Source organism: Myiozetetes cayanensis, unplaced genomic scaffold, assembly GCF_022539395.1.
Source record: "Myiozetetes cayanensis isolate MyiCay16 unplaced genomic scaffold, myiCay2020 scf7, whole genome shotgun sequence".
NCBI lineage: Eukaryota > Metazoa > Chordata > Aves > Passeriformes > Tyrannidae > Myiozetetes > Myiozetetes cayanensis.
In genome coordinates this window covers 20538166-20807511 of record NW_026087964.1, presented here as the reverse complement: position 1 = coordinate 20807511, position 269346 = coordinate 20538166, and the positions used below count along the sequence as shown (strand labels likewise).

The 269346-nt window shown below is 40.2% G+C and overlaps 3 protein-coding genes across 16 annotated transcripts; 1 reads left to right on the top strand and 2 right to left on the bottom strand.

Annotated features, from left to right (window-relative positions):
- Window positions 1-26196: 26196 nt before the first annotated feature.
- Window positions 26197-31123, bottom strand: UCHL1 (ubiquitin C-terminal hydrolase L1). The gene is made up of 9 exons (XM_050338451.1): window positions 31007-31123; window positions 30894-30905; window positions 30277-30405; window positions 29232-29382; window positions 27911-27996; window positions 27788-27835; window positions 27343-27412; window positions 26920-26978; window positions 26197-26613 (listed from the first exon to the last, which is right to left on the bottom strand). The coding sequence occupies exons 1-9, from the start codon at window positions 31037-31039 to the stop codon at window positions 26527-26529; spliced, it is 675 nt and encodes a 224-aa protein (XP_050194408.1). The 5' UTR covers window positions 31040-31123; the 3' UTR covers window positions 26197-26526.
- A 14903-nt stretch (window positions 31124-46026) lies between these two features.
- APBB2 (amyloid beta precursor protein binding family B member 2) lies at window positions 46027-232574 on the top strand. Of its 14 annotated transcripts, XM_050338431.1 has the most exons (18): window positions 46079-46172; window positions 103999-104095; window positions 116442-116551; window positions 117422-117572; window positions 127043-127112; window positions 131222-132022; window positions 160782-160990; window positions 165996-166058; window positions 166484-166569; window positions 166687-166747; window positions 181988-182134; window positions 186430-186557; window positions 221341-221455; window positions 223969-224056; window positions 226233-226316; window positions 226821-226936; window positions 227631-227810; window positions 228392-232574. In XM_050338431.1, exons 5-18 carry the CDS (start codon window positions 127094-127096, stop codon window positions 228557-228559), a joined length of 2265 nt encoding a protein of 754 aa, XP_050194388.1. In that variant the 5' UTR covers window positions 46079-46172; window positions 103999-104095; window positions 116442-116551; window positions 117422-117572; window positions 127043-127093; the 3' UTR covers window positions 228560-232574. The 14 variants fall into 14 exon arrangements, with proteins under 14 accessions (XP_050194384.1, XP_050194394.1, XP_050194389.1 ...); XM_050338432.1 differs by lacking the exon at window positions 117422-117572 and having other exon boundaries at window positions 46078-46172; window positions 160785-160990; XM_050338430.1 differs by lacking the exon at window positions 117422-117572.
- Window positions 232575-237605: 5031 nt separating this feature from the next.
- NSUN7 (NOP2/Sun RNA methyltransferase family member 7) lies at window positions 237606-249220 on the bottom strand. The gene is made up of 10 exons (XM_050338448.1): window positions 248908-249220; window positions 248467-248525; window positions 246962-247092; window positions 245786-245938; window positions 244468-244651; window positions 243181-243391; window positions 242398-242541; window positions 241755-241856; window positions 241100-241217; window positions 237606-237833 (listed from the first exon to the last, which is right to left on the bottom strand). Exons 1-10 carry the CDS (start codon window positions 249218-249220, stop codon window positions 237707-237709), a joined length of 1542 nt encoding a protein of 513 aa, XP_050194405.1. The 3' UTR covers window positions 237606-237706.
- Window positions 249221-269346: the final 20126 nt, after the last annotated feature.

Here is a 269346-nt window from a genome sequence, read left to right as displayed (position 1 = left end):
CCCGCGACGGGAAATGTCACTGGTCCTCGCCCGACCCTCAACCACCTGCTCGGGGGCCGGGGGCTTCTGCCCCAGGAGTGAAGCACGGCAGGTGCCCCTCACGGCACTGCGTGACATCAACCCAGGTTTGCAAAAACGTGTGAGGGTCGACACAGAGCAGAACGGCGTTAGTTTTCCTTCAAAAGCAGAGCAGGCGTCAAGGTGTGCTTAAAAAAATATACCATGGGTGAATACTCTCTTATTTTTCTCTGTATGCAGAGGAAGAAATCCAGCTCTGTCCTGCAGAGATTTACGTGCCTAACTTACATAGTGTGAGTAGTCCTAGCTCAAATAGACACTATGGTTAACCATAGAAGTTTCTAGAAATGGATTTTTTTTCATCAGACCTTTTAAAAGCCAAATCCTAAAAATCTCCACTCGTAAGTGTTGGAAAGATGAGCCTAAGTTACTTGTTTATATTTATGCAAGCACAGAAAGGTGTCTATGTGCTGGAAATGCAGGTGTGCGAACATTAACTCCTACTGCTAAGGTCTTTTTGAAAGGGGTAGTAACTGACTGCTTTTTCAATTGTCAACAAATTTTGATGAGAAGCAACCTGTAGGATTTACTTTTCAACATGCCCTTAGTTTAGGCCTGAATTCGCCTCAGTTGGGATTTTGAATTTTGTTTATTGTTATAGTCAAGGAAAAAATACCAACTCTTCCAATATGCCTGAAAGTGCATATATTTATTTCTCTATTTCCTAGGAATCTATATCCTAGGAATTTGTCTTTATTGTTCTCTACCTTTTGTTTTGGTATTTGTTTATTGTTTCAAAATTGTTGAAGTAACAAAGGGCCTAAAAACAGGATATAAGGTTTATAGGAATTTTTCTGAGAACTGCAACAAGACAAAAACTAGATGAATTGTAGTCTAATCTCAAACATTTAAAGATAAATAAGTGTAGTTTGAAATACTTATGTTAACACAAGCTGTTTTCTGTTTCTTGTAATATTTGAATAACTTTGATGTTTATCAGACAACAATTACATTTATTCTCCTGGGGCAGTGGAAGACTAACAATTTAAAATAATTATCCTACCTTTTTATTTTTATTACTGTGCAAAATCAAATGTATGATTTTGCTGTCTGGTGATCTCAGCATCATCTCTCGGAGAACTAGAAGAGCTGGATTGGGCTGGGATAAGCATCATACTGCACAAAGCAGCTGTTCAAAACAAAGACCACCACCCCAGACCTCATCTTAAAGTGAAAAGTGGATATTCATTTCACATTTATGCAGTCATTTTTCGTAGATCACTAAAGAAAATGTGCTCTTATAGACACTCCTATTCACACACTTACATTCAAGCATACAAAACTTTTTAAGTTTATTAAATCCTCACTGAGACATATGGATATAGAGCTAATGCAGTCTTTAAAGAGCCCTGTCATGCATTTAGGAGTTCAAAAGACACCCTGAATGGCAGCAGGAATCTGGCCACTTCTTTCCTAATCCTAATCCTGAACCAGCTTCCCATTTGGTCAAGTACAAGGCAGCATCCCTACTTCCCTGTTCCCATGGAAACACACTTCTAGCATCAGCCCAGCTTTTTTTTTTTTTTTTTAAACCACCATCTGTGTGGGGAATTTCAGGGCTTGCTCTAAGTCCCTTGAATACCCATCACAGGTTTTTCAGTGGTTTTCCTTTCCCTATTACAACTACCCTGGCAACTGGTACAGGAGACAAAATATGAAAACTAACACGTTAGAAACTCCAGCAAGGTTTTCCTGAGGTTGCTCTGTTGCTCTCAACCAGAAACATTGCTAGAAATGTAGTGATGGAATTTGTAGCAGCAAAGAAATATGAGATTTTTTTCTTGTAGCTCTCTGCAAAACTCTCTTGTTTTAAAACAAATGCTTCAGTTTAGCTTCTATGCTTTTCTTCCCAGTAAAACTCAAGCTAGAGTGTCAGCAATCCTAGTCAACATACTTGCATCTGTAACCTATCGAGGTGCAAGTATCAGTGTCCAGGTGCAGGCAGCCTTCCCAAAAGCAGACTGTGCCTATGTAAAAGTAACAGGGGAAAAATGCGTAATATAGTGGTTATAGGAGAAGGCAGAAGCAGAGGAAGAGGGTCTTCTCTGGTTGTCAGGGATATTTCTGCTGCTATACACAAAAGGAGAAATAGATGCTTTTAGGAAGATACGGTTTTAGGTAGAGGGGTGGTTCAGCTTGTATTAATCAGTTTGGTCTTCTACCCAGTTCAGTTTTCTCTGCTGGAAAGAGGAACTCTCCCATTCCTTTTTGTCTTCAGCCTAACATCTAAAATCTTAAAGCCTCTTGGGTAGCAGGAGCAGAGGTTTAAGAAGGCTTGACTGCTGTTATGGCAGGCCTGATCTTATCCCATGGCAGCAATGAACAGCTTGCGTCAAGAAAGCTGTGTCCCGGACAGTTTATGCTACTATGATCTGTCTCCTTGAATGAACAGGTCTGGTGTTCAAGACAAGTTCTCAGCAAAACTGCTCCTAGATGACATCTCTGTGCTCTCACTACTTTTTCTGGTTGTATTAGCCTGACAATAAATCTTTTTCTTCAAAGCCAGTTTGACACAAATGCATCCTCCATTTGGAAAAAAATTACCCAAAAGTATGGCACAGAGAGCAAATGGGTAAAACACTCAAGGATCCCCTATTCCTATTCTATTTTACCTTGCTTATTAATCTTTTCTTTGTGAGCTTATAAATATGTCTTAAACCAGCAAAGCCTCTGGGCTGGTTAAGAAGGGAAGTTATCCTGCTGGCACCAGGGCTTTTCTGGCTCCTTATCTCCTTCACAATCTGCCAGTTCTGGCTGAAATTCTCTAAACAGCGCTTCTTTTTTCCCCAGATCATCATGGTCATACTTTGGGATGTTGCACAGTCCTGGGCCAGATCTTGTAGAAATATGAGCTGAGCCATAAGCGAACTGTTTTGGCTAAATATCTTCTTTGGTTTTTGTTGAAGAATTTTTATACATTTCTTTGATTTGATTGTCTTTTTTGTACCTTTAATAAACCACTGAATGTCACACTGAGAACTTGAGGCTGTGTGGTACTTACTGTAAAAATTCTGCTTGGAATTCCTTCGTTTTCTAAAGTATAAGGTAGGATAGGCACATCCAGCACAGTTCTGTATAACTTCCAGATTATTTCAGAGCTGCAGTGTCAGAGCTGCCATGGAACTCACACTGTTGCAAAGAGCAGTGTGACTGCCTGGGGATGCTGTGGGAGTTGGACAGCTCTGGCACAAAGACATTGGTATTAATACTTCTCAACAGATATTAATCCTGCTGGAGAGTATTTGAAGGTTTTTCACTGACTACCAAAGACAGGTTGTGCACTTTCACATCCTGTCATGGTGAAAGAGTGAGCTGAGAGACCAGATGGGAAGAGCCCTGGCAGCAGTCTTTATCAAGGTGGAGGAGACTGTTACCCAGAGTTTAGCATTTTCTTCCTTGTTAAAACTAGGCTCAAAGACAGTTCAACTCTCAATGGCATGCAGCCATGCAGAAGGCGGGTAAAGATACCCACTCAGAAGCAAGACATAAAAAATGCGTACTTTTGAAAAATGACTCTTTAAATAAGCTTTAGTTATTTTTAATTCTCATGAAAAATCAATGAATCTGTGACCATGAGAGCATGTTGATTTTTTTCTATCACTCAGACAAATGTTGTGACTTCACATTTTATTTAATCAGGGCATCTGCTGTGGTGTATTTGCAGTGTTCAGCATTTGGCTGACAGCACCTGTTTGTTTATCCCAGCCATGCTGTCTTCTATCATAGTCACTTTCTCTCTGGTACCACTCATTCAGCAACATATTGTCAGGCTTGGCATTGATGTTCTGTGTTGTTCTGGGAATTACAGGAGTAGATGGAGCATTTGAATTTGCTCTTTACTAGGAGGACAGCAGGATTATCCTTTCTCACCCTGTCTTGGAAGAATGTGAAGCTCTTTTGTGAAGCAGTTTTCGTCTATTTTGGGGTTTTGTACTGATTTTTGAAAGCTAGTACAGCCAATTGTCACCTAGTAGCTAAGTATCATTTGATACTTTCCTGTTTTCCTGTACTCGCATTTGATTAAATTTTTAGGTTTTAAAAGCTGTTGACTATCCAGGATTGGATATACCACTACACATGTTGCTATTTAGTGAGCTATAACCCTAATGAATCAGAATGATTCAAAATGAGAGCTCATGATGCATAAATGCATGTAAATATTCAGTGTCACAGGCATAATTTTGAGGGGTTTCACCATTCTCTCTGTTACCTGCGTAACAAATCCCTGATCAATATCTCTTCATTTTAAGTGCTACCATGCTTTTAGTTATGAGGTTTTGCTGCCTAGCGTTCCTTTCTGGCTTTGAGACTTCCTTCTGCCTCTCTTGGAGGCTTCCAGATCCCAGGCTGATAGCTCTGCTAATTGCACAGAGCCTGACTCAGCTTCTCCTTCAATCTGCAGCCACGGTCAAACTCCTACTTACCCAAACAACCATTTCCTTCCTTCTTTATACTGTTCTCATCAAGACCTGCCTTTCCTCTGTGTCCCAGTTTAAATGAGACAAGGGTCTTTTGCTGAGGATGAATTAGGAGGAAAAGACCCAAACTTCTCTTTCCAAGCAATTATAAATCCAAAATTAAGAGGCTTTGATTGAAGGAAAACAAATTATGGAAAAGGGAAAATAACAGCCCTTTATTAAAAGGTATGTGTGTATTAATAGGAACATGAAAAAAAACCAAGTAAAATAACTAAGTAATACTCCTATACCCACCAATAATCACCTTCAAGAACAAAACCGATAAACCGGCAAAAGGAAAATAGTTCAATTTCTTGCACCCTTTGGTGCAGTTCCAACCACAGTCAGCAGGGGGTGCCGTCGGGTCACTGGAGATGCAAAATTTGTAATGTCCTGTACCATTCACCAGGTGGCGCTGTTGGATCACTGGAGGAGTAGAACTTGTAATGTCCAGTGCCCGTCACCAGGCAGCGCTGTGAGATCCTTGGCTGCCGCCAGGTGGTGGGGGGGGGGGGAAAGGAGGGGAAGGAAAAACAACAGCAATAAAACAGAAAGTTCTCCCAATGGAAGAAAACTCACAAACTTCGGCTGATTAGGGTCCGTTGTAAGCAGGGCTGTAGCCAGCCAGAGTGGAGCCAAGAGCAGCAGCCAGAGTTCCTCTCCAACAGGAAAGAGACAAAGGAACCCGGCAGTGTCTGCAGCCCGCAGCAGCCTCTCACCCCGGCAGCGAGAGAGACTCTCCTCCCCCCCCCAGCCTCCACCCCCTTCCAGTCACACACCAGCCAACTCCCCCCTTCGTTGTCAAGGAAACAAATCTCGACCATTAGGGGCTCGAGCCGATTCCTTTGTTCAACTAAATGGCCCATATACAGAGCACGAGCGCGCACACACATACACGGCAGGGGGAAAGGAAAGAAAAATTCCTTGCTAAAAATCCGAACTATGACACTCTGGTATAGGAAATTCCTATATTCAGCCTCCTCTTTGACAAGCATGGGGTTTTTTCTTCACCAGCCTGCTTTACTTTGTCCCAACCTGCCATAATCTCCTGTCTTTCACCTCCCATTCTCCGTCTCTTCAGTCTCGGGTAATTCTTACTTCCTCTTGTTCATACATAGTAGGTGGACGGAAAACACCATACATATAAACCATGAAAACCACTGGGAAAGAAAAGCAAAAAGAAGGCCAGTGAAAGGAGAAATATGACAAGTACATGATAACAAGTTACACAATGTTAAAAAGATATAAATTGGGTTGACTAATGAGCAGTAACATAAAAAAGAAGTGGAGGAGCGGTGAAAGGGAAGTGAAACAACCCGAAATATATAGGTACCAAGGTAAAGGAAATAATAAATCTGGGCACAAAACCAGATTTGTGAACTTGTCAGGCCAGAGAGCATTCTGCGTTCATAGCTACCAAGCATCGCAAGGTCCAGGTCCATACATGTTTTTTCTAGGTCCTCCCATAAAATATATTTCAGATTACAAGAAGAAAATGTCCACACGCACAGGCCAGCAATGGAAAGAGTACTCTTAAGGAATGTGTGGCTCTCCTACCTTGCCCTCTGCTCTCAGAGCTTCACAGCATCATCCATTGATAGGTCAAGCTGGGAAAAGCATATGGCAGGACAATGGGTCTTCCAGCAACTGTTATCAAGGATCTTTTTAGCCCATTAAAACAAAAGTGCATTTTGTTTTAATGCAAAATGGGGAGCAGATGCTTATATAGGTTTGTGTACCTGCCAATATGATGTCCCGTTTCTTTAACATAGAGGCAACAAATGGCCTTCACTTCTCTGCTGAGCTGGAAATGGCACGGGAGCTCAAAATGGTATTTTCCCCCCAGTTTTCTTCTGAGCTTGACTGCTTTTCATTCACTTTCTTACAATCTACTTCATTAAAGACTGGAAGTGAAAGTAGGGGTTCTTTCAAACACGGTCTGGTCCAGAGCAAGACTTTCCACTTCTAGTATGTATCTGCAAAAATCTTCCAGCTGATTTTGCACTCTGCTCATTTAAATGCAGCATCTTCCACTGCTGCCACCCACCCAGTATACATCTTACCCCATTTTACCATCCAGAGTAAATTTTCAAGTGCATAGAGTTAGTCAAATTTTTCTCAGTGAGGAACATGGTAGCGTGGTTTCAGTGCCCTTGGGGAGATGTTCCTCAACACCTCTTTCATAGTGTCGTCACCTTGGAAGGGGGTCTTTTAAGTCAGCTAATGTGCTCAGAGAGCCCGTGCCAGCTCTAAGTTCCATAAGAGCAGCTGAGTCTGTCTAGATTCAGTACCTGAAAAGACAAGGAGCCAGAGCAAGTATTTCAGTGGTCTACAAACCTTTGCAGCAAGCTGTAGCTTCAAACAAGTGCTATAGAGTTGTGGTATTTGGGGAAAGAGAGGGACTGTCATGTATGAGACAGAATGCAATGAAGTCAGTTAGAAACTTTTGCCAAGCTGGTGAAAAATGGGATAAAAATCAAAAACTATATGTGGAGAAAAGTTATTTGGAAACAAGTCCTAGCTTCCAAAGTAAATTCCTGGATTCTTCTGTTCATTTTTTTACCGTATAACAAATTCTGTGTAGTGGTGGCATAGCCATGTAGTTCACCAAAGCACATTATTTTTATCAAATGTGAAAAAGAAATAGCAGAAGCCCCTCTTACTGATGTTAGAATAGCTACTAGCTAGGTAACTGCTTGTGAAAGTTTAAGAAATCCGGGAAAAGCTACTTCACATTCAGCATTTAATTTTAGCAGTGACTTGCCTCATCCAGCAAAGCACTGATGAACAGTATCTTCCCTTTTCTTTTCTTAGTTAATATCCCTGTGGAGGAGATCAGAAGGGAAAACCTGTACCTGTAATTAACACTGGGCTTCATCCAAATTCATTTGGAGTCTTAGCTGGTTCACAGTGAACTGGAATTTTCATTTACTCAAGATAAGGATATAGGCAACCAGAAGTGGAAAATGGAAAGGAAAGAAAGAAGCAGGGGCAGAAAACAAGGGCAGGAAAAAAAGATAAAAGAGTGCCTCCATGCAGCAGGACAACAGTATGTCTTATTTAGCAACATTATGATTTAGTTCCATGACACAGGAATATTAGAGATGTTTTTTTAAAGAACAATATTTAGCAGAGTATTATATTCAACTAGAAGCAAGAGAAAGCAATGTACTGTAAGATATAGGTGAGTTTATTCTCCCAAGGCAGGCTCTTTTGCTCAGTGATCTCCCGTGGCATGACAGTCTTTGCAGAACAAGACAATCATCAAAGACGATGAAGGTCCTTTGAAGCAACAAGTACCATTTTTGGGACAAATGGCATCTGCCATGCCATCACAGACATGGATGGTCACATAATTATACGAGTCAAGGTGTCAAAATCAACCATCAATCTAAACTCAAAATGAAGTCTATTATGTTTTCTTTATTTTGTTCTACCAACCATTTCAAAGGATGGAGTATCATTTGCAGCCCTGCCTAACTAACTGTGAGCTAGGAGGGGCAGTGGACATCTCCCCAGACAGCAGCAACCTTATAATTTCCTAAACTGCAAGTACCAAAAGGTTAATATGTCTTGTCAATATTATTTCACCACTTACATGCATATACCAGCTAAAAACTCATTCACTGGAGCTACTGATGGCAGGAAATGTAACTCTAAGTGTGACCTCAGATATGGAATTCTTCTTAATATATATGTCTGATGCTTACTGATAGAAACAACCAGTACTGTGAATATCTGTTGGACCTTCCTAAAACCTTTCAGTGCTTCAAGAGAGTAACTTCCCCTGCTTTCTTCTGGACTTCTTGGAGATCAAACTTCCCTGAAATCCCTGGAAACTTTTCTGAAGCCAAAGACCCTATCCTGCAAGAGTGTGGATCCATCAGGGCTTTCTGCACCTCTCAGTACTGGAAGGGTTCATATAAGCTTTCCACTCTGCTCTTTTGAACCCAGACATAAGTTCATTCAGCTCTCAGCTGGTCAGACATGAGCCAGCTCCAAAGCAGTAGCACCATTACTGTACCACTGACTCTGGCAGCTTAACAAACTGTGCTTATTCTCTCAAGCCCAAGTATCGTGGAGGACATTTTGGAGCAGAGTTGGCTCTCTTCCAGCCTGCTTTAGGACTGGATGTAATGACATAGGTCTGCCTGTTGGGCCATAGTCCATGTTGACAAGCTGCCAGGGAAGAGAAGGATATTACACTTTGTTTAATCACTGTCTGAACTCCTAAATGATTTATTATATGAGGGTTGCCCACACATATGAAAATGGAGCTAACAAGATTGCCAAAAAATCATTGCTATTGAGTTTACAGCCAAAAAGGTTCACGAGCACAGCCTTTAAAATAGCAAAATTGGGGGAAAAATTCCTTTAAAGTTATTTTCATAACTTTCTTTTATTATTACTTCTTTAATTATGTCTTTCTGTCTGGCCAGCAAAAGTGCCTGGAGTTTTTCCCAGTTTAGAGGCCCCAGTACTCCTCTGTGGGCCTCCAAAAGAAGCCCAAAGGTCAAGAAAACCTCAACTGATCACTCAAGAGAACAGAAAATACTTTCTGATAATCCACATTACTGATACCTGCCAATACCTGTTAACTCTTATTCTCAGGCACTTTTTGGCTGCTGGTGGTATTGCCTGTCATGGGAGCTCCTGATCTAGGCAGAGGAAAGGACAGGCATAGGTTGCAGAACTCTCATACTTGTAGCTGATACAAGCCAGTACTTTGTAGTATGCCTATGTTTTTTCATTAATCATTGCTTTTTAAAAGGCATATTTTCTGAGTGTTTTTTCTTCTTGAAATACAGCATTCATTGAATGCATTCTCATTGTGTTGATGAACCATGCCCAGGAAACTGGATAGGGGTTTTCATAAGACTTTAAAGGAATTGGATGCTCAAGTCCCATCAAAATTAGTGGGGTGAAGCACTTAAGTCCCATCTATGCCTTAAAAAATTCAGTCCTTAAAGACATGGGTGACACCATGTTTGCTTAGCCTGCTACAGTAGCTGAGGAAAAGATCAAATTATGGTGCATCTCTAAGAGACTGAAGCGTTAGCATTAAAGAAACAATTTAGAAGTCATGACTGTAAGCTCAGGTTAGACAGCATAGGGAACACTAGGGTAATTCATCATTTGACAGACTTCTGCATTAAGGTTTTTTAAGGGACTGAGGGCCTTCAGCTAATTTGAGACAACATGCAGAATGACATTTCTCTGAAAATGAGTATTTTAACCAGTTTTCAGGGGTGAGTTAGAATATGCCAAATTTGTGTCTGTGCACTACTTCCAGACTTTTCAGTCAAGCCTCATTGCAAATCCTTCTCTCTATAGACCACTTTGTAACCACAGTGCAGCAAAGATCGTTGTGCAGGAAGAGATGATCAGCCTCTGGAGCACCTTGTGAGACTGGTCAACATCTTACATGCCTCAATTAAACTGGGAAATGATGAGCCTGTCAGGAGCAAAGACTTTCAAACCTTGATGACAATCAAGACCTGTGAGATCTCCATCCCAGTGTGTAAGGGAAGTCACTCAAGTGGCTCCACAGTGTGGAAGATTTTCCAGCAGTGCAGAATGACTGGGCTATCAGCTGTGGGAGCTCTTGTAACATGAAACTAATTGTATTTTGAGGTAGCTGGTGTCAACACAGCACTCAAGTATTCATGATCTAAACTTAGAGGAGGGAGGCACGCACTTTTGGAAGGAAAATGGAGTCTTGTGGAGAGTAAGATGTCTTAGAGGAACAGTGGTTCTTCAAGGAACATGCTGTTGCAATCTCTGGGTATGTCCCAGCGTCACCAGGTGGCTAAAGTCATCCCTTCCACTTTCTACAGCAGTTAATGTCTTCAGCTGCTGAAATGCTGTGAAAACAGCATTCACTATTGAGTACAGAGTGCTGAAAGTAGCCGAAGGCATTCCCAGCATAGCAGAAGCCAGCTGGAAACCGTCATGGTGTTCATAAGCACATGGTGGAGGTGCTGTGGAGAAGTGTAAGAGCTGCACATATGCTCCATTAAACCTGCCACTTCTTAGGGCTCCTGTGTTGCTAAGACTGTACGGGTCCTATTTTCTGAGGGCTTGAAAGTGCTGGGGCCTCCAGGAGCAATGCAGAGGAAAGAAAAAGCTGTCAAGAAACCTTGGGCAAGTGAGAAGGAGCTGCGAGGGAGGGATAGAGTCTGCTTTTCTGTCTGTAGGGTATGGACCTTTGTTGTTTTTTTTACTAATTCTGCTACATCCCACTTGTGAACTTGGCAAGAGCACATAGACTTTCTGAATACATTTATATTTTTCAGTGCACATGACTGTGAAACCCAATTTGTCTCCAGGGAGGAAAGAGAGATGAGGTTTCTGCAACTGTCCCAGAGAGGAGGCTGGACAGTGGTAAGAGGACATCCTAACTTCCCAGATCTACTTCTTATCTCCCTCTTAAACTTCTGGCCCTCTGTGCCTGAATTGAAATGACTTAATTTGAACATTCTGCATTTAAAAGTTTGTGATAATACAAAAGCCATCTCCCAACTGATCTCTTCTTACAGAAACACCATGCAGAAGTAGGGAGGGAGATGTTTACAATCAACAAATACCCTCAGTTTATAACATGGTGACTGATTATGAAACTTGAGGCTGACTTTCCAAACCTGTTTAAGTGATCGTAACACAGTTAACACATCCATTACAGAAAATATGCACAAAAATAAGGAAATGAATGCTTAAACACATCATAAATCTTTTGCTTCTACCAAATAAATACACTGTGCTTATCAGGCATAAACTGTGACCTATTTCTTCATAATCATAAATCTGGCTCAGTTAGTGTATACATTCTACTATCTGTGTATTTAATTTTGACGAATACTGCTGTAAATTTCCAAAAGACAAGAGGATTAATTTTTTTCATAGTTATTTACAAGTTACTAGTCTGGGTGATAACAGCAGGAGAACTGTCAGAAAGGAAGGTATACAATGATATAATGACAATTTATCCTAAAATTCCATATGCAGCTAAGGTTGCATCTGGGATTGGAAACACAATTTGATACTGCTTTTATAATTTTTATATAGATAAATATGTATATATATGTTGAGGTTATTGAAGAAAGAATCGGGGGGCATGATTGAAAGAGTTGTGTTATATAGAAACATGCATTTTATTAGAGTTTAAAAAGGAATGGTGCGTTTTTATTGTTGTGTTGGATGTGTAGGATCTAGGACGTGTGTAATTAACTACTTGTTACTTTGCTGTCAGTGGTGTGGTGGTTGGTGCTGCGGTAGCTCTGTAGCTGTTACACTTAAAAAGCCCACTTTGCTGTAATGTGAGCTCCACGCCCTGAGGAGAAGCCAAGCTTGTTGGGCTGTCCCTGTGGATTTCATAAAGTGTTTTGACTCAGAATCCAGGTACTTTGTTGGTACTCCTGCAAATTTGATGGACAGATATTTTTATGGAGGTTGTTTACATTCAGAGATATTCTTAGAAATCTTTTGTGGTCACAGAGTTAATTCAACTGGTGTATTTGCCCTAGTTTCACTGACACTGATGTTTGCTAAACTACTGATGAGCACTAAGGATGCTGATAGTGCCATTTTTACAAGGCAGTGTTGAGACAGAAGAGCCCTTATCGGGAAGAAGTTATGTGCAAACAGAAAGATAATGGAGGAAATCATGTATGACTTATCATGCTTAAGCAGTTGTTTTTAGTTAGCTCCTGCTTATAATGATAATCATTTGCACATTAATTGTTCAAATGTCTTAAAATGCATTTGGATTTTATGTTCACCCTGGAAAAAAGTCAGTAGTTATGTTTCAACCAGGACCATCTGGTTTTGCTGAGGATGTTTAAAGTTTATGTGGATGCAAAAGCAATTGAAGAAATTCACTGAAGAAAAATCTATCAAGGAGTATTGAACGTAAAGATAGCACATCTGCCTGTATGGCATCCCCCAAATCACTGTAAGCTGGTACAGCACGTAAAGGCACATCAGCTATAAATTTAGTCTCCTCTGACTTTCTACGCCAAGGTCATGCTATTGACCATTCACAGATCTTGCACAGGGACACTTTTTGATCAGATTCTGTAAAATGCTATAATGGTCTTGAGACTAGAAGTCACACTTGTGATCTGAGGTGCATCTAAATGTTACTGATGATTTTGAGGTTTGGGTTTTTACCCTCAGTTTTCTTTTTTTTTTTTGAGATGGCATAATGCTGATAGCATCAGAAAAACTACGGGCAGGGAAACAAAGCATTCGGTAAGTTACAGTGCCATCTATAGAGGGAACACAGCACCAGCCTGCAAACTGAGGTCACTGCCTTCAAAAACCTTATTTTTTACCTTTGGCAACCAGGTCGCTGCTTTAACTATTAGGTGGAACTAAATGTTAAATCCAACAGGAAACTGAGCACTGCACTCAATCTTTAGGCACTACTGAAATTCTTAGAAGACTTGTTCAGCTTTCCCTCCTAATTCTCTCAGGCCATATTTTAATGCCAGTGTTGTCCCAGTTTTGCATTTGTTTTTTTCAGGTGGGCCTCCATCTCCTGGTAACACAGAGCTGCTTGGTGGTCTCAGGGGCAAGAGCACTCTTAAACTCGGCCTTACCCTTGCCAAAGGAGTAGGCTAGTGAAGGTTCTCGGGTGAGGCTTCGCCTAAGATAGAATTGAGGAAAGTCTTGTAATTCTCAGTGCACGTCTGTTATCACCTAGTGGGAAAGGGTATGACTGGGATGTCAGGGGTCTGCCTCCAGCTTCCTATTGTTTCTCCAGCTGATGCTTCTGTATTTTAGGAGCTGCCAGCAGGCTCTTACATTGTAGAGTGAATTGTACAGCTCTTTGAAATATGTTTTGCATAAAGAAAAGGGATATACATTAAGCCAAGAAGAGATGCTGAGATGTTGCCTTCATGATAAAGAGTTAGAAACTGGTGTGAAAGAGTCAGATTCAAGTCCCTGTTCCAGGGATTGTGCATTGCTCAGGAAGTGGAGGACCACTGCAGGAAGTGCCAGATAGCTTAGTAATTAAACTTAGTTAAATGCAGGATCCTTCTAGTGTATGTCTTGGCAGCAGAGCAGGAGAAAAGGCCTAACCAGGGAAGTGACATAACCCAGGGAAGCTCGTCATTCTCTTCTTTTTCTCCCATTCAAAAGGGTACCTCACATTAGGAGAATATTCACTTGAAGAGTATTAAGCAGAGATAAATGCCTCCTTCTTACCATCACAACATGTTTAACTCCATTTGGGGTAAACCTGTGCCTAGACTCAGTATTTCCCACCAGCTGGTTTAAGCAGTGTCCCACTCTGTTTTCCATCTCTGTGCTCCCCAGCCATAAGCCCCTTGTTCCTCCCATTGATTTTGTAGGGGATCATGCTGCCTAACTGAAGGCCGAGGTTTTCCTGAGTGACGATGTATGTGGGAGTGGGGCTTTGCTCTGAAGAGTTTGCTCAGGGAGGCTGGTGGCAGAGCAGGGCATTTAATGTAAGGCTCTGGTGACCTGGTCTGACCGCCCAGCCCTCCTGCTTCTTTCTACCAGTTGGCCACAGCACTGTGGCTTATCACTGAGCATCCTCATTGCTTTGGACAATAATGGCTTTCTGCCTCTTATAAGTCTGTAGATTTTGTTAAGTGAGTAAAAGAATAGCCAGCATCTCATGTGGTACCATGTACCATCACTGGGTATTTTGCCACCAACTTCAGCTGCCTTAGGAGTTGGGTTTATTACCCTGAAGAGACGAGGCTTCATTGTGCAACTGAATTTCTTGTGCCTACCTACAGCAATGTGCACCCATTTTCAGCACTGGCAAAAACCTACTTGCAAAACAAATCTGAGAAGATAAAAACAAAAAACATAAAGGCAAAAATTCACAGGCATCTTTAAAAGAAAAAGTGTAAAGTCTTCCACCAGTGAAAACTGCTCTTTACATTTATTTGGTATTCATGAAAAATGCTGTGTTATCTTTTCAAAAGCCTTAGACATAGCTTTGGGGAAAATATTTTGAATGAGCAGGGAGAATAAAAATTTTTCTTCTAGCAGGAGTAATGTTTATGATGTTAGATCTAGAGAGGTAAAAAAATCACTGTTAAAACCAAAGTCTGACTAGCTGAGAGTCTCTATATGCTGCCATTCCAGAAACATGTAGTTCAGACCTGTAGTTCTTTCAACACTGACACTTTCCTTTGCCTGTCACCTCAGTGAATACTTCCTTTTTCTAAATGCCCACCAGGCTGTAGAAAGTAGCACAGAGTAAGACGATACTCCACGAGAATAAGGGCATGACAATGAGTTGATGGAATCTCTTGGGCAGAGGTATTTTTTGCACGATGGAGAGAAACTGTCACCCTCTGAGATACGGTGGAAATAGAGAGGATATCTTAGGACAAAGACTATTCTAGGAAACAATCCCCTCATCACTGCATGCCAGTTAAGCTCCAGCATAGCTCATGCTGTGTGGTTGCTTCTAAGAAATGCAGACCTGGGCTGCTTCTGTCCATCTGTTGTGTCTCACCCTGAAGACTTCCCAGACTAGCACACTTAGAGACGTACTAAAAACAAGCACATCTAGGCCACAAGGCATAAGTGAAACTCATCACCAATTCAAGTACAAAATCTGTATCTTAGAATACAGTACATTTCTATATGAAAAGACCACTCTAGGCCCTGAACATTTTCCAGATTAGCTACAGTTTTAAATGAACCATGAAATGAGAGGCCTGGCCTTCTGTACTGTGGGCTGCAGTTGAATACTTGAGTACCATGAACATGCACTGGCTGTAGTTTGGGATGCCTTTTCCAGTATTCCATTCTAATAATTTCTGGTGTCCTTCCCTTTTTAAATGCAGAAAGGTAAACTATAATTCCCTACAAGAAATAGCATGAGCTTCAGAGCACTTTTCTACATTATGAGTGATTTATTTCTTTTCACAGCTTACACATTATATGCATATAAATATTTGCAGATGTTTCCTCCAGCTAGTTATCTTATTATATACACTGGGCAAAGCTTAAAGGGTACCACTGTGTACCCTTTTGTGTTGTTATGGATTTCACTGTTCACACTTTATTTGCAAATAAAATATGCATGAGCATTTATTTTGCCTCAGATGAGAATGAATATAAATAAATAAACAAACAGGTGTTGAAAGCCTTTTCCAGTTCCTGCATTTGTGTTTCCCTCCTGAAACAGAAGTCATTGCGAAAGCTTCACTGAAAGCTTGCTTTGAAAATGAGTATTTTTGCAGAGTGCTGACTGCAGTACCACATTTGCTAAAGAGATGCCGTCACACAATGGTATGCTTCTGTATTATCTAGGTCATGGGCCAGAATTCTCCTGGGTGCTAACATTTTCAATTAAGCTGAATTTGTTGGTGCACAGTGGAGCTATTTTCCTTTTTAAAGCTGGTCCTAAATGGCAATGCTAAGCGTCATGCCTGGTTTAACTGTTTTTGGTTCTATGTAGAATCAAGGTGGGGGGCTGGCCACTCATTCTGCCATGGCCAAGCATTAACCTGGCATTGAAGTTCCCTAATTTATGCTCCCCACCCCACATATTCACCACTGTTGATTTTATTAGTGACATTGGCAGTGTTGTAGGGGGATACCTGAAGGGGTTGCTTGCAGTCATCCATGAAAAGTAGTTCAACAAAATATAGTTAAGGACATTGACCTCTTGGAGGAGGACCACCAAGTTGATAGAGGGATGGAGCACCTCACCTATGAGGAAAGGCTGAGAGAATTTGGATTTTTCAGCCTGGAAAAGAGAAGCCAGCAGGCTGACCTAATTGTGGCCTTCCAGTACCTCAAGGGAACTTGCAGGAAAGATGGGGCAAGACTATTTACAAGAGCATGTAGTGACAAGACAAGGGGAAATGGGTTTAAATTGAAAGAGAGTAGATTTAGATCAGATATTAAGGAAAAAATTCTTTACTGTGAGGGTGATGAGGCACTGGAACAGGTTGCCCAGTGAAACTGTGGATGCCCCATTCCTGGAGGTGTTCAAGGCCAGGTTGGATGGGGCTCTGAGCAACCTGGTCTAGTTGAAGGTGTCCTTGCCCACACCAGGGAGATTGAAACTAGATGATCTTCAAGGTCCCCTTCCAACCCAAACCATTCTACAATTCTATGATGATTCTATGACATTTAAAGTCAGTCTCTTTGCACAAAGTTTAGGTACTAAAAGCCTAATTTAATATCCTAGAAATGCAAACCCTAGAATTTAAAATGTAGTGGATTCCAGAAGTCAGCGTATGATAAACTTTTGTTAAATTCAATGCAGTAATTGATCTTATTTTTTTCCTAATCCTCTGCCTCTTACACATGAATATGCTTGTGAGCGGTAGCTCTTCTTCAAGCATTTTAAAGAATTACCATGCAGGATATATTGACTGCATTTAGGTTTTATGGTTTCTTATTTAGCCTTAAAGTTTTATAAATAACTTTATATATTATGATGATCCATGTTGGATGTTCTGTATTTTACATAATGTGAATAAGGTATTAAATCTGTTATGTACATAAGAGAAAATAACAAATCCGGGTCAAGTCAGTGATTTGTTCAGGATAGCACAAGAAAATCTAAAGAACTGTATCACCGGTTCTGGCCCTCAGTGCTGCTAGATATTCTCTGTTCTCTGAAGAGAGCCTTTTCTTCATCTGTTGATCTATATTGTATGTATGAGGTTATTACATGGATGTAATAAGAAATATACCTTGGTCTGACTGCTGAAGGACTAGAAGGACAAATATTGAGATCTTGCCATAAACGTAAAAAATAATGTGGGACTGGATAAAGCATATCCAACTTGTTATTCTTTTATTTCTTAAGAAGCTTTATAGAGCTTATTTCTTAAGAAGCATTCCAGCAGCATTCTTATGAAAAAAAAAAAAAAATCCAAACAAAAAAACCCCAAACACAAAACCAAAACCTTGAACAGCAGGAAGTTGCTCTGTTGGTGGTCACTGTTTGAAAAGTCCAAAAATCTCCTGTCTGAGAATGATGGCAGGGACAGCCCACACAGTTCTGTGCTCTTTTAGTACACACAAACGTTATCTATTATCTTGCAGTGTGCAAATATGCTAAAAATGTATACTTTATTTATACAAACTCATGTTACTGCTACGGTAAAAAATATTTGGGAAAGAAGTTGAACTTGTGAATGCTTACACTTCAGACTATAGTTACATTGTTGAGATTCACATTTTCTGCCTGGTTATAATTTATAAACATTGGATTTAGTCAGGGAAAGTCTTCGTACAGCTTAACTGTAATTTCCTGTGGTAAATGGAGTCTGATGAGTGAGGATATGAAATCTTGGAAAAGTTAAATCATTCTAAGGAAAGCTGTCCTACTCGACGTAGTAGAATTGGTACAATTTTGTAAGAAGGATTGGCAGTTTGCTAATTCCCTGTCCAGTGCAAAGTGAAAAATACCAAGTAAGGGGCTTCCGCTTAAAAGTAAATGGACTTTTGCTCTCCTAATGTGATGGGTTCAGGCTCTGAGTCTAAGCAGATGTGGAAATATCATCAAGTGTCTGACTAAGGAAATCACTTCAGCCTATACATAATTTCAACCATGTGTTGGAGACTAACTGAAGGCTTGCTTTTAGCTGAAATCATGGACTAACCATGAGCTGAGGTGCTCTGCAAAATCAGACCCCAAGTGGTACACAGAAAATAAAAATAAGTTCTCCTGTTCAGCCCAGGAGCTGAATTTAGCTAGCATATTTGAGTAAAGAACTTTTCCCTGCGTCGCTGAATCTGAAGGACATTTCATGACATGCTTGTATCAAATGGGTCAGTAACAAAAACAATGTTGCAGTGGATCTAATGTTTCAATGTTTTTCCTTTGCATTGCACCTTACAGCGACTCAAGTGCTCTGTGGATTTTCATTTCAAAAATGCCAGTTAAATTATAAGATTAAAACCCCTGCTTGCATATAGTTTGAGGCTGGTGGGAGAAATATCTCAAGTTTTGAAAATCAAAGAGATTTTAAGCTAATTTCTTCCCACATTTTTTCAGTCTGTCAATGAGTGTGTGGTTCTCAGGCTGCAACACAGCAAGCATATTCCTTGCAGAAAGACAGGCAGCAGTCCCAGCTTTCCTGGGACTCTCCCCTATTACAAGCCTCAGGAGCGACAGTTGTGAGCTACACACATCCACACTGCAGCTAAGCAGAGGATTAAAGTCCATTGCCTGACTGACATGGATCCCTGCAGCAGCTGTGGCATACAGGCACTAGAAATGAAGCAACTTTTGTAAAACACATTGTACAAGATCCCCATCTGCTTAACCAGCAGTTTCTCATTGCCCTGAAACACTGCACTTTCCCAAAGAGCAACAACTTGCCTAAACCCTCATAGCCTGATCCTGGGCCACGAACATGCATCAGACTGATTCAAACCAAACAGAGGATTTTGCCACCTTAGAGAAAAGATTTTCATGATGTTTTACAGGAAAGTTTGTTGTAACAGCTGCCTGTGCCCATTTTTTCCAAAATGCAGCACAGATTACTTTATGACATGTTCTCTGAGGGTCATGAAAATTGAAAACCAAGTTCTGAACTGTGTATTTAGGGAAGATCACATCCACTTCCATATGCAGCATTGGGCTACCTCAAAAACCTCCAACAGCTGCTTTCTGAAGTAGGGAAAAATTAACCATCCAGTATCTAAACCCTTCTCCCACATTTTTCGGTAAGAATTGATCCTAAGAAAGATGTTGTTTATTGACACAACTTGACATTCAGGGCCACTGTTCAGTGAAAGGAGAAAGAATGGTTGGTAAAGTCAGAGAAGTATCAAGCTAGTCAAACAATTATATTTTTTTCTGAACCATGTTGTTCCTTCATCAATACTTCTTCAAACCATTCCATAAAACCATCAGGAACATGGCCACAGCCTTGCCACCTGACTTCTGTATGTCAGAAAGCCTTCATGCTGCAACCACTCTTTTTTCTGTAATCATCTGCAATTTAGAGTTATGCATCATCCTCAACTTACCAGTGTTGCTAAACATATTTGTGGGAAGGAAAGGGGAAGAAGAGGAAGAAAGCAGTATTTCTTGAATGTTGATGCAATATAAGTCTACTGGAAAAATATCTGCAGGCATTAGAAGGGGACTCTGGGGACTGTATGTCAATACAGACCCTCTTTTGCAGACAGACATGAGTTCACCTGACTGTTCTCCAAGTGAGCACTGAGCTTTAGCTAATTAGCTGAGCTAAGAGGGTGGATGTATTAACTCAGGCCCAAAGCCAGCGTAGAGTAAATATAAAAACTCTACCTGCAAAAAAAAAATCCAAAAAAACCTCCAAATCAACCAACCAACCAAAACCAAAAACCCCACAACCCATATGTAGTTATTAACTTAGTTTTAATTCCAACTTTGCCATCAGTTTCAAGCATCCCCTTAGGCAAATCAGGGAACCCATGTCTCCATTCCTTACTTGCAAAATGTGGATAGTAAAGTTGCACTTCTCACACTCTCCTCACACTAAGAGTAGAAGCTCTTCTCCTAAGATGTTAGCATGCACATGTATAAAGACTTGTAAAGAAAATTCAGTTCAGTCTGGCTACAGTATTGTAAGTAATAATACCTCTCAGTATGGTATTGAGTGTTCTTAAGCAATGGAACTGTCTTGTTTTTTATGGTACCCAGCTTGAAATGCTAAAGCAACTGAAATACCTTTGCTCAGTCTTGTTCCTTCAATGTCATTCAGATCTCACTTTTTATATGTTGCTGCAGGCCTTGCAATATCATCTAACCACATAGGAAACTCGTCTAGGGAAAAAGTACTTAAGAAAGTTTCAAACCAGTTCTTCATAGCTCATTACTTGTGCATTGAGCTTCATGTAGCACACATTTTTGATGCAGAATTCTTTAAGGGGTTGGGAAACTTTCATTGAGCAGTCTTACATTGTTTATGGTACTGCTGGAAAGATGATAATTGAAAAACATGCAGGATTTCTCTCCTTTTTCCATTTTCCCTATCACTCACTGCTGTTTTCACACTAGGGTACCCACAGAGATGTTACACACATCCTCAGGGAGGACTCCTCCAGTTTCTGATTTATTGACCATGGGAATCTTCCCTTGGCCTCTGGTTTCTCCTCTCTCTGTGAAGTGACAGCCCTCCCATCAGTGATAAAACCTGCACCTCCTCCTAGATGCATCAGCTGCTGTTTCTGCAGCCATTCTTGTCCTTCCACCTCAGCCTGGCAAGAAAAGCATCAGCATCAGCCTCCAGCTCTTCCTGGGGTAAACAACTCTCCCACACAAGGCACAGAGAGGAGACTCATGATTAGCTCCTTGTCAAGGAGCACAGCACTCAGTTCCCAAGACTGGAGCAACACTGATTGCTGCTTTAATTTTTCATAGGTAACCTCAGGTAGCTTAACAAAAGCTGGTTGTTAAATTCCGGTCCCTTACAAACTTCCAAGGATGGAGATGCTCCTGTTTCTCTGATGACTTGTTCCAGAATATCACTTTTCCATGAAGAAGTACTATTCTAGTTTCCAAATGTCCCGAATTGAACCTTCCAAGATGCAATTTCCAGTTACTGCCCTTTAATACACCACCTCCTACTACCAGGAAAAAGTATGGCTTTGTTATCTTTGCAACTGCCCTTGAAGTAGTTGCAGGCTACAATTAGATCCTGCCTTAGTCTCCTCTATGCCAGACTATAAACACCCAGCTCCATGAGTCTCTCCTGGTAGGCCACATGCTCCCTACTTCTGTAGTCTGCTGCTGGACCCTCTTCAGATTCCTCCATATCCTTCTTGGACTGGGTGGGGAGACCCAGAACTGAACTGCTATTCCAAGTGCAGCCTCACCAGGGTGAAGTAATAACAGATAATAACTTCCCTCCATCTGCTGGTCTTGGTCCTCCCAATGTAACTCCCAACATTTCCTTATTCACAAAGAGCACTCAACACATGGGCTTATATTCAGTTTGGGAGCTGCTATAACCCCCAGGTTGCAGCAGGGCTGGAACTCATCCTATCACCTCCCGGACACGTGGTGGCTCCAGCCGGGTGCCAAGCTCTGCACCTCACCACGTTGAACTCTATGAGGTTTCTTCTAGATCCATCCTCTCATCTGTTAAGGTTCCTTGGGTTCAAAGCATTTGGAATGTCAACTGCTCCTTTGTAACTTAATATTATCCCGTGCAAACATTTAAAGATTACAAAATGCAAGTGATACTTTGATTCCTTTGGTCACAAAGGAACTTAAATTCTAGTACTCACTTCTGGATGCATTTTCCCCAGTTCTTGTTTGTTGCCATTTGGTCCACAGTCTCACTGAGCTGAAGTCCTGTCATCAGCCTCTTCCTGGCTGTCAGCAGCACCAGGAGAGGGATCCTGTGACTTGAAAGTTTATTGCAGTCTCTTGTTTCCTCCCAGTGCCCAGCACTGGCCCATAGAGCTCCCCACTGCCTTGGCATCAAAGGCAGGGGATACTAGTGTGTCTAGTTCCTTTTTCAGCAAATTACTTCTCCATCTTCATTGTTTAGAGATTGATGAGCTGCTCTGTACATCAAAAGCAGGACACTGTTGGAGTTAGTCTCACACTCTTTCCTTACTCTCCCAAAAAAAGCGTTCTATTTAGCATGGAAATAAGTAGTGCAAATATTGTACAGCACTTTATACTGGACAAGGAGGTGGTGTGGTGCTGTGTCAGCTTCAAGGAAACTGAGGATCTAAGCCAAAGGCTATTCAAATGTGTATGAAACTTTTGACATTACACTATGCCTAAATTTTGAATAAATGAGGATTGGCTATTTTGCCACATCAGAAATGTGTTTAAGCTTGTGAGTGGTCTCACTGAAAGCAGTAGATTTTAAAATTGTGGATTTAAAAAATAAGATCACTTCTGGATCTGTTCTGCCGTTGGACTTGTTGCTCAAAGTTTCCCAATGCTGCCACCTACAGAATAGGTTGACTACAGCTTTCATCAGAGCAGAGAAGAAAACTGTTACAAATATTATAAGCTTGCACACAGTCAACCCTGGATACAGTTCTAAATTGGCAATGTGCAGGTCTAAACAGATAAACCTGAAATCCTTCCTGAGATTCTTAAATATTTCTTATACATTTCTGAGGATAGTTACATATATTAACTGTTGAAAGAACACCTCTGGAAGGCTGCACAAAAATGGCAGGAACCTCTTGATTTAAAGTAAATAATTTGCTCAATAGACTCCTCTGTCTGGAAGAGTAGTGGTGGCAATAGCCAGTCTCAGGTTTCTTTCAGGGCATAAAACGCAGAACGGGCTTCACAAGCTCCTGCCCTTCTCAACAATTGCCATAGGGAAAAATCAGGGGTAAATTTGGGAAAAAATAGAGAGCTTTAGATAAGAATTAGAAAGGGTCAAAACAACTAATTTACTTAATAAGGATGCATAGGAAATCAAGGAAAGATAACAGTTTCATGTGGAACTACAGATTTAAGAACAAAGAGGAGAAAATAAGGAAAGACAAGAAACATAATGAGCTGCACTTCAGAGAGGATGTGACCAACAGAAAATACTAATTTATGAGAGAACATCTTCTCATGAAAACAGTGTTTTGATACATAGCACTCTAAAATAGCCCACAGACATTTATACTTCTTGGCTTTAAGACCCCAGGCCTCGAGCTGTGAGCTCACTGAAGGGGTTTTACTTTAAAAATATACAAGGCCTAAAAAAATTCACCTGCTGAATTTATTAAAAGAACATTCAGTTGTTTTAATAGCTTGGGAGACCTCACAGAAGATGCTGAACATGTTTTTCAGGAGGTCAAATAACACACTTTCGCTGGCAAACTTTAGAAAATAAGGGAACTTGGCAAAAGTTTAAAGGGCAACATTCAACCAAAATAAAGCATTTCACAAAGCAATTACTTAGCACATGCTTCACTCATAAAACTTACCAAAATCCAACCTATCCAGTTCTAAATTACCAAAAATATCAAGAAAGGAGATGAAGAAGTAAAGAGAGAGAAAAAGAATTTTAGCTACCATCTTGTGTCTCGTGCAAGTCCAGCTTCCACATGTCCAGAAGGCAGGGTGCAACCACACAATAGCTGCATGATGCTGCTTTTATTTGCTCTGTCCCCCTGTTGCTACCCCCCGGTGGGGCTTCCAGTGTGCCAGCTATTCTGGGGCTGGGTTAGGGGCTCTGGGGTGTAGTGTGGGGCAGTGCTCCCAGTGTCCAGTGGTTGACAGCTGCTCCAGAGCTGCCCAAGGAGGCTCCAGTGGGCTGGGATATGGAACAGGGCACTACTTTGGTGAAATTTGACTTCTCTCTTCACCCCCCGCCCCCCAACTTGAGTTAGTCTGAGCCAATAATTAATACAATAATCCAGTGTCTTGCATTGGCTCAAACACTTCTGCCAAAGTGTAAAACAATGGGCAAAAATTAAAATTCAAAAGCTGTCAAGTAGGTGAAATTAGCTGGAAAATATGCAAACCCCTCCCATTTATTTTGAGATCATACACACCTGATATGACTTTAAAACATCTTCCTTGTTTTCTGTTTATGACTTATTCAGTGTGGTTTTAAATTGCCCCATACATGCTTCCACGTATTTTGACTTTCCTTGTGAATGCATTGGGAATTTAGACATTTAGAACACATTTGGAACAGCTGCACTGTTATTATTGCAAAATCTTCCATCTATTCGGCTTATAGATCCTCACCTATTATTTGAAGTCTCCTTCATCTGGAGCATTATATCGCAATGCCCAAGATCCCCACTATTTTATCTTCCTCTTTTCTTGTTTCTTCTTTTTGTTTTAATTAGCAATATAAACATCCATTTAGTGTTTCATAAACTTTTTTTTCACTCTTTTGCTCAAGCTTCTGAGTTAAGAATCTACTAAGAGACACCATTTTAATAATTTTGGCCTCACAAAAAAACAAGGAAAGGGTTGTGACAGATTGTTCTAATTTTCTCACATTCTGGTCCAAGGTACAGTTTGAAAGGATGAAAAAAAAGAGAACAACTAAGGAATGAATCTTACCCATCCACTCATGTATAACATTCCTGTCAAGGCTGTTTTTCCCTTCAGAAATGACCCCAGGGGTCTGGCAAACAGCTGGGCTTTACTTTATAACACCCTGGGTTCTAAAAAAAGAAAAAACCAAACCCCAAAATATTTGAATGCTGCAATCACTATAAAAAATACAGTAGTATCTTAGAGGCATTTTCAGGTTGCTTCAGCATTGAGTGACCACCTGTGTAACTCTACAGGGACAGTTACAGCAGGTACCCTCATAATGGCTTAAGGGCAAGGAAAGGATCCTCTGAGGCTTTAAAGCACACTGCTGCAGGTTATGGCATACAGCTCACTGGGCTCTGCTCTCATGCCCCTTCTCTGCCCATCTTTGGTTTTATTGCTTTTTCCAGTCTCCTGTACTTATGCCACTTGCATGTCTTCTCTTGAAGGTTGTGTTGCTAAGCAGCCTGAGCCGCAGGCATGGCTCTGAGTCTGTGCTGGCACAGGAGGCTGCAGCAGAGATGCCCCAGGAGGCCTCCTTTCACCCTACAACTTCCACTAACAGGGAGAAGATGCTGTTGTAGAGAGCAATGACACATAAGAGGCCTTTTCACAGCCACAGCTTTCACCTCCCTGCTAACAGAAACCAAAAGACACTAGTGTTCAGAATTGAAGTACTCTGAGCTCAAGCAAAGCCTTAGAGTTAAAATGTATTGCAACCCTCTGCTAGCTTCAGCTGTGTAATAATTACTTATATGAGTAGTAACAAGGCCCAATACAAAGCAACTTCAGCCCACACACAGCTTTATTTACCCTTCAAAAGAGCCTGGATGCCAGAACAGCTTGCAGCATCCAGAGCACCAGCAGCCATCTAAGACTGTGCTACCCAGCACCACACAACATGGCTGGCAGGGACAGACTGCAACCTCATGCATTAGAATTAAGGGTTGAAGGGTGTTTTATCCCTTCTTGCAGCTACCTGAAGTATCATCAAGGAGCTGCAACAGCAGCAAACAGCAATTAGACTCAGTTAAAAGCAGTTTCCACAGGTCACAACTGAGGCCAAGGAATATATAATAAAGATTAAATCTCTTTCCCTTGAACCCAAAACTTCATCTTGCTTTTAGAAATTTGTGTAGTGTGGGTTTCTCCTTTTCACATCATTTTCTCTGGAAGAGACAGAGAAGTATAGCCTCTTTCAAGGTCTTTGTAAAAATCACAGGTTAGTAAGCATACTGGGTAGACAAGGATTTTTTCTGCATTTGCCAGCAGATTTGTTTTAGCTACAGATAGGGAGAATATCTGTTCTAATACTGTCTCCTATAAGGAAACACAGTATCAGCTGACTACAGACCACATCAAGGTGCCATTTGAGTGTTCATTTATCACACCTTACCCCACTAAAAATAAATGCATTTAAGGTGGCAGATTGCAGCTTAAGAGTTTCAAACTGGACATGAGGAAGAACTTTACTAGAACAGTAGTGCAGCACTGGAATACATTACACAGACTAGTGCATCTCTTCATCCTTGAAGTCTTTCAAGACCTAGAAAAATCAACTGTCCTGCTACCCTGAGGCCAACATTAACTTTTTGCTTAGAGGAGATCTTTCAGGGTCTTTAGAAAACAAGGTTTACAGAGAATGCCACACAACTCCTTTTAGAGAAAGTTAGTGATCACTTTAGTCCATTTATCCAGCAGAACATTTTATTCTCATCAAGGACAAGGAAATATCAACCAACAACTCAATTAACATGACACAGATCAAACAAGCCCTGTTAAGCATTTTCTACTTAACACGTGAAAAAAGAGTCTAAAGGTATCTGATGTGTCCAAACTGTTCACATTAAAACTTGAGCTCATCCTTTAGCATAAGCTCAGCTGATGTTGCTCTTGTGTATAGCAAAAGGTGGAAATAGTTACCAGAACAGCTGTGTTTAACAAGTACTGAAGCACTGGAGTTTAAACTGCATTTACTAGTGTGCTATTAGAATGTTTTCCTTGCATCTCTTCAGCATCTCAGGCAGACTTGCAGAAAGCCACAGCAGAAAAACGAACTTCTCCTTTTTCACGTTCTGTAAATTGTCTGCAGATCTTAGCAGAATCCTTAGGGATAAAAAAATGCAGCTGTTTAGGCTAAGAGAATGGACTTGCTATAGAGAATAAGTGATTGCAGTTCCTCTCTGAGTCCCACCAACTAAGTTACAAGGTCTTTATAGCACCAGCTGATAAATACATTTAATAGGTATCTAGCTCTGGGGGACAATATCTTTAGTAGTCGTAAATTTGGTAGATTTAAGAAACACAGACTTGTAGAGCAAGTAGGTACAGCCACTATACACCAAATGCACACTTCTCACCCTTTTATAGGCCTTGCTTTCAGGGAAACAAACAGGGAGGGAGAAGTCTTACCTTCAACAGCAAGTCATCCGAGCTTGTGCCATGATTTACAGGAAATGGCATACGGCCATCTGCGAAAGAAAGCCTTGTCATTCAGTGTACCTAGATTTTCATAATTTGCAGCACTGAGCACAGTGGCCCCAAACAAGTACACACATGATGATATGTATTTGGGAAGTCAGAACAAACTGTCAATACATAGTCTGAGATGGGGATTGAGTATTCTCAGCTCTACCGGCAAAGACATGCTCTACAAATGAATTCAGTGCAACCCACCATCCGTTAAAATCTTCAAGTGAAGGTACAAATTGTGTATTGGCTGTGAGAGCCTCAGCAAACAGTTTAAATAGTACATAGTATCTCGCCTGAGCCCCCCAACACTGCTGTGAATCCTGAAGTAGGCCCAGCCCAACTGCAGAGTTTGCAGGACCTTACCCAATTCGTACAGATGTCCATCCACATTGACAAACAGGATGAAGTGGAAGTTCACACTGTTGTCCTCAACCTTAGAAGATACCATTAGATACATTTGTTAGATTGAAGCTAGTACTGCAAACCCTCCTTGTGACTACAGAACAGAACAGACATCAACAACAAGGCAGTAGCAAGGGACTGAAAACCTAAGTTCAGCTGAAGAGGCGAGACCTCTACAAGGTCATGCACCAGAAATCCTAATGCAGAGTCACATTTTCAGACTGGGTCTGGACCCACATTTTCAATCCATATTTAAGGAAGAAACCCTGAACGAGTATTCATCCATGAGTCACTCATTTCTCTATCCTCATGAAATGTAACAGCCATCTGACAGACAAAAAAAGCTGTATTGCTCTACCATCTTTGTTAATCTCTTTCCCCAAGACTTTACACATTCACATCTTACCCGACATTGTCCTTCTTGTGCAACCGAATTGTGGACTTCTTGTATAGCCTTAAGAGAAAGCAGATACAGGTTACTACATCCTTAAGTGCTGGTAGCTGTCAGCAGTTTGCATAGCTTATATACCTTATTATTCGCAAAATGCTTAGCTCTCTCTTCAGGAGACAAATCAGCTGTTTCATCAAGAAACTTCTTCAGGGCAGACCCCTCATCTGCACGAGATAATAAAAAATCTTATTCAGTGTGTGTAAATCATCAGTCACAGTTGAGATGCAGCTCACAGTAATCAGTGCTTGTTGCACCAACTTTAAGTCATTGCATTCAGCCTATAACTATCTCCTACGCAAGCTTATCGTAACTAGTACTTGAAGTAAGCTATTTATCCAGAAGCTATTAGTAACAATTTACACAACTAGCACTTCAGGGTACTCTGCATGGTTGTCTTGAAAGTCACTTTCAAATGGGATGTAGCTTTTCCGATTTCCCCACTGCACATTTGGCAGAAGTGTTCAGTCCTGTTTTCAAGATATTCAAGCAAGGTGCCAGATATAATGACACGTAAGTGTCAAGTAACAGAATATAAGTAGATGAAATTGTCTCACTGCCTTCGAATGAAGGCAGCACTTGCTCATTACAGGCTTACTTTGGTTTTCCAGGACATAAATTAGTAGTGCAGTACAAATATGTACTAAGTCCTGGTCTTCTGTGAGAGATATGCTGCATCATTGCTTCACTTTCATCAAGACTGTGTTATTTCAGGGAATCTTTTCAAGAAGGAAAACTATGCTTAAAAGCTCACTATGCCTTCTGCATGTACCTTTTTTTTTTTTTTTTTTTTTTTAATAAGAAGAAGAAATCCCACACCACACAGAGGGTTCAAGTTCTCTTGGAATAATGATAGTCGTATTTTGCAGATCTCCAGTCTTTGAGCAACAAAGTAATCTTTTTCTATAGGAAGTAAACCATCAAAACTATTATCTCAGCAGGAAAAATCTACTTACAGACCCTTATCATCTCTACAACTTCTCCAGCAAAAAGAAAACATGTTTTAGACTGATTTACAGGCTACTCTGAGCACATCTATTTACATTAGACATAGGTGGCATGGAGAACTCCCCTCTCTTCAGTTGACATCGAGGCCCATGTCAACAACTACTTCCCAACACAGTACTTTCTGATTAGAGACAGACTTTGGTCAGTCCTACTATGTGCCCTTTTGTTTTTGCATTGCTCACTAGGACAATACCTCTGCAGCTACCAAACACAAGTCAGAGGTTGAGTCCACATGCTCCCCTCCAAGAGCTGAAAGACCCACTTACCAAGTGAAGCAGTACAGCATGCCTTAACTTGCCTTGAATGAAAGCCCCACGTCTCCCAATAGCCCACATGCACTCCATCTTCTGTCATAGAACTGGAAATTAAAGCATTTCAGAATATTCATACTCACCAAGCTTCACTTTGTCCTTGTTATTCGCAACTGCATGTATCAGACCAATTGTCCCACAGGAGTTACTGACTGTCTGCTTCAGGAAATACACCTTGGAACTGATTTCTTGGTCCTTTATTTTCTCAGTCTGTTGCTTCCTGAAGTTCTCATGCTGTAAACATGTAACTGTTTTAAGCATTTCATTACAGTCATATCTTTTTGTTGTGTAAACTACTGGTCAGATAAGTTGTGCAGGAGAATCAATACCAAGACTGGACAAAGACTTACTCAAAAAGTCATCTTTGTGGCACAGGTCCAGTAAGCACCATATATTTAAACTGGATTAAGGCCAACACTTAATGGACTACCTGCGTGACTCAGTCATATCCGAAGGCACTGTTTCTAGCCCTTCATCTGTTCTGTGCACTGGAAATTGCTTGGGGTTGGAAACCATAGAATGGATAGGCTCTTTGATATCATCCCTCAATTGCTTTGGTCCATTGAGCAAGACTACTGACATGTCTCTGCAATAGTCTGCCTTTGAATCTTCAGGTTACTTCCCTTCATGAGCCTCTTTCCATAACAATGTATAAACAACTAAGATCCATTAATACTGAAAGGTTCTAATCCTTCATTTAAAGAACCTGTTAAATATACTTTATTTCAAAGCCCATCTCCTGATTAACTTCCTTAGCATCAAGTGGACTGAATATATTAACCATATAGAAGTAATTTAGGCCTTTCTAGATCCAGTGAGTCAGCACGATAATGGAATTGCTGCTACTCATGCTCAAGATTGGTCATGTTTTTTCCTCAGTCTGATATCCAAAAGCAAAGTCACACAGGAGCATTGGGATGGAATAAGAGGCCTTGTTTTGTTGCTCAGTTCATTATAGTTCAGGCTATTTGGAGGCGGGGGCCATGCGGGGCACCGTCCACCTACAGCCCCCGTGCAAGCCCCATCCACGCCCAGTCATCTGATGCTTGGGAGGATGACACAGACACACTCCTGGCAGCAACCAGTGCCAGTCCCCCCGCCTTCTCCCGCGCGGGAGGGGACACCCACCTGCTCGGTGAGCGGGAACAGCAGCAGCAGCGCGCAGGCGGGGGTCGGCACGGCGCGCAGCGTCTCATCCTCGAAGCCCAGCACGTCCACAAAGCGCCAGCCGGGACCCACCCCGAGGCGGGACAGCACCTGCACAGGGCACAGAGAGCAGTGGCGCGGCCGCGACACCCCCGTCCCCGCCGCGCCGCGCCCGGTGACACAGCACAACGCGCGGCGCCCCCTGCCGAGGGCGCGGGATCAGCGCCGCTCCGCGGGTGCGGCCGCGCCCCGCGCAGCACCCAGCCCGGCAGGGGGAAGGATGGAGGCAGGACCCGCGGCACGCCCCATCCCGGCAAGGCGGGTGCCGAGGGATGGAAGCAGGCGCCGCTCCGCAGGTGCGGCCGCACCCCGGCAGTACGAGATGCCGAGGGATGGAAGCAGGCGCCGCTCCGCAGGTGCGGCCGCGCCCCGGCAGTACGAGATGCCGAGGCATGGAGGGAGGCGCCGCTCCGCAGGTGCGGCCGCGCCCCGCGCAGCGGTACCGCTCCGCGCAAGCAGGGCGGGCTGCCGAGGGATGGAGAAAGAAGGGGCGGCGCCCGCCCGCCCGCGGAGGTCCAGCGGCGGCGGCGGCAACTCACTTTGTTCAGCATCTGGAAGACAATGCGGGGGGAGAAGCGTGAGTGCCGGTGAGAGACGGCGCCCCGCCACCCGCCCCGCAACCCCAGCCCCGTCTCCACCGCCCCTCGCGCACCTCGGGGTTGATCTCCATCGGCTGCCAGGCCATGGCTGCAGGGGGCCGGGAAGAAGGCAGGCTGCGCCCCACGCACGACGATGTCCCCGCGGCAGTAGCGCTGCCGAGCCGCTGGCGACGCTGGGGCGCGGAGCCGCCCACCCGGCTCTTATATAGGGGCGGGCTGGCCCACTGCGCGCGGCCGCGGGGGGAGAGGGAGGAGCAGGGCACGGCCGGGGCGGGGGGCGCGGCGCGGAAGGCCCGCGGCGTGCGGGGCCGGGGGCAGCCCTGCCGGGGTGCGGGGGCCGGGGCACCTCCGAGGGAGCGGGGTGCGGCCGGCGGCGGGGGGACTCCGGCCCCCCGACGCTGATGTGGAGAAAGTGCTAGAAGCGGGCCGGCAGCGTGGGCAAGCAGCTGGCATCTCCCGGGGCAACAGGTTGCTCCTCCACCATCAGCCCTGCCCCTGAGCTCCGCTCATCCCGAAAGCCCATGTCTACCGTTATGTGCCTGACCGCTCCTGATCATTAGACCCTGATCTGAGTGTGTTGCATAAAGTATACAATGGTTTTGATGCTCAACAAAATCATTAAACACTTATTTTTAAATTTTCAGTACAATTATAAAACCATTATGAAAGTCTCCTGTCTGCTGATTGTATCTCTGCGGTTCGAAACAACCCCTGAACCAGTCCAGTGAAGCTGGTTAAAAAATAGTGAGCTTTTTATCTTTTATTCATGACCTGACAGTTTCTGCGCACAATATCTTTAGACTAGAACATGTCTGAACAAGGAAACAAAACCCACCTGCTCAAAATACTAGAAATCACGTGGACTCCAAACAGCCTTTCAGATTTTACTGGTAAACAGCCTGATGGGAGCCTTGTGGATAAGCGAGATGCTTCACAGTTGTCTTTCAAACAATGCAAATACTGAACAAAAGAGTCAGCTGAATGTCTGCAGTCTGTTTGGTTTTGATGACTTTCTTCCTTTGGTTTTCCACCCTGTTTCAGAATGATTTGGACCCCAGTGCAGCAAAATTTCTAAGCGCCTGCCTGATTTCAAGCACATTTAAATTAATTTTAGATCTATTGCACTGTAAGTTAGTGTGGAATCATTCACATCAAGTGGTTGTACACATACACTTTTGAACTGAGACTTCTTCATCAACATTACTCAGTTTACAATGAATTCCTTGGGAAAAACGCTTACAGTTTAATCTTTGAAATATGGCCATAGAAAACTCAAGATGTGATGTCACAGTTCTACCTGTAACGAGACTTAGTGGAAAAAAAAACACAAACAGGAGAGCAAGGAGGGGTTTATATTTTATGGCCAAAGATAGAATAAAGACAGGACAAAGCCCTGAGCAACCTGGGCTGATCTTGTAGCTGATCATGCGTTGAGCAGGTGGTTGGTCCAGAGATACGCTGAGAGCTGTCGCAACCTGAAATGTCCCATAATCCTGTGATTCAGTTTATTACAGTAAAGGGAAAAGCTGTACACATTGTTCAAACCCAAAGATTTTCAGGGAAGACAGGGGGAAGGTTCACAGTAAATTACAATATCATTTATTTCTTCTTTTCCCCTTTACTGTAACTGAAAACAGTTGTTGACACCTATAAGCAAGCTAAAAATGGTCTGAAATATTTCATATATATAGTATCTTTCACTATCTTTCCTTTTATGATCAACTCTTCACGCACTGTAAGATGCAAGGATACCAAAGGAACTTGAATGAACAGGTCTAATGCTAATGGTCCGTGATACATATGCAGGAGAGACGGCATGCAGCTCCTCTGAGAGGATGGCAAACAGTTGTGCAAGTGTAATTTCAGGCTCTGCATGCCATGAGCAGCACACAGGAAGTGAGGCGTGTTTCTATCGGAGAATCTGCCAAATCTATCAATATATTACTTTTAAAGTAAACAGCAAGTGTAACAATATGAAACTGCTAAACAACTGCTACTGTTGCATAAAGATGCCAGTCTCCAGAAAGTCACGTAAAAAGTGGGTGCTGGGTATTATGCAGTCCCCATGTACCTCCTTGCAAAGATGAAGTCTCTGGAACATCTTTCTTCAGAGCAGATAGGTGTACCCAGCACAGTTAACCTAATTCATTCCCACTACTACAATAAAATCAAAACTCACTTGAAAAAGTGACTTGTTTACATACTTGTTTACATACTTGTAAACTTTCTGCACTGTCCAAATGTAATAATAGTACTTGTGCTATTGAACACTGTGGATGGATAAAGGTTTTGCTCAGATGTTTAGTCTAGGAAGTGTGTACTGAGGAATCTTTGCTACATGTATGATCTTTTGGCAGATTTCTATCTCTTAGGTATAGGACTTGGTGTCAATACTTAACTTCTCACCATGTTCCAGTTGAAGGTTTACATAAGGAAGAACTAGAGCTATAGTTAAGGGCTGTTCCTCAGTTCAGAGGATCTCCTAATAAAAGCACCTATAACAAGCCGTGTGGTTAAGGAGGCAAAGCTGGCCTTAGACAATGCAGAGCTCCTGAAATGGAAGCTGAGGTTGTAAACTATTCTTCAGAATAATTTTCCTATTGTCCTGCCAAAATCCAATCCCTTAGGCACTCCAAGTCCACATCTTCTGCTGCAGTATCCACACCTGCCTAGCAAACACACTGAGCCTTTCTTAGCTTTCTTATAATGACTCACTTCCTAAAAGAAAGACTACAAACCCATTTCTGGAAAACTCCTTAATTCCCTACTCCTTACCTTCAAAACAAGCAATTATTGTCCATAGCTGGCTGGTATCAGCAGGATGCAGGTACATGGTGGTGCAGGTGCTGGAGCCACAGGAATCCATTACTGCACGTCACCGTTCTCCTGGTAACTGCCCATTTGCATTTACCCTATAGTGAGTGGAAAGTATTTGAGACAACTGTGCTGACTTGCTGTAAGTACCTGTGCTGGCTTGGCAGTAAATCCTGCCTGAGGTAAACCCTGAAGTTAGACAGCTCAGTTTTACCATAGCAGCGTGCTTGAGAGATGCTGCCTTACACAGAAATGCAGTGCCCTTGAAGGGTTGCTAGGACTACACCTGAGAAGGCGTGGTGACACGCTCCCTTTGGTGTGCCTCCTGCTGTGACAGTGTCCTTGGAGCTGTAAGCTTTGTGGCTCTCAACCCTAACACTAAAGGCAGCTCTGGGCTGAGCTTGTGGCCCAGATGAGAAAACTGTGGAGACAACAAAGGTGTCCCTGGAGCTGTAGGATTATGGCTCTCCAAATCCTAACCCTGTTTTTTTGTCACAGATCCAAACCACAGTATTATGACAGGTGCTATGGAGAAAACTAACTTCATCCCAGCCAGAACCCGTACACTGTGTCACAAAATACCAAACATAAAACATGACAAACAAATGTGAGTCCACTGTAGGGACAGTGGGTATCAGGGATCTGTATAAGGCAATAACATCCCCCCTTCTCTTCTCGTAAATTGTCTGGAGCACAGCAGCAATTCCTGCATGAAAGTGCCCCTACCTTTAATTAGAAAATTAGAGGGATCAATAGGCCAAGCAAGTGAGTGCTTTTATAGAAGGTCTGGGTCCATAAAAGATTTGAGCAGGAAGAGAGATGTGCTTGTTTCTGAATTGCAGCCATGTCAATTTAAATACTTATGTGAGGAGTCTTGGTAAGTTTTGATGATTCTGCAGCCCAGCATGTGAGGCAGTCTAAGTCTGGTCACACTCAGCACCTGGCTATCAGCAGCTGCTCTCTGGGTCTGTGGGCCAGGAGCTCTGGGCTGAGACATCTCAAATGTCAAGCAGGAGACTGGAAAATGAAAGAAATTCAAAGCAGTTCAGAGCTGAGTTGGGAATAGGGGAAAAAACCCCAATCTTTCTTTACTTCATGTAAGGATTGGAAGAGTTATGTTCTCATATTCCCTTGTCCACAAGAAGCATATGTTTTGGATAGGAGATGTAATAATTAAGGGCTGCTGAAGTGGAGACATGTTGAAGGATGTGAATTCAGGGTCTGACCTGTGATAGAGACCAGCTGGAAAGGGGTAACACAGAAGCAATGCAGTTAAAAGGGTCAGGCTGAGGAAAGGGGCTGCTCTGCCAAAGACTGACTTTGTGTGTATTGATCACTAGCAGTGAATCTGCAATTGCTCTGAACTACAGCCAAGTCCACCAGCTTGTAAAGAACAAGCTCTACAGAATGCAGTGACTCTGCTGGAAGTCCGTAGGTAGAAGTGTTAAACTGCTAAAATGTAGCTTTGAAGGTCTGACTTGAGAGTCTCAGTTCTGAAGAGTGTGGCCATGGTTTTCTTGATTTCTGATCTATCTGGCAGGATGCTCATGACTCTTCACTTCACTCCTCTGCAAAATCATGTCCACCCAAATGGTGTTGTGTCTATCAGAGGCACAGTGATAGCATGTTTTGTTTCACGGTAGAAGTAGGACAAACAGAGAGTGAATCCTTTCTCTTTTCACAAAGAAAGGCAGGCATTGTTGTCAAGGATGTCTTAGTTTCCAATGAAATGATATCCGTTTTTAAAGATATGAAAGCTTGCAAGGCTTGTCTTAATGGATAAGAAAGACATTATACTGGCACCTGGGCAATTGGCATGTGTTTCCTTCCCTCAAATGCTTCCTTTGGTGATGTTAGCAATCTGCACTTTTTACTCTCTAGGCAGGAAAAATCAATCTTTCTAGTCCTGTAGAAGAGAACAATCCCTCCTTCTTTCTTCTGCCTTTGTTTTATTGACTCAAGCATTCTTAGGATTAGTGCTTTTATCCAGAGAGGTAAAATATACATTTCAAGAGGACCTCATTCTGTGCAATGTTTTAGCATAATACATGTAATAGCTAATAATAATAAATTCTAATTTTGATTTAGTACTTGGATAATCTATGATAAGAACTTACATACTTACTTACATTTTCATTCACATCCAGTGAATGCTTTCCTCAGGTTAACAGGCACAAGACAAAACAAGATAAGCCGTGTGATTTAAACTACTGGTTGTGAGACTTAAATAGCAGCACTTGACTCTTGTAATACACTCTCTAGTACAACACTGTGCCTCTTCCCAAGCACTGTGTTGTGCCAGGCCATCCTGGGGTGACCCCAGTCTGTTTCTCCCCTGCAGACTTCAGTTTCTTCGGTCACAACTTAGCAAACCCTATCCTTAGACTTGCTTTTGAACACTCGACAGCTATACATAGCACCCAGAAAGCATTCTTCTCTGCTCTGGGACTGCTGGAAGAATTTACTGCTCATAGGCTGTTTCTTGTGTAAAAAAGTAACAGGCTGCTCCAAATCAGCTCAGGAGCACTAGCCACTCTTAAGCTGGAGGAGAGTATGGGGAGCGGGAGGGGAAAGACAGATGAGAAATGTCAGTCAGTTCAAAGGATATCAAGACAGTGACTGACTAGTACTTCTACAGCAGTAGAGATGTCGGGTCTATGGGGTGCTGAGGGAAAGCCACAGGCCATCTCCCAAATACCTCTTTATGCCACTGGTCTCCATTCTCAAGAATTAAAAAACCTTTTCAGGGAAATTACAGAATATATACCTTAGGGGGCTGTTGAGGAGGGATCTAACTTCTGGACCAATTCCATTGTCACCTGCAGTCTCTTTATGCGCTAGCATAGTTTTGTTGTTTCTTGAGGGATTGTGAAAAGCAAATGAAGAAATTGGCTTGCCTGCTGTGGGATGGAGAAGTGAAAGGTATGACTCTGCCAGAAGGACAAGGGCTTTTGTGCCTGTTGAAGAAAAAAAAGGTGTGGGGGGGGTTGGGCTTGCATGACAACAGAGGAACCTGTAGACAAGGACTCTGGTGTGAAGGGGGTTTCTGTGAAATCTTGTAACTCCTCCAATTCAGCAGAACAAGTCATCTTACAGTTTGTCCTGGACATCAGTTTATCTTCTTTTGGAGGGAAGGAAAAGGGGACCAGTAGTCATGAATAAGGATGGGCAGATGTTTTAAAAGGCATTCCTTCATTCTGTCTTTTATATGCAAATGGAGACCTTCAGCAGAATTTAAAGTAGTTTACACTTGAAATCAGTGAACAACAAAGCCACATCATAACAATAATTTTTTAAAAAAGTTTTTTAGCTAACTCAGTCACAGAATCCTGAAAGATCCTTTCTTTTTTTCCACATAACTGATGTGGTCTAGTATTCTTGCTGTACAAGTAGTCTTCTGGTCAAGTGTTTCCACCTGATTTTTATATATATATGTTTATCCACACCTATATAAATTCTGAAATAAGTCGTGCTCAGATCAGCATGCTCTCGAAAACCTCTACTTCCTTAATAAAATTGTCCTGGATAGTACAAGCTAACCTGAAATCCTCCACATCAACAAGGTCAAGCATATCACAATATTTACACTAGCTTGTGCCAAGGAATTTACTTCCTAATCTACATGTGCACACTCTTGAGAAGTGTTGGGATTTTGTTTTTAATTAGAGAAGTGCCCTGATGCAAAGCCTCAGCTGCAGATAATTTGTGAGAAGTTAAAGCACGGTTCTTCTGTTAGAGCTACTTCACCTGGGGAGTGATGCTGGCACAGAGCTGCTGCCAGTCCAGTGGGTGAAGCTGAGTGCCTGCAGTCCCTGGATTGCCCTGGGATCTGCCTGCCTATCTGGTCCCGTCCTGAAGTGGGCTGACTGTGGAGGACTGCATGGGAAAGACATTTTCTTCATCTGAGCCAGTGTCAAACTAACTCTTCTTCATCACTCCTAAGATCTGTGGCATATCCTAGCAACTACATATATGCAGTGTGCAGGTCTGGCAGGCTGGTGACTCATAGAGCAGCACAGATCTGACTCTTTCTCAGTGTGACCATGGTAGATAAAAAGCCTCACAGACCTACATTTGAGCTCCTCTTGCTTCTCTACTCTCTAACAGCACACAGAAGCATTAAATGGATCTCTTAATCATGCTAGCAGGTTGTGCTTTTTAGCCGCTGAGATCTCCAAAGTCTTTCCTGTACCAATTCCTGTGTTAATTACAAATTAACAGTAGCTATTCACTTGCACTTACAAGTCAAGGCTTTGACTTCAAAATGTGTAAGAATGAGAGGCTTAACCCCACATTAATAGCCACTTTCCAGAAGTGCATCTGGCATAACATAACCCTTCGGTTAAGTTATAATGCTGACACAAAGTGTTTTACACGTGGTGACCACCCAGTGTATTGCTAATGCAAAACAGTTGTACGTGCTGCTCTTACCAGCTGGGCGATGCAGCAGCGCAGGGGTCCAGCTGCTCTGACGCTGCTGGGGATGTCACTGGTGGAAGGTTATTAGTCTTGGCTCAACTGCAAGCAGTTGACATTAAAATTACAGTAAAACAAACCCAGTTGGGAAACATCACCTCTTCCAAGTGTGCCTTTGCCCTGAGCCACCCTCAAAGCCTAACCCTATAGTAAATCCTGTGCATCTTCAGAGGCTGCTCTCAGATCACCCGCACTGGGAAGAAGGCGAGGATTTTTTTTTCCCTCTGCTCCAGGAACTTTTCTACACTATACAAGGAGGAGAGTATTTCAAACCTCCACCTTCAGGAAAGTGTTTAGACGGTGTTTGTCACTGATGGAGAAACTATTTTTCTGAAGATCAGTTTAACAGGCACTATTTCGAGTGTTTACCCAAAGCACACGTGAGTATGAAGAACACCATTGTTTGGCCCTTGAGTTGTACTGTTTTAGTGGAGGAGTTTAGCTTATAAATGTACATGCTGAAACAAATCCCTGTCTCAGTGGAGAAAAATATTTAGATTGCGAGGGAAACTACACTATGGATCAGAAAAACAATGGGACTCTATCACATTCTACAGTTGCAAATATAAATGCAAAACATGCTGCCCTTTCCTGTGTATGTTTATACACGTAGGGCAAAATTCCCATTGAGTGAATTTGCAGCCTGGGCTTTTCTAGCTGTATTTAGGACATTAGACACTGGACTTTTGTCTCTCTTGTTTCAGAGACAAAGGACTGACCTTCTGCTGTTAGCAAACCTAGCATTTCCAACTTTATCTTAGCTTTCTGTACCTCTTAATGTATATTAGTGGATGTGAATGTGTATATATGCATAGCATAGAATCATAGAATCCTAAAATGGTTTGGGTTGGAAAGGACATTAATGGTCATCTAGTTAAGATCATAGAATCACAGAATATCCTGAGTTGAAAGAGACTCACAAGGATCATCAAAGTCCAGCTTCTGACCCTGCACAGGATAACCCCAAGAATTGTCCGAACACTTTTTGAACTCTGTCAGGCTTGGTGCTGTGACCACTTCCCTGGGGAGCCTGTTCTGGTGCTCAACCACCATCTGGGTGAAAAACCTTTTCCTAATATCCAACCTAAACCTCCCCTGACACAACTTCAGGCCATTCCCTCAGGTCCTGTCACTCATCACCAGAGAATACAGATCTGTGCCTGCTCCATCGCTTTCCCTCACAAGGAAGTTGTAGACCACAACGAGGTCTCTCCTCAGTCTCCTCTTCTCCAGGCTGAACAGACCAAGTGATCTCAGCTGCTTCTCATACGGCTTCCCCTCAAGGCCATTCACCATCTTTGTTGTCCTCCTTTGGACACTCTAATAGCTTTATATTTTCCTATATTGTGGTGCCCAAAACTGCACACAATATTCAAGGGGAGGCTGCACCAGTGCAGAGCAGAGCGGAACAATCCCCTCCCTTGACGGGCTGGTGATGCTTTGCCTGATGCCCCCCCGGACATGGTTGGCCCTCCTGGTTGCCAGGCCACTGCTGACTCATATTCAACTTGCCATTGATGAACACTCTCAGGTCTCTTTCCAAGGTGCTATTCTCCAGTATCTCATTCCCTAGTTTTTACTAGGGAATAACCAGGTTTGCCCCATCCCAGGTGCAGAATCTGGCATTTGCCCTTTTACAGCTTCATACAGTTGGTGATTGCCCAGTCCTCTAATTGGTTGAAGTCTCTCTGCAGGGCCTTTCTGCCTTCGAGGGAGTCAACAGCTCCTCCCAATTTAGTATTGTCAGTAAACTTTTTATATCGTTGGGTCCTGCATCCAAGTCATTTATGAAGATGTTGAAGAGCTGTAGCCCCAAACTGGAGCCCTGTGGAACCCCACTAGTAAAAGACTGCCAGTCTGATGTCAACCCATTCACTATTACCCTCTGTGCTCGACCTGTGAGCCAATTGCTCACCCACCACATGACCTGTTTATCCAGCTGTGTGCTGGACAGTTTCTCCAGAATGATCCTGTGAGAGACAGAGTACTGAAATCCAAAAAGATTACATCAAGTGGCTTCCCTTGATCAACTGGGTGGGCTACCTTGTCATAAAAGCAAGTTAGGTTTGTGAAGCAGGACTTCTTCCTCATGAGGCCATGCTGGCTGTGACTGATGACTGTGTTGTCCTGCAGGTGTTTTTTAATAACTCCAAGAATAATTTTATCCATAATTTTACCAGGCACTGAAGTGAGAATGACAGGCCTATAGCTCCTAGGGTCATCATTCTTACCCTTCTTGAAAACTGGAACAACGTTTGCCAGCTTCCAGTCAACTGGGACCTCTCCATATTCCCAAGAGTATTCAAAAATCTTTGAGAGAGGTCTCAAACCCCCTGCCATGGGCAGGGACACCTTCAGGTTGACCAGGCAGGTTTCTCGAAGCACCATATATAGCATATGAGTGGGTTAGCCATTCTGGTCTGAGAATGGGTTTCCTTACTGCCTCACAGCGACCTGTGCTGATACACCATCTTTGGCTGCCTGTTGGGAAGCAGAACCTGCAGTGAAGCACTCCCAGGGAAAGCTCCAAGATGCAAGAGCACCAGGGCTGAAACACAGCAGCTGCTGGGCATGGAGAGGTGTTTGCCTAAAATGTTTAAGTTGTGCTTTATTTTGTGCTGTTTGAACAACTGCCTTTTCAAAATCTTAGTAGTCATAAAGGCAAACGACATTGCAAAGTCTCTGTTGTATTCCTATTTCTCAGTTGTAGGAAAATTTTGGTGACCATATGTTTCAGTGCCCATCAGGGCTATAGTCCCCAGTTTTAAACAGCCAAGGTAAGAAAATCTAGCTAGATGTTATCTTTGAAAGCATGAGCTATTCTCTTTATTTGAATACTTATAATTATGGGCCTTGCTCTGTGGCAACTTTTCAGTATTTCTGTCCACCAGAGCCACATAAAAAAGTAAACTGAGTTTGCAGAAAAGTCAGATCTGAAAGCACCTACTAGCTTCTAGTAGAGTGCTTAAGCAGCTGCTGTAGCGTTTAAAAACTCTGCATTAATGGTGCTTCATGTAACCAAGGAGCTTATATGCCTGGAGGCCAGCCAGGCCAGGCCACCTTTCCTTCACCTTGCCTGTAGGAAATCTCAATATACCACCGTGTAACAGGCAGAGAAAAGAGAGATTAGAGAATTACGTGTAGACAGATGTCTCAGAGATAATTTATAACTTATTTTACAATCATTCCTGCTTGCAAGGCTTTGCATTCCTGAAGAGCGAGGAAGAAACTTCAAAATTATCATTCTGCTTTGCTTGGCATCTCAAGAAATCAGAGAACTGCTGGCCTACAAATTGCTCCACTCGTACTTGTTCCCATGTAACCTTAATTAATGCAGTGGTAACGTGCCTCAGATAGCTAATACAGTGAACAGGAGATCAACGAGTATAGCAGGAGACCTTGATTTAGTACCTGGTTTGATTAATCTACCGGAGTAATCTTATCTGAGACTGGTATCTCACGGTCTTTGCTTCTCTACAAATAACACAGGGAAGTTTGTCCATGGCAGAGTTAGTCTTTCACTATATGCTTGCCCAGGGAGCACTAAGGAGACAGGAACTGAAAATAATGGGAGCACCACACATGCTTTTGCACAGGTCCTGAGAAACAATACATCTAGGGGACTGAGGTCTCTAAGCATGTTCAAGGTTGTAATGAAAAGTTACGTGCTACAAGTCTAATTCTTAAACCTCCCAGCTGTGTGTGCACTTTGTGTGGTGATTTTCATTCTTCCTGGAAAATTATTTGATTTCGTATTTAAAATGGAGACTTAATGTAGCTGTGTGAAAATGTTAGAGAAACAGTGCCAAAGAAAATTACCATTGTGCTATAACTGAATTTTCCTAATTAGGTTTCTGTGCTTAGGATCAATATATTCAGCAAAAGATGGTGCAGGTTTCTCTGTCATATGGAAGTGCAGTAGTACCACTAGATGGTAGCCTTGCTTGTTTCAGTCACCTCTTTCCTACTTCCCGCTGCAGCAAAAGAAACGAGTTTCTCGAGATGGGATCATTGTGTACTGTAACTATCCCCCTACACGGACTAACCCGTAATGAAAAACCTGGTATATAGAAAAAAGCAGAGGGAGAAACTACGAAATTCTCCTGAGAGCACACTCTGAGGCAAAGCCAGTCCCGACGCAGGGCCTGCAGACCCCTGCAGCACCACGGATCAGTTGCAGAGGGTTACTTGCCAATGGAGACTCCTATGGACTGTCATTCGTTGTTCCTAAATTGGATAGACTTCAACTAAAATAAATTTGCAGTCAGTAGTTCCCACACAGAAACAAGCAAGACGATAATGAAATTCTTTTGGTATGAGCTGATAATATAGAAAAGTCTCTTTTTTCTCCCTGTGTTGTTCATAAATACTATTTCACAAAATGTTTGTGTCTTAAGTCCAGAGCATGAGGTGCTCAGTATTCAATTCCTCAAGGCCACAACTGCAGGAACTGTTCCAATTAAGTGGAAAAGTTAACACAACGGGCTGCTTTAAACCAAGAGCTGGACTTCGATTATCCTTGTGGGTTCCTTGCAACTCAGGATATTGTATGATTCTATAAAGTACCTGATGAGACTTACTGAGCCTAGGTAAGCAGTGTAGTGTATCCACCTGGAAATGTTTCCAAGACATGGATGTATTGACTGGCTAGCCATTTAGGGCATGAAATTCCTTATTTAGATTCCCCAACACTTCATTTTTATGACTCTGCTTACTACACTGCAATCCAAAGTGCATTATATAGACTATGTAACTAAATGTTAATCATAATTCTAACCGCATAATGAAAACCACAATGCAGTGTTATTACAGTTCTCATTAAAGGAACATGAATTTCTGAGTATCTTGCCTGGACATTTCTGTCAGAGAAATATATTAATAGGTTATTCACTAATAATCTTGGTAACCCAATAGTTGTCTTTTATATCTTCAGTAGATATAGTGCATATTCAAGGGAAAGTTCTATTCTAGTATGCTGTCAAAGCATAAAAGCTTTCCTTCCTGCTGGATGATGTGCTTTGTTGAAGAGGGAAGCACCCTGTTTTGAATTTGATCTTTGGATGTCTCAGGAGGTCATCAGTCCTTCTTGATCATATGTTTTTATTACAGATCATTATAACTATTTGAAGTCTTTTTTGGACCATCATCATAGTTTTGAACCTAAAAATATCAATTAAAATGTGAGTTTTAGCTTATAAAAGTGTTGTTTTTTAGAACAAAGTAGAAGATTAAATCATGTCCCATTTTAAGAAAAATGGAAAGATGTGGGTACAACTACATACAAAACCAATACATTTAAGAGTAAGTTATTTAAGTAATACATATAAGAGTAAGTATTTAAGTATAATTTCCAGGTGTTTTGCTCTGAATTATTACATCTTTGCCTAATCATCGTACATCTTCACCTAATTGTAGTTTCTTTTTGTTCATCATTGTAGTGCTTATAATTACAAATATTCTTCTCTTCTTTAGGCTGCTGGGTGTCAATATGATCATCTAAGACCATAAAATATTTCTAATTAAAGATGCTATATTCCTATTCATCTTAATGATTCCTTTAATTGTTCTCAGTCCATGAGTGTTCTGATGTTCTCAGGAGCAGAGTTGTAAAGCCAGGGAACAAAATATTGAAGAAGCTTCTGGAATGCATAGGAAAAATCATCTTTTGCAGATAAACATATTTGCTATTATAAATTGTGTGATAAATTTTAAAGTAGACTTGAGCACCTCAATAGGATTACTAAATGTGTTTTAATTTAGGAGAAAATGAGACTGCCCATTTTATTATTGTAATAGACTTCTTTGATTTCCTTGTACCTCTTTGGTCACCGCCATACAACACTATTTTACTGCTGATTGTTTTGCATCTGCTGTTCCAGAGACTTCCTAAGATTGTTAGAAGGTATAGCAGTAAAAGATCTGTTAGCATTTACATGCTTTCCACAAAACTATCACCCCATGATGAATTTTTGCTTTAGCAATGAGCAGTTTCTTCCTCTGTAATCTTAAAAACCTATCTTGACAGAACAGACAATATCCTCCATATTTGGAAGGCTTTACACAGAAATATCTTCCTATGGGTGTTGTAATAGAAGGGTTAACTTTGTTCATAAAATCTTACGTGTATGAGGGAATAAGGAACTTTTGTTATAATTCAACAAGATAAGTTTCATGGACATCCTGTTAATCAAGCAAGTATCAGTAAAAATAATTGCAGACATCTTGCTAAGCAAACAAGTATCAGTATCAGTAAAATTTACAACTGATAAGAAACTGCACCTTTCATCTCTGACAAATACCAGATGACCACTTAAGAATGAGCTACAAACTCAAGCCTCAATGCAGCCGCATTAAAAACTCGGGACTTGGAAATGTATAAAAAGGAACATTTACTACATTTTGGGGTGTGCTTCGGCAGGGCACTTGCCCTCCAGGCCACCCAGCGCTGTTTTGCTTTATTATCGCTTGCTTAATAAATTTATCAATGTTTAATTGGAATTGAGTTGTCTAAATTCTTATACTAACTTATAACAGGTGTGTTCTTTTAAGCCTGACTACTAACTGTCCAGGTCATTGCTGTGATTCTCTACTCATCCATCTCGAAATGTGCCTAAGGATTTACTCTCAACCTTAACCCTGTAGTACTACAAGCAGGTTAGAGAAGTGAAGTCTCCTGGTCCTTTACTTGTTTGTTTTCCACACATGAGAACACCCCATTTCTTTCCACTCACACTGGTTACCTGAGTTTTGAGATGCACCAGAGCACCGCTGCCTGGAGCACTACGCTGGTCTCAAGCACACTCCATTAGTCCATGACTAGAGGGGTTTGCTAATGTTTAGCAGCCACGTGAGTATTTAACTGTCCCCTGTGTTGCTACCTGGAGTCCATATCCAGTGTGAGAACCTATTCTTAGAGTCACAGAAATAATACAATTGTTAAGGTTGAAAAAGACCTCTAAGATCATGAAGTCCAGCCATCACCCTGACACTGCTAAGTCCACAACTATACCATGTCCCCAAGTACTACATCTATCCATCCCTGTAAGTACCTCCAGGAATGGTGATCCTACTACTTTCCTGGGCAGCTATTCCAATGCCTGACCATACTTTTAGTGAAGAATTTTTTCTTAATGTCCAATAAAAACCTCCCCTGGTACAACTTGAGGTTGTTTCCTCTTGTCCTATTGCTTTTTACCCGGGAGAAGAGACCAGCATCCTCCTGTCTAAAACCTCCTTTCAAACAGCTGTAGAGAGCGATAAGGTCTTCTTCTACGAGAGCTTCCAAACCTTCTCGGCTGTCTACCTCTCTGGTTCTCATTATTGCTGGAGGAGCGCTGGAATACAGCAGGTGGCATTTTGGGAGTGTAATTGCCACTGCCTCATTTTGAGATGGGCATTACTACATTTGCCAAATATAAGCCAGACCCTTCTTTTCCCTAAGGAGAAAAACGATTTTTTTTCTTTTTTTTTTCTTTTTTTTTTTTTTTTTTTCTTTTTTTTTCACAGGGATAAACCTGCGTGACACAAAGTCCCTACTCCTTCACAGACGGACATCTGCTCCGGAGGCTGCCAGTGAGGTGTTGAATAAGAACCCCCAGTTCTGCTCCGCCGATGGATCCCGACCCAGGGGTCAGGCGGGGCGGGAGCCGGGTTTGGGGAGGGTGAGGCAGGGGTGGAGCGGGGGCTGGCAGTGGGCACACCCGCCACAGAGCTCCGCAGCGCTCGCCCCGCCCGGCCGGCCCCCTGCGGGCCGCGGCTCTGGGCGGCGGCCGGGGCGGAGGGAGAGGAGGGGCGGTGGCGGCCGGCGGCCGGAATCGTTTCCTGGGTAAGCGCAGCGGGCTGGGAAGCGTTTCCGGAAGGCTGGCCGCATCCCGCAGCGGTGCGGGCGCCTCCGGGGCGGGCGGCGGAGCGCAGCGGAGCGGCGGGCAGGTGCGCTCGGCGGCGGGCCGGGAGGGGGGACGGAGGGCAGCGCAGCGCGTCCCGCGGCGGAGCCCTCGGTGCGCGGCCGCCCGCGGTGCCGCCGCCCCGGCCCGCTGCCCCAGGGAGCGGGCAGGAGGCTGGGGGAGGGTCCTGCCACCCTCGCCCGGGGCGATTCCGGCGCATCCCGGCCTCGGGGGTGCGGGGCGGGGGGCGGCCGGCGGGCCGCTGCCTTCCCCCGGCGTGCCGGAGCGCTGCGGTGCCGCCGCCGCTGCTGCAGAGCTGGCCCCAGCCTGGGCGAGCCTGGGCTCTGCGCCCGTGGGCGGCCAATAGCAGCGGCAGCCGGTCTGGTTCTGGTGGTGGTGGTGCGGTAAAAAATCCTGAAAAGTGTCACAAGTGCCTGTAGAAGTACCTTTTTTTTTTAAAAAAAAAATTAATGTTATTGTTTGAATGAGCTTTGCAGAGTTCAGCTCTGTGATTAAGTCGTAGTCGAGGGTTGCAAATAGGAGCGTGCGAAAAATACAGTCCTCGGAACAAAACATGGACCCCATGAATCCCACTTGGAAGTTCTCAGGAATTTGCTTGGGTCCCAAGGCAGCGACGGAGCTACTTCTGCTTGCAGCTAGAGAGAGAATGAATTCAGACAGATTAAAATGGAAAGTGTAGTGGTTTGTATTTGTACTTCATTGCTTTGCCTGCTTGTTTGCAATGTTTTATAATTCTTGGATGGGCTTCTGTGTGCTGGGAAGTATAGTTCTTGGCTTTAAACTCAGAATAACTAAAACGAAGAAAAAAACTCAACCCCGAAGCGGTGATGGGCTTGTAGGCTTTTTGCATTGTGGATGCTGTTGGTAGCTGTACATGGTAAGTGCTGTCTGCAGTCAGTTGTGCAGGATGACAGTATCTGCAGCAAGTTTCAGTGCTTCACTAAAGGTCTGCTGTGTTGCCCCATAAGCTGAGGTATGGGTTGCTGCTGAGCTGCTGCAGCTTTGCTGTGCCCTCTGGCTCGACGGTGTGTTCCTCTAGTTCATTCTAGATCTGACATGTCATCGTCCTGCCGTCTCACGCTCTAGTATATTCTGAAAGACTGAGTGAGCTGTCTGCCTTGTGTTTAAAACTACTTTCTGCCTGAATAATTGCATTTGCTTAAAATAAGTGTGCAGATGTCCTAGCACTTGAAGGGAGAGACATCCTCTCATGGTGACCTTGGGACAAAATCTTGGCTGATTAATTTCCTTGCCTGGAACAGTCATGTGGAGTGTGGGTATTTTTGTTCTTCCTTTATTTTACAGCAATGAGTGTTTGATGGAATACTTTTTGGCTTATATTTTTGGGAGATTTTTTGCCACCTAAGGGAAATTGAGGTCTGGAGAGGGCTCTTTGGGACGAATAATAGTTTTGTCATGTGTTAGGAAGAATACATAACTTGGTTGTCACAAGGAGGAAGATTCTTTGCTCTGAAGCAGCATGAGTGAATGTGCCTTTCCCAGCAAGAGTCATTTAAGCAGTAGATTACAGCTGTGGGAATCATTTCCTGGAGATGGAATGCATGACTTGGAAACCTGTACTGTTTCCTTTGGTTTTCAAGTCTGCAACTGTGTTGTGAACCAGTGACAAAACTGGTCATTTTTGGTGTGGTGTTGAGTAGGCTCTGCTGTGCTCTTCCTCAGGAGGGATGGTGACTTCTTTAGGAAATACCTGAGGACCCTAGAAAGGGCTGCTGCAGGGTTTGAGTTGAAGAGAGTAGTTACTTCAGGAGCTAGATACAGGGAGATTTGAATACTTAGATTGCCTACTGTAAGGATTTTTTAGCAGAGATTGTGAAAAACTAAAATAAATCCTGGTAGTTGGTAGGTAATGGTGAGCAATCAACCGATTACATCTTCACGAGGTAGCGAGCTCTGAGCTAGGATGTGTGGTCACACTTGAACAAATCATCCATGCTGAAGGCAAATGGTACTATATTCTACTTGCTGGTGGAAGACCAAGTCTTGCCTTTGTTCCCTGCTGCAAGCGAGGAGCTCCATTACTGAGAATGGTAGAGCAGGGCATGTGCTGGGTGCATTGAATCATTGCTGACCAAGCTGCTGCTGCCTTGCTGCCTTGGAGAAAGTAAAGGTAATGGTAGAGTGTGTTTGGCCAGGACACTGGCAGGAGGAAGGGTGGGATGGCTGTGAGCTCCTGGGGAATGCCAGGCACAGGTTCTCTCACCTGTGCTGTGGGTGGGACAGGTGCAGACTGAGGCTGGAGAACAGAAATGCCTGCTATTCCATAGGAGATGAGGAAAGCCCAGCTTGATTAGCCTAGCAAATGAGGCCTGAGAGGGAATATGATTGCACTCTGCAAATACAGTAGGGATATAAACACTAGAAAGGACGAGGAGCTGTTTAATCTAAAGAACAATGTTGGCATGAGAACAAATGGATATAAACTGGCATGAATAAACTTAAGTTGGAATTTACACAGTTTCTTCCTTAAAAGGACTGAGGTTCTAGAACTACGTTCAAGTGGGATAAATGGAAGCAAGCCCCTTAGCTGGTTCTTGAGGATATACTGAGGAAGTCTGTATTGTGTGCTTGGCTGTGGCAGTAGGAAATGAGGCTTGGTGACTCAGGAAAAGTCTTTCCGTATGTCTGAGTTAACATAGATTTTCTACGCTAGAGCTTCTTATTTTTAAAATCTGACATTCAACACTGGCACAAAAATGCTTGCTTTACAATTTTTATTGCTGTACAGAAAGGGTTGCCGTGTGCTTAGTGGCCACTTTCTGAAATATTTTGCATGTTAGTTTTTTCCCCCCTCCAAAATAATGTGTTGTCTAACAGCTGCATGTAATTGTGCGGAAAAAATCCTTTTTCTTTAAATCAAAACTGTGCAGAAGAAGACTGTATGTTTGTGCGTGCGAGCTGCTTGAGCTTACTAACCTTCAGGTTAAAAAATGAACTGCAGCAAACCTTCCCCCCCCCTCCCCCTATAAGTAATGCATAAATCCTCTCAAGAAAGATAAGAAAGGAGTTCTTGGGGGGCTGTACAGCAGACTCAGATGGTGTGAACTGAGACCAGTGCTCCAAGCTATGGTGTGTCTGGAAGACTGGAATAAATGAAGTTAAAGCAAATTTGAAAACAAGTCTAGTTGAGCTAGCTGTGCATGGGATTTGTCTCAATTTGCTGTCATGCAGAATAGCTGAATTATCTGGCATGGTGGTTGCAGTAGTTGAACTTGTATAAAGTCTGTAGTTGACTCTAAAAATATTGTGTATGCAGCATGGAATACAACCAACTGTGGATGCTGTATAATGGGTACTGTGACTGTCAGCAGTACCTGACTGCTTCTCGGAGATGTACTAAGTACAGAAATGAAAGAGCAACTATTATGGGCCAAAATAAGGGTCTCTTGCCATCAGGAGGGGTGAGGAGCTCTTGCAAGCTGACTTATACTTTGGGCTGATCTATTCCCTGCTGAAATCAAATGTGAGAAAATAATGGAGAGGTGAAAATGGGTACATTTATGATGTGCTTTTCTGACTCTGTGACTCACATCCTTTTTGCAGGGAAAAGGAGACCTTGGGACATGTATAGCTAATGCATGAGGCTGCAGTTCCTGTTCTTGCTCCTCCAAAGCCTCTTCCTGAGCTTACGGGTATTTTTTTTTTTATTTATAGCTTTCATATCTGGCACCCTGCAAAGGAAATGGGATCTTCTTGTCAATCTCCTCCTGCCTCTGTCCATAGGCTGGTGGAATCCAGACTTGATGACCAGTATCTCAGCAATTCTGTGCCTGTTTCTCCTTCCTTGTCTTATTATGGCTTTGTGCAGGCAGAGGAGTAATCCATGCTGTCCCCAGAGAGTTAAGGAGCAGAGGGTGTTTTTGAGATGCTCTGTGTGGTGTCCTGCTTTAGTTTCCTAATTTTTTTTCCCTTTCTTCTTCAGCCAGCTCCCTTTTTAATTTACTTTCTGCAACATTTCTTTTTCTTTTTTTTTTCTTTCTTTCTTTCCATGGAAGCAGATGTCCAAAGAAAAATAAGAACAGGATACCCTTATTGAAAACCTCCTCTCTAGATACAGTCTGAACTCTGTCCTCAATTTGGGGTTGCCAGAGTTAGGTGCAACCTTTCCCTGTTTCAAAACATTTAGTGGCTTTTGGTTCCTAATGCCTATCTGGTCTGTCTGCGGCCTCCTGGGACCTCATTGAAGCCTCTATGGCCTTTGGCCAGGAGTGATGCTTGTCTGTGGGTCTGCTTCTGGCTGTGTAAGGAATTCCCTCCTTCTGCTTGGCTTCCTTCACGTGGTCACTCTTAGCTCTTGTGTGGCAGAGATGGTTAGTGGTCCTGTGTTTATGCCATTCATGATTTTGTAGGCCTCTGTCTTCCTCATCAAGTTGCTTTTTGAGCTGCCTGAAGAATTGCCTACTCGGATATTCTGGGCTATGAGAAACCTTTTTCAGGAGTTGATCCTAATTCTACTTGTCATTTTAGGATGGGAGGATCAGGGCCGTATAGGTCAGGCGTTTGCAACGTGTAGGTGAGCTTTGGGGCTATACAGGGAAATAACCATATTTTGTTTTCTTTCTTAGTAATTTGTAAGATTTGATTTGCTTTTGGAGATTTACTAGAAAGTTAACTTCTTGAATCTGTGAAACTGAAATGTCAGGATGTTTCTTAGGAGCATGGTCAGTTTGGAATTCCACAGTCATATATAGACATGGTTGTTTCTTTCCCACGTACATCTTCTTACATTTCTTGTGTTTATTTGCATTAGCTTTCCTCTGGACCATTATTGACTCAGTCTCCCAGAGCTGCCTGCAATTCCTCACATCCTGGCCTTTCTACCACAATACATTTTTTTTATCATCACACTTCCTCTACTCACTGCTCATCCCCCTTTCCTTGTCTCACATGAATGTGTCAAGCAGCCAAAGCCTGAGCATACGTCTCTGCCAAAGTTCATTGGTAACTTCTGTTCACTTAAAGAAGAGACTGTTTACTCTTACCTTTATCTTCCTTCTCTTTTTCAGTCATCTGTCTCCCCACATAGGACCTTTTCTTGTTGCTGTCTGCCTCATTTCCCCAAGAGAGCCTTCAGTTTTTTGGTAAGGGATATGGATGACATCCTTTTGGAAGTTCGCGTAGATCAGGAGGAATGGGCGTACCTTGTCCATGTTTGGCACCTTTGAAGAACTCAGGGCATCTCTCTGTACAAACTGTACTGACTCTTGTACAACAGACAACTTACCAGGTGACCAAATACTCTCCTTTTATCATTAGCATCAGTTAATTATTGTGCCAGTAGAGGTGTTAGTCTTTGCAACTCTGTATTCCCCTGGAACCTTACTGAGCTTGCTGTCTCTTTTACCACTTTCCATTCACCTTCAAGGCGTGTTTCAAGCGCTGCTTTGCAGAGCTCTGTCAGAAGAATTTGAAGGAAGCACTGCAGACAGTGCCCTGAGATTGCTAATGAACACTTTTTATCTGTGCCTCATCTGAGAGGTCCTTGTTGCTGAAATATATTGCCAAGGGTATAACGGCAGACCCTGCATCAAGGCAACTGGAAATGAATGTGGGAGTCTGCCCTGACAAAGACAGTGGACACTTGGTCTCCATCACTTGCAGGATACTGAGCTGACCTTGTGTGGTGGGCTTTTTATGCTTTAGAAAGATGAAACTCGATTTACCTGGAGATCTAAGGTTAACCTCAAAGTTGTGTCTCCCAACGTCAAAAGCATTCTCTTTTTCTAGCTGAAATGCGTTGAGCTTCAGTCCCCCCTGAAAATGTGTTGTTTGGATAAGCATTTAGAGGGTGACTTCTGCTGCTGAACAAACCTTGCACCTGAGTATAAAACGGATGAGTGCCTTTTTAAAGTGGTCTGCGTAACAATTAGGGTGATTAACTAGATGCAAATTTCTGCCGTTATCAGTAGTCTGAGCTGCATTTATAGTGAACACTGATCTCAGATGAATGAAGTCAGATGCAGTTTACTCTAGGAATCCATGAATGTAAACTGCTAACTTGAGTAGTAGTGCATTAAAAGTAATAATATGTGACACAGAAAGGTTTCCTAGAAAATAAACATGCAAATTTTTGCTTCTGATCTCAATACCGTATAGCCAGCATCTGTAATTCTGGTTTGTTTTGTTATGAATAGTGCTAGGGCCATAAAGTACTTTAAGCAAACTCCTGGAAGACTTATATTTGACAGTTTAATCTGTTGGACTTCACAATATAAAAACCTCCGCTAAAATCTCTGTGGTGTCTTTCTATATCTGTGTCAAAATAGAGTTGTAACTCAATGATTTAGTACTGTTTGGCTGTCCTTATTTTCTGTAGAAAACAGGAATCTTTCATTCTTTCCTTTGTCTTCCTTGCTGGATTATGTTGCACCCCAGGTAATGTATTCCGTCAAACAAACATCAATTCTGCCTGCCTTTGGGAAAACCCTCCTGGAAGCACTAGTCATGCTTTGCTGTGATATGCTTTTAAGCAGTTTTGCGGTGTGTTTAGCTGTTTTGTTGGAGGTTATTTTTTCTTTCCCTTTAGTGCAAACACAGTTTAATTTTCAAAGGCACCAAAAGGAACATTTCTAAACTACTTCTACAGATTCCAAGTGTAGGTTATGCATTTAAAAATATCCTTTGGGTTTAATATTGGTGTTAAAATATGTTTCATGCAGTACTCTCTTGATCACAACTGATTTTTTTTTCCTTATAGACTAGCTCATTATGGAGGGAGTTTTCCCAATGTAAGTATTGTGTGTGAAGGACAGATTCCAGAGGGAAGGAAACTGGCAGGCACTAAATGTTCCCTACCTTTATGAATTAACTTGTTTGAACAGAAGAAACTACCGTAAGCTTTACATATTTTGTTGTTGTCTGTTGTACAAACATGTCTTTCCTTTACAGTGTTCTCAGGGTAGAAAGCCCTCCAAACAGTTATTAAATGGCAGTAATTTGGTGTGACTAATATTGGCACAAATTAGTTGAGCCTTTATTGGAAACCTCGTAATTATAATTTCTCAGATGAGTTGGAGGGAGATGCTGCAGAGTGCTTACTGGCCAGATGCAGAATTCAGAAAATGAGGAGCTTGACATTAAGCCATCCTCTGTATTTAATACAGAATTTCATTATAAGGAACTGGAAGCAGTAGTTTGAGTAAATATGACAACTAATTCACTGCTCTCATGTTTACACTTGCCTTGTTAATTCTATTTGCAAAGAGGATTATTGTTATGAAGAGGTATTTCTTAGCAAGGTATTGAGTTGTGTAGCTACAGAGGAAGCTGTGGAGAGAACCAGCATGAAAGATGAAAGGGAACTGCAAGGAAGAGAAATGAGGAGGATTGCTTTCCCATGGAGAACTTTGCACTTGTCAGATTAAATTGGGATTTAAATGTGGCATAATGGAAAGATAGTTTAGTTAAGTTGTTTAAATGAGTTGAAGATAAGTACCTATAGGGCACAATCTATGAATTTACAGAAAGGTTCATCTGGAATTAAATACAGTAGGCAACCTGGGTGTTTGGGATACATATGGCATTAAGGAAACCTCCAGCACTACTTGATGACCTTGTCTTGTGAGCATCCTGCATGTCTCCTATGTTAGCAGGAGATGCAGGATCTCCATGTTGGTTTTTTTTTCCTTTGGTATCCATCTGGGTATAAAATCTCTGGGGATTGTTAGGTCCACCAGGCCAGGCACCCAGACAGAGTGGCAGGCTCGAGGTGTCCTGGCAGTTTTGTCATGGGAAACTTGTGTTTTTCTGTGGAATGACTGGCCCTGGGTGTGTGCTAAGTCACTGTAGTGATGCTGGCCAGCAGAAAGGGGCACGAGGTTAAAAGTATTAAGACAGAGTTAAATTTTGGTAACTCCCTTTGCTAGAGTGATGTAAGGTATTTCAAAGCAATGAAAGTAATCTATGTGAAAGTTTCCTGCAATTTTTTCTTCCCTCTTGAATGCTTAAGTGGTCATTTTTCCTGCATAAAGCTTTTTTTTTCTCTGATGCTGGGAAATGGAGAGCAGACAGAGTCTGTGTTGACATACCAGGAAAGTTTGAGGTCTGTTTTACTATCTTTAAACATATGGAGAGATGGCCTGCCACTAGGCTAGAGAGGGGCTAGTGCTGCAGTGATGGGGTGGGTACCTGATTTCTGGGGAGGAAGAGGGGTGGTGTGGAGCTGATGTGGCTTGGAAAGTGAAATCCAGTGCTTGTAGAGGAACCATACACTAGCACTGGCCCATGTCCTTCCTGCCTTCTCTTCTTGCTGCAGCTGTGCTGTTTCCTCTGCCATACAGTGGAGTCCTGCATATATTGGTGTTAACCATCCGTAATAGTCCTGTATTGCTTTGCCCTTGTTGCTGAAGGAGAGTGCTGCAGTCCAGGAGAGGAGTGTTTGCCCCAGGCATGGAGGAAGTGGGGCAGGAAGCTGGCCTGCCCTTGAACAGGTCTGCTAGCCATGGAGGGCCAGGGAAGGACGAAGCCACACAAGCATTACCAGTCTGCTCCTTCCCATCATTGCAATGGGAGCAGGGCGTATCCGGGGAACTGGAGACTTTGAAGCCCATTAAAGATGTTAATAGATTAAAAGCCCATCTTGATGATGCATAACACAATAATACCCCACCCATATTTTGTGTTATCTCGGCTGACAGTGTGGTGTCGTATCATCCATTAGTCACTGTTAAATTCTGGTTATGGTTTGGGACTTCTAGAAGAAATTAAAATGTTAAAAAAAATTTCTCCTTTTAAGAAATTAAATTTTACTCTGATAATTATCTTCTCCCAAAAGTATAGATGTAAAAGTCAGCTTAAAAATACAACAGAAATGGAACATATAAGTAAAAGGAAAGGGCAAGGTTATACAGGTAATTTCACTTGAATCTGAAAGATAGCAAGAATTGCCTGCTTGGGAAGTAACTCATATTTTTAGAGTCCTGTGGGAGCCTGTTTGCTTTCTTTTTTTTTCTTTCCTCCCTCCTCTGTCTTTTTCCCGTCAGGATTTAAAAAAACAGTCAAACAATATGAGAACCATCAGTAAAGGGAGTGGTTTAACTAACACAACTATATAAGAAAAGATGCATGCACTCAGACAAACAGGATTTTTTGGTTTCTTTGAGAAGTTCGGCATTTGTTATCTTAAGTTCTCAAATTTAGGAAAAATGTTTGATGACACTTGTGTATTTGAAAAGAGAAGCACTGAAAAAGAAACATGTTTCTAATTATTTGATGTTTGCTTGGAAATGTTTGAGATCAGACTTATTGTTAGATAACTTTGTAGGCTGGTAAGATGAATACCCAAGGATATTGAAATAACACAAAGCAGTGTTGCTTTAAACATGTGCTGTTATTTAAGAGTGTGCAAGAGCTGCTAGCAAACCATGCTTCACTATATAAGTGTGTTTTAACCTTATTTTTATAGTCTTTGCATGCTGTTACATCACCATTGGCATGTATAAACTTTTTCAGTAAAATATCCTGTATATTTGCCTATGCAAGTATGGATTTAAACATGGGTAAACATGATGGTCCTGTATATGCCAGAGTGTAGGAAGCTCTCAGGTAGAGTCATATAAGCATTTAGGGACCAGTAATTCTTTTTCGAAAACCATTATTTATAGATATGTCCTTTTGTGATAAAGATGGTGCTGTTTGACAGGGAAGGGTTCCCTGGGAAATTTGTCTTTGCAGCCTAACAGCATGTCAATACTGTGCTGCCCTTGTACTGAGGCGTAACTAATGGCAGACCACAGAAAATTCAGGTATTCTCAGTGAGAGGTCTGTGTGGGGAAGGGGGATCAAGAGGGGTGATTGGGAGGTTCTGGGGAAGGTCAGTGAGGCTTAATGCCAAGGATGTGCTGAAGTGATGGGACCCTCAGAACATTGTTAAATATTTGTATCTCAGGTGGGAGTCATGTTTCTGTTGTTTTCTATCTTGCTTTGGGCTAGAAATCAGCCAGCACTACCGCATGCTGGTTCTGAAATACAGTCTCCACGCTTTGGTTTTGGACAGCCAGTGTGTGTAGCAACAGATGCAGTGGTGTGATGTGGTTTTACTTACTCATTTTTAGGCAGAAAAAAGGGGGATCCCTCAGTGCCTACCTGGTCCTACCAACAAGTCAGGAGACGATGCTCATTCTTCTCCCTCCTTTCTAAATGTGTGCATGTGTTGCAGTGATGGGAACAGCTGACAGGCAGGATATGGTGAGGTGCATCCCTAAATTTGTGACAGACCTTGCTGGTCAGAATTGTATGAAGGTGTCTCTCTGTCAGCAGTGGCTCTGGTGACCCCTGTAGCCCACGAGACGTGGCAGATGAGAGCTGCCTCTGTCCTGGCTTTGCAGTAATCCGGAGGCTTTGCTGAGCAGTCTACCCTGCCAGTCTCTGGAGAGAAACAGGAGTTGGCGGCTGGCTGCCTGCCATCCTGCAGCACAGCGCCTTGGTCTGCTGCTGCTAAGCCAGCAGGTAGGAGTGCTAACTGGGCGGAAAACATTTTGTGGGATTTATCCAAAATAAATATCTAATTTTGCATGGGTGAGGCTGAAATTCTTCAGCTGCGCCTCCTTCCACAGCAGAAGAGAAACCTACCTTCCTCGCAATGTTTTCTCAAATTTTTTGTGCAAATGCAAGGTAAAACGATTACTTTTCTAAATTTAAAGCTTGGATCCTCCCTCTTTGAGTTCTGATGGATGTCTAGATCTATACCGCTTTGGAAAACTGTTTGAAGACAGATAACCCAGACTTCTCTGAACCCTCCCCAAAAGGTTCACATTGAGACATTTAACTGGTTTCTTTGCTTTTCCTTTGTGCTTCTACATAGTCCTTGAAGTGTAAATATAGAGCTGGAGAAAATAGCACTTGATCTGGTTGACAGTATCTCAGCTTGCACAGGCACTTAAATGAAGAAATATGAGCTTCTGCTATAAATCAGAAGTTTGAGATTGTAGCCCCTTAATTTTTGGCCCAATAAATCCTATTGCTCCTAGAAAGCTGTTAAGGTTCATCTCTGTAAGTCCCGGGGATGTTTTAAATCTGTGGGTTAAATAACACATGTGTGCAAGAGTTTAAAAAAAGACTGCTATCCCACACAACATTCCAGCTGTAAAACCAAAACTGGGCAGTGTGGGCCTGATTCAGGAGATGCTGATCCAACTGCAAACCTAACTAGTGTTAAGTTTTACCTTCTGCTGCCTGTACTATTTTTGCTGTGGTATAGGGATGGAAAATTCACAGGTTGCTGATGTTTGTACTAATGTCATTAGTTCTCCCAAAGTAATGGGGTGAATACTTTTTGCGCAGTGGCCTCAGGCTCTCGTAGAGCGTTCTTGCTTGGCACACAGTATTAGCACATCCTGAGTTTGCCCTGCTGCTGGGTGCCAATACTTGAGAACTTCCTCAAGCAACCAGTGTTCAAGCATGGAACTGGGCTTTCCCCATTCTGGGATTGCTCTTTGAGCTGAGATTGCAAGCAAATGTTTTTGGCATGGGTAAATGCAATGTGCTGTTATGGCAGGATGTGAATCCTCCTTGCAGAAGGTGAGCTTGAAAGGAGGTCTTCAATCCTCTAGCGTGTCCATCATGGTAGAGAATTAAGCTGAATTTGCTTAGATTTTAAAAACTGACAGAGGAGATGCTCTAAGGAGAGTGATGCACATATTTCCACAGAGGAGTTAGATAATGAAATCAGCTACAAAATGTAGCAGTAAAATAAGCCTAAATCCCTTGCATGGAGTTAGGCACTAACATCCATATAAAACTCCTCAGTGGAGCAGTGGGGAGCCATGTATAAGTACAATATAAACCCATTTAAAGGTGTTTTTGAGGTTTCTTTCTTTCCTTCCCTTGTCTGTTTTAGGACAGGCGAGGGTTTATCCTGAAGGGTTCTAAATACTCAAATGTGAGAATAAATGTGTTTTGTTTTGTTTTGCAGAAACTGAAGTTTGTGTCTACGAGTTTTACACATAAGCTATGTTCTTTACATTTCCTTGGCTATTCCTAATGCAATTGTGTCTATAGCTTTTATTATCTCTAATTCAGAAGCTGATTCAAATGCTTTCATGGCACAACAGGGAGTTTAAAAAGGCCATGAGAGAGACCCTGCGCAAAGCTTGTCAAGTGGCCACAGCTGATTGGTAAAAATGGATGATTACAAACTAGTGTTTTCCAAGGGTTTGTAAGTTGAATGTGACAAGCTCATTGGTAAGCCATATTTCTGCCTCTCTCAAAAGCTGTGGATGAAAGAAACTTTTCCTTGAAACAGCAGTGTACATGTGAATGGTTGGCTTTTGTGGAGGCTGATATTTTCTTACCTCAGATTGTATCTGCACACCATATGGAAATTAGTAAAATTATTGCTTACTTTTGAAATGGATGTTTTCATACTTGTTAGCCATAACTAGAAAGCAACACAACCTAATAAAGTGCTTCAACTTGAAGCAAAACAGTTCCATTAAATGATTTTCAATTGCAGAGAACTTCACAACATGACAAGGTGAGAATAATGCAGCTGGAGCAGATTGGTTTAACTAAGTATCTGAAAGAGGCAAAGCACTGTAGTGAAATAACAGTGTGGGGTTTATATGTTCTGTTAGAAGCAGGTATTTAAAAAAAAAAAAAAGGTAATTCTGTTGGGAATTCTAATTCTAGTGCTGTTACCTTAAGAGGCACCAGAGATGGCCTCAGAAACTGAGTTTACTGTAGAATGGCAGCTCATTGTCAGAATCAAGATCAGAAAATTTTCTTATTGGTTCTGAAGTGGAGTAATCTTAGGAGGCTTTTACATGCTCATTTCCTTCCTTTGCCTATTGCTTTTTCATGGCATAACAATTTCTATGTTTAAAAACACCTTTTTTGTAAAACCTTTATCTTCAAAGATAAAAGCAAAGTATTTATTATACTAACATGGAGTTGACAGCTTTTAATTAGATGCTTTAAATACAAAGTTAAGAAATGGCATGCCAACAGGAATTTTTAGATCTTCTGGTTTTCCTGGTGTCACATGCATTTCTCCATGTTAATATAACTTGATAATTGCTCCTGTGACCCAGTTACTCTTTTTATGCTTTCCTTTCCACATCGAGTCAGACAAGCACAAACATTTCATATATATTAGAAATGAGAACTTTTGTCTTTGGAAATGAATCACAGGACACTGGAAGAGGAGAAGGGAGAACAGCAAGCCTTGTCTCTTTCCTTGCATTCTGAATGAAATTGTGTAGGTAGATGCTGTGTTAAAGTCCTGTCACACTGGGGTTTTCACTGCCCTTACGCTGTCCCTGAAGAAAGCTTCATTGCTTCCACAGTAACATGTTAGGTTGCTTGGAGGTGGGATCTACAATAATAATAACCTATGGGGACCAAGCAACATGCAGAACTGGAGAAGTACAGAAATGGGTTTAGGAATACAGCTAAGTGAGAGCTGCCCAGATGTCTGCCTCGTGTCCTCTGCTCCCTCTTCTCTTGAGGTGCCTCATGCTATTACAGGGCAGCTGATGAGTGATTTTAGGCTGGCTGCTCTTCCTCCCAGATGAAGTCGTACCACCCTCCCTGATGAGGAGGTGTCCTCCCTCAGATGAGAACAAGGCTGGCTTTGTTTCTGAGGAAGCCCTGCATGGCATGTACAAAGAAGAGGTAGCATGACAGGGAATGTCCCCCCAAAATACTGGTTGTGATACATGAGTTTCTTAAACTGTATTAATTTTTTGAACTGCAAACTTCAGATGCATGTTAGCAATGACTGTGTTGCCGGAGGAGGGCTCTTGATGCCACCACTGAGACAAGTGGCATGTTTTGGACTTTACTCTTGAGATGATAATCAACTCTTAGCCCATATTATAAGGGCAGAAAAAGGTATTACAAGAAATCTATAGGATAAAAGTAAGAGCTAGGAGTGATGATGGTATACCAGACACTTCCTGATTGCTTTTATCACAGATGATCTGTTTGCCTGAATAGTCACCGGTAATCATAATCATTTAGGTCCTTCTGTCTTTCTCTAGAGGAAACAAATCTTACTTTTAACCTCCATCCTGGTTTTGTGTAAATCATGAATTGCTTTTCTGTTTCGTTATAGGCTGCTGTCAGCCATCAGATGTGGGACCATATTATTATTATTAGTAAGGAATTCTGATGTTTTAATTGCGTGTGTGCTGCACTTCTGAGTGCTGTGAAAGGGATGCTACACTCTGCCTGTGCATCCAGGAAGGCGCAGTGAGAATAGTACTTAGGATTTTTTTCTGTGAATTTTTGAGTGACTGCTGTTAAGATTGGCATGTATATATAACTCTTCAGCACGCAGAACATTAATTGCTGCTCCAATTAATTTTGGAATATATAACCAGTAGAACTTTACTCCAACAAATTCACTCTCACATATTAAAACTGGTTGAAATTTGGTGATTTAATTTCATGTCAGCCACCCCTTTGTGCAAACATATACTTGTTATCTTGGTACAGCAGTGTAGGATTGCTGAGGAAGAGCGCTGTGTGCCGCCAACTGAGCTGGAAGGTCTCATGTATCCCTTCCCCTGCATGGAACGACTTAACACCTCCTCTCAAGATCTGTGGCACAATCGTGCTTGCCTGCAGTTAATTGCTTGACTAATTCCCAGTGTTGGTGGGTATTGGTGGTTGCAGAGATAGTAATGGCATTGCTCTATATTAGCTACTGTATGAAGAACAGAAATTAATAGGTATATTTTGTTAAGGAAAATGTTGGTTTTCTTGAGGTGATTTTTCCTACTGGGAGGTAAACACAAACTTTGAATTTCTCTTTCTCAGCAGACTCCTACTTCTTGGAATAAGTGAAACAGAAGTTTGGGTTGGAAGGAACCTTAAAGATCATCTTGTTCCAACTCCCTTTCATGGGCAGGGACACCTTTCACTGGACCAGGTTGCTCAGAGCCCCATCCAACCTGGCCTTGAACACTTCCAGGGAAGGGACATCCACAGCTTTTCTGGATAACCTGTGTCAGTGCCTCACCACCCTCACAGTAAAGAATTGCTTCATAATATCTGCTCTAAACCTACTCACTTTTGGTTTGAAGCCATTTCCCCTTTTCTTGCTACTACATGCTCTTGTAAAAAGTGTCTCTCCTTCTTTCTTTAGACTCCCTGAAAGAGAACATCATGGGTTTTTAGGTGTTGTTTTCTTTTTTGTTGGTTTTTGTTTGTTTGTTTGTTTTTAAACTTCTGCTCTAAGCATTGAAGTGTTGTGTTTTCATTCTTTGTATATTTCTTGATTTGGTTCTAATAGAATATGAACATGTATAAAAGTTATTTATTTTTCTAAATGGTAACAGCCCTGCTGTGTTTGAAGCACAGTGTGTGTTTACAGAAGAAACAGTCAGTCTTTTGATGTGTTAAGTTTTAAAACAGATATTAAAGGGAAAAACAGTTAAACCTTGAATGGAAAATGGGACAAAATGCAGCATAAATTAATCTGTTGGTAAACTATGCCAGAGTAAATTACCCCTTTCTTTTCTTTTCCCTACCTTAAAATGTGAGTTAAGATACATATTTTTATTTTATCTGGTCTATAGTAAACCATTTATTCTGACAGTTGTTAGAGTTAAAAAGCAGTTAAGGGTTGTGCTAGAGGGGAAATAATAGAAGAGCGAAGGAGACCCCTGGGCTGGGAAACGACTAGGGGTAGGATATTGCCACAAAAAATTCGTTAACCAGAAGTTAGAAATGCTCAAAAGGTGCATTAATCTTGTTGGTATTAAACAGACATATAGGTATATCAAACCATTATACAGTGCACTGTAGAGATCTTGTCTAGGATGAATTGTTTTGAGAATGAGAAATGAGAAAGATAATTTTAAATCCTATTTGAGATGAGAAGGCTCTTTGTTCTGAGCATGAGCACTGGCTTACCCCACATAATACCCAGCATTTTGGGAGGACATGCTTTGGGATTTCATGTCTCTTGCTTTATCTGGTCTTTCCCTATCTCCTTTCCAGCTCTGCCTCAGTTTGCCTTTTTTTAATCACACGTTTTATTTCTGAAGTTGTACAGTACTCTTCCTTGTGCTCATAGCTCTGGAGAAGCTAATTAAAGCAAGACTTTGCTAATTGTCTTTGGAAGTGGCACAAAGGAATGACTGGACTGGCTTGCTCAGTCTAGGAAAAGGGAAAAGTGCTCTATAGTTCCTGGGCTGTTGACTGTTTGTGGCTATACAGTTTCCCAGGCTGTGGTTTCAGTTTCCTATTTGGCTGCTTGGATCTTACCAGAGGTGAATTCCAAAAGCTTGAGCAGGGTTTTGGTTTTGTTTGCTGCAAAGGCTTTGGCAAGGACTTCACTGCATATGTAATTATGATAACAGTACATTAAATACTGAAAGTTGCATACTATGTTTCTTTTATTAAATAGTATCATTTTCTGAATTTTTATAGTTCATAGTTAAGTTGTGTGTAGCCTGAAAACCCCCAGGTTTGGGGCTTAGTTTGTGTTTTGGAGTTGTCTGTATTAAAAGTACCAAACAGCATCTCCCCTCCCTGATTTTTTTTTTAAATGTCAGTGTAGCCCTACTGTGGATGAGTGATTGTGTCTTTAAACGTAGTGCTGGAGAAGGACAAGCAGTCCTAGGAGCAGTGCTAGGAGTTTCCTTCTCCCTGCGTTCCCTACTCTGTGATGTTTAAGTTAGGGGCTGCCTATTCTGTCTCCATGGGGAGAGTGATGATTCAAGTAGTGTCTGTTCTTGTTTCTTGCAGACCTACAGAGAAAATCAAGGCGTCTCTGTAAGGTCAACAAGGAAGAACTTAGAGCAAGGATGAGGGTTGGTCTCCCTAAATACTCTACTTAGTTTTTAAAATCTTCATGGCAGCAATTTGAGATATTATCTAGAGAGTCGTTGGTGAACCTTTTATTCAGGTGGTAAGCTCTGTCCTGTGTAAGACTGAAAGAACAGTGTAGAAAATAAGTTTTCCCTCTCTAATGGGAGGCATTTGCCAGCCTTGTTACTGATGTATGGTATGTTAATTCTAACTAACCTGTTGGAATTGGGGCAACTAAGAAAAGATGGACTGTGAGGAGAAGTGCTCGCTTTGGGTCACCTATGGTCAAGACTTAAATATGGCATTGTGTGTGTTTAATTCTAACATTCTTAAAACACCATTGGATCTGAATGGTATGGGATGCTGCTAATAAGTTACGATAGGGATTTTGATGTTCTGTGAAAACATTTTTGCCTGCCAGGAAAATATTTTGTCCATTTTCTTTAGCAATATCTGATTCCTTTTGCTCTGCTTTTGTATTCTAGGCAGTACTTTAACATCTGCAGAACTTTGTTTTTGGCCTGCTGGTGCTAATGGAATAGATGGGCTGAAGTACTTCCCTCTGATGTAAGTGGGGCCTGAACCATGTCTGAAAGGCATGTGACTGTTCATTCAAATTTAAGCCTTCTCCCTCTCCAAATACTACAGTGTCTTGACATTGCGTCATTTGCACCCTGAAGAGCACAAGCCAGAGACAGCTTCTCTTTTACTTGAAGTATCTGGCTCTGAACTGGTTTGGCTTTAGGCTGACAGTGTCTTAAGGACCAGCCAAGTTGGAGCGTGTGTTTGATGCTCTTTCCTTGGCACACAGTGTAACCTTTGTAGTTTCAGGATATTGTTTTTCAGAGATATTCTTTTAGCCCTAATGGTTCAGTTGGTACTTTTTAAAAATTGATATATATCCAAAACCCAAGAGAATCTACTTATCCGATGAGAGGGAACTGGACTTTGAATTTGACTGGTGAAATTTGAAATTAAGATATTCTTTAGTTGAAAATATTCTTTTAATTCTTGCTATGAAGCATAATTCTTGTTATGGAGCAGCTGCAAAACACAAGGTAAAAATTGCCCAAAATTAAAAATTTATTGACTTTGCCTTTTTTTTTCTTTCCTAAAAACAGGCTGCATATATTGTGAAGTAGGGTAGCTGAGTTTGGATTCAGAAGTGATCAGCCATCGCTTAACTAACTGCGGTGGGTTTGATATGGAGCAGCATTCAGAAAATGCATGGCTTTGTGTTGAAGGCAGGAACACAGCAACAGACAATTACTAATGGGTTTTGTACATGATGAAATGAGAATAGTCAGGGTAAGCTGTGGCACAGAGAGAGGAATTGTAAGCACATGTACTGTTTGGTATTTCAGTCTGCCCTGGTGGGTTGGACCATAAACATCGCTTTTCATTCGCCCTGTTTGTGTTTTGCTCCCTGACAAGGCAGTTGTAAGCTTGCAGTGTTATTTGAGGTTTTTCTGTACAGACCTACCTTTTAGCTGCAATCAGGGCAGACCACCTCCCTTCCCAGTGGGTAGGGTGTAGTAGCATTGTTTGTGTCCCAGTGTGACCAGAGATATAGAGAAAAATTAACAAACACTTCCTTGCTGTACAAATTTTTCCCCCAAGTTGAAATGGATGGGAAAGTTCTATGTGGCTCATAAGTTATGATTTCCCCCTTACACCAAGCAAATAATTAAAGGTTGCTGTTAAATTCTCCTCATTCTCTGTTAAGACCCCCCATGTCATATTAAACTGTCTAACTTAAGTAGTGTTTTTAGTGTTGTCAGGGGAAAGCATTACATTTAGAAAAACACTTTATTTTGGAACAATTTAAAATTATATGGAAAAATACCATTTAATGACCAATAAGATGGCTTGTGTTGCAGTGTGTCAGAACAAAGGAGTTATGGATGTTGTGTATCTGTGCTGTGAAGGTTCCTGCCTTCAGTTCCTACACAACCACATTGTGCTTAATCATGGAAGGATCTGTCTACATTGGCAGTACTGGGGAATTTAAGAGGTGCTAACATCTAGTTTATGTAAGGATTCCTGCATATATTAAATATTTGTTAACTGTGCTAATGTGTTGTAGGGGAAAAAATGGAGAGATGTGGCTTGAGTAATCTTGTTCAATTGGTAATAAAATAGATATGCATCTTACTGAGTCATAGATTTGAGATGTAGATGTCTTTAAGGCATTACTTTCCATAGCCCGTGGGGAAATTTCTCCACCTGGATTATTAGCACTGGTGTTAGGAGTGCTAGCTGCAAGCTAGTGTTTGGTCATGAAACCATCGTGGTAGATATACCTGTAGGGATCCTGTGACATCCAGGAATTGGCATGAGGGAAATTCCTTTGTCTGGCTGTTCTTGCAGCTCAACTCTTCTTTTATTATAGATGATTGAGACGATAAGATTCAAGTCAGTGCCAGTCTGTATCTCCTTGAAAGACTAGTCAACAGATTGTTTAAGAACTTACAAACAGCAAGAATTAGCAGCCTGGCAGCCTAAGCTGCTTTGAATAGCATGTGCTTGGGAGCATTTCTCTTTTTTCCCTTGTCAGGACAGCCGTGTTTTACAAGGGGCATGATGCTCCTTGGAGGGTTTGCAAATACATTCATTTGCCTTTAGCTCCACTCTGTTGCTGCAGTGTTTTGTTTTCCCAGAGTGCCTTCAGCTGCATTTCAACACCTTTTATCAATCTGACCTTACCATCACATGGAAACCAGAAAGACTTGCATAGAAAGTCTCTGTCTAGACCCTGACTGATGCTACTTATGTAGCATCAGTCAGTAGGGATCTCTTCAACCCTCGAGGTGGGGAAAACCCACCATCTCAATGACAACAACACAAGAGGCTGCACTGTAATGGAGAGGTTTTCCCTGGTGCTGAGTAGGTGCTGAGTTGGAATGAGGAGACTTCCTTTAAAATTTAGGTTTCTGGGTGTTCTTGAATAAAAAGAGGACTTCTTGAATAAAGAGACTTTGCTGAAGTTGCCTGATAGCCTGAAATACGTGCAGTTAGAAGTTCGGTCAAAGTTGTCATTTATGTCGATACATTTAAGTGAAACCCACAAAGTGTTCATGGCTAAGAATTGCTTTTCTTGAACTTCCTGTTCAGCTCTTTAAAAGCATTCATATTGAGGTATTCTGTTCCAACTCCTTCTTTAATGTAAGTTGTAATGTCAGTTTTTTATACTGTAGGGTTTGTTTGTGCCTTGAAAACTGCATTCTTAATTTTATATGAACTTAGACTAAGACAGGTCAAAACATGAGGCTAAAAATTTCCATTCAGTTTTATTTATTTTTTATTCCATTTCTTTCCAGACTCCCTGGGCTTCTGAATATTTAAGGCAGAGAACCTGGGGGAGGTTTTAAAGTGAAGGTTTTGGGATTAGCTGTAAGTATAGCCGTCCCATCTGCAAGGATACAAGAAAGGTGCTGCTGTTAGCTCTTCCAAGAGCTCGTTGTTGAATCCAAAAGAAATCTGACTTGAAAACCTTCACAGACCTCATTCAGACTAAATGGAGTGTGTAGTTGTAGATTCATGCTCTTTTTTTCAAGAGCTTTAAGCCCACATCACTAAGGAAAACTGAAAAGGGATATGCACAGAAGTCAAAGGAGGAATAACACGCATCTCACTGGAGTCAGCTCCACTGTAACTTGGTGCTGTCTCTTACCATTATAAAAGCAGTGTGTGACATCCTTGGTTGTAAAAGCTGGTTGTGGAAGAAGGACTATGTTCTGCTTGGTGTTTCTAACTGAGGACATGCAGGCTGTGCATGTTGCATGGTTCAAAGAGCTGTTAGGGAAAGATGTTGCTTATGTGACATCGGTGGTGTTCAGTGTTGGGACAGTTGCAGTTTGTCCATCTCTAACGTGAGGATGGTAATAGGCTTCTTAACTCAAGTAGAAGTTGTATAAATTAGTACTTCAGAAATTCTTATTGACTGTTAAGATGAAAGATACGCTGTGGTTAGTGAAGCAATGACGAGATAAATAATAAGATGAAAAAAGTACTATCAGACACTTTCAACAGCTGTGCTTTTTGTGATAAAGACACTTGAATCACTTCACATAAAACAAACTGCAGTTTAGAAATTCTTTAAAATATTTAAGCCTGTTTTGAATATATATCTATATTAAAATTCTGAGAGGAAGTTTTCTTTTGTCTCTCTGATGCTCTCTGAAAGGAGGGAGTGCTTAGAAAGCCATTTCGGATGTTAAATGGCTTCTGAATAGCTAAGCCTATCAAACCCTGAATTTGGGTTTTGGAAGCTAGCGTTCACAGGGAGGGAAGAATTGCACTGAAGAGCAGCTGATTCCAGAGGACCAGAGGTCAGCTGCCCCAGAGTGCCCCTTGTACTCTGGCAACACTCCCTGTCCCCATTCCCCTGCTGGAGAAGGGTCTGGTGGGATGCTGCCACCCTAGCTGGGGGCTGACTGCTGACTGTGAAGCTGAACAAATTCCAATGCTAGCCAAGCCTGTAATCAATTAGGAACAAGGGGAGAAGGTCAAGGAAGAAAACCAGAAAGTGATAGCTGGGTGTGAAACATCAGCCGGGCTTCATTAAGGGACAGCTACTTGGCAACTTTATCTGTGTGTGGGCAAGCTGGGCCAAGGCTTCCATCATCACATCTGCTGCGAAGGCTAACTAGGTTGTATCCCTACATCTAACTACACTTTGCACATTCGAGGATGTCCTCTGTTTCTAAAATAACTGTTTCTGTATTTCTACTCTGTCCAGTGCAGATGTTTACCTCATTTTTGCCCCCAAGAGCCTCTGGTCTAACCATTCAGTCTAAACCTGATTTATTCAGGTCTTTTAACTTTGTACTTACATGATATCGACAGTTTTCCACAGCTTTATGAGGAGTTGTGAACTCCTGTCACAGTTTGTACTCAGCACACTTCTTTTTTTTTTTTTTTTAAGTAAATGCAAAGAACATGAATTAGGGTTCAGAAAATCTCCTCCAGCCCCTGCTATGCTCAATGTGAGAGGGAAAATGAAAATCTGGAGGGAATATCTGTTGTTATGGCAGCAGAAATAATTTCTGATTGAGACTTGCTATTCAGATGTTGCTTTCATGTTTCCTATTTCAGTCTTGAAAGAAGCCTGTGTATGATATGATGAATTAAATGATTTTTTAATAAGCGCATAACTAGTATCTCCCAAAACTCTGCAATTTAGGCACTTATGTGAATAATAGTACATGATATGTAATAGTATGTTGCCTTCAATTTTCCAAACTCTAATAAAAAGGGCAATGATGCACAAATGTGTAACTTAATTAGGTCTTTATTTTTAGTACTTTGCAGCCCACTTTATGCAGATATCTTTATTTGTATTGTGGTGCAATTGCATCACTGGCATAATCTTCTGAACAGTTAGGCTGCCCAATTATGATTGCAGTGAGTCTGCAGAGATTAATAAATACTACAGCTCCTCTAAATTTTAGTTTTCTTTCCATTGAACAAAGTGTACTGGGAAGAACAATTGTGAAAAATAATCTGGTTTTAACTTACTGAGTCAATACACATTTGTATACCAATACGAAATGCAATCCCTGCCTATTAACCTTCTCTGATGAAGCTCTGCCTGCACAACATGGCTTGTGTCTGAAGGGAAGCATTGGCTCCTAGCATGTGCAGAAGAAGCAGCCTCGTGGCTGGGGATTTCCTCTGGGAGGTTGAGCTCTGAGCATTTTCATGCAAGGGATTTAGTGGTTCCAGTTCCCTCCACTTTACGTGCAGAGTTGCTATGTAAGAGGGACTTTAATCCCAGTGTAATGGAGAGAGCAGACTATTTCTTGAGAGGACTAACAAGGCACCTCAGTGGAGTATATTTGGCCTGGGGTCTACAAGCACCTCCTTGCAGTGGGTGGGATTTCAGGCAAGTAAAAATTTTCTAATTTTAAGAGGTTTTTTCCCCCCATTTTTCTTCCCCATTTTTTTTCCTTCCACCTTTCCTCCTTCTAGTGTGTTGTCCACAGTGAAATGCTGTATGCAGTGCTGTACAGTTTGCCACAGAAGTCGTGTATGTGTTTTCCCATTGGTGTCCCACTCAGGTTTACATCACTCTTCTTGCAGGAAACACCCTTTCATTATACCTGAAGCATAGATTTTGTGCTCAGACTTGCATCACACTCACCTTTCTTTTGCAATTGCTTCTTTGTATCAGGCTGTGTAGAAGTCCAGACACCCAAATGGCATCCTGAAAATACTGAAAGGCCTTTCTTTGACTGTTCTGGAAGAATAGAAATTGAATTGAAAGGGTTAATTATTTTCATCAGGAGACTACTAATCATAGGCTTACATGACAAGTACCTCCATTGTATATTTGAGTACAGATAGCTGTTGTTGGGAACTCTTTATACATGCACTGTTCCCCTTAAGTCTTTATTTTACTTTGATCTTAAGTGGTCACCTTCAGTATACCTGTGAAATTCATAGATCTGGACAAGCCATGTTTTTCTGCAAGCTGTTAACTGGTTTGTCTCCCAGAGAGTAAAATCTACCACAGCTCAAAGGTGAATGTGGAGTGGAGCAGCAAACACTGAAATGTGCTTTCTATGGCTGGAGTTAATGAGTTTGTAGGAAAAACAGTGGAAGACTTTTAGCTGCATCTTCACTGATGGCAGCAGTCATGTGTACCAGCTTGTTTAGTGTTGGTAGTTCACTGGTCTGTGGGAACAGGAAAGGAAAGAAATGACAAGCTACCTGTCTGTAAGTATTTTACAGTGATGATGTGTGTATGCAGCTCCATCATTGGCATGGCATTCCTGTAGCTCCCTTACTGAAGTAATTATTGATGGGTTATTGTAATTACTGATATTCCATCCGTCGCGGGGATTTATCAAAACACAACTTAGTGGATAGCTGGACTGTTGAACTTTTGCCCAAGTATGGAGAGGCTTTCATCACATATGAGGATTTACTCTCATGATATTGATACCAGGAGAGTGAGAGAACCTCATCTACCCTTTGAGTGGATATAATGTCTGTGCCTTCAGTAGGGAGAGAAAGTGAAGGGACTTGTACAGAGTAAAATAGGTTACTTTTCCTGGGACTGTGTTTTGTGCCAAAGGGGCTTTTAAAAGGAGACCCTGTGGAGAAGATGGGATTTGGATGAACTAGAAGAGTTTACTCACTGGAGAGCTAACATCCTGGAAAAGCCATGACTTGGACAACAATACGGGTTGCTTTCCTAGAATAGAAAGGATGATGATGTGACAAATCTTGATGGTCTTCAAGGACCACTTAACTCTGAAAACAAAAAAATTTAATTACAGTTTCTTGGTTTACAGAATGGCAGAAAAAGGCATAAAACTTATTTTTCTTCAGCTGGAAAGAAATTCTTCTGGGCTTGTTTTGAAGGCAGCAAGATACTTTAATCTTAGGGCTCTTGATTTATCTAAACTTCAAGCTAGGACATTTTTTCTCTGAGAAAATACATCTTTGCCTACACATGACTCTATAAATATATGCTTCCTGAGGTGAATGAGTTGAAAAGTCTTTAGCAGCACATGCAATACTAAGAAAATAATTAAGGAATGTGATGTTCCCAGATGCTGAGGATGCAATTTCTGAAACACTTTAAACTTTGCACAATTTAGGGATAGGGTCCTGTTGTGTGTATTATATGTGGAGTAACAAGAGGAAAAAGAAAGCTCTGTGGCTGAGGTAGATGTCTTCCAGAAAAGCCTGACAAATCTCCAGATGGAAAATGCATCAAAGTGTCATTGTAGTCAGTATTTTAGAACTGTGTTAGGGATGGGTCTGAGATCAGAGAGCATTCAAAGGAGAGCTATTTTCCTTCCTGAGTGGTAGCAAAAGTTAACACTTCCTCTGAGTAGCCCTTGTATACTGTTCACATGGAGCTATCCTTCCCACTTGCATGAGGATCAGCATGCAGGGCCTGCCTTATGAACCCAACCTGTATGGTTGTCTTTTTGTATCTTGTATCTTTTTATCTCTTGACACTGTTTGTGCTCCCTTGTTTTCATAACCAGACTGGTTTTGTATGGGTAGTAGCGAGGAAAGACAGAGATGAGATTATAGGGCAGGTAGAATTATGGAATCATAGGATGGTTTGGATTGGATTGGAAGGACCTTTTGAATGTCTGGTCCAAGAACCCTCCTGCTGTGGGCAGGGACATCTTATCTTTCATTAGACCAGGTTGCTTGGAGTCCTGTCCAACCAGACCTTGAACATTTACAGCGACAGGATACCCACAGCTTCTCTGGGCAATATGTTCTGGTACCTTACCATCCTCATCGTAAATATCTTTTGCTTATGTCCAATCTAAATCTACCCTCTTTCAGTTTAAAAGACAATCCAGTTTCAGCAGATACTGTTGCTCCTCTCCTACTCTCCTTTTGTCTTGTACCAGAAGCATACCCACTGTGGAGTGAGCTTCATCTGTGCCAGATAGATAGTGTGCTACGTGCTGTTTGAAACTGGGCAAAATGTCAGGGTGGATCAGGCCCTGTGTCCCTCTAGTTTCAATATCTTGTCAGTGTCGTATGTTTCTAGAGGTAAACAAATCTTAGTAATAATCCTGGTATAGATGGAACAAGTGTTGTGATCCTGGTGCTCACATAAAACATTACATACTTGACTTCCATGACTTCCTGCAGTTTTTGCATTTATACACACACAACCTTTTGTATATTCAAGCAGAAACTGCCAGGCTTCCTTTTCCAAATTATTTTCTGTCTTATCATACTTGGGTGCATTTCAGGAGATTTGGATTGTTCAGGAAGACAATCTGTTTTGAGGATTTTTCAGTTCCCAGAGCCAGACTTGTTACCTCTTTCTGAAAGATGTTATTGTGGAGGAGTCTGCACTGTTGCCCTCTAGAAGACATTAATTAGGCTAATGTTATTCTTCATCTCAATTCTGTTCATGCAAAACTATGGAATTTGAGGTTCTGTTCTTCTGCTTCTTAAACCTATCGTTGAGCTGTTTTAAGTCCCTTTCTAGAGCTTATAATTAATGGTTTAATTAAAAATCCTGTGGTATTTTATAGGTAGTGTAAAAGCTTGCATTTAGTTCACATTTGTTAATACTGAAATTCATTGGTGTTTTATTTCTTGTCCATTCAAGTCAGTTATTTCTCTGCAGACTCCTCATAGTCCTGTCAGATACTACTTTACATCAGAAACTATCATCTGCTGGTTGCATTATGAGATACTTTAAAAGACAAAGACGTGGGAGATAGGATGCCACTCATCTTTGTTGTTATGCACACTGAGCCCCTGTTCTCACCCTTCCTGTTGGTCTCCCAACAAAGGTTTGATAAATGTGCATCCCACCACCTGCCCATCACCTGCTTATCTTGGCAAGCCCCTGCTGCCTGGGGAGGTGCATGTGGTAGTCCTTGTTTCCTTCTGTGGTTCGGTGGGCAGTGCAAAGCACGCTTCATTTCAAAATCATAGAATATTCTGAGTTGGAAGGGACCCACAAGGATCACTGAGTCCAACTCTGAACTGAATGGGTGGTGTGAGGATTGAACTGACAGCCTTGGCGTTATTAGCACCGTGCTCTAACCAGTTGAGACAACCTGCTCCCCTTTTTAAACTTCAGGAACTACGGGCTGAGACAAAGCTCCTCTCAGACACTGGTGTGCCTGTTGTGGATGGCCATGGTTACTTTGGAGAAGCTGAGGCTTGTATGGCAGTTACTGGTGGCATTCACAGAGTGGTCCGGTATGGGTTCTTTTTGCATTGAATTAATTTTGTAAAATACATCCACATTGATACTATCATGTGTAGTGCACTAATTAAAAGTATGAAGGGGGCAGTTCAGGTGAATAAGACAGTCTTGCCTTGGTAACTACAGCTATTTAGGAACGAGGAAGAAAAAAATTGTTTTGGCTGAAATCATCAGAAGTGTTTTCTTCGTTGGCAAATAAATGTCAGTTGCTTTAGAAGCATTAAAAACTTGGATATCTTCCAGCCGTTCTTGTTCCTTTTCCCTCCTTATTTAGCTTTATGCCAAGAAACATATCAGCTCTAGTGACTCAAACATGAGAACTTTATTTTCTTTTATTTTTTAGTCCACATTTTAAATTCACATGCATATCCTGTTAACTTTTATAAAGCTACTGCTTGAAATTAAAGCTAAGCAATAATGATAAAACTCTGTGTTTGATTCCACTGTGTAAAAACTTAGAGTAGTTAAAACTTTTGGAGAGAGGGTCCCACATGCAGTGAGATGGATGTGCACAGCTGGACAGCTGGCAGATGCTCTTGGGTCCTCAGAACTGTGCAAGGAGAGGGCTCAGCTCAGGTGTCCAGCTGCCTTCCACTACCTCCCATCCAAAATTGATTGTTATGACTTAAATATCTCTAGGTACACGACTGAAAAGCAAAAGCTTTGAAATACAGCTTTCAAAGTATTTCTGTGTGGTAAAGTTTTCAGGAGCTTTAAAAAGGCGTAGTTCATTCAGTATTAATTTTAGTGACACGCAATGTCTTATTTTAACTCAAATTGCATAGTCCCTATCCCGAGGAACTATGGCTGTATCACTTTTTATTAAATAAAATGTCACACCAGAGTCCATGTATGTGTGAGTTTGATATAATGGTGGTTAAAGTTCAACTTGATAATAGCACCCATTCATGTGTTGCTCTGATTTTGCTGCACATGAACTTTAATTTTTAGAGATTCATATCTGTTCTCTATTCAAATGTTAAAAGAAAAAACTGACCAGCTTTCCTGTGAAATTCCAGAACTTCCTGCTTCTGTTTTGGCTTAAAATTTATGGTGTTAAAAAACACCCTTTCTTCTCTCATTTCCACAACTGATTTTAACCAGAATGTGAAAGCAAGGAAGCATTTTAATTGTAATAAATAAATAAACATTTAAAAAATCATTGTGCTAACTTTGATTTCAAATGAAAATGGTTAGAGCGTCAGGTTTCTGTCATTGGTTTTATATAAAGGTGCTTTTATACCTGCTTGTACTTCACGTATGCAGATCTTGGCGCATACATATGTAGATATGTACAAACAGAGAGAGGAAAAAATGAGTGTAGGGAAAAACAAGCAGCCAAATAAAGACAAGTTACCTGTAAAAATTGCTTGACTTGAGGTACAGTTGGAAGATTGAATCAGATAACAGAGTCTTTGTTAGTTTGAGGCAGTGTGGGAATGCTGCCTTACTGTTCCTAATACAAGCCCAGCTGCTAAAATCAAATTGTGATTGTTAGTCAATAATTCTATACATATAGGCCAGATTTTTTTCCAGCTCTTAATTGGTTTCTGCATATAGTGTGCTGATGGTACCCATTATCATAGAATTGTTTAGAGAAGAAAAAGACCTCCAAGATCATCCAATTCAACTGTTGACTTAGCATTGTTAAGTCCACCACCAAACTGTATATTCCTAAGCACTACATCTACATGTGTTTTAAATACCTCCAGGGACAGTGATTCTACCACTTCCCTGGACAGTGTGTTCCAATGCTTGACAATCCCTTAGGTGAAGAAATTTTTCCTAATATCCAATATAAACCTACTCGGTGCAATTTGAGGCTATTTCCTTCATTTTACCTGTTAACCTGGGAGAAAAGCCTGACCCCCACCTGACTATGACCTCCTTTCAACCTCAGCTGTCTTGTAGAGAGTGAAAACATCCCCCTAGAGCCTCCTGTTCTCCCACCCAATTTGGTGTTGTCTGTAATCTGTCTGAGGGTGTACTCGATCTTGTCTGTGTTGTCAGTGAAGATATTAAACAGGGCTGGCCCCAACACTGAGCCCTGGGGAACACCACTCATGACTGGCTGCCAATTGGATGAAACTCCACTTACCACCCTCTCTGGGCCTGGCCCTCTGGACAGTGAGTGCTCCCATCCAAGCCATTAGAAGCCACTTTCTCTAGGAGAATGCTATGGGAAATGGTGTCAAAGGCTTTACTAAAGTCTGGACCGACAATATCCACTTCAAGAGTGTCCCCAGACACTCGGCTTACAATTTTATGGTGGATGTGTTTCTACAAAACTGTAGCCATCATCCAGCAAAAGTGTGGGAATGGAAGAAAATTTTAAAGTTTTAACATCAGTGAAGGAATAAGGAAAGGGTTAAAACAGTATAGTGGTAATTAGTATTTGATATGTAAATTACTATAATTCCTCAATGAGGCTTTATTTGTTGAGTTTAAAACTTGGAAGCAAGCTGACTTTAGATGGTGGTGTTTATGGCAAGATACAAAATCCAGTAGTACAAACAAATGTGCTGTCTTAGTCAAGCCTTGTTGGAATTCTTCTTGTAGCGAATAGTGTCCTGTCCCCCTCACCTTCTGCACATCATTATCATAGACGGATTATCTGCACTGCTGTGGCTGTGGAGGAGATCTGAGCTGGTTTCATGCCACCTGGATCAGGGCCAGAAGCAACGTGTTTGAGCTTGGGCAGGAGCATGCAGCCTTGGCAGTTTGGGCTGGTGCCATCTCAGGGATGGATATTTTGCAGTCAGCATTGCTGGTGTTCCAATGTGCTCCTGTACCATAGTTGAGATGTAACTTGTATTACTTTCTTTTTACATCTGTAAGACTATATTCAGAAGAAAAGGCTTTATAGGTTAAAAAAAAATAATTATCACTTGTGACGACAGTCATCTCTCCAGGCATTCTGTCCTTTGCATCTTTACTTTGTAATATGAATAAGTTTATAATAGATCTAAACAACACAACTTGGATGCTACTGTAATGTTATTTTATAGCACCATATCTGAAGGTCTTTAAGCCTTACTATTTTATAGATTGGCTTTGGGTTTCTGTGGGGAAAATAGTGCTGATGTATTCATCAAATTTAAGGGTTTAAGATAAGGAGGAAATCAAATACTGTGAATAGTGTGTTTGAATTGCAGAAACACAAATTTCTCTGTTACAGTTATAGAGGTATTCAGTGAAAAAAGAGGACCTTTGTGTTTTTGCATACCCTGAGGAATGTGCTCTCTGGTAGGTGGGGTACCTCTGAATGCTTTAACAGCCTAATTGATGCATAAACAAAACCACCCCAAAGGCTGCTTTCTTACTGAAAGGACTGTGCTTGTATGGTATGCATTTCTGGCTAGATTGAAGTAGGGGTTTTTTGGAGGCCTTTTGCATTTTTTGTGGTAACTCTCTGAACAAAATATTTGGAGAATACAGAGCTGTGGTGTTCCTAGGTCTTCTCTTTTTGTCAGTGATCTGTTTGAAAGCTGTGTCTAGAAGAAAAGTACATGACTATTTCTTCAAAGTGCACCTTTGACATATTTCTATGCTCTGCATTTTTAGTATAAAGAAAAATACGACTGCAATATGCTCTTAGGGTGCTGTTCAACAGCATAAACTGTCAGTTTTGGCGATGATGCCTTTGTAGTCAAACTTCAAGTGAGGGACTGCACTGTTAGTGGTATGGATTGCTGTGTAATCGGACTTATATTAGAAAGAACTGGATGTGTTTCATGAGCATTTGGTTCCCCAGGGTAAATTTCCTTGATTAGTTGTCAGACTCTTAACATTCCAAAGCTAGTTCTTATCTGATAATAGAAAATAGTGCCTGACTGTTCAGGTTGGTGCTGAGCAAAAAGTAAGGAAGGCTCCCTGTTCCTCCTTGTGCCTTGGAGAGGCTGAGCACCTCAGATACACGTGGCTTGTGCAGTGCTGCAGAGCATCATCTCCTCAGCTCTGTTTGTTTCCTGCAGAGGATCAGACTAAGGGACTGACAGTGGACTTTTTGCTGTATTTCCCAATTAACCCTTCCCTAGCAATGGGTATATATTTCTCTCAGGCTTACAGTTCTGCAGGCATGTTGACAAAAAGCAGAATAGTTATACTTCTAAGATACCTCATACTGTGGAAGAATCTAAATTTCTGTAATGCTAATATCTTTATGGTGCCTACTGTGGGATTTTCATTTTTTGTGCTGAACAGTCAGCACAAACACAGAGGAACCATTGCTGGCATTCAGTTTCCTTTTCCTTGGGACACTAACTTGGATGGTTATGTACAACCTCAAAATCCAAACCCTTATATATAGTGTAGAGAACAGTGTAACATGTCATTTCTTATTAATAGCTGTGTTCATACGGGGTTTTGGTTTTTGATTTGAGCATATTTGGAGGTGGTGAGGGGGTTTTTAGTTCTGGACTGTGTTTTCTGTGGTTATTTTAGTCTGACTTTGCTGTCTTCTGTCTTTCTGCTTTCCTTTTTTATTTTCAGAGGCCCAGCATTTGATATTTGGGTCAACCGAACTGTGTGTACATGTGCTCCCCTTTCATTTTCACTGGAGGCTAGAAATATTTTTCCGGGAAAGTTTTGTGCCTTTTATTGTGTGGAGTTACAGGAACTGCGCAGGGATTTTTGATATGTCTCTGCATTCTAAGCAACTGGTTATCAGTGACATATGAACTCCATGTTAGAAGGACTATTGAGCGGTTCATGAATCAAGTTGTTAAATTACTGGATTGAACAGAATGAACATGAGCTTGATCAAAACAAAAAGCTAGAGAAAATATGCTGCAAATGGAAGAAAAGGAAGAGTTGTTTTAAAGAGGTTAGTCCTTTTAGAAACACTTAGAAGCCATCTAAAGTCCTGTCTCCTTATTCCTTTGGTCTTCTGAGCATTTTGCTTGACACTGGGAGCATTTCTTTCAGTAGTGGCCCCTGTGGTTACAGTGCTACCTGCCAGCATGGCAGAACTCAAGGTGACCAGGATGGCAGCTGGGACATTCTTTTTTTTCTTTCCTTTTCTTTCTTTTTTTTTTTTTTAATTAATTAATGTTACAGTGTTTTCTCTTGTGACAATCTCTTTGTGTGCTTCCCTTCTGTGCTTCCCTTCTGTGCCTAGCTTTGTGGGTTTTTTCCTCCATCAGCTCTAGTGTTCAAAAGCATAGGAGTATCACTGGCTTGTAATTATGTGAACTGAAAGAATGGGTTTTTTTCCCCTCTGTGTATATGGTGGACTGCTAAAGACATTTTACTCTCATGCATGTCTTTCAGTTAGTGAAGGAAAATGTGTTGATGAAGTCTAGAGCAAGGCCTGAAAGCAGGGAGATCCTGTCTGGGCTGTTGTATTGCTGGTGATTGTGACCTTTCTACTGCCATGCTGCTGGGAGACCCAGCAGCCATCGACAGCTGGGTTAAGGTTACTCTACTTGGACAGAGTAAGACAGTGGTAATGTTTTTGGACCTGCCCAGACAGTGTACCATTGCTGGACAGTGTGCTATTTAGGGTAGGTGCAGGAAGAGGGTGATTTGCCCTATCTGTTAGTTGAAAAGGTGCTGATGTTCTGGAGGATTCCTGCCGTTCTTCTGATAGAAGTTGGTCTGGGCTTTCACAAAACAGAGCCTTGATATTTATAATAAAAGAATGTAGGTATGAGGTCCCAGTGTGCAGGAACTCTCCAAACCACTCTTGATTGTTGTCCTTAGGACTGTTCTTGCTGAAGTAGAGTATCAGCTGTCTAGAAGCAGCTACTTTCTTCACTATGTAGTCACTGCTGGTTTGTGTGTTTTGGATCAAAGTACAGTTAGGCATATGGGTATATCTTTTTTAAAGATATAGATACCTCTTCTAGATACCTATTTCAGCAGATCTCCCTGCTACTTCCGCCTTTTCTGAGCTCCAACAGGGGCAGTCTGGGTCTAGTTAACAAATATGGGATGAATAGAGGTGTTCCTACCATGGCGTGTTTTGTGAGGTTGCAGTAGCCAAGGTCAGTGAGTCAGGCTGGGAATCTTTTCACTTACTTACTCCATAAGTACAAAAAGGAATTGGCTGGATATAATGACTCTGCCTCCCTAGACCTTAGTCAGCATGCAGCATGATGAGAGCATAGGAGGTGCATTTTTAAGCTAGCATAACCAAACAGAGGAGTAGTTTGAGTGCATTCTCTGGAGAGAATGTGCTAAGGTGTGTCACCTAAGTGGCGAGTTGTGATTCTTTCAAACATGACATTGAGTCAGCACTGTGCCTTGGCAGCCAGGAGGGACAACCATGTTCTGGGGGCATCAGGCACAACATCACCAGCTGGTTGAGGGAGGTGATTGCCCTGGTCTGCTCTGCTCTGCTCTGCACCGGTGCAACCTCGCTTCAAGAGCTATGTTGGTTACCACAGTGTAAGAAGGATTTAAAGCTATTAGAGAGTGTCCAAAGAAGGGCCATGAAGATGGTGAAGGGTCCAGAGGGGAAGCCATATGAGGACCATTGAGGTCACTTGGTTTGGTCAGCCTAGAGAAAAGGAGACTGAGGTCCACAACTTCCTCACCAGGGGAAGCAGAGGAGCAGGTGCTTATTGCTTCTCTTTGGTAACCAGTGAAGGACCTGAGGGAGTGACCTGGAGTTGTGCTTAGGTTTAGGTTGGATGTTAGGAAAAGGTTCTTCATCCAGAGGGTGGTCGAGCATTGGAACAGGCTCCCCACAGAAGTAGTCACAGCACCAAGCCTGAGAGAGTTCAAGAAGCATTTGAACAATGCTCTCAGAGACATGGTGTGATTCTTGAGTATGTCTCGTACAGGGCCAGGAATTAGATTTTGATGATCCTCGTGGATCCCTTCCAACACAGGATATTCTATGATTATATGACTTAATGTATCCAAGAGCAGAAGGAGGAAATATTTGAGAGCTTTGCAGTGTATTTTTCAGGAGACAGTAGTAGATACTTGAGCATAGCTCATGCTAGGAAGTTTCTGAGGAAAGATTTACTGTGAAGAGTGTTCCAGAAGGCTTGGTTTGGAGGTGCAGAGATGAACATGCTGCAGTTTTTGTTGGCAAGAAGTATGCCTCTGGCTGGCATGTCTCCTGGTGGGCACTTGTGGTTTCTCCTTGTTTAAACTGGTTAGTTGCATTATATTGGACCACGAGGAAGTTGAAGTAGTCTACTTTCCTTCAGTGATGTTGAAATTAATTGGATTTATTACATCAAGGGAGGGATATAAGCCAAGGTATAAAATGAATTCCAGTTTTACTGTATCTAACAAGTTCTTATTTTTCAAATTTATTACCCTGTGTAATGTTATGCTTTACTAGTCTGAAGTAAGTATTTTAGCAAAACTGAGTGCTCATTCACTGGCCTCCACATCCCACTAAAACTTAGTGCTTTGCAAGTGTTTTCTGTTCCACAGGACTTCTGTTTTCTTTGATTTTTTTTTTTTTTTTTGGACTATTGCCAACTGTTGCTGTTTCATGTTCTTGCCATAAAGTGGTGTGTTAAAACAGGATGCCTTTGTCCGTGCTCAGGCACCACTGTTTTGGAGGGGGGGGAGAAGTTGGCAAGAGGGAGTGAGTGGCTGGTGCTTACAGGCCCCTGGGGGAACCAGGCAAAATGGTGCCCATTCATGGGCCCTGGTAGTAAAGTATACCTTTCCCAATTTTTCCCTGCTGTTTTTTTTTTTGGCTCTGTGAGTTGCCCAAGCTGCAAAGAGCTCCTAGCTTTCCGTGCTTAAGGATATTTTGGGTAGCTGTGAGTGCCTCCACCATCTTCCCTGTACTTTCCGGGCATCAGTGAGGGCGTGGAGGTTCCGTGCTGTGGGACTGCTGCTGATGTCCGACTTGTCCCATCTCAAGCATTGCTGAATACAGATTCACCCTGTGCTGATCAAGTATTGGTGGTAGGAGCCTTGTCTTGTGGTAAATAGGTTCAGCAAAAGGTGGCTTTTGAGACCGACTGGTCCTTGTCGTGACTCTCGGTAGGTGTGGGGCGATTGCCTGGGCTGTCATCTTCTGCTGCGTCCGGCTTCTGGGCTGTGGGCATGTGGCAGGGGAGGGCTCTTGCTATGCTATGTTCAGCTGTTGCTTTTCTTTAGGTATTTTTGGGCTGTATTGCTACTAAACCCCCAGCAGTCTTGCCAGAGTGCTGTAGTTCTCAGAGTCCGGAGTGCTGAGTCTCAGAGTGCAGTTTCACTTGGGAATTGCGGATGTATGATAAAACTCACAGCAGATGGGGAGAGGACTTCCTCTGTCCTTGATAAAAATAGTCTTTGGCTAAGGAGGAATCACAATTCCCAGAAACTTAATGCACTGGGCAAAAATGGGCCCACTGGGGAGTGCTTGCTCCAGACTTGCTCATGAGCTCCCAGAGGGTAGGAGTGTCGTACCATCTCTGACAAGCAAAATGCTGAGAGGAGAGAAGCCATATGTGGGACATGGGAGAGGAATACTGCATTGAAATCGTCTGTCACTGCCAGTGGATTAATTTCTCAGAGAATTTTGGAAATTAGTCTTGGATATTTGGGACTAAAGGCTAAGTAAGTCATGTCTGGGTCTGGTGTCCTCTTTGGAAATCAAGACTAGCAAAAGGAGGGAGGTGAGTCCCTGAGATTACATACAATTCTGATGTTAAAACAGACATATTTTGTACATTGTGAGAGAGGTAGATTTTTGTCCTGCTTTGCAGTTGCCCTTTAAGGAAAATAAATTACACTTTCTTGAGTTCTGATTATTTATTTGCAAAACAGAGCAACTATGTTCTCCTTCCTGATATTTTATTATCCTGAAATTAGTCCAGAGACATGTATGTGGGAGGACTTGACGGGAAAACCCATAAAGAGGCAGTGTGGATGAAGGAGCTGGTGCTGCTCATGCTGGCCCTATAGTGTTTACAGCAAGCACAATTTGCAGTTGGACCAACCTAGCTATAGTCTGTTCTGGAGGTGTAGGGTGACTGTATACTGCTGTACATTTTCTGACCCTCTTTTCAAATTAATTTGTGAGATTTAATAATGAATATGCTTCTTCTTATGGTAACAGTTCTGTATGCCTACAACAGGTAGTGGTCCTCACAGTGTATGTGGTCCCTGATTTCTAATGTGACAGAGGGAGAACAAACTTGTCCCAGTTTCCTCTGCATGGGTTGTATTTTGACAGGTAAAATGATGTAACGGCAGAAATCTAATTCTGACAAGTTTTGTCTGGGGGTTAATGCATACCAGACTGGTTTTGTTAGTAAGGCACATTAAACAGAATAACTTCAATGAATGTATTGTTGTTATATCAGAGAAGAATGCCATCTCAAGCTAATTACTAAAGACTCGCCTCTGTTTGAGTCCATAATGTGTTTGCTTATTGCTTCTTCCTACTTAAAAAAGATTGTAGTAATTCTACTGGTTTGGACCATGGGGAATGAAAAAATTCCAAATATGAACTGCAGTCCTCTTACTGGTTACCATGGAAATCTAAATAAAGAATGCTCTGCAAATAGTGTACATATAGCACTTCGACAGCTCTCACTTTCTTAAAAAGACATGCCGTTTCTCAGATTTCTGTAGTAACTGATCAGTAAGGGCCACTGCACACATTCTGAATAAAATTGATGTGTAAATGCTGTATTTACACTATTTGCAAAGTATTGTGAGGATCAGAGAACTTTTTCATTACTGATTTTTTCATATCAATATGTTGCTGAGACCGACCGTGGTAAATGAGACCAGGAGAAGCTGCTTTGCATTCATTGTGAGAGCTGCAAAATGTTCAAGATTTTATGGATTATGAATGAGTCACCTACAGAACTGTTCCTATTACTCCAGCGAGAAATGCGACCTGTGACATGCAGAGCAGCCAACTTAAAGATGCAGCTAGAAATTCGGGAAGGAACAAGATGTCTCATTCTCTTTCCTCGTCCAGCTTTCTCACTCAACTCATTGCATAGCCCAAAAGTGGGGAATGAAGGCTAGGTGGCTTTTTGGGTGTCTTTGGCTTCTGCAAGTGGCATCTTTTTAGGAGCTGAGAGTTGTTGCAGGGTAAAGCTGCGTCAACTTTCTTCCACCATCCTTGGGAACACATCTTATGCATTTCTTATGTGGTGGGTTATTTTCAGAACTTCTCTTTGTTTTCAAAGTAAATACTGAGACTTATTATTGGTTTTGTCAGTTTTTATCTGTTTTCATTTATCACATATAATGTAAATCACTTGCATATTCCATTGATTTTTTGATTTTTTTTTTCCTAGGGCTCCCCAGCAGAAAGCAAGCTAAGCACGTACGAACTTGAAATGAGTTTCGGTATGGTGTTGTTTTTGGCTTGGAACAGGAATAAAAATGTTTTGCCTTTTTACAAAGTAGAGGATTTTTCTTCTTTCCTTTTTTTCTTTCTGATAATTAAAAATGGAATCAAAAAAAAAAAACTAAAATGGAAATTTACAGATTTCCAGAGCCAGGTCACTGAGCTGACCCTTATGTCAGCATGTAACTGGGGAAACCAAAATCTGCACCACATGATGGATATACAAATTGGGGGGTTTTATGGGCAAATTAGAGCTTCTGTGACTTTCCAGCAGCTCTCTATGCAATGCCGCTGTACTCCTGAGATGCTGTGCTCTTGGAAGTTTCTAAGTAAGCTCTACTAGTCAGTTCCCACGCCTACATCTCGTTCAGGTGTTGGACTGGATCACTCTGTGCAATGCTTCTTTGGGTGTTAGCATTCCAGTAGCTACTTAACATCCTGGTGCAGGTTTGGAGAAAACCAGGCAACACTTCTGGATGGGGAGGTTAATGCCACTTCCTCGAATTTTTCTTTCTTTTTTTTTTTTTCCCTTCCCTTTCTCACCACTCTCACTTTGCCCCAGCAACTGTGGCTGCGGGAGGAGGTTGGCATTTCTGTCTGGGTGGGTGCTGAGGCTTTTTCACATCTTGATTTTCCTGCATTTGTCCAGAAAACACAGATAGCTTTTTAACGAATAGGATGATGCTCCACAAGGGTAGTGTTGGAGATCAGATCTTCCTTCTCAGTGACTGTCATTATTTGGTGGGGTTGGTGCTGGTGTGTTGCCATCCTTCAGGTCTGTACTCCGTGTGCAGCAGAAATGACCATGGAAGGTGCTTCACCTTTGTGTCACTCTAATCTGCTCTGACCAATGTGCCTACTTTGAGGTGCCTCCATAGGGAAATCACATCTCATCCTATAGAAGATTAGTACCTGAATGTACCTTTAAAAGTGAGGAGAGTAATATAGGTATCGTTCACTGTGGCTGAGACGATTTGTTTTTGAGGTCAAGAGTATCTGGGGGACATATTTATTATTTAATGGGTATTTTATAATGTTTCAAGTCTGTTTTCTTGATGTCCTGCCAAAAGAGAAATAGTTATTTCAGTAGCAATTTTACGAAACCTTTGTGATAAGAAACTGATCTGAACTCAAAGTGATTTTTTTGATGGATCTGCAATTTTACTCTTCTGCTTTTTTCCCCATGTCCCACTTCCTAAAAACCGTGTTCAGCAATTCTGGAGACTACAGACTGCGTTTTTAGATGCTTGCAAAAATAGTAGCTGGTGGAATTTTAGCTAAGCAATTCTTTCCTTAGATTTGCGTTAATATGGTGTTGCATTTCTTTTCCTTCAGTAACTCATCAAAATTGAAGGCAGTTCTCTCTAAGGTGCAATATAATAAAGAAAAATTGCATTTAGGTACAACACTGCCAAGTAATTATAGTTTAATGCATAAATATATGTAGTTTGAAATACACTTAAATGCATTTGAAACTATTTCAGCTGGAAACGAATAGTATACTTTCTTGACTTCTGGTTTATACATGGTGTTTGACAACTTACAGCTTTATCTCTTTTTCGTTATGTCCTCACAGTGAGTAATTTTATAATTTAATATTTATTTAATATACCTCACCCCCACTTCCCCACACTTGTTTCTTCAACGGCTACCAAAATTCAAACATTTTTAGGTTAAGGGCTCTGCTATGTTCCACTCTTCAAGGGAACAGAGATTCACAACACAGCACAGAACTGATAAACCGAAGGTTGGAAAAGAGGGTGAAAATTTTAAAAGTCCCCAGCTTCTGACTTCAATGAGGGCAGGGAGGTCAGTGTGGTACCTACCTGCAGTACTCATGAGCCATGTCCAGGTATACAGGACATGCCTTAGGTGGTGATGAATGAGGAGGTGGGGTTACGCTGCTTTCAGAGAAACAAGACTGCTTTTTTTCTGTATATGTTAATTTTTTAATTACCACAACTTGGAGTGTAAATGAAATCACCCAACTTTGCAGCCTTGTGTAATCCACTCCATTTTGACCACTGCAGAAATAAGAACTTAATCTGTATGGGTATACTGGGACAGGAGTTCTCACAAAGTGAATGGCATCCTTTTAGCCAAATGGATTTGAGTAAAATGAAAATTAGTATTACAGGTAAGCCACAGAGTAACTGCATGAGGAGGCTATCCTTTTTGTTTCTTTTTCCCCCTCACACATGTTGTGTGATGTGGCCCTGCCCCCTTGTTTCAGTTTGGTGGCTTTTTTTTAGTATATCACTCGTAACTTAAATACACTGTCTGGATTTACCCTACTCCCTATGTAAGCTCCTTAAGTGGATCACAGAACAGGCACAGAAGGATCAGGAGGTGTGAGAAAGAAACATCACCTTAGCCCCTACATGGTCTTGGAATCTCAGAGTGTGCCAAGTCCACTGGGTAAGTGGGAACCACACTGAACAGAAGTGCTCTGGAAATCTAAACTAAAACATTTTTAATGAAAGGGGAGAAGAACGTGTTTCAGAGAAGCAAAACTTTCATAGTTCCATTCTTTCACAGGGCACAGTGTTACTGGATTTTTGGCTGCTTTGGGGTTATTTTTTTGGAGACATCAAAAGTTTCTTGGGATAGGGAAGAGAAGATCTGTCTTGCTAAGTGGGATTACCTAATTGAAGACAGATGTTGAAATGCAGTAGTGGGTATTCATCTCCGTTCAGCACTTCATAGAAGGTAAAAATGCAGCTTTCTACTCTTGAATCCTTAGTACCTTGCTGTGTACTGTGTATCACTGTTGCTGTTGTTTCTGATCTGCACCTCAGTTGGATGTTGCTTATTTTATGCCTGTGTTGTGGATATGAATTCCCAGAGGTGTTAGCCCTCTGGGTTTCCTTTAAGGTGGTTGACCTCTGCTGCATACTCACAAGAGAAATTGCCTCTTAACACGACAGAATCTCCATCAGCAGAGGTACTCAGCCTTTTTTACTCGCCCTCTTTATTTTCCTCTGACAATGTACATATAAAGTAATTGTCCTGTTGATTATGTGATGGAATTTCCTTATTCATTTTAAATTGCAACAGTTCTGTGCCACTGCCAATTTAAGGACTTTTGACACTAGTCTGGCCTTGAGTTTTATAGACATCAGGTATACAACACTGTAGTAATCTGTCACAAACAAAAATGCTGCGAAGCATGAATGGACTTTGGGAATAAATGTTTCTTATACTTCCCTAGCATAAGCATTGTGCATATAAAGCTTCTGTGCTGTGGCAGACTGCTGCAGTGGTGTCAGGTTTAAATCAGTCATTGGGATGACAGCTCATCTGACAGCCGGTCCTGGCAGTGGGGTGCACTGCAGGAGAAGCATCTCCACAGAGAGCCAAGATGTGCGTGAGCTCAGCTCTCTGCCTTTCACCATGAAAGATTTATCCTTTCACAGAACTTTGTATCAATGTTAGATGCTTTTGAAAAACCTGTACAAGTAGATACTTGTTGATAATGTTAGTTAGTCATTGTAGGTATTGTCCTGTAAGGATCTGGTTATATCCTGTAAGACACTGAGCATCCTCTCCTGCAACTGCTAAGGAAAAAGTGTGATTTAAAATGCCTTAACAGTTGATCAGTTTTGAGCTGTTTTTACTGTCTCTTGATCTAAACCAAGAAATTGGCTTAATTTGCTGCATATTCACTCACTACTTAACCATAGTGTAGTAAAGTTAGTGAGGATTTTTTTTGTTGGGGTTTTTTTTTTTTTTTTTGAGACGTCTTACTGAGGGAAATTACTTTTGTTGTAGTATTGATCACCAGTGAGTTGTTGCAGTAGTTACTTGAAAGGCTATCTCTGTTAGGAAAGTGGTAGCTCCTTACATGGTCCAGTCATTGGCTCAGATATATACATTATTTTGTACCTTGTGAATTGTTCAGTTTCATGTTTATTATTGTTCATCTACGTTCCATCAGACAGAGCAACTAAATGGATTGCTTTAGGAAAAATGCAGTGGGGTCAGGACCATTTATAGACTCTTAGGTTTTCTGTGAGATTTATCCTAATATGAGCTTAGTGCTTCACTCAAATGAGGGTATTTATTACTTGTTTATTCTTATCCCTCGAAGTGTTAAACTGATACAGTAGATTTGCCTCGTTATTAGTTAGCATAAATTTCTGCTTCATATATGATCACTTAAAATAAGCAATCTTTGTACAGCTGCTTTTTGTTTCTTTTGTTGTGAAGGGCCTTACCTTTGCCTGAAGTGAAGGAAACGGTAAGGGCACAAAATAACACTGTAGCTTAGGTTTGCTGGTGACAGCGTGTACTTGCATATTATCTTTTGTCAGTGGCTGTGGATATGTTTTGCAGACTTTCAGCAAGACTACTGTCTTGGAAATTAGGAGTTGAGAAGATTACAAGGTACGTGATTCTAGGCAGCAAGATGCTTTACAGCAGTAGGTGACAGAAGGCTCTTCACTCAGTTTGCCTGCCTCATGTGAGTAGGTTTGGCTGAATTCCTGAAGATCCATCTTATCTTGCAGGGGCTTTGGCATATGAGTGGTTAGTCTTGAGTCTCTTCTGACTGTTGAGATATTTGTTTTTGTGAGTAATAGGTGACTTTGGTTTTGTCTCATTCACTGGTTTATATGGTTCTCTGGTTTGGAAATTGCGGAGAGGAGAACCCCTTCGACTCAGGGTGTTTTTATGCACAGGATATACTTCAGTGGAGGGTCTCTAAGTGTCAAAACAAGTTACTAATACATTTGTAAAAGATGTTACAGGTTCTCTCTTCCAGGTTGTTTTAGCATACCTGTCAAGAAGCCATAAGTAATATATGTGGTGGTTGTGGTTTTAAGTAGGTTTGTAAACCATCCTACTGTAAGCTGAAACAATTTTTAGAATGCCCTGCTCACTGTCAGTAGTAATATAAAACCCTTGATCTCTGCACTGTTACTCTGTTTTTAGCCTCAGCTATGATCTTTCACTAGTTTAATATTTAAAGAAGTCTTGTGACACTGGTTCAATTGGTGCATAAGAAAATTAATGCAGATGCCTGTATTAGGTAAGTTGTAGTTAACTATTACAGCTGTATAGTTGCAAATGTTTGCCTTTTGCAGGACTTGAGAGGGCGATTCAGCCTACAGAAGTCTGAGGTTTACTGGCATTTCAGGTGTGCTCTCTCATTGTGCAAATAAAGGGAACGTAATCCTTGCTGAGCCACATCTCTGAACAAGAGATAGAGTCTTGAGAAACAGGTTTTAAGTGCAAGAGAAGAATCTGATCTTTTAGCACTATCAGGTGAAATAAAATCACTTTTGTAAAACCTCTGCAGTATCTGTCTCTTTTCCAACTGTAATCACTGTTCTTATGTTTCATTTCCTCCAGTAATCACCATCACTTTTTTTCATTTTGCATAAAAGTTGACTGCCACCTTTATGCTGAACAGGGCTCTATTGTATCTATGAAGTGGTGAAAAAGCTGCGTTCTGTGTCACGGGGAAGGTCTGCCGTGAAAAGATGTGCGTATGTGATTTCTTTAGATTCAGTTTCTAGCTGGTTTTTTATTTAGTAAAATTTAGAAACAGCTTTGCTGGTGTAATAGACAAATTGGAAGAAAACTGTTTTAAACAGTTATTGTTCTAGGAATTGAATTTTTTGTAAATATGCAAAGGCAGTACGGTATTTCAAACTTTTTATGGTACTTGTATCTTCATCAGACAAAGACAGGCTTTGACTAAGTTAGGTTAAATTATACCATCGGTCTTGTTTTGTGCATCAGAAAATTGATGTTAATTGCAAAGCAACCATAGTACTTTTAAAATGAACAATGGTAAACAGAATTTTTAGATACTGTTTAAAACCGAACCTTTCCTCACAGCTGGAGAAGATGCAGCATATGTTTGGAAAGGGCGGACTGCTATGCTGTGCATTTCTATTTACAGGGGAATGCCCTTTGTTTAATAATGAAGTTGTAAAACAGTTGGCTAGACTATCTGCAGTGTAAGTACAGTTTGGCTCCTCACTTGTTGGATGGCACGGGAGTTCAGAAAGGGCAGGAGAAGGCAAGTGTGGTACTGGCTGTGGCCGGGGCTGCTGGGGAGGCCTGGCAGCACCTCGGGCCTCTGTGTGTGTGTGTTGGGTTTTCATGGCAAGGTTTTGGTAGTGAGGGGCTACAGGGTTGGCTTCTATGAGAAACTACCAGAAGCTTTCACCAACCAATGCCAGCTGGCTCCAGGGCTGACCTGCTGCTGGCCAAGGCCGAGCCCATCAGAGATGGTGCTAGTGCCTTGGGGTAAACAGGCTTAAAGGTGTAAAAAATTCTGTGCAACAACAACAGTAGTCAGAAGAGAGGAGTGAGAATATGTGAAACAGCCCTGCAGACACCAAGGTCAGTGCAGAAGGAGGGGGAGAAGGTGCTCCAGGTACTGGAGCAGAGGTTGCCACCACCAGCCCGTGGTGCAGCCCATGGTGAGGCAGGCTGTCCTCCTGCAGCCCATGGAGGTCCACGGGAGAGCAGAGATCCACTTGCAGGCTGTGGAGGAGGTCATGCCAGAGCAGGTGGATGCCATGGAGTCAGGAAGAAAGGAGGGATCGGGGAAAGGTGTTTAATGATTTGATTTTATTTCTCAGTATCCTATTCTGGTTTTGACTTGCAATGAATTAATTTCCCCAAATGGATGTCGTTTTGCCCATGATGGTAATTGGTGACTAACCTCTCCCTGTCCTTATCTTGACTCATGAGCTTTCTCTCCTCTGTCCATTTGAGGAGGGCAGTGATAGAGCAGCTTTAGTGTGCACCTGGTGTCCAGCAAATGTCAGCCTCCCCATAGTGACTTGGCATGGAAGAAATATGCTAATTTGGAGGAAAAGAGGATTATCATCTTCCTTGAAACTTATCCCTTCAGAAGTCTTTTTGTTCATTTTAATGTCAGCATTGATCTGTCTCAAAATTAGTAAAGTGATGAGGTGGTTTGGGGTAATTTTTTTATTACCTGATAGCCTCTCCTTTTTTGAGAAGCATAAGTAATTAAAAATAAGACATCAGAACATATGCTGAAACCAGGACAATGCCTGAATTGAAATTACTTAGAAGTATTCTTTACCAAGAGGGAAATGGATGTGACCCTGGCAAGAAAATGTTGTCTCCAGTCTGGGAGGGTTGGTGTCTGTCATACCTGAGACAGGCTGAACATGCCAGGTGACTTGGGTAACTTTTATTTCCTCTCTTTGGCGTCTGTTTTATTTAGGCCATCATAATAGAAATCTTTACTTGGCTTACATAAAGTACAGTCATTTCCTTTCTTGGTTGTCAGGATTCACAGAATTAGTGCAGTTACAGATTTTTTTGAGCTTTACAGGATTTTTGAAAGCCTTCTTGTGAAAAAGGTGGCAACTGCGTGTGGGTTTTTAACTGTTCTCTCCCTTACCACCAGTTTCTTATAAAGAAGTGGGAAAAGAAACTGCTGCTGCTTTTTGGTCCGTTAACTCTCTGAAAGTGCCTCATTAGGCTGTGTGTCCAGTCTTTGTTAGGTGTGAGGTAGTCTAGCCCTTTCTGAGCTAATGCAGCATTGTAGTTGAATAACTTGGTCTTGCCATAATTTAGCTACCCCATGCTGTTAGGTTTGGAAACTCTGTTTTTGCTGACTGTACCAGCCACCTTAAAACTGTGTTAAATTTTAAACGTAATTCTTCGTATGCCTCATACATTGACCATCAAAGAAGGATGTAGTTTGAAATCTAACGGTCTGCTACCAGTCAATGACCTCTGCAGTCTGAGTTTTGCATACAGGTATCCCTAACTGGGACTTTTATCTTCTAGAGCAGTATTTACTCTATACTGGTACGGCCTCACCTTGAATACTCTGTGCAGTTTTGGGCACTACAATGTAAGAAAGATATGAAGCTCTTAGAGAGTGTCCAAAGGAGGACAACAAAGATGGTGAAGGGCCTTGAGGGGAAGCTGTATGAGGAGTGGCTGAGGTCACTTGGTCTGTTCAGTCTGGAGGAGACTGAGGGGAGACCTCATTGCAGTCTACAACTTCCTCGTGAGGGGAAGAGGAGGGTCAGGCACTAATCTCCTCTCTGTGGTGACCAGTGACAGGACCTCAGGGAATGGCCTGTGTCAGGAGAGGTTTAGGTTGGATATTAGGGAAAGGTTCTTTACCCAAAGGGTGGTTGGGCAGTGGAACAGGCTCCCCAGGGAAATGGTCACAGCACCAAGCCTGACAGAGTTCAAAAAGCACTTGAACAATGCATTTGGGCACATGGTGTGACTGTTTGGGATGGTTCTGTGGAGGGTCAGGAGTTGACTTGATGATCCTTGTGGGTCTCTTCCAACTCAGCATGCTCTGATTCTGTGATTTCATTGAGTATGGTGAGCTTTTAAAAGTAGTTCCTGCTGCTTTGATACAGTGATCTTGCAAAAAAGGTGAGCAGCAAGGCCTGTCTCTTAGGAATACTTGCTGAATGGCAATAACTGGATTTTTTAATAATCCTGCTTGTTAAGGTTTAAACACACAGCAGCTTGCCTGTGCTATACTAGCTATGGAATTTTTTTTTTTTGGTAACTAGAAATAGGTTTTATTTTTTTAATTTCTTTTAGCAAACTATCTTTAAGCTTGTTCACAACCTACTTGTTAGAAGTACAGACAGAAACAGGATACATTGGAAGGATGATTAGTAATAAATATGCCAGGAGATAAGATGGCAGATGATGAATGGCATGAATGCACTAAGAATTTTAAGGCATCCTCTAAAATGAGGTTTTTAAACACATACCTGTCTTGGCATATTCTATGGAAGGTGTGTGATGGGTTTTAAAAACATGATTTATTTGTACATTGCTTTCTCTAAAGATTTTGTAAAGACCTGGCCAAACGTATATGTAATTCAAAAGGATGATGTGGTTTTAATTATGAAACCAGAGTGCAGAATCTTAGCCCCACTGATTTCATTGGGAACAGGTTTTGTCTGCTAATTACTGCTATGAACAAAGTTTTCCCCTCAGTTACACTAAAAGCATTCTACATTGATTTAAGATTATGCTTAAATTATTGTGACTGAAAGTGCCTTCGCCTGTGGCACTGTCTCCCTTAGGAAAGGATGCAGAACACTTCTCTGGTTTCTGTTAAATTTTCTAAACTTCAGCTACCTTTAAACTAGTGTTGGTGCTTTTTCAAGCTTTATCTTTATTTTTACTCCAGTACCATTACAATTATTGCATAAATAGTTCAATTTGCAGGAGCACTGGCATCTCTGTCTGGTCAATGTTTCTCTGACTAGGTATCCAGTGTATAGAGTCTTCCATGATATTTCTCATAAGTGAAACCCCATGGTTGCTTTTTGTACTCCCACCTTCTGGATCTGCTGAAGCTCTAAGGGCTGCTGGGTATTGCCCAGCCTGGCTGATGTTTCTGACAAAAGGCATCTCTCTAAAAATGCCAGCTGCTGTGGGTAGCCAATGCCAGAAACTTCTAGATCCTTGGAGGGGGCTTTTGCATGACTGTTGTTGGAGTCATGCTTTGCTTTCTTTCCCAGGTGGAAAGGAGCAGGCAGGGCTGTCCCTGTGTCTGCTACTTCATCCTCCTGGCCCTTAGGAAGAGGAGGATGATCTATTTGTCGGTGCTGAAATTAGATCAGTATGAGTGCATTTCTTCTGTAAGCTTCCTATATGACCCCAATTAATTTTTTTTTATCCTTCTATTTTTAAACAATACTGAAAAAACAATGGGCAGGGAAGAGTTGAGCACACTGCTGAGGTTACAGATGTCATCCAAGTCATTAGTGCTGGCAGTGCTCCTGGCCTGTTGCACATGCCAGATGTGACATCTTTCAATGAAGTTTAAAGGCATGGTGAAAGATTATGGGCACGGTTTCACATAACTTTGGACTGCTCCAAAAGAAATGTTTTAAAACCTGTTGCCGACAGCAGCTGTTAAGTGGTGTCAGTCCATCTTCTTCAAGCTATTACAGCATGCCTTCTCCTCTTCTCTGGCACCCTTGTGGCCTCCTATCCAAGTTGATTAATTTAAGGATGCAGCTGAAAACTAACCCCTTAAAGAAGATTCGTCTTTGTGACTGTCTCTGCGATGAGGTGGCTGAGCCAGTCTAAAGGCCAACTGCTGCTGAAAGGGACAGTTGGCTTAAAACAGCATGGATGTAAAACTGTACAGTTACCATCACTTTTTTGGCTGTGGAACAGCAACTTTGACTTTCTACATTAAATGATTCCTTGAGATGAGATAAGCATTGCCTGTTCATACTTGGAGTTTAACCTGTCAAGTCCAGGAACTTATATTCTTATTTAAGTACTGCCTGCGTGAAATTAAAGATTATTCTAGCTCTTGTTTATGCATATTTCAAGTTTATAGTGAGCTTAATTATAATACTAAATTTCAGTGTTGCTTTTGACCATGGGAGTAAGCGCATTTTAAATTGAGTTGACTGGTCTTGCAGGCTTCTAAAATGTGTGACTGTGTCCATCCACACCATACTTATACATATGTGTATATATATACACACACTCTCACATTTATCTCTGACAGAAGTCTTGCAGCTACTGGTTCTCCCTCAGTAGCTGTGAACATAACTAGCCTCCTAGGTGGATAAACTGGAAACAATGGGAATTCTTCCTGCCTTTTGTGACTTCAGCTGAGATTGTATATGCTTACTTCTCATACTGCTTTCTGGCAGCTTCTGACACCATTTAGGATTTGAAGGTCTGATAAAGAATTTTAATGGTTTTGACTTTTAAGTGGTCCCACTTCAGCTGTCCATATTCAACCATGGTTGGTGGTCAGTCACCAGTTGGGTGATTTTGTTCCTAGAGCTGTAACTCTGCACTTGAACTCTTAACAAGTTCCAAGACCTCTTGGAGGTGACATGGGAGGAAAAATACTTTTAAGCTACGAAAGAGTTTTGAATTTTATTTTTCAGTTGTGGCACAGACCTCAGTCTAGGTTCAGTGAAAGTGGTGGCTAAATTCCCATTGATTTACTGAAGGTGTCCTCAAGACCTTTCTATCAGTATTCTGTCAGTATTCAGTTTGTTCTATCTGTTGCATGATTCGCTTCTTGTAGAGCACCTTTTTTTGATTTTTGATTTTATAATACTTCACATCTTTTGTCATAGTTTAGTCAGAGAGGATCAATACACAGACAGCTCCAGAACTTCCTGTCCAAGCCAGCATTGCTCTTGTACTTCTAGGCCTTATCAGTGCTCGTTTTGGAAGCTGTCAAGCCCTACTGTCTCTGTTGAAGAGGTTACATTTGTTTGCTGTACTGATTAACTTAATTGTTTTGAGTAAATTTGACCACCTGTGGCTACTAGTGACCCTAGATTCCTGCAGTACCTCCAAGCAAAATGCTAAACATAGCTGGCATTCTTGAATTGAGGGTGCTAGGACAAAGCATTGCAGTGGTATCCAGGACAGTCTTATGTTTGGGGGAAAAAAAACTCTGCATGTTATTCTGTCTTAAAATCAATTTGGGAGCACAGTGTTGAGAGATGATATCCCTCTCACCGTGGTTTTATATGTTACCCCTTGGTTTCTTACTGATGGGGATGGTTCTGCATGAATTGGAAAAAATTCAATGTAATTCTGTGGAATCAAGGCCTTAGATAAAACAAAGGGATGGCAGGAAGTTTTAATTCATAGCCAGAAATGATAGGGTTATAAGTGAGCTAGAGTGAGGGAACGGTATTATGGTGAATTTTGTTGCTCCTTCTGGAGCATCTGGTAACAGCTGCTTCAATTCGTTCTTTTCTGAAATGGTATTTCCTGTGTTTTAATGAAAGTGTTTTAGCAGTGTACAGGATGTTTTACTGAAATCTCGGCAATATTGGAGGAGCATCTTAATTTCTGTAGTTTGACTTTTTGGTATCGACATGAAATGTAAATATAACCTCTTGGCTGTGCAATTAAGTATGTGTGACGTCCTGCAGGAAAATTTCTTTCCAATTCAAGAGGAAATTAATTTAGAAACTGCTTGATTTAATGCAGACATAGCTGCATCTTATGTATGTGTGTGAGCTTATTTAAAAAACAAACCCCAGACACAAACTCTTGATAAATAAAAATCTAGGTCTTAAAACCTTTGGAATGGAGACCTTGGAAAAAACATAAATGAACATATTTTGGGCAAAGCAATATAGCTGTTAGTTAAGCTGCAGTCTTACTGTTGTTCTTTTGTTAAAAAAAACCCCACTTTTAAAGCGATTGTTTTCTGAAAGAGCTTCATAATCAGGGTTGGATTTTTTTTTTATTTAATGAGTAATTGCCACATCAGACTTTTATTTCTTGGCTGTGTAATCATACATGAACAAAACTTATTACTGAGAAATGCATTTTGTTGGGGATTTTTTTGAAAGTAGAATTGCTGAGTGCAGTCCTATAGCATGCATTTCATTGGATGGGATGTTTTGTCTGCAGTTGTTGGAAAAGGTTTTTCAAATTAATTAAGAATATACTTTCATGTTACAGGATAGAATATGGCTAAACTTAGAAGAATAAACTTTTGAAGCGTATAGGAAGGTTAAGGAAGACGTAGTTAACACTGTTCTGCAGTCAGGATCGTACTAAAAACAATGGGAAGTCATTGGTCCATACAGGAAGCAAATGTATGATACAGGAGTTAGATCTTTGACATGTTAAGTACCAGATTTCTTGTCATGTGACAGCCATCCTTGGAGGTTTTCTTTAGATAGTGGTTTTCTTGACTTGCTGTAGATGATGGTTTTCTATCTTTTATCTTCCTAATTTCTCTTCCCTGGAAAGTGCATCTTTTCCTCTTGTTTCTAGAAGAGATAATCATCATTTTCTCTGGAGAAACTGCGGGATCTCTTTTACCAGAGGACTCAAGTTGGGTTAAAAAAAAAAAATAGTAGATATATTTAGATTAGACAAGAGGTTTTAGCCTCATAGCAGCTTTTATGACACAGTAGGAAAATGAGTGCATGTTTTTTGAAGATGATCAAAAAATTAATCTCATTCTTTTCACCATTCTTTGCATCATTACTAGATCTCCCTATCAGAGGTAGGAAATTGAGAAAATATTGCGTAACACTAGAACTATATTCTTTAGTAAAAAAAAAAAAAATTTGATCTAAATGTCCTTACTTCCTTAGAAGATCAACCTTATATAGTGACTCAGCTTGCCAGCAATGAAGTTTATTAAAGGAATATGCTAAGGATTTTTTCTATTAACCACCAGCTGTTCTGACCAAGAAATATTCCAACTACTTACTGACTCTGTTTTGCTAAAAACAGACAAACAAACAAGACCCCAGACCCCCAACAATTGTTATATTTGAGGTGATGGAGGTAGAACAGGTTTGATAGCTACTTCTTGTAGTGGTTCTGCCTTAATACTGCTAAGCAAATGTGTAATGGTCTGTTCCAAACCTATCATAGGCTTGCGTGAGATCCTTTAGTGTGGATAAAAAATGTGCTGCAATATTTTTTAAACTTCATCCCACCCCAGACTAGAATGGCAGAGGGGCTTGTAAGGTGGAGAAGATGATCCCTTTTTACAGGTAAGCACCTGTAGGGCAGATAGTTTTGAATATATTGCCCTGGTGTGCAGAATCAGTATGACTTCTGTTAGTACATGCTGAAGTTAAAGATTCTTCGTTGTCTTTGAGCTGGCTTTGAAGCCAAAATTATGAATGCTTGTACAAACATAATTGAAATTGATTATGACTAAAAGCCAATATTCTGCCTTTTTTTTCAGTTCAGTGGTTTTAAGCATGCAGTCTGAGAGTCTTCCTGGGCATTACTGAATGCAATTTGGTCTCTTGCTGGATAAGTTTTCCTATGTAGATTTTCTTGTGTATATGAAAATAATGCAAAAGAAATAGTATGGAACAACACAGATATGAGACAAAGACACCCTTCTTGTGGCACATTAAATCTGCAGTGTGAGTGGATGCCCAAGCTAATGCAAAAGCTGTGTGAAAGCCAGGCGTGCTGGCAGAGTGGCTGGCGAAGCAGGATGCTGAAAGGCAGAGTGCCAGAGCAGCCAAGTTGGCATTGCTGAGTGCCTTGTCCTGGCAGTTTGTCTGCTCTGTGCCTTGCCCTGGCCTGGAGGGTACGGGCGCTGCTCTAAGGTGGAGCACCTTGTTGTGTGCAGCATAAGCTGTGGAAAGTACTGGAGAATATCCAGAGGGGTTGTGGAGGATTGTACAGTGATAACAGTGTTCAGAATAGGAATGAATAACTTAAGTGAGTTATTGGGAGAGTTTGTACCTAAAGCATAGGTGATAATGCCTTTTTAAAAATGAGATGACTTGCAAATTCAGATTTTCCTTCAGTTTTGCAGTGTATCTGCCTTCATTCAGGCAAGGTTACAAGCTGAGTGTGGCTCCATTTTAATTTACCCTGTTTTAGCTGATGCTTTGTGAAGTTATTGTCTTGATGATGAAAAAGTGCATCTCTTGGGAAGTGTGAACAATGGACTACGTTTTTGGGAAAATTGTCTCTGGTTTGTGGAGCTGTTGAGTTGAGCAGATGCTGTAATATTTTAACATCATCCTGTGAGAGGTGTATTGCATTTGTGTTTGTGTCCCTATTTCTTCTGCAACTACTTGTCCTGGTTTGCTGGGTTTGACTTGTTAATGTACGTGCAGAACTGGAGGTGGAGAGGGAATAACTAAAGAGCATGCTTGTGCCCTCGAGGGGGAAGGATGACTTAAGCTAAAATGCTGCCTCCATATCCCATGGGTATGATATGTGGTAGAGTGACTGGATCTCCTGCATTATTCATTGCTACTGGCTTCTGCTTCGAGGTGGGTGTTTATCACATGAATAGTTGTGCTGTGGGTTGCTGCAGAAAAGGTGTGTGTGACCTGAATGCTCATCACCCACAGGTCTCTCTCTAAGTGACAGATAAAACCTGGTCTCAAGTATGGTATGTCTGCTAAAAAGTCAAATCATTTGGAGATGTTTTTCTCTCCAGACAGCTTGTGGAGGAGCATCTTTAGTTGCTTCTAACCCTCATGGTTGGTCTCTGTCACATATATCAGCTTTTAATTCCTTCCTTAAAAGATGATGCCTGTGTAAAGTAAGCTTTATTACTAAAATATAATTGGAAAATTGTTCAGTTAGCCTCGTTGCACCCCATTGTACTAAAAATAACATTTTTGAGAGAAATTCCAGGCTGCTATATTTTCAAATATTGATTCAAATTTCTTTGTTTCCACTTTTAAATTTTTTACAGTTCTTTTTAATTCAGCTGCATGAGTGTTTTCAAAGCACACTTGTTTTGCTACTGACATGCTAATAGCGAATTGTGCATTGGGCTTTTGCAAGCTCCAAAGTTTGGGTCAGGAGGGATGAGCAAACAGAAAATAAGGCTTGGTTGCCATCCACTGGGGGGAAGACATGCTGCAGCGGTACTCAGACTGCCTGAAGAGTTGCTGTTGAGCGATAATGTACTCCATGTTGATTGTGCTGTGCTTTTGGCATTATAACCTGTAGACTGTCAGCCACAGGCCAGATGTTTGCTCAGACAGTTTTGTAATAGCAGTCACTTGTCTGTTGAGAGTCATGATAGCAGTGATAATGAAAGCTGTAGAGAGGGGGTAGACTTAGGGACAGAAAGAGGGGACACAAGGCTTCGTTGTGCTGCTGGGAGGGTGCCCAGTGCACTGCAAACTGCCTGCCCTGAAGTGTGGGAGCTGTGTTCTGGATGTTTCTAAGCTGTGTCCCTCTTCTGTTGGCTTTTGCACATTGGATGTACGTGTGCTGAGGCCTAGCACCAGAGCGGCAGCTGTCTTTCTGGAACAGCTCCTTGCCCTGGCCATCTGGTTCACCTGTAGGAAGCTGAATTACTCACCAGTGGAAATACCAACTCCCTCAGGCTGTAAGGGTAGGGTATTTCCATAAAGGTTATTACTGGTAGGATAGTCTATTTCTGTGTAACCACAGCAGCAGAACACAAATCAAAGTGGGCTTTTTGGGGTGTGCAGTCTGACAGGACCATGTGAGCTGAAGCTAGTGCTGTGCACTGGGAGATGTCAGTCTCTCAGAGGCTGAAGAGGAATTCTGCTTCAGTGTCACCCAGTGCTTTGGCTTCTTCTGATTTGGTGTCTGTGCAGCACAGTTTGGCAAACGTAAGACTTGAGAAAGCAGTAGGTCGTGTAGCTAAAGGACCAAAATAACACCATGGTGTTTGAGAACAGTCACTGGCAATGTGGAGGTCTGTGTACATGTTTTGAGGGCAGTGGTGGGGAGGATTGGCTAAAATGAAAATACAGTTTTGATCCAGAGTGGCATGAAAGTTTCTTAGCCCCACTCCCATATGCCTGCTTCTGTTCAAAACTTTAAAAGGAAGAACAAAATCTATCTTTCAATATCCACTGTGGGCACTTTTAATAAAAAGAATATATAAAATGAAGGGGACAGACTTTAGTATATTCTTCATAAATATTGAGACTTTCCCTCCTTGCTGTCTATTCCGCAGTAATCCCCTGGTCAGTCCTCATTGTGGGAAGGCAAAAGACTCATGTCCATGTTTCTCATTGGCCCAGGAGGACTCAAGGCCTCCACCTGCCATTTCCAGGAGGGTATCCAGAATATGCTTTTTAACCTGGAAGGGGAAGAGTGGGACACCTCCTGCAAGTAGTGGTAAACCAAATCTCTTCAGTTTTGTTGCACTTCTCAGAGTTCATAAATAAAACAGTGCCATGTGCATTTCAGTGTTTTAGCCACTAATTGTGAAAGAAAAGCTTCTTCCTGACCTTCAAAAATTTGCGAAGGTAAAACCATTTAAGTGATGCAGTTTTCCTTTTGGCCCTCTAGGGCAGTAAGCGAATTAATGTGTTAGGTGCTTCCTTCTGTGGATTCAGCAAAAACTGCTGCCAGGGAAGGTAAGATGCAGAGAAAGGTAGATGCTAAAAGCATCAGGGAATTTTTGAGGTATGATAGCAGCTCTCTCCTCCACCCCATCTTCAATGAGAGTCCTCCACGTCTCTCAGATAGAAGTGCAATTTGTTAATACACTTAGCAGATTTTTCTTTAATTATTATTATTAAAAACACCAAAACATAATTTTGTTGCTGTTGTTGGGTTGGTTTTTTGTTTTGTTTTTTGTTTTTTTAAACTATTTCCAGACTAAGGCCCTTAGAAACCTCAGAATAAAATGCAGCTCTCCTTCTCTCCTGCTTTCAGAAACAGACCCCAGCAGCCTGGATTCTTGGGGCTGTTGCATGAGGCTTCCCAGGAGGCTGTCTGCTGGACTTGAGTTAGAAACTGGTAATTTGCTTTCTAGAAGGAAAGAGAAAAAATTATCCCTAAAATAGATGACCAGTCTGTACTTATTAATTATTGATGTTATGCTGGATCATTCTTTCACCTATTGTGAAATTGGAGGAAGAGGTGAAATTTTAATGGAGGGGTAGGTAGGATCCAGGGATTCTTGCTTAAAAGACCCCCCAGTCTGATAATGTCAGTGCAGCATGTCTGCATGTCTGTGTGTGCGTTAGAGGAAGCTGCAGTGTGAAAACTCACCCGTGTGATACTGCTATCAGTTCTCATCTCTGAATGATGAGTAATGTGGATTTGTAATATCCTCAGCCTCACGCATAAGTTTGTAACTTTGCTTTCATTCTAAAATCACAGGAATTGGGACATCTGTAGTTATTTTTCTAGGAGCAACTGGATTCTTTCTGACTTGAATGTTACTGCTTTTACACCCTTTCACCCTGCTCAACACAGACAGGTTTACAGTCTGATAGCAATGTATAGCCATCACTGTAGAGAACAAAGAAGTGCTCCAGAGTGATGGAATTCTTAAAATTTATATTCAAATAGACGGGTTTGTTTTCCTATAAAACAAGTGTTCAAGGTGAAGAAGTGGAAGACTATCTGTTGCTCTCCCTGGAGAGATGTGCCACCTCCAAGCCCATCCTGGCTGCTCTTTCCTGCAGCCCATCTGAGAAGTAGTTGCCCAGTGGGAAAGGGGGGAAGAGTTGGTGAATATTTTTATTTTTTGTATCAGTTTTTAGATTTAAGGGGATTTAAATCAGAGTATCTCAGTTTAAGTCAACAGAAGCATCTGAGAATCTTGCTGCTGAAGTTTTTCTTATTTTAAGACAAGAACAAAAATGCAATGTCATTGCTGAAGAACCCACTTATATCATGTGTGCGCTTCAGGAAGAAGAGTTACTGAAGTATAAAACCTATTTTGGTGCTGAATTACTCCAGCTGAAATTTGGTGATTAGGATCCTGCCTCTTTTATATTGAATCTAAGTTTTAAACTTCCTTACCAAGAGCAAGGTGGTTGGAAAGGAGAGCAATCAAACCAGCTAACCTTCTTAGCTGTTACCAGGAAGCCACCAGGCACAAACAGAGGCTGCAGCAGAGAGGGGGGAAAAAGCTGCAGTGATTCCTATCTTGGTAAATTCCTGCTAAACCTCAAGAAAGTAGATTTGGTCTGAGTTCAGATGTTACAAATCCACAAGGAATCTCTCTTGGGTAAAGATCTGTCTCTGTTTTGAGGGATATACAAAGGTACATTTTGTTCTAGCATCTTAGGAGTTGGGAATAACTCCCAGTTTTTTTCTTTGCTTACTGGTGTTTGGTTTTATTATTGGTAACTAAAATTCCATAATGTGCTCAAGATCAGGCTGCACACTGGCACCTGTGATGTGACTTGTTTCTGAGGCTAGCTGAGAACCAGATCGCAGATCTGTGTCCCGTAGAAATCCAAGTACCCAGAAATACCTAATCTCACTTCAAGGATAGGTAGATATAGCCCCATTTTTGCAAAAGGAGGAAATAGGGACTATTTTAAACTTGCACCTGTTCTTACCTCAACCAGCCAGTTGTTTATTTTATTAATGGTAACAGGATGTTCTTACTGTGTCATCTGTGGGTGTTGCATTTGCTGATTCCTTCTCTAAGAAGGGTATCGGTGCCTGCATGCTATCTGCCTTCCAATTTATGTCTTTTAATAAAGTCCTAAATGAATTATTCCAGCTTGCATAGGCCTGGTAGATTGAGCTGGTTACTTTGTTGGTCATCTGAGCTTTTCTTGAAATAAGATTTATAAACAGGAAGAAAAAAAATTCTCCCTTCTGAAGTTGTTTTTAAGTCTGTAAATTTTCAAGGCAGGCAACATGGTAAAAATGTGGGTGGAGAAGTGGACATTTTCAGCAGCATGCAGAGGAAGGGAAAGAAAGGGTGGGGGATTCTCAACTGGGAAATAGAAAATGGGGGTGTGGCAGCACAGTTTCAGGAATTTATGCCATCGGTGTTAATATCACTTTTGGTCAGAGGTCAGTTTTCTGTTGTTGAAACTTTGTTTTGCAGCTTTCTATCTGCTTTTTTGTTGAAGAGGCTGTTTTCCCAACCTTTCCCTTACTTTGTATTTCAGGCTTTCCTCTGATCTCAGAACTAATGGCTGACCCTGTCTTAGTTTGGATCATAAAACTGTTTTCTTTCAGGTGTAAAAAGCTTTTTGAGTTGTTTCCTAATTTTTTTTATTGAATTGACTACTGTTTCTGTTGGTTTGGAACAAATTAGGTTTTATATATAGGATGAAAAGGATTAATTATGAAAATGTCTGTGCCAAGACAGACAGATGCATCTGTTTGATTATGTTGGGAAGAAACCCCTTAAAATTATTCTGAAACGCTAGCATGTATGCTCAGTCTGTAGAGAAGATTGGGGTCTCAGCATTTAACACAGAAAGTTTTGTTTATATGAAACCCATGAATCACAAGCATCATGAACTTGCTAGTTGCTTGACTTTCCTGGTATGAAGGTGTCAACAAGACATTTTCTTTCTCTTCATTTTTTTCCTCTCTCTTGAATAATGAAATCTGATCATCTGATGCAAAAGTAAACAAATGTGCCTGCTACATTGTTAGAAGATTAGTTTAATGAACATTGGTCTGTTTTCTTCCTGGCCCCTTGAATACCTTTTTTTTAAAGTGCAATTTTATTATTGAAAATAAAGAAGGTATATTTTCTTGATTTCTTAAAAAAGCTTTATATTTTAAAATTACTTTTCATCTGGCTTTTAAAAAAGTCTAATTGCAAGTTTATAAATGACACATGTTTTTTAGCAAGAATGTTTTTAGCTCTCTTAAATGATCTGTTCTGTCTCAATACTTTCTAGGATTTATAGTTCCTAGATTTCTGTTAGAACAAAGGAATAAATCTCTCTTTAAAATGGAATATAATTTGAGTTGATTTAGTCTGGCTTTTGCTTTAACAAAATTTAAAAATAATATTATTTAAGCTCTGCAGCAGATGAGATTTCTGTCTTTGGTCTTGCATATTTATTTTCTCCAGATGGGGGAACAAACATAACATTGAATAATACCCGGAATCCTAGAGCACAGTTTGAGTGGCAGGTCTGGTGCCACTGATGGAGGGGTTTTTGATAGGGGGGTTACAGTGTTTCTGTCACTATGTGGCGACAATCCCAGTATATTTCTCAGTACCAAATGCCATAGCATTCATGTAATCATTTGCCAGGGGTGGAGTGACTGGTGCAGCATTGCATACAGACCTTGCAAAAATAAATTATACACTCGATGTCTACTGAACGCAAGCGTAATTGAAAACATGATTTTTTTTATGAACATACTGTTTACTGAGCACATTTTACTGCTCTTTCCTAACTTGGGGTTCATCTCTATCATCCAAGTTAATTTTCTTTGTGATATTCAAAAGTGTTTGTGCATGGGGAAATCTGCAGGTCTTTTGCAGCGCGGAGGGAGAGAGAATTTAAAGCGTGCTTTGCAGGGTGTTTCTTAACGAGCCTGAGCTGCCATAGTCTAACAGCAGTTCATAACACCTACCTGATTTGGGGAGATCCCTGCACTGTGATACGTGGATCCCTCTGTTCTGCTTTTACTTCTCCTCTGTGCTCATTGTTAAATGCAGATGGTTTTAAGGATGTAAACTGAAGGTGGCTGCTGGGGTTACTCAGTCACTTGTCTGTGCTCATCTGATTCCCAGCCTCCTGCTGCCTTGCACCTCCCACTGCCACAGAGGATGGCTGTGCAGGTTTCTTCTGGGAACCTGCACCTTTGCAGGCTCAGTAGTTTTCATTAGTCTCTTACTGGCTCTTCATAAATAAAAACTTTAGTATGTGACTTGTTTTTGTTTTACAGCTTGCCTGATTTCTGCAGTGACCTGAGGGAGAGCTGGTGTCCAGGACTCCAGAACGTGGTGCTCTGGTACAAACTTTCCACCAACGAGCTGGGAAGAGTAAGTAATGTCTTCCATTTCTGGGGATCCTGTGTTGTGGGGGGACTCTGAACTTTTCATGTACTATGCCATAAACACCAAATTTTCTAGGTTTCTCCCAGCACAGAGACTGGAGGTACCTGTATTTCTGTGCAGTATTTACACTGTTTATTATGATGTTAATGAACAAAGGTGGTCCAGTTCTTCTAGTACTCCAGCAAGAGTTCTTAGTGTATCCATTTCTGCGGTTTAGCTGTACTGCAACTTGCTCTGCACCTCATGTGGGAAAAGGCTGTACACATTCATAGTATTGCTGCTCCTGAATGGTGTCAGTAATGCTATCTGTTCATGTGGACGCCTCTGTTGGATATCAGTGTTCTGTGCAGTGCAAGAAGTGCAGGTCTCAGAGTGGGAGGGCAGCCCACAGCGGCGGTGCTTTGTGACTCCAGCTGAGGCTGTCTATGTGGAGGGATTACCTGGTGGCACACTCACCAGCAGCTTTGGTGCTGTGGCTTTCCCTTCCTTCTCACGTGACTTTGCAGGCTGGGGATGTACTTACCAGTACCTGGCAACCTGCAGGGTTTCTCATCTTCTGAAATAATATATGTGAGAAGTCTCGAATTGTCTGATCATAAAGAAAGTGCTGTTCGCTGGAAGTCTTGGGCTAAACCTGTAGGTTTGTCTGTGCCGTACAAGTAGTCGTATTGGCAGAGCTCTGCAGAAAAACTTTCACTGTTTGCAGACAGAAGCAGTAAGTTTTTCCATCAGTATTTCCTTTCTACCCTCCTCAAATGCAGCAGCACCCTTCTGGGTTTTTGCTGATGTGATCCTTACCAAGGGTATTCAAATTTATCTAGTCGTAATTCATGGAGGTGAGCTGGCAGAGTTTCAGTTGTATGCGATCCTTGTAGCCACTGAGAAATCTTATGCATGCCTCAAGTTCTTGCTTTACTTGTGGGATGCACAGCTGCAAACTCTTATCCTGTTGGTTCCCACTTTAGTAGGTTAGTTAAAATATAGAAGTATCTAGGCATGGATTTAGAAAATGATCTTTCATGCTTCATATTACTTTTCCCAGAGAATTCCTTATTTAGAAAGAGCTTCTCATCCTGAAGAATTTCAGAAGAATTTCAGTTTTAGGGCTTGGGGTTTTTTTTGTTAATTTTGTTTTTTCCTCCCTAGATAAAGCTACACTCCAATGAGATATTTCTTGTTAAAGCAGTTTTTGCATAAATGGAATGATGAGACTCCAGCCAGCCGGGGCTAGTCTTGTGTTGGTATGCAGTTGTTTTAGCCAGGGCAGTAAAGGTGGCTCTTACAGAAAGGCTTAGGGTTAGTCTTGGTCTTCATGCTTTTCATGTATGTTAATCAAGCAGACTTAGTAGTCCATAATACACAGGAGGCTTGGGCTAATGATGCAACTTCTTTTTTCAGGTTGTTTTGATTTAGTTGCTATACCTACTTGACAGAGCCTCAGTTCTTACGTGGCAATCAAGCAGTATTCTTCTAAAACATAGAGTTGTCATGCAGATTATTAATCAGCACAGGCTATCAGAAAGTTCCTGTTATGTTATCATCACTTAAAATCACAGAATTATAGAATGATTAGAACTAGAAAGAATAGCTGCTTGTTTGTAAAAGATGTTATTCATAAAATCAGGCTAAGTTTTTGGTGTTTGGTTTTGTTAATAATATGTAGTGAAGGAAACCCTGAGGGAACTTCTCCAGCTGCAGCAGGTGAATGAAATAGCCTGTGCTTCTGCTCCCAGTGCTGTCATCATTCGTTATCACTTTTGCCACTGGTAACAGCAGCAGCAGCAGGTGTAGTACTGGGTAGCATATGATAACTTTCAAAGACAAATAAATAAATAAATAAATAAATAAATAAATATCTTGCTATATTGATAGCTGTTGTCTTTGCAGACCAAGGACACAGCTCTTTCCTTGAGGAGAAGAGGGTGTTGTCGAGAGGAGAGATCTGAAAAGAAATAATTGAATTGTAGCTGATTGATTGTCTTTGGGTGGTATTTTCTTGTCCCCCTACTCATCTTGCTTGTCAAAAAACGGAGAAAGGCACCATGAGGTAGAAATTAACAGCATTTTAGAAAATGTTAAATAAATTGCTTTTTTTAATGGAGCATTACAGTATTTAATGTGATTATTCATGGTTCGTGATTAGGAAGCATCAGCAACAACATGAAACTATTCTGATTATTCTGACAGATGTTTAATTACTAAAAAAAAAAAAAAAAAAAGTTTTTTTCCTAAGAAGAAGTTCTTCCATCAAGAAAGATAGAACTCTTATGTGATAACTGCACATAATGAACCCTATCCTGACTGCGTCCTAAAAGCCTCACCTGACCATATCTCAGTATGCTACACAATGGTTTCAAATACTTTTTCAGTTCAATAAAGCAACACATCCTACATTATATGATTTGGTTGTCCTCTAGACATTGTTTTTGAGGGAAGGTGAGGCTCAGCAAGTACTTTGACAAAAAAATCCAGTATCATTTTCAGTGTAATTACTACTTCATTAAATTTTTCAGAACTTGTTTAACCTGGGATTGTTTAGCCTGGGGAAAAGGAGGCTCAGGGAGGACATTATCACTCTATACAGCTACCTGAAATGAGGTGGTAGCGAGTGGGGGTTGGTCTCTTCTCCCACGTAGCAAGTGACAGGACCACGACAAATGGCCTCTAGTTGCACCAGAGGATGTTTGGATATTAAGAAAGATTTCTTCACTGAAAGGGTTGTCAGGCATTGGAACAGGTTACCCAGGGAAGTGGTGGAATCACCTTCCCTGGAAGTGTTCTAAGGACAAGTGGATGTGGCACTATGGTTTAGTGGGGAACATGACAGTGCTGGGTTACTGGTTGGACTTGATGGTCTTAAAGGTCTTTTCCAACCTTAATAATTCTATACCTTTGTAGTTCTGTTTTGTTATGACACTGATACATTAATCACAAGGTTTTGTTACAAATCTATAGTGGTAATTTGTGTGATAGTTTCCTTCTAGAAAGACTTAAAAACACTGGGTTTTTATTTCCTGATTTCATTAACTGAAAGTAATTTTTTCCCTGTGATGCTACAAAAATCACTCTTTCCAACATTTATTTATTTACTGAAATGCTAAGCGGTTCTTATGGCTGATGAACAACTGTTTAGTCAATAGAGATGTTGTATGAGAGTTCTCTATGTCGAATGGCTCTGCCATAAAACCTCCCAAAACTGGACACAAAGGAGAGGTTTATTTTGTGTACTCTATTTGTATACTAAAGCATTGTTATCCTTATAAGTTCCTCATGACTTTGACTTTCTTTTTGTTCATATCCTTGTGTGTTAAAAACCAAAACAAACCCCAGAGGGCTGAATTGTTTTCTAGTCAAAAATGTAAATGAGTTGCTTCCTACAAATAAGAGTGTAGTCCTTCCTTCAGCTTAGCAGCAAAAAGATGACGTTGGGAAGAGCTGTAGCAATTGTCCAGTTTATGATGAATTGAGACATTCAGACACATGCTTGGGAGCTGTACCTAGAAAATAGGACTTTTAAAGTGGGGGGGGAAGGGGGGAGTAATATAGATTAAAATCCTGAATCATAACTCAGAAATAGTTCATCTGCTTTCAGTCATTCCTGGTTTCAGCTGCTTCAGGGAAGTAAGAAAGCCAAGAAATTGTGCAGAAGGCAGAGCGAAAAATCTGTTCACAAAGTTTCTTCCAAATCCTATTAGTTGAAAGCCATGTTATCCTTTGAAATGAGAGACCCCAAATCTTAGGTGTGGTGGGTTTTTTTGTTGGCTTTGGTATTGTAAAAAAAAACTGCTTTAGACATTCTTGTTGTTCATTAACCATCTTTATAACCATGCTAGATTTTTGTTTTGTTTTGTTTTTGTTTTTTTTTTTTGTTGTTGAATCTGAACTTTCTCATTAACCTCTTTGTGAATTCCACAGAAAAATGTCAATTTAAAAAAATAAGTCACCTCCCATTCAGATTCTTACGTCCATCATATTACACAATTTGTAACTTTTAAGACAGTATTAGATGATTTTATACAGTTTTGGAAGGTCATTCTTGGACCACCTTTCTCCAGTGCTAGGCTCGAAATTAGAACTTGTTCCTTGTGCCAACATTACACTTTGAAGTTTTTGTTACTTCTCTTGGCCTTCATTTTGCTGTAAGCCAAACCTTTAATATCCTTGTGCAAGACAGAAATCTATTACCTTGATTATCTTCCAATTTCCTGTATTTTCCAGTAATCCCTGGTGTGTGAGGGCCCAGATGCTACCAGCCTGTTTCAGATGAGGTCTGGACGTTACCTCACACAACCATATTTTCCCAGCTCTGCTGTAACTAGAGAACAAATTTCCTTGTCCCCACGTATACATCAGACTGGAAGCTCAGAGCAGGTCAGTACCCTGCTGATGTGGCTGGGTCTCCTTTTTCCATCATATCCAAACATTTACATCACAGCCCAACACTGACAGCAGAATTTCTTAGCGGTTCTCTGAATAAATGACCTCATGCTTTGTTCTTCATTACATTTCTGTTATGCTCGTTATTGGCATCCAGTTCTCCTTTTGATGATTCGATCTTTCTCCTTGCAGCAAAATGTCAAAACTTTTGTCACCCGATTTCACTGATACCTTTTGTGGCAGGATCATTTTCCACTCTGTTGGTTAATTTGTGTTTTCCCTCCTCTGTGGTAAATATTTTGTGCTTCCTTCTATGCATCAAAGCTCCTGTACAATAGCTTTGATAATTGTCCATTCCCTAAGTCTTCCTGATTTTACTGGCTCTGAAAAATACTTGAAAATAATTGGGCTTGTCTGGGCTGCTGAAGTTTGTATACAGCATCTGAGATCAGAATCAAGTGAGGAGAGAAAGCCTGTGTTAGTGTTTTACAGCTTTCCATTGCCACAGGTAAAATGAAATTTTGTTAAAGCAACAGTTTACTTCATTGTCATTCCTCTGCTCTAAATTGTAAATTTTATTTTAGCTGGTTGTCCAATGGTCAGGAAGCAGCTACACACACAAAAATAAAAATATATATAAAGCTTTAGCTATATTTATATAAGGCATATATTTATATAATAAGTATATATTTAATATAAAAATTATTGGATAAACTTTTAGAAGAATCCCTAGCTTGAAGCATCAAAATTCAACCCACACTGCATTTGTTACTGCATCTGCTACCACCAGGTCTCCAAGGAGCAGCAACAGCTAATGCTGTGACTGTTGCATTGCAGACAAGGGATATAATGTGCTTGGGTTCAATAAAAGAAGGAAATTCTGACAAGAAGAATGAGTAGTAAGTTACAAACAGAATTCTTACGGTTTTGCTTCGTATTTTGCTTTTGAGATAGAAAGACACTGTTTGGGACAGAGATAAGGAAAGTCACAGAAAGTGTCTGCTGCTGATGGAACAGGTAAACTGGGAATTTTTGTCTTGAGTAATAATACGAAGTCATTCTCTTAAAATATGTTTCAACATTTAATGGAGGATATCAGCAAGATCTAGAATGTGGTGGTTTAGGTTTTCTTTTTCTGTCTGGAGAGGTGACAAACTTTTTTGGTTTTGGAGAGAGAAGTTGTAGCTCATCCCACTAGTTAATTGAGAGCTGGCAAACACAGAAATTAAAACATTTTTCTGGGGAATCTGCTTCTGTTTTGTCTCAGAATTGTCTTCCAATTTTTGCATCCATTCTTGGAAGGACCACAACAACACAATGTTGCGTTGTATCTACAAGATACAAGGAAGGGGAAAGTGAAGAGCAGTGGTGAAATGCTACAAGAGAAAACTTAGTTTACTTGGAAAGCTTCCCATAGGAAAAAAAACCAACATGGTGGTGTATCTAACTTTGGAAGAAGGAAGCATCTTCTCATTTAGAAAACGGGTTTTACCTGACAGCTTTGAAAAATATTTTTCATGGGTTTTGGTGTAATTGAGGTTCAGAATATGTGTCTAAAAATACTGCCCTCTTGGTTTAGGCGTTGCAGGGAGATCTGTTGTACCCAGCAGTGATTACATTGATCGTGTAATGCCTTTGCACTCCAGCACAGTTCTGTAGCTTGCCAGGCTTCCTTCTGGCTTACAGCCTAACCTGGCTGCAACCCCTGAGGCTCAGAGCACCACAGTTTTTTTTTTTAATGTGCAACTTTATTTCTAACTTAACAAAATTCTCACTAATGAGCAAGTAAAGTTGAGATTGTTAGCTGATATCAGTTCAGATAGTTGCACTGAAGTGAATGAAGTTAACTCTATTCATAACAAACTTGCGTGTATTATAGATGGTGCTTTTCTTTGTGTTAAAATATATATTGACTGAATAGTTGTACACAGAATGTTCTGATGTTTTCTTTTACTGTTTGGTTGAGCAAAATCTGCATTAAGATAACAATTCATAATAAATATAAAAAGCATGTGTGTTCTGAGAAAGCATGTATTGTCTGTGCAGGGGATTAAGGTCAGGTGACCATGAGTGTCTTGAATTCTGCTTGCTGTACATGATCTGGCTGCAGAAGTAATGAAATGCTAAATTTCGGAAAAACACACTTTTGATGAATTAAGGACTGTATGGCAAAGCCTTAAACGTTAATTGGGGACACAGTAGAAATTTTGTTCAAGTGACTAACACTGATGATATCCACCAGAACAGAGTGAGAAATTAAAGCATCTATCCCCACATGATGTATGGGAAGCTCAGCTGACCAGGCAGGTGACACAGTACCTGGAAAAGATGACTAAGAATAAGAAAAGCCCTCATGAAGGAATTCTCAAAAATGGAGAAGAGGGAAAACATCCAAACAGAAACTTGTTAGGGGAGAAGTTAGAAGCACAAAGGCAGCCCAAAAGTATATAGGACAGAGAAGTGCAAGCAAGAATGTCTGCAGGCAACAAGAATTTGAGTAGTGACAATTTGTTGAAAGGAGAAATGATGGAATTGCCAGACTTCTTGGGCAGGACAGGACTTCCCAGATCTCTGAGTATGTCTGATATTAGATCCAAGTGTGGTAAACCCATGGCAAATGCAGCAGGGCTGGAGTGCAGGCACGACATCCTCTTGGCTGTGGGATTGTGGTTGTCTTTCCGGTTCCCAGAAAGCTTTTATCCTGAGCCAGCAAACAGAGATGACGGGGAGTGAATCCTTCAGAAAGCAGTGTGGGCTCCCTGCCTCTCAGCAAAGGCAGGTGGAGGGGACAGCGTAACCTCCTCAATCTGAGTGCTGCCAGACAAAACTGGAAAGGCTGATAAGGTCTCTTGGGTAATAGAAAACTTGGGAAAAAACCTCCCCGAAATGAAAATACCTATTTTTAAAAAAAGATGTGGTTATTAGATGAAGAGTAATGGTTATGAATCATTAATGACCTGAGAAAAGGTCACACTTGCAATGATAGAAAATACCTGGCTGATACAACATTGTACTCTCCAAGAGGCAGTTTGGCTTGAGAGATCTGCATCCGGTAGCTGTTCCCAGTACAGAAAATGAATGTGCTGTCTCTCTGTATGCCTCCAGAAACCAGCAGCACAAATGCCTAATGGCCTAGCTGGCACTTTGCTTGTTTGATTAAATTGCATTTTGTTAAGGTTGTCCTGCAAGTGATGCTGCCAGTCACGCCTTTGAAAGCAGGCAAACTGAAAAGCAGTTGACTGTGGGAAGCATATTTGCATTAAATATGCAAATATGTACATATGTATACAAAATTTCTGTGTATGTACAATTGTACTTTCTTATTTCAAAATGAGCCATCCACCAGCCTTACAGGCTGATTTTTTAATTCATTTTATTTTTTTAATATCAACCTCTTTTCGTATCTGAACCATTTGCTATAGTGAGTCTGCTTTGTTTAGAACCTGTGGCCTGAGAGTGTTTTTAAAGCAAGGCAAGGCGTTCCTCTTATCCATTCCCTATGAGAGCTATTTCCTGGTATTCAAAACAAAACTTTAAAAGTGGGATTGTGTTATTTGTCAGAATATCACCCAGAGAGTGCTGGAATGTAATTTTTTGGGGTAGTTGTCCTTTAAGAAACATAATGAAATAACCTTTTCTTTCCTGACACTGTGTGTAGCTGTTCCTTGCAAGTGTTTCTGTAGGTAATTTGCAGTCATATCCTTTTTCTTGAGCATGTGCAGGTATGTTTGTTGGCACAATTCATTTTATGAGAAAATAGCAGCCAGTGTGAATGTACTTATATTTATGTTTGAACATACACGTATTTATAGCAAACGTAGCTTGTAGAGAACCACGTAAGGTCAAGGAGTCAAATGACCTCCTAAGCAGCATGCATGAAAAAATTAATTTGGGTGAAACGCAAAGTAGGTTTAATGGCCATTAATAGTATGGAGGTTGGACTATGAATTGTTTGTCCTCAGACAATAGGTAATGGAATTAGTTCTGACAAACTGGACGCTGTGTGCCTTGTCTTATCGACAAAACTTTTTTTTGACACTCTTATTGGAAAAAAACTCACAAATAGTACCAGAACTTAGTCTTCCTTTCTTTTTTTTCCCCTAGTGTCAAAAGATTAATACAAGTAAAATTAAACTCTTATGTAGCCGTCATAAAGACCAAGAAACATAGAAGTGTTGCAACAAAAGAAGCTCTGTAAAGAAAATGGCGTAGGAAGATGACAGTCTTAGTTGGAAGTCGTGGCAGGCCTCTTTACAAGATGATTTATGTCCTCATTATGTGTGATGATGAGTAGCTGGTAGCTCTGTCACCACAGCTCCTAAAAAAGACTTGGCATGAGGTGAAGTGGGTAATGCTTTGCAGTGCTCCCCTGGTGGCAGGTATGCAGTGGTAGTGCTCAGGTTTTGTTTCCATGGTTGTTTGTAACCGCTGCAGCGTGGGGCTGGTCACCTGAGATGAATCAGAGAAGATTATCACAAGTGAACAAAAAAAAAACCCAACCCCTTCAGGCAGAGCTGTATCAAATTATGTCTTGAAGAGAAGGCTATATGTCCATTGTTTAACTTTAATGGCCAGTCTTCGCGAGCGAAGATCCGGGGAAGGTCTTTACACCTTCCAGCTTTCGCATTGGATTTTTTAGGTGAGACACAGTGTGCGCGGAACTGAGCCCACCCTTTAATCCTAAGGTTCATCTGCCGGGGCCAAGCGAGCTTGGACGGTGGCAGCGAGGTCCTTAGGACGTAGATGGATTGCCTTTTTACAGGGCTAACGAGCCCCACCTGCCCGGGAGTGGCCCTGACCGGGAATCGAACCCGGGTCTCGGCAGTGACAGCGCCGCGCCCTTAACCACTAGACCACCAGGGGCTCCTATGTCCATTGTACTACAAATACAAACTACGTGGTCTATGTGTGGTTTTAAAATTAACTATGAAGGTGTAAAAATCACTATGAAACATTTTTTTTTTTTAAACAATTTTGAAGTAGAATAATACGCAAAAAAAAAAAAAAACACAGAAAGCTGTTACAGAACACGCATCTTACAAAACAAATGGGAGCGAGCAGGTTAAAAACTAATAAGACGACCTGATCTGACATATTGGGTACATTCAGGTTTAACTCAAATTTATGTGCAGTTGTGGATATCTAAGATGTGTAAATTTAAAAACAAAACCAAACCCAAACTTGTACATGCATGATACTTGGATATTTTAAAACAGTATTTGAGACCTCCTTCCGTTTTGTTTATCATTCTCATGGATGTATATGGAAAATATATGTGCTAGTTTTCAGATGCTTTAGCTGTGGCATTTGGATACCAACAAGGTCGCTTACCTTTCTGTGAGAGTTCCCTGAGCTTGCTGAAATCCAGAAATCCCCTTGAGATTCACCTGAGTGGATGTGCTTAAAGAAAAGGCAGGCCACTTTGGCTAGTCTGGTCACAATTCAAAAATGGTTCTTGGGGGAAAAAAAACAAAATAAAACCAAAACAAACCCCAACAACGAAAAAAAATCCAAACCAAGTGCAAGAGCATCTTCATTTGTCTTGATCTGAGTATGTCCCTGCTGGTATGTGCTACCCAGTATCAGTAGTATTTTGCAGTGCAGTTTAACTTCACTTAGTGTGTGGCACTTGCTTGTAAACTGGCTTTTGATAGTTGGCCTTTATCCAGGTTGTAAATCTTTGAAGTTCCCATTTATACAGTAATTGATGAAACTTTTGCTATAATGAGAATATATCTTTATGTTGTCCTTTCCACTGAGATTTCTGGGGTTTTAAAATATGATTTTAAAAATGGTCATACTTTTTGGTCCCCACCTGACCTCTCCAAAGAGTGGTTTGTTCCCACAGTGGGCACTCTACTTCAGGAGGACCATACTGTACTTTAGCTGTTTGAGAGCGTAATTGTGAAATTTGGGATTCTTATTTTATATCTGTGAGGCTTTTCGTTATGGTATGGTGCAGAAGGCTGTGGTGCTAGGTAGGGAAGGAATAGTGTGTCTCAACTGTAGACAAATATTTTATATAATTTAGCTTTGGAAAAGTATACTCCTTCTAGAAAGACAGGAATGCATTTATGAAAAATGAGTAATCTTGCAGCTTCATAGATACTGATTGAATTTTTTCACAAGCTAGGGAAAAGAATTGTAAATACTGTCATCCGGTTACAGTTTTTGTTTTCCCCTCGTTAATTTTTTTTTTTAATCTTTGCATAGCTAAAGACTGTTCTGATGTATTTTGTTATGAGTTATTAACTCGGTCCATTTGGGATAAGAAAAGACCTAGTTTTTTTCTACTAAGTGTGTATTCCTATGGACCAGGAAAGGGGAAGCAGCCATCTGCAGCTTTTTTCCTTGCACAACATGTGTTGAATTAGTAGGCCACCACAGAAATTTGAAAAGGTCTGTTTGGCCCATGGCAAGGACTTGTCCCATATTACCCTGCAAAAGAAGGGGGTTTTGACTGAATGTTAATTTTACTGCTTACCACTCACTTTTCTTCTTAACAACCAGAGTTCTTTTAGTGGCAGGAGAGTAGTCTCATTGATTGACTGAACTCCATTGAATAGGACATGCTCTGTTAGCACTGATTTGGAAAATAATGGAGATCTTTACCTGTTTTTTGCACTGTCAGATATGCAGCCTTGAAGGCATCTGTTTCAAAAGTAATTTACAGAAGCTGTAGTAATGTTATGCAAATGCATTTTAAGTAATTTTAAACTCAGGCTGCCATGATCTCCTTCTTTCCACTTTCCTTCACTAGCTATCAATACTCATGCAACCACCGTGAGCCAGTTCAGGAGCCTAATCTGACTGAAAATATGTCTGTATATGGAGTTTTCAGCTGTGTTGGCTCACAGACCAGCTCACCGGAGAATTGCATGGATGCCAATATATATAAAAGGCTTATCTAATTCAGGAACTCAGGCAGGGAATGGACATGTCTGAAGATTCATGGAACTCTCCCAGTTTTGGTGCAATGCTATTTCAGCTCTGTCCTGATATCTCTATTTCCTGGATAGAGCAAGCATGTTCTTGTAGCTGCAGCCTGAGACAGTAAAAATCCTTAATGAATTAGGAGAAGCACTCCTCAGAATTTGTTGCTTTCCTTGATCTTTCCAGGAAGGGAGAGAATGAAATAAGAGGAAACGTAGCTTTACAAATTGTGTGGTTTACATGCAATATGTATTGGAAGACATCTGGGAATATGAAGGCTATTCAGGTAGACTAAGAAAAAGGTAAAGCTGAAAAGCACCTGAAATCCATATTTTGCCACAAAACCTACACAGAAGAAAGATACAATGGGACTTGGTTTTAGATTAAAACATTTTATGCTAATAATTTGATAGGTTCAGTAGCATTTCAATTAAGATTTGTTATTCTAAACTGACCATGAGACTGACCATGAATTTTCTTGTTTGGTTGGTGTTTTGATACTTCAAGAAAATTGATGCTTGAGCCAATATCCTACATTCTTGTAAAGATACTGTGTTTTCTAGGGACGGATTCAAAGTGATCAGTGTTATGTGGCACAGATAAGTTTTGCTTCTGTAGCAAGCTGTTCATAAACTTTTTGCTTAATGATTGCTTCACAGAACTTAAGATGACATTGTTATTAAATCTCACTTACTGGCTAACTCTATTGAAAGTCAAAAGCAAACTCTTTCTTGCAGTGTTTGTTGTTTTGTCAGTATCGTGGGCCAAAAGAAGCTACTGTATGACTTGAGACTTCTTTGTGCCTCAAAATTTATGTGATCTTATTAATGGAGGACAACCACTAATAATAAATTTGTGCTGCATGTATAGCACAACAGTTCATCTCCTCTGACAACATGACTATGAATAATTTATAGATGTAGTTATCCTGAAATTTGTAGGGGTCATTAGCATTTTAATGAAAAAGATACAGCTGTTATACTAAATCTTCACTTTTTTTTTTTTTTTTTTCCTCCCTCAGTTAAGAATTTCGATCTGTACTTGGAAAGCAGCTGACAGCGAGTGGTAATGTGCTGACTGGCACTATGGGCAGGCGGTACCCAGGGGCTCACTATCGGCCAAGCAGCTCATGTATGTATGCAGTTGGTCTAATTTATTTGTTGCTTTATTACGTTTGAAGGCTGCTAAGCCTATAAATTTTGAAATTGTATTTATAAAGAATGCTGACGTATTCTAATCAATACCAGCCCTCTTGTGTGTGTACCCAAATGGTAAGTATATGGATCTATGTTTAAACTGCAGAGGTGTTTTCTAGAACTTTAGAAAACAGCTTGCTGTGTGACTTGACCAAATCTACTGTAGTGTGCTGTGTTTTTGCTGTGTTTTGTGTTCAGGTTCTCCAACTTCATTTATTATAGGGTTCCAAGGTTAGCTGCTATTCCTCTTCACTTCTATCCCAGGTTTTCAGTACCAGATACCTTCAAATTAACAAGCTACTTGAGTTCATCCTAAAATGTCACTGTGCACTATAACTTCACTTGCTTACAACTGCAACTAACCTCTCCAGTTCAGATTATTTATGTGCTTGAGTTCAACATTACTGGCGTTGTTTTTTCCTCTGAATTGTATCCTATGGTATTACATTTCATCAGCTCTTACTGACACTTGTCTTCTGTAAAAGTGCAAAGGCAGTTCCTAAAGTTTATCACCTCACTCCTTCCATCAGCCACCATACTGCAGTGGTTTCACAGTGCAGACTATGGGAACTGAGCTGATGTGACATTGCTGGAGAGCTGTGTGGGGTAATGCACCACCTCCAAAAGACCTCGTGCACTCTCTGTTGATCCCTCCAACTGCTGAGGTGAAGTTGTAGTAGGCTAACTTCTGTATTCACTCTTCCTTCTGCTGTAGCAAAGAACGTGATCCCACATGGCTTTTCTTGATGTCAAAGCCAGCTTAGTAAGCTCTCACTCCTGTACTGTTCTTTCTGTTCCTTAAAAGACTTCTTGGAAACCCTTGATCACTTCAGGCATCCAGCTCCACACATACTTGCATTGGCTGATGCAAGAAGGAAACTGCAGTGAGAGCTTACAGCTGTGACAGGAGAGGGACTTCTACAGTGGCTTTGCCCTTGGACATGAGGACCTGCATGGTGAGATCCTGTATTCAGAACTTGACTTTGTGGGTTATTTTCTAACCACAAGGCTAAAACTTGTGAAGCAGTAAAGCATGGTTATTCTCTGCTGCACACTAGTCATAGATGTCATGAAGGTATGTTAAAAGGGTGCATTAAAGCCAACTTAGATACTATGTTTCCAGGGAATTTTTTGAGGGATACTCTCTATACTAGAATGGAGGAAATGAATGGTTGTTAGAGTTTTGACAGATCTTTGATGGTCAAATGGTAGAGTACTGAGTTGGACTGATCTGTTGGAATCACTTGACCTTAAATCTAAACACTAGCCTTCAAACACTTCCCCTCAGCATATGCCTGGACATGATATTTATGTCCCATGCCTAGTCTTGAAGCTCAGAGCTTTAAAATGATCTAGTGTAGAAGTATCTAATCAAATCCATTCCTGCTTAGGGAGAACAAGTAATGAGCATTAGATTCCTACCAGAAAAGCCTAAAATGTTTTTCCTGTTGTCTACTTGAACAGTTGCAGACAGTGAAGAAATGGAATCGTTTGCCTGGGGAAACCCTGGTGCTCCTATCATCTATCAGGGCCAAAACTTGCATCAGAATCAATTGGCACCTGAACTTCTTCAGTTTGAGGATAGAAATATCAAAATATCTACTTCATGATTTTGCTTTATGCTTTTGTTAAGCTAAGTTTTCACTTTCCTTAGGCTGTCAAGGTTTTTAAGCCAGGAAACTTTCTTTGGTTTTTGCTTTTGTTACTGTATGATTTGTGCAGCTTCCTAACATAGCCTAAGTGTTTTGGCCACTATTTGGGAAATGTGGATCATAATGAAATCTCTGATAGCAGATTAGATCTTGATGAAAGTGCTGGTAAAATACATGGGTTTGCTTTTGTTTTCTTTGCATAAATAGTGAGTAATTTCACCATCTCAGCTATTGTACTACACATTCACAGTTGTTGCAATCTTAATGTAAATTGAGGACTTGGTGCAGCCTTAAGCTTTAGTCCCTAACTTTATCTTCTGTCTGTACATATTCATATACCTAAATAAATCTGTGTAGGGGAAAATTAAATCTGTGAGGAGTTAGGAGTTGTATTGCTTCTCTGGTTGTAAGCTAATATTTCATCCATTTATAGCTTTGACTGTTTTGTTGAATGATTTCATAAATTTAATTAATATAATAGCGTATTGTCTTAGGAAAATAGCAAAAGGTTTTTTAATCAAGGAAACAGTTTAAATAGGAAATGGTTTATTTGAAGCCCAGTGCTAGGAAATGTATTTCCTACACGGGTAGTGAAGGTTATGAAACAAGGAGGTGTGGAAAGCTGTGAATTTAACAGGTGCCTGCTAATTTAGACTTTTAAAAAGTGTAACTAAAGAGCAATGATCTCCCTGGATTACTGTCAACAGGCAAAGCAGTCTTGGGTGTATCCCTGACTCTGTATAACACTGCTTGTCCTGACTTAACACTCCCTCGTGTGCTATTTTGTTGGTTTTTCTTTTCTGTATTTTTCTTGTGAAAAAATAAAGACGAAGGATGTACTCAGTAGTCTCCAGCTACTGAGAAGCTAGCTTTGTAAACAGACTTCTTTCATTAATTTCTCCTGGGCTTCATTTTTATTTATGTTTTTCTTCTGTTTGCTCACAAACGCCCCTTTTCTGAACTGGCTGCAGCAACTCTTGTGAAAACATTGTTCTGTTTGTGTTGTTTAGGTAGCCTCAAATTTTCTTTCATACTAAAAAATTTTTCTCTCTGCACACAGTAAAAGGGTTATGTATGTCTGGAAAAAACCCTTTTTTTCCCAGGTTTGTCCGTGCATATGTTGTCCACAGTGTAACAATAACAAAAATAATAATAACAAAGCACAGAGTTTTGTGAGAGCACTTAAAAAAAAGCGCCCATTTTTCAGAGCACATTGGAAGTGAGAAAGTGCAGGAGTATGTGGGTGGTAGTTTTCAGCACTTGCTAACTTTGGGAGTGTGCCAGGGTGGACGTGCAGTCCTGGGGTGGCACATCAGCATTCACTGGGAGGATAGGACTCACTTGATCCTGAAACTCCAAGACCAGCCCTCTCTGCCCACAGAAGTGGTACCACATCTCCTACCCTTAAGTCATTGTCTTGATTTGTGGCAGGTAGAGGTGGACTTACGTTTCTTTTTGAACGATTAGACACCTTTTATATAAAGTGACTCAGACTAGGGTCCCTGTGGAATGGTTTATCAGTGTGATTATGCCAGTGTAATTATTAGAGCTGACTGAAGTTTTACTTCAGAAACTTCTGTTGGAAGGTGACATTTTGTCCCAAGCAAATTTTTTTGGGGAAATACCATTTTTCTGAAATGTTCATAAATCAAGAATGACGATGAAAGCAAACATCCCTTGTGAAATGGCACTCCCCTGGACTGCAGATGAATCTTAGCTCTTCATGATCATCTCCCATGCTAAAACTGCTTTTATAAATAATTCAAAATGCTTAAGGGCAGAGAGAGAAGGGTTGATTTTATAATCTTGGGGTTTCATTTCCCTTCAGGAACTCAAATTCCTGCTCTATCTCTGTCTCTTCAGCTTCCCAAGGAGTGCCCAGCTGTGCTCTTCTTTGGACTGGGGCAGCCCCTTACTGCTGGACTTGCAAGGGAGCTGTTGTTTCATGAAACTGCTGGAAAGTCTTTGCTTCATTGCAGTGAAATAAGTAAACAAATGTGAGAATGATGACATTATAAATAACAGCAAGCCGCTGAAAGAAACCCAAAATTTCAGTCTTGCAGCCAGTGCTGGTAATTATGTTGCTAACATTAGCCCAAGATGAGGTGGTGTGAAAGTGTACCATGGTGTGGCTCTGTTGTGGGCTTGCAGCCTCTTCTAGAGTAACAGGGCACTCACCCAAAAAGGCACCTAACGCCAAGGAGGAATGTTGTATCCACCATGCAATTCATGGTAGAAGCATCCCAGTAAAATTCTACGTCTGCAGTATCCTGCCATGTATCTCCTGACCTTTTCTTTCCAGAAAAAGACATCTTGGTATAAGTAAGACTCAAACTTTAGCACTGCTCAGACCATACTCTGCGGGGACAGTTTTCTGTAAAGTTGCTTTTAAAGCTCCCCATAATGGCTGAGGAAAAGGCAGGAATACAGATGACTGATGGAGTGAAAATTGCCAAAGTACCCAGTGACGCATACGTTGCTCTCCCCATTAAAGCCTCTCGTGTGATTTTCTGCCTTTTCTAGGAAGCTGTGTGGAGACTGGCCCAAGAACTTCATAGGCCTCTGGGTGATCCTGGCAAAGCCCCAAAGCACGTGCTGGTGTCTGCAGATAGGAGCTGACTCAGAGCCTGCAGATAAAAAGCTTTTTTTATAGACTGTGTAGTACTCTGAATGCATATTGTCGCTCCTACATTTATTTCTTAGCATAGTTAAATAGTACCTCTATCCCAGGTCCATTTCCTCTTCATGGTGGAATCAGAGGTAGAAGCTGAAGGTGTTACGATTCAGTTATTAAAATTGTTAGAGAGATGCCTCTACCTGAATTAAGGTGCAAATGAGACCATATGCCAAAGTCAATAGTATGGATTTTATTTAACAGTTAATGACAAGTTCAAGGAAGGAGAGAGAGAGATAGGGGAAAGGGGAGGGGAGGAGAAAGAGAGTGACAGAGAAACAGATTAAGTCAAAAAAAAGATACCATCACTCCATAGATTCCAATGACATCCCATTGGTCCTCTTCTTCTGATCTTCTCAGTGGTTGCAGACTGTGTCTGTCAAGTGGTGGAGGGAAAGAGTCCACAAAACTCTCGTTTTGTGGGGTTTATAATGTGCGGAGGCTAGGTGCAAACGCCCCCTGTACCTCTACTGGATGATGTGATACTGGATCCAGGACATTCTAAGATGCTGCAGCTGTCAGCATAGTTGAATCAATCCTGGCCCATTACGGTCATCACATGAGGGAGGACATTGGCATGATAAGAAGGACTATTCTATCTCACAGAATTTGTCTCTTATCAGCCTCTTCCCTTACCTGCAAGTCCAGTTTGTAGCTGCAGGTATGCAGGTCCTTCTGGACCGGGGAGGCCCGTGTGCGTCATTAGCAAAGCAGCCACCCAAGTGTTTGAGCCGTCAGCACCAGTCTCCTACAGCACCTGGGCAGTTATTGCGGGTGGTCAAACGTTAGCAGTTTGATCTCTTACACTTCTGGATACGTTCTTCTCCTTTGACCTGGGATAGTTGGACAGCAGTAACCCCTTGTCTTATCTCAAGGTCCTTTCCAAGTCCAAATTAGGAGGCATATTCAAGGAGGGCTTTAGTAGATGTGCAGATGTATCTTTGCAGTTTGTTACAGTGGACAAAAGTCTTTTGGTGATCTTAACGATGTTTAAGCCCATTAACCATTTCAGTGTCTGACAGAAGGTTTCCTTGTAACTGCACTTGGGGTTGTTCATGGAGAACCACCATGATACCAGATTTGTATCATGTGTTTGTCCACTCTCACAGGAACTCTAGTTCCTTTGGCGTTCAAGTGCCTTGTGAAGACCTAAGAAAGAGAAGTAAAGAATTTGGCTAGCATGTCAAGGACTCAGGATTCTTTGTTGCAGTTCAGGCCAGTAATACTAGTAGTTTGGTTTTTCCACTTGTTCAGTGTCTTCTACAGCCAAGTTCGCTGTTTGTTGAAACTGAGTCTGCTTTTAGCTACACTTCAGTGTAATTAATATAAATACCAGTAAGTGCAGTTGCTTTTTTGATATGTGCTCCTTCCACTTTATTACGGATTGATCTGTTTAGTTTATGGGGACCATAAAGCAAATATGATACTTCAATTTAATTTACAAGCATGTGGTTTTGTTTTATATATGAGCACTATGGGTAAAGGTTTCTCAGCGTAGTAAAACAGCCTTCTCAAGGAGCTCTACTGGCTGCATCAGGCTAGGATTAAAGTTATTTGTGTATTCTAGTACCATAATGACATTGGGAGAGTTACTGTAGGGTATGGCTGTTTTAGCCATCTCTGTGGCGTTCTGTCAACTTAACTAGTACTGCAAGACTTGGTTATGAACTATTTGTATGTTTTGAAATATTTCTGATTTGTCCAGTGACGTTTGGTTGAAGACAATAGTAGTTAAAGGCTACAAAAGGTAGCTTTGCAGGTAACTTTCAGCCTTGCTGAGATATATGTCTTTGTGTAATGAGTCTTATTTTATTGCAGCTTTTGATGAAAAAAAAGACTAGGAATGTCAAGACCTTTTTTGATTTGATGTAGTCTGTGCTCTGTTCCATTACTGGAATGAAGGGATATGTGGATAGGACATTTGAGTCCAATTTTAAGACAGTTTTAGCCTATGTAGTTAAAAGTGCACAGATGTAATAACCTTACCTAGGTGAGATACAGAATGTTTTTAAAGTATGCGGAACACAAGCAATCTCGTCAATGTGCAAAATCTTAATTTGCTCTCCTTGAGAGCTGGGATAGTCTCATCATGCAAATCTCTCTACTGCTCTTGCCTGTAACGGAGACTTGGACTTTTTATTTTTGTTCACTGGTGTCAGCTTACTGGTAGCAATTTGAAGCTATTTACAAATACTTAGGAATTAATTAAATTAGAGGTTCTCTTTGTAGTGATACTTTTGATAGACATGTATTTTTATTCTTTATTTCTTTCCGTAGAGAATTGTAGAGAGTCTACTGAAAGATTATTCTCCATTTTTTTTTATTTTCAAATTTCCATCTCTAGAGCCCAGTTTTATACTAAGTACAGCTTTGCAGTAAAGAAAAAACAATTTTGGTGTAAAATGCTCTTTAAAATGTGTTCTAAGATCTCAGCTATGAGGCAGTGATAAAAGGTAGCTCAAAACTATTGCTACCAGTCTAGGTAGTCTGAGGGCAAAAACATTTCAGGATAACCTTGACTGATAAAAGCTTAATGTCTAGCCACAAATTTATAGCATGTAGTTCAGAAGGCAGATGAAGTTGTAACAGGTAAAATTGTAATGCCAGGCCATCAGAAGTTTGAAATAAATTAGTTTAAAAAGAGAAACTGAAGTGTCTGAATTTATGTGCATGCAGTTAGTTGATGTTGTAGAAGCACATTGTTCTCAGGAGTATGCAGTGTTTCTAGGCTTTGCAGGAACAGTGAGTGTTTGCAAGCTGCAAATAGGGGAGCCACAGGCAAGATGTGTGGGATGTGTCTGATTAATTTGTGTGTGTGTGTGTGTGTTCAGCATGGCTGAACTTAACCTATCCATTGCATCTGACAGGGGTTCAGTTAACATTCTTGCTCCGTCTGTTAATAATGCTGTGACCTATGATTAATGTCTTTCCTACTTTTGCTACCTGTGTCTCCTGATCAAAGAGCTTGGGGTTGGGCTAATGCCGATACAAACAACTGGAAAGCTGATACAGGACCCTGTGGGTTTCCTTAACCCTGTTGCCGAATTGATAATCTTTTGAGTGGTTCTGGTTCCTGATTTACAAGCTGTCAAATGATCAAAGTTAAATTTATGTGGGGCTGAAAAGTCCCTGGTCTGAAATCAGTCCGAGTCAAATTTGTTTTATGCGCCAAATCTGGCCCTTGATTCCTTTCTAATACTCCATTAAGTATATGGTTAGACTGCCTGGCCTACAAAGCATTTTGGCTACTGTTTTCTGTTGAGACAGCTTATCCTAACTTTCTGTTTTGTATGACATTATACTTGATTTTGGTAATTCTGATCAAGTTTGGTTACACATTCTTTACCTTCAGACTTGGTAAGTTATCTTTGGATGGCACTTGAGATTGCAGTTGCAGGATATGGAAGACCAAGTCCTTCTTGCTTTATTGGTCATCTCAATTGCAGGAATTTAAGTTAGAGTTTCTGAGTTTGTCTGTCTGTCTAAGAGAGAATGAAGTTTATGCTTGTGCCCTGTACTAGCATGTGCATTTAAAGTAGATTTATTTGTAAATTAGCAAATAAGTTTGAGTTGTGATCTTTATTGTAGAGATCGAGTAATTTATACATCAATTAAAAAAACCAGATGTTAAGGCTCAGGAGTTTCATTTACACAACAGGATTAGAAAAGTTATAGATATGTACTTAGAAATGTTGCTGTGAACATGTAGATCCAATGACAGAAGGTCTTATTCTCTGTGCTCACAAGTAGCCAATAGATAAAACACACTCCGTCTTCTTGCTATGACAACACTGGGTTTTCCTGCCAGACTGTTTTATTCTACACATGGAGGAAAATCTAACTAAAGGGAGAAAATTGAATTTGGAAAAGACTTAATATACCATCTTGTTTTTTCCCTTGCTAAATGCAGGATTAGTCGCAATTGCATGTCATGGTTATGCCTTATATAAATGAGAGAATTGCTCTTTATTTCTTAAAGTGATTACTTGATTTAAGAGTACTCTAGTAGCATAAGATGACCCAGGCCATCTGCAGTGTAGAGTTTCAGTCTAATAGTCAAATATACACTGATTATTTAGATGTATCTGTCTTAATAAAATTATAAGCACAGGAGCAGTGGATTTAGCCTATTTTGTCATAATTGGTTTTATTTTTTGTTGTTTGTCTTCTTCCTTTGTATCTGTTAGAATCTGATTCTGAGAGGCATCTCTCTGAATTTTTGCTGGATGAGGAATTTGGCTTTGTGGGAAGGGGGAAGGAAAAAAATGGCAAATGGGAAGGCATATTACACGTGGGTGCTAGAACTCATTGCAGAATCTGAAGATTTTTTCCCTCAATAACACCATATAAAGACAGATCAGCTTTATGGATTTCCATCAATAAGAGCATCGCTAGAACTGAAACAGCACTGCTGCTAGGCTGTTGCAGTTGGTTGGCAGCATGATTAGCTCTAAAAGGAGAAATGTCATTACTGTGGCAGCAGGGGCTGGCAGGGTGCCTCTTGGGAATGGAAGAGCTAGGACAGAAGCTGGTTACCAGATGGTGATTTCAGTAGGACTAGGTGAAGCAGGAAATAGCCAGAAATGGGGGAAGCTGCATTTGGCAAGCAGGTTGAAGTGGTGGTTTTATTCTGATGTGAGGACAGATCCAGGGTGGAGTACAGAGGGCAGCAGTGATTCCCTGCTTAGGCAGTGGCATCATATTAGGTGAGCTGTAGAAGTCTGTCCCATCCTCAGCACTATGAGGTTTGTGTGGAGGAGTCTGCAGATAGATTTGTGAGCATGTGTGCAAGGTGCTTGCAGCCCTTCCCTGATATTGAATTCCCCAAACTGCTCTGCCCACCATCATAATTTGCTTTCATGGCTTTGCTGAAATTTCTAGTTTCCAAGCTCAGTTCAACAGAGATGTCCAGAGGGAACAGCAAGAAGAAAATCATTGGCTGTAGGCACATTATCAGTTGCTCTGATCTATTACAGCACTTCATCTGAGTATTTGCCTTCCTTTTTCCTTATGAAAGTGTTAGATGTCCCCTGGAATTTGTGTAGGTATCTAGGTAAGAAGGAGCATGATGACACTTGACACTAAGAAAGCTTTTAATCTTGATTCTGATTTCAGTAGCTACAATAATGTAAATCTAGACTTTCTTAGAATGCTTTCGACTGACATCTGTTTAACTATTACCATTTAGCTGGGCATAGTTTAAGAATGAATATTTTAACATTGGAATTCATCCTTTGAAGTGAAGGGAGTTAGCTAGTGTTGAGCATTAATCCTTGTGTAATGAAGGCATTCTCTCCAGCTGCTTAGGCTTTAACTTGAGCCAAAGCATACAAGACCTAAGGCTGTAACTCTATGGCATGAATTTGTCATTAAATGTTTTATACTCAACAGATATTCTTGCAGAAAGAAAATCTGCTCTATGAAAACGTTTCTATTATTTCTTTCCTATGTTTCCTCGATGCAGAGGCAAAAATATTCATAAGTGCATAGAAATACCTTATTTCCCACCATATGTGTCATTCATACCCAAAACGGAGACTTTAAGGCAAATGTTTACTTACAAGAAGATGACCAGGAAAGGTCCCATATAGGAACTTACTGCCTAGCTTTCTTTTTATGATTCCCTCCTGTGGGATCGACCCTGCAGGCTATGCTTCTTAGTTTCATGCACTAGATACCATTCTGCAAATTTTCATATGAACTTGCCTTACTGCTTTGTTTACTTTTACCAACGCTGCTGTGGTTTCCTGAGTAAGCTCTAGCTGGGTAATTGGGAAAAACCTCATGTTTTCTAATGTATTGAAGTTTTTGCTACAGAATGTTGATTAAAACTGGAGAATAGTTTTGAACTTGTTCTCCAAGTAAAGTGTACATTAACAAAAATATAATAGTTATTTTTAATTACATGTTCTTGTTGCTGTAGACTATCCACTCCCACACTTTAATGACTGTCAAATATCATTGAAAGCTTAAAAGATCCTCACTGTAATGTTGTGGGCTTTGTTTAGAATGCTTAACATCTGTCAGGAGGTTCTGAAATGTGGTATTTTTCTTTTGTGTTTTCCTTTGGTTTTAATTCTTAAATGATCCCTCTTTTCAGATTTCAAATTATAATCTATTTCCTGATGCATTGCTGAACGCCCCGTGAGCCATGTCAGAAGTACTTCCAGGTCAGATGCCCTTTAAAAGATTCTGCTATGCAAATATGTGAAACTTTCCTCTTATTTTTCTTCTTCTTCTTTCCAGGCCCATATTTCACTTTCATTTCACACTTATACATGAAAAAGAGCAAACACTTTCTTTTCTTTTTTAACAGTGCCTTTTTGAATAAATTCTCTATTCAACTTTTTAAAAACTTTTGTAGACTATATAATGCAAAAAAGTCATTAAATTATAAACATGACAAAATTGAAAAACATCAATAAAAACTGTTCAGGTAATGACATTATTTGTATTATTATGATCCTTAGAAAATTGTCACTAGTCTGTGTTAAACACATTATAGTGGTAAAAATATATTAATCAATATCTGTAGGTAAGTTTCTAAATATTAGAAGTAAGCAGTTGAGACCGTGATCTCTTCTAAAACATAAGCAAGTTAAAACCCTTAATGAATTACTGTGACAGATCTTCTACCTAACAACTGTCTTGAAGAACCAACAGTTTAATAGTGTTATTATTCCCAGTAATGATAATGTCCTAATTATTGTTAGGTTTTCACCAGAGTCAGATATTTTTTTATATCATACCCTACTTTTACTCACTCAGAACTTACTAATGTTTAGCCACTTCAGTTGAGATATATGTGCATCAACTCAGTGATTCCTGGCCTGGTTGTCTATTTGTGTTTTGTTTTCAGCAGAAGGCAGAGGAGTTGAAAATATGGTGCCCTGTGCCAGTAGCACTGTCCTTCCTAGTGACCAGGCAGCACGAAGAGCTGCGTGAGAGGGGGGATGGAGTCTGCCCGTGGCAGTCCTGGGTGCAGGAACCTTGGCACATGGTGTTGGCTTGCTGATGAGGGGCACAGCACCAGACTGGGTTAGGTACCCTGTGGCAAAGGAGGCAGGGTCAGTGGGAGAGACAAAATAAAAGATATGGGAAGTCAGTGATTGGAATTTCAGGCTTGAAATGGCAAGTACGTGAAGAATTTTCATTTTCTTGATGTCTTAATTAGGAAGATGGGATGTGCTTCCTCTGGGAAAAGTTATGTGTTTTGAGGATCATCATGTCCTGTATGCGGGAGGAGGGACAGGGTATTGCTTTTCTTCCTTATAATGTTCTACTATGCAGTCTAGGTTTTCTTCAGTGCACTTAACCATGTCCTTGCACTCCAACGTTTTCAGCACTTTAGTTAGTCCTAGTCTGGTAGCAGCTTCTACTCCTGAGATGCAAGACCTGCCCTTTCCCATCTATATTTCTTGTTCTCATTTTGCCTCTTCCCCCCCTGCTTTTTCTCACCTATGTGTCTCCTTCCAAGAGCAGAGGGAAGCTATCTGCGTACATCCCAGAGGTTGGCTGGGAGTACAGGGTGACGGCCACCCAGCAGGCTCTTGGCCCTTGAGAGAACAGCCTGTTCCACTCTCTGCACTCCTTGTGCTACTGTTTGCATGTTCGTTGATCATCTGATCATGATGATTTGATCAATGGATCACTTGAAATGGGGTCAGGAGGGGAGATAGTGTTTAGTAAAAGATTCATTTTGACGTTTTTGTGTTTATGGTCATACGCCAACACAACACCCAAATCACAAACACTGTATGGGTTGCAAAGACTCCTTGAGTCTTTGGCTCAGTCATTGATCAATGTGCCAATGTTCATCATAAGTCGATGGAGTACCTTTATCAAACATCAGTAGAACATAATACATTTTGTTGCAATGTTTCTGGGGGCTTATTCTTAACAATATTTTTGATCAGTAAAATGTTAACAGCAGGGGACTATCTAAAGAGAAGCTGGCAGGCAAATCCTTAAGCTTTATCTAGGAAGATTATTTTTTAAGAAATTTGTTCAGTCATAAAAATAGTGGCAAACATTGCATGAAGTAGCTCACTTGTAACAAAGGAGAAAAATAAAATTCAGTCTTGTTCCATATTGCAGTGGTTGTATTTATTGGTGAAAAATATAAATGCTTGTTTTAATTTGCTGAAGCATGAAGTAAAATATAATCTGGTGAAATCTCTAGATATTGTGCAGTCCCATAAGTTCTAAAGATCAGTTGGTGGGTGGAAATCATCCTGCCCTGTTACTTTATTCTTTGATATGACTTTCAGACTGTCAGACTTTTAGCTGATTCAGAAAAAATCCAAAGCATCCAGTCTGTATACAGAGGTCATTTCGTGTAAAACATGTTCTTTGGTAACATTATATACAACCAGATGTGACCTTGCTTACATTAGACCTGGTTGGTTTAAGATAAGATCCAGAAAGTTATGTGTAAATGATGTGTTTGTCTGAGAAGTACATTTATAAAGTTCCTTTGAATTTTGTGATAGTTGTGTTTCTAAGTCTCTTGTGTCTAAAGCTGAAATTGTCCTTATGATGTTTGTAAACTGTTACCTAAGCTGATGGCTTTTGCTCAGTGTGCTTGGGGTGATCTGTTTTCTGAAGAATTTGAGATTGGTTTAGACTGACTGACTGGGGCTTGAGAAATTGGCAAACATGAAAAATCATAACATTTAATTTAAATTCTGGTTCTTAACAAGTTTTAGAAGTTGTTCTAGGTGGGTGATTCAGGGAACAAAGGGTGTTATTACTTGATCTGCTTGGTTTTAAATGAACCAGAGTGATGTTTGCAAGTGAGCAGCTTTGACAGCACATCAAAAAGGAGGGAATGCTAGCAACTGTGCCTGCATTTAGGTAATGTTGTGAAGTGCTCCTTTTCACTCTGTTTATGTATATGTTCTTTTAAACCCCGTATATTTAATCTCTTGTAAATCTGTACAGCAGTCGGTTCTGTCATATATCAAATATACAAAGATGCAGCACAACTCACTGAAATGGTCTGACTAGCTCAAATTACAGCTTTTCGTTCCTGGATAAGCCCCAGATACGTTCTTATGTGCAACATAAGCAGTCAATGATATCTGAGAATTAGGAGCAACAGAAAGAGTGTTTCATGTTGTGGCAGATAGGAGTGATTTATTAATTGGCTTCCAATTTGTTTGCCAGAAATCAAACAGTGATTGCTACAGTATTTAAATTGAGATGTTCAGGGAGTACTTGTGCAGATTAGTGGAAGCCAGAAATAGACAGTACAGGAACAAATAATAATTTTTAAAAAAAATATAGATAATTTTGAATAGTCTAAGAATCTGTTCCCTGAATAAACATAGTATTTTTTCATAATGTGAGCTGTGCCCCTAGCTATCAAAAATCAAAAACTTGTCTACAAGTAGACAAAGAAATGGTATTATTTAATGGTGGAGTTCATGTACTCTGCCCTAGGATGAATGCTTTATCCTTAAGCTTGAACTTTGTGAGCCATCTCTGGAGCAGCCATTTTTTTAAAGTTGATTAAATCACAATAGGATATTTTGCTCCTCCCCCCATCTAGAATGCACCTTTGTGAAATAATCCTATACTTGTATTCCCTGACCCTCTATTTCCCCCCTCAAAAAAAAAAAAAAAAAAAAACCAACCAAAAAAACCAACCAAACAAAACCAACAAAACCACAAACAAACAAAAAAGGAGGAAGGGGAGAGACAGACAAATAGCCGAGAAAACGCAGGTGCTAAGAGTCAACAGCTGACCAACCAGTCAAGCTTAACAGTAACAATACGGCTTTAAGATGAAAAAGGAGCAGCATCTGTCTGCAGTCTGCTTAAAATTTCTCAAATTTTTTGCTTCCTAGTGATGAGCACTTGAACTCTTTCCCTTCTTCTCAGAGGCAGAGGTGAAATACTAAAATGAAATTATGGTAAGGATGATATCTGGAGTTCCAGGCATTTGCCTGTAAGGCAGAGGGCACCTCTGCTGTCCCAGAGCCTGCCTGCAACAGAATCAGACATGTAAAATCTGCCCTAAAACTGTCTTGTATAGGGTCAAGCTTTCTGCTTTCTCTCAGTTTCGTGGTCCTGATGATCTCTCTGTAATTTTTTCTGCCTCTGTTTTTCCTTGTTAAATAAGCTAAGCTTTTGTCTGTTCTCTTACCCGCTTAGGTTGCAGTAATTTTCCTCCTGTAAAACCATTATGTGAAGTGCTACATCCCTTCACCAGAAGCCCTAGCAAAACAGTGTATATAATAAATGTGTTTCATGAGTGTTTCTTTTGCTTTTGCAGTCGATTCTGGTGTGGACGCGTTGGCAGTGTTTATGGCAAGCGGCAGCACGACGGACGTTGTGAACCGCAACAGCCCCGCCACCCCGCCGAACACCCTTAACCTGCGCTCCTCTCACAACGAACTCCTGAATGCAGAAATCAGGCACACAGAGACCAAGAACAGCACTCCTCCGAAATGCAGGAAAAAATACGCACTGACTAACATTCAGACAGCCATGGGTCTTTCCGATCCAGCAGCCCAGCCCCTTCTGGGGAACAGCTCTGCCAATATAAAGCTGGTGAAGAATGGAGAAAACCAGCTCAGGAAAGCTGCAGAGCAGGGACAGCAGGATCCCAACAAAAACCTCAGTACCACTGCAGGCGTAAGTGTAACTTCTGAGAAGTTTGAAGGCAAAGAACCAATCCCACAGGATTCCTCTGGCTGTGAAATATTGCCTTTGCAGCCAAGGAGGACCAAGAGCTTCCTGAATTACTATGCGGATCTAGAGACGTCAGCTAGAGATCTTGAGCAGGGTTTTGTTGCGATGGAAGATAAGTCTGCACAAAGCAACAGCCAGGCTTCTACTGTTGTTGTCAATGGGGAAGTCCTGCCCCGGAAACAAAACAAGCTGCCAAGCCCCGAGGATGGCCAGGTTGCCACAGTGTCATCAAGCCCTGAGACTAAGAAAGATCACCCAAAAACTGGGGCCAAAACAGATTGTGCCCTCCATAGGATTCAAAACCTGGCCCCAAGTGATGAGGACTCCAGCTGGACTACCTTGTCCCAGGACAGTGCCTCACCGAGCTCGCCTGATGAAACAGGTACGCAAGCAAAGGCTCCTCATAGCCACTATTTTAAAAAGACATTGCTTAACTTTTCTCAGCTGGTGGCTGGAAGGAGAGAGACGGCTTAGCAATATCATTGGGGAAGTGATTGCATCAAAATACCAGTGCTGGCCTTGCATGCAACTCCTTGTCTGCTTGAGAATGCTTGGTAGCCTCCTGCTTGATTGGAGAGGCTTTAAGAAAGGGCCCAACGAGTGCTATAGACAAGGTCCTAAAAATATGCTAGCTGTACCTTACTAGTTTATAAATAATTGCTTTTCACTGAGCAGTGGGTACAGGTTGTGAGAAGTACATGATTGTCTGAAGATGCTAAAGTACGTAAACACCGCAAATAAACTTCTCTGAGCAGTGATTTTTAGGTTGAGCAAAGATTTTTACTTTTCTAATGCACAACTTTGGGAGTGGGCCCACTCCACCCCAGTCATTTGCTGATGCTCTTTTTTTTAAAAAAGTCCCTCGACACCTTGAGGGATTTAATTTCTGTGTTTTGTTTTCCTTTTGTAGCAGTCCATACAGCAACTCAAGAGATGAAGCCATGGCATTTCATATTTTGGATGTCTGGGTTTATTTAATCAGTAATGATGACTACTGCCTTGGCTCTGTTGTGCTTTACAACACATCTGTACTATTTTTAAAACTCAGAGATCTCTTTTACTCTACATAATGCACTTTTGTCACATTTTTTCATATTCAGGCCAGTATATAAAGGTACAGCTTTGTCAAAATGAGGAGAGGCAATCCAGTTCTTAAGAGTGCCATGGGCTAAAGAAGTTAATGATATATGGTTTGTATTTTAAATGATTTCAGAGATTATATGCTGTTTGAAGACCACCATGGTCCGAATTCACAGGTGCATTACATGTCAGTCATGCATGATTAAGGCAGTAGGGATTTTTATTTTAATGTGTAGCATTTTTTAAAAATCAAACCTAGAAATCCCCACTATGTGACATATTATGGATCTTCAGATCTTCTTTTTGATATGTAACAGACCTTTCCTGTTAAGAGAGAAAATTTTTATGAAGTCATGTGCAAAGTGAAAAACTTTTCAGTTTACTAAAGTTGCTGTTTGAATTAGTATTATTTCTTGGGATACTTGATGTAGTATGTGTGACATCACTAATAGCATTTTCTGGAGAAACTGTCAGTAAGAGGTATTTAGGTATCTTTTAAGTCTGAGCTTGTTGGCACCTTCTGTCTTTGTACTTGCCTCTGGTTTGGCAATGAGAAACTATAGGTAGAAAATTTATATTCACTAAAAACTAAATTAGAATAATTCCAAATAATCTAATTAAGGGTGTGACCTAAGATGCTAAGAGTTAGCAATTTCTTTTTTAAAATAATGTGTTTAAAATTTTCTTCCCACGTGTATATTGCCCCTGTATGGTGTAGGAGCTCATTCAGCACGGGGAAGGGGAATTTTTTGAGCTGTTTTGAAATGTTGGCATCAAGTAATCAAGTGTTACCTGAGATGTGTTTTGTTTGCACTGTGGAAATAAAGGGGAACTTTCCCCTGCTGAGTATGGGGGATTTCCTTTTCTTGGGAAAAAAAAAAAAAATTAAAAAATGTCAATTAACAGTCTTCAGAGCTCACCACTCTTCTAAAGCAGAAATAATAAAGTGCTTTTTAAAATTCTCCACTTCATTCACCACATTAGCAACAAATTTATTATAAACAGACAGTTATAGAAAAGCAGATGTCCAGATATCTGAGTTCTGTTTCTATGGAAAAAGCAGAGTTAAAAATAAATAGCAATCCCTAAAAAACCTCAAAATTGCCTTTCAAGATCAAAGAGGTAGGGGTGTTTCTTTCTTATCGCCATGGTTGCTGTCAGAGAGCACTGAGTATGACACAGGACCTGCCATAGTGGATTGGATTGTTGGTTTTAAGATCCCTGTATATATAAGTATTCATGGACTTTTAAAAATATCCAGCTGTTGCAACTTGCAATTTACAGACATCTGTGCCTTGGGCTTATTTGCTATCTTGAATTTACCTCCACGTTGATAAAATCGTTTCCGTAAGTGTTTATAGTTTCTTTCCAAAATAGACTATCAATTGATACAACAGAAGAGAGCTAAGAAATCAAATGAGGAGCTGCTGTGGATGCCAGGATGGCTTTTGGACATGATAAAACAGGCCAGTTTCTCAGGCTCCTCTACAGCTCCTTCTGGGAGGCTGAAAAGATAGGGGGTGCAAAAAGCAACACTGCTGGTGTAGAAAACAGCAGAAATCACAACTGGTGCAAATATCTCTTTGCTCCTACATGAGTTAGTTTTTTAGTGGCAAATTTTGTAGTTGTCCTCAGGGGCTCTAACCTTTTGCAGTTGAGTAACGTGCTGTCCCTAGGCAAGTTTGTATATCTCCAAGGGTGTTTGAAGAGTAATAAAATAAAAGGTGAAATAGAAGCTGGGTATGTGAACTGAACTTTCTTTTTTGAGGCAGGGTCAAGAACAGTGACTGGCATTGTAGTTACATGTGCCTTTTCCATCTCCCTTTCAAGAGCTACTTGAGTTACTGTGGTACTGATCAGCAAGAATTCACTGCTCATCATACCAGGTCAAAACCGAATAATTTGGGAGCAACAGCGAGGGAAAGAATTAAAAATTCTGAAGGAAACCAAATGACACTTACTGCTTCCCAAAACCCATTGCCACCCTTGTGTCACACTGGAGACAGAGTAGTAGTTTCCTAAAAGCAGAAAATTCATCCAATGCATTTATGTCAGTGGTGGTTGACTGAAAACCCAAGAGATTCCCAAAAGTCTGTATCTAGTCCCTCTGAACTATGGAGCAGATGTGAGAGCCTGTGTTTAGGAGCAGGCAGGAAGAAAAATCCTTGGAAAGAAAGGATTGGTGGTATCTCAGCTGTTTTATGATTGTCTAATCTGGATTTAAACATCCTTTATTGGAGGTGTTGCCCCAGCCTGCTCAGGCCATCTGGTACAGAGGGATGTGGTGCTTTCCCCTGTGGTAGATCCTTCCAGTCTTTTTAGTGTAATCTTGAAGTCCGTGATGTCCCTGTGCACCAGCACAGGTAAAGGGAAGCCCTCCCAAATGGGGAGTTGTGCAGTGAGCCCTGGTGATGGCTGTCCTAGTGGTCTGTGGTTCTGGGCATGGACAGGGCTCTTCACTGTCACTGTGTGTGGGGTAGGAGGAGAGGATCGTGTGAAATCTTCAGGGCTCAGTGCTCTCCAACCCTTGCATTTATGCTCCAGTAATAAATGTTAGCAACCAAAGGGAGAAAGGCATTTAGGAGAAAAATCTGCAGTAGTTTATCATATGACTTCTGGGAAGAGAAGAAATACCCCAGTCTTGAGAACATTAATCTATAAAATTAAGTGTAGTCCAGCAGATACATGGGGAATTATTAGTGTTTGATCTAGAAATTGTTTTTAGCACTTCAGCAGAAATATGACAGAAATACTGTTTTCCTGAGAGTTTTCCTATTGAAAATAATAATATGTTTCTTTTAGGTCTTCTGAATTGTTTTGTCTTACTCTTCCCTCTGTTAACACAATTCATTATCCAAATCCTGGAAAACTGAATGTTGTTCTGTGAGGTGTTTTAACTGTTTAGTTTTCATGTGTTTTCTGTTGAAGTTAGGTAATTCAAAAGCCCTGCAAAATTTACTCTTAATTGATTGCACTGAGGATCCTCCTGAACTCTCCTTAGGGCAGGATACTTGTACATGTGGTTTAATGAAAAAGTGTTTTTAAGAGCCTTGACCCTCTCTCTCACAGAGGAGACAAGACAACTCAAAGATACAAAACAACTGTCTTATTTAAACAAATGTTGACATTGCTAAGCAGATATTATAGAGTCCATTAATAATAAGGGCACTGAACACCACAAGCACAGTACAGTAGAATTGAGTTTTGAGGAAACTCTTCTTTCTTATACAAGAAAATTAGCTGTATCCACATCTTGACAAGAACTGCATTGACTTCAGCTTTCAGGTAATTTTAGGAGCTCTTTCAGCTATCTAACCTTCTTTCTGAGATTCAGTACCTCAAAAAAAGAGTCTGAGGTGATTTGAGAAGCAGAAAAACCCTGTAGTCAGCAAAGCAGTGGGGTGTCATCGATACGTTTAGCATGTGCCAAGCCCTAATGTGTTTTCAGGCAGCCGTTCCTAGAGACAGGCAGGCACTTGCCACAAGAGCACTACAGGGAGTCCTCCCCAGACAGGCAGTCTTGCCTCCGTTGGCCTCGGGCACTGCATCTCCTCTGGGACCTGCTGTCTCTATCCAGCTGAATCTGCTGTCATTTGGAGAGTCTTGTGAATAACCAGACACCAGCTCCAGGAGTTTTTAAAATGGCAAATGAACCAGAACTGGTTTTAAATCATGGGGAATGCTTCCTCCTTGTCTCTCAAGAAAATTTCCTTAGCCTAGTTTTCAAAGACTTTTCAAAGTTCTCAAAGGAAACACATCTTGTGGTATTACACCATCTACCTATTCGTTCTCACTCTCTCTGTATTCAGCAATTTGACCAACATTTATGAATCTGAGTGATGCGAGTAGCAGCGAAGCACATGCCTTGGGCCCAAACCTAGGGGACGATGAGGGTGATGCTAGAGCTGTTTTCTGTTTGTGGTTTGCTATTTTTTTTTCTTTTCTGTTTTTTGTTAAGGAGCTCACCAGAACATCTGTAGAAGGCAGGCACATTTCCTAATCTTTGCATCACCTGAAAAGCTACTTCAGTGGAAAGTTATTCCTCCATAGTAAAGTGTAGTGCTCTGTGTAATAATCTCTAATGAACTAGAAATGAGAATTCTATAGGAAATAAAAGGAATTTTCTTTGCCTCAAAACCAAGAAGAAAACTGAAATTTGCTTTTGCTTCCTGTTCTATATTAATTTGAAGAACCCCCCCTCCTTTCAGAGCAGGGAATAGCCCCATAATTAAGAAGGTCCCGGAGATGTGGGACACTCAGTGCTAGAGAACCACAGGTTTTTCTTGCTCTAGGACTCAGCGAGACACTGTATTTTTATACTAATTATTGACTTGGAGCAGCTCAAGTGTGTGGGTGGGGGGAAGGAACAGGTTGAATTTCACAAAGGTGAGGTGGTACCTTATCCCATACCATACCCCAGCCCCTTGGAGCCTCCTTGTGCAGCCCTGGAGCAGCTGTCAGTCACTGGACACCAGGAGCACTGTCCCACACTACACCCCAGAGCCCCTAACCCAGCCCCACAATGGCTAGCACACCACAAACACTACCCCTCACCCCACCTCAGAGCCTCCAGAGTGGCCAGTGGGCCAGAAGTCCCACATGGAGGGGTAGCCACAGGGGAGCCAGAGCCGATAAAACCAAAGACATGGTCTCCGTGTGTTCAGACCCTACCATCTGGACATGTGGAAGCTGGAATTGCATGATACTCTGGGTGGTAGCTATAGATCTCTCCTTTTCTCTCTCTTTCTTTAATTCATCTTGTCCTAATCTCCTTTTTTGATATTTTGGGAAACTTAGAGCCAGATGGGTTGGATTTTGCTAAGTTTTTTGGGTTAACATGTGCTAAGTCAGTGCTCTGTTGAATGCTTTATGTTGCCCTTTAAACTTATGCCAGTAAAAGTGTGGTTTTGACCTCCTGAGAAAATGTATGTAGTGTCTTCTCCCTTGCATTCTCTCTCAAGGTATTAAAAGAACGGAAGGCCCTTTTAAAATACCTGGAGGGTGGATATTTTTGGTGCCTTGTATATTTTTTGAAGTAAAACCCCTTTGTTGATCTCATAGCTTGGCGCTGGGGGTCTTCCTCCCTCCCTCTTCACTTCAGAGGTGTGGGAGACTGTGCAGGAGCAGCAGCCTCCTCTGGCTCCCCAGCCTTTGGCTCACACGATGCCTTGCTTCTCCCTGGTTGAAAACAAAGGGGTTTCAAAACCCAAATTATTCTGTTTTTCGGGGGTGCTGCTGCTGTATGCAACTGCTATATACCAAATGCCTGTCTGCTGCCGGTCTTTGAGCAAATCCAGCAGGGCAGCTTATTAGCTGGTTATGAATAAAGAAGTTCAATCTAGTGCAGAAATGACAGCCATGAGACTGGCCCTTGGGGATCAGGAGTGTTGCTCTTGTAAATAGAGCCTGGTATTCTGAAATAACAGTACGTCTGGGTAAAATAGCTCTCTAATACAATAAAAATTACAGCAAATCATGAAGTAGTCAGAAAGATTTATACCAGTGTTCAGTTCCGCCTCTGATTTGTCTTTGACAAAATTAAAATGGATGTCCTCTTAAAAGCACTCTTCTTCTTTGCAGTACATATCTGATATAGACAACAAGTATTTTATTTGCTACAGAACAAGTTTTCCGTGTTACTGAGTGGGGAAAAAATTTATGGTAGTAGAAAGACATTTGGTTACACTGTGGATTGACACAAGTCCTGTAATACTAGAGAAAAAAACATATTATCACCTATACAGTTTTAGGGTTCTATGTAAACCCCCGATTTTCAGACTTTTGCGACTAAGAGGCTCTAGTTCACACCTGCTAGGCATCCTAAAGGCCTAGCAACTTTTAATATTGAACTGGGGTTTTTTTTAATCTTTCATATTACTGATAACCGTGTCTGAAGAACAGTGCATGTTTTATAGTCTCAGACATCACCATTTGCTGACTTCTAGGAAGGGTGACTATTGCTGTATATCCCCAGTGTTTATGTAGGTAACATTCTGTATGTGGAGTAACTAACTGCACATTTCTCTCTTACTTAGCTACCTCTATGAGAGGATTTTAGGGAAGAAAAAGTAAACCAGTTAAAAGGAAATAAAAGGCAGCATGGTTACCTGGTGTTCATAGTATCAGGGTCTACTCTTAGAAGCCCATAAAATAAATTGAACTTGATAGCAAATTGAACTTGAAAGGTGATTCTCTTGAGTACACTCTTCCAGTATTGGTTGCATGGGGAAGCTGCTCACTGTATTTGGGCAGTCAGGTTGGGTTTACTCTGAGATTCTCAGTGGAGCTACCTAAATCCGTACCATATCTTGGATGCTTGGATAAGTGCTCTGAATTCAAATCCAAAAATTCCACTATAAGAAGTGATAGTCAGCCACTATCCCTTTTGAATTGAGATAGTTAATAAAAATAAGTATTTAAAAGTGAATTAATATGCTAAAATTGGAATGGAAGGATAGATGTTTTAAACACTGGTGATTAGCATCCTCTCCCAAACTCTGTTTGCAATTACCAGAATTTGGGACTATAGAAGAGGCTTTCCAGATATGTTGTATGGTCATGGTTGCAATTTCATACTTAACTGTTTAACAAAGATAAATAACAATTCCTCAGTTCATCAGAGCCATTCATTTTCCTCTCTAGAGAGGGCTTGAATCAGCTGCCCTCCTGGTGTCCCTTGAGGTGCCTGATGGTGTCCAAGACAGGCAACAGACAGGAGGCAAGAACTAGGACTTGAATTCTGAAGAATCAACCACAGGCTGAGGAGGACGTACATTAAGTAACACTCACAGATGAATCAACCAGCTGAACAGAGTCCAAAATATCTGCCCTGCAGTGCAGACTCTAAATTTGTTTGTTTTCTGTGTCTGCCTTTGTTTTAAAAATAACTTCGTGTTTAACCTCTGCTATATTGTGCCTAAAGGGTCTAGGATGGTTTGTCATACTCTTTGTAAACAGAGCTCTCTCCTAGCATGACATCTCTCCCAGGGTGCTCCAGGGCTGGGGGAGATAGAGTTCAAAGACAGTTGCCTTGTGGTGGCTGTGCTTTGACTACTAAAGCATTTCTGTGGCTAGCTCAGTGCTTTGGCTACAAATAGTGTCAAATGTGGCCCTGTCCTGACTGTCACAGCTTCATTAATTTTGACCTTATTACAGCTGAGCTTCTGGCCACTTGATGGGAGTCTAACAAGCTGGGTTATTTTCCCTCGATACTTCATTTCTTGTTTGATGTTTGTCTTTTCAGGGACACTTTCTGTGCTAGATGAATAAAGCACATAATTCCTAATCCAAAAAAATTCTTAGTGCTGCTTTGTATAAATGCAGTACTACGATTCTGAACTTGCTAAAAATTAATAGTTTCTACTCAGTAAATTATGTAGTTGTGGGGTAAAGAAATGCATGCAGGGCTGTCTCCTGGAACATGTGGAATACTGACAGGGCAAAGTGAGAGGCAGCAATGGGGAATAGAAGTGGTGGCAGGACTGCCCAGGGAAGTGAATGTCAACATCATACTACTGCCTGAGTGGAAGTTGTAGAGTAGTTCACGAGATGTTCAGGGCACTGCAAGTTTCTCCTAACACCATAATGTAGTTTACATTGATATCTAATGTTGAGAGATATAAGGATGTGCTTTTTGTGTGCTATAGCAAAGTAGAAAACTCTTCTGAGCATTTGTAGGGCAAACTCAGTTTCAGAAGTGGTGAATAGCTTAATCATGACAGGTACTTAACTTGACAAACTATTTTTGGAAACTTTTCAAACTTTTGTAGTTTAGGGATGGACATGTGTAATTCTGGAACCTGCATGTCCTCTCTGAGGTTGAATATGCCTTGCTGAAAAAGCTCTTCTATGCCTAGGATTGTCAGACACAGGACGAAGCAAAGAGGAAGGGAAAACAAATCGTAGAAAAAAACCTAGAGAAAGTAACGGGAAAAAGTCAGGATCCTCATTTCAGAAGAATGGCAAGACAGGAAGTTTCACACAAGAAAAGACACCCTAAGATGATACCAGACTAACCATATCTCCTTAAAAAAATGCTCCCAGTTCATAAAGCTCTTACAAATTACGACTAAAATCGATCCAGTAAACCTCTGCCTCAGCACTTCTGAATGCTGCATAGAAGTCAGGCCAAACTTCAATCCACCTAATTGATGCTTTGAAATGGATATAGAGATCTCTGCAGAAGGGAAGGACAAAACAGTGTTACCTTTGGGAGGACTTTATGTGCAAGCCCCTATTCATTAAGGCAAGCTGAGAACGAGGGTATGTTTTTCTAGGTGGGTTCTGTGTGCTCTGAAGCTCTTTGCAGCCTCTTTGGGTGCTTGTTTGTCATCTTCTGGGCTTCTGTATCTCATCTGCGGGAGGTGTGGTAGAGGAACAGCATTGCCACTCAGCAGAATCAGTCTCTAGTCTTTAAACAGTGGTCCCTGAGTTTTTGGAGGATCTTACAGCAATTCATCTAGGTGTACAAGCTGGGGATAGCTGATACAGTTTGGGCAGTTTCCTGCACAGAAGTTATTCCTGCCTCTTTGCATTCCGCAGAGTGGAAACACAAAGCTTGGGCCGTGTGGTTGTTCCTCTGAGCACCTGCAATGCTACCAGCATCAGGCCAAGCAGAAGTGGTGAGCTGGTCTCCTTGCTGTTCTCAGTAGATGAGAAAGCTGTTGGGGGAACAAGAGAGTTGTGGGATGCGGAGGATAGGTTGGAAGATGGGAGTGTGACCTGGAGGCTTGTTGAGAGGAGGGGGAAGCAAAAGGAGGGTAACTGCGGCTGTGGAGGAGCTCCTCGAGTTCCTGCCCTGATATATTTGCGTCTGTATGTATTTCTTTTAATCTCTCTGAGTTAGTGTCTCCTTTAGAACCCAGTCTCTCTGTGAGCACGGTTGCTCCTCATGTGCTGAATTCTCACACAAGTCAGCTTTAGCTGATTGAAATTGAAATCAGCTTTAATTAATGACATGGGATTGGCTGAATTGGGGTTGTGCGTCCCTTGAGTCACAACTGTGCTGTTGCAAGCTATGGTATTGAATATACAGAAACCTATAGCATGTGCCACCAAAACATGGAATAGATGATGCTGCAGTCAGCCTTGGGTTCATTGCTGCTGCATCAAGAGCAGGTGGGTAGTTTCAGAGCAGTACTGAGCATCTCCATGAGCCAGGAATGTGTGATAGGATTTGGCGTGCTGCAGAGACCTTGGTCTGAACTCAGTCTTTGCTTGAAAGAGGATGTATTGGCCTGTCTTAAGGGACGTGAAGCCTTTTTTTAAGCAATCCCATGAAAGCACATACATTTGCCATTAAGACTCAATTGCTTCGTTTTGAGATCTATGGAGCCCCTGGGTACTCAGCATTAGGTCATAAATGTCCAATATCTGGATGCCACAGAGCTCAAGGTAATGACATTAAGTGGGTTTCTTGCAGTGTCTGAGATCTGGGTTGCTAAAGCCTAGTAGTGTGTGTCTTTCAGTTTGCACACTAGTTTTATCTGTGATACTTCAGTGATGAGAAATCCTTGGGGAGAGAGTGGGAGTACAACCCCAAATCTGTAGCACATATTTTTAAAAAGCTCCCTGCTCATAGTGTCTCTGAGGCATTTTAATCCATTTTTATATGCTATTGTGTTACAGGGATTGTTTCTAACTGTTATTTGTTATGTTAATTATTTTATATGTACATCATTTGATGCACTGGACTAATTTATTACCTAGTATCACTTTCAAGCAAAAGCCTTTCTCAAAACTGTTCATGAAACTCTTTCTTAGTGGAACGATTTTGTCCTGAACAGTGACACAATTTAACTAAATGCATTTTTCCTATTATTTTGATTTTAATTGCTTTTGAACTGGGATTCTACAGGGCTCGATTTATATATCAAACACTGCATCAGTTACTAACTTAGAGATCATTGCAGGGCACTGAGAGACAAGACTGCCATAATACACAAATAAGAGCTTTAACTCTTTAGACCACATTTGTTTGCACATAATCTAAGGTTATGGCTTCTTTTACTTTTTGAAAGTGGATTTTGGGCACTTCTCTGAACCTGAGAAGTTTTTAGTGATGAATGAAGGAGCCCATCCCTCCTCCCCTACTCAAAATGAGAGCAAAAAAGCACTATTCAGATTGGCCAAATTAATTTTTAAATTAGAATACATTCCCATTCAGACTTTAATTTAATTTTGCTTTTACTCTGCAAGAAAGAGACAGTCAAGTTACTCTGGTCATTTTGGCTGACACGATTCTTGGCTTTGCTTAAATTATTGATTATAGCAAGGGGAGGGACTTTGAAATGAGAACAACTAATAGAAGCCTTTCACTAAATCAATTTCTACCATGCCTGCAATGCACCTTCAGGGAGTCTGAGGTTTGCAGTCTTAAGAAGAATTTTGTCTTCAGAGAGTGGATCTTTGCTTTACACTTTCCTAATCTTTTATTTTCCATGTTTATAGAGGCAGTTGAGGAGAAATAAACAACATAAATATATTTCTAGGGCTTGATTTGCAGGATGAGGGGCTATTCTGGTCCGAAGTTGAACTGATTAAATCATGATGTGATTGATATCTAAAGGCTTGTGGGCTGAAAGTACTGTTTCAAAAGCACGTCTCTTGAGCAGAGTCAGTCAGAAAAATACATCAATGTCTTGCAAGCTGGAATCAATTCAGTAGAGAATTCACTGTATGCACACGCTGCTGTAATTCCTGTATAGCCATCTCTCTCATTTTTTCCTGGCTTATTAGAGAATGCAGTCATTTATATGGTCAACATGTGGTGTTTCCTCTGTTACATCTATTGGCAGTTGAATGGGGGTGGCTTTTCTTTCCTCCCATCCAAAGTACCATTCCTGGTTAGACCAATTAAGTAAGTGTCTGTTTAAAGATAGCAGTGTATTTTCCCATGTTTGAGTTGGAGATGCTACACAGAAGGAGAATATGAAGCTGCTGGGACATGTATATAGCAAACTTAAAGGATGCTGGTAGCAGATCAATACGTGTTGAACTATACAGGAGCATCTATTAACTGTAAGTAACACTTCTGTTTTACTTTTTCATAGCACTGGCTGACAGTGTCACTTAGCTCTGGATGTTGAATGCAGTTATTTTATCTGTTTAATGGAAGATCAGCTGGTATCTGACAGCTTAGGTTGCAGTGTGCACAGTTGGTAGTTACTACTGTAAAGATATCTTTCTGAATGCTCATTATTTCAGTAGTAAATTAACAAGTGATATTTTAAGAGTTGTGATCCATAGAGCTCATCAAAATTAATGCTAGTTCATTAATTTATGTTCTATATTTCTCTTGATTTCTTGTCACAGGTGCTTTTATATATCTCTCTTGATTTCATGTCATAGGTGATTTTGTGTACTTCTCTTTGTGTCATAGGTGAATTCTCTCTTTCATAACTATGTGCCAGATTTCTGTACTTTAAGTACACTCAGTGTACTTCTTTATGGGAAACTTCTCTTTCATAAGATTATCTAATCCTACAGTTAATTCACAGGGAAAATGCAGGTACTTAAAGGAAGCTGCCTTGGGAGTAGGGTGACATGGAAACTGCAGGGTGCTTGGTTGCTGGCTGGGGTTAAACTGCAGCACTCCATTCTGTGTTCCTCCCAGTGGCTTCTGTCCACATTCACTTTGTTTTTAGTTTCAAGAAGCTGGTCTGGAAGATAGAGTGCATGCTCAAAATTTCCCAGAGGAAACTGCCTTTTTTGAGTGAATAGGTGTCTCTGACTTGAGAGAGACTGTTGTTAATCTGGGACAAGCTTCAGCAGTCCCACATAAAACCAGCTGAGTAGTGACTCTTAGTTGTGATTTTCCAGGAATGATGCAGAGGGATGTATTGTCTCTCTGCCAGAAGTAGGTGGAGATGCTATCTATATGTTCAACCAACGTTTTGTGTTCACTACTACCAAATTTTGCTAATTTAACTATTTAACAGTATTAAAAAAAATAAAAAAAAGAGGACAGACAAAATCTACTGATTTAAAAGTTTAATTCCCTGCAGACTACACTTAAATACTCTAGTAATAGTAATTATTATTAATACATTTAATTTTACATCCTCATTTTAATTGGAGAGGAATGTTTATAGATATCATGCATTTATAAAAGCTAGAGATGAATAATTGCTTCAGTTTACACCAATAAATTAAAAATGAAAACAGTTATAAATTTTTCTTGAAACAAATACACCTCCCCCAAATGGGAGTCTAACAAGAATATGTATTCAAAAGCAAGAGTATATTTTAGGTCATTGAGGTGATTGTTCATTTTTTAGGCTTTTTTCCGCTTTTTTTTTTTGCCCTTTTTTTTTTTTTTTTTTTAATTGAGAGGGAGACATTGGAGATTCCATGGGTTGTAATGAGAGGTTTCTTGGGTGGTTTGTTTTGGTTTTTTTTTTTAATGGGCAAGCTGCAATTTTCTCATGATTCTTGGAGTCGGGGTTTTAAAAGTACCAGATATCACAAGACATGAAATTGTAAAAATTTCTGTTAAAAATGCTGGAAAAAAGTGTAAGTTGACAAGAGTAATATTTCATTTCTTTCATGTTTTAAAAGTAAACTTTTTGAAAGGAATGAGCCTTGCAACTTGAATTCTGCAATGATGAACAGACCAACTACCTCAAGTGGTAATATGCTAAAGATCTTTTGGTGAGACGTGCTTTTGGATTTTAAGACTTGCTGATGGGTAAGGTGGTGGTCAAAATTTAGAAGAGAGAGAAAACTCTTTGTTTTCCCCTGGTAGCAGTACTGCAAAAGGGTCAGTGTAAAGACCACCAGATCATGTTATTTTGACTTGGTTACTTTTATTTTGGATTGTCATTTTACAGATGCTATGTCAGGATTGTGTTTTGCCTGCCATAGTCTTTTTTCTGGCCTGAATCTGTTTTCAGGAGGTGACAGGATTAACTGAGAATTTGTTACCAGTGCATATACTGAATTTCTTAATAGCATCTCACATACAGGATGTTGCTGTCATCTCTGCTATTTCTTAAATTTTCTGCAAATAATATAAGGAAAGCGAGACTGTAAAGATTTATGGACATGAGGGCTTTTTTGAACGGTAATAATTGTCATGTGTAAAAGCTTGTAGTCTAAGCGGTTAATTACCTCTCCATAGCAGTTGTCTCTGCAGTAATCACTAGATGAGAGCTGCTGTTAGCTACTACTCTTTGCAGTACTTTGAGTATGTTCCCCTCTCCTTATTCATAAGGATATTTAAGACCGATGGTTGTAATTGTCTACAAATAAATTTGTATCTGTTAAATGGCTCTGTACAATCTGGTTTAAAAGTAGTAAACTCTTCCTTTTGGATACATGTTAATATAAAATTGACAAATGTGTAGAGATAATAATATTCAGTCCCATAACTCCTGCATGGCTGTTGTCATATGAAGTTTTTCTGTATCTCAGGGTAAGAAACTGTGTACCCTTTCATTTATGAGAACAAATAGGGGAAAAAAAATATATGTATCTCCCTTAGAGGAAGCTTGGATATATTGGTTTGAGATGTGGCTTTTTAATCTGACGCAGTATAAATGCAGTGGTAACTTTTATCAAAGTCTTTAAATAACGTAATTAATCCCACTATTCCCAGTGCAAACTAATATACTAACTGGACACCTGAGCTTTTAATAGAGTTACAGTGGTTACAGTTCCATATTACACATCACCAAATGGTCCCATCCAGCAGAATTTAGGCTTATGTAGTTCTTTATGGATTGCCACTGGCAGTGGTCAGTAGCAGAAATTTACGCATTCACTAAAACAAAAAGCACAGCTAGCATAAAGTGGTCCCCCCACACACACACTGTATCTTTTTCACTTCTAGCAATTGGTAGGTTTAGGACTTTCAGACTTGGTATGTCATTCATGTTATTTTCTTTAATTGCCCTTGTCAGACTTTTCTAACATGCATTTGTTTAATCTTTTTTTGTCTCATTTATATTTCTGGCGTCCACAACATCCTGTGACCATGAACTGCATAATTGAATTATGTATTATATGAAAAAGTATTTCCCTTTGTTATAAAATTGCTCTCCAATAATTTCATTAGATTCCTATTGCATTTCTGTTTTAGGAAGCAGTAAATAACAGTGAATGATGATTTCCTTTCCATCCTTGCCTTCTTCCCATCATTCATGGTTTTACAGATTTTTGTGACATCCTTCCCTCTTCTCTGCCATTTCTTTTCCAAGCTTGAGAATCCTACTGCACTCTGTGTCTCTTCCTGCACACGCATTTTTATCTGTGTTTGTCTTTTCTAATTCTGTGACATCCATTTTTATAGTAGGCCACGTGGATGTGCGTGCACTGGTCCTGTCATAGTTCCATTCTACATTAAAACAGTAGGCATAGGGATTTTTGTCTTGATCTTGTTCCTAACGTGTAACTTTTTCAACTGGTAGTGAGTAGTAAAGTGTTATCTCCAAAAAACTTGGTGACCTTGATTCTTCCAGAGTGGCAAAAGGTATTGATAAAAAACAGAAGATGGGCATCTTTGTGTGTCGAAGGAAACTGAGAAGGGAAGGTTGTGCATTGACAACTCTTGAAACTGTGGATATCCTAATCCTGTAGGGTATATCTGCAGTCTTTTGTTTTTGCACTACAACAAAGGTAAATAGAAACATGATAGGCAATCTTCTCATCCTATATAAGTGGCTTTCCAGCTTTCTAAGACCACCTGTAGCCCCCTGGCATGTCCACAAATTGTAAGATTTCACCAATGATTAGCTACTCTTTTCATCTAGGGGAAGGACCATTTGCTGCTTGTGCATCTCTTGTTTTACTGTTTGTGACAAATTGTGATGACAATGAACTGTATCTTTTCCATAGTGCTGATAGAACTCACTGGCTTGTGGGTTATCATACACTGGAGATTTTGTCTGTTGTTTTACTTTGCTTTGGCCTATTTATATTCTTATCAAGTAGGTGTTTTGGTTTTGGGGTTTTTTTGGAAGATTCTGGCTCAGGTTTCACAATAAAAAAAGCTTTTCAAGTTGTTATATTCTGGACTTATGCAGTTTTAAGGAAAGTTTATCTCATTTTCAAACCAAGTATCTATTTTGCTAATAGACTTAGAATTGAAGGTGGTGCTAATTGCAAGTGAAATTTTGTTGTGGTTCTGCAGAACTGTAAAATTAATCCCTCCATTTTCCTCTTTCGAATGCTATCTGGCATAGGACTCCAGTTGCTTTGTGTTGGGTTTCTTTCTGGCTACTGTTTTCTAACTTAGACTTGCCAGGGTGATCAGTGCCACAGTTATTTTTTTCTGAATTTTCCTCTAATTCTTGTTATGGGTTATGTCAGAGATACCATTTGTATCTTCTTAAATGTAGATTTCTGAATCTAACTTCTATTATGTGTATAAATCCATATCTCTGAAAAATAAATGCAAAATTTTGGTGCTGGAATGCCAAGAAGTAGATACAAGAATGAAAATAATGATGTTTCTATTGTTAAATGGGTGCTTTCAAAGATGATTAATATCTTCAAGTTTTCTTAATATCAAAAGGTGTCTGGACAGCACGAATAAAGATTTAATAGGAGGTTTATACCAATGTAGTGATGCAACATACTTGAATAAACTGAAGGGCTGTGAGTGCCCTGTGTGTGCTATCAGCGTGCTTCCCTCTCCCAGGGGGGCAAAATACAGCCAGTTCCCTGGCACTTGCATCCGCTGTCAGAAGCTACTATTCATAAAGCCTTCCTGTTGTTGATGCTGTGCCTTGTGATTTGTGTCTGCCCTATGCATTGTGCAGGAGAAGACTTACTTCACCTGAAGCAAAATCACTTTTGAAAAGGTTAAAGTTGTTTAATAATTGGGGTCTTTTTTATAAAAGGTCTCAGAGTTTGAAGGCTGTGAGGTGCAGGTGAGGAGTTCACATCTTACAGTGCAGTCTGTAGCTGCCTGCCGTGCCTGAGCTTCTCCCTTAGCACCTCTCTTTTCAGGCAGGCTGTAGGCCTGAGGGACACTGTATTGATTCCTATGTTAGAGCAGTATTTCATGCTTAGGTGTCTCTAATGGCAAGAGTGGATTTTCACTCTTATTTCACAGTAATAAACTTCTCCCTTCTCTTCGATACTGTAGCAACATGAAATTAATTTGAATATAGGGAAATATTAGGTCTTTAACTTCTGTGTTGGAAAAAACCTGGAGGCTTCAGTTTGCTCTCTAATGCACATTTGATGACAGCTTTAAAGTAGCAAACTAATTTGTTATACAGATTATTAAAAGTAATATTCTGGCTTTTACTGGTAGTATTAACCTGACTAAGTTGGGTGGGGTGGGGTGGGGTAGGAATTACTTTTTACCACATTAGAAAGAGCAGTCCATTGTGTATGATGGAAGGGGACTGACATGTAGACACACTGGAGGACAGTGGCGATCTCTGCACACCATCTTGTGATTGGTGTTTGGGTGCAGGGAACCTGCACAGATCCCAGGGAGTACACAGTGTGGGCATGACTCCAGGAGACTTACTTAATGCATCTCAGACCTCTCTCCTACATCTGCCTGACTTTGTTTAAAACAGGGCTTGCACTCTCCTGCCTCATAAGGTTGGTGTGAAGATTAAGTAGTCATTTTCATGGTATCCTAGAGCATCTGCAGCACTGTGTGTGGTGCCGTGTATTCACATGAACTGAGAGATGAGCAGAGCTTGCATCTGAGAGGGAAATGACCGTTCTTGCAAACTTTCCTTTTTGTGAAGTAAAACACTTAATTTCAGATAGTAACTCTGGTGTAATTCAATTTTACGTTCTGTTTTCATTGAATTATTAAATTCAGGAAAGGTTTTTCTAATGCATTTGTGCAGTGTTCCAAATGAAGCTGTAAAAGAAAAGCAGCTTTAGTAAAACCACTGTTTGAATTGTATGTCTGTGCCATTGGGCAATTCACTGACTTTTAATTAACCAATCATATATGCAGAAACACTAATGAGCATGTCTCTAGAATTTTAGACTATATCAATGTATTTATGTAGGATATTCTCCAGAGAAGTGCAGTCCTTCTTTACATTGTTCTCTCTTGAAGTCAGTAGGCTTCATTTTAGATGAATAAAACTGCCATTTGCCTACTGCCTGACTTTTAATGCAAATTTTTTTCTGCAGTTCCTGTTTTAAAAAGGAGGAGAAAATGGTGATGGCTAATCAGATTCCTTCTTCCCTACTCCGTCCTACTACTCCATGTCATTCTCATTAAAGAGGCATTCACTAAGCACCAAGTTTAAACTGTTGGGGCTATAATAGATATAGAAATCTATATCTGTAGATATAGAAGGGATATAAAGCTGTTCCTCTGTTGAAGTGAATGTGATTGAAATTGTGGAGTCCAAGCCTGTTCCTATTCTTCAGTACCAGGACTTGATGGCAAGTATATCATAGTTAAGGAAAGAAGATCTGTCCATCTGCCTTTCACGGCTTGTGTCAAGGTAAGTAGCACTAGCTACTAGCAGAAAGTGTAAGGGAGATGGGAACCACTTGTGTTTACAGCCAGTCCAAGTAAACTGGAGAGTTATAGGTTGGGAGATATTAAACAGTAATGTTTGAAGCTTGTAAAAACAAGGGTGTTAGTTGTAAGTAAAGCACTATGGTGCAGGACTTCCTTTGTGGAGAGTTGAAGCTGTTGCTGCTGTGTGCCAGATGTTGGCATGGTGTCTCCTCCTGCTCTGCATCTTGTGTCTTGAAGTCAGTATTTATACTGACAATCTTTTTCTGTCAGTATTTATAGCCTGAATCTTTGTGTTTTGTGTGATTGTTACAAATTATATATGTTCATGGCCCAAAATTAATCATCTTTCCTGTGGGTTGTTTGACACCAACTTACCGATTCATTTTGAGGGGACAGGAGAATAGGAGGGAAATACATTTTGTGAGGGTAAGGAAGGCTGGACTCCACGCTTGGTGAGCTGCACAGTGTATCTGCCAGTGCAACAGTGCACGTGCAGGCTTCGCTGTGTGAGTCTAGCAGTCCCTTGGCTGGGATGGCCATTTAATTTTTCCTCTTTATACCAAAAAAACCCTGCTTCTAAAACAAAGCAAAGTAGTTAAATATGGTATGAACCCAGAACACAAGATCACATGCTGCAGTTCTGCTTTCTGTGGGGAAAAGCATGGGAAGAAGAGTTACTATGCCAAAAAAAACCAAAAAAACACAAAGGCAGATAGGCATGTTACTGCTGGACTGGTTTAACCCTGACGGCTAACTCACAATACCTTTTTACTGATTTTCTAGTGATGATGAAGATACTGCTCTTGTATGAATTATTTGTTGCTCAGAGTCCTCCATGGTGAGGAGGTCCATTGGGGTACAGACACGCAAAGCATGATCACAGTGAATTTAGGCCAAACTGGAGGTACAGTCTGCTGTGGTTTTAACTATTCTTTAGGTAAAAGCTTTTGCCATCTAGTGGAAGGAATAGAGAACTAGCATTTCAAATAAGCTAGAAATCCACTGATACTGGTCATACTCTGTGACCCTGACTTTGAGGGTGAGAGAGCACTGGAACAGGCTGCCCACAGAGGTTATGGAGTCTGCTTCTGTGGAGATACTGAAAACCCACCTGGATGCAACCCTGCGTAACCTGCTCTAGGTGAACCTCCTTTAGCAGGGGAATTGGACTAGATGATCTCTGAACTAGCAGTTCAGGTCACCTCCAAGTCTTCCTTCCTTACCTTTCCACATGCTGCTTGTTTCATGGGTAAGTTTTTGTTGGTAAACAGGCTAGTCCTCTTGTGTTTACCTTTTTTTTACATATTTTCCAAGAAGGAATGTATGGACCTTTCTTCTCAGTCTTACAGCAGTACTTTTTCCTACTGCTGCTGCTGTTTGTATCAACTCCTGCAAATGCAAGCTGTGGCCCTGGTTTCTCACAGCTTCACCTCTGGACCTCAGGCTATACTGCCCCTGACAGAATAACTTGGGAGATCCCCAGAATCCTCCCATTTAAACAGGACAACTGGTATCATCCTCTGCCCTTATCCAGGGCTATCATCAACAGTTCTTCAGAACCCCTCTGCTGAAGTCTTGCCTTTGGTTTTCTTTGGTTATTGCGCTGTTACTTTGGTCCTTATATTAACAGCTTGGGCTTTGATTGTTGAAAGGGAGAAAAAGCCAGGACCACAAAACAAGTGGGTTTAGTGGTGGAGGATTTTTCCCCAAATGGTGACAAATCTGCTTTACTCTCTCTTCCTTAAGGTAGTCATCTCTGCTTGAATGCCTCTTATGCTTGTAGTAACTTATGATTTATACAGCAGGACAAAGATCACACCACATGGGAAAAAAAAATAGTGCAGGCAATTCATCCCAAGCTTCCATGGGATTTTTACGATGTCAGTCTTTTCTGATTATGATTTATGTTACAGTTGATCAAAATAGCGATTCATTTTGGCACAGATATTGTCTGGTTACATGTATGCCTCTAAATCCCACATTTTAGTCATGTTTTCCTGGAAACTGTTAGAGAATCCTTCTCTCCCCAAACATATGTGGCTGGTTCAGCAATTCAGCAAGGAGGATGACAGGGTTGTCATGACAACCAGCAGCATTCTGTGATCAAGGATGGTGACAAATGACCAGCTTCTGGATATTTATCACTCCTTGTTGAGTAATGTTCCCCAAATTAGACAGACTTATCTGATTTATAATTACTTGTTCTGGTGGCTTGTATATTTGGTGCATTTATTTCTGAAATAGCATTCATGCTTCTTGCAATGATGGCCATCATTGGTATAAATCCTGAGAATAGGTAATACCATTGATTTTGTTGTAGAGTGTGCCAAGTGAGGAGAAGAGTTATCTTTGGAGTCTTCTTTTTGTTAAACCCAAGCAACTTACACATTGACCCCACTACAGAAATAAATGGGATAAAAATACACAAGACCTGTGTTCTTTCTATTGTGCTGTTAAATGGAGAGTGCTCCTTGAATTTTGTTTACCTTCACTCTTAAAACAACATGTACTTCCCCTCCCTTCCAGTGCCTGCCTTGATCTTCAGGGTGCTTCTGGGGTGGGGAAGGAATATGCTTCCTTTAGGATCAAATCCTGGTTCTGCTGAAGTCATTGGCATCTTTTCAATAAGACTTCAGTTTCTTTGTTTTCCTTTAGTTTTGCTTTTATTTAGAAGACAGAAGGAAAACATTGTTATTTCAAGATTTTGGAACTTCAAAAGAGGAAGAAACACTTTTCCCCATCCCTTTCCTTTTTAATGAAACCTTTTAATCCTCCTGTCTTCCCCTTGTGTGCCCAGGACTTCATCTACAATACACATGTGATGTTCTGAGCCAGCTCTTCATTATGCTTCATCCCAACGATGAAGACAGACATCAGACATGAAGATAGTGGTTTCCCTTTGGTACCCAAACACTAGGACAACATGTTGTTGTCATCCCATTCTTTGCAATTTTTGACATAGAAAGCTTTGGTGCAGATCTCTTATTACAAACAAGGTGCTTTTGAGTTTGAATTCTTTCATTTATATTGTGTATCCGCTGCAGGAATGAGAGTAGTGGGAGGGCCAGAGATTCAGAAGTGGATTTGTAGATTTATTATTGACTAGATTATTCTTTTTAGATTTGGAAAACTATGAAAGTGTTCCTGTTTTGGACCATCATGCTTCCAGCCTGGATACTGAACAATGCTTTTCAGTTAATTTTTTTACTGTGGAAGTAACACTTTTGAGACACTGATAGACAATCAAAGTCTGGATCAAATCCCATGTTTAGATGGTGTCCCTTTTCTTTGGAGGATCTTTACAGAAGAAAAATTGTTACAAAACAATCATAAGAATTGAGATAACTAAGCTAAAAGTACAAAAAAGGGAGATCTCTTATCTTTATCTCTGTACAGTATGGGTGTTTTATTACTTAACCTGTTTAGATAATGTAGATCAAGTGATTCGCAAGTATTGTTGAGCCTTGCAGACAAGAGGTCTCACTTGGTCATTCTGCTACCATGCAGTGAAAGGAGCCCTCCTTAGCTGGAAAGACTGAAACAATCTGGTGCTGTCCACAAATCCAGCAGAGCTGCATTTGCATTACCTGTGCATTCAGATGTGCTGCTCCTTTCAAGTAGGCAGAATGAGGTCCATATGTGGAAATTAATCCCTTAAAAAGCAAAGCATGTATTCTTTAAATAATAAAGTGATACCACTCAGATTTCCCTGAATATACTTTATATATACTACTATGACTTTATATATACTACTATGACTTTATATATACTACTATGACTCTACTTTGCTGCCATATCCCAATTTTCAAAAAATGTGCTTTTAACCTGTGGAATAACACAGTTGAAATTGTCCTGTGGCATAGGTGCTATTACTATGCACCTCCCAGATACAGAATTTCCAGCACTCTGATGACTTTGTACAGCATTTTTACAGTCTCTGTTTTAAAAGTCATGTATACTGCCAAACTTAAGCCCTTCAGGACTGCATTTCCTCTTATTCAAGAGTAATCTCTGTACATAAATTAATGCCCTAACCGTGCTGGTTGGTGGGATTTGTTTTCACCCAAAGAAGAACTGTGCATGCAAAATACATGTCTGTTTTTCCAAGTACATCTCCCAGTTCAATACAAAATTTTTTGTGCTAGACCTGTTGCCTTAATTAAGAGTAATTTTTTCAGGAAGTAAGTTTGCTTAGCCCTTTAGTGAACCAGGTTCCCTCATGCACAAGGACCTAAGCAGAGAGGCACTGACTCTGGTCTCTGTCCCAGCACCTTGCTTATCATCACCGCAGAAGTTCTCTTTGAAGTGGAGATAACACCTAGTTGCAGCTTTTATTCTTTTTTTACTAGTCCAAAATGAGAAAGTTTGTTTATTACTATTTTAAACTGTCTGGTACTTTTTAAATTCAGAGAGGGAAAGAACTCGATTATGTTCCTTCCAAAAAGGAGGGCTCAGATTTGCTATTGAAATGATGTGGTACATCTCTAGTCTTTATCAATAAAAGATCATGATTAATTGAGCACAAGCACATTGTCATACCAGCTAGGTTTTAGTCTTAGACCAACTTCTGACAGTGGTGGGTGGAGTCTATGGTTTGATTTACGCTGATAGATATAGGTTTTGCTAAGAATGATGGAGAAACCAGTTTTCTAGATAACAGAATTTTTGTCTATAGAGAATGAAGCATCTTGTTGATATTATTCCATTCCACCCTTGTTATAACACCAAATCAGCCTTGTTTGAACATTTTACTTCAGTGTAGTACTGTATAAAAGCTCCTGCCATTCTCTTTACACCTATGTTTGTCTTAAATGACTGTCTTTGGTGTCCAGTGACAGGGATTTCTAGCTGTGCCTGCAGAGGAGAGCCTGAACTAGTTAAAACTTACAGCTTCATGGCATTTAGTGTCTCTAATTACGAAATATGCACAAATTACACCAGCAGAGGATGGTACTGTCATAGTCAGGAACAGCAGCTGGAAAGCTGCACAGCATTGGGATGCAGAGCAGACTATTTGCATCTGTTGGGATGCCGCTGATGTGACCTGTACTTGGTGAACATTGACCTTGCCTTACACAGGGTGCCTGTTCTGAGGAAACTGCTCATGGCATTGCAAAATTACAAAAAAATAAATGTTCTCCATTTACTGCACAGCTTGGTCTGCTCTTAAAGAACCTGCTATAATACTTTAGTTTTAAATTCTGTTTAATTGAGCAGGAGCTAAAGAGTGATTCAGAATGACAGCAATTTGATAACTATCCTTTCGCCTGAAACAACAATAAATTAAGTGATAAAAGTGCTATTTTTACCACAGAGCTTGGTCACCAATTACATATGCCCTTCAGTGAATTATTTATGCTGTTTATTACTGTTTCTTTTCAGTATCATAACACTGTTTCCTAGATGAGCCTCAGATAGTAAAATAATTTTAACTTGGAATAAAAACATAATACAAAATTTCTAATTATTACCCTAGACTTAATATCTCAACTACTGCTACAGCATGGAATTTATTACTGCTCTATATCAGGTAATTGGCAGAGGCTGACATTTGGAGAAGGGAGTTACAAACAGAAATATATTACATTACGTGGACTTTATCCTATCTTATTGAGAATACAAAATGTGTTCACAAGGCTCTCCTAGTCAAAATTACCAGTTAAATATGACTGTGTTTATGGTTTTCTGGTGGTACATGTCTATTGCTAGTTGTTTCCACAGAGTGAATGAAGAGTTTCATTTTGTTTAACAGACTTCATTTTTCTAGTATTATTGAAGTTTTAATGATACCAGGATGAAGGCTGTATTTTTTATTACTGTGGTTTTTTTATTACAGGCTTCATGTTTCAGCCATTCAGGCAAAAATTCAGACGCAACTGTGTATTTATTTATTTATTTATAGAATTATTTATACCTTTTAAAAATATCTGTTGCTTTTCTAAAGTCTTACTGAGTATTTTTGAGTTTGTTCTTTCACTTTAATTTTTATAGAGAAACAACCAACTAGTTCCCCATTTGCTTTTAAAAGGGAATGAACATTGCCGGCACTACCATCCCCTTGGACTCTCACTTCTGATTATTTGATTTTTTGTCATAATTCTGCTAAAAACATTCTGATCATCCCTGTGTTACTGAGTCTCTGAAGACAGGAAGCAAAGTCTGTGTGGTGGGATGTAACAAGCAGATTCCTCTCTCCAAGTTCTGCAGAGACCAGTGCCAAAGGTTTTTGGGCAGGAGCCATGTGCCCCATCATGTTGGACCCCATAAGAAGAGACTCTGTCTCCAGCTCTTAAGGAAGCTTTAGGTAGTGGGGAAAAATCTGGTTTCCCAAGGGCCTTGTTCAGGACCTGATGGAGGCAGGAAAGCCCAGTTGGTTTTCTTAAGATGAAGTTAGCTTCTTCTTTTAAGTCACATCTTCCATGTTTTTAGGTAGTCTTCCATTTTGGTCCTCAAAATCCTCTGCTGCATCTCCTTTACTGTAATGTTTGTTCACCAGAATTGACTCATGCTGCTTCTGTAATAGCATCCCCATGAACAGCTGGTTTGGGGATCTTGCCTCTGTATGGACATGGGTTTAAGCATCTGTCTTTCGTGAGGTAAAAATCCAACTGGAAAACGCCAGTCCTCTGTTTGCGACCCCTCTCTTCACATGACTCTGCCTGCAGAAGGCCAGCTGTGAATTTCTAAGTCTGTTTCAGCAGTTGGCTGGTGACAGCTCCCACGAATCTTAGGCAGCTTTCCAGGCAGCAGCTTGCTGATGAGGACTTACCAGCATGTCTGTGCCGCTGTGGGCAGATCTGGGATGAGAGCTGCCTGCCTTGCTGGTGACATCTTTTGTGCACCCTGTGTCTGGACAGAATAGAAATTGAGGTGAAAGATCAGCTGCAGGCTGACTGTCCAGTCTTCTGCGGTGAAGGCTGACTTTGGACTTCATCTCCAGGGTGTATCTAGGCAGTGGGGCCACACTGTTCAGTAAGGGCTTTCTCCAGAAAAAGAGATGGCTTTCAAAAGTCTGCAGTGTGATGTGAGTCTGCATGGTGCCTGCATAAAGATATAACTCATTCCTGTGCAGAGTTTTGAATCAGTTACATTTTAAATTAGTTTTTCCATTGATAAGAATTTGTCTCTTTCTTGCTGTAGAAAGACAGCTTACACAGATAATATGAATCAAGGCTTCTTAAAGAAACTCAGTGTCTGCTTTCTCATTCAGCTTAGTTAGAGTAGCTCTTTTATTCTAGTTCAGTGTTGTTTTTTCTTACTCCTGTGGCTTTATGCATTTTATATCAGAAATGTCTAACAGTATAGCCTTTCAGGGGATCATGGTTTACTCTAATACATGTGATAGGTAAACCAACCTCAGTACAAAAGGATACATTCTTTTTGTGAATCATGCTCTAAAGTTCTATAGTAAGTCATGCTCTCCATATTAGCAGAGCAATGATACTTTCAAACCCAAAAGCTTTGTAAGCAATCATGAGGTCCTGGTTCACTGACCTTGCATCAACAAATGCATAAAGAAAGGCATGGAAAAGGCCAGGAGATGCCAAGTAGAACTTCATCTCCTGGGGATGACTTGGAAGGAATCAGAGAAAAGTTCATGATCACTGCAAATCATTTGCCACTGAGGAAGCATGAAGGACTTAGTTCCTTCTGGTCTGTGGATCACTATTTCCATGTAATGTTTTTACCTCTAAAACCTTGCAGACATAAGAGGAATTCTCACTTTCAGATTAAGAAGTCCAATGTGATCAGTTTTATTTCCTACTGGATTTGTTTCACGCATGTTATTTAATGTCATATCAATAGAGTTGGATTGATGTACAGGTTTGCATTGGTATTTCAGTATGAACATGAGCCATCTGGTGCTTTCCTGTTCAGTGATGCTGATTTGAGGTCAGTATCTCTGTGTGAGGAGTACCTGCTCACCAGCAATGTGCTTCTTGTGCACAGATGTATATCGTAGTCATTCTGTGTGGAAATGCAGCCCTTTGAAAGTCCTGAGCTGTGTTAACTGAAAAAAACCCCTACAGTTAATTCTTATTTTATTTCCAAGCATATGCAAACATATTTTGGTGTATTTATTTTTGTTAAAGGATAAGTTTTCAAAGTAAATTAGTATTACATCCAGGTGGTATTTTCTTACCTGAGTGCTCCCAGATATTTTACATTATTTCCTTCCAACTCTTTGTTGACATAGAAGATCATTTCTTCTTTTCTAATGAAGTGTTGCAGGAATCTTTTTGGTTTAGGTCTCTGGGTTAACAGTTTTTCTGCTGTGTGTTTTGTCTGCTTTTACTTACTGCTTTCACTGAAAGTAATTCTTTGTTAGGTCTTTCTGGTACTGCGTGTCATGACAATAATAAATAACAGTAAGCTGGTTCCTCTGCATGTTCAGTTGATTAGTTTGAAATTAGTAGTTTAATGCAGCCATGGCATAACACTTTATTGACTGGATATTTGAATAGCTGTGTATGCATACGTATGTATGTATAGCAAGAACAGAAGCCGTGCCTACCTTAAAGCGAGGAGAATAACATTAATTTCTAGTGTTGAAGTATGGCTGTTCAATTCTGTAGATGGTATGAACCTGAACTGATCTGGAGCTTTGCCTCTCTGTATAATAAAGACTTATTGTTTTGCTATCCTGGAGTGCATTACCCAGTACGTAAGTTCTAGGAACACTGGCATTATTGTGATATTTTGGAGTTTTCTGAACCAGTTATTTAAACATCCAGGGGTATCTGGAGTCACAGATATTGCCACACATACTTCAGTGTATGTTTAGATATTTGATTACATTACAATTTGACCACATCATGCAAGAAGTAGAAGGTGTTTTGTGTTTAATTTCTTTTTATGTGCTTGAAAAGAGTGCAGTTGAGTTGTTCAGCTGGAAAACAAAAATGAGCACAGTTGAAGATGAAAATGTCCTTTAAAACACGTAAGACCTTGGAGTCAGGAACTACGTATTTAAAGGCAGTAGAGGCTACAACAGGGGACATTTAGAAGCAGGTGTTTAGAATATTTGGGAACTTCTGGAACTGAATATAGGAATATTGCTGATTTCAGATATGGGACCATGGGTGAGACTCTTTATTGAATTTAAGTGGAATTATATTCTCCAGTATTTCTTCTGGAGAATTTGGTTAGATTATTCATCCAGTGGTAAATCAGTAATTTAAGAACTCTTAAGTGATTCTGGGGAAGAAATGGTCTGGTTTGTGCCATGGAGTGTAAGAGTTATTTTAAGTTATTATACCCTTCATGTGTCTGTTTGTATGTATGTGCATAAATGTGGGTAACAGAAATGAGAGAAATTCAGAAATAAGCAACCATGATAAAACACCTAGAAAGAGGCTTGAAGGTTAGAGTAGTACAGAATTTTTTATTCCAAAAAGGGATTAAGGGCAGTAATATAACAACAGGTTATATGTCTGTTGCCTGCTGAAGGAGTTTTGAGGACTGTCTTTGAAGGTAAGAAACAAGTTGCTGGACTAGATGAAACACTGCTCATTGGTATGGTGAGTGAGCACTGGTATTCTTGGGGTTTTTTCTCAGTAGCTCAGTTCACGTGCTGCAATCAGCCTTCATCATCTCTGTACAAGTGCTTGTGGAAACGTCAGTCCAGCAGGTCAGTTGTTTCTTTGTACAGCTTGATAGTCCTTGGAGTACACCACGGCAGCTGGTTAATAGCATATACCACAGTAACACCAATAAAGCAGTTTAGCTGGGAGGTTTAGAGGAGCACTGTCTCCCTTCCCAGCCTCTGGAAAGCATATACCCAGCAGAGGGTAACTGCCTCTGCTGGGGTACAGCTGATTTGCACAGAACGGTGCCCCTGCCTTTCCAAAAAGGCAGGGCTTGCTTTCCACCAGTGACATCTCTTACATGCATCTATAATCCCAGGTGAATATGGGAATGTCTCTAATTGCAGTATGAATTGCTGGTGTGTTCTTAAATTAGCAGAAGATTAGTCAGTAGTGCCAGTATTTCATTTCTGCCTTGGCTTTGTGAATGAGTTTTTGATGGTTTCTTTTCTACCCCATTATAAAACCAATTGAAAACAGTATGTTTGTTTGTGACAGTGAGGGTGTGTTGAAATGATCGCTCAGTTCTCAGGTTCTTGTTGTTTAGAACAAGCAGTCTTCTAGATGTTGAAAGTCAACCCAGTGTGATTTGTTTGGTTGGTGTGGAGGGGTTTCTGTTGTGCTGTGCTGACTTTGATAAGCAGGAATACATGCTCATCAATACTGCTGCCATGCACTGAGGAGGGAAGGTGGTGTGATGAAGAGGATAGAGTACACCACAGTTCCAAATATTACTTTCTATGCTGTGACTTAAGGTACTCGAAGCTAAATCTCACTAGAAAAGCTATCTGATGGTATTGGATAGCTGCCATATTAGAACAGCTCTTCAGTAAGTAGTGCCATTTTTTCCTCTCTTTATATGCCAGAATCAGGCTTTGTCACATTACTTTGAGCCTCAATAATTTAGTATGTTTTTCTATTGTTCATTTACACAGGAACTGTACTACAGCAGTACCAGCTGTGCAGACCCATGGAAGAACTGTTTGTGTCTTTGTGTGATTTTTTTTTTTTCATGTTCACAGCAGATATATGGAGTGATCAGTCATTTCAGACAGACCCAGACTTACCACCTGGCTGGAAAAAAATCAATGACATTGCTGGGATCTACTACTGGCATATACCCACAGGAACAACTCAGTGGCAGCGTCCTGTGTCCATCCCAACAGATCTCCAGGGCTCACGAAAGGGATCTCTTGGTTCCATTACACCGTCTCCTACTCCAGAAACTGAGGTAACATACTGTGTCTTCTTGTGGTCTGCATACTGTAAAGAAAAGGAAAATAACTTTTTGAACTTGCAGGTTTAACTGTTAGCTAAACTGGCCTGATAACGTCCCAAAGTGTAGCTACTTTTTGATAATGCATCGTAAGTATGTACTTTCTGTGTTCATTTTGTAATGGTTTTGCCTCATAAAACACCCTAAACTTTGGATGTTTATGATGAAATCAGACATGTCTCAGATAAATTAGGCAGCCAGTGACTGGTGAATGAGTCATTGATGAATGCGAAGCTTATGCAGTTCTGTAGCATATGCTGAAGCATTGCTGCATTATTTGGATACAGGATACATAAAACTTTTGCACATTATAGTAGTCTTTTGGCTGAACTCTTTGTTGGCATCTTCTTTCTTTTTGGTTCATTTGGTAGGAGTATCAAAAAAAAAAATATGAGTCTTCGTTTGAGACACTAGATTCTTTACAGGGTGCTTTCTATTGAATAAACATGAAGTGTCCTCCAGTGTGAGTCTCTGTACATCCTGCCAGTACAAAATACCTATCAGTGTGTTGCAGTCAGTCTTTAACTAGAAACAGAAAAAAGTGCACACTCTCCTCCACGTGTGCTGAAAGAGCAGTATGTGATACCACCATTTAAAATAATCCTTTCAGGCACAATCCACAGGTTTGATTGGTGTCATGTAAGTAGAAAAATAAATTCAATTACCATGAAGAAGAGTATGCTTCGAAAAATACAATCACTTTGTTTTAGTATTCTGGGGAGACTTCTGTGGAATTAAATAGTAACATAAAATAAATTTGGTGTTAAATAATTATTTTTCATACTAACTTTTCAGAAAAATGTCTGCAGCTTTATGAAATCAAGGGAAGTCTTTGTACTGGCTTTGAGTTTTTGATCAGACAATCCTTAGGGGTTTGTTTGTTTGTTTTTTAATTCATTTAGATACAGCACTTCTTCTGTTCTTGATTTTGTTCATATGTGCACCAAACTAACTTAAATGGAAGTTAAGAGGCATTAAGGACATTCAAGTATGTATTACCATCTTGCCCCTGAAACTTTTATCTTGTATAGGCTTAAATATGTACAGTCTTGTCATTATTTTAGAAAGATTGCTCCCACATGTTCATAAATGCTATTCATAAGGCTTGCAAACTTGACCACAGCATTTCAGTTATGGTTTACATCAGTCAAGCTCCCATGGAATGTGCTGTGCACTAGGCATGCTGGAAGTTATTTCTGAGAGGATTCATGGAGAAAGAACTGCAAGTGTTACCATTCCAGTACAAGAAAACAAGAAAAAAATCTAGACATGCTGAATGTAAAATGCTGCACATGGTTCCAGTATAAATTCCTGTAATGTACACATGAGGGATATAACTTTACCATTATTATTTTTCTTGCTCTAAAATGTGGAGAATGGGACTTTAATTAGTAAGTTACAGATGCTTTTCACAAGACACCAAAAATAAGGATGGTTTGTAAACTGCAGAGGAAAAATAATGTATTTTCATTTCAAATATTTTTTTACTTCTGTTTAAAATGTCTTTACAATTTAAAAATCAGGCCTGCTGGTAATGTGTCAGATGTACTAATGATCATTAGTTCTCAGCAGCATCATGGAGAATACAAAATGTATGAGTTGGTTAGAGCATGGTGCTAGTAACAACACCAAGGTTGTGGGTTCAATCCCTGCAGGGGCCATTCACCTAAGAGTAGGACTTGATGATCCTTGTGTGTCCCTTCCAACTTAGAATATTCTGCGATTTTGTGAAACAGATTTTAATACAGTATAGATGTATAAAATAAGACATGTATGTGAATACATAGTACGTTCATCTAGGTTTTGATATGGCAGTTTTAATTCAGCAAGGAATTTGTTCCAGCAAAGATTTATGCATAGACAGTTCTGTGGCAGCATCAAGACCATATACTGTGGCATAAAAGATGATCTGGAAAATAAATACATTCCCAAAGTTTGTATTAGTATGATATGATTATTTTAATGGTAGGTATAGGCAAAGGCATTTGCTTTTTGAGGATTTCTGCATTCATTGATAAGCATCTTACCGTTATTGAAACAATATTGGGTTTTTTTGACTCAGTGATTACTAAGATAGAATTGCAATGCAGTACCAGCAGACTTACACTAGCAGAGTTCAGAACAAGAGCATGAATTCAGCTCTGGACTTTGTCCCTTGCCAAACACAGAAACTGCTACAAAGAACAGGTGTAGCTGGAGTTATAATGGAAACTGTTAGGAAAAGTCTTGCATTTCTGGAAACCACAGGTGTTGAGCTTTATTACAAGGGAACTGGAGGAAGAATCCTTTGTGATTCAGCTCATTTTGAGCAGAACCCCAGTAGAAAGTAGTAAGAGGAAAATAAGTCACAGTGTGTTTTTAAGAGATAGGGATAGGTTATGAAGTAATTCTGACAATATCAGCTGCCATGAATTTTGGAGGTTTTGTCTCTCTGCAGTTGGTACATGCCAGCACTGAATCATCTCCAGGTCACTTGCAGGTGATATTTGTTTCAATTCCTGTTTGCTGCACTGCAGCCTAGCCCAAGTGCTCCTCCTCTCCCTCCCTGTGAAGGATTAATACAAGTGTCTGTGAGATGGTCAATCTGACACTTCACTGTGGAATTTGATCTAAAATAGAGGCTCCCAAATACCTTTATCCCAGTACTACCACTGGCTGCACCAGCTGCGGTGGAAAGTTTCCACTTCCAAGTTGGATCCCCATGTGAGCTATGTACTGCTGGTTCTCTCATTGCTGTTGGAAGCCTGTGCTCTGAGATAATCTTTTTGGAGAGGGCTGGTTTACCTCATTCCCCACATGCTGGAATTTGTATTGCTTTATTATGAAAAATTTGGGGGGTACACAGGTTTTAGGCAGATGAAAGAGTTTAATTTAGGATTGAAGCGTGGCAGGGGTAGCATTTCATATCTCTCTCGATAGGCTTCTGGGAGTCCATAAAAATACTTATCTAGGTCACTTTTGGCTGTAAATCATCATGTGCTAGTTGTGAGGTGAGTTTATTTGGGCTTTTTCAGCTTTTGAGTTTGTCAAATAAACACTTAGAAGCACTTTTTTCCCCCACAGTAACATCTTCTTACCCTTTGTCTTGTTTCCTCTTTTTTTTCCCCTCATTTTATTTTCTTGTGTCCCTGTCTCTTAAATGATGTAATATACAGAAGCTTTGCTTCATTTGTTAGAATGTGGCTCACAGCTGAAGGCAGTCCACAAAGAACAGATCAAGTCAGCCATTTTTATCTTGTAGCTTACTCTGGATATTTAGCATAAAGAAAAACTGTTATTACTGTTGAACAGAGAATCAAAAAAAATGGGTAGCAGGAATGATGCTGTAATGCATACTGATGGCAAAAAGCATTTTAAAAAGGAAAAAAAAGAGAAAATGTCTTACTTTTACACAGGCTGCAAGGCATTTTTTCTTTCACAGGATAATCAGTAAATTTCAATCCAAAGCAATTATGGGTTAAGCATTATGTGAAAATTCTGCTGATTTATCAGAAATGCTAATAAATGCTAAATATGAATAACCTGTATCATTCCTTCCCTTCCTCCACCTCAGAGGCATGAAAATGTATTTTCGTTTTGCACAACTGTTTAAATTTCACTTAGTTCTAGATTACTCTTTTCTCTTGTGTGTTGCCAAATTACTTCCTTTTTGAGTCCTTGTCTTTTGTAATGTTCTCTTCCAAATTTTAGAAATCTTGCTGCCTCTTTTCCATTTCCTGTGCAGAGAAAAAGCTGTAGGGTTTAAGTTTCAATAAGAGCTTCTCTTGAGATTATGTCAGTGTTTGGTGAAGGTAGTTTTTGTCTTATAGCCTGACTCATCTGAGGCCTGGATCACCTCTAGAAGTTCTTCTGTAGGTAATATAACCACTACCAATTAAAGAGAAGGAACTTGGTAGGAAAAGCTAACAAATCAATTAATTTATAGGCATGTTAGGGAAGGGGTACTCCCGGGAGCTGCTTTTCACGAAATAATTCCTCCAGTGGGGATATGTTGAGAACGCTTCTGAGGTGAGAAGTCAACCCTGCATATTAATGCACTGGGGCCATATTAACCACACATCTGGGGGCTGAGCTGGACAGCCTGGGAGAGCTCATCTTAAATGGGGAATTAATTTCAGGAATTCTTGATTTGGTGCTCAGCAATCAAATCTCCTGTCCCACCTGTTCAGGACTGTGAGATTTGTTTCCTGATGTGGTAGAGGAGAGAGGCTGCTCCAACATCAGCTGTTTCTCTCAGGCTTTACAGAAAAGGCTGAACCTTAAGTTGTTGTAATGCTAAATGCACTGCTACTTGCTTGATTATACCAAATTTTTGAGAAATTTGAATAGAAAATGAGAGGGTAGGTGCTTTGTTTGGCTTCGGTTTGTTTTTTAAAAAAAGGTGATAGACTTCTGAAAACTACTTTTTCAGCAAGAAAACTCTGCACTCATTACTAATCCCCCTTCCCTTCCTTCTCCTTTTCTAGTGCTTTCTCTGATTTTTACCTTGTATGTTTCTTATCCTTGTATATATTGTTGTATTTCAGTATTTCTAGTTCCAGTAGCGTTAGGGTCTTGTAACAAAAGTGCCATTCAAATGGAAATCCTAATGTTTCCCCTTAATTGCTGTTTATCAAAGGCTGTAGCAGCTGTGGCCAACATTCATATTCAGATTCATTTTGCTTGCTTTTAAGATCATAGTTAAAGAGTAATTTCATTGTCTGTTCCTAATTTATATTAACTTTCCTTGTTTCAATCATTTGTTTTGGTAAGTAACTGTTACAGGCATGTCTTCTCTCCCCTTTCCTCCCAATGCCACGGTATAGTGGAGTAAGTAGTTGAAGTTTGAGGTGATCTGTTCCCTAACCCATCCTGTAAATACCAATGCTAACAACAGTGTCTTGTGTTTTTTTTTTCTTTTTCTTTTTTTTTTTTTTTTTTATCAATGTGCTTCTTCCTGTGTGAATAATTATGTGTCTAGAAACAGCCATGGAGTGATTTTGCTGTACTGAATGGGGGAAAGATTAATAGTGACATTTGGAAGGCAAGTATATTGTCAGATTTTAGACCCTTTAATACTATTACCCTTGTTTTTTGCATGGCAGTGGCTGTTTTTTTCCCTTTTTATTTTTCCATGAATGTCATTCATAACCTAGGCCAAAGTGAATGGGGGTACTGCTAGGGATGTCTAGCTCACAAACATGCTGCCTTTCCTGATCTTTCCACTTGGAATGGATTCAATCTAAACTAGCAGGGCAACTGCCATGATGTAACAAATAAGATGCCTGCACTGAATGAAATGCAGCTTGAGAAATATATGCATGCCTCTTTTCAACTTCAGCCAGAAATACTATCGCTTCTTTGCAGGGAGGATTTAATTTTCCTTTGAGATAAAAATAACATGATGGTGTATTTAATACTATTTTAATAGTATTAAAACTATACTAATAGCACTGCTTCTATCTCTAGGATCTACATGCAGCCACTGTGAACCCCGACCCAAGTCTGAAAGAGTTTGAAGGAGCAACATTACGCTATGCCTCTTTGAAGCTCAGGTACAATAACTCCAGAAGTCTCAGTGGAGTGACCAGCTCTGTTTTCTATTGTGCTGTAATTTTCATATGATTTTAAGACTGAGTTTGTCTTTTTTTTTTTTCCCCCCCCTCTAACAGAAATGGTCCTCAATCTGATGATGATGATTCCTGTAGCATCAACAGTGATCCAGAAGCCAAGGTCTGTAAGAAAATCTTCAATGGGATAACAAAAATTTTGCAGTTGTAAACATAAACTTGCAGAATGTCTTCTAAGTTTTGAAATTAACTGTACCCCTCCTCTTGGTACAATGTGAATTGACCATGCACAACTAATTCCATCAAAGGAATTCGCAGATTTAAAGCTTTATACAGTTTCATCAAGAAAGTGAGACTTATTTTAAATTCAAAGCCAAGAAATTGGATTTTAGAGCTCAGGATTCTGCTGTCCAACTGTAATAACTGTCCTCTTGCACAACTAAGTGAGTTTTCTGTTCTGAGTGAGAGAGGGCTCTGTTGCTTGTCATGGCTGGATAGCTTCCTGGGGCATTCAGTGACAGAATTTGCTCTTCTAATTTAAAGTTTGTCCCTTTTTACTCTTCCTTTTTTATGTGTCTGCTTCAACTCACACCTAGTAACAAGGAAGTTACTTTTTGGAACAAGAAACTTTGTATTTTAGAAGAGACAGTGCAACCTACTTTGAGATTGCAATTCATAAAGAAAATTACATCATTATGTGGCCAAGCACCATAATTAGATCAGAGCCTTTACTATTGTAATCTAAGGGTTTTGAGGAGAAAAAAAGCTGCAGAAGCTTTTGAATGCTTGCATATATATCTCAAGACAAGATTTGTCTTGTTGGTAGTTCTGCCTTGTGCTTGCATCCCTTTTTAAAGATGTATGTGAATCTCTGTAATTGTAAATCCAGGTAATTTAAATAAGTGTTTTGGCTGTGCCATACACCTGCAGTGACTGACAGGATCAGAAGCTACTTATTTGCAGGAAGACAGTAGGTAACATTATAATAACATTAATGGTATATTTTAAGAGGGAAAACAGACTGATCAGGGCACATAATTTTCTTTGTCATCTTGATTATTTGGCTTGTGATGTTTAAATTGGTTGTAAATAAATGTGTTTTGCTTGGCAGGCTGGTAGTTAAAAAGGCAAGGTTTTCAGCTGTGCTTATTACAATGGTAGGCACTAAATTCTGAGTATGGTAAATGGAACTGGAGGAGTGACAAGCATTGGGTACCAGTCCTCAGAACCATAGAATTGTTCCTTTCATGATAAGCCTTAGGGTATCAAAAAGATTATAGGCAGGCAATATTTTAATATATCTATGACTCTTTACCAGCTGATTTGCAGTGAGTATTTTTAGAACCCTTCCTGCATGCAGGACGGTGGCATTAGTTTTGTGAACAAATAACTTGTTCACTTGTTCATCATCTCTCTTTCCTCTCTGGCTTGCTGTTTAAACTTCAGTTTTTATGGAACACATACTTACCTGGTGTCTGTGAAATGGGTCAGTGCCAAAAGTTGTCTATCACAGCTGTTTTTGTTTCTCTGGTTTAGGCAAGACCATGCTGATAATGCTCAAGTGGGTAATCAAAACTGAGCACTGAAACATTCATAGAAGTGACTGAGAGGAGCAAGACAAGAAATAGAGGAGAAACTATACATGTTTTTGGCTTTTTTAAAATCACTTGAGTCAAAGCACCTTAGCTGCTTTCTGCCTGATGTGGGTGTTATGCATGGGCAGTAGCTGACCATGTCCTGCAGGTGAAGCTCAGCAGCACTGATGTTTGCTGTGCAGTAGGAGAGGCTGAGGACAAAGCTGTTTAGTGCATCTGCCTCTCTCTGCCCCAAGGACAGGACAAACATGGCCACATGTCACAGGAACGGGAAGTGGTCCAGAAACAGCAGGGAAAATCTTCACCTGTGGGAAATGCTCTGGGATCTTTAATTCTCACATGGGTGGGAAGGGAGTGGGGTGGGTTGATTCCTTGCTAGTCCCATTTTACCCCACATATTGAGAGACTGAAAGAAGTCATAGGATTTGAAACTGATGATTTGGAAAAATCAGGTCTTTTTTTGTTTTTTTAGCCTTTTAGTCTCTCCCCTGCCATATTAGGTGCCTTAACTCTCTTAGATTGAAGCTTGCTTTTGTGTGGTAATAAGCACAGATACTTTTTCTTCATTTCAGCATAAGAGAAAGCAACATTTTTTCAACTCATTAAACTATCTAGTGGAAGAATTTGTTAAATTGAGCCTTGTTAGAGATCTAAAACATATTTAAACTGATTCGTGACATTGGCCAATGCTTTTTTTGGGGTGGGGGTTGGGGATAAAAAATTTCTCTATGGCAGAGTAATGCTGTATTTCAGCAAAGGGAACCGTGCCACCTTGTGGAAAGCCGTAGTAGTTGTCTTCACCCAGTGTCAACTTTTGCAAAGATAGTAGCACTGCAAAAGCATCAGCTTGGGAAAAGCATGTCATATAATTCATCTAATTCTTGTAAGAAAAGTTATTTGTGCAGCAACACAGTTAAGCATTCAAAATTCTCAGTAAAGAACAAATGTTTCTCCAGACATCATGTGTTTAAGATGCAGTTCATAGTTTCATATCCTGGGCATCTGGTCAGGTTGTCTGCACAAGGTCATAAAGGAGAAATGGAAAGAGGAGAATTATTACATCCAACTTCTTGATTTCAGTAACTCATTTTGATAGGAATTTCTTGGAAGAGATGGCTCATTGCACTTGACAAGGATCCTAATTCTGCATGTAAAACATGCACAACTAGAAATGAGTTTTGAATTGGTACTTCCCAGGAGACAGATCGTAACCTTCCGAGTTAATTTATAGAGCAATGTGTGCCTTCCTAATTGAGTTTCAAGGAAGGTAAAAGATGCTTTTACCAATCCCGGACTATAAATTCCTCTGTGTTGTCTTTTTTTTCATTGCTGTAAAATATGATGGCTGTGTGTAGAAGTATAGAAAGGTGCTAAATTTTTTCCTCATGGTCATGTATGGAAACTGAACCTCCTGGAAAACCTGTCACTGTCCTTAGGAAGGGGATGAAAACTGGAAAGCCTGTGTGACTAATTTTTCTGAAGCCTTTTCAGAATTGGCCTGTTTGGCCTGATATTTGGTCTCTTCTCCCAGGCAACCAACACCAGGACAAGGGGACATGGGCTCAAGCTCTGCCAGGGGAAGTTTAGGTTAGATGTTAGGAAGAAATTCTTTACAGAGAGGGTGATCAGGCATTGGAACGGCCTGCCCAGAGAGGTGGTGGATTCACCATCCCTGGAAGTTTTTAAAAAGAGATTGGACATGGCCCTTAGTGCCATGATATAGTAATTAGAGTTGGATCAGGGGTTGGACTTGATGATCTTGGAGGTCTTTTCCAACCCAATCTATTCTATGATTCTATGATTCTATGATTCGGACATGCCTTTATTCACTCCTTTTTGTGTCAAGCATGGATTTTCGAATTCCCTGACCATGTTAGCCTGTTCAGCAAAGTTTCACTTTTCCAGCCTCGCCATATGGTTTCAGCTATGGGCCAGTGTCTAAGAGTGGAAACAATGTATTTGCACCTATTTGGGAATAGTAAGCATTTGCACCAAAAGTCTGTTTTCTGCTTCAGAAACCAGTAAATGCTCAGGATCTCAAGGAAGAGAAGGAGGCTATTTTCAAGAGGGATAGTGTCAGGAGATGCTGATCCCAGGCAGTTTAATTCAGAGATTGACCTGTAGGTGAATGAAAACACAGCTGGAGACATAGAAAGTGAGTTGGTGATGAACTCCAGTGGACTACCTGAGCCTTATGGTTTAATCAGTTGGACTTTTCAGAGTAATGTGAGGGATGTTTTTGAAAAGCTGACTTTTGACTGTTATGAAGTGGCCCATAAATAGCACTATGGAAATAATTTTACAAAATTCTATGTGCCCCCCAAGGATGGCTGTGCCCCCCATAGCTGCTTTTCTTGCTACATAGGCAGGTGTATGTGTTTTGGACGCATTCTACGTTTGCTTCTTTCTGGTCTTTTCCAGAAGTAAATATCCTGTCTAGACACAGGATCATTTGTAGATTATCAGCTTGGGAATGGACGTGAATCTCATTTTTGATGCAAATGAAGACTTCACCAGAGAGGAGTTTTTGCCATGTATAGTAATTCCAAGAAAGAATTCTTTTCACAGTGAAGTATATAATTTTCTCTCGGAGTCAGAATAGCTTCTAAAATTGTTGATGCAAATAGGGAGTATTCAGCATTTTCAGGCAGTTTCACCATCAACTTCAGGCTGCATATAGTCTTCTCATGAGCAGATGAAATGCTGAAGAAAGCCTCAATTCAATTAATGGACTCAAGTCAGTTAATTAAATCTGAGGAGGTTATTCCATCTTAAGTCTCCTTACAAAAGTAGATTTAATCTAAAAGAGAAATAGGGTATCTTCAACATTTTTTCTTCCAAAATGTTATTTCTGCTTGGATTTTGGAATAGGAATTTGTGTCTTTCAAAAACAACCTTTGATTTTCATTCCCTAGGAAACAGAACAGGACTAAAACAAATCTTGAACCCATTCCTTTACTCTTATAGGGAACCACAACATATAATCCCACATATTAACTGCAAGTTTCTTCTTAAGCATTTGGTGGGGGGGAGGCATTCTGCCTTGACTAGTCTTAACTGACAAACTGATTCAAGTATTACCTTCCTTTGATGGTCAAAAATCTTTTATATAAACTTTCTTGGCCATTTTTTATGCTCTTGTTCCGTGTTTAGCCATCTACTAATGCATTTATAGCAGGCCATTATGTTTCTTCTTCAGTTTAGTTTTATTCAACTTAACAAGCCAAGTGCTTTTAATTAGTCTTAATGAGGCTAGGAGAGTTGCTGTCTCCTTAGGAGTCCCTGTTTCCCTGATTCTTGTAATAGCTCTGTGTTTTCTGTCTTTAATTTTTAACCATGGGCAATCAGATTTGTTGCTGTGGGTGGCATTTTTCCAGGGTAGCTTAAGGTTTTTCCAGGGTAGTTTGTAGGGGAGCTTAAAAATCGTCCTTATTCCGTTTTGGAAAGTTCTTGGCCATGATTGCTTTTACTTTTTCAGCTCCTGATTAGGTAATAATTGTGTTGCAACCTAAACCATGATTATAACTAGTGTTTATAAGAGTGAGAGGAAGAAAAGTTCTGATCTTCATCTCAGTAATTTAAATAGTACCTTGGTCAGGAGGGGGTAGTTGTTTTGTTTCTTTCAAAGAATTTTATTGCCAGTAGCTGAAAGTTTCTCATGAACAGCAGATTTTTGCATTTTGGGGATTTGCCTAAACAGTGTGTATTTAGTTGTCTTTAACACTAAGCTACTGCTGATAGTAAACTAAAGATTCTCTTTGAAGCTAATGATTTTTGCATTGATGAAGTGCTATAGAAATGATTTCACAAAATGCAGGAAAGCAGATTATGCTCAGTGTTCATGAATTTTACTTAAATTATGTTCTTAAGTATTTTTAAATAACTATGGAGTAAGAGTTAAGTAGTTTTAAAAAATTGTTGCCTCTTGATATTGGCTTCTCTTAGGCTTTCAGAGGGGAGAAGGAAACCCTGGGAATAAGATCTTGAAAAAAACCCGACAAAAACCAAGCCTAAAACTAAAATAAGCACCATAGTGGAGCTTGATGTTAGGGATTTCTTGTTTGTTTCAAAGACGAAAAGGTCTGCTTAGTTTCTTCCCCCTCTCAGCAACCAGACAGTCATTTTAGTAGCTTTCAAAATTATGAGTCAAAACACATACCTTCTGTTTGAAACATCCTAGTGAATAATCAGGAAGAGGTCAGTCTTGATAATTACTGTAATATGGCAAAGTTTTTCCAGCATTCCATCCTTGCAGCTTCTGGGTAGCAATGGTGAGTGATGGAGACGGCTGTTTCTAAACTGATTGGTTGTTTCTGAATTTGGCTTTTTGCCATTAGCAGCATTAAGACACCCTCCCAGCTACAGAGATGCTGCAGGTGAATGGTGCAGGTGCTTGAAAATGTTCTGCTTCAAAAGCAGTTTTAGAAATAGCCAACTAAAGCAATAAATACATATCCTTGACAATTTTTTTTTTAGTCTTTTTCATTTTGTGCACTAGACCTTTCAGAGAGTGTGTTTGCTCATTCTTTATCTCTCTGTGATTGATAGTTAGTCCTTCTGACATCTATTTTGTCATTAGGTATTAAGTGCTAATGTTGTGATGCGATGTACATCATCATACAGATTTCCATCCAGAGGATATTTGCTGCCGTGTTCCTAAATGAAGTCTAGTTTAATCAAATATGAAGAGGTGTCCAGGGCAGAGGAATTTGTAGTGTTTTCCCAAATCTCAGCTATTTACTTTGTTAAGGGCATACAGAGTTACAGGGTGTTTATTTGTTATATTATATGTAAAATATAAGTATCTGGGATAATGTGCCTTAATTTCTCAAACCTTTCCAGATTATAATTGGATCCTGCAAAATGTTGCAAGTCTTTCTCTTCTAGAAATCCCATAAATCTCTGGGATCTGATTAGATGTGAACCTACCGTGCAGGATCAGGACATGAGTGACTAAGCAGTAGGAGGGATGGAGTGGAGAGGTTTTACTTGTAGTCTTCCTTACAAAGATATATCACAAAACCATTGCTTACGTGAAGGAGAATGGAAACTGCTTTAAAATTTAAATTTAAAATTTACTGTTAGTTTCCAGGTTTGTAACGCAAGACTTCAGTCTTGAATTTGGATGCGTTATCAGGATTTGCTTTATTAAGATACACTGTACAAAAGGTTTGCACTGGGCTACCTGATTTCTACATGATGGGGAAAAGAGAAGATAAAATATAGGAACAGTTTTGTTTCAAATCAAAACAAAGTATCTTCTTGGCCTTTGAAGTTCCAGTATTGACAATGACTTTGTCTGCCACAGGTCTGTTGGCCAGGAATTATTGTTGGGGTAGTAAGAACATAGACTTAACTGGATTGCAGGAGGATGAATGGTGCATATGGGAGCTGTGTGGGTCATGCTTTTCCCTTGGAGTATTTGCTACCTTGTGAGTACTGTGAGTGGCCAGGTTGTGTGGGCAGTTTAGGTGCACATCAGCAACCACTCTTCTTGTGGGGAGGCACTTCCCTGGCTGCCAGGGGGGTGAGGCAGTGCTGAAGCCAGCGTGCCCTGCCTCTGAAATCACAACTGCTGTGGCCTCCGAGTAATGGGAAACCATTTCCAAAGTGCAGCAGTGCTCTTACAATTGTAGCTGCTCTACCAGGAAGTGCTGGCCATGTTTGAGAAAACATGAATATACATGATTTTGTTTTAACTTTCTTTTTTTTAAATGATGCTGTTTCTTCCAGTAATGGCAGTGTAAGGAGGGTTTTCTGTTGCTTCTCTAGGTTGAACTGCCAGTGTCATCTTCATGGAGGTTCAAGGTCCAGTTTTTCTTGGCTGGAGTCTATGTATAGCATCTTGCTGTATACAACCATTTAACAAACTGTGGTGGTTCAATAGAACACAAGAATAAGCAAACTGCTGCTCTAAGCAAATTTATTTTTCTTGGAAGAGAATTTTCACTTTCTGATATTTTGATGTTTCTTATTTATAATTGTTTTTAATCACAATTTATTCACTGTTTTATGGTGCAACACAGTAAACTCCTTATGAGCCAGCAGTACTTTGTGTGTGATTGATGAAGGAGCCCTCAGGAATAGACAGAAACTGAGGTAAGAAGCACTGTTCATCCTACATGCCGCAGGCGAAAAGCCCCTGTTGCCATCCAGCAGCCTGATGGATTCAGTGAGCAAGCAGCTCCCAGTTCAGCGCAGCCTGGGCTGATGTTGCTGGCAGACCTCCCTGTCAGCTCACCAGCATCTTTGCTAATACAGTGCAGAGGGAATCACAGCTTGCAGCCCCTCATACTCCCCACTTGAGACTGACCATTTCACCTCTAAAACAATATATAGCCTCTGTCAGCTTCGGCTTTAGAATGGCCTGTTGATTGTGAATTGCCTCTTGAATGTCTGCTCATCATCTTGCTACAAGATGAACTGGTAGATATTTTTGTATTTCTCTTCAATTATTTACATTAGCTTGCCAGTTTAGGGCAGCTCAGGGAAAGAGCTTGTTCTAGTTTGCAGTCTTACAATTTTTACCATTTAATTGCATAGATTTTTAATGGAAAAAGTGCACAGTGTATATTTATGTGCATACATAAATATATATATTTATTTATGTTATAAATTACACATACACGTTTTGAAACCAGCATGATAGAAACTTGGTAGGTTATTTGTCCATTGGGGACTTGCTGGAAAGTACATTTATGGAGGAAGTTAATTTAAAAATCAATATGGAAAATGGAACATGACAGAGCAATATTTAGATAGGTCTAGCCTGCTTATATATTTATTTCGTTATTAGTTCTACTTCTAAATTTCACTCTAAAAAATTAGAAGTTTTCCTTGTCAAAATTTCCTGCATTTCATTGAAGAGAAAAGGGAGTGGGAGATAATATCTCTGAAGAGATTTAAAAACATGTCATATGCTGTACATCATAGTGCCATGTTGCTCTTACACAAGTTTGCATTATTCCATATGCTTGAAGATGATGACTCCATGGTGCTGCAGGGAGGCAGCGTGACACTAAGTGGGTCCTCAAGTGTGGGAGGCCCACCATGCCTCAAGATTTCTGGACTCTGGATTTGTGTTTATTTGAGTGGGTTTTTTTGAAGAGTGGGAATTGATCTGTGGTGATTTAACTTCATTGGCTTTGGATCCTGTTTTAAACATAATTTCTGCAGAAAACAAATTACTTGTAATAATGTTGCTTCTAAAGGGACATGAAATTCTGACTTTAGTGAAGCTGGAAGGTGTTTCACTGATTCAGTTAAGGTCAAGAATTCATTTACAGGTTGGTAGCTTTTTAGGGGGCTTTGTTTGTTTGGGGGTTTTGTTGTTGTTTTTTTTTAAATTGGATGTCATACATATTCCCTTTAAAATTATGCACCACAGTATGAAATAGAGTACTGCTGGCTGCGTTAGAACCACTTAATCTATCAGCCTGAAGAAGAGTCCACATCAGGAAAATACAGCTTTTCAGGTTAAAGTTAAGAAGTACTGAGCATTAGTTTTAAGGAAATGAAGGCCCATGTTCTTTTCTGCCTTGTAAACTTCAGAGCTTGTCTTTGCTGACAAAGCATATGTGTGTTTGTTGGAGTCATTATTGTTTGTTGCAGATTAGTGAAATCTGCTTGAGTTATCCTAACAGTTCAGTTACTCTCCAAAATAGACTCTAATTTTGAACATCCTGTATTAGTTTCTAGTGAAAAGTATGACTGCCTTGTCTTCACTGAGGAAGGAAGTTTTTTATTTCACTGTATTAAAATGAAACCCAAAACACCTTTAGCTCAAAGCAAAGTCCGTTAACCCATCCCTTTAGGATGTGAAGTCAAGGTACCTGCAAAGCATCTTAAATCAAAACCTGTTTTTTAATGAGAAGACTAAAGAAAAGAATAAGGTGATCTTAATTTCATCTTCAGAACTACAGAGCCTGTTAGTATAGAATAGTAGTGTACATTCTATTTTTCCTCAAATGACTAGATTTTTATTTGACTTAGAAATATAATAATGAGTAAGAAATTGGAATTCAAAAAATCTCAGACCAGCACAGTGGTCCTGCAACATTTTCTTGCCTTGAAAGAGCAGATTTAACCTCTGGCTGTAAGCCAGTGGGAACCACTGAGACAGAAGTATTAAGCTCAAAACAAAAGAGGGACTTTTGTCATCCTACACATTGAAGTCTGTGAGTCTACTGAAAAAATGAGACTATAGTGGCTTGGAGCATGAGTAAGGCACTGTGAGAACAGAAAATTCAGTATTGACCTCCTTTGGAGAAGTAATTTCATATAAAGGTTATTTTACAGTATTTGTAAAGCCCTCATATTTAATTACATAGAAGTTTAATTTTTAATCATCTGCTTGAAACAGCATTTATTAGTGATTTCTGAATTCTGTTGTGACCTGAATATCTGTGTGCTTATTTTCTTATTGCATGCACATTTTCAGCAATTGAAAGAATACAAGATGAACTGCAACAGAAAGCTGAAAATGTTGAAAAATCTTATTAGTATGTTTTGATTTTTAATTTTGAATTTTTTTGTAACTAAGAACTTTTTGTGACAACTGTCAGTATTTCTCTGAGAAAATGGATGCACTGCATGTCAATTAAATAGAAGTGCTTACTTGTTCATTGATTGCATAAGATCTCTTTATTCTTTTGTTACTCAGTCTAGCTTTGATCTTTTCCAATATTTTCATCTGGAATCAGTGTAATCTTTCTTGATGTGCAGCAGGCAAATATACTGGAACATACCTCTTCCTCAGAATAGAGTGGCTATATGTTATGATGCTTGATCTTCCAATGCATAAAATAGTATGATAGTTTGTTTTGGTTTAAAACTGTCGAAGAAAATGTAAGTAAAATTTTGAAGATTATGCCGGCTGCATAATAAATGGTTAATTATGTGACCTACATGCTGTGCTCCAGGCACAAGCCTGCTCAGTGGTCTGTGATAAAGGCCTCATTAAATACTGTAATGATTTACGTATGTCTGCAGACAGATATAACCTTTGAAAAGGAAAAACATGAAATGAAACAAAGGGAAACTGCTCAAAATCAAGTCTTGTAGTCTCAGAAGTAGAGAAGAAATAAGTAGCACAGAATTAAAGCATCAGGGCAAACATACGTTTAATACAGATGTTCATAGTGGCTACCAACAGCTGTTTAATAAGAAAAGTAATCTGTCTGTGGCCTTGTAATGTACATTAGTTCATTCTCAAACTGATGTTCTATTAATTTTCTCCCTGTAATCGGATCTTTTCTACCCACATCCTTATAACCCGTCCAGTTTCACATATTACTCTACCATCAGTCACGTGCAGTTGATCTCTTGTCCTCTGTTTAGCAAGGGATTGTATTTGCTTTGGTTTTCTCACTATTTTTCTTTTCTTTGATGGCAAATGATGGGCCAACAGGTGGTGTGTGCATTTGCCTACCTGCAGAACTTTGTCATGGTTCTGCATTCTGCAGAGCAGAACCCTACCCTGTGGTCAAGGTTTTGCAGTGCCAAAGAGCAGGACTGTAATCCGTGGTTCATGCATTTCTTCAGTCCTACAGCTCCCCAGCTTTAGGTGATGCTTTGGATCAGAACTGCTCTGCTAGAGAGGTTTATGGCTCTGTAAAGAGTTTGGATGACAGTGTTTATGAGTTTGGTTCTTTGGTTACAGATCATTTACCCTGAAATATTAATTGGATTTGCAGCCATGCAAACAGAGGTTCCCCAGAACTGTAAAACTGAGCAGTGATACCTGTGTTTTCATTCTTTTTTCATCTGTCTTTTCATAGGGTAGTGTGTGATATGGTGAACCTTTTTTCCTGGGTCTTGTCTTTGCACAGTGTCCAGGAAATGCAAAGTCCAGTCGAAATAAAAATACAAGATTATTAACATTCCATGGTTTAAATGACATTTTTCCATGCACTTCTCTCAGCCACAGAGTGTTCCTGATAGTATCTTTGATCTTCCCAATTCCAAACAGCAGTGATCCAAACACAGTATACAATTCCTAAATCTCTTTTATCCTGCTGTATTTATCAACTTTGTTTGGTTTTCTTCAAACATGATTTTTTTTTTTGCCAGCTCTTGAAAAGAGTCTAGGGGCAAGCAGATGGTCTGACTAGGCACAGAAAACCTTCTCTAACAGAGAAAAGAGATCAGGTAGTCTACTGTAAGCCAAAAATTGGCATTGGGATTACTTTGAAATTACGACAGGCAAATAATTATGATTTGCCAGTAATTATCTGTGCACCTTGAGTAGAGGTACATAATGAACTGGCATTACCAGGAATGTTTTTTTATTGAGCTCATAATAAAGAGCTGCGCTCTGGTTTTCAGCTCAGCTTGGTTTGACTCTAGCTGTTAGTTCCAGAAGAAAAGAGGCTGTGTTAGTAAAGCTCTCTCAGGTCAAAGGAAGTACTTTATCTCTTGGCTTGTGAGTATCATCGAACTCAGCTAGCCATGGTCTAAAAATTAGGTCATATCTGATTGGAGACACTAGGTGGTTTGGTTCTGCTGGGTTTTGTGCTCTTTTGTTTTAAAGAGAAGAGAACCTATAAGACAAACAATGAAGGGGGAGGGGGAAAAGCAATCAGCAATAAAACACGAAGTGGATTCTTATAATCCAGCTGCTGGCAATATGCAGAGAGAGGCAGACAAACAGGCATGTGTGCTCAGACTTCCACCTCTCTCCCACCCCACAGGTGTGTGTATGTATTGATGCTGAGCAGTGTGTATACTGAGTCAGCGTATTTTCTAGTTCAGAAATCTGCATGCAGGTCTGCCATCACTGCCGAGTCACATCAGCATGTGTGTTCAGTTAACCAGGAAATGGAAGGATTTTGGTCTTTAGGTCTATTTTGATCAAAAGAAAGTTTCATTTATGTATATACTCAGGTTCATGCGTTTCCTTGTCAGTGGGGTGTTGAGTCTCTCTTGGGTTGATTGAGAGGTTTTTGTTTGCCGTATTTGGGTAACTGGTTTGTTTTCATGAAGCTGTTCTAAAGCATTTAGTTTGGATTATGGTAAGGGCTTCTTTTGAAATACACAAACAAAAACTTGCCAGATGCCAGAAGCCAAGGGATTTTCTCAGGTCTTCCTAGTTTGGAAGCATTGACAGGGAATGGAAGTGGGGAAGGAAGCCAAGCTCTTCACATGGAGGGGAATATATGGGGTGAACAAGACTGTCCCATTCAGCTCACTGTACTGTTATGACAGTGGTCTGAAGAAATACAGTGGATGCCACTGCTGGAGAATTTTAAATAAATTTTGAATAATTTTTAAATAAAAAAGGCCAGGAAAAAAAAATACCAAAACAGTTCACCATCTTTACTAATCAGAGATTTACCTTTTGTCAATCTGAAGTGATTGTCTTTCACCATTCTTTACCTTCTTCAGATACACACTGTTCAGTGCAAGAGTGTATAGGTTGAATGGCGCTCTGAGCAACTTGATCTAGTGAAAGGTGTTCCTGCCCGCAGCAGGGGTATTAGAACTCTATGATCTTTAACCCTTCCAACCCAAAGTATTTGTGATTTTATATTTATCCTTGTGTTCAGAAAGCAGCTAACAAATTGCAGATGTGGTTGAGATAAGAAGAGTAAAGAGGAAACAGTATGCTTGTTGTATATATTTAGTTCTTCACCTCTCTTATGATTTAGAAAATGTTTCTCTGTGCTAGTATTCTACTGTTCAATTTAATATTTAAGTACTTGTAAAAAAATCTCCTTTCTTATGGTACAGTAAAAACTGATGTTTTTAAGCTTGCAAAGATAAATATTTAATACCCCAGTGGGTATAGCAGCACTTTCAGCAAGATTCATGAGCATCTGATGTGCCAGAAACAATTCTGCAATCTTAAGATTAGACAACTGTAATAACTGCTAAAAAATTGATATTTTAATATCTTGTGTAGCCCTGAAGTGAAGAGCATCCCTGAGTGGTGACCTCTCCTTTGTCTACTCTTTCACCTTCTACCTCATGTCCATTTTAAACTGAAACTCGGCACTTCCCTGGGTTTCCAGTGGAGCTGGGTTAGGAAGCAGTGTGGGAGAATTAGCATGTTGATTTCCTTCTTTGCAAAGAAAAAAAATCCACAAAAAATCTGGAGGCATGAAAGGCTTTAATTTTTTACTCACACTCACTGAAGGATTTTACACAATTGCAGAGTGTATTTGCTGTCTTATGCTTGAGATGAGATGCATCATTAGTGACTCACTGGGGTATGGGAAGCAGGGTCTTAGGCTGGATTTCCTGCACGGTGAAGTGAGCTTGGAAGAGTGCAGTTGTGCAAAGTGAAAGAAAGCTGAAGAAGGAGAGAAGTTTTAAAGGAAAGGAGGGAGAAACTCATTAATCTTTTTACCCACTGGTGAATATTATTCCTCCCTTAGTTTGCCAAAGTTGACATATTATACATATTTAAAATACCTTGGTGTTTTGGGGTAGCTTCTTTTCGAGGACAGTTGTTCCCAAATGGCACACTAGTGATGGTGTGTGAGCTTGATCTAGTCGCTGGCTTTACAGCATTTTTTAGAAGGTGGCAAATGAATATTCAGTGTCAGCTTTTGAACTGTGAAGCTGAGTTATTTATTGCATCTCAAGAAGAAGGATTAATTGGTAACTCCAGCACGGACCTGCTGTTGCTGCTTGTGGGCTGCCTTGCCCGTGTGGCAAGGGTGCTGCTGGAGGCAGCAGGGCTCCCAGCAGTCACCGGTGCTGCCTGCCTTCCTGCAGCTCCCAGGATCAGTCTGCTTTCCAGCTCTGTGGCACAAGGCAGCAGCACTGGACAATGAGTGTTTGTCTACTACTGCTGAACCTTTAGGGACCATCTTAAGCATTTGGTGTGTCTGTTACGGAGGTACAAGAGTCAGTCCGTTGTGCCTATTGCTGGCAGTGCATTGCTGTTTGGGAGTGAGATTCCTGTAACATTCTCTGGAGGAAGTCTTGGTCTCATAGACAAATTCATGTTGACTTAGTGGAAGGTCTGTATTTCTCCCACCATAAAACCTGAGAGCAAATATGTGTGGAGGTTCTTTTCTCAGAATTAAAGCTTTTTATTCTCTGTTCTAGTAGATGTAGGGTAGAGGTGGTGCTGTGCAATTTCTCCCATTTTGTTTTGTTTACAAAAAGCACCATATGTGCCAAGTAATGTTGCCTTGGCTTGTTCTGCCAACTGAGAGCTCTGGTTGACTAAATATCTTTCTACTAAAAAAATTGTATAACTAAAGTGTGGGGTTTTTAAAGGTAATTTTTAAAGTCTTCTAGAAGAAGACTGCTTTCCTCTTATGATATCTTATCTTTTTCTTAGTGTTTGAATTTGTTATTGTTTGCTACTTTAGTTAAACTTACTGTAGAAGTGGTTGCTGTAATCCACAAAAAAGTGTAATTTTCTGGTTAGAAGCCAGACAGTGAGTGGGTATCTCACAAGAAACATAATCCACTAGTATTTTCTTTCTTTTCAATTAGAACTCTAGATCCCAGCTAAAATTTCAGTTGTACTCTATCAGTAGTTGTGCTTTTTTCTTTATTTTCCTGTTGTACTATTTTCTGCTCCCTTGTTTCCTTCTTTATATTAAACAGAAATATTTTACTGAAATGCATTACTGTTGCCTCCACAGATACTTTTCATAGCAAGTCATGCATTCTTCTTTGTTCCTTTGAATGTTTTCACCTTGCAGTTCACAAATTATGTTTTTATTTACTTATCTTTGAGCATAAGCCCATCCACAAGGCCTTAATTTTGTTCCCCTCCTAGCTGGGGATCTTTAACCTTAGCTGTCTAGTTTCTGTTGCATGACAGATATTTTCTGGTTTATTTTCAGTGCTTTGCTGTGCGATCTCTGGGCTGGGTAGAAATGGCAGAAGAAGATCTAGCTCCTGGAAAAAGCAGTGTTGCTGTGAACAATTGCATCAGGCAACTCTCTTACTGTAAAAATGACATCAGAGACACTGTTGGCATCTGGGGAGAGGTAAGAACGGGGCGAACTTTTCCTCCTCTTGGAACATCCCTCTCGTGTCATAAAACATCTCGAAAGAACAACTTTGTAGACAACTATGTCCCTGCTCTGTGTTTGGGATTTCCCTATCCCAGCTGGTACTGCCAAAAAGTGTAAAAGGGTTCAAAGGAAAATGTTGACCTTTTTGTTCCAAACTGGTCAGGACAGAAGATGCCACAAAGATCTTGCCTTAGTGTTTACATCTGTGCTGGTGCAATGGCGGTGCTGGGAACACATAAACCAAACTGTTGAAATTCAGTGCAAGTCTTCCTCCTGACAAGAAGTTTGAGAGTGGTGCTTTAGAACAGCATTTTCAAAGGTTTCCCTGTGATAGAGGGCTTTGAGGAAACCCAGACTGGCATGACCTGTGCTTCTGAAATGTATGAAAAGATTGGGACTGATGGACAGATGGCTTATTTTAACATGATTGTTTTATCACTGTTTCAGAAGGAAATTAATTGTATGTCATTAGTCTGTCTGCTAGTTCCTCTCCAATAACTCTTGAATCTGTGCATCAGTGTCATCCAGTTTTGAAAATTTGCCAAATTCTCACACACTGAAGGAAAAACAGAGAACCCAGCTCTTTTTCCTGGTCTCCTGAAGGGTCAGTACACCTTCATCGACTGAACCTTGCAAGCTCTGTGCTGTTTTCTGAACTGGCAGCAGAGACAGGACTCTATGGGAACTCAGGGGGAAAACTGAAGGAAGCTTCAGGTTTTGTGGCATGAAAAAAAGGTGTGCTGGGGACACACATGAAGAAGTGGAAGATACGGAGGGCTCAGTAAGTGAAACAAGAAAGGACAGGGTGGGACATGTAGAGGGCATAGGAGACACGGTAAAGCATCTTTGTTATTTGATTGTTCACGGAACAACTTAAACTTCAGGTAAACCTAATTCTCTACCTCTCTCCTGACGTGTTTTTAGGAGGGTTACACTAGTGTGGGTTTGCCACACAAGGTCTGAATATATAAGTGATGAAAGAGTGAATGTTGTAACTTTCCGTTGGGTGATCTAAGAGAAATGGTACTGCCAAAAAAAAAAGAAATTGAAGACTTGTCTATTTAACTAAACATTTTAGGAAAAATATCGTTCAGTCTCCCAAGTTATTGTTGCAGTCTAAGGCTCGAGTCCAGTATCCTGGCTTTGACCACAGGAGTGCCAAGGTGCTACAGAGAGCAAGTACCTCTTTGAAAATTAAAATTATTTTTAGAGGAGCTCATTTATAGTGTTCTATTTCAAGCAATATCAGAAGGATTTTTCTATGTAAGAAATATATATTTTATATATAAATTAACAAAATAACATAGGTTTCCCTTTTTTCTTATGTCTGGGATAGGTTTTATTTAGGTAATTTAGCTAGACAGGCAGTTAGAGGTGTGTCAGTCATGGACTTTGGACTTACTGCTGATCCCAGGAGGGGAAAAACCCGAGTGTCTTTACATGTGTGTAATCTCACCCATATTTCAGATGACAGAACTTTCGTCAACTTGAAATAAATTGTTTACTTTGATCACAGGTGCTTTGTTTTAGGAGTTAATATTCACATTTTCCCATATTTCTCTCTGTCTGTTCCATTGTTCTTTGTTGGAATACTTTGTGCATTTTTAAGCCAAACTGGTGAAAAGTTCTGGTCCTCTTGAATGGATGTTTCAATTAAGATTGCTATTCATTAAAAAAAAAATCAGCCTGACAAAACAATTGAGACACGGTGCTTGAGAATAGGTGGTTCCTGAGGTAAATTGTCTTCTTGATTTTAAAAGAATTCATTACAACCAACCACATTTTTCCACTTGCAGTGTAAGGGTTCAAGAGTGACTGGAAGAGGTGTGTTTTAGAGAGCAATCTGAAAAAATAGTGCTGCGTCACTGATGTATCAGATGGAGCAATTATAGCAGAAATCTGTTATGGAGCTAGAACTGATGACTGCAGATAGGGGTTTTAAGGTTGCCTAAAGATTTACTTTAGCTGGAAAGTAATGAAAGTGAAATTGGGTCTAGGACCATCCCCACATTTTCATGATTTAAAAAGACACAAAACAAAACACACAAACTCCCATGCCCTGATTAAAATCCTGACACTGCAGAAGCTTTGTTACTGGCTTGAACATGTAAAATCTAAAAAGAAAAATGCCACTTACCTGTTTGTGTTGCTCTTTTGCCATGCATTTTATTTCTGTGCGTTACAATATCACTTAAATGAAAAAGGTACTTTCTTGCCAGTGACCTTTATACCTCAGCCTGTAACACTTCCGGGAGGTCTGTTGGGATTGAGCCTCTCTTTCCTCTGTTTACTTTCTCTGCATGGCTCTTCCCTTTCCTCATCTCGAACCATCAGATCTCAGCAGCATTTCAGCAGTCTGAGACATTAAAGCCTATGCTCAAGCTCCCAGTCTGTCTAAATAATGTCTTTTTGCCCTATGCAGTGTTTTCATCTCTAAAATAGCTTTTGTATAATAAGGCTACAAAAATTAGCAAAATATATTGTTTCTGGCTGTGGACAGGCTATCCCTTGAGCATTGCTAGGATAATTTCCTGTGACTTATATTCCTTTTCTGCCCATTCTCCAATTTTGTTCCAGCTAATTTGGATTCAGTTTCATTACTCTAATCCCAGCATATTTTGCATGATGAACAGATTTTACCTTCTTGTAATAATTTCCTTCTGGAACAAATATCTAAGTAGAAAATGTATCCAAAAAGCAATCTTTGTTACACTTGGCAGCATTCTTCACACAATTTATTTGCTGCTTCTGACCTCCAAGCAAATTTCTCCCAGTTTTTCTTTGTGATGACTCTGTTTTCTCTTTGGTTTCCTTAATCATCCTGGTCTGTCTGGTGTCATCCTGGTTTTTGTGTTTTATTTCTCATGTTTCTTTTTCTGTATGCCACTAGCACCCCAATGCTGCTAGTTTGCCCCATTTTTGTGCCTGACTATCACAGTTATATTTATTTCTGCTTCACAAGGAGCAGCCTGTATATACAGCCTTGCATCTCTGCCACACCTGTACTTTTTCCTATCAAGCAAAATATTCTTGTGTTGGTATCACATATACCAGGTGTCCCCTACCTCTCTCACATCCCTCTTGGCACTTGCACTGCTAGCTCTGTGTCACAGCTCCACTTTGATTCACTGTTGGGAAGGAGGTGGGCAGTGCCTGCCCCATGCTGCCTAGCCTACAAACTGTGGCAGAAGACCCTCCCAGAGTGACATGAATTTATTTCTTAGACAGACACAAAATTAGACATCATTGAGACTTGAGCCTCTGTAACCAACCGGGAAGAGGGTTTCTGTGTCACTGAGTTGAAGGAAAAGGTTGGGTTTGAAACATTTGTCAGTAGAGAGTCAGATCATTTCCGTTCTTTCTGTTCATTTATAGATTCTGGCACAATGGAGATGAAACAAATTACTCTTGTATGTAGCTGATAGTTTCCACCTTCTTCTTCTGACTGGCAGGAGCTTGTCTTAACTCTTAGCAGTAGGTCCAGGATCACTTCTGTGGGATCTCATGGTCTGCAGAGTATGTGTACAGCCTCCAAGAAGAGAGGTATTATGTGTGATAGGAGAGGCAGCAGACCTATTGCAAATGCTAGCAGTAGGGGGAAGATTAGCATTTGTGAATTAGCATCAAAAGGAAAATTGTCTCTAAATTTGTTTTCTATAAGGGGAAAAAGCATTATCCTTGTTCTTACATGCTAGAAGAGGTAGGGAGAAATCTTGGCTCCAGGATTCTGCAGTCACTAGCAGAATTCACATTCTGGTCTTAATGCTAGGTTTTCCCCTTTAATCATTCTTCAAAGAAAATCCTTTGACACATACAAATTGCTGTCTCTTCCCATAATCCATTGGTAAAGTTTATGGAAACAGAATACTTTTAAAGAAGAAACTCTGCCTCATAGGTACAGGTTTTGATATAAGCTTTTACTGTTAAGACAGACCATGACCTCTCATGTGTTTGGAAGAATTTAATGAAGAGAAGATATACACAGAATTTGTTGAAGAACTCAATAGCTTGGGCTTGAATGAGTTGCATTTAAAATACATCAAAGTTTTTGTGATTGGAATTGTTTAAACCTATAGTAGAAAGAAAATACCTTACATCTTTTTCACACTGGAAGTATATGAATTAGCTTTCAGTTGCTCTTGGAACAAACCAAAACTTGGAGTAAACTATGAGGAAGCAAGTCTGAACAGTAAAGGCATAGCACCTTGAGCCCAGTCAGTTTTGAGAGGGTGATGCACTGTGTAACTGTACTTCGTCTGGAGTTGCAGGGCAAAGACATGTACCTTATACTGGAAAATGACATGCTGAACCTGATTGACCCCATGGACCGCACAGTTCTGCACTCGCAGCCCATTGTGAGCATCAGAGTCTGGGGCGTGGGCCGTGACAATGGTCGGTAAGTCTTTGCTCTCCTTATCCCTCTTGACTTGGTGCTGTTTTGGTCTGCTGATACAGAGTACATATAAGTGTGTTCTGGGGCTGTGGGAAGGTGGGTAAATTCTTATTTTCTTGCTGGTGTTACTTTTTAAACTCTGCTTTTCATAGTATATCACTTATGTGCTGCTTTGCTAAACCTGTATTGAACAAACCTTTCAGATTAATTCAGTCAGGTGCATACAACTGCATATACAACATTGTTTTGTTTCAGATACATACAATACTTTTTAGTATAAAACTGTTTTCAAATATGTCCTGTAGTATGTTTCTCCTGCCTATGTGAAAGCACTTCTTCCTGCTTGTCCAAGTTAAATGTGCTACCTATGCTCTGATTGTATGCATGCGTTACTGCTTTCTTGAGATACTTGATTTGATGGAGAAAAAGCTGGATTGAGGAAAAAATAATGGTTTTAAGTCATTACTATTACTTCTAGCTCTTGATGGAAGAAAATTCCCAGGAGTGTTGCAGAAAACTAAGATTTGTCCATGAAATGTGACTTGCCTGGGAGCTGAAGTTCTTCCTTTCTGTAGGGAACAACCAGGAGTGTGTCCTAAAGGCCTTCCTGCCCTGGAGGCAGTCTTTCCTTAGGTTTCCTTCCTGACTCGTCTTCTTTTGATACCATCCTTCTTTGTCAGGTAACAGTGCTGTGGGAACAGGGTTGTGAAAGTGACTGACTTGGAGCAGGACAGCGAGCTGTCTCCTTGCCCCTCTTGGAATTTTGACCTAGTGAAAACATTGCCATTCACATGAAGTAAGTCCAGGATCTTAGGACACTACTCATCCTGACACATGGATAGTAAGGACTGAGTAACACTTAATAAGCTGCTGCTTTTTATGTCTGTGTTTGATTAGGGCCTAACAACCTTCTATGATGGAATGACTCTATCAGTGGACAAAGGAAGTGTTACAAGTGTCATTTATCTGGAATTCTGTAAAGCCTTTGATGTGCTCCCCTACAACATCCTTCCCTCTAAATTGCAGAGAGATGGATTTGATGAGTGGACTATTAGATGGATAAGAAATTGGCTGTATGTTTGCATCCAGAGGGTAGTGGTCAACAGCTCAGAGTCCTCATGGACATCAGTGATGAGTGGTGTCCCTCAGAGGTCCCTGTTGGGACCAGCATTATTTAATGTCTTCATTAACAACATAGATGAAGGGATTGAGTGCACCTTCAGCAAATTTGCCGATGACCCCCAGCTGAATGGTTGCTGTTGACACACCTGAAGGACAGGGTGCCATCCAGAGAGACCTGGACCTGTGCCCACGGGAATCTCATAAGGTTTAACAAGACCAAGTGCAAGGTGCTGCACCTGGGTCAGTGCAACCCCCAGTATCAGTACAGGCTGGGGGATAAACAGGTCAAGGGCAGCCCTGCCAAGAAGGACTTGGGAGTGCTGGTGGATGAGAGGCTGGACATGATCTGGCAACGTGCATTTGCAGCCCTGAAAGCCAATTGTATCCTGGGCAGCATCCAAAGCAGCGTGGGCAGCAGGTCAAGGAAGGTGATTCTGCCTCTCTGCTCCCCACCTGGAGTGCTGCATCCAGCTCTGGGTCCCCAGCACAGGAAGGACATCAGCCTGTTGGAATGAGTTCAGTTTGATTAGAAGGGTGGAGCACTTCTCCTGTGAGGAAAGGCTGAGAGAATTGGGATTGTTCAGTCTGGAGAAGAGAAGGCTTAGGGGTGACCTAATTGCAGCTTTCCAGTACCTGAAGACAACTCAGAGGAAAGATGGGCAAGATTATTTACAAGAGCGTGTAGTGACAGGACAAGGGGAAATGGTTTCAAACTGAAGGAGAGTAGGTTTAGATCAGATCTTAGGAAGAAATTCTTTACTGTGAGGATAGTGAGGTGCTGGAACAAGTTGCCCAGAGGAGTTGTCTATGCCCCATCCCGGGAAGTGTTTAAGGCCAGGTTGGATGGAGCTCTGAGCAACGTGGTCTAGTTGAAGGTGTTGCTGTCCGAGGCAGAGGAGGTTGGAACATTGTGATCATTGAGGTCCCTTCAAACCCAGAGGCCATTCTATGATTCTGTGATTATCAAGATATTTGCAGTAGTAGGGGGTTGGGGTTTTTTGTCTCTGACTTCTGATGGGAAATGTAATTTCAAACCTGAAAAATCTCCCCCAGTAAAAGATTTTCTGAAACTTCTTAAATCCTCCTCAAAGTTTCTGATTATCAATGGCTAAATTTCCAAAAGGAAAGGTGACCCAATTCCATCTCTCTAATTTTTTTACTTTTATAAATGACTGATGGTTGGAGGGGGCAGGTTAACTGGTTTTTAATTGGTCCAGATTTTTGAGAGATCTGAAAGGGGCAAATCCAGTTTGAAATGCTGGGAAGTAAAAAGGTTTTAACTTCTTATGAATAAACCATTAGAGTGCTTTGTTTGCATTAGAAAATTGCATTGCACATTTCCCTTCAAGTCAGATTTTGTAGTGGCTTGCTAGTTCAGTCAGAAAATAAATAGAGCATCTTAAGGGGCACCTAAATGTGATGCAGCTTTACAGACTAAAGGAAGCCAGCTTTAATTTTCATTCTCTTTTTTTTTGGAAGCATTTACAGTTCTTTTTCCAAATACTTACATTTCTTTGAAAAATAAAATAATTCTATTATGTTGTTTATAAAATAATGGGTCATATTTCCTCAGGCTGGGTACCTGCCTCTCCTAAAGACAGAACTGGTCACAGAATCATCCATGTTTTAAGGGAACATTTAAGAGAAATATGCCTTTTGCTACCAAATGGCACCAATAATGTTGTAAACTTTTGTTGAAATATATCTGGGGGTGGGAGGCAATGGCAGACTCTTCTAGATGAATATAAGCCCTGTCAGTAGGGCAGGAGTTGTTGGGAAAGATTGTGTGTGCAGGTCATTCTGTCTGCTCTGACCCACAGATCTGCCATGGTATCCCACAGCATTTACCAAAAATTATGTACTGGGCACAGGAAATAGCATCTGTGATCCCTCTCCTGCCCATTTACATACCATATCTGGGGGCTAAAGATGCATTCCAGTTCTGCTGAGATTTCTGCAGAAACTCACATTTCTATTGAGAAAAAAAATATTTAGTTATGGCATATGTGTGAGAAGTACAGGTGCAATTTAAAAAAATACAAGCAAGAAGAACCCCTCAAACAAACCCAGTTCTATCTTTTGGTCATAAAAAGTAGAAACATTCTCAACAGTTTTCCTGAAAAGAGGTGACACTGGCAACACAGAGAACCTGGAAGAGCAAATAAACTAATCTTATTTCATGTTTCTTCTGTCAGGAAAGGGAGTGGGGCTTTCTATGTTCAAAGGGAACATTTCTTGTTTCTGGAGAAGATGATTTTTCTAGATGAATTGCTGTAAGTAACAGCAAGAAATAGTTTATTGAAGTTAGATATTTATCGTGTTTATGTATTAAGCACAAAGTCAAAACCAGCCTTAATACTTCATTTGCTGGCACAATAATGTTCTTAGCCACTTCTGTTGTAATCTGGGTTTTTTTCATCATAAGATTGATTTCAGAGCTTTCCTATTCTTAGCCTTTGTAATAATCTTGATAGGTGCTTCTACAGAAATTTTGTGTCCAGAATGACTTTCAGGACTGGAGCCCACCCTTTCTGAAATGTAATTTGTTTAATGTTTTATTGACACATTTTAAAAAATAAGACTGCAGGAAAAGCAGTGTAGCCAAAAAAAGTGTAGCCATTATTTGTAAGTAAACTCAGACTGCAGGTGTTAAATAGCAGAAGATCCAAAGGACAAGCAGAAAGAACAAACTTATGACTGAATAATCAGATGTACAATGTGTTCTGGGCATAGAGATGTTTAGTATAGGAAACATCTTTGCTTTGAAAGGTAACATAAACGATGTAGCATTTGCTAAAAAAGCACTAACGCAAGGAAAAAGTATTTGATGGCAGGAGAACATGAGCTGAAAAACACATATTGTTGAGCTGGAAATTGCACTGCATCTCTTTTCATGTATATATTAGCACACAGTCCTTGGGCTCATCCTGGTAAAATCACTGGTTGCTACTGAGATGAGAAATACCAAAGCCATTCCCTGACTGCAAAAACAACTTTCCCTGATAATGAGATTACCATCAGCAGAAAAAAAAGTGAGGGGATCAGGTTACTGCTTTGGTGGATTAAACATCCACAAAGTTCATAGCATCCCAGTTTCTGGGATAAAAGTCTTCCAGAAGTTTTTGCACTTGACTTTTGTTAATTAGCTATATCTTCTAGTCCAAGAATGTATAAAAAACACATTGATTTGTTGTGAAAGGTAGTGTTTCAATTTTAAAATATTGTAGAAATGTGTATTTCCCTGTATTTTGATCTGCTGAACCCCCAAACGATCTGCAGGCCCTCCTTTTAACTCTCTTTTGCTTGTACTAATTTATTTGGGTAGTTTTTGCTTTGGAAGATGAAGAGGTTTTCTAATGACTCCTGACCAGATGATTTTCTAAGCTGTACCATAATGAAAGATTGATGAAATACAGAGATCTGATGATGAAAGTTTAATCTGAGGATGTGTCTGCTAACTCATCTCAGGCAGAAACATCTTCCAGGAGACTGTAATCACTCTCTCCATACATTACATTAATATCCTGATCTCTAGAGTTTCTCATTTAACAATCCTCTGATAAGCAAAGGCTTCATCATTCTATTAACTTGGTTTGTGTGGTGACTTTTTGTTTTGAAAGGTAGCGTTCCTTGTTTTGTATTAATCAGTTGGTAAAATGTTTGATTTTAAGAAAGGCTGGAGCACCTTCAAAAATCATGAACAAAAGCAGGTTCCCACAAATTGGTGGTTATACATGTATATATGTGTACCCTGTAGGCTCTTATGTTTGGTGCATATATATGGGCATTAAAGGAAAATAAATGTACTCTGTATGTGCAACCTTTTGGCAGACTTAGTTTCTTAGGTGATATCTTGTGATTTTTAAAAGTAAAAGCAACTATGCTGCTGTACTGAAAAACAGAGCCATGATGATTCATTTAGTATTGTTTGTAAATAGGAAAAGTCCTTGCAGTTGCATAAATGGTTTGATTTCAAGGTCAGTAAGGTAATTGTCACACGGAGGTGTCACAGGTGTATCAGTGAATAATTGTCAGTGCTGTGTTTGCTTCTTAACAAGCCACACCTGCCATGTTTTTTCCTCGTCGTTAAAAGCACGTTTATAGCCTCAGTCTACTGAACCTATAAAAGGGCTGTTCTTTTCACTTGCAAGCTTGAAGGACTGTACGTAAATCATTCCTCAGGTTGGATTTTGTCTCTCCTTCTTGACTGCTGGTGCATGTCCTTTGCTTTCTGAGCTGCTCACTAACAAGGAAGAGAGAAAAGGTAATAGCCCATCAATTTTGTAAAAGAGTTTCTGTTAGCACGTTTATCTGAATCCTCCTATATCTTCATTGTTCTTCCACCAATCCAAAGCCTGCCTCAAGTTTTATAATTGACTGAAAGATCACAGTTTCTTCTCTCCTGGTGTCTTCGTACAACAGCAGTATTTCCAGCTGAAATGTTCTGTGGTTAGCTGGCAATGAGGGCTGCTGGTGGATTCAGGAGACCAGCTTTGATGGGACTGAATGCGGAACTGGTTACTGGATGGTGGAGGCACCTTGAATGTTAGACAAAATATGTAGCACGTGTCTGTTCATCTGCTAGCTTTGTCACCACATAGAGCAGATTTGTTTCTGCTGTACAGTTTGTGTGTTTTCCTGACAGGCTGAGGAGGGAGCCTGGTTGCTTTTGGTTCTTAAGTGCTGAAAGAGGCACATTCTCTGCTACTATGGTTTTCTGACCACAGGCACTCTGACTGGACAATGTGAATGTTTTGTGCTGCTTCCTCTGTCCAAATAATGCCCATTTTGTCAGGTGGGGATGGTTGGGATCCCTTTATCTGTATGGATATCCATTGCCCTTCTTCTTTGAACTGCTATTGTTTTTCTACTGCCTAGACATTGGAGTAAAATGAAGCTGGGATTCAAAAAGGGGAGAAAGGCAGAGAGGGCAGCTGGACTGAGGAAAGTAGAACAGTGGACAACCAAAGATGAGGCTTGAGCTGCCTCAGAAAGGGAGAGCAGGCAGAAAAATGGATAGATGACCTAGGTCAGATGGTGTAATCCTGTAAGGCTAGAAGAGAATAAAATCCTAATAATAAAACAAATTACTCTGTTATCTCAGGAGACAAAACTGTTGGAGTGATATAAGTGAGGAAAATGGGACAAATCTGGGGAAAATGAGGAAGAAATGATATAAAGTGATGGCTCAAATCCCTCAGAATATGGAGAGTTAAAAACAGTATGCTCTCTTGCTATTTCAACAGCTTAATAAAAATGGCCAGGTTTCAGAGGTGTTTAATACCTGCACTGTCCACTGACTTAAGTAGGATCTCTGTGTATTCAGTGTATTTGAAACAAATGTCCAAATTCAGATGTAGGAACCTTTCTCTGAATCCAGAAATGGAAATTTTCACTTGAATGACAGTGCTACAACAGACCGAATGTTTTCTTTTTAGTTTTGAGTGTGTGTCAAGCTAAGAGGGGTAGGGACAAGTCTGACTGAGAACCGGTTTGTTGGAGGACAGAACAGGGGTGAGTGGGGAGTGTGGAAGCTGTGCTGCATGTTGAGTGCCCGTCTCATGTCACTGTATTTCCCAGCTGAGACTGTGTACCTACAGATGTTACCTGGCTTGAGCTCCTATGCTTGCCTTATCACATGGACGTGAGACTTCAGGAGGGATACCTGGCCTTAATTAGACAACTAAGAGCTAAGAAAAATAAAGAGAATAAACAAATTTAGTGTGGCTGGGATATCCTTTTGTGTTTGTAATTTATCATTCTTTTCAGAAAATATTTTCTATACAAGCAACACAACAGGCTTTAGTGATGCACTGTGGCTTGTAGCTGCATCGTTCAGGGAGGTGTTTTAAGATCTTTCTGGATTGTCCCCCTTTTGAGGTGATGATTGAATGTGCTCTGAGATTGAGTCTTTCTCCAGTTCCATGAAAAAAGCTTATCAAACTGCGTGAAATAATGAATAATAAACTTCCTCTTCTGCATTAGAGACGTGGTCAAGGAAAGCAGAAAATAAAATAAATTAAAACTGAAATGGTGTTTGCACCTGCTCTTCTGAAAAGATAACACCCTTCAAAGAATGTGTAATTTCAGCTGCACTCTTCAGTCTCTGAAACACCATTAATCAATATTGCCTATTCCCTTCGGTGCCCATAACCTTGAAATAAGGACAAAACATAGTGTGAGGAATCCGGTAAATGGGGCATAGGTGAAGGATTACTCTGGAGGAAAAGGATTTTACTGGCTTTTCTGACCTATATTCTTAGCTGGTTTTTTTACAATTATCATTTGCTTTCTCCTCTTCCCTAAGCCAACTCCATCTGAATATCTCTTTCTGTATGTCTTGGAAGCATTTTCCCTTCTCACTAAGAAATAGCTTAGGTGTTTGTTTATACAAAACTTCCCATTTATATCCATAAGTCCTGACATCATTGTTTGGAAGTGCAGTGTGTTCTCGAAGGGGGTAATGAAACAATACAGCTGTGAAAGGGAAATCCAGTCAAGCTTACAGAATCAAATGTATTTTCAAGCAAATACAGTTAAGTGAATGCAAAAAGCTGCATGTGTGCATTCATATTTTGGTTCATTAGACTAGTTTATTTTAGCTTTGGGATTTAACATGAAAAACACAGTAGACTAAAGATAGGCTGGTATTAACTTGAAATATTATATAACTTGAAACACCTGTAGTTTTGCACCAGTGAATAGTTTTCTATTGCTGGTGGCTTCAATTGTGTGCAGCATCCCTCTACCCTTTCTGTGTAATGTCACTAATTAAATGAAAAATTATTACACAGAATCACTTAGGTTGGTAAAGACCTCTGAGATCAGAGTCCAATCTTTGACCAATCTCCACCTTGTCAATTAGACCATGTGCCACATCCAGTCTTTTCTTGAACACCTCTGGGCATGGTGACTCCACTATCCCTTGGGCAGTCCATTCCAATGTTTAACAAAATCTTTCTGAGATGAAATTTCTCCTGTCCAACCTGAACGTGCCCTGACATAGCTTGAGACTGTCCTTTTTCCTTATTGCTAGTCGTCTGGAAGAAGAGGCTGATCCCCACCTGGCTTCAGCCTCCTTTCAGTGATAAGGTCACCCCTGAGCCTCCTTTTCTCCAGGCTAAACACCCCCAGCTCCCTCAGCTGCTCCTCATAGGACTTACCCTCTAGACCCTTCACAGTCTGTGTTACAGATGAGGCTTGTGAGCAGCTCAGGTGCTTACAAATGATGGAGTCGCCCTTTGATTAGCACCTGAGAAAAAAGGATGTGCTTAGGGAGAATTTTGGCCATGGAGCAATAAATATTTGGTAACCTTTGAAAAGCTTAAGTGGAGAAACAGCAGTTGAGAAGCATAGTAGCAGCAGATTAGGGCAAGTAGAGAAAAGCCTTGTGCAGCAGGGGAACTGGGACAAACACAGAAGTGGACAATTAAAAGGATCAGAGTGAGAGAGTGGGACAGGAACAGGGAAGCCTATGAAGAAGGGCTCAGGGTAGTGCTGAGACATTTGCTTTTAAAGAAGTGGGGAAAATGGAGAGAGGTTTCCCTTCTTATTAGGAAAAAACCACCAGACAATAGTTTAAAATATGTCACTTTCTCTGCTAGGGGCTTGAGCATGGCAATGAATGCAATCACCTTAAACAGAACCCTGTTCAGTATTTTATTGTAGAATGTCTTCACTATTCTATATTTATTTTCAGGAAATAATGGAAAATATGGCATATAATTTGGAAATTGTATCTGGTATTTCTTTTGGGAGGCAAGCTTTTTAAATAGCACTTAAAAATTTTAAACTGTAAAGCTTTCAGTTAAGATAAATGATATGTCTAAACTTGGACTACAAATAACCACTGTGATGTAGTCAGGTTGTCTCAGTTAATAAGATGGCATATTGACTGAGTCCCTGGCCTGAAGTCTTTGTACAGATTTGTGCTAGAAAATCTCCACACATTCCTTATGATTCCAGCTATTAAACACTTCAGCATATAGCTAGGGTAATCAGTGAACTTAAGTGGCTATTGCAGAGGTCCCTTGAAAATAGCCTGAGCTGCCTGCTCAGGACAGCTACTGACTGCCAGTTTGGGGTGGAAATCTGATGATTTCTTCTATTATTCTTTTCACTGTATGTTAATCAAGCAGATGCTGTGTCCAGACTGGATTCCTATATGTAACTGCTGCTTTAACTCCATGGCAAAACAGCGATGCAAGTGATGCAAAGAGCAGCTGCTCTCCAGCTCTGTAGCTGTCAACAAAAAATAACCATCTCACTCCCAGACTCCCCTTGTTTTCAACACCCAGTTAGAAGCTTTTTTCTTAGTTCACAATTAAAGATGGTTTAAACTTGCCTTATTTATTTTGTGTTGTCATGCACCTGGGTGCATACACCATCTCTTGCTTCCTCTCCATGAAGGCTATGCAACAAAAAATAGCATCTTCCTTCCCAAACCAGTTGGAGTCAATTGAAGGTGCCTGCCTTTGTTTCACCCTGTTCATCTTCAGCCCTGCTGAAGTTGGGCTCTTAGTTACACATCTCTCAGATGCTGTATCAATGTAGAGACTGTGTATAGAGAGAGACACCTATTAAATAAATTCTCACAAGAGAATTAGGTTTTAATAGGCTGTCAAATAACTAAATAATGCCTTTCTTCACAAAGGGAAGCCCTGAAAAAAATGTACGGTATTGTTCAATTCTCAACTCAAGACCCTGTTTAGTCTAAGGTCTCTCCAGCAGATGAGAGAAAACTAAATTAGTCCACGAGTGATTTCACTTTGTTAGTCCAATGTACACTGAAGCTGCTAAGGGGGACATATAAAAAACCTTCTGAAGAGAAAAGCCGTAAAAAGCATAGACCACTGAGGAAAAGAGCAATATTTTAAGAAAAATTGTGCTACGAATACTTACAAACACCATGCTGGCTAAAAGTTTGATACAGCTCTCTTGATTATGGTATGTTTGTATGAGTGGTAAAATGACTTTTCTGTGGTGTGATGGCTTACTTGAAAAGGTCAACCTCTTGTAAGGCATGTATTTACTATGCTTATTTTCTATTGTAGGCAAAAATTTGTCATCCTTAAAATTGTTACTATACTGGGCAAATCATTTCTGAGAAAGCAGTTCAGAGGAGAAAAATGTTTTGTGCAGTAGAAGATGTTTAATTCTATTATCTCTGTGTTTTATGCTAATTAATGAAATATGGGACATTCACAGCTTTCTAATGTAACAAATTAAAAAGCAAAAGTACAGTCAGGAGGTGAGCTGTCTAGCTCTTCTTCCTGTCCTAACAATTTATGCTGGTGTTTTACCGGTGGGTTAGAGAGAGAGGTAGGATGCTTCTATATATGTCTTTAACGTGTAAATATTTATATCCACCTACATGTTTGCACAAGTGTTTTACTCCTGATATCAAGAGAACTTGTGACATGCCTATGTATTTGTAGACCACTGGATGCCTTCTGGCATGTGGTGTATGCAGCAATAAAACAAGGTACAGATTTTGACTTGTCTCTCTCTAAGCAGTCACAAACTTGACTAACTGCACTTGTATAATAATCTGAGATGTGCCTATAAAGTATATGAGGATGCTCTTGCTATCAATTTACCACTTCAATTATTTAAATGTCATATCTGCCTGTGAATGCTTTTCCACGTTTGCTATTAGCTCATTGCAATTCAAATATTTATTTGAATGCAGTGCATTTTTATGTAAATTATAGCATATACTGTCTTATCCCTTCCCTGTATTTAGAAAGCATTTTCACTTCAGGCTTTTAATTTGGAGAATGGTATGTTGGCTTCTTTCCTAACACTGGCTCCACCAGGGAAAAGGGCCTTTGTTTGTCAGTGGTATTCAGAACAATTTGGCCTCTGGCAGTGGAGGTAGATTGCCTACTGAAGTCTCTTTGATATGTGCAGATTGATTAGCAAAAACCTAAACATTAATTTGAGCAAACTAAAAGGTTTTTTTTCAACAGATAATCCAAGTGTCTTAAACATTTAGGGGTTTATTTGCCGACTGACTTGTTTCTGTATTTAGAAACTTACATTAACATCTGTATTTTTTTTCAAGAAATTTGTGCTTAATGACATTGAAAAATCTGTGTGCATTACATCTTTTTTTTTGATGGTCATCTTCACACAAATACTATTCATCTTAATGCCATAAAGATAATTTGAATTTGTAATTTGAATGATGCATTAAACATAGAACTCAATTATCTCTAGAATTTCAATATTTTACTGCCTGAAGTTTCCCTCTCCCACCTTGATTAAATTCAAAGTTGGCTGATGTATGCTTATGCCCCCTGAGTTGGACCAAATTCCCCTTATAATTCATGGGAAGTTTTTTTATGGGCCACAACCTGAGTTGAGTTAGTCCATAATTTATAGAGGTGGACCTGGAAAACCAGAATACTGCTCACCAAAATCAGTGTAGTATTAGTATCTCTTGGATGGTATGTATGGTACCATTATGATGGTCAGGACTGTATAAATGTTATGTTTTTAGCAGGACTAGGGTGGTTCTTGTACACGAACAAAATATTTGCAGGTTGAAAAGCAAGGAGCCTACTATAACTCTTAGAACTAAAAGTATGAAAGAGTTACAGGTCTGCAAGGTGGCTGGCTTCAGTATTCCTGGTATTCTGATCCTATATTTAACATCAGTGAACTAAGTGCGTTTTTCCGCTTCAGACAAGAACCTGTGAAAGTGAGCTTACCTGTTAGTGACATGTGGCAGTGTTTGTAATGATGCTGTATTTGTCAACAGGATATAGAAAGAGGAATTGTAGATTACTTACAGAATTATTTTTCAGTAGCTCAGACTGAAGGGTGCACCAGGGTCCTTATGACGTGTCCTCTGCAATTGCAGACAGTCTCAGAGCAGTTAAGGTCCTTCTTTTGGCAAGCTGATCACAGGTGTAGTTCAGTTTGCTAAGGGTGTACTGAACTGCTTTTGCTTTGTAGTTGTGTATTGTCAGTCTCTCTTCATTAATTAAGAAATTTATTTTCTGCCAGTTCCTTTTTGTAGGGCCTGAAAAATCTAAAGACACTTTGCATGTGTGTCTCCAACAATGTAGATACGCTTTTAAGATTAAAAGTACCCACACCCACAAGAAAACAGATGCGCTAAGGAAGACTCTTTCTTTCTTTCTTTTTGGGGGACAGTTATGTCTATTTATTTAGGAGAATAGCTTTTCATCTCTGCTTTTGCTCAGCTACCATCAGAAACATAACGAGATGAATGAGAGAAAGCAAACTGAGCAATTGTTCTTGCCCTTCATTCATGAAGTACACACATGACTTCAAGGGCCTTAATGTAAAAAAACAAACAAAGCTCTTCTGGAACATTGCCAATCCAGGCATTCATAAATGACATATTCATTTTGTCACTTTGGAGCCTTTAGTATTCAAGGTAGTATTTCAAATTTTCTTCATCCATCAGTGGATGTTAGAAACTTGTTTTGTGATGTGTACGGAGATGCTGATATACCTGTCTAAATTCAGGTTTTAAACTTTATTAAATTTCCTCACTTGTCTCTCACCTTTTCTTCTCTCTTTTTGAAAATAATAGGAAAAATCAGATAAATTAGAAGATTGCCACTGCTGGTATTGCTTGATGATTTGTGCTGAAAGTAGATGATGGGAGATTTTACGCTTCTAGGTTGTTAAAGACTAAACAAAATTGTGCTGAGATTTGCTGGAAGGACTAATTTTTTGTTTCCTGGAAATGTCAGTTTTACTTCAGGGATAGGATGGATGCCTCAGAATAGCAAAAGGCAGAGCTAGCTTGAGAAACATTTGTTTCTCTTCCTGTAGGGCAGAAGTGGAGCTTTGAGTTCTGTAGGTGCATGAGCTGGGATGCAAACCTGTTTCTGCTTTTATCTCAAGTTAGGACTAAAAGTCTGTAGTTGGGAGCCAGCAGTGTGAGTGCAGCAGATAGGACTGACTACCCTCTGCACATGCGAAAATACACTCTTGGCCTTGCAACATGAATGTGTTGCTATAATATCATTTTCCTTTTGTTCAAACTGAAACAAACTGCAATCTGAATCCAAGTTCTGTACCCACAAACTCCTTTTTTCCTCAAAATTATGTGTATGTGAAACTCTTGGATCCAGTCCTTGCACATGCTCAGGGTGAGTATGAGGATCTCAACCACTGATAGTGTTTTTGTTTCTTCAGCCCAGCCACAGCTCTGCTGGTATTACCCAGGCTTGGTATTTCACTCTGAGGAAAAGAGCTTCTGGCCATGCAGTAGGAATATTTGTTCAGTTTGGGGAGAGTATAAGTTTGTCTAGAGTATAAGCTAATTTCATTTACTCGGATGCCCTGCTGTTCACTGGCAGTTTAACCAGAGAATTGGGCACGTCATCGCTGCTGAGTGCATGGAGATCTGCCTGGATTCTTTACAGTGTTAAATACCGATTCCTTCATTATGAGCTTGGCTGAACCTCCTCCCCAGTGAGGAACACCACAGCTTAGGAACATAGAACCCAGCTGGGACCCCTGAGAGGGCAGCACATGATAGCTGGGAGAGGCTGGAGCAGCACAGGTGGTATTTATACACCAGGTATGTCCCATAGCACCCCTGCTGCCTTGATTTGGCACTTCTGGCAATGCAGAAATTGAATTTGTCAGGTCTTCATGAGCTGAGAGCTCTCCTGGGCAGTTTTCACCTTGCCAAGGCTGGCTGCTCCTGATGTTTTTGTCAGTGTAAATGTGACCCACTACTTGCTGCAAGCTTATTTCTTTTGCAGCCTGTAGGTATATTACAGTACTAAGATCCTTCCTGTGTAGGCATTTGGCTGCAAGTTCATAGCACTGGCTGGCAGTGGGAAAGGGGACTTGATGTGGTGTTTGTGCTGGAAATTTTTTTCACGGTGTTTCGGGTAGCAGTTGTTGCTGGGGAGAGCCTGTCAGCCAGTGCTGCGACTTCCATGGCTGGTCTCAAAGCTTACTGATGATTATTCTTTACAAGACAGTTCATGAAAGAAGATTTCTGTGTGAGTTTCATTTTCAGAATACAGATATTTGGCCAAGTAAACTCTAAGGAGTCAGAAATCAGACACCACCACCACCCCAAATCCTATACCTTAAAATTTAAATTCATGTTTGAATTCACATTTTTGTGTGTGATTGAGGATTGGTAAAGCTAAGTTTTGCCAGAAAAACAAACATGAGGCGCAATTGTAGTTACAAAGCAAATTGTGTGTTCACAAATGAGAAGACATTTGGCCCAGATTGTTTTTCATTTTCAGAAACTGTGTGCTGGCCAAGCCCTGGGAGATTTTTCTGTTTCTGATGGCAGAGGCAAATCTGTTGCCCTTTTCATACATAGCAATTAGAAGCAACAAACTTGGTGGAACAGAGGGTGAGGGGCAAGGGAAGCTGAAATGCTGAAATCAGGGCAAGTTATTTCTCAAAACTACAGAGCCAGCATGTTTGTATCCAGTCATATCGTTGCTGAAAGGCGCACAGGCAGTAAGTATGGCAGTAACAAAACATTAAAACCAACACAGGATTAGAATTTAGTCCCAGTTTACTTACTAGATAGCCAGCTAAAAACTTGAAGACTGGGATGTAGTTTTAATTATACTTTTTTTACAGGTTTCCAAGATTCTGCTGAATCTCTTTTCCACTCTTTGTACTGCAGAGAGGATCAGGGAAGAGCAGTTCGCTCCCACAACCTGTTCCAGCATATTAAAATGGCAAAGTCTGGGTTCTCTCCTTAGAAACCTTTTAAGTAGGAGTCTGACTTTGTTCTCACGAGTGCTGTTGTCTGGCCAGCTGGAAGGGTACCATATCCTGTTGTATGCTACTTGCCAAGAGTAGAAGAGGAGAACAGCAGTGGAGAGGGTTGTTGTAATAGTTATCAGATTAATTCTGTCCTCATTTTCAAATTTTAAAAAGTTACACTGAATGCATATTGGAATCTGGATTAAAAATGTAATGAATGTGTATTTTACTGCATTAATCAGTTTCGGGTGCCACTTTATCCATAAAAATGGCCCTTCATTTCCCCACAAGTGAATTCCACATTTGTTTCAAGACTTCTGAGAAGTTACTTGTACAATGCAAAAATTACTACATGACCTTGAACTCTCTAGCACTGGGCATTCGTCACATCCAAGGAAGAGTCAGAACTGTTTTACCTTGGGCAGCATCAACAGATTTGTTTATTAAATTCCCACCTGTTACTCACTGGAAATCAGCAGAAAGCTTTTGGGGTGGCACAGGTTGTTGCTTGAGCTTAACTGGTCCTGGCAAACCTTGTTGATGATACACAGGAAGGAAAGAATCTCAGTAGACTCTGAGGGTATATTTAGGTGGTGGAAAAACATCCTGCTTCTGATGCATCTGTGTGGCTGAAAGAAGTGACTGCCAGAAAATTGTCTTTAACTGCTTTTCACCCTCTCAGCTCTTCTGGTGGAAATATCCATGGTCACATTCCCTGCTCTGCTCTCACTCATGTTGAGCTCAGATAATTTAAAGAGCCTGGTTGGTGGGCATTTGCTGTGTTGGCTCATTTTTCTTGAGGACAGGTGTGATCCCACAGACAGCTCTGCTGGCACATTTGGAGGAGGGAGTCCCTTGGATGGACAGGAGTGACCCGTGTCCTTGCGACATTGTGGTTGTTCCTTGATCAGTTTTCCTTTTCCCAGTGTTCCTACTTTCCAGGAGGAGTGATGTGTAATCCTGCAAGTACCTGTGAAAACTGAATGCCCTGGGATGGGGTTTAAGCCCCGCCACGTTTTAAGTGCAGTCCCTGCAGAAGCAGCTCTTTGTTGCTGGTTGAGCACATTTGATGGGGAGTTTTGCCAGATAAAAACTGGAACTCCAGGACCATTGTGTTTACTGTCACCTTTAGTGCAAGCAACACCTCTAAATTGGATTTACTGTTACTACATGTGCCGGTTCTGTAAAATCAAATTATTCGATGTGTTTGTTTTTACAGCTCAAGGATAAATCTCGCTTCTAGCATAAACAGATGTAATTTCATTAAAGTAAATGCAGTTGTACTTGTGGCTGAATTTTTGGATTTAGCTGTAAATCCTTGTTGCCTTTTTTTAAAGAGACTTTCTCTGTTGCATTCAGTACAGAACCATATTGTGAATGGCTTGCAGAGTTTTTGGAAAATTGGGAGTGGAAGACTCCCAGTGCACTTCAACTTTCTGCAAAAAATTGCTTCTGTCACAAAAGATTAGTCTTGGAAGTTTACAGGCTAGAAACACAATGCATAGCAGTGAAGATTTGTTAAAGGGGGAGGAGAGGCACCTCTTCTGCAGGTCAGAGCGTGGGGAGCGCAGGAATGTAAAAGGGTTGGGAAGGGAGGAAACAACACACCGCTGACAGAGGAGTGGTGCCTTCCAGGGAGAAGCACCCACTCACTCACAGCTGGAGCCGGCAAACACAAGCATGCACAGTCCGTGAGGAGAGTGGGAGCTGACATGATGTGTTTCAACTCGATGCAAAATGAATGAGCTGCTGTTCTCAGGGGTATTCGGCCCCCGTTGTTGAAGTACAAGTACAGGGCTGCATCCAGTGCACTTCGCATCATCTGGTGCCTAGATACACACTAACAGAGACGGGGACCAGTCAGAGCGCTGAGTTGGGTGTTTGTGTGTGACGTGCTTGGCATTTAATTCCTGTTCGCTGCAACAAAAAGGTAAGAAACTTAAAAAGTGACGAGAAAAAAAACTCAGCCCTTCCCCCCACCCTCCCCAGACAGCAGTCTCACATTAGGAGTAGCCTTTGTCTCGAGCTGTATTTTCAAAGCTATGGTCTGTTAGTCAAAAGCTACTGTGTGGATGCCTGCAAGGCAAATTACAGCTCCTAGTGTGACAAAGGCAAGTCAGATTTCTTTTCTCCAAGAGCTGACACTTAACAACCTTCAGGAGAGCACTGTAGCAGAAATGCTGTAACGGAGGGACTGTGTACTGAGCGGTAAGTATTTGATGCTGTTCTCCCTCTCCTTTATCCCTTCAGATGTTGCTCATTTGAGCAGTAAACTACCTAATGGATCCCGATGATTAATAGGTCTGGGGGGCTGTGTTCTGCTCAGAATTACATGTTCCTAAACTGGCTGCCGTTACTGACTGCATATTGACCAGCCTGATTCTGTAGAGCATGATCATAATTTGTTTTGACTGGTAATGCTATGGATGAAAAGATGCTGTAGTTAAGAACAGCAGAAGCCTCATTTGCTAAAGAGATGAAAACTCCCTGTGTTTTCCTCCCAGCATAGGATGCCTATATAATTATTTATGTGTAATTCCCAGCTAACTTCTCACTAGCCAGTCTAGGCTTTCTTCTTTCAGCCCATAACTGACAGTGGAAGTTGAGCAATCTGTGTAGATCTCCAGAAGAAGTGAACATGTTTCATGACGGAAGTATTGCACTGTATGTGGACGTACAAGCATGTAACAATGTATTTAGTTGAAGTAAAATGGTTAACAGCTCTTCTGACAGAAGAGGAAACTTCGTGATTTAAATGTAATATATTGCCTTGAGGTCTCTGTACTTGCTTAATCCTATCTAAATTTATGAAGAATTTGCAGCAGGAGGAATTTCATTGATTTGTTAATTGATATATATAGCTTTGAATCCTTATTAAACTGGATGCAGAGGGGGAGAGAGACAAGCACATTTATCTTTTTTTTTTTTTTTTTAACTCAGCAGCTTCACTTTTCCATTAGGTTTCATGCATGTTATGGAACCTCATTGCTCTCCCTGTTCTTGTGCAGTAATTTTTTCTTTCTTAAAGGACAATATACATTTCTGAGTCTATGAGGGGAGTAAGTGAACTGTTCACCTCTTAAAACTATGACTTTAATTATGTTCTTGTAGCTGTTGCCTTGTGGTTAATGTAATTATAACAACTTGTGAGCAAGGAAAAGATTTTATTTAGCCCTGAAGCATTTCTCAGTAAAAAGTGGCCTATTTATTTTGGTATGAAGTTAAAAGATAAAAAGGGGAAGATTAGTGCAGTTTTCTTATATAATACCAGTTAGATTTTTTTTTTTTTAAAGTACAGGTTAAGTTTCCCTTTTACAACAAGTGTGTGTGTTATAAACCCTGTCTATAAAGACATTTTAAACACTGACCAGTTGCAATACATATGGGGAACAAACAAACTATCTGAATTAGTATTATGGATGACTGTGGTGTGTATTGAAGGTCTGTGGTATTTCTTGTATTGTTACAGTGTGTTGAATATCCTCTTCAACAAGGCTTTATGGTTCATCATTTGGAGTTTCCTGTGTTTCATGACATGAAGTAAAACTGTTACTATGGACAAAGTCTGATCTAATTGCTATTAGACTGCTACTATTGATTTTAATTGCACTGTAAAGCTTTAATTTGTGTTAGAGTGCAGAGTTTTCTTCAGTGTAGTTTAAGATAGGCTGAGATAACCTTATTCTCTGTGTAAACTTAATACAGGTTAAAACCTGAAATTTTAAAGTTCTAAATCAGAGAATAAGAAGTGTTCATTTTCATTTCTTCCTAGTAAAAAATAACTGACATGTCCCTGAATTTGGTCTGGTATCTGCCAAAGAAAGCAACATAACCTCTTCTTTTGGTACTATTTTGATGTTGCTGTGATAGTAAAACATTTTCTATATGTTTTAATAATTTTCCAAATTGAAAATATGTTTATGGCTGAATTTAATAATTGTTTAATAACTTAAACCAGAAATTCTTCTATCCAACTGATCCTTGTAAAATGGTGGTCTAGTGATTTGGGGAAAAGGTGACCTGCTGTTTTAAGAGTACAATTTAGTCTTTACAAAATGTGGATTTGTGTAGCATGTCAGGCTACCTCATATTTTCTTTTTATTTAAAAAATAGAATCTGACTAGGTTATATTACTCTTCATAATATATGAATAGCAACAGAAGGCTAGATCAAACCATCAATTTTTAAGCAGAAATCTTCTTTCCTACCAGTGGAGAATTGCTTAAAAATTGATAGCACAATCTGGCCCACCGTGAACAGGGGATCCTGCACAAAGTGTTAGTTGTACTTCTATTCAGTCTCCATCCTGGTGGTGGCAGGGACCCAGAAACACAAGGCCAGTTTGGTGGAGCAGTCTTGCTACTTGAATACTTGTTAGGAGACAAAAGGCTTAAGGACTCTTTTAAATAATAATAATAAAAAAGGTTAAAAAGCTACCAAACCCTTAGAAAAATTATAAACCCCAGCTATTTCCATTTCATTGAAAGAAACTATATTTCTCTAATGGCATACAAAAGTGAAGGACAAAATCATTCTCTAAGCAGCAGGGAGACTTCCAAATGTGCGGAAATGAAGGCTGTTTCCTTTATTTGTTCATGTTATGTTGTTGAAGTGTAACTACATTTTACATAAACATTTAGCTGCATTAAGTGCTACTAGACTTTGTAATTACAAATTAGAGAACCAGAGTAGAGCCTCTTCTGTGCCTCTGAGGATGTGCTCGGGCAAATACTTTTAACTGTAAATAAAGACGAAAGGCTTGTGCCATGCATCATTATTTTTAATGAAGAAAAATGTGTTTTACTCCACTGGAACTCTGCAGTAATTGAAAGCCAAGACATTTCAGCTGTTCATTATCTCTTAAGAAGAGAGATGGTCAGGGCCACTGCTGGTGGATGTAGTCCCATGTGTAAATGTTGAAGGACCACAGCAGTTGGAGGGCAGACCTCTGTACTTGCTTATGGTGTAGTTAACACATGACTGCCTTACTTTTTCTGATCTGCTCAAAAAGGACAACTGGGGAAGTTGCAGTCAGCCAGACTCCAGGGGAAGCTACAGGAATGAAGAGGTGTGAAGTGTTAATAGTGCCTTTACACACTTAGCTGAATGTGTCAGTCACCAGAATGGGTGGGATGTAGACTTGACAGGTGCAGGGGAGTAAAATCTCAGCACTCTCCCAGGCTCATGTGTTGTGCAGTGCCACGCTAAAACATGAGCCGAGCATGGGAGTTTGACCCTTAAATACCTTGTTGATGCCAACAGAGAACAAAACCTGTTGGGTTTCTTGGTGTGGTTTGCTTTCCATCACATTGTAGTTTTACATTGGCTCTTACTGAATGAGAAGACACAACAGTAGCAACTGTCGAGTATTTGGAATCCAGAATAGACTCCAGCTATCCCAGTCACAGGGATGGATGGGTGTGAGGGGTACCTGAGCTGCTGGGGTTCTTGGGCATGTTATTTCACCCCTGCCAGCTTCTCTCTGCCCAACTTGAGATAGGCCCATAGGTGTCATCTGCGTAAACACAGCATCACCATGTCCATCTGCACAGCACATCTTGTCCTGTGCGTTGAGGTGTTTCTTTTACAGAGTAATGGAAAAAAAGTTGCCCTGAAAAGGACCACAATAGGTCAGCTAGACCAGCCTCCTGCCTAAACCTGGACAGGCTTCAGGATTACCTCAGAGCCATTTCAGGTTGATACTTTTAAAAGTTGCCAAGAACAGAGATTGCACAGCCTCTCAGTGTATATATCTGTGGGTTTACTCGCTCTCTTGGCAAGGAAACTTGGTTTTGCTCTATTTTTAAACCCTCCTGTAAGGGAGTGGGAGACGCTAATTAGATCCTTCCCATTACCTTGTCCCCAGGCTAAACAAGCATGGTTCCTGCAGCCTTGGTGGCCCTCAGCTGGACTTACATTGGTTTGTCACTCTCTCACATGTATTGGTGAGCCCAAAGCTGCATGCAGAAGTGCAGATACGGTCTAGTAAGTGCCACATGGAGGATTCACATCCCAGTGAAATCTCTGTTACCCTTCAGCTTGGGATGGGCATTGTACATCAGTGATCAGGCTCCAGGATACAATTTGCATCAAGCAGTGATGCACAAAACCTGTGACTGAAAGGAGAAATTGTCTTGTGTTTGAGCAGTGTTCCGTCAGCTATACCACTCTCTGCAACCGTCTTGCCTCTGCTGCATCCCTGGGCCAGGTACAACCCTCTGCGAGAGGAGTGCAGAGGAAAGCAGGGATCGGGGAGACAGGTGCCCTTCCAGTACTGTAATGCTCTATCTCTAAAGGTGCTTGTTGGGAAACAGCCTGGAATAAATGTGCCTGGCAGAAGTGATGGGGAGGAGCAAACATACTGCCTTCCCTGGGAGGCAGTGTCCTCTTGGGGCTCTCTCTAGGAGGGGTGCTCCTTTCTCACACCTTTGCAGGCTGGAAGCTTGTAGCTGTTTTCCTCAAAGGTCTTGGCCTTTTCCCTTCAGAAATGAATCTCAAATTCGGTGTAGCAGCCCTGATACAATTTTCTGGGGATTGTCTTCCCAGGTTATTGTCAGGTTCTGGCTTGACCCCTTTTAACTCAGTCAGCTTGGAAAGGGATATGTAGGGCACCATACCAAAGCACTTGCACAGCTGTTCTTGCAGCATTTCTGGCACTTAGAGCCACCAGAAAAATCTGCCACTTGAACTGAAACTTTCCATATCTGCTTTTTAACCTTGGGGCAATTTTTTTTAATCTATTTATTTATGTTTAAATGTGAATCATTCAACCATATTTGAGCTACCAGAATGTAAAGAGAATACAGGCAAATGGTCTTTTGTATGAAAATAATTCATAAATTACAAGACACTCTATGAGATGATGTTGAGTTGACTGGAAAGCTGTAATTAACTGGTTAGAAGCGGGATGTAGCCTCCCTTGATTTGCATGCATCCTACAGTGCGAGAGTCCTTCAACCCCACTCATTCCTCACTGCCTGAGGAAGTTCAGCATCCCAACTGCTTGTGTTTTTAGTCACCTTCCTGAGTTCCCTCCAGTGGTCTTTTCTTTTTGCTGGCAGCTGCAGTGGTGATTGTTCTGTACAGTTGTATCCTGCATAATGATTGGGGAATTAACAGATCTCCCTTTCAGAGTTGGCTCCAGCAGGTCATGTTTTCTGTCTCCAGGACATTTCTTTTCCTTTCCTCCCCCCAGTATATTGTATCTAAATTGCAGAACATTTTTTCCAATATAATGCTTTTTCTGAGAGATAAAAATCTCTATTTGTCCATTTCATATAAAGCCAGTGATTAATGGACAGAGAAAATTGTATATATTTTGCTCCTCATACTACTTAGAAACACTGACTGTATTTTCACAGAAAGTGGAAGTGATACTACTTTTTCAATTCTGATTGGCACTGAAATGTAGCATCAAGGGCATTTAGGCTTGAAAGACCTACAGTATTTGCAGTGCTGAGATGCAGTTTTAAATCCTTATTTTATAAAATATTAGCAGTAGTTGAAGTCCTTGCTAACTCTGCAAAGCCCAGTAGAAAGCCAGTGTAGCTGAAGTGAAGGAATGAGTGGGGTTTTGGGGAGATCCACACAGGTCACCACTGGATACTGAAAAGGGGAAACTCCCAGTTCACTGCATGGAAGGAGTGGAGTAGAGCACCCCGTGTTTCTTCTTTGTGACGAGGCTGTCTCATGCTTCCATTGTAAAATTTGTGGGAATGTCCATTGTGTTTGTAAATATGGATCATCTTTCCAACTTGACTGCTTTCATAGAATCATAGAATAGCCCAGGTTGGAAGAAATATCAAAAGGCCATCATCCAACCTTTCATGGGAAAGGGAGCCTAGATGAGATAGTCTAGCACCCTGTCCAGTGACATCTTGAAAACATCCTGTGATGGGAGCTCTACTGTATCCCTGGAGAGGTTGCTGCAGTGAATTATTTTTCTTTACAAGGAGCCACATGGAGATTATTACAAGGGACAGTGGATACAAGTTGCATCAAGAGAGGTTTCATCTCAACATGAGAAAGAAATTGAATCTCTAGTTATGTGCATTAGCTAACCATATGCTTGTTTAGTTAAAACCTGACTTAGAAAGCCTGTGTTTATTCCAGTTCTACTCACTAAGCCATTTCTAAGCAATAGATCAATCCCTGTAAGCTTTGCAAGCTTGCTGATGTGAGATATCTCATGGAAATTGGATCCCTTCCCTTCAGTGTGTTCTGTCTTTAATCCTGCCCTTATTAGTTGAGATGGCATGATTTTTCCACTCCACTACTTTTTTTCTCAGAGTTAGTTACAAGCTGGGATGATGTAGGGTCCCACATTTCTGCGTGCATGAGCCTTGCTCAGATCCTCGCTGGAGATAAGCCCTTCTTAAGAAAGGGAGGTTGTGAGATGCCTGCAGCAGGCAAGAGTGGGAGTGCAGGATTAAGCATCTCTCTTCTCAAGAAAGGTTATTATCCCTGTAGAGACACTATGGATTGCATGGAGCGGTGTCCAGTATTTAAGGAGAGGTGGGCAGAAGCAGGCAGCAACCCACATCACATCCCTCCTCAGCGCAGAGAACCCTTTGTGGTAACATCACAGGAAACAGTGTGCTGTGTTCACAGGACAGCTCCAGGAGTGCCCCTGTCCCTGAAAGCTCACCCTGCTGGTGTTCCCTGGTGGCTGGCATGACCTAGAAAGCAGCCAGCTGCAGTGAGTGCTGGGGCTCAGGGCAGGAGCTGGGCAGGCAGAGCGGATCTGCGGGAAGGCGAAGAAGGGCAACCACCAGCCAAGGAAGCTTGTGCCTCTCCTGCCCCCCTTCACCTGCAGGAAAGGAGTGTTGGTTAAGTTGTAACAAGAGTTAGTGGTTGCTGAAGTGTTTCAGAAATGAAGTGTGTGGTGATTTTATACCCCCTGGCTTCAGCTCAACACTCATATGAGGTTGTTCCCCAGGCTGTCACTTCTTCGGGGTGCAACTTTCAGAGGACCCCAAGTGACCTTTTGGAAAAGGCATTAAAAAAACTGAGGACAATCTTTCTACTCTTTCAGTTTGAACAATGTAAGGTTTTCACACTCTGAAGAATTATTCTTGTTTCTTTAGTCAGTGTCTGCTGTAAATAGTGTTATTTTGGAAGAAGGAAGGTTCATGCACTTCCTATGTCTATTTATGCTTTCTGCATACGACTTCCCGGACTTGCATGTGGTATTTTAAGCTTTATTACCTCCCACTGTTGGTATGTCTATGCTGCCTCACTGAATTCAGCTGATGCCTGTTGGCTTCATTCTATGTTTCCAAAAATACAAACTTCAGAACAACAAGATTCAACAAAAGAAGTGTCAAAAGGAAATAGTGGCAGTATGCTTAGATACACTGTGCTACAAACAGTGAACACTAAATGTACAGCACTTTTCAGCTACCCTGCCTCATCATATATTGGAGCTCTGTCTGCTTGAGTGCTTTCTAACTTGTTCTTTCTGTTTCTTCATGCTTCCCTGGATTCAGAGAGAGGTAAATTATTTTCGTTTTTCGGTTTTCATGTTTATCCTTCCAGCATGCACCAAACAATGTTGTATTGCTTTGCTTGTATCAATGAACAGAAGTTCAGCTTCAGTGAGTAAATTCCTGTGTCTATGTCACCTTTTCACCTTAATATTAACAGAATTGTCAAGTTGGTTGTTTTTTTCTTCCAGGTCCCAAACCCTCTAATATTAGAACAGTTTAAAATCATCTGATGCAGGGGATTCTAATATTTGCTTCTGGTGTTTGAGATTAAAATTTAGATTATGTTGCTCTCTCAATCTGAAATGCAAGACAGTAGTATTAAAGTCCCACCTTTATTTAAATTTGAAAAAACATGATACTAAGAGCAGGGGATTTAAGAGCTAAGTTTAGCAAGCATTGGAAACCTCAATGTTTATTTCCTATTTTTAGTATTTGTTTTGGGTCCGTCTGGATTGCTCACTTGTCTTTCAAGTTTGAAGAAAAAAAGTTTGCTTGATTTGTTTGGATGTACAAAGGGATCGTTTGGAATTCTCTACAATGCTTCCCGTTTCATGGGAGAACAGACAGTAAGGCATTGTAGTCAGGTGCTTTGCAGCACAAGGGCTGCAGCCACTCCAAAGGCTCTTAGCAGTAGAATTGCATCCCTTAGATGAGATTTGGGGTTTGTTTGCTCTTCTAAATTGCAAAAACTTCAAAGTGGGACTGGGTGAAAGGAATATGGTTTAGAGATGTGGACCATTCCTCATGTTTGCTTTGTGGTATATAATGAGACCGGTTTCCAGACTTGACTGTTTTTTAATCAATTCTTTAGGCAGTGTTGGCCTGGGGAAATGTTTGAACTTTCTTGATTATGGCTTTGCAATCTAATGTAGGTTTCATGCATGTAGGAAGAGATGATCCTCCCAGCCTAACACTGGCAAAACTGTGTTGCAAACATATCCGTGGGTAGTGTCTGTGCACAACTGCTGTGTTCTCTGTCTGAATAATAAAGAGGAAGCATTGCTTGTAAAACAGATCACACCGGAGAGATTAACTATTCTGGTGTAGTCTGCTGTCTCATTCAGTTAAATCTTTAATAGTGCTTTGAACATCTCAACTTGATGTATTTCTTTATTAAATCTTTAGATATTCCTTATAAACAAAGTCCACATCTTTCAATTAGATCTGGAAGGTAGAAGGATTGTCAAAAATATTCAGAGGTTCATAGGCATAATAACACATTCATTTAGTTAAAGAAAATTCAGGATTTATCAGAAATGCTAGACTGGCCATCCTGAGGAGTTAAACCATCACTTTGCAATGCTTCAGAGGAGAAGCAGCAACTCTAATGGCCTTGACAAACTTCCTCATTTGTGTGCATTTTCCTTGAGAACTGCTGCACAGGGTAAGAAGGCAGACCCCTGCTTCACAAAAATGTTGTGAAGCAATTAAGCAAAAAAAAACCACCACGAAACCTTTGTGTCGATCAAGTCAGTGGTCAGTGAATTGCATATGATCTGTCACACAAGCTCTGTCTTTTGTTAAATCTGTTTATAAAACAAGCAGAAGTTGAAGCTACTGATCGACTTTTCAGCTTGCCATATCTGTCTAACAGTTGGTGAGCAGCAATAAGCCCCACCTGACCCCCAAGCACCAGCAGGATGTGACATAGCATTAGCTGGGCCCCCTCGGGCTGCTGGTCCTACAGGAGCGCAGTTTCCAGGGCACCACTTTGGTGGTGACCACAGCCCATGTAATAAACTGTTCTCCTTGCCACAATGGTTGTACTTTGGCCATGTGATCGTGAGGTGAGGCTGGGAATAAGGACCAGCATGGAACATACATCGTAGCAGTACAGTCTGTACTGTTGTCACTGTGCTAACAGAGCTCATGGATCTGGACAGCTCAGATACAGAATTGTGCTTTGACAGGACTCTTGTGGATGCAAATCTGTGGCCCTTTGCAGGAATGGGATATAGCCCTTGGTAACAGAAAGGGAAATGATTTGTAACCTCTCAGAGCCACCTTTCTGGCTTGCAAGGCAGCGGTGGCAAGGCTGGCAGGATTCCTGCCCCCCCTGCACAGGAGGAGGTGGTGAAACAGTGCTGAGACCTGGAAAGCGTGGCTGGGGGATCAGAGCTTCATGAGGATCAGGCCACAGGAAGGAAATTGGAGTGAAAGTCATGCAAACGCTTTCAGACTTGGAGTGCTGGGCTCTGAAGGGCTGAGCTGGGTATCAGACGTATCGGCTCTGAGAGGGGTTTAACAAATTTTGGAAGCATGCAGAACTGTGGCAATGATAAGACATCAAAGAAAAACTGGCAGCTGTGAGTTTTAGGGCTGCCAGATTAAAGCCTCTGAATATCACACAAAGTAGCCATAGCTCCTCCTTGAGAGTTAGCAAGTGACATTATCAAGGAAGGAAACAAACAGTCTTTCAGCAGGGGATAATTTGCCCTACAAACTTTATGCTTGAATTAGAAAAACAAGCTACACTATCTGAATGCTGGACCATTTGAGGAGAAGTTAATAAATGCAGAATTGATGTTTTGCTGCAAGGAAATCCATTTTCAAATTGTGTGAGAACTGAAATAAGAAAAGTCTCCCAAAAATCTCTGCTTAGGGAGGGCATTTTAACTAGCTGGATCAAAAATTAATGTCCAGGGTAATGTAGTGGTGGCCCAATGTGCCATTCTGGGTTGTAGCTGGGAGGCAGTCGAAGAGGTGATGGAGCCTTCAGAGTGAAGGAAAATTGCAAGGCTTTCATGTGTGTCTGGGATTGCCAGCAACTGTCAGAAACAGAGGGAAACTTCCTTCTCCCCCTCATCTCTCCCAGCTCTCATCACTGAGGAGAGAAGAGTACATGTGGTTAAATGCACCATGACTGTTTAAGAGAAATGGGAAGGAGAAGACTCTTGAGAGTAGTTATTTTTCTTTCTCCTCATCCCAAGCTTGATTCCAAAGTGATTGGTGTATAGTCACCTGGAGAAGGGGCTGTGGGTTCCATTTGGAGGATGTGGGAGGGAAGAACTGGTTTCACTCAGTGTCTGGTATCTGGTAGGTGAAATGGAAGTTGAGAAGTCCTCAGTAAATCTTGTACAAACAGATTTTGCAGCTTTTGTGAATGCTGCTTGTTTCATCTAGTTATGGTTTCTTGCCTTTGGGTTTTTCTCCCTAACTTCACAAGTTCCTTGATGTGACTCTTATAAAAAGACAAGTGCACTAAACAGTCACAGATTTCATTTCAGCTATAAATCATTCTCCTTTCTCCTATGTGAAAGAGCAGGGTGGATAAAAAAATCTAAAATGTTAATCCAGAGGATCTGTAATTTCTGTCATACATATTACTGCAAAGTTTCTTGTCTTCTCTGCCACTTGTGATACTAGAATATTTGTGTGTCATGAAAAAACCTCATCCAAGCATGGCGTTGATGGCATTATATTTATCTACTTTTCTCATGTGTCTCCTCTCACTTCTCTTGCTTTGTCTCCTTCTCTGCTGATTTACTCTGCTTCTGTGGATGCTCATGTCTTGACAGTGAATGGCAGCCTCCTGCCAGGTGCCTCGGACCCGCTTTGCTGTAGTGGTGGCTGCTCCCCCTTTTTTCTTCCCACATTCACAAGTCTCTGGTCAGCTGTTTGCAGGAAAGCAAAGTGAAGCTTGAAGGTTATGGACTCAGGAAATGGTTTCCCCACAGCGTGACGGTGTGTGCTCTGTGACCCTGCAGTCACAGGAGTCTGTACATCAGGACAGAGAAATCTGTCATCTTCTGTAGGCTACTCTGGATGAATGTCAATCAATTTTAAGCAAAACTCAGAGAATATAATTTTTGGTTCAAGGATTTTTGTTACAATTTGTAATACATAAATCTGTAAAGCAATTTACATTTTCCTGCGTGTATCATTCTAATATAGTTGTTTTAAATAACAGCAATATAATTTTGATTGATAAGAGTAAAAAAAATTATTTCAGACTTCAAGGCTAGGGTGTCAGGGGTTTTTAACCAAAACCAAAAAAGATTAATGCAATTCTATATTCTTCTGCAGTCCTTTGGAGAAATAAGTTTATAGTGGGACGTTAATGGAGGATTTGCTGCTCTTTCAGGCTGTACTTAATTGGGATGCCTCCTAGGACTTTAGCCTAATAGTGGCAAATGGTTATAACTGCTACTCAAACAGGACAGCATTAGCATAAATTGCTTTTAATGTGATTATATTCATCCAAGGTTGAGCAGCTAAGTGATGCTTAGCCAGGTGTTAAATAGGTATGTCTATCTAAGGTTTAGTCAATTACTGTAGACATTTGCCAATTAAGGAGAGTAAAAGAGCAAATAAAAATTAAATTCCCTTCTACTTAGCACCTTACATTGTGTTTGCAACTCTCAGAATTGGTTTTTAAAATGTCTTTCTCTAGTCCTATACTCTTTCAAAGTAAAGAAATTTCTACTGAACTTTTAATTGCTCAGCAGAACCAGTCTTACCTACTCTTGCAGCAAAATAATTCTTATCTATTTTTCTGGGCGTCTAGCTTTTTTCCAGAATACTGAGTTAATCCAGTTCCTATAACTGGAAAGATATTAGTGGGTTGTATAGTACATGTGCAAATGATTAAAAAAATTAAAAATTACCTACAGTGCAGTACCCCTTCTCTATAATCCTGTATCAACGGAAGTGGTGCCCCTGTGCTGTAAAGTTTCAAGAGTACATAGCTTTTTTCCTGCAACATTATTCTCCCACTAAACACCTTGCTGCTCTCCCCACTGATGTGGAATGAAATTTTATCAGGAGCAGTCATTCAGATCCTACAGATTTCGGGTGCACACAGACCCTATGGAGGCAGAGAAGACCTCAGCTGGATGAGATGTGATCTGTTAACCTTGTGCTAGCTCTATATTCAGCCATGGGCTTTGTAATGGCTTTTTGATTTCTTTTTACTCATTTTTCCAGCAGGTTGTAAAGACAGGGAAGTGGTAAGAGGAGGCATTTGCCCTTTTCCATAAATTTCTATTGCAAACACGTCACTTGGCACTTCTTCATTATTGAAGGGGCCTGTTGCATATAAATCTCACTTAAATGTTAATCAGGTTCCAGTGAGCTGTAGTCAAATGAAGGTTTGTAGATAAAGCAACCCAGAAGGGATCTGAAGTGGAAGAAGAATCAGAGAGAGGTCTTCTGGCTTTTTTATGGTTCAAGCCTTTGGACAAATAAGAAGCTGTTCCATTGTGGCCCTAAGTTTGGTGTCGTTGCTGCAGGAAGCAGATATGCTGAAATCTCCGAAGCCATACCTTTTTTCTCCAAAAGGGAGCGTGGAGCTCGGTTTTCCAGATGCCTAGAAATGCCTGAAGCAAGGCTGCAGGGCTCCCACTGGCAGTGCAGGAGCCAACTGGCACCAGCCTGTACCTCCATCTCCAGGTCTTGGCTGCTGGGGTGCCATGTAGGGCTACTCATGCAAGTGCACAGGCATCTAGGTGACTTCCGTGAATTAATGAAATCAGTAGTAGTGTTTGTTAGAAGGGGGAAGGGCTGTTTGTGGGCTGATTTTGATTGATGGTTTGAAAACAGATGGTTCTGGCAGGGTTGTACATGATGCAGTACCACAGGTTTTGAAGAACTCACGTTTGATTCAGATGCAGGCCCTGATCATGTAAAGGTTTATGTATATTCACAATCCATGAATGTAATTAACTGATTTATTTTGTTCAAGGTGTTCAGGTACTTAAAATGAAACACTGGTGTGTGAGTCTGAAACAGCACCACAAGGGTATTATTAGCTCTCAGTACTTGAAACTGATGTATTGGCTGGCATTTAATTTTCTTCAGTAATTGTGCTATACAGCCTTGTTTATGATTGTATATGGTTACAAGCAGAAATATTTACAGAAGGTGCAGGACCAAGTGCCAGAGAGGCTCTACAGAAGTGTTATGTGCAGCACTGCAGCACTGAGGCAACGCTTGTGGAGCCAAGGCATGGGCCAGGTGTCCTGGCAGCTCCTCCCCACCAACAGCCCTGTGCGTGGGAAGTGGCATTTCTGACACTTCTACAAGGTGACTCAATGTGAGTGGGATTTCACAGGACAAAGATGAGACATTTCTCGCAGCCTCATGGACTTTCCAGGACACACCCTGGAGGCATAGATAGATAGATAGATAGATAGATAGATAGATAGATAGATGGGGGTTTATTTTAGAACAGTTCATTGCAATTGAAAGGAGGTGAGTAGCCATTTTGGTTATTATCTATAGAAATGTAACAGTATAAAAGTATGACAATATCACTTAAGAAAATACATAAGGAAAAGAAAGAGACTGGATAGTTGCAATTTTGATGTCCATTGCCAATGTGATGGTTACAGTCTTGATCCATCAGGGATGGGGGAAGCTCACAAACATAAAGTTTAATAGGTTAATGTATGTTCAGGTTCATGTGGGAATGCCCAGGTACCTCTCCTGGGGCGAGGGGGTAGTTTTACACTGTTTGGTGTAACACTGGGTCATGTGCAGTCCTCTGGTGGAAGGCCCCAGAAATTAGTCTGGGTGCACTTTTGAGGGTCTTTGATTTGTGACACCTTCTAAGACATGACGGGTGTTTCTCACACCAGAGCCAGTTTTGCCCCATCAGAAGGGATGAACGCCCCCAGGCCTACATGGGAATGTCCAGTACCTCCTCGGGGGCAGGGCAGAGGGGTTTATGCCTGAGCCAGTTGTGTAAGGGAGGACATGGATATGGCAGCACTGAAGTGGGGGGTGAGCACCCTTGTCACCTGCGGTGTCCCACTACAGGTACCACATCCATAACACTCATCAGACTCCTCCCTGCCCTTGCCACAGGTCTTACCTGTGGTCAGAATGGTCACTGAGCTGGGCTCTGAGTGTGGCTCATTCATTTGGCTGTCATTAGCCTTCCAGGAACAGAGAAACATTCTTACCCAAAAGGGTGCAAGCTTATTACTGTTCAGGATGCCTTCCACATTGGTCTCCTTTGATCAGAGAAGTAAATTCAGACTTGAGAGAAAAACTCAAGGCTCAGCAGGCTGCCCTCAGTCCACCTCTCTGCCTTTAAAATGCTGTTGAAAATACTTTTACCAAAGATGTTTCCTACTTATGAGGTATAATTATGAGCTGTGTTCCTTTACAACCAAAATCTTTGATCCTAACAGAATTCAGTCTTTTAGTTTAAGTCTTTTAATTATTTGACTCATTTTTATCTCTGCAGTCCCTTGAGTCCTACCTCCACTGGGAGGTAACGTGCTGACTAAACACGTTTAGTATTATCTTACAGATAAGACTGAAAATGCTTGCAGTAGAGCTTGGATCTCAGATAAACTCTCTGCAAGGTGAGATTTACTGTGACCCTGGTGGTTGTCCAATGTAGGGAGGGATTTGGCGGCAGAGTGGAGATGCCCATCCTGATGTGAACTCCTACAGCACAGTAGTTTATTGAGAAAGTTGTGAAATTGTGGTGTGCCAGCACATTGCCAGAGCTACTGATCAAAGGTTGGACCGCACTTTCTTGGGCTATTTCAATGGATTTTTTTGGCAATGTGCTATGTCCTCTAAGCCCTAATGACTCGCTTTGGTGGCTTTGTCCCACCTTAGCTTTTATAAACAGTAAAATAAGGTTCTAACAGATCGCTGCATGGCTAACAGAAGGGCACGGTTTTCTTCTGTGTGTGTGCAAGTCCTCGAAGGTGCTGGCCTTAAAATTGGAAATCCTGGTATTGTATAGCCTCCTCAGGCTATGCAGATTTCTGTTTATTCAAACAGGCTTCTGTGCAGTGGAAGCATCTTGACAAAACAGAACGGGATGCTTTTCCTAGGATCATCTTGTGAAGGGATGCATAAATCACCTGTTACAAGTCCTCAAAGGAATAGTATTGATTTGGCATAAATGGTTGTATATAGTAATAAATAACCATTTAATGGTCACATGGATGACTTCCAGTGTTATTTTAGGTTAATGCAAACACAGGTTTCAGCTGTCTGCCCTCTGAAAGAACAGACCTTGATCCAGTAATAAGGTGTGTGCAGCAGTCTGCTTGTTTATGCTGTGTGTCTTTGCTATCCTGCAAGTTATGGTCACTGCCAGCAAGTTCTTCGTGCATGGAAAGTGGGGGGAAGTCTTAATGAAGTTATGGTAGAAAATCCATGTCTGTTAAGTGAATGATGGTTTTGCATTGCAGTTAAAATATTTGTAAGGCAAGATATTTGGACTAAAAAATGTCAAGTCTGTAACTTGGGATGTTTAAAAGATGGCAGCTAAAGCCAAACACATAGAAAACAAAAATCCAAAATGCGTAGGATGCTTGGAAATTTCTCACAGCTCTCAAACCAGGCAAGGTTTCTTTAGAACTCAGGATATTTTATATGTGTCTTTTGTGAACCTGAGCATTTTTAGAGACCTGCCCTGCAGGTCTTTCAGGAGAAGCACCAGTAATCTTGAAAGCTTACTTCAAAAGGCAAAATTCTCAAAGGTTTTTTATGTGGTACTTGGTTTAATTTTTTAACCCATAGTTGCTAATTTTTCATAAGCCACAGCTAAGCTATACTCCCTTTTCTTAGTCTTATTACTAGAGTCCAGCTAGGAGTCTTCAACTTGCCTTGCCTTTGAAAAATTAAGCTAAGAGGAAACCATTCTAAAACAAGTCTTGGCACATGTACAGATGAGCCAAAAGCATCAGCCTTTTTCCAGGAGCAAGATTGCAGCTGGAACTCAGCATCTCTGTGATCTTGCAGCAAAAGGGAACAACAGGCCAAAAGGCTCTTGTGGATGAGGGTCTGAGGGTCAGTCTGGAGCTAGGAACCTGGAGCATCTTCTGTAATAGACAATACCTTCCTAGGTTATTGCCTTGTGATTTTTCCTGCAGGTCACGAGCAGCTGGGTGAAACACCATCCCTCCCCAGGGTGCCTGTGTCTTACGTGCTGGAGGACAGCATTGCAGTGAAAACCAAGACAGCCCATGGGCTGCATTCCCTGTGCAGGAAGGGTTCAGGTGGCAACACACTCCATGTGCTGTCCTGCTGCCTCCTGTCTCTGCTGTGCCCTAGCGTGTGTCAGTGCAGGTTGGCATGCAGAGAGATGGAGAGGGGCCTCCATCTTCACCGTGTTGCTGCACTGTTCTGTCATGCAGAATTGCTTCCAAATCTCATCCCCTGGTAGTTTTATGTGATTTGGTTTTCTTAAAGTATTGTTCATCAGGCTCCAGGTTGCAAAGCAGTTAGATGGAACAACCACCTGTACCTGTTACTGAGCACCCCTTACATTTCAAGGGCTCATTAAGGCCAAAATCTAGTTCTGTTCAGTTAAGATGCAGGTACCATACTTAACTGCAGGATAGTGTTCATCTCTCGTACAGAGCTGGAAGGCCAGCAATCCATCTGCCACAGTCTCTCTCTCTCCCTGAATAACTTCGGTATAAAATTCTTCAATTCACTGGGCACCTCAAATGAATGAAGAAATTGGCCATCCATGCTACATTAAACCCTGCTTGGAATATTTACAGATTTTTATAAACAAATACTTTAGTTTATACTAAGCCTGGAGTTTAGGAGTATCCTCTTTACCACTTAGAATCTTACTGGTAATTATTTATGTGTAAAGCAGAAAGGCATTGAATAGAGACTTCAGGCATGAGAGGCTGTTGGGAGCTTCAGCTTTGCTTGTCTGGTTTAATTCTAGTTAACTACTCAGTATAACTTTGCTAGGGATGAAGAGTCCCAGAGAAACCTGGAGGTAACAGGAAGATCATAAGGTAGGAGTGGGCTGTGGTTGCTTGGAGGACATGGAAAAGCAGAGGTGCAAGACCAGTGAACAGAGAGTCTGGTATAGCAAGGATGGCAACCGGGCAAAGCCAAGCTTCTTCCTGACTCAGCACATACCACTTCAACTTTTTCAGAAGAGCTCCAACTCTTAAGCAGCCTGAGAACAAATAAACCTAATCCTGGCACTTCCTTCACCCATGCTAGAAAGCTATACTGTGCTGTGGTGACTAGCCAGTAGAGTGAAAAAGTGTCTTTTGTAGGGCAGCTTTATTTAACTTTTAAAAAAATAAGGTCAGAAATTTAGGGCAATTAGTGCGAGCAAAGCTCGGCAGGTTCACATCTCCCTTATGCAACCAGATCTCTAATTACTATCTGCATATTTTAAACACTTTATACAGTCCTTTGAAATACAGTTTTTCTCTATCTTCGGTCTTGTATGCTGTTTCTCATTTTTTAACAGTTGAGAGCTGCATGTGTTTTCTGTCTTTAATTTGTAATTCTCTCCCCATTTCATCTTCAGTAAAATATTGGAGTAAATTTTCCTGTGTATTTACAATTGCATTTGGAATTATGGGTTATAACCTGAATAAGTTGCATGGTTAGGAAACCGTAATGAACTTTTTAATTATATAGATTAAGCACCAAACTTTAGGTATATGTTTCATTGCTTGATTCTAATATGTCAATTTATTTTGTTTACACAGAGACTTTGCTTATGTGGCAAGAGACAAAGACACAAGAATTCTAAAATGTCATGTGTTTCGATGTGACACACCTGCAAAAGCCATCGCTACAAGCTTACACGAAATCTGCTCAAAGGCAAGTGGATTTAAAATCAGCTGCATTCGTCTGTTTAGAGGTCCCTGAGCCTTACACATACATGTAATCAGCAGTTGTATGCAGTGTTAGTTTAGTTTGTGTCACTGGCAACAAGAACGATGTAGAGAATTTGTAAAGGAAAGGATGCAAATGGATAGGAATTATGGGAGGGTGAGCATTTAGATTTGAGAAGGATGATATGTGCTTTTGATAAGTGTGTATAGAGACTGAAGGTTTTCTTGAATAATAAAGGAGTTGCAGGTTCAAAATGGAAAAAGAACACAGAGCTTCAATGAATAATAAACTGTGATCTTAAACTCCATGAATAAATCAGACCACCAGAATGGTGTTATTCAATGGTATTACCCTGCAGGAGAGACAGAAAATAGTTGCTAAATGTATTTTTTTAAAAAATCATGGAGAAGAGCGGGTTTAAGCTACTCTGGTTATGAATACTAAAGGATCTTGGCTCCTGCCAGTCTTAGTTGTCTGTAATACTGGAGAGGACTGTTCTTTCAGTCATTTCACCTTATAGATTTGACACCATTTTCTGGTTATTAATTTTAGTTTTCTTGGATGATCTGGTTATGAGTGTGCTCTGTACAGTCATTTCATGCAGAAGTAGCAAGGCAGCACATCCTTCACAGCAAACTAATTGAAATGGTTTATAAAGAGGAAGTTAATCCAATCTACTTGAAACTCTTCTTTTACTCTTTTATTCAGCTGTGGTGGATTTGCGACTGCATCCGCCTTTTTAAAAATACTAACTTCTCATTTTGTTTTTCATTAAAATATGGCAATTTGCACCACAGGAAGAGTGGGCTGTTGGGATGAATAACTTTATTAGTTATCCCTGTGTAACTTGTCCCTCCTGATGAGTCACAGCTCTTCTAGAAAAGCTATTTAGGAAACCTTCAAGTTCTGAAATTCTACTGTATGACTGTCATTTGCTTTTTACATTTTGTCTTCATGTTAGTGAATGGAATCAGTGACACCAAACCCTCCTCTGTAGTCAGTTATATAGCCTAAAAAAAATTTTCATTTTTGCATCACTGCAGATGTGGTACTGAACTTGTTAGTGATATCTCATGCAAGCAGCCTGAGCATTTGCACAGTGTGCATTACTGCAGCCCTCTGAGCAGCACAGTTATGCCTGAGGCAGAAGGTAGCCCAGTGACGGGGCAAAGTCTGGGACGTTTGTCCTGCTTTGGGTGCCAGAGGGAGTGGCAGTAGCAGCCCTCAGGTAGCTGCTTGGTTTGGCCAGGGAGCTGCAGGTTGTGCTTGTTGAGGTTTAACACCAGGGACTGCAGCAGTGGCTGATGCCTAGTGCTGTTATATTCCTCCTAGTTCTTGTCCAATTCACACAGGTGTTTCCAGCAAGTCTAGCAGGAAAAAACATGCTACACAGGCCCTGCCACAGCTGCTTTTATCCAGTAAGGTCAACGTCAAGTAAATGCTGCAGTAGCTATAGGCAGGAATATCAGAAAGGGAGCAGAGCTGTCACATAAGTAACTACGATATGAAACTTTTGACAATCATTTTGGATAGGAGAACAACTAGACATTTAAAAGTGTAGCTAATAGTAACACAGTTAATTCAGCAGTAGATTCAGGGAAGCTCTTGGCATGTACTGAAACACTAGACCTGCATGTACTGAAACACTAGACCTCTTTGCTGAATCAGGGTTTCTTCTTAAACTAGCGTGTATTGTTTTTCTTCAGAGGGGGTAGGAATATTCCCCTGTGTCCCTGCAATAGAAAATATTTTCAGAATATAAAACCAAAAAAAAAAAAAAGGAGGAGGAGGGTTGGGAAGGGGAGAGAAATTGCTAGAAGCATCTTCTGACCAAGTGTCATCTGTTGTACAACCAGTTATCTTTATAGTTTCATTACAATGAACAGACATAGTGTAAAAAAGCAGATAGCAATGGCTTATATATGAGCTTTGGGAAACCTATTAGCTTCCCTGGATACCTTCTCAGTCACATTTCTAGGGAATAACCATCCAAAAGGGTTATTTTGAAGTAGGGGGGTTTTTTTCCTCTTTTGCTACTATTATATATTTTGGGGGAAGTACAGGTTGTATTTTGCATGGGAGTTTTAATTCCACAATAAACATAAAAATGGAGGAAAAAATTATATACAGCAGAAGATAGTTCAGAGAGAAACATAAATACTGAGCACTCCTCTCTGTGCATTAAATATTTATAATTCTTGCTATATTACTCTTCCTCCTATCAACTGCAGTTTTACTGTTCATAAAAATGACTATTTTTATCACCTCCATCTACTTTTCCTCTAGGCTTGTACACCACTAAAGTTCTTTCTGTAGTAAAGGAATGGTGAATAAAGTGGAGGAAAATTAAAGTTGTTATTCAAAAAGAATAACCTGCTTAGTCCCGTGGCTTCTGATTTACTTCAGATTTAAGAAATTAGGATTGTAATAGGAGTAAATTTGTAGTTGTTGCTATACTTCTTTTTTTTTTAATGCTGTATTATCACTGTGTTCTTCAGATTATGGCTGAACGGAAGAATGCTAAAGCCATGGCTTGCAGCTCATTGCAAGACAGGACAAATGTCACCCTTGATGTTCCTCTGCAAGGTACCGTGTTACAGCTAGTATCCTCAGGATGGTCCTGTTTTAGATACATTTGTTTCTGATGCTGCTTTTGACAAAAATGGAGCATGTTGGGTGGAGAGCAATCCTGTCTTCTAATTAATGTATCTGACTGTAACCTGTTCCTGTATTACTTTAAATATTTTTATTGGTTATGTTGACAGTATTGGACTTCTACTCAGTTACGTCAACTTGTGCATTTCCTCTTTTATTTTGAAGTGCAAGTGTTGCAAATTCAGTCTTACTTGTTTGGGGATATTTGGACATATTGTCCTTTTCAAATCAAAATACCTCCTGACTTGAGACTGCACCAGTTGGCCAGATCTTCCTGTTACAACCCTCCCAAGAAGGCGAGGCTAACTCAGGTTCTTTTTAAAGGGTCCCTTGGGGTGGACTAGAGTGAAACAACACTGAATGATTGATGTTTGTAAATTGATGTAGGATTCATTTTAGAACAGTTTAGTTGCAAAAGAAAACATGTATGTAGTCATTTTGATTGGTATTATCTTCAGTACTAGAGCAGTATAAAAGCATAAAAATAACACTTAAAATGTATAAGGAAAAGTAAGAGAAAGAAAGGATAAAAGTAGAAAGATGTATAGTCACCATCCATTGGATCCAGCGATGAGAGTTGGTAGTTGCAGTGTCAATGTCTGTTGGCTGAAGTGACAGTCACAGTCTTGTGGAAGTGACAGTCTTGATCCGGTGGGGGAAGCCCACAAAACTCAAAGATTTCATGAGTTATATACGCGCAGGTTTAGGGGGGAACACCTAATACTGCCTGTGGAGTGGGGAGTTTTACACTTGATGATGTAAAACTGGATCACAGGACATTTAATGAGTCTTTGACACCTTTTAAGCCTGTTGTGTCAGCACAGTTGAGTCCATTATGGCCCATCAGCAGAGATACCTCCAGGCTCCCTGTGACTGTCTCAGTGCTTCCCCAGAGGGGAGTTATCACAGCAGAGTCATTTGTGTAAGGAAAAAGAAACACTACCCTGCCTCACAGGGCTTGCCTCTTTATCATGTTTAACACCCAGCTTGTAGCTTGAGGTGTCAGGTGTGCACACCCTCAGCACCTGGGCGGCCCCGCTCTGCATGTTGTTACCAAAGCACCCTGCTGGTTGTTGGAGCCCTTGGCATTAACAGCCCAGTCTCTCAAGAGTGGGAGACTGGAGTGGGAGAGTGCCAATAAGTCTGTGGGCTATGGCCTCCTCCCAGGCTTGTTTACTTGGCCTTAGACTTGAGGTGACTGGACAATAGCACAACATTTACCTTACCTCAGGTTCCAGTCAGGAGGCTAAACTCACAGTCCAGTTCCCTGAAATCCGGGAGGTGTATTCAGTGGGGATTGAGCTTTAATGAGCTTAACAATGTTTTAAACCATTAATCATTTCAGTCTCTCACACTTAAAACCAGAATATACTCCAGTTAATCACTTGGATTCAGAGGAGCCATAGGAGTACTCCTCCTAGGTTTCAGCATCTATTTTAGAAATTTCTGAGGCAAGGAATGCAAGTGGGTTTTCATGCAGCTGAAGGGTCTCCTGCACACTCTACTGCATCGTAGGAGGAAGTTGCCTTTTTGTGCCCTTATCAGTCATACCTTAGTAGTTGCTATTTTGAAAGTATTCCAGGAGAACAAACATACCTGGTGTTAGCTTTACAGGACATTATGTGCTTCTAGATCCACCAGTTTGTACTGAATATCTTACTCGTAATCCCTACATCGACATGGGTAATGGTCTGTGTAATGTGTACTGTTCAGACAGTAGTATTGATTACTTGGAGACTGTATTTAGCATATTAGCAAGGATGGTATTGAAAGCAGATTCCAGATTTTACAGTTATTTTAGTAAAACTTAGGTCTGTATGTCTCAAAAACCCATTCATCTATATTTTCTGGTTTTTAATATGCTAGCAATATAACATGACCTTATTCTTAGTGTAGACCAAACGTCAGCTGGTGAAAATTTACTCCTAATTCCTTTAGAAATTATTGAGGCTTGCTCTTGTTAGAAGAAGTAAAAATCAGTTTTAGTCAATACAATACCTTCAGAGCACAATTACTGGGTCAACTGTTTTATGTTATTGATGAAATAAAAGTGTTTTTTCCTGCTGTGAATGCTGATTAACAGAAAATTACTTTTGTTCCCATGCAGTAGATTTCCCAACACCAAAGACAGAACTGGTACAGAAGTTCCACGTCCAGTACCTGGGCATGCTACCTGTAGCTAAACCCGTGGGTATGTAACACTTAAGTGTCTTCCAAGGTACCTTGCATAAGCTCTGAAAGCTGGACTCTGGCTAGCCTAGGGTAAATGCATGGTTTTTGAAGGGTAGCAACTCTTGTGTTTCAGCCATATGAATCAGGCATGAAGACAGCAAATATTCAGGGCATCATATGAACATGTGTTTTGCAACCAGGGTATTTTGGAGCTGCCAGGAAGGCAAAGTTTCTTTCTACAGCTTTCTCTGAATATAAACTCTGCTACTAATGAGAAGGGCCCTAGAGAACTGAAATGGTGCGTCAGCTAAACAAGATGCCGCCCTGGTTTTTATAAGCCAGAGACACCTGTTTTGGTTATGCAGATGAAGAAATACAACTTCACAATACTTACTTCCATTATCAAATTAATTTTAATAAGGAGTCTTCAACAATCTGTTTTCTGTACTACAGTGTGAAGATAAGAAGTTTTGTTATTGTTTACATATTTTATTTTTCATTCTTGCATTTTCTTCTCTTTTAGGAATGGATACTCTGAATAGTGCCATTGAGAGTCTAATGGCTTCCTCTAGCAAAGATGACTGGATGGCAGTTACCATGAATGTTGCTGATGCTACTGTCACAGTAATCAATGAAAGAGTAAGGCAGACTGTCTTGTTTAAAACACATTTAACATGAGTGTTGAAAGCGGAACACGGAAACGTTAGTAGAGTTAATTTACACTGGAATTCATTTGCTCATTTTGCATTTTATTTCTTTCCGGAATCTGCAGAGGCTCTTACTCTTGTATCAGCTTCAGCTTTCTTTACCATTCCAGGCATGTTCTCAGAAATAAAAAGTATTCATTAGATACTTAAATTCAGTTTCTAGGAATTTGGAGCCTAAAATGTTGTAGGTTAAGCCCCAAGTAACAATCCTAAATTCCAAACTGTATTTACTTCATTCTTAGTATGGAAGCCAAGAGTAATATTTAAATCTGTGTTACTGAGGAAAATGTAGAGCATTTTCCATAGAGATTAATACAGTGAAACTTCTGAAGAAAGTCTTTTATATGTGTCCTTTAATGAGGTACTAAACCAGCATCTCTATAGCAAACCAGTGATAAGGGAGCATGTTTTAGACACCCTATAGCTGTGTTGTTTTGTTTCTTCATAAAACAAGCAGTTGGTTTTCCAGTGACAGCCTAGAAGGAGATCCAGCCCAGGCCTGAGCACGCTGAGCATATGCAGACAAATCAGGAATTACAATACTATTTCAGCATATCCTCCTATTTAATCAAAATTGGAAGTTCCACAGAACATCCAAGAGTAATGGTCATTTGATTTGTTACCAGAATGAAGAGGAAGTCATGGTGGAGTGTCGTGTGCGGTTCCTGTCCTTCATGGGAGTAGGCAAAGACATTCACACATTCGCCTTCATTATGGATACAGGAAACCAGCATTTTGAGTGCCACGTTTTTTGGTGTGAACCAAATGCAGGCAACGTATCAGAAGCTGTTCAGGCTGCTTGTATGGTAAGTGGCCTTCTTCAAAGGCATCCAGTAGCACTTAGATTTTTCACTGCCTCCATAAATAATCATCTTTCCAAATTTGCAATTATAATAATTTCAAGGCAGAAAAAGAAAAACCAGATAAAAATAGGAATTGGTATTATTATATATTTAATCAATTAAAGTCCAAACATTTAAAGTTTGAAATGCCAGTTTAGTGAACAATGCCCCTTTAATCATCTTCCCACCTAACTTCTTCAATGTCTGTGTAAGTTAGAAATTTTTTCTTTCGCTACACAATTGTTATACAATCCACTGGCAATATAGTGAAAATAATCCTTGTTCCAGAGTAGCTGAACCCAGAAAACTTATTTTTCGGTTTTCAAATGGCTGTTTATATGATGCAGTATCTATTGTGTGCTAATGAACAGCTTCTGCCCACACATGGACAGACCAACGTTCCATTAACTTCAGCTAAGCTTTCTGTCACAGCCAAAACAGAGGTTTGGCTATATTTAATGAGAAAGTACTAAGAGTGTATTTGAAATGCTCTGTGAAATTACTGAATAGAGTGTTGATTGCAGAATGGTTTTGCTTTGTTGCAGTTACGGTATCAGAAGTGCTTAGTAGCCAGACCTCCTTCACAGAAAGTTCGACCACCCCCACCTCCTGCAGACTCGGTGACTAGAAGAGTTACAACTAACGTAAAAAGAGGAGTGTTGTCTCTCATTGACACTTTGAAACAGAAACGTCCAGTCCCCGAGATGCCATAGCTGCGCAAGAGAGAAGATTCTCCTGACGTATAACTGAAGATAACAGTAGCTACACTAAGGAAAATGAACTGACGATATCTGGCCTTCCATTTCAGTTGCTGATGCTTTGTCTTCAGAGAATTTACCCTTATCAAAACAATGTTAGACAAGCATGTTCTCTCATTCTTGCCACCATCGTCTGATATGAAAAGAAGCATGAATAATTTTTTTGCTGTCAGTGAGTTACATCATGGGCAATGGAAGGTTTGTTTGATTGTAAATACATGAACATTACCTAAACTCACAAAAAAAAAAAAGAGAATATGGCCATGTCCCTCCCAGTGAACTCATGCTAAAGTCCGTGGAGTGAATGATGAGTTAAAATTTCACCTTATTGAGCTGGATTTGTCACAAACCAATCTTAAATCCTACAGCACTTCGCTGTGTTTTCAACACTGGAATGGGTACCAAGTATTAGCTACTATTGAATTACTGTAGATTAAATAACAAGTTTTGTTTTTTACAGAACTACACCTGTTAGTTTTAAGTTGTTTGTCCGCATTGGTCTAGCAACCACTTTAACGTCTCCTTGACATGCTTTGGAATCATGGTGTAATTATTTCATCTTTTGGTTACACGTTATGGTCTTAGAGAAGAATCGTGTTTAAAACCAAATCAATGAGGAAAAATCCAGAAATGTTTTTAGTAATTGAGTTGCTGATCCACTGAAGCTTTTCAGCTGTAAACATACAAATGAAACTGTTGGCTGTTAAATTTATTCTCCTAAATCTGTCATTTATTCATCAGAAATACCATTTGTTTCATGCAGGGCTCAAAACAATCAGGACTAAGTAAGAAATAGTGATTTTATTGTCTTAAAACTGTTCTAGAGGCTAAGCTATTCCATACCTTTTCCATACCAGAGTTTGATGAAATGTTCAATTCCTTGTCTGGTTGCACAATTCCCCCTTCCCCTAGAGTTTGCTGCTGAATACTTAGCATGCCAGGAAAAAGAACAATTATGTTTCTTGTTATTTACAAAATTCCATGAAATTTATTTTACTTTTAATGCTCTTGTAACAAAATTAGAAGAGAGTTGTTTTCTAACAGGGTAGTGCTTCGGGTGATACAACATGATTTCAATGCTTTTGCTCCAAAGGCTTCATCTGATTGCTTTGATTGACACACCTGCAGACCCTCACAAATCAGCCCAGCATTGCCCTCAAAATTGTACCTCAGGCTAATTTTGAAATGCAGTCATGCATCTTCAGTCTTTCCCTTTTGCCATCTTCTGTCTAGACCTGCAGATTGGTACACACTTCGGACATGGAACATTAAAGGTATTTTTAACCAGTGTTAAAAATGTTTTACTCCATTTATAGATAAGTTCCAAACTGTAACTGTCTCCCAAGTCTGCAAATCTGGTCATACTGCAAAGATAAAGGAACACTGGCAATTTTACAATAACTCCTTTTTTATTTTACTATGCAAGAGACTGTTACAAACAAACAACTTTCTTTTTTATTTCCTTGTTTAAAGAAATTAGTGACAACACCTGGGCTAAGTAACTTAGGAACACAACAGGAAAGAATGACGATTCCAGAAATTTCTGCTTTGAAAAATGCAGAAAAATCATTAAACTCAGCATGATGTGTGAGCAAATGTCAGGTGAAGGCTAGCTATGCAACTATGGTGATTACATTTAGCTCTCTAGAATACCCTCTGAAGAGTTGATCCTCCACCCATGTGAGATCTCTTCATGACCAAGACTCTGTACCTCAAGCACTGAAGCAATTGTTTCCCCTCTCAAGGCTCGTATTCTTGCCGTTTCCTTTGCTCCAGATCTATTGCTTAAACAGCTGGAAGAGAAGCTGCTTGTGCTGAGCATGCAGGAGAGCTGGAGGTGAGGGGATGAAAACAACCCCCTTCCCCCTAAGCAGTACCAGTGGTTTAACCAAGGTTGCACACCTGCTTCTGTAGTTTCTAATATTGATCCCAGTCACCTCTGCTAGGGGCAGTGTAAAAACTCACTTCCTATCAGAGAACCACAGAACTGGTTGGGTTGGAAGAGACCTTAAAGTTCATCTGGTTCCAACCTCCCTGCCATGGGCAAAGACACCTTCCACTAGACTGGGTTGCTGAGCCCCATCCATCCTGACCTTGAACACTTCCAGGGATGACTGCCCTCAAAATGTGGTGGCTGACACTGTACCTTTAGGTACGTTTGTGAAGTTAAGAGATAAAAGTTTCCTTTTTTGGCATCGTGCCAGTGATTCCAATTTTATTTTAAATTACTTTGACAGTGTCTTTTTAAAGTTCCAGCTGGGAACAGCGTGATTTGGGATTTGCAGCTGTTGTACAACAGTGAAATAATTTTGAGCAGTATAATTAAATTTCATCAGTGCACCTGCACAGTGCTGATTCTCCCCAGAAGAGATCTGGATTCTTAACTAAACCAACACTTAGTGAACAGCAGTGTGAAGGTTCTGCACCAGTGTTGTCAAGGCTATAAACATCTGGTTAGCTTTCAGTAGCAATGTGTGCAATTGCAGGAAGGGCTGAGAAGATGGAAGGGTATTAGAAAAGCTGTGCTTCACTTACCAATGTTTGTTTTAGGAGGTTTGTGCCTGTTAACAAAATGTTGTTGATTTTGCAAGTATTTAAGTAGTGTGCTTAATGGTCTGACTATATGTGGCCTTTTTGCTTCAGTAGAGCTTCTCATTCTCCAAAAGATTTAATATACATCCAGGTGTTTGCAGAGTCGGAGCCTAATATTGCAAAGCCCATTATCTTTTGTTAAACAATATATTCAGACACTCTTTTTACCATGGCCAAAAAAGTATGTATGGGGTGTGTGTGTTTGAGCAACTGCCACTGTTCTAGTTGATGTTATAGCGACCCTTCAGTTATCTATGCATTTTTTATAATACCTAGTGATTCTGTAGACTGGCAGCCATGTTCACTATGCCTTGTATGTCTGATGCCATATTCTAACTTAACCTGTTAAATACAGCTTAAAATATTTTTATTTTATTTATTCTATTTTTACTGAAATATCCTGCATTATTATGTTGATGTATTGTCTTTACCAGATGTGCTCTTGTAACATTCTCCACTCTGTATACTATAAGTTGCCTAAAAAAGGCAGGCTTTGTAATTATTTGTAGTCACATTTTTATTGAAATCTGTAGAAAAATCATGTAAAGCAAAGGTAATTTCTTCATTTTTTTCAATGCAAGTACTAAGTTAGAGGTAAGTATCACGTGTCAGTCAGTCATGTCATTAATGCACTCCCTTGCAGAAGCAAGGAAATTTATTTTCACAGTCAATGACTAAGAGATAAAAGCCTTTCTTTTGAAATCTGCAGTGCTGGCTGAAGGTTTTATTTAAGCCCCTTAACTGTTTCATTTAAAGGGGAGCAAGGGGGGCTGTGAGAGATGTAAGGCTACAGAGGCCACCTACAGGGTGGTTAAATGGGAATAACAAAAATTGCTTGGAAGGGCATAGAACCCATTCACAGTAAAACGAGGTTTTAGTGATATACTTCCTGTGCAGAGTCACGTGTACCTACAGAGGTAATATGCCCTTTTGAGACAGAGGAGCAAAAACTATGGAGTATATAATAGCTTAATCAGTTCTGTGTCACTGAGAGTTCTACATCTCTTTCTTTCTAAATGTATCAAGCATTTCATAGATCATTTACCTAGAGATCTAAACCTCTTAGTATATCACTCATGGAAAAGAGAACTTTCTCATTTCAACAGCGAGTATGGCCTCAGCATTACCATCGACCACATTACTCCTTTCCTGGGCAGGTTAATTGAAGCATTGCTACAGCTTGTGTGTACAGTCAGCCAAAGCAGGTTTGTTCAACAGCGGTAAGAAAGAAGGAAACACATCCACTGTTTATTAGCAGAGCCCAGTCTTACATAAAGCACCTGACTGACACAGAAAAGGACAATTTTCCCTGCTGTTGGCCACTTCTCCACATTTAAATGTAATCTGTTCTGAGAATAAATTTAGCTGCATAAAGTGATTGTCTCAACTGTTACTGCTCCATGAAACTGGGAAATTATTTTTTGTTCCAAATGGTGCTTGAGGGAAGGGAAGGTGGGTTTAGAGGCAATAGCAGTACAATGGAGACTTTTGCATCTGGAAAGTTGAATCAACAGTTTCTAGCTGGAAATTACAAATGAACAACTGGATTACAGAAAAACAGTTACTTAAGATACAGTTTTACTGTAAAAAGTCACTGAGTGTTAACTTAATGTACAAGCATCTACAAGCCATCTGGACTCAGTCCCAGATGTTTCCACCAAGTGAACTCAGTGCTTACAAAGCTGCTGATCTGCAGAGTCAAAATAGTCACTCTCTGATATCCTTAGTAAGACATCAAGATTCTAACTGGTTTAGTTTCCATACCATTTAAAAAATGCAAATTCCTGAAAGCAAGGTGAGGCTGATTGTGGGACATCATGACATATATTATTAAGAGGCCCAGAAATTCTGTCATCAGACACATACATGTATGTTCTTTTACAAGTAATTTTAACTTTACTAATGAATGATACAGATCTTGATTTGAAAAAAATCATTCTCTAACCACAGAATCATTAAGTTTATTTTAAGCATTTAACAACCATACTGGAAGAAAAAAAAAATCTTCTTAGTGTCCATTCCTACTATCCAACATGTAGAATCTCTCCTCCTCCTAGATGGTTTTGAAATAAGAATTTCTTCTTTTCCAGTTCTACAGCATTGCACGTGCACAGGTCTAAATCTATCCTTAGAGGTTTTCTCAAAAACAAGAGCCGAATTCACCATGTAAATGGACTGGGTAAGGACCATGGATTGCTCACAGGGATACGCAGGAGGTGTGGGATGTCTTTGCCTAGGAAAGCTGGCTCAGATTAAAATGCTGTAAGAAATTGTCAGTGATCCAGTGAAGCAACAATATCCAATGGACATGAGCCAGTTGTTTTTGCTGCTGGTGTAGTATCTTTCACATCCTTTCTTATAAAGGTACTGCTGATCCAGTGGCACTGACTGGTGTGGGTGGAGAAATAATAGAGATGTTAAAACATTTTCTCTGGATCTATCTAAATCCAGACCCACATGTCAGATCAATTAAGATTCCGTACTACATTTTGTTGCTGCTCATGGCAACACTCTTGCCAAGTATCTTAAATGGTTGCCTAGAGGAAAATTTCTCTTCTGGGCCACAGTTACCTTTGCCTTTCTATATTGCAATGCTGTCTATTTCATTTTTAGAACACTTCTAAATACAAATCGAATTATTGTTAAAAGTATCTTTGTGTCTCCCTTTATGCTCTGCTCAGATTATAAAACAACTGTAGATATTTTCCAGTTATTTTATCTTTGCTGGGAAGAGGGAGCAGCTTAGAAGCCCATGGCTATTTCCAAAGACAGGCAAACTACTCTGTGTTCAGTCATTATTCAGCTAACTAACAGTAACATTTATAAAAATAAGTTGTTTTGACAGTAGCACCTCTTTTTAACTAAGAACTACTTGTGTTAAGAATTAGTCAGAAGCAATTGTAAGCCATGACATAGTCTGATGTTACATTATGATGATAATTCAGCATTTTTAACGTGAGAATATTTTATTGTTAACATTTCAAAGTACACCTGAGTAGAAACCAAGGGAGTAAGTACTAGAAAGCCTGTACATGGGCTTAACCAGTTTCCTGTACAAAAGTTCACATCTAGTTTTAGAAATAAAGGTGAAGTAGCAGGCTTACTGTGCAAAGCTTATTTTCCATGCATCAAAGTGGAAACTCGCAAAAATGGTGCCTAGCACTTGAAAAGTAGCCACTTAAAAAACGCAGTCTCACTTTTAAAAAATGTCCATTTGAAATTGATTACTCTTACAGATCTAGGCCGTGATGGGGGGTTCAGATGTACAATTTAACTTGTCAGTTTAAAGTATATAGCAAGAGATTAGAGTTTTTTGACCTCACTCCTCGCAACAGTGGATCAGCCTTAGGCAGCTAAGCTCCATTCACTTTAAAATGTAATTAGTGGACTAAAAATTACTATCTAACCTGGATATTTCTACACTAATAGCCCATAACATATCTCTTTTCCACAGCAAGATTATCCTGCATAAAGATATACTGTAATCAAAGAGTATTGATTAATATACAGAAATCTTTACCTTCTGTATAAAGGAAGAGCCAAATTTGAAGGTTTGTACAGCCATGGTAAAAGATATCTAAGCACAGTTGGTCTGACCATTTTAGGCAGGGGTGGTGGAAATATTCAACCACTTGGACCCTGTGCTCCAGTCTGGCTATGAAAGTGATGGTTGATTTGATACCCTGAGTTTGTTTCCTTACAAACTTTCCTGTGGTGTTATCGCTCTGGAGGCGAAGTGATTTTCTCAGGCTTCAATACAACCCCTTTACGTCTTGCCCTTCGAGCAGGTGTCTGTCTGTCAGACACCTTGTCCAGAGGGGACGAATGAGATGTGCGCTTTGGCGCTTCGGGCACAGCTGTGTGTGAATCGGGTCGGCAGATTTCTTCAGCTGAACGTGGCCGTTTGTTTGGTGCACGTTCTTCTGTCGTGTGCTACTGACTGCTTTAGACACAGGTACATTGGGGACTGCTTTAGGTATGGGTGTACTACTGACTGCTTTTGTTCTGGGCACATGCTTTTGTTGTGATTTACTGACTGCTTTTGTTCTGGGCACATGCTTTTGTTGTATGTCACTGGCTGCTTTTGTTCGAGGCACATGCTTTTGTTGTGTTTTACTGACTGCTTTTGTTCTGCACACATGCTTTTCTTGTGTGTCACTGACTGCTTTTGTTCTGCACACATGCTTTTCTTGTGTGTCACTGACTGCTTTAGACACAGGAACTTCGGCCTTAACATGAGCTCCAGTTTGATGGTGAAGGGGCTCTGCAGCCTTTGGCTTTCTGTCAGTACCAGTAATGGTACGTTTACGTCGTTTTACTTTCTGCTTTTTCTCTTCTTTTGGTTTTCCTTCAGAAATGCTATCTAGTAGTCCTTTTTCTGCAGCATAAGCCAAAATGTCTTTAGTAGGCACTTTTTTAGAAGAATCTTTCTGCAAATTTCAAAGGAAACAACAATGAATCTAAGTCACAACACAGAGCTGCTTAGAATTTATTCCATGAGAAAACTGTGGCGGAGTCTAGCAGAAGGACCTAAGTCACATGTGATAAATGCTAACCAAACTATTTATTCATGAAATTAAGAACGTGACTGTTGTGTAATGAGAATCGGAGCATTTGCTCCTCAGAAACTTTGTTCTCCACCAGCCCAAATAGGGGAAGCTCAATTCCAGCCTCTGCACTGCATATCTGACTTGTGGCTTAACCCCAATCAGCAACCAAGCTCGCTCATTCCCCCACCAGCAGGGTCAGCGAGACAATCAGAAGGGTAAAAGCCAGAAAACTCATGGGTTCATAAGACAGGGGTTACTTGGGAAGCCAAGTGCCATCACTCCAAATGTCCCCACTTCCTCCTTCTTCCCCCCACCTTATATACTGATCGTGATGTCATGGTACGGGATGTGCCTTTGGTCAGTCTGGGTCACCTGTCCCGGCTGTGTCTCCTCCCGATTTCCCAAGCACCCCCAGCCTCCTCACCAACGTGGCAGTACAAAAAGCAAAGAAGGCCTTGGCTCTGTGTTAGCCCTGCTCAGCAGTAACAGGAACACCTCTGTGTTATCAACCCTGTGTTCAGCACAAATGCAAAGCACAGCCCCACATCAGCCACTGGGAAGAAAATTAACCCTACCCCAGCTGAAACCAGCACACTCCCACAAGGACCTGCTGTGTAATGTGTCTGTAATAACGTGCATATACGTAACATATGTGTGTGCTTGTGTGTATCAGAAATAGTTACTAAAATACAGAAACTTTATCAGTAACATTAAACATTAATAACTTTCGCTATATGAAAATATGAATTTTCACTATAATGAAAATCTTCCCTCATAATACATAAGTAAGGAATTCTCAGACTTGATTAACTAGGAACCAGCTCAGCATCCAAGCATATAAAGAGAAAAAATGGGGAAGAAACTGCTTAGAGCTTGCTAAGAAGAGGGTTTCTATAAACCAGAAATTTCAATTTAAATTGTAAGTACGTGTTTTCTGCCTCATGGAGAATGTTCATTTCCCAAATCACCTAAAAATTGGCCATAGGAGCAATTGCTTCTATGCATTAGAATTTGACAAAAATTATTCGAATTAACTACCTGAAACAAAAGTACTTGTTTCTCTGGGGGGAGACACGTGGTAAACAGATGTACACAGCATGATTAACTAAAACTCAGGGAGCCAAGCTGAAAATATTTTCTATTGAAAAGAAGGTCAATAATAGGTACATTAAAGGCTTTTCACGTGTGATTCTCTTACTCTTAATAAAATCTTCTCTTCTAATTTTCCGTAAGAGACAAGGTTCTTTCAAGCACTGTGATCACAGTATGACAGAAAATAACACAAATGATCAAATGAGATCTGTCATAAATTTGCAATGAAATTCTACTTAGCTGCTCCCACCCCCACCTCTTCCTCTTTTGGTTAAAAAATTCTTGTTTTTCTCAGACACAAGAGTAAAATGTTGATGCTCAGAGATGCAAACTAGCCCTTTAAGGCCTTTCCTCAGGAATTGTGCCAACATTTTTCTGTTTACTCAGCAAAAGCGCCCTGCCTTTCAAGGCAGATTTGCATATGCCTTAGTTTGGGAAGCAAACATATTCATACCTATTTCACTCAAATTATAATAGTGTCACCCATAGGGTTTAAGACTTCATCTGAATCCCGGTGACACATATAACAAATAACTTTACTAGACACCATTTATCATGAGTCTAATCAACCTATATATTTCATTCCAAGGTGTGAGAACAGTATATATCCTCTTGATGTTGCTGGCACTGACTTGGATCATGGGCCTGCTCTGACCACGAACAGCTCCAGAACAACAGGCACATGTTAGAAAACTGCGCTCAGCACAAAATTCCAGAAGTGGCACATTTCAACTGCTCCCTATCCTTTGGTCTTGAGACAACTACAGAGCCTCCAGGAATTTTATTTCAAATGTTCAATTTCATTTATTCTTTTGTGGAAAATTTCAGTAGTCATCTTCTGTGAAAGTGATTTTAAATGGTAACTTCCTTAGCTTACCTCTCTTTCTAAAACGGCTACAAAACAGCCACTGGAAATTTCTGATGGCTCCATTTTGAAAAAAATTTCAGTGGGAGCCTCTGAATTGGAGCAAGTAGAAAAAACAGGAGGAATAAGCCTGTAAAAAATAAACAAAATACCAGAAAATAATATTTAAGGATATAAAAGGAAATAAACAAGGATGCACTAAAAGTAATTTCCAAATATGCCTTTCAGTGACATAACTTTATCTTAATTTTAAACAACTGCAATTCAAGAAAGGCACAAGAATTCACCTTTTTAGAAACAATGGGGTTTTTCCATTCTTTCAATAATTCCCATTTTTTCCAATTATTAAGTATATTAACCACCAGATAATAAATATGTATTAATATAACAAAAAACTTTGTCCTTTCTCAGGTCTGAAATTACTGGGTTATCAAGTTGTCCATGAAGTTGGGGAATGACCTGAAAACACTAAGCAGCTCAGAAATTGCAGAGATATTGACTTTGAGTTAATAGTATATGCTCATAATAAATAATATATCTAAGCTAAAAACCTTAGGTTAGCAAAATTTGCTAAACTAAAAATATTTTTAATAATTGAGTGATGTTTTTCCAGCTTTACAGCTTGACAGTGCATTAGTGGGGAAGGAAGAACCAGACTTTTCTCATATTTTCCTTATATTCCAGGAACACCTAGCTGTTATAAACAGGCCTCAGGGACTTGGCTCATAAGGCTGCTAAACTAGTACTAAGAGGCCTAAGTACAGAAAAAACACTCTCAAAATATCCTTTTGCAATTATAACCCCCTTCCTCTTCACATAAGATAGAGCCCCTCCTCAGTGTTCCATTAATCCTCTTGAGACAGAGCTTCATTCAAAGATGCTTATGGAGAAATGCATTTAATATTTGTAAGCAATATCCTGATTTGGCTGGCTAGTTCATTTCTAATGGGAAGTCTGCAAAACTGTTTGTTTCCAAGTTTCCACCATAATCTGGATTTTTTTCTATGTGCTTTGGAACTTGACAAAACAGACTACAAGGCTCATATCCTCCTCACATCATGTGTCCTGTGACACAGGAGGTTTTTCATTTTACATCAGCTCACTCAATATAAAAAAAAAAAAAAAGTGATTATTTTTATTGATGTACACAAATTACTGTTACCAGGAATCCCTTCAATGGATGGTCTGACCCTGAAAAATGATGCAGAAATTAACTCAATTTGATACACCACAGAGAAATGCATGAGTGGTTTAGATTCCTCTCTAAACACACCTGTTCACAAAGTGTACCCCTACTTAAGGTGAAACCTTTGCTATAAAACTGTCACATCCTTAAGGTAAGCTCAGCTTAGCCAGTGGGTACATGTTTAAAATCACCCTTACAACTGCACAGCCCCAAGACCAGCCATATGACCCCAAACTCCAGTAGAGCCTTATTTTGTTCAGCACTACTCCAGTACTGCAGAGTAATTCCAAAAGGTATAATGCACATAAGCACAACTGGTGTAAGAGTTTCCTGAAAGCCCTCAATTTTATTGGAAAAGGAAAATAATCCTGTGATGATCATACAGGATGTTTTATTAGTGTAACTTGCCTCTCAAAGACACTACTGTAAACACTGGGGCTAGTAATTCTGCAACAGGTTTTTCATTCTATACTGCATTGTTTTACACTGCATTGTTTCAGGTAGGTTCTCTAAGTAATTCTAAGAAAAGCGTAAAAGGAATTGTTGTAAGTAGTACATGCATCTTAAATGGCTTGAGCCATATAAGACATCTTAAGCATAATCACACTATATATTTTATTTCTGGTGTTCTATTACTATTCTCTTCATGCTGGTTACCAGCAGCTTTACTGTAGAGAGAACTGTGCAGGAGAAACTCATTCTGAAATTGTTACTGATGGAGCTCAGTCAGTCTTCAGTCACAAATTTGCTCAGGTCTGCCAAAATCCTAATTTAATTTTATTGTCCCTTTCTGAACATCTGAGATTGCCTTACTTTGAAAGTAAAAGTGTAATTTGGTAGTTTGACAAGTTTCATGATCCTTCTGCAAAACACTGAATAGATTTTGGTTTGGCTTTGGGGGGAGGGGAGGTGTTTTACACAAGGGGGAATTTTTTCTAAAATAATTAAAGCTCTGAGAACTTTTCTTTTTAATCCAAATTCTGTTATGAATTTATGTATTATGTGTATTCAACTGATTTGGAGACCATTTCATTCCAAAGTTCCCTGGGTTCTCCCCATAGCATAATAGCTGCACAGAGATCAAGACATGACAGACTCCACAAAATTTCAAAGGAAAACACAGTTTCAGCAAAGAGCCATAGATGCTTTTGGACTAACTTAGCCTCACTGGTGAGACAAGCCCCGATTTCATTCCACTTAATGTAAAAATTCAACCAGGCTAATTTTTATCAGTGCACTGCAAGAAAGATGCATTTTGTTGCACTTTGCCTTAACCTTATGGATAACATACAACTTTTCAAAATTCTTTGGACTGGCCACAGTTAATATTTACCATTGTAATCATGCAAAATTTAATTACACTGAATGATATCTTAAGCCACGGTACCTTTCCCTGCGATAGCCAGCTTATTAACATCATCTAAGGTAATATAAAGTCTAAAAACATAGTATTACTCTTCTGTGGTTTTGGCAACATACACTCTCTTAACCTGCATCTCGTAATCATCTATTGTATCTATGTGCGAGTGCCCACTGTTTGCATTTATCTACTGTGACTGAAAGGAAAATCCAGAAAGTACTCACCATCCTTTTAACAATTTCTTTGTCTGACAGGAGTGACAGCTGACAGTTTTAACTGCACATAACTACATATTATAAAGTATACATAACACATACTTTTTTCATATATACTTGTTATGATTGCACAGGATGATCTCTTAATGTAACCCGTCCTCCCCACAAGTCATTCATCTGAATACAGGGATGAGCAATCCTACAGCTAGTGTTCTTATTCTTCTATATTATTCTCACAATTTAAGATTTAATTTCTTTTTCCTTTGAAGCTGATCATTCTAGGTCAGAAGTTGAGAGCCTGCTAGCAAGTTCCTTGACTTCAAGTCTCCATTTTATCTTAAACTAGCTTCATTCTCTGAATACTGATACAATAAAAGCAATGGCTTTTTGTTATTTCCAACCAGTGATGCTTTCCTCCCATCTCAATTTCAGATGAACAAAACTATTAGATGAAAAAGTCAATAGAATACTGCTAAGTGCTCTCATAAACATCAGAAAGAATGGCATGACAGGCAGCAAAAACTTTGTAAATATTAATTTAATGCAAGACACATATCAGTCTAGGAGACAAGAATTATGCTACAATTTAAAGTTATACTTCAATTTTTCCATAGATAAAACTACTCATTCCATACCTATATGGTTGTACTTTATCTCCTTCCACTCCAGATTCCAGTGCTTTTTTCACTACTAGTTCGTTTTCTTGAGGGTAAACTGAACAAGTGCAGTAAACAATAGCTTGTACTTTGTTAACTACAAAACAAAACAAATTTTCTACTGTTCAGGTTCTTCGTACAGACAGTGGCTTGGTAAGGACTGAAAGCATCACAAAAGTTATGCCTGGATGTCACTTTTACCAATAAAAATATCCTCCCGCACACATTAGTATGCAATCTCTACTGGTTTTTAATAATTAAAATGTTAAATATTTGCAGATCACAGCACAAATTCAAAGCTGTATCCATCTTTTCACACAGCTACAAAAGGAGAGGGGAAGAAAGTGGCAGCATGCAGATGGAGTCTGACTGCATTTGCAGCATTTCCAAATCAGAGTGTGACTAAGCCATAAGCCAGTTCTCTACACAATGCTGAAGACTATTTGTTAATGTCTGGTGAACACTAGGACACAGAAACACCTTCAGACTGGAGCTGAACATTATTCAGGGGTTTAGGTTACATGCTTAATTAATAGAGTAATCCATGTATTTTTAACTATATAAAAACTGGTGATAGTACAATGGAATTGATAGTACAAGGTCCTCCCAGAAACTGGAGAACTAGCACACTTACATTTCAGTGCATGAATCAACTCATTAAGCTGCCTTTCAGCAAGAATACTGAGTTTATCCTCAGACACAAATCCCTGGAAAAGGTCTCGTAGCAATCCTGCATCTAGAAGCAGAGAGTTGTAAATTTAGTATTGCAACTCGGTGTCTTAAAATTCAATTGTTTGCAGAAACAGACGTGGTTGTTATTAGTGCAGTTAGAAGGAACGTTTTACAAATTAGAATACCAAGGAGTGCCTAATTTATTTGCTTTCCTTCTTTACTTGTAATTACTGGTGCCTCATATTTGCTTCTATTTAATGAAAATTGTACAGTGAACAGAATTATACAAACAGTCAATAAAGGAATGTAAGCAAATGGAAAATTATATGCGTATTGGTATATTGAAATAAATTTTCTACCTATAGTCTTTTTACTTTAAAAAGAAATATATACATTCTGTTCCCCAAAATAACCCTCAAGCTTCATACTACCAACTTGAAGCAAACAGAGAATTATGCAAGTTAATATATGTTTCACAGTAATTAAAACAAGGGTTTTTAAATAAAATTATACAATTTACTGAAGTACCTATAATGTCTAGGCCACAATACTTGAATTTATTCATTTCTACCAGAAAGCATGAGCTTTTCTGTATCAAAAGTTACCTCTGTGTTCACTTAAAATAAACTCCATTGGATTGCCAACACCCAGTCCAGAGCATTGTGGCAGCAGCAAAATAACTGTTGCCTTTTGAAGTCTTCGGTCTGTTGGTTCAAGCTCAGTAAAGTCTTCATGTAACAACTGAATATCTGCAAAATAAAGGAAGAACTCAACAGTTATACAATGCAAACAAGCCCACCTACAGGTGATACAAGTGAAGAGACTGTTGTTACACAGATTTCAGTAGAGCTAGAGCCTGCTAGACCCAGATCCTCCAAAGTATAACCTATGGATTTCAGTGAACTGAAAGGCTAACTAGACCCGCATCTTCCACTGAAAAGACAGATGATGGGTCTGCAGGGTCTTGTTGCATTCCGTTCTGATCGTGTCCTCCACATAAACTGAACAAGTATATGTGTTTTGAATTAACACTCTCAAACAGCTGAAAATCAGACTGAAAGCAACATCCAAAGCACCAAATAAATGGACCCCAAAGTTCCCAGCTACCAGCTACACCAACTGCTATACAGTCAGTACTTCTATGGAAAAATTCATTTTGACATTTCAGGAGCTTCCATTTATGACATGGTTAATCTGCAACCTTCAGTTAACTGGACTGTAGCTGAAGAGCTGCCAGTTCACCTTGTGACAAAAAAAAAAGTTGTTACTGCCCTCGACAAGTCTTCAAAAGGGCATCTCTGAATTCTGATAGAATTGTGCTGTATTTACAGATGTCACAAACATCTGTATTACAACACTTTTTGCATACCAACTGTTTCAGCACCTACTTTCACATCCCATGTGACTGAAAATATTCCTTAGTTCTTCTTCTTTTGCTGAAGATTTCACACCACAAACAAAAATTGTGGACATGCCATGATTTGTCAGCACTGACATATGGGCAATGGTCAGATGGGAACCTGTGTGAGCCACTATAATGTCATCACCTGGATTCAACAGTGCCTGTGCAGAGTGTACAGCAAGGCTGCGAGACTTATCCTGGAAAACAATGACAAAAAATTAAGTACAACCAGTTATTTTGATTTCTGTGAATCCCAACCTTCTTTTCCAAATAAGCAAAGTATTTAATTGTTTTCATAGGAAATGGGAAAGAAGGGAGGAAAAAACTAACCAGAGATAGCTGCTAATCCAGAATTAAATAAAGTACAAAAACAGTCACTCAATAAATTTAAATAACTTAATTCTAAATAATACATTAAAAAAGTATAATATCCATAGGTGAAAAGAGAGAATGCACATCATCCCCATGAGGGATGAAGAACTCCTAGCAACAGCCAGAAAAGAACAAACATAGGCCATAATTCAGAACAGGCAGAATTCATTCTCAGAGGCAACTTAAGACAGAAATTCAAAATTATTCCATAGCTCTTGACAATCATTACAGATCAAAGATCAAAATTTTGCTGAAATTTGAACAACACAGAGCCAGACTGGAATGCAGAAAACACAGGGACCACTGAAAAGGAGTAAATGGTCTCATACCACTGGTGATTAAGAGAAAACATCATCTCCATCAGATTACTTAAAATGGCAAGGAGTAAAGATACGGACCACAGGTACAAGGTCTTGCACCAAATTGGACAAACACTGATGATAAATGGAAGGAGGGGGAAAAAAGTGATAAACCTTTAAGTTCACATCATTGTTTATGTACCCACTTTAAGTTCACAATATACTACAATAGCACACCAATATCTGCTAACTGGGGAAAAGCATTTGGAGATACATGAAACTTTCCTCACATTTTTTAGGAGACTGCCTCTCTGATCACTTTTTATATTTAATGTCAACAGTTTTAAGAATAAATTTAAAACATTCTACTAACTTTATTGTACCTATCACTGATAAGCATTGACATTTGCATGCTATATTTAGTAAGTGAATGAGTTTGTAACCTTCTAATTACTAAAAATAACCAAAACCTTATGAGAGTATGTTGCCGCCTGACTGATTTAATAGGATAGTCACACAATACACAACTTCATTCTAATGCAAAGCAATTACTTTAGTTTGCTAAAGTCAGATCATCTGACTCAAGGGTGACATCAACTCACCTGCAGTAAGAGTTTACAATCTGCAAAAAGATCTAAATTAAGCAATTCTTCTTTAAGAGAGGAAGGAAAAACCAATACATCATGGCAATGTTGGTCCACGGCATACGTATAATGGTTAAAGTCTGACACAGATTCAACCTTTGTGAGTCCCTTCGTCTCCAAATTGCTGATAACATCTTCAAGGCTGTTAACATACAACTCTGACCATTAAATATGCAAGAGTTACTTAAGCAACATTGATTATATGAATTTTTTACTTCTATTAGTGTGTGCATACATATGCATACATACATAGGTATACAATGCCATACTGCCTGCAGGAGGGGAACTTACTATATTTTAGGCATATAAGTTCTGGTTTGAAACAGTTAAGTTAATAAGTCTGACAAAATAAATTAAGAAAGATGTATGTGTCTCCAGAGAATGATTCGAAGCATCAAAACAGAAATGTCCATGTGCTCAGGAGACACTGAAGAAAATTTACTGCTGAAAAGCTTTAGCTCTTTCAATTGCTTTCAATTTAGCCCAACTCACCAATGATTTTAATGGTTGATAACTGAAAGAATCCTTGTGTAAATGTAATGTAGGCATAACTCCTGAGGTTAGCAATTCAAATATCATAAAGAGTTAAAGGTATATGTAGCAACACCTGTTTGCTGAAATGCCATTTCAGACCATGCCATAGCCTTATGTGGTACATTAAATGTGGGATGAATGCAGCAGCTTTTAATTCAGTCTTATTTAAGGGTTGCAAAGTCACAACCAGAGTAAGACACATTATCTTCTAAGCACCAAACACTGGTCCAAGACCAGAGTAGGAAACCAAAATTCTTGAAAACATTATAAAATGGATTACCTGTCTAACAAAACAGATAACAGGATAATCTGGTATGGTTCATGTGTCAGTTAGTACAGAACTGGGAACACCAGTTATAGTGGTGTATAGACTATATAAAGTAGTGTACAAAATATAAGATTTTTTTAAAGTGTTTTTTTATTTCTTTTGTCATCAAGTTCACTCACCCATATTTTTTTTAATTTTTATTTTCTTGTTTATTTGGTTAAAGACCCACACAAGCAACAAAATAGTAAGAAAAAGTGTTTCACAACCTTGTTACAGGGTATGAATACCATTACTGCAATATATAAAAACTACAAGCAAACATAACACAATGGAACTGGACTAATCAGAATTTCCTGTAAGAATTTAAAATTATTGGTAAAAATACAACCTGGGAATTCTAAAACAAGCATGGAGCAAACTCTATCACTCCATATGTAAAAACATCAATATCAGATGATACTTTAAAGTCCTTACCTGATTTTAAATGTGTTTATCCAAACACAGAAAGGTAAAGCAGAAACCCTTTGCTCCTGCTTCCATATGGTTTCTGGTACAAAGTGTTCAATTGAAAGAGCATCGTATTTAATGCGACATCGTGCCAGTGCAGCTGCCAATTTGGTCTTACAACTACAAAAACACAGTCACAAGTTTAATAAGAACATTTCCTATCCCAGACAATGGTAGAGGCAAGTCCACAGCTAAGATTATTTTATTTAAATGAAGCTGGGACTGGAGTTATGACAGATGACTCTCAAATGCATTCACTTTTTCAAACAGCTTAGAAAACCCCAATCCAATATGTTTTGGAACTTCCATTTGTGGAATACATTAATGAGATTCATTTGAATGTTTGAAAATGTAAATACATACATGTGCAGAATGAGCATTTGATGAAAGCTGACCCGTTCTACAGAAACAACACCAATACAAGTACGATGGCAACCAGAAGTCAGAGAAAATTTTCCCAGTCTTTTATTCCCACAAGCTCTTGATACATGATAATTTAAAGCAAATAAAAATTGTTGGTGAACAACTTGAGATATATTACTTACTGTCCTCCAAAAATACCTTGCACTTAAGATATTCAGTAAGTTTTTGGGTTACTCTAAATCCAGCAACAGCACAATTTTGTCTAATAAATGCCTTTAGAGTTCCTCAACTGACTGATGAAAGAAATAATAAATATTAAAATGTTTGTTAAATATTTATTATTGTTAAAAATTAGAACAAAAAAAAGGGTATGTAAAATAAAGTTCCATAATAGAAGTGTTGCTAAATAGATGGATGTTATTCCATTCCATGGCCTCGTGATTCTATTACACTCATATTTATGAACGTTTACTGAATATTTAATTTCTCTCCTAAAATTGTATGAAAAGAGTTTCAACAACATCAAAAATAAGATAAGATGCTAGTAAAATAATCCATAATATAAGGATGGTTTGTTAGCTGTATTTTTCTTAACTATATATATATGTGTGTGTATATATATATGAAAGTTTCCCTTCAAACTAGTTTCTCATTAAAAATAAAGTCCACAAAATTTGAAAATAGAAGACATGCTTAATAATTATTTTTAAAAGGTACATGTTATACAAATCTGCATTTTTGCTAATATATATCTACAAAGAAAGCTCTTTGCACATATACCTGTATAGATAATGCCCTATTTCCTGAACTTCTTCTACAGGTTTCTCTTGGTCAAAAATCTTTCGTGCTTCAAACTTTCGGTCTTGCAGGTCATAAAGCATCACAACAAGCAAGCTGGTTAACTCATCTGGCTGCAACAGAAAAGCAGCTGGATAGCCAAAGTGACACAAAGTGTGCCTTACTTCTGCAAAAAGATCCATATCAAACAGTAGTCTCCCGTGTAAGAGGCATTAAAAACTCCAGTGAAATGCTTATTTGTAAGAATAAAAAAGTAATTCTGTATGGAGAGCTAATAAAACACTGAAGATTGTTTTTTCTAAAAACTCAAAATACACATCTTGTAAGTTATTTAGCTTACCAAAATTAAAAACATTCTCCACACACAGATAAAACACTACATTTTAACATCTTCTAACGTTATCAGAATTGAAAAATTGGAATTGTTTTCTCCTCATTAAGGAACTGAGTAGCAAAGCTAACAAAAACTTCTTGTCTACAATTCATTTCTTGTGGGATTCTTCCATATGTAGTAACCCATAAGCTCAACTGTAATAACCGTTCTGCTGTTGGGAATTATGTAAAATCTCCTTCCATGTCTAAATTTTTACACCAAGGAGCATCACCTGCTTACAGACAATAATTAACAGCACTTCTGTTACTACTGTCTACCTCTTTCCATGAAATTCCTACAGTTATTATGCCTTCTAAGATGCTCACCTTCTCACAAATATGACCAAAATTATTTAGAAAACTCAAGTTATTAGGAAAATACCACCAAACACGGAATGTTAGCATGTAAGTCTTACTTCCTTACAAAAACAAGCTAAAGGTGTTAAATCATTCGCCTGCTCACATCAATCTCCACAAATACTATCAGTTCAAGTTCATCTTGCAGTTTTCAAAGGCATCAAAGACCTTCCATTGAAGGAACAGCAAATTACTCTGTAAAGTCTAGAATTTCTTTTCATGTCAAAGCAGGAAAGTATGTTCAGAGAGTAACCTGGAGCAATTTTTGCCAGTACAATATTTCTATACAGTACAGTTTGCCCAGGAAATGAAATGTGGATTCAAAGCATTTTTTTGTCTGATGGGGTTCACTCCACGCTTTCTAACTCCCAAGGACAGGAAGGATAAATGATTTTTTTTCCCTGCTCACAAGGGGACACGGATGGAAAGGAAAGCACATGGACAATCTGACTGAGCAAGTACTACACTGCAGAAAAAGATTATGGTTCGCTCTCCCACCTTCTTTCTTTGAAGGTTTTGATTCCCTTCAAAGGGTTGTAAGGTGCAACAGAATCTCACAAACAACATATCTAGTACTTTGGAGAGGGATGCTTTGGACAACTACCTAAAACAGTCAGCAATATTTCAGTCTGAGCCTGTCATACAGTTCAAAACAACAAAGGTTGTTTTGAAGAACGTTGCAGAATCCTCAGGAAAGATTCTAATTACATCAGTGCAGAAAATACAAAATTTATTTCCTCACAACAACGTTCACTTACTATTGACTGGCATGGGTAAACACCACTATCTAACAATATTTCTTCAAGAAGATCTTGATCTGCAAAAAAAAGAAAATATTGACAAGTCATGCTATGAAATCTACAAAATTCCAGGAAGAAAAAGAAAACCTTATAAATCACTACATTGTGAGTTTAAATGTCATGAAAATTAAGGGAAAATTCAATCACAAAGAGTATCAACTCTATATAATTCCTTTATATGAAAAAGTATAGGTTTTAAATGTTTGATTTCACAAAATGCTAATAACACTTACCTATATTTAACTACTTGAGGGATATGAGTAGTCTAGTAATAACCTGCAGTTTAACAAAAAATTCCTCAGATCTCTGCTGTCAGGCAGACACTGAAAATATTGCTTTCCCACATTTTCCCTGCTGCATCATTTCTGCTGGCAATTCTTGGAAAAGTTTTGTACTTACATTTTAGAGCACTGAAAGCCAGTTCGTAAGATACACGCCTGGAATGCTCATCTTGAAATGCCAGCACGGGAGATTCTGAGTTATTGCCGTACCGCACCAGCATTCTATCCTTACTCTTTTCAGTACGAATGCCTTGAAAAATCTTAGCTGCATTCATGTATACGGAGTCGGGATAGCCATCCTTCTCAATCAGAGTCACTGTCCTTTTTGCAACAGATCCTTTTTCATCCGAAATTTTAATTTCATTCAAGTCTGACGTATCATTTTTAACATCCTTATATGAAGACACCAAGTTACTTTTAGAATCTGGCATTTTTCCAGTTGCTGACTGTGTAAGTGCAAGTCACAATCCTGCTGCCTCTGCAAAAATAAAAAAGTTTGCACTGAATCATGGAATTTTATTTTGCTATAATAAACTTTTCCCTTAATTTTCAGGTTTTCAATAAAACTTGTTTTCTTTTTTAGGTTCTAATCCTGCAAAAACATGTATCCCCTATATGTGTGTACATCTATCATCTTACAGTATATAGAGAAGTATTTATAAGAGTTTTCTTACCTTATTTGTTTTCACCAATGCATGTGCAAAGACTGTTCTTTATTTCAAAGAAGCCAGTGCTTTACAATAAATGATCCTAAATAGATTATACAGGGAGATCTGATTCTCTGTGTCTAATAAGAAGCTTTACTATCGCGGACAGAATAGAATCTCTTATTAGGAATTCTCCTTTAAGAAGAAAGACACCACTGAAATTTCAAAGCAGACATCATATCTTCCAAAGAAGAACCATCTTGAAAAGAGTTGCAGTGAATACCAAATGTTTGTCCACTAACCTGCATATCTGTTCTTAAAAGTGGAGGAGAGAGATCGCCTAAGTGTTACATATTTAACACAATACCTGAACAGCAGAATTTTAAAAGCAGGAAATCCATTCTGAGAGTTTCTGAAGGTGTAATTCAACTCTGCATAATCCCAAAGTGAATTTCTTAAATTCTCTACACATCCTACATAAACAATAAAATAAAAGCTACCTTCCCCAGAGGTGGAATGGGGCTTCAAGAAAAAGAAAAGTAAAAAGGCCCAGTGTTAGTTGACATGTTAAAAAGTCCCACATAAAACACAACTTAAAGTATTGGATTTACCCTACTTGCTCTGGTTGTTACAACACGCTTTTATGATAATACTGGGAGGTGTTCAGAAGAGGGCTAAGCCAGAACAGATTTAAACATAGAATTAATTTTTTTTTTTAATCAAACTAGTCTTACTGTCTGGGGAAGAATAATATAACAGAACTATAGGAACCTAGCAACTTTAGCACAAAAAGTCAGGCATGGATTCAGTGCTGATAAATATTTCAGGTTTAACAGCACAAAACAGCAGAATTTGGGGGTTCTGCCAGTCTGAGAAAAGAAAAGAAAAGAAAAGAAAAGAAAAGAAAAGAAAAGAAAAGAAAAGAAAAGAAAAGAAAAGAAAAGAAAAGAAAAGAAAAGAAAAGAAAAGAAAAGAAAAGAAAAGAAAAGAAAAGAAAAGAAAAGAAAAGAAAAGAAAAGAAAAGAAAAGAAAAGAAAAGAAAAGAAAAGAAAAGAAAAGAGATACTCTGATCAAATGGAAAGGATCTTCCCTTTTGCTACATAATTTAGTTCAGTACTATTCTCAAGCTTTTTCCCTGCACTCCCCAACACCTCTCAGGGTAAAATACATACCTCTTCTCCCCAGGCCAGACATACTTGCTCAGCATCTTTTTTTGTCTTCCCTTTCCTGCCCACCATCACAATAAACCATAGTGGCAGCAGCGGATGGCAGCACAGAGTTGGAGGGGAAAGAAGGAACACAAGCTGCTGCTTCTCCAGCAGGCAGCCATGAAGTGCCCCATACTGAGCCGGCACTCCTCCCTTCCTGAATGTGGGTGACACTCAGCCCATTTCTCCCCTCTCCAAGACCAGCACAAGTCAGTGTCCAACCAGCCCAGCATGCTCCAGACAATGGACCAGTGTTCCTTCCTGAATTCTGGCAGCTCACCTGGAGGAGGCCACATCTCATTCTCCTTCCCCAAGATTTGCTCTCCAAAACTAAGACTCGCTAACCCTACCAAAGCAATTCTTCCCGTTTCTTTACAAAGGCTTCAGGCAAACAGTTTCCTAAGCAGCTAAGCTCCAACATCCCTAGTGTTAGATGCAGCACTGATGAATCCATGGAGCAAACATAAATTAATTGTATGAAGCTATACTGAGACAGAACAAACTGTTATCAAAAGAAAACACTATTCTTCACTAGAATAAAGTACCAGATTACCTAAACCAAACTGAAACTCTTTGTGCTTAGAAAAGAAAAAAATCATATCAGGGTCTTTTCCACTAATTTCACCAGCAAACTTGTATACAACTTCACAGAAACATGGACACCATCTAAAAGGACCTGGAAATCGAACCCCATCTCCAGACGAACACAAATATTCCTGTTTAGAATATGTAGCAAGCGAACTATGTCTGTGGTGTCAGGACTTTAAAGACTTGAAGACTTCCCAATTACTCTTTGTGACTTCTTTGCCACAGCTGATTTTGCTGAGCCACTGAGCCACAGATACACTGCTATTAGGATGATGTGATGAATATACTTTTCCAAAAGAGAAATGTCACCCTAATAACGATGAGATGACAGTGTTCTGCCCTGTGCAGATAGACTGCATGGCTGCAACACTGTGAATTGCTGCCTGGATTACGGAACACTGTGCCAAGCAGAGTACACCAAGCTTGATTAATATGAAGTTCAGCTGGGAAGAAGAGCTTCCCAGCAAAGAGATAAAAGAGATGGAAGAAATGAGTTGGATCTCAAGCAGATTACTCAGCTGATGTGAAAAAAACCTTTAAATGTCCCAAGGAAGCCATCACACTACTAAACCAAAACGGCCTTCAAAGTTCAGAAGTAATTCTTTTTATTAAGAAATTTTTCAAATGAAACAGGAATCTGTTGTGTTACAGGGTCACTAAAGCAGATGGAGATATAATGTGAGGACAGAAAAACATAAAATCAAAGTTTATAATATTCCTGAGTCATACACATGCTAAATCCATCTTATTTGGACCCAAATCCAGCAGTCTTAGCACAGTGATTCCATGTTAAAAATATATACATATTCTCAGTGATCTGGCTAACTAGAGGTGCAACTCCATCCTACAAAGCAGAAACTTCTTGTGGCAATAAAGTTTCCAAATTCCTGCCAACATACTTCCACACAGTTTTCCTTAAGCTTGATGAAATTTACAATTAGAGTAATAACAGGGTATGCAGAAGAAGGGAACTTAAAGACACCCATGATCTAAAATTTAGTAAACAGCTACTGGGCAGCTGTTCTCCATGACACCTAGAGTTCATGTGGTAAACAGCACCTATCTCAGGACGATACTGGTTGTGAAAGCATAGAAAACAGACAAAGTTTCTCCCCACTTTTGCTTCCAAGTCATAATCCACTAAACTGATGACAATGAATCAGGACTACTCACTGGTAAGCACAACAGTTCAACAAGCATTACCAGTAGCATCCCAAGGCAAAAGGGGGCTTCTTGTGTAATTTATCTGTGCAAAGGGATGTACAAATATCTCTTCCAAAACCACCTATAATTGCAGATGCAGATGAAGTCCCGTAACAAAAGTTACTGTATCCGCATACATACAAACAATAGCAACAAAGAAAAGAAGACTGCAGATTTCAAATAGCAGAGTGCAAACCAGAGATGAGACTGGGGAACTAAATCGGACTATAGTGCTTTATGGTCAGGTAGTGTGAGGTAGGAGGCCTGGAGGCATTCACATTTCTTCCTATGTTTTTTACACCCACAGACTGAGCAGAGCTCTCAGCTGCTCCGATAGGCTCTGTGTTTGAAGTATCCAGCATATCTAAGACTAAGCCCACAGGAAATCCACTGGAAGAGCACCTGAAGAGAACATGGGTGAGAGACAACAAAGACCTTACGCTCATGCTCTGAGGAAGCTCTTGAACAAGATGTTTTAGTTAACCTTTTTCTCACTCCCTGGACACGGTTCCTCACACATCAACAAACAGTAAATCCTTGACAGCCATATATACACGATAGTTTTTGTCTTACTAACTCTGTGGGCACGCATGACCCTGTCCGTTTCCTAATGTCAACTGCGGCTGTCTGACACCGAACTCCAAAGCCTCTGCTGTCCCCAGCTTCAGTCAGCTAATCTGGAGGGGATGGAAGGTTAGTGACAGTCAGGAAGTCAGCCACGAGAACATTCCCCAGCTCTGCTTAACTTAGGAAAAACAGCTCAAGTCCACTCACAGGACAGACATACAGCAGTTAAAAAAAAAAAAAAGGGGAGGGGGGAAGGGGGGGAGGAAGATACTTCTTTGTATAAACACGCAAAACGTTCCGAGATTGCCTTCCCTGGGCCGGGACCGCGGGGCTCGCTACCGGTACCCGGCCGGGCCGCTCCGCCCGCGGCCCCCTCGGGGCGCTGCGGGACAGAGGGCGCTGCCTGGGGCTGCGGGCACCCCCCTCGCCCACGCCGGGCAGGGCTCGCCCCACGCCGGGCAGGGCAGGGGGACCCCCTGGCCGCCCCGCCGGCGGGGCCCGCACGCCCCGCTCGCCTCACCCGCCCGGCCGAGCCGCGGCCCAGACACACCTGCGGGGCCGCTGGGGTGGGGAAGGGGCGCCGCCAGCGCTGTGCTCCGGCGGGGGGTCCCCCTGCCCAGGCCCCCCGCCAGCCCCCTCCGCCGGGCCGGGCATGGGCTCGGGCCGCGGGGCCGGGGGGCGGCGGGGCCGGAGCCGGAGGCAGCGGCGGCCGCTTTCGGCCGGGCGCCGAGCGGGGCCTGGCGGCCGGGCTCCATCCCCAGCGGGCAGGCCGAGCCCCTGCCTCCCTCAGCATCCACCGGCAGGCACAGGCAGGCTGGAACGGCTGGCACCGGGCTGCGTGGGACACACAGGTGTTTCCCGAGGTTTCCCTGAACGGACCTCTGCGAAAATCCATGTCGCGGGAGCAAGAGCTGCTCCCACGCTCCCTTTGCAGGTTTGGTTTGCTTTTAAAAAACCAAACCCTTTTGTTAAAAAAACCAAAACAAAGCAAAGCAAAAATCACACACACATACAAAACCCAAACAAACAAAAAACCACAAACAAACAAAAAAAGAAACCCTCCCAAATGGCATTAGTTCTTGCAAAATTCATGACCACGTTTAAAAACAAATAGTACTGACATTCACATTTGTAACTGCATCGAAACCCCACCAGTTACAGGACTGGAAGTCTCCCAAGCACAGGAACAGCCCCAGATAAGGTGCTGGCATTTCACTTGCACTTGAAATTAGTTGTGTGGTATTACCTTACACCATGGTCTTGTAATGTTTTAGATGTCTCAACCTCTACTTCTATTCAGAGTTTTGAAACTGGAGCAGGCTTTGAAGTTGTTTCCAACATTTTTATATGTATATATATATGGCATTTATTGAAATTAGGCCAATAATCAATCAATCAGCCATAACCTTGTCAGAAATCTGATTTTTCCCTATAAATTTTGTTTCTGTTACATCAGTGCTGTCATGGACAATCTTTAAATTCTCCTGAATAAGGGAAAACCTCTGTGATTCAGTTTAAATCTGTGATGACTTTTGGTGTGACATTTCTCCAACACAATCCTGCCTGGCACCTCCCAGAAGAGTCTGTAGCATAGCTGCACAAAAGCTAGGTGATCAAGGCTTTCCTCTAGGTTGGCTGCACACTTAATAAAGCTCAGTATAAAACTTAGTACATATGTGGTTTTACAAATTGTGAGATTGCAGAGTTTTTGGGAACAAGCTGCATTGAATGGCACAAGTCAGTGCTTGTTATTGCTGCCAAAAACTTGGGTGTTAGCCAGATCCCTTTCTGGTATCCACACTATCAGATATCTAAGCAAACCAAGCTGTGACTCTATGCAATTGTGTGCATCAGGACTGGAAAATTTAGAGAGTTAAAAACAGTGTTTAGTTTGCTGTTGGTACAAAGACCTTTCTGGTCTGGATCTGCTACATGCTCCAGCACGGCTGCTGCAATTGTGATGGCAGCAATTAATTACAAAATGAGCCAAATAGACTGGGTAAACTTTGCACATAGCAGTTCAAACAAATCTTGAACCTTTCCTGATGAAGGGGTGGAATACATGATTAATTGGTTGTATGCATCAATAGAGCACAATGCTAGCTACAGTATAGATGGAAAGGAGTTTTTTATGCTGTTTATTTCTTTTTGTCCAAATAGATAAGGCAGCTCTTCTAAAAAGACACAACTGGAAATTGCTGCCCAATGTCAATTTCGTTGCTGTGTACTATTTTCTTCACCTTCACTTTGAAGTAGTTTATTTTGCTAAGAGTTCTGCTAAGAATTTTCAGTACTTGGAGCTATTTCTCTTTTGAAAGAAGTAAATATCTTTTTGTACCACCATCTCATTTCCTTTTTGTCTGTGACATTTTTAACTACTGTCCCCTCACTGAAAGCCCCCTTAAAACTTTTTAGTTAGACTTTTTAGCCTGTGTTCTTTTGATTTATGGAGGAGGTAAAAAAGAAGCAGTATTCTGTTTAATCTGGGCCCTTTCTTCACACAGCATAGCATGCTCTGGAAGCTGAGCAATCTCATTAGGGTTAATTCAGTGGGAGCTGAAGTGGCTCACTGAAGTGCACTGAAGTGCAGCCTCAGCCCCTGGAGTGGTGCATGAATGAACTGCTGGCAGAGTTAGAGTAGAACATTAAGAGTAAGAATAAAAGATTGAATCTCATTTTTTTTTCCTGTACCAGTTGTAATACTTGAATGTGTTTATTAGGCTGAGTCATGTCAAATTTGGTAAATTAATTTGTTTCATTGAAGGTGAGTAATAGAATAGAGTAATATGAAGGTGAGTAATAGAATAGGCTTTTCTATGTAAGCTATTGGTTTTAACCATATCTAGTAGGACTCAAGGATTGGATATGGTAAAACCTGAACTTGGTGGCTTGAAGATGGTACAGTGCATTGAGTTGATACTTTTATGGAAATGAGATCTTGCTCCTGAGTGATAACTTTCCACTCAGAGCCCACCTGCCAATATTTGAAGCCAGGGCTCTTTTTTCTCTGTGTATATAATTGATCTGATTTTTATCAGTCGTTTTACTGACCATTCGCTCTGTCTTATAAGATCTTTCTGCCTTCATTTATGCCATTTCCCTCATTCTTACTACTATGATTACTTTCTTGGATTGGCAAACTATCATATCTCATTCCCTCCCTTTCCAGGTTGTTGCTGAGCAAAAAAAAAAGTCATCGTATTTTGAAATTACAATCCAAGTACAATAAATTATGCAGAGGCAAAAAGACCAAAATTTGCCAAGCCGGTTGTGCCCACGAACATCTTACCTGCTGATTTCTGAAACTTTGAATTTCTCAAAGAAATCAAGAAACACCAAATATTTGATTTTTTCAAGTAAAGTGTCAGGTGCTGACATGGTATAGCAATACCTAGGAGATCACTTCATACGAATTTCAGTTCATCCAAATCTTTCACATTGTAGAAGTTTTCATTACTCATTGAAGCCACAGGAACTTGGGGTTACTGGCTTGTGAAGTTCTTCAGAATGAAAGACCAGTAAATAATTTACCTAAAGCTAGTAAGAAGTTATTACCGTTATATACCAGGATGCCACGTGTAACAAGTATGTTTATATTTAGCACCATACTGTTATTGGTGACCATGGAACCTGATCCTGTGTGGTGTTTCTCTGTTTTGATAGCTCTTTCAGACTGGATTAAATATATGAGGAAGGGTGCCAGTTTTATTTGACACAACTAAAGTTACAAAATTAATGTGTAAACAGATCTATTATAGAACAACTTGGAGTTGGTAAGTGAACAAAGACTTCAACAGTTTTGTCCCTTTTAATCACTCTGTGAGTGACTGTGGTTTATGTGAAACTGATAATAATTTTGTTGCAGAAATGTTTAAAATTTGGTAGTTCAAAACTGATAGTCATTGTAATACCTTGTTTGACTTATAGAAAAAAAAGTTGTCTTTTGTTCACTTTAAACTGTTTAACAATTACCATGTGTTAAACTTAAAACCTTCAAAGAGCTACAGTGGGGAAAGACATAAGATGTTACCTTAAATTCTTTTTTTCTTTTTTTCTTCTTTTTTTCATCTTTCCTTCTTGTTGAAGTGTTAAGTTTTGTGTAGATTTGTGAAATATTCATTGGTACCCTGGTTATGGTCAGTTCTTCTGCCTCAGAAGTGGAAGATTTAAGTTCTATAGCAGAGTGTCTTTCATTATAGTTAGAAAGGAATCTGAATCAAGTGTAATAAATTCAATCGTAAATGTTAAATGCCGTTCAAGCATGCACAAACAGCTTACTGGACTCTAATGTAAGCTGAAAGGAAAGACAGAGGAAATGTAGTTGATAAACAAATTTTCATCCTTTGCTTTTCTAGTCTATTTGCAAATCCAGCCAAAAAATGTAAGGAGTTCATTCAAAAAACCAATTTTTACATTTAGTTTTTCTAGATTTTTTAATTTTATTTTTACAGGTAATGGCCAAATGAGTCCCAAAATTGGTAATGGCTTCAGAATTATGAACTGTTCCCTGGAAAGGTTGCCTGTATATGTTCTATACTCAACAACTGAGCTTTTATTTAATTTTATCTCATAACAATTACAAGAAATTTTGGATTAGGCTTTATAATAAGGAAAAAACAAGTTTGGTTTGATATGGAATGTTATAAATTTATGACATTCACTCTTCTGACTATTTGTTTTACAGCTGGGAGGACCATGACTGTAAGTCAGAATAGCAGAAAACAGCTAACAGGAGTTGGCTTGAGAGTAACAAATGCCCTGGTAGAAAACAATGGGATAACTAAAGAATTATTTTAGCAATTTGAAGTGTGGAGGACAAGGGAAAGCTGATAATGAGGAAAGCTGAGGAAGAAATCTGAAGATGAACACCAGAATAGTTGCTATTTATAACATGGTAAGGGCTTGGAAAAGGAATGGAGGAATATGAGCTACTTCAGGGGTAAGAGGAGTAAGAGACAGAGGAAACAGAGACAAGATTTCTAGCCAGAGGCTGTCAGAGAAAGAGCAGAGCAGAATAGGGGAGTTTTCAGTCACACAGAAGCAAGGTAAAATGGCCATCATTGCATCAGTAATTAATATTTTTGGCACTCATGACCTTAGTTTTCCAAGTCTTCAAATATTATTGATTTTTTGTAAAAACACTGTGTCATGGTTTTGCCCAACCGGCCAGCCCCTGGGGTTGAGGATGATTTTGTCCAAGTGGATTTCCGGACAAAAAGGCCAATCAAAATTCTTAGTGATGCCTTTGCTAATTACATATTTAAGAAAAACGGAAGAGAAGGCTTGTTGCACAGTTGAAATTAGGAGTGGCAGCCATGTAGGAGAGGCAGCGGCAGGCCCCGAGGTGGGCCAAGGCCCCCTCCTCCTCTGGCTTGGGCCAGGGGCAGGTGTGGCACTGAAGCTCCCTTCTCTCTTGTAAGAGAGTGAAGAAAAAAAACTTTAAAAGACTGACTGCTTGGACAAGAAACGCTGCAGAGGAAATTCCAGCAAAGAGATAACGAAGTGTCCAAGGTTGAAGCTGGCAGCTGCAGGAGAGAGAAGAAAAGTTAGAAGGGGGGCGCTGTTCCTGCTCCCTTTCACTCTCTCCCTTTAGCAGGGAAAAGACTGAAAAATAAAACCCTGCTACCTGTGAAAGTTTGTTGGGGTGAGGAGACCCTCATGCTGCTCGTGGAAGAGCCTACACTGGAATAAGTGGAGGCATGAAGAAGCCAAGACTTTATGAGAGACCTGAGGTGAAACAGGGTCCTGTTGAAGATTTGTGACCCTGAGGAAAACCTACGCTGGAGCAAGAACGGCTCGGGTAGGGATGTTGGGATCCGTGTGTGAGATCCATGCTAGACCCATGTCGGAGAGGTCTATCAAGGACTGTTCTCCCGTGGGAAGGGACCTCCACAGGAAAACAGGGGCAGACTCATAAACCATTATCCCTTGTAACCCTGTGGTGAAGATCCATGGTAAGCAAGTGTCCCCTTGCAAGTCCATGGAAGAGAAAACCTTCAGGACCTGGGTAACCCCCAGCCTTTGGTCTTAGCCCAGGAGGGGGGTAGGCCCAGCCCTGGAGGCCGACACAGAGCAAGAGAGAAAAAGAAAGAGTTCCAGCTGCGACGAGAGTGCTGCAGAGTTATTGAAGAAACCTGGAGCTCCGAGAATGGAGATAGAGACTGCTTCTCCTCCTTGGACTGATATAAAGGGGGGAGAAGTATTTCTGTAAATACATAATACTTTTACTTGAGTAGAATTATTGTAGATGTAGTTTTTTTAATTTTAACTTGCTAGTAATAAATGTTCATATTATTTTCCCAAATCCAGTCTCTTTTGTCTGCATAAACCTTCTCTCAACTAATAGTAATTGTGTGGGGAGTGTGAAAGTAAATTGACCCAAAGCAAAACCACGACACACAGCAGTCTTGGTATTAATAAAACATCCCTCTTCAGTTTCATTGGTGTAGAGGTTATGTAAATGCATTTCTATTGTTTATTTACCAAGAACATGCAAAGCTGAATTTCTTATTTATGATGGCTATGACCTGTAGGTAATATAGTAATCATTGCTGCTAACATTAAGATTCAAGAATGATTTTCTGTTCACAAATACTTTTCACAGACAGACAGGCAGAAATTCCTGTTGATATACATGGACAATTATCAAAATACTGGTTTTTAGCAAATCTAGAGTTTGACATATCCATACCAAAAAAAAACCCCAAAACCTTTCAGATGATCTTAAAATAAATATAGATATGTTTATAGTATTTTTCCTTGTAGTTAAGAACAGGAGAGTAATTACCAGTACAAATATTTCCCTACGTAATCTAATTACAGTGATGTGTAGGGATTTATCATAGAAGTCACCTCAGTTGCCAAAGTTTATAGTTTACCAGGAAAAATCAAAAGTACTGCATACATTCCATAGAAACCATTTGTGCAAGACAATGTTCATTTATGCAAATACTACTAAAATTGCAAAAGTGTCTGCCAGGAAGATAAAGGAGATACATTACAGAGAAGTAAAGCACAGTCAGGTAATTTGACACCAAAAAGCAGTAGCTTTGTGGTTTGGCAAGGTGTAAGAGAAAATGTTCTTTTACTTGTCAGGGACAACATGTTCAGGTTTTAGTGACATAAACAGCTCCTTTAATTTTCATCTTGTACACAGGTAAGCATGCTTATACAGAATGGAGATCCCTGAAGCTATAAATGCATAATGAACCAAACCTCAGAATATTTGTTCGCATCCCTAGAGCTGCAAAATAGAATTACAACCTGCCTTGTTAGTACATATTTTGTGGAATATGTGTAAAGTGTTTCTCAACATTTTCACTGTCTGCTTTCCTCCTTTCTCCATAACTTAGGTTCAGAGACAATCTGAATGTCTAGGAGAACTTGAGCAGATGTGAAGAAATGAGACCCTCTGTTCTTCTCCAGCACCCCTGCACAAGCAACACTAGATACCAGGACAGAATTAGGCTACTGGGGCCCTATCAGCCTTCCTTCTCACCACCTGCATCCACTGAGCTAAATTTAAATTCTCCTGCTGAGTTCAGTGATACGGGATCAGCCTTTGTTGCTCCTTGCCTCTGTCAAGGTAATATCCACCTGTGGTATCAGTTTTGAGCCCTTAGTTCATTATACCAATTGTTCCAAATTGCTTCCACTCCATTCACAAGGAAATGGTAAATATCCAGTTCTGTGGGAGGACGAGTGTTGTAGGGTTGTGCCTGTTGCCTCCCCCACTCTGGCACTCTGCTCTGTTGCTGATACCCCTCTTCCTATGATGACAGTTTTAGTTAAAGAGACCACAAATCTGTGCCTGCTAGTTCTACCTGAAATCCAAATTCACTGCTGCCCATGTCTCTCCTCTGATCTTATCTCTGCTGTATGTCATTTATCAAGGCCAAGGTAAACTCTAAATGAGACATTAAGGTATCTGTGGTCTAAACCAAGTGCAAACACATGCTGCTAATGTCTACAAGCACCACTTTACTGTGCTTAGTTTTATTGTTAGCACAATCAGTGATGTGCCCACGAATCTTCCCTAGCTTGGTTAAATTTTCCTCCTTTTTCTTGAGGGGAATTCCAGTTTTCAGATTCTTCCATCTGTAACTGAGTCTCCAGACCCTTACTTACAAAACTGAGACTGTGCCAGATCAAACAGCTCTACAGCTCTGCCTGTTTATACGGGGTACCTTGTAAATACAGGGGTGATTTAGCAGACAAGCCTTGCATTCCAGTAGTCTTCCTGTGACTTGCTATCATTTAATAGCACACTTTTCAGCCTAGATTATCTTCATGTCACTTAAAAGTTTATGTTAGGCAGTATTATAAGAAAATTGTAAAGCTTAAAAAGATGGAGATTCATACTTCAGAACTGTAGGCAAATATTAGTAGTATTAGTGTTATTAGTATTGTTATTGTTATTATATTAATTTTATTATTATTGTTACAATCCAGTAAAGTTTACACCATTAGGCTGTTAACTATAAACTAAGGCAGAAAATCAGCGTCTTTGTCAGGATTTTTCTACTTTCATTGTTTGAAAACTAAGTAACTTAGTAACAACCAAAAGTCTCAATTGAATGTCAACATGCTGAGTTTGCAGCTTAAAATACAGGTGTGTTACAGACACCTTTCTGATTAAGAGCATTCATCACAGTGCCTGAATGCAATTTTCTCTGCTGATGAAGCTCATTCCTGTTTCAGAAATCTCTGGCACTGCTCTTCAGATAAGAGTATTGTAGAGAAATCAGGGAGTCTAACCCTCCTTGGCATGCTGCCAACCATTTTAAGACTCAGAATTAACTTAATTCAGCCCTATTCACAAGATCAATGAGTTCCCTCTCAAATATATTTTATGTGAAGGAGATCTGTGAAAAATGTTTCTTAAGCAGTGCAATTTCAATGCAGCTATTGTGGCAGTGCATATGCATCATCAAATCATTCACTGGGGGTGAGGTTGCTTGATCTATTATGCAGTCACAGCAATAAGAAACACACTGTTCTCCTATTTATTCTTTTTACCATTTGCAACTCATTTGATAAGTGTGTTTGCATGAAATTGTCCATTTTCCCCTTTGGAATACTTTGTCGCAATTTTCCAGCAATAATGACAAAATAGTCTGTTAATGACACGAATTGACAAGTTTCTTAGTAAGACCATTGTGTTCTCACCAATACCTAGCAAACAGAGAGAATGAAAAGGCACATTCTTAGTCCTGGCAAGTCACAGTTGCATTTTCATGTTCTTGAACAAGAAGAAATGAGACAGTCCTCCCAGGCAGAGATTAAAAGAATTTGATTCACTCAACAAGCAGATGCAACATAAGAGTGTTCATCAAAGCCAGGAGGATAAAGAGGAGACACAGTAGTTTTGAACTACATTTAGTGTTCCAATGTTTTGCTGAAGTTAAATATTTCTCAGGACATAACCTGAAATTAGAAGAAAATTGTAATCATTTGCCTCCTGACACATCTCAGATTAGTGGCTTTTTTTAGACCTGTCATCTGTAGAACAGGTAACCTGCATACCCTGATGATTTTTGAGCTTGTCTTTTTGTTGTGTAATAGGACACTGCTAGCGCTTGGAGCCCACCCTCACAGTGCCTATCCTTTCCTCTCTTTGTGTTCCTCACTGTAAGCCCAGTTTCTTTCAGGGAGTGAAGAACAGCAGTGACCTTTTATAAAGTCTGGCACTTCACTAGCCTGTATCCTGCAGTGTTTAAGTACTTTAAAAAATGGGGCAGGCTTTAGAAAACAGCCTTCCAACTGATTTCATGCATCTAATAATAACCTCTCAGGCAAGGAACAGTGCATGTGGCTCATGCAAGCGATCACACTGTCAAAGTGGACAGAAACATACAAGCTACAGGCTCAGAAAAACAGTTTTACAGGCTGTGGATAGGTTTTTGTTCTTTCCATCCTGGACAAAGGCATAAATTCAATATTGGAATGGCCAACATGGAGTGAAGAAGACAATTTTCTTCCCTGCGGTTTTAGCATAAAAGGATTTAGGCAGCTCTCACTATTCTCGACTGGCCTGAGTATTTCTTGCATGTGATTTCATGGCTTATTTGCTTTTGTGCATTACTCAGTGGATGTTGGTGATAAGGTTGCACTTTCTGAGTGGTTAGATTTGTGAACATTATTAGCTAGAGATATGGAATGCTGTTGTGCACTACTATGATCGTATTACCTCTCCGAGCAAAAACTTTCCTGAACAGAAATAGTAGTGTGCTTATCTGTCCTAAATCAGAACAGCCATCAGGCTTCCACTTAAAATTTCACTGATTAGGCATCTGTATGCTAGTCTGGTCCAAGCCAAAGAACACTGTGTACATTAGCATTTCACAACTTAATAATCGTTCTCTAACATTATAGGTTTCTGTAGAGACTGTTGGAATTAGATTAGTTGCTTTTCATAGGAGAAAAAACAGTTCTATTCAAAATACTGCAAGGGAACTAAAAGGAAAATATTTTTAAAAGAGTGAGAAAATGAAAGATTGAGAGTATATTCTCATTTATCATAATCTCCTTTTTCCAAAGCTTTACATATATTAAATTTTTTGTGAAGCACTCATTCTGCTATGCTAGCAAAGGATGTCATAACATTAACTTGCAAAATTACATACAAGGTTCTTGCTGCTCAGTTCTTTCACTTGTTAAAACCTTCAGTGATACTATCAATCATCATAGAAGCACTGAAGGAACCTGAGTTTTCATCTTGTTACATAGGTGAATGAAACACTAATTGTTTGATATCAATGTATTATTTGGCAGTTTGAAGGTTTTGTTTTTCCTGACAGCAGTTTATATGGACTTCTGAATTTCCCTTGTTCTGAAGAAGTATCAGTGAGAGGAAAATAAAAGGGATGCAAGTCTAGGCAACTTTTTTCCTTTCTGAAACAAGAGCTCAAATAGGTTTATATTTAAGTTACCAAAAGAGTCCTCAATTATTTAATATTTCTTTTCTAATTTATTAAATCCCTGCCTTGTTCATTCAGATCAACTGCGCTTGGATTCAATGGTGTGTTATTGATCATAGTAAACCATGGACAGGCAAAAAATAGCTCACCCAGTTTCAGTTAAAAATGTCTCTGTTACATGGAATTGCATCTTTTCCTAATTTATGGCAATTCAGGTGACCGGCAGTTAGAAAAACTAATAAAAGTTGATAGAAGAAACGAAAAGTGTTTTACTTTTGCCTGAAGATATTCATGCAGCAGATTCATGTCACCTAATTAGCCACTTAATTGACTTGAAGTATATCAGTGACAATGAGAAATAGTATCACTAATTTCAGTGATATCACTAATCACTAGAAATATCACTAATTTCAGCGATATTCCAATGACGAACCTGAACATTGTCTTTTGAACATTGTCTTCTTATTATTCATAAGAAGCCTTCCAGATTTAATCTCTCAAGTCTGTATTTCAGGTTTACAGAATGAAGTCCAACGACCCATTCAGAGCTAAATTCTCATATTCTTCTTACAGCTCAGCAGTAACCCCTGATGTGAAAGCTCCTAGGATGTGTGGAAAGGACATCTGTGTGGTAGGGAGTACTCTCCTCATCTAAAAGATTTCTAGTAGTGAGCTGTGTTATAATTTCACTGCAACCAGTAGCATAGTTAATAATAGTTAAAACCTGATCTGATTCTGGTGCTGAATTTCCTGTGGTTCTGCTACTTCCTGGCAGTGTTCAGACTCTTTCAGTTTACCTTGCAAACTCAGGCCACAGTTGCATCCTGATACCGGAATTGAACCATTTGTAAATTGAAATATACTGCCTTCTATTTCTTAGCATGAAAAGAAATTCCAGAGGAGGAACAATACTCACAAACTGAACTTTGCCAGAATATTTTTTTTAATTAAACATTACAATAAAATTCTGTAACATTACACTGAATTTACCAGATCAAGCATGTATAAAAATTCAATAGAAGACATTGTCAATTTGGCAGTGTTTCATCAGACATCTTAGTTATCTGATTGCATTAATGCTATATATCCCAACTCTCCTTGTTCTGTGTTATATCTCTCCCTGTTGGAATCCAAGCCCTGGAGTCAAATAAGAAAATTTCTCTACTCTTTGAAAGTGTTGGATCAAAGAAATGAGTGACATCTCTGATCTCTGAGAACAGAAAAACACACACTTTGGTAAGATCTTGCTCACTGTTAAGAAATTGTGACTGGAGACATAACACATGGTTAAAACAGAGTTAGGGTCAAACCCATGAAGTCCAGAGCTCAAATCTCATCTGCAACTGACCTAATGTGATTCCTGGTGTTAGTGTTCAAATTCAGTCCCACATTGAAAATTGCAGATCCAACTTTTCTGCGTTTGGAACATAACGTTTAAATATGATAAAATCGCTAAGCTTCTCTCTAGCTAAGCTTGATGTAATCAGAGCCTTTCTGAGCCCCTCATGCCAATCTACTTCTTTTTGCTGGGTTCCTCATCCATTGCCATCACTTCAAATGAGAAAAATACCACCTTTAATCAAATGAAACAGCATCATTAGCTGGTTCAGAAAACTCCTCAGGCATTAAGGAGATGCTGTGGAGCCAAGTGCTGTTAACTGTTTCATTCAGAGTGCTGGGAGAAAAATTATTATCTGCAGCATAGTGTATCCCAAGATGCAAACAGTAAATCAGTCCCCATGCATTTGGGCGTGCTGGAGCTGTCATAAACTGGGATGCAGACGGGGAGCTGTAACCCGTGTAAGAGATGCGTTCCGCTGCCCTCGGGAGCGCCCTTGGGCCGGAGGCACCTGTGCCCGGCTCGGCATTGCCACCTCCTGGCCCAGCCCTGGCACTCCGGCCCGGGATTCTGCTGGAACACCAGCCCCTCTTTGTTTCCGAAGAGCTCGAGAGCATGGGCAGTGTCACAGGCACTTCGAGCCTCCCAGCAGTGCTGCAGGGAGGTTTTTGCTTTACTCTGGTCCTATAGGGAAGCCTGGATAGCAAGAAAAGATGGGGCACAATGGCGCTGGGAATCATTGCATGGAAACCCATGTGCAACAATATAAAGGTGCTTTCATATATGTGGCGTGTATGGATTGACTCACAACACTGCAGGTCATCACTGTGTTTTCAAATTCTAAGCTAGGCTGAGGACCTGTTGTTGCGCCAGGGATGTCCTTACCCATCCACCTTGTTGGCACAACATTGGCACAGCATTGGCTGACTTCTGGACAAAGTTCAGTATTTCTTTACTAGCACACAGAAAAAATGGGAAGTGACCTAAAGCCTCATTTTCCTTGCCCATTCTCCATTTATCTCACCCTTCAACATAACCAATAGTTTGTAAGGACATATGATGTTTTGTCATCGCAGAGTAAAGCTAGGCTTAAGACATATGTTCATTTAGCAGATGAGTTAGAGCGAATGCCTTCTCACCACGCCTCTAATCCTAGGATTTGTTATCGCCTCTGTGCCAGATATCACTGGTGGAATGGCACTCCTCAGCCATGTCAGTGCAAAGTCTGATGGCTTAACTTAAGCTGTTGTGCAAGGCAGTTCAAGCTAAGCTGCAGTGTATTGCATGGACAATAGAAAATGCCCGTATATTTTGTTTCATCAGCAGAACCAAGAGGGGCTCACATTCAGAGGTTAGCAGACAGCTGGGAGCTGTAGCATTGTGAATCTCTGATATTATTTTCCTGTGACTATTTTGTCTAAGACTTCTACCATCCGTTTCACTAAGCACTTTTAACAGAACTGTACTTAACAGAACTTGGTCTTATTATAGTATGGTGAAAGACTCATACTTCCATTTAAGTATTCCTCAACGTGCTGAGTTTGAAACATTTTAACATTAAATTTAGAAAATGTACCCTCCCCTTACAATTTTAAAGATTCTGTTTAAGTCTCAGCAATACATCAAAACATACAAGTGCTGACTAGTTAATAAATACAACAAAACTACAAGAAAATATCATATAGTTAGCATTATATAGTTTTTCATCTGTGGGATGAATATGCCCAGCTATACAGCAGTAAAGAAGCCATTTTAATTAGAACTTAAATTAGACTTTTCAGACCTGTGAAGAAGAAGGCAGCAAAAATAGGCCAAAAGATACCATCAATGGCAGAGAAACTCATCATGCACCAGCAGTGTCCTGGCAAAAACAATAATGTTCTCTAGAAGTATCTCAATGGAGAAAGCAAGTATTGCAAGCCCTAGCACCGAAAGAGTGCTTATGTGAGGGCTTCAGAGTAGCAGGCATGAAGAGTGTTTCTACATATTTGAACATCTCAAGAAGACATATAAGACAGAGGGAAACCTGAACTTTCAGCAGCATTTTAGATTTCCTACATCAGTAACTTTATGCGCAGTTTTCCAAAGGAAAAATTTGATGAAAATTTTGTAATATCCTATAGCAAAGCTAAGGCTAGTTTTTGGATGCTTTTTTCCTCTGGGTAAATAGTACATACCAGTCTTCAGGACTGGCAGCTCAGCACTTTCACCTCCTTTCCATTAAGATAAATTTAAATGTTAAAAAAAAAAGAAAAAAAGACCCCATGTTTCTGCTGTTTCTGAAATAGAGCAGAAATCACAGTGTTAATTGAGAGGCAAACTTCTCAGACCTTGTTTTTTCCTATATGCAAGTCATGAACTGAAATTTAACTAGATTCAAAGAGATTTAAAAGGGTCAACCTTCAGGGTCCCACAGATCATGGCAACAATTATTGTAATATGGAACCTGACTTTTGAGTTGTTTTTTCAATTAGTCATCCGAGTGATATGAAACTAAATGTCTGGGCTAGTACTGACTAATGTGTGTATCACTGTAATTATCACTGCATTTTGGCATATTTTTTCTTGCTATGGGATCATCTCAGAGTCAAGCATGCAAGCCAGAAGGCAACATCTTTTATTCCATGAAGACTAATGGCATATAACTGCACTATTTTAGCTCTGCTCTACTTAATTAAACGATGAAACGTTTCATTCAGCTCGGGAAAATGACTGGTCTTGGCACTTGCTTACAGCACAGAGAGCAACCTGCAACTGTGCTGCTCGTCCAGCAGGGGGAGATGCGGGAACAAGGAGCCAATTTCTCTCTCAACGTCTAAAGAAAAAGACCTGGGATCATTTGTCAGGCGAGTTCCCCTTTGTCTAAGTTACTGTATGTACAACAGGTCAAATACAAGACATTTATGAGAGACTTATTTACTATCTTGGTTTAGTTTTCGTTTCTCAGAGGAGTAAAAGGTCTATCAAGTAATTAGTGTTTTCCAGGCCCTGGTGTTGAGTGCTCATCAATAGTAAATCTTCTGAGTTTCAGCTGTCAGTCATTAATAACTGAGTACATAACAGCTGTGCAAATCCAGGTAAAAGAGACGTAAATGTGGTTGAAAGGGAAAATATAGGTTTGTTTAGCTTTTTACTACTTAGTGCAGTTATTTTTAAGCAAACAGAATAGTGCAACTAAGCAAAGGAAACTGAAATGGCAGCCTAAATTAATTGACTGTGCTTGATAATAGATACTTCACTATGGATAAAAAGAAGTTTAGCTATCTATTCAGCATGTAATTTTTCCTGTACCTTACCAGTGTATTGGTCTGTTTCATTACTAAAACGTATTCATCATGCTCTTGTATCTTGGTCTATACCCTCACTCTTCTTCATGGAAGTTTGTTATTATTCATTTCTCTTACCATAGTACTCTGTCAGGACCAAATCATGTGACGTGTTCCCTACGTGGTTTGATTTCATTCCTACACTTGTGCCCACAAACACTTTTGTACTTCTGGGATACTAGGATTGCGAGAAGACCCAGGAAACAACGGCAGCAAATAGACAACTTATCTGCTCTAAGTTAAGCAGCTAAAAAGCTGTGTATGATTTTGGCCTCATTCATACCTGGTTTATCCAACAACTTCCATCTGGTTAGGTTTTGCTGGCTGATTTGGTTAGTTCTTTTGTCCTCATGTCTCTTTCTCAAACTGTGCAGAGTCACGATGACCTTTTCTCCCCTCTTTCATTAGGCATTTGTTAGACCAAGACATATTACCTTTTATTTATCAAGCTGGGCATTGTAATACACTGGAAAATGCCTGTCCAGATCCTGAAAGCATTTGACATTCATGCACAAGGAATTAATATAAAGTTATTTGACACCCCAACAACTGGATACTTACACTGTGCTTTTTGCCTTCATCCCCTTTATAAATGCATTATTTGCAGCTCTGGTAGAGCTTCACATTCTGGCATAGGCTGTCACACTATGACTTCTTTCCTTAGGTGTGCATTTAAATTGTGGAGCAGAAGAATCCTTCAAGGCAGGTAGAAAATATCCAAATCAATACTTTATCAAAGTTTGGGTTTAGGTATGAGTCT

Bases quoted from the DNA above. Each gene is read 5' to 3' on its own strand.
- NSUN7 (XM_050338448.1), bottom strand. From the start codon at position 249,220: ATGCCAGATTCTAAAAGTAACTTGGTGTCTTCATATAAGGATGTTAAA. The intron at 242,542-243,180 runs GTAGGTGCTGAA...TTTATTTTGCAG, and splicing joins CAGTCACATGGGATGTGAAA to ATATTCAGTTGTTACATGAA. The intron at 241,857-242,397 runs GTAACTTTTGAT...CTCTGCTTCTAG, and splicing joins TATTTTAAGTGAACACAGAG to ATGCAGGATTGCTACGAGAC.
- APBB2 (XM_050338427.1), top strand. From the start codon at position 116,506: ATGGGCAGGCGGTACCCAGGGGCTCACTATCGGCCAAGCAGCTCAT. The intron at 182,135-186,429 runs GTAAGAACGGGG...CTGGAGTTGCAG, and splicing joins CTGTTGGCATCTGGGGAGAG to GGCAAAGACATGTACCTTAT. The intron at 226,317-226,820 runs GTATGTAACACT...CTTCTCTTTTAG, and splicing joins ACCTGTAGCTAAACCCGTGG to GAATGGATACTCTGAATAGT.
- UCHL1 (XM_050338451.1), bottom strand. From the start codon at position 31,039: ATGGCCTGGCAGCCGATGGAGATCAACCCCGAG. The intron at 29,383-30,276 runs GTGGGTGTCCCC...ACATGTTTACAG, and splicing joins TGTTCCCGCTCACCGAGCAG to CATGAGAACTTCAGGAAGCA. The intron at 27,997-29,231 runs GTGAGTATGAAT...TATCTCGTGCAG, and splicing joins CAAGGACAAAGTGAAGCTTG to ATGAGGGGTCTGCCCTGAAG.